The sequence below is a fragment of the Panthera tigris genome, chromosome C1 (genome assembly GCF_018350195.1).
Source record: "Panthera tigris isolate Pti1 chromosome C1, P.tigris_Pti1_mat1.1, whole genome shotgun sequence".
Classification (NCBI taxonomy): domain Eukaryota; kingdom Metazoa; phylum Chordata; class Mammalia; order Carnivora; family Felidae; genus Panthera; species Panthera tigris.
In genome coordinates this window covers 17,916,328-18,200,899 of record NC_056667.1, presented here as the reverse complement: position 1 = coordinate 18,200,899, position 284,572 = coordinate 17,916,328, and the positions used below count along the sequence as shown (strand labels likewise).

At 48.2% G+C, this 284,572-nt stretch overlaps 5 protein-coding genes, 1 long non-coding RNA gene and 1 pseudogene across 35 annotated transcripts in view; 3 read left to right on the top strand and 4 right to left on the bottom strand.

Annotated features, from left to right (window-relative positions):
• The window catches only part of LOC102959487 (non-compact myelin associated protein), a 17,626-nt gene extending 12,935 nt beyond the window's left edge, over positions 1 to 4,691 (bottom strand). The window contains exon 1 of one of the 4 annotated variants that reach the window (XM_015538167.2): positions 4,410 to 4,691. In XM_015538167.2, the coding sequence (XP_015393653.2) occupies positions 4,410 to 4,480 (71 nt within the window). In that variant the 5' untranslated portion in view covers positions 4,481 to 4,691. Of the gene's footprint in view, positions 1 to 446; positions 503 to 900; positions 923 to 4,409 lie in introns of those variants that run through there. The other 3 variants (XM_042994837.1, XM_042994839.1, XM_042994838.1) reach the window with 3 other exon arrangements.
• A 27,935-nt stretch (positions 4,692 to 32,626) lies between these two features.
• On the bottom strand, positions 32,627 to 82,697 carry RCAN3 (RCAN family member 3). 6 transcript variants are annotated; one of them, XR_006220841.1, is made up of 8 exons: positions 82,475 to 82,697; positions 75,197 to 75,448; positions 52,384 to 52,557; positions 50,993 to 51,164; positions 48,961 to 49,113; positions 38,871 to 38,961; positions 33,730 to 33,806; positions 32,635 to 32,953 (listed from the first exon to the last, which is right to left on the bottom strand). XR_006220841.1 is itself a non-coding variant. In XM_007083671.2 (6 exons), exons 2-6 carry the CDS (start codon positions 75,389 to 75,391, stop codon positions 45,747 to 45,749), a joined length of 720 nt encoding a protein of 239 aa, XP_007083733.2. In that variant the 5' UTR covers positions 75,392 to 75,448; positions 82,475 to 82,697; the 3' UTR covers positions 43,677 to 45,746. The 6 variants fall into 6 exon arrangements, 3 of the variants coding, with proteins under 3 accessions (XP_007083733.2, XP_042850803.1, XP_007083732.2); XR_006220843.1 differs by lacking the exons at positions 75,197 to 75,448; positions 82,475 to 82,697 and adding an exon at positions 59,915 to 61,693 and having other exon boundaries at positions 32,627 to 32,953; XR_006220842.1 differs by lacking the exons at positions 32,635 to 32,953; positions 33,730 to 33,806 and adding an exon at positions 46,884 to 47,540 and having other exon boundaries at positions 38,874 to 38,961.
• Positions 82,698 to 102,993: 20,296 nt separating this feature from the next.
• On the bottom strand, positions 102,994 to 153,956 carry NIPAL3 (NIPA like domain containing 3). 4 transcript variants are annotated; one of them, XM_042994744.1, is made up of 13 exons: positions 153,856 to 153,956; positions 149,134 to 149,456; positions 129,005 to 129,073; positions 127,610 to 127,781; positions 124,992 to 125,051; positions 122,621 to 122,766; positions 118,847 to 118,943; positions 116,618 to 116,753; positions 114,477 to 114,565; positions 112,992 to 113,055; positions 109,912 to 110,006; positions 108,431 to 108,568; positions 105,182 to 105,267 (listed from the first exon to the last, which is right to left on the bottom strand). In XM_042994744.1, exons 2-12 carry the CDS (start codon positions 149,227 to 149,229, stop codon positions 108,459 to 108,461), a joined length of 1,134 nt encoding a protein of 377 aa, XP_042850678.1. In that variant the 5' UTR covers positions 149,230 to 149,456; positions 153,856 to 153,956; the 3' UTR covers positions 105,182 to 105,267; positions 108,431 to 108,458. The 4 variants fall into 4 exon arrangements, with proteins under 4 accessions (XP_007083735.1, XP_042850679.1, XP_042850680.1 ...); XM_007083673.3 differs by lacking the exon at positions 108,431 to 108,568 and having other exon boundaries at positions 102,994 to 105,267; XM_042994745.1 differs by lacking the exons at positions 108,431 to 108,568; positions 149,134 to 149,456; positions 153,856 to 153,956 and adding an exon at positions 137,553 to 137,785 and having other exon boundaries at positions 102,994 to 105,267.
• A 1,464-nt stretch (positions 153,957 to 155,420) lies between these two features.
• Positions 155,421 to 209,741, top strand: STPG1 (sperm tail PG-rich repeat containing 1). 11 transcript variants are annotated; one of them, XM_042996484.1, is made up of 11 exons: positions 155,506 to 155,567; positions 156,263 to 156,294; positions 158,336 to 158,447; positions 160,632 to 160,772; positions 172,513 to 172,634; positions 183,625 to 183,726; positions 188,166 to 188,336; positions 193,123 to 193,231; positions 197,484 to 197,649; positions 206,309 to 206,499; positions 208,454 to 209,741. In XM_042996484.1, exons 4-11 carry the CDS (start codon positions 160,646 to 160,648, stop codon positions 208,528 to 208,530), a joined length of 1,065 nt encoding a protein of 354 aa, XP_042852418.1. In that variant the 5' UTR covers positions 155,506 to 155,567; positions 156,263 to 156,294; positions 158,336 to 158,447; positions 160,632 to 160,645; the 3' UTR covers positions 208,531 to 209,741. The 11 variants fall into 11 exon arrangements, 10 of the variants coding, with proteins under 10 accessions (XP_007083738.1, XP_007083737.1, XP_042852419.1 ...); XM_007083676.3 differs by lacking the exons at positions 155,506 to 155,567; positions 156,263 to 156,294 and adding an exon at positions 155,421 to 155,470; XM_042996485.1 differs by lacking the exons at positions 155,506 to 155,567; positions 156,263 to 156,294 and adding an exon at positions 155,428 to 155,470 and having other exon boundaries at positions 158,329 to 158,447.
• A 3,569-nt stretch (positions 209,742 to 213,310) lies between these two features.
• Positions 213,311 to 263,369, bottom strand: GRHL3 (grainyhead like transcription factor 3). Of its 6 annotated transcripts, none has more exons than XM_042996468.1 (16): positions 263,307 to 263,369; positions 236,336 to 236,522; positions 233,201 to 233,262; positions 231,460 to 231,805; positions 231,130 to 231,203; positions 229,981 to 230,134; positions 229,659 to 229,770; positions 228,199 to 228,293; positions 226,400 to 226,558; positions 225,769 to 225,847; positions 225,515 to 225,651; positions 223,467 to 223,501; positions 222,250 to 222,338; positions 221,278 to 221,363; positions 218,802 to 218,866; positions 213,311 to 214,525 (listed from the first exon to the last, which is right to left on the bottom strand). In XM_042996468.1, the coding sequence occupies exons 2-16, from the start codon at positions 236,399 to 236,401 to the stop codon at positions 214,411 to 214,413; spliced, it is 1,674 nt and encodes a 557-aa protein (XP_042852402.1). In that variant the 5' UTR covers positions 236,402 to 236,522; positions 263,307 to 263,369; the 3' UTR covers positions 213,311 to 214,410. The 6 variants fall into 6 exon arrangements, with proteins under 6 accessions (XP_042852402.1, XP_042852399.1, XP_042852400.1 ...); XM_042996465.1 differs by lacking the exon at positions 263,307 to 263,369 and adding an exon at positions 248,240 to 248,475; XM_042996466.1 differs by lacking the exon at positions 263,307 to 263,369 and adding an exon at positions 244,560 to 245,689.
• On the top strand, positions 259,593 to 267,132 carry LOC122241186. 4 transcript variants are annotated; one of them, XR_006221203.1, is made up of 4 exons: positions 259,593 to 259,678; positions 264,276 to 264,396; positions 265,159 to 265,235; positions 266,419 to 267,132. It is a non-coding gene; the product is annotated as an uncharacterized LOC122241186 (long non-coding RNA). The 4 variants fall into 4 exon arrangements; XR_006221204.1 differs by lacking the exon at positions 259,593 to 259,678 and adding an exon at positions 263,473 to 263,762; XR_006221202.1 differs by lacking the exon at positions 259,593 to 259,678 and adding an exon at positions 264,096 to 264,191.
• Positions 267,133 to 282,493: 15,361 nt separating this feature from the next.
• Positions 282,494 to 282,599, top strand: LOC122241596 (annotated as a pseudogene).
• Positions 282,600 to 284,572: the final 1,973 nt, after the last annotated feature.

Below are 284,572 nucleotides of genomic sequence, written 5' to 3'. Positions count from 1 at the left end.
CATGACGTGGTTTCTTGCACAGACTTGAGCCCCACTACTCCCAAGTAGCCTCTTGAGTTTGCGGGATGTTTTTTTCAGAAAATTAACCTTCATGTTGAAACCAAAATATCCCACCTTGTAATTTTCACCCATCAGTCCTAATTCTCTTCCCACGAAGGTAAATGTGCTACCTCTTACACATGACACCCTGATGGGTTTAAAAGCACCTCTATGGGGGTTCCTGGTGGCTCAGTCAGTTCAGCACCCAACTTTAGCTCAGGTCATGATCTCACGGTTTGTGAGTTTGAACCCCACGTCAGGCTCTGTGCTGACGGCTCGGAGCCTGCTTCAGATTCTGTGTCTCCCTCTCTCTCTCCCCCCACCTTGGCTCGCTCTCTGTCTGTCTCTGTCTCTCCCTTAAAAATAAATAAACATTTAAAAAATTAAAAAAATAATAATAAAAGCACCTCTACGTATGAACGGTGAAACGCAAAACTTCAAGGATAGAACAATGACAGCAGCCGGTATCAGCACAGCAATTTTGCCTCCCACCAATAGGTGGCGATAGCAGTTGGCTACAGTATACCCCGTTTAACCCCACCCAAAAACGGTTGGTAAAAGTCCTGCGAACCCAATCTGTTTTTAAAGGAGCCTTCTGCCCGTGGACACGGCAGTGATACGTTCTCTGGTTATTTTTTTCCAGGATAAATATTCTAAGCTCCTTCAAACAATCTTTATAATGACAGTTTCCTTCATGGTTTCCTCATTTCGCTGTGTGTCAATGTCTCCCTTAGACAGAGCACCCCAAACGGGACACAGAACTCCAGAGGGGGCCTGAAATGTCCAGAATGACATTTGTCTTGATACTTATCAGACCTGAGTGTGAATTCTAGCTAGGTGGCCTTGGTCGACTTTCTTTACCTCTTGGTCTTCTGATCTGTAAAACAGGAGTTGCAAGCTCCGCGGGGTCCGCTGTGAGAATCAACAGAGATAAAACATGTAATATATTTGGCACAGTGGCTGTGCACAAAGTCTGCTGAGATTACCCTGGGTTAATGCAAACAAATAGCTCATTATCGGCAATCACCGCATACTGTTCACACACCCCCCCTACTGATACAACCCCAAACTTTTTTCGGACTTAGTCTTATGCTCGTTTCCAGTCAGTCAAAGCCCTGAGGTTGGTAAGAGGAAAGGCTTTCTAAACTGCAAAGTGCTTTGGAAATAGAAGGCAAGAGCAGCTGTGTTGCGATGCGGACGATATTATGATCCGCTGCTGCCCAATAGCCAGGTCTCCACTACGCTCCTGTGCAAACGTCATTTTGAGCTCAAATACAAGACTTTGCATTGGCCCCCTGGTAACCTTGATCTTGTTGACGTGGGCCCTCAGCTCCTTCTGGGTGGCTCTTGAGAACTTGTGGTGCCCTGTCATAACAGCGCACGTTGTCTAGGAGCTCATGACCCGGAGAGGGCTTTGGGGTCAGGTAGGTCTGGGTTTTGATCTTGGCCTCATCGCTGACCAGCTCCATAAGCCAAGGCAGTTTTGTGGGCCTTGGTGTTTCCATTTGTAAGACAGGGATGACACCCTTTATCCTGTAAGGTTGTGAGAATCAGTGAGATATAATTACCCAGCAGGGTGCCTGGTGGATGGTGGGTGAGCGGTAAATGTCAGTTCCTGGCCCCCCTTCTTTTTTTCTTCTGACATCAGTCTGTGTTCTCCCTGCTCTCCTTGGCCCTTGAGCCCCGAGTCCTCCCCCTGGTCAAGTGTTTGCTGCATTTGGCCAAACTGAAGTATGAACAGGGAGGTCAGAGAATCGAACCATGAATATGGTGTCCCAGGGAGGGGAACGGAAGAGGGATTCACTAGACTTCTGGAGGGTTTGACCTGCTCTTGCATTTCCACTGAGGAACAGTAAAACCTCTGCCAGGAAGGCAAAATCCTGAAGGGACTGGTAGAGCATGAGGGTTGCCGGATGGGGTGGGGAAGCGTGTGCCACAGATTCGTAACTTGGGGCGAGAACCAGGAGACCAGGGCTTCCATTGCCACTGACTGGCCATGTGACTCTGGAAAGTCCTCTCCCTTCTCTGGACCTTGGTTTTCCTGTCTATAAAATGACCCAGTGATCATTGGGTCCTTTTCCTGTCTATAAAATGACCCCCCTTAGTGATCACTAAGGGATTTTCAAATCTGTGGTTCTATTTATTACACTGCAGCCATTCATGGCTTATCTTAAGAACCAGTGTTTTCCAAAAGCCCGTTCTTCTTTGCAGATATTGACTCTGGAGATGTTAGGAGAGAGAGGAGAGTGGGTGCAGTTCAGGCTGGAAGGCAGGAATCCTTCCTCGAAGGCAGCTGAGACTGGGAACAAACCGAGGAGAACACAGAGGCGTTCTGACTTGTCAGCAGCATTGCGTACAGGATGCTTAGGAATGAGCCTTCAAACATTCTGTTGACCCAAGTCTAGCTGAACCCTAAATGGCCACCACCTAGACTCTCCATTCCTGTTAGGTTTTGTATCATCTCCCCGACCCCGCCTGCCCTATCTGCGTGACTCTGTCCCATTGTGTGTCACAGCTCCCAAAGGTGGGGTCTGAATTGGCTTAACGCTCTCCTGAATTTGGGGTCATACACAATTACATGCTGAATCCTTCTGGTTGGTTCCCTGAAACTAGGAAGCAAATTTCTTATGTCGTGTATTTATCCAATCTTTTACCCACTCATCCACTCATATACCCGGCCACCCACCCTCTACTATAAACACATTCATCCTTCCACCTGTTCGTCTGTCCATTTCCCCTGTCATTCATCCAACCAGGCCCACCGTGTACATCGCGCTAAGAGGATTCAAAGAAAAACCATGGGGATCACGTCTCCAGAGCTCAGACACAGAGGATGAGAATGGAATTATTTCCTTTAAGAATCTTTCCTCCAATCAGTATTTAGTGGGGATCACCCCCCCTCATGCTTCGCCCAGCACTGATCACTGGGGTGTCTGATCAATATCATACGAAAGTCCTAAGGAAAAAGCGGTGAGTAGCCTTTGGATCTGGAAGTCTGGGTTTCAAGCCCACCATATCTTTTAAGTCTTTTTTACCCATCCTGCCACATTCTGGCTCGAACCCCCTTCCTTTTTGATTTTTGTGGCCCACACCGGAAAGAAAGGTGTCCCAAGAGCTTCCAACCAAGACCTACAAGCCTGGGAAGTTCCATGTACGAAAAGTTATAAATAGAAATCCCAGAGGAAAGGGGTCACAAGGCGGATTTTTGCCTCGGGCCAGAAGGGCAGCACGGGCCGTGCCAGGAGTCAGCAGGAGGGAGACCTGTGGGCGTTGTGGTGGAGACCGACCTAGAGCTGGAATGTGACCCGTGGCTTCCATTTGCCCCTCGGTCGTGGGGCCCAAGCCAAGGGCCAGCTCCCAAAAGCCCTCAAACCACGTCCGAGCCCTCATGTAAGTCTCCGTGTGTCCCACTGTCCCGAAGGGGGAAGAAGTTTAAAAGGTTAGAAAGTTTATGCCCCTACATGAATACGTCAGAGGGAAGTAATTAATTCCCCCTTGACCTTCTAGTCAGGAAGGGAAGGGAACGACCATTTAAGGGGACACCGACAAAGCGCGAGGCACCGGGCTTCCACGCGTTTTCTCATCTGATCAGTACAAGGCAGGCCTTCTCGTCTCCACTTTGCTGACAGGAAACGGAGGCTCAGGGACGTGAAGCGACTCGCCCGAAGTCTTACAGCGAGCGAGTGGAGAAGCTGCGTCTCAAACCCACACCTCCCACCTTGAGGCTGCCCGTGGCCGCCAAGCGTCGCAGGAGGTAAGCAATATTCCTGGGGACACTCCGAGGGGCACCTGCCCTGTGCTCACTCTTCTTTCTACTCGTTAACAGTTGGGCCCAAGAGCCACAACGAACCTTCAGCAGATGGCAGGGCTCCTCCACCGTGGCACGGTTTACATTCGACAACTCTTTGTTGCGGGGGCTACCCGGGTCTTTGGCCGGCATCCCCGGCCTCTACCCACTAGATGCCAGCAGCACCCTTGGGGTGTGAGAGCCAAAAATGTCTCTAGGGGCACCTGGGTGGCTCAGTCGGTTGAGCGTCCGACTTCAGCTCAGGTCATGATCTCGAGGTTTGTGAGTTCGAGCCCCGCGTCGGGCTCTGTGCTGACAGCTCGGAGCCTGGAGCCTGCTTCGGATTCTGTCTCCCTCTCTCTGACCCTCCCCCACTCATGCTCTGTCTCTCTCTCTCTGTCAAAAATAAATAAACATTAAAAAAAAAAAAATGTCTCTAGACTTTCCAAACATCTTCTGGGAGGCAGATCGCCCCAGGCCGAGAACTACCGGAGTCGAGCGATCGGCCCGCGTCTTGACAGTTCCCTATCCTTGAGACCCAAGAAAGTCCAGGCAACAAGGGAAATGTCCCGTCTGTACTTACGTCTGCGGACAGACGCTCAGTGGGGACGACGACGGTGACGATGACCACAAACACAACAGCTGCCAGTTCATCCAGGGCTTGCTGTATACCCACTCCCACGCCGAGGACTTCCCATGTACTTCCTCATGTATATTACCTGTGTCTTCCAGACGAGGGACCTGAGGCTCAGAGAAGTTAGGCAACCAGCCCACGGTCTCAGGGCTAACATATGGCCGATCTAGGTGTTCGTTTCCTAGGGCTGCTGTAAAGAATTACCACAAAGGAAGTGACTCAAAACAACACAGATTAATTTTCTGACAGTTCTAGACATCAGCAGTCTAGATCAGTCTCACTGGGCTAAAAACAAGGTGAGGGCAGGGCCGTGGTCCTTTTGGAGGCTCTAGAGGAGAATCTCGTTTCCTAGTCTTTTCCAGCTCAGGCAGGTCACTGGCATTCCTTGGCCCTCCAGCTCGACCCTCGGTGGAGTTCCCTCAAGTTCACAGTGTAGCATCTTCCTGTCTCTCTGTCCCTGACCTCTGCTTCCATCATCTTGCCTCCTTCTCTCTGGCTCTCCTGCCTTGCTCTTCTAAAGACTTTTGATTATATCGGCCCCACCCAGGCAATCCAGGATAATTTCCCCACCTCATAACCATTAATTTACTTAAAAATTTATTTATTTATTTATTTATTTATTTATTAAAAAAATTTTTTTTACGTTTATTTATTTCTGAGACAGAGAGAGACAGAGCATGAGTGGGGGAGGGGCAGAGAGAGAGGGAGACACAGAATCCTAAGCAGGCTCCAGGCTCCGAGCTGTCAGCGCAGAGCCTGACGTGGGGCTCGAACTCACCTTGAACTCACAAACCGTGAAATCGTGACCTGAGCCGAAGTCGGTCGCTCAACTGACTGAGCTACCCAGGCGCCCCTAAAAAATTTTTTTAATGTTTCTTTCTTTCTTTTTTGACAGAAGAGACAGAGTGCGAGCAGGGGAGGGGCAGAGAGAGAGGGAAACGCAGAATCTGAAGCATGAGATGAATCATGAATCATGACCTGAGCCGAAGTTCGATGCTTAACCGGCTGAGCCACCCTGGCGCCCCTCATAACTGTTAATTTAAACTCCTCTTTGCCATGTAAGGGAACATGATCCCACATTTTGGGGGGTAGGATGTGGATCCCACGGGGGCCATCACTCAGCCCAATACATAGAACTTAGACTCTCATCTCTCTGGCCCCAAGGTTTGTACTCAGTCTACTCCTGCCTCCCCTCCTGTGCCTGAAGAGATGTACCTAGCCGCTGTGGGGGATGTGGAGGTGGGTCACGTAGCCAGAGATTGGTGGGCACCAGCACACATCGGGAAGGAGTATGTGAGAAATGCTTTGGAGACGAGCAGAGAGAGTCCTGGGGACCCTGGGTCAGCGGGGACACGGGCGCGGATGTGGGCTCAGGTGGGCAACTCCCGCCACGCAAGCCGATTTCCCATAAGCCTCAGCACCTACCTCCAACCTAAGCTTCAAATACATCCAGCTGTAGTTCGTCTGTCCCGAAGGACACCCCCCAGCCCAGCCCCTGCCAGCTAGGATTCGGTCCCATCTGCATGATTTGTTTGCCCAGTCAACTGGCAACCATTCTCAGTCTGTCCTTGCCAAATCTCCCCCCTGCCAAGGGCTTCGAAAGCCTTCAGTCTTGTATAATCCACTCCCTGCCCTGCTCTGATGTGTGAGGATGCCTTCAGCTGTCTGGTCCCTCCATGGGCTCCCCCGTCCCTTCACGGAATAGAGAAACCACCCTGAGTGGGTGAGCCAGGCTCTCTCGCCCCAGCCAGGCAGAGCCTTTGACTTTGTCCAGCGGCTCCCAGGCTCTGCAGTGACTTACGGGTGGTTTCTCCAGGCTACCGAGCGTGACAAATCTCTTGGCCCATAGGAAACGACAGGGAACAGCCAAATTCAGCTCTGCATTATCCCGGGAAAAACAAAGCCTGGGATCTATTTTTATCTTTCAAAAACTGCAGACAGGGGGTGCCTGGCTAGCTCTGTGGGTAGAGCACGTGACTCTTGATCTCAGGATTGTGAGTTTGAGCCCCACGTTGGCTGTAGAGATCACTTAAAAAAATAAAATCTTAGAAAACAAAACAAAACTGCAGAGGGCCTTTCTGGTTACACATAGCAGATGGAGGGAGAACAAACATTCATCTCTGCGTCCTCCCCAAGCCCCCATGGAGGACAGTAAAGGAATCAAATGTGTATCCACACGGCCGAAGGGAAAGGCGAGAAGAAGCCACATTGGAGAGAGGCCGACCCAGGTTTGAAAGCTGGACGAGCTGATGACTCTGCAGCTGGAAAAGGCCGAGGTGGCCCAAACCTGCAGATCGGGGGGAAACCGACAAAAGAAGCTGAAGAAGCTCAGGAAAGCTCACGAACAGGTGGCAACGAGTGCCACCAAAAGGCAGAGTGCCAAATGGGGCTCAAAAGAGAAAGATGAAAGTTTCAGCTCCAGCCCCGCTCCCCCATCCTCCCCGCCACTGGCCTCTCTGTCCTGCACAGTACGGTGAGACCTGCACTGCCATAGGTGACAGCCCCCTGTGGACACCCAAATTTAAATGAAAACCAAGTAAAGTTCAATAAAATCACAGTTCAGTGCCTTGGTCACACCAGCCACATTTCAAGTGCTGAATGTGCACTGTGGCCCCCTACTGGTGGGTGCAGGGTCCACCGGTGCACACAGTGTATGGGGCAGCACTGCCCTAGACCCTGGCTTCCCAAAACATGGCTGGTGGGTCAACGGCATCGGCAACTCTGAGGACCTTGGCAGGACTGCAGAATCTCGGGCCACGTCAGGAATACTGGATAAGAACCTGGACATGAAATCACCTTTTACAAGATCCCTAGGTGATTCAATGCACATCTGACTTTGGGACTCAGAGGAGAGAAACCTAGGGCTGGTGGTGGTCAATTCCTGGCTGAAAAGGGGGCTAAGGGAAAGTCTAAATCCTGAAGTGTGGGGCTCCCTCAGTCCCCTTAGCTCCTTGGGCCAGAACTCTGGACAATCAGGCTTAACCTCCAGGCAGGAAATTAGAGAGGGGCTGGGGAGCCTGACCAGCCAAAGAGAACAGACACAGATACTGCCTCAAGTTACAGGATCCTCCAATGAAATGACCAGGTTCCTGCCAATCAGCCAATGGCATCATGAGTTGAAAAGCCCACCCCCACACCCAGAGCTTCTCATGATGTTTTCTTTTTTTTTTTTTTAATGAATTTTTTAGGGACACCTGGGTGGCTCAGCTGGTAAAGCATCCAAGACTTGGTTTCGGCTCAGGTTATGATCTCACCGTTGGTGGGATCGAGCCCCACTTTGGGCTCTGGATTGCCAGCTCTGAGCCTGCTTGGGATTCTCTCTTTCCGTCCCACCTCTCAAAATAAATAAACTTAGAAAAAAATAAATGAGCTTTCTAATGCTTTCTTCTTAAACAAAAACAGATAGTTAAGGGTCTATAGACCTTTGGGGGAAACAGCCTCAAACGTGATTGAACACAGTAAACAAAACAAATGAACAGCTGGAGGCATTTAAAACAAGCAGACAGGGGCACCTGGGTGGCTCAGTCGGGTACGCCTCTGACTTCGGCTCAGGTCATGATCTTACAGTTTTTGAGTTGGAGCCCTGCGTCCGGCTCTGTGCTGACAGCTCAGAGCCTGGAGCCTGCTTCAGATTCTGTGTCTCCCTCTCTCCCTCTGCCCCTCCTCCGCTCATGCTCTGTCTCTCTCTCAAAAATAAATAAACATAAAAAAAAAAAAAAAACCAAGCAGGCAATACAAAGGGCAGAAGAAAACTTCCTTGTCTTCAGAGAGATAAAGACACTACATCTATAAAACAAGAACAGGGTGCTATAAGAAAAGAATATTCTGAGAACAAGAAAGGGTGCAAGAATAAGAAAAATATGACAAAACAAAAACTTCAATAGAAGGGTTGAAAGAGGGGAAAATCTCTCAGAAAGTGGAACAAAAAAGATAAAGAAAATAGGTGAGAACAGATTGCTCCTGGGGGCCCAACATCATGTTGGTAAGAATTCCAGAAATGTTTAAAAAAAAGAAAATCGAGAAGAGGAAATTATCAAAGAACACCTGAAAGCCTCCCAGAAATGAAGGCCATGAGTTTTCAGAAGGACAGGCCCCTCTGAGTCCCCAGAACAACGAGTAAGTAAAGCAGACCTGCCACCATAGGGCTCATCGTTGTGACCTTTCAGAACACAGGGCCTAGAGACAATATCTCATACATGTCTGTGGGTTAAAAAAACAATAATAATAAGGTCGAATACAAATAAAAGGCCCAAAAATCAGACGAAATCAGAGTCTGACAGAAGCAATACCGGGAGCTCTGATACAAGCCTCCCAAGTTCTGAGGGAAAATAATTTCCAGCCTGGAAGGGTACAGTAAGCCAAACTAAATATTGAGTGGAAGGGTAGAAGAACGACATTTTCTGCCGTGTGAAGCTTCAGAAAAAACCCACCCCACCCCGGTCACCTTTCCCCAGGAGCTCCTGGAGGACAGGCCCCGCCAACCGGGAGGAACAAACAAGGTGTGAGAAGGACACGGGATCTGGGAACCCGGGGGAGCCCAGCGCGGTGCCCTGCAGCAGCCTGGCGGTCACCTGTCCTACTCGGGGGAGAACGGAGGTGTAGGGGGTTCCGCCAGCCAGAGAAAGGGCAACTGGCTGCTTTTCTGGCGTGTGGGTCCAGACTGAAAGGAAATCCACTCTTCTCTGGGAGAGTTTGGGGAATGAATTTATGTTAGAAAAGCTTCCGCAAAGGGCTTGGGGAACCAAACGCCTCCCTTCCAACCCCCGCCTCTATTTCTCATTCACCCCTCCCCACACCCCTGGGGTGGTCCTGGGGGGGGCAACTCCTTGCGGTCGCAGGACCCCACGGAAGCCAGCCTGAAAACGACTGGGTCCGTGGCCCTCTCCTCACAAATGAAGAAACTGCGGGCCGGTGAGGCACCAGGGGCACGGAGACAGGAAAGTCCGTGGGTAGTTCATGTGGTATGTTTTCGACAACTCCTTGTCGACTCGTATGAAACAAGATCAGCAAGAACCAACCCAGACCTAAAGGAACGGGGCCGGTGGCGACGGAAGGGACCTCACCCTGTCCTTGCATTTGCCCTCAGTTCTGCTCTCAGCCACCTGCTACTGCCCTGAACTACGTTTCTGAAAAACACACGCTGGGATCTCTGAGCTGCTTCTAACTGCCAACTGTTAGAGCAAGAACAAATGGATGCACTTGAGTTTTGTACCCCACGGTCCAGGCAACTGTAAACTTCTAGGGGGGAAAAAACAGGGGGGTGGGGAAGCATTGGGCAAAAACCAAACCCAAATGGGTGCCAGAAATCTCCTCGGAACCAGCTGCCCTGACCCCAGTGCTCTTGGGTGGCTCCTTATTATTGTTTTTAAGAACCAAGGCCAGTGCCTCTTACAAACAATCTGGACTTGTCCCTAAAGCAACCTTTCAATGGTCTTGCTTTTTTTTTTCTTTCTTTTTAGAGTGTTTCTTTTTGAGAGTGTGCAAGCAGGGGAGGGGCAGAGAGGGGGGACAGAGGATCCGAAGCAGGCTCTGCGCTAACAGCAGCGAGCCCGATGTGGGGCTTGAACTCGCATGAGTTCTCACTGATCTCACGAACCGTGCGATCACGACCTGAGCACAAGTCGGACGCTCAACCGACTGGGCCACCCAGGTGCCCCTCAGTGGTCTTGCTTTTGGTTCTCTGCCTTTCCCAAGGCGCGGGCTAACCTCAAAGTGTTTGTAATTAATGAGTGTAAGATGTAAACTGTGTCTGGAGTATCTGTACGTTCACACGGAATTCTAGGAAACTCAGTCCTTTGTAATGTTAACGTGTGACACTCTCGCCTGGTCCGTGGAGCTCACCACCTTACCTATTTAACAGAGCCACCGCCGCCTCTCTGACAGGGACGCCTGCCGCGGCGGGTGGGGACCCTGGGCTGGAAGTCACGAGTTCCTCTGTTACGCACTTGCTGCGTGACCTTGGGCAAGTCGCTTGTTCTGTCTGGGCTTTGACTTGTTCTCCCGCAAGACGCAGAGCGGGGACTCGGTGACCTCCCTCTCCCTCGCCTTCCGTCTTGTGACTCGCGCAGTCTCCCAGTTTGGTTCAGGACATGGCCCCTCGGCCTCTCCAACTCTTGTTTGCCTCCCACACCCTCCATTCCAGAGGGAACACCCCTGCCCTTTCCTGCCCAAGCTCGGGCCTGGCAGGCACTGGCCTGCAGAGGACAGGAGGCGAGGAAACCACCCCGGCCGTTTAAGCCGCCTGCGGTGAGAGCTGGCCCCCGGCCTGTCACAACAGGCCTTGAGATACAGAGGCGCATTTGTCCGGGGGACCCATGGTTTCGTTCAAACCTTCACTCTGGCCTTTGGCCCAGGGCCTCTCTTTCCTCCCCACCCTCTCGGGGGGCAGTACCAGCCCCCAGCTTTGCTAGTGGACGCTGCACAGACCCGAGCGTCCCCTCTGTAGCTGGGAACACGGGCAGACGGAGGTTGGGAAGGAGGGCAGGGGAGCCATACGCGCGCGCCGGGTGGCCGAGGTGAGGGTGGCACAGTGGGGGCGAGGGTGGAGGCAACGGGGCCGTAGGCAGGGTTCGGGAGGAGAGGGCTAGTCCCCGACTCCCTCACCGACAAGGCAAGTGACCGCGAGCAAGGCACTTCCTTCTCCTTCCCAGGCCTCAGTTTCCGCAGCTTTCACATGGGAGGGACTGTCCCACCCTTCTGCCGTGGGGACCGAATTAAGTAAAATGACGAACTTGCAAATAGTGTGTTGTCACGAAGTAAAAGCGTTTGGACTCAGGTGGACCCAAGCCCACATCCCACCGCTGTCACCTCTGAGCTCCCTGTCCCCGGCAACTCAGTGACCCTTTGTGCGTCTCATTTTCCTCCTCTGAGGTAACAGAGAGAGGTGTGTGGCTGGACCAGAGCTTAAGGCTTGAACAAGAACTGACAGAAAGTACCCTGCCCGACAAAAGCATCCGAACGAAGAATCAGTCAGAGCCGCGTCATGGCTTTTGTGGGTTCCCCCCCACCTCAGAATAAATTTTCATGGGCTCTAAATATTTTCCAAATCTTCCTTACCTGATGTGAGGAAAAAAATTGGAAACATTTTCTTCTGCACTCAAAGTTGGTTTTCTTTGCCCCCCACCCCGATTTAAAAAAAAATTTTTTTAACGTTTATTTATTTTGGAGAGACGGAGAGAGACAGAGCATGAGCACGGGAGGGGCAGAGGGAGAGGGAGACGCAGAACTCGAGGCCGGCTCCAGGCTCTGAGCTGTCAGCACGGAGCCCGATGCGGGGCTCGAACCCCCGACCCGTGAGATCATGACCTGAGCCAAAGTCAGACACCTAACTGACTGAGCCACCCAGGCACCCCAGCCCCCACCCCGATTTTAAAAGAAATTAAAATATTTCGGGAGTCCTTACAAGTTTCATGAGCCTTGTGTCTGTCGTGCCCAGTGGGTAAGCCAGCCCGATATTGTTTCAGGGTTCTCTCGGTGCTGACCTGTCCCGGGTGCTGTCTCTAAGGCCTGAGGGCCCCGGTGTCCTCTCTGAAGAGTCGCCCGCGGAACTCAGAGTCCTGGAATACCAACACCTCATACCTCACACCCACAGAGCTGAGCACAGGGACCCCCGTCTTTGCAGGACCCCCTAGCTTCAATGCCGGGTGAGCCCTGTCCTGAGGCTGACAACCTGGGAAGACCACAGGCGTGCAGGCTGCAAGAATCCAGGGCCTTGGGTGTGTGCGGGGGGCCTGGGTCCCCAGCACGGGGGTGGCGGATGGTGGCCACTTAGCAGGCAGTCATGACTGCTTCTGTTGGGCCCCTCCCCTGTGCCCAGCTCTGTACTTAGGCTTTCACGCTCACAGTCTCATCTAATCCGTATGGCACCCATTCTGCTTTTCACCCAAGGAAACTGAGGCTCAGAGAGGCCGTAACCCACCCGGAGTCGCAGAGCTACCAGGGCAGGGTTGGGGCCTGGTCTTCTGCTTCCCAAACCAGACACCTCCCAGCACTCGCTCTGCCGTCCTTGAAGTTGGAGGGAACGTGGAAGAGACCTTTAGGGCGTGCAGAAGAGGCAAGGCAGCGTGAGTCTGGGGTCCAGGGAAATACACAAATGAGCAGGAAGGATGTAAGGGGTTTCCAGGGGCACCTGCAACACTCCTGGGGGTACTGAGCTGCACGGGGCAGGGAGGCGAGTATGTGAGCACGTGCCTCCGTGGGCCAGTGTGTCCCCAGGAGACCCCGAGGGAGCTAGGCCAGGTGGGGCTGTTGCTAAACACGCTAATAGGTGCTTCGCTTCCTTGCCCAGCTGCCCAGAGCCACATCTGTTTACCTACAAATTACACAGATGCCGTGCTCAGCCAAAGCCTGCCCTGTTCAGGGACCACTGATGGCCTCGGGAGAGTCAGGCTGAGTCACAGAAGTGGCTGATTGCGGGGGCGGGAGCCTTGGGCTCTGGAATTCAGCAAGGGAGTGGGGATTCCTAGTTGGGGAGAGGGCCCGATCTTCCCCTCTCCGGTCACACCACAGCCTGGTAGAGTGAGATACGCCCTGAGCGCGACCCTCCTTCCCACAGCGGAGAGGACAGAATGGGCCTGTCCACTCGCAAAACCATCTGCTGCACAGCCACCCGAGGCAACAGATCTGACCCTGCTGTCCCCTGCCTAGACCTTCAGCAGCCTCTATCAGCTAAGACGAGTGAAGTCCGAACTCCTCAGCAGGTTTTCTTACTGCCTGGCAGCATTTAGACATGTGCTTTCCAATATGGCAGCCACATGTGGCTACTGACTTCTGGAAATGTGGCTGGTCTGAATCGAGATGTGTGGTGCCTGTAAAATAGCCATGGGACCCCCCAGGACTTAGTACAAAGTAAAAAGAATTGAAAATATCTCAGTAGGAATTTTTACACTTTGATTACCTGTTTGATACTATTTGGAATATACTGAGTTAAATAAAATACATTCTCAAAATGTATTTAGCCTGTTTTTTCTTTTTTTTAATTCTTTTTTTTTTTAGTAATGGTTATTTATTTTTGAGAGAGAGAGAGAGAGAGAGAGAGGCAGAGAGAGAGGGAGACACAGAATCTGAAGCAGGCTTCAGGCTCTGAGCTGTCAGCACAGAGCCCGACGCGGGGCTCGAACTCACAAACCGTGAGATCATGACCTGAACTGAAGTTGGACGCTCAACCGACTGAGCCACCCAGGCGCCCCTTCTTCTTTTTTTAATGTTTATTCATTTTTGAGAGACAGAGAGAGACAGACGCAAGCGGGGGAAGGGCAGAGAGAGAGGAAGGCACAGAATCCGAAGCAGGCTCCAGGCTCCAAGCTGTCAGCACAGAGCCCGACGCGGGGGCTCGAACCCGTGAACTGCAAGATCACGACCTGAGCTGGAGTCGGACGCGTAACCGGCTGAGCCACCCAGGTGCCCCTTAACCTGTTTCTTTTTACCTTTCATCTTTTTTTACTTTTTAAATGTGGCTGCTAGAAAATTTAAAACTACATGAGTGCTTCACATAACATTGCACTGGACAACCCGTTCTCTTTGCTGCCTCCCCTACCGACACTCACTCACTCATTCCTTTGGTCGTGCACGCATCCACTCCGCAAATACTCACTAATCGTGTGCTATGTGCTAGCGGTGGTGCTCAACAGTGGAGACGAAGAGGAAACGACACAGGCCCTGCATGTGAGCCCACACGGAGCTGGAGAACCACACTTTAAAAATGCCAAAGCCGGGGCGCCTGGGTGGCTCAGTCGGTTGAGCGTCCGACTTCAGCTCGGGTCACGATCTCGCGGTCCGTGAGTTCGAGCCCCGCGTCGGGCTCCGGGCTGACCGCTCAGGGCCCGGAGCCTGCGTCCGATTCTGTGTCTCCCTCTCTCTCTGCCCCTCTCCCGTTCGTGCTCTGTCTCTCTCTGTCTCAAAAATAAATAAACGTTAAAAAAATAAAATAAAAATGCCAAAGCCTTTGTGCTGTACACGCCTCATAACGTTACTTGTCTCTCTCGTATTTGTGCTTCTCTCTAGGGTGACCTCCTAACCCCGTCTGCCTGGTGAACTCCTACTTACACTTCAAAACCAAACCTTCAAATACCTCGAAAACTTATGTCCCATGCTCCCCACCCCCCCAAAAAAAATGCTGCTTCACGAGTTTGTTGCGCCCACCCCTCTTCCCTGCTGGAGTTCTGAACTACCACGTGGTTATGCAATTTTATGACTGTCAGTTTCCATGTCACTCTTCTGAGATGTTCCCTTTACCCTGCCCCCAGAAATCATCTCACTTACCCCCGTGAATTTCCTTCACCAGCTCTGTCTTGTTTGTGACCCATCCATCTCTCCAGACCCTAAGCTCTGCAAGAGTGGGGAGCTTGTCTTTTTCACCCAGAGGTGACATCCCAGTGCCTGGAACAGTTCTTGGCACCCTAGGAAACACTTAGGAAATGAAGATGATGCCACATGGGCAGCGGTGCAGGATGCTACAACGGAGGCTCTGGCACCAGACTTCCCAACGGGTCCCGCCTGCTTCCACCCTGCAACCCTTCATCATGCAGCCACAGCCGTCTCCAAAAACCTCAAGGCTACCCCACTCTAGAACTTACAGTGGTCAACAAGTCTTCTGTACAGTATCTGGATCCTGTAGACCTTTCCACTCTCCTCTCTATTAGGCCCTCCCATCCCTGCCACAGGGCCTTTGCACGTGCCGAGCACTCTTTCCTCACCTACGGACACATCTGATACTTTACCCCAAGCATCACTTCAAATCCCCGTGTTGCGCACTCTCACAACGCCACGTCCCTCTCTCCCCACTGGTTAGTTAGCATCTTCCGTTTGATGGCTGTTCATGTCCCATGCCAGATTCAGCTCCACGAGTGCAGGGGCCGTGTCTGGGTTTTGATTTTTACCTTTTGAATCCTTAGAGCCTTGAAAACTGCTTGGCACACCGCAGGTGTGAACACATAGTTGCTGAATGAAATAAACCACTGGCTTAGTGAAGGGGCTGAGGATGTTCAGTAATTGCTGGCTGAACGGTCCTATCGAGCCAGGATCAAGCACAGATCATCTGGCTTGTGCTTTCCTGCCACATGTGGCTGCCACGGTGATGCAGACGAGACACGAAGACACAAGACAGGCTGTGAGTGCTGCGGAGCTCAGAGAAAGGGCACTGAGGAGGGTGCGGGGTGGGGGGGAGGAAGGCAGCCTGCCTGGGAGGGTGGAGTTTGAGTGGTACTATGTGGTCACTAAATTCTTGGGTTGGGGCAGGGGGTACAGAGTGACCTGGGCCTGAATCCCAGTAATGTAATAGTAGCTGGCATTGGTTCTAAGTGCTAGGCTCTCTACTAAGTACTTTATGTTTCTTTGACCGTCTCATCCACCAGAAGTGAAAGCATATTACCATCTAAATTTTGTATATGAAGAAACCGAGGCCAGGGTGCCTGGGCGACTCCGTGACTCGGTTGCCCAGGTTGAGCATCCGACCCTTGATTTTGGCTCAGGTCACGATCTTGCAGTGGTGGGATCAAGGCCCATGTCGGCCTCCACGCCCCGAGCGTGGAGCTTGCTAAGGATTCTTTCTCTCTCTCTCTCTCTCTCTCTCTCTCTCTCTCTCTCTCTCTCTCTCCCTTTGCTCCCACCCTTTTTCTCTCTCTCAAAATAAATAAATAAACATTAAAAAGAAAAAAAGCTAAAGTATGTTCTTTAAAAAAAAGAAAGAAAGAAAGACACCAAAGCCCAGGGAGGTTAAATAACTTTGTCCAAGGTCATCAACTGAGATGGGGCACGAACCCAGGCAACCTGACTTAGCGTCTGTTCCATATTTTGAGGGTTCAATGTTAAGAATAAGCATGTAATGATCGCTTAGTATGTGCCAAGCAGTTTTCTAAAAACTTTATAAGTTTTATTATTATTGGTATTGCTATTATATTTTACTGGGATTTTTTTTAAATGTTTATTTTTGAGAGAGACAGAGCACGAGTGGGGGAGGGGCAGACAGAAAAGGAGACAGAATCTGTCAGCACAGAGTCTGACGTGGGGCTCGAACCCATGAACTGTGGGGCCATGACTTGAGCCAAAGTTGGATGCTTGACCGACTGAACCACCCAGTCGCCCCTACTGGATTTTTTTTTTTTTAATGTTTGTTTATTTTGACTGAGAGAGGTAGAGAGAGGCAGTATGCACACAAGTAGGTCAGGGGCAGAGAGAGGGAGAGAGAGAATCACAAGCAGGCTTCGTGCTGTCAGCACAGAGCCTGACGTGGGGCTCGAACCTACAAAATGTGAGATCATGACCTGAGCTAAAACAAGAGTCAGATGCTTAACCAATTAAGCCACCCAGGCGCCCCTTTTACTGGGATTGGGAGAAGCCAGCACCCTGCTCTCTCGAGAATCCCTGTTACATATCCGTGTGAGAGGTTTGAACCCCAGAAGCATCAAAGCCAGATTGACCTGGCTCTACTGGGTGCCCTTTGGGAAGTTACTTAACCTCTCTGTACCTCCGTTCCTTTCTGTAAGATCAAGGTAATGAATGGGACCTTTTGGATAGAGTTGCTGTTTTGGGGGCAAATGAGATCATGACTACAGAGCCCCTGGGGTAGGGTTTGGCACAAAGCAGAACTTGAATACATTCATTTCTCTCCCCTCCGCCCCATGTAGGAAGATCTCCCCAAACCCCCCGTCTCACCAGAATCGAGGCTAAAATCAACAACTGATCTAGAACCACCAAGATCCTGGAAATCCGAGGTCAATAAGATGAGGGAGGGAGAAGAAGAGAGGAAAACGTTAAGCTAGTCAGTTTCAAAATGTGTCCGAGATTGAGAAAAATGAGTAATTAGAATGTATTTCCTTCTTCCTGCTGTGTCAGCTTGGGGTTATATAACTGAACCTCTCTGTGAGGTACCCCTTGGGGGCCTCCAGGAGGCAGGGTTGGCCGTGACATAAATAAATATTTCTGTGCTCTCTGCCCTGGGCTCAGGTTCTGAGCAAACACCACAGCCTGCAAGGGAGGCCGAGACAGGGAGGAAACTGGGTGTGGAGTGAGTTCTGGGCTGGGAGTCAGGAGACCCGTGTTCAGGGCCTGGCTCCGCGTCAGAGGACGTGGACATTAGCTTTCATGGGAGAGTGACCTGGGAGGAGAGACTCCAGTATGGGCTGGGAGCCACAAATCCCTCGGTCGGTTCTCTTTGCAGATAGAATAAAGGCCCCGCCCCTCCCCTGGCCTGGCATTCAAGACCCTTCACATCTTCTGCCCCTTCTCCCATTCCACCTTGGCACCCACACACCCTGCAGCTTGGCTCTTTGGGACTCTCGAGTTTTCCTTCCCACAAGGTTTTTCCCCTCTCTTGGCAAGTACTCTGGTCCCTGTGAACTGGCAGTGTGCTACAGTGGGCAGACTTATGGGTTTTAGAGTTAGGACAGACGTAGGGGTTTTAGAGTTCCCCCGGGCTTGGAATCTGGCTGAATGGAGTCACCTTGGGCTTGTGACTGAACCTCTTTTGAGCCTGTTTCCTCCTATGCAAGCTGGGCTTTGTGATTTCTATCTAATTCCTGGTTGCAACAGTCAAATGAGATAATAGTTGTTCATAACAAGTGCCAATTTAATTTCTTTTTAAATGTTTATTTATTTTGAGAGAGAGGAAGAGCGTGAGCAGGGGAGGGGCAGCGAGAGCGTGAGAGAGAATCCCAAGCAGGCTCCACGCTATCAGCACAAAGCCCGACGCAGGGCTCGATGCCATGAACCATAAGATTATAACCTGAGCTGAAATCAAGAGTCAGACACCTAACCAACTGAGCCATCCAGGCGCCCCTCGAGTTTAATTTCTATCCTTTATGAAGGACCCTCTAGGCTGGTCCTGTGGGACCCCCTCTGGGTCCCCAGACCCAGCCCGCCAGCATCAGAATGAAAATAGAAATAGTGGAATTTCCAGGATAGCCAGTGGTTCATGAGTCGGACTTACTTGCAGAGTACCTGGCCTGGCCTGGCCAAGCACCCAGCATACGATAACCATCCAACAACTGCCCAGTGGATTGAGGGCAGAGTGTTTTTCACTCCGTCACGGGGCTGGGATATGTCACTGCGAAGGAACAGAAGCCACCAGCCTCTTCCCTGGGGACCTACTTGTTGCAAAAGGAATTCAAAGTGTAGAACGGCCAAGACCTTAGTCTTCTGCACGGGGTCTCTCTGCCGTTCTGATACCATCGGTCCCTTCTGACTTAGTCTTGGCACCCGACATCTTCGATGAACTTTTCTCAGTCTGATCCGCCAGCACGCATCTCCTTCTTTCCTCCTGCCCCAGGCAGAATGAGCCACTTCCGTTCTCCCAAACTCACCGGTGCTTCCCAGGATTCCCGGATTCTGGCTGCGCAGTTTTCCATCCCACAAGATCTCCAGCAATGTCTCCTGGCCACTCGTCCCACCAAGAGGCAGAGTCTACTTGTCCACTCCCTGGAATCTAGGCGGGCCCTGTGACAGCTAGCACCACTGGAATATGGTGGGAGTGACCCTGGCAGTTCTGGGTACAGCCCTTAGGTGCCATCGTTTGCTTCCTGCGTGTTTGCTCCTGGGAACCTCCCTCTTGGAACCCAGCTGCCATGCCGCGAGAAGTCCAAGGTACACGGGGAGGCCACAGGTAGATGCTCTAGGTGACAGCCCCAACTATGTTCCCAACTGGCAGCCAGGGTCAACAGGTGGCCATGCACATGAGCCACCTCGGATACCCAGGCCAGTCGCCTGAATATCTGACCGCAACCTGGTGAGAGATCCTGAGCGAGAACCTCCCAGCTCTACAGTGCCAGGAGAAAAAATAATAAATTGTTGATTTAAGCCACTAAGTTTTGGAGCAGTTGGCTCCCCAGGAACACATCTTCCCAACTCCAGCCCGCTAAACCTGCCTCGATCATGAGACCTAACCGCCCCCTCCTCCCCAGGTCACCTTTGCCACCTCTGACCTCTTTTAATAAGTGTTTACACTAATCATGATGACTTTGTATTGAGATTCCGGGACCCACTTTTCCTTTGAAATACGTTACCAGTTTATTTGAAACAGAAATTTCCTATCACTTCTGAAAACAGAAAAAAAAAAATGTCCATTGCCATCAACAGAAGGTAACAAAATAAATTAGATGAAGCAGATCAGTGTCGTTAAGTTCCAGCTTTCTAGCAGGACAGTTACCTCCCAGTGTCTGAGCCCGGGGCTGACCCTCTCTTTGTTGAAAAGATGAGCAAGTTTTGTCGGTAACACCGGAGCCGGACTCTGAGTTCCAGGATCCGGGCAGTTACAGCAGAGCAGCTTCCAGACCCTGGATCGCACGGCTCTGGCCACCGTGTCCTTAACTTCAACAGTTAGGGGCGGCTTTGGGATTCTCTCACTTTCCCGATCAGAGCAGGCACTGTATGGAGCTCCCTGGTCTGGCCAGTCCGTCGTGTCGTGGCATTCTCCAGTCTTTCCAATATGTTTACAGGCCCTCTTCCCACCGAAAATGCTGAGGACCACCACCCCTGCCGCTTGCACTCAGCCTGGCCTGAAGCACCGACTCCCCTTAGCTCTTGCAGCTTCTCCCGGATTTGTTTCTTTCATTATTGAAGTATCTCCTCTAAGAAGATTTTCGGTGTGGGTCTGTGTACTTCCCCTCCGGCAGTCTTATTTACCTAGGAATATCTTTATTATGACCTCATGTGTGAGTGACAGTTCGGCTGGCTTTCAAACGCTGGATGGAAAGAGTCCTTCTCTTCAGTTGTTAATAACTTTGTGGCTTCCTTTATCAAGAGTCCATAGTGAGGAATCGAATGGCCATCAGATTCTTGGTTCCTTCGTAAGGGTCATCATCTCTCTCTCTCTCTCTCTCTCTGCTCTTCCTCTTCTCAATTTCACCCCCATCAGTGTGGATTTTCCCTTATTTCTCCCGTTGGCTCCTCTAGGAACCCTTTTAATCTGAGTTCATCCATGTTTCTTTAATTCTGGAATGTTTACTCTCCATCATCTGATTCCTTATTTCCCCTCTCCATTTCTGTTTTCCTCTCCTTTGGGGACTCCTGCTCCTACTGTCCATCTCTCTCTGCTTTTCTTTTTTATTTGTTACCTCATTATCTTTTCCTGCTCTGGGGGGGATAATTCTCAACCCGAATTGGCTCTTGACTAGTGAATTCTCCATCCTGATATTTACACCGGTCTATTCGGTCCTTTATTTTAAATAGCTCATGTTTCCACTTGGTTCTCACCTACGACTTCTTATTCTTGCATCGTTTGACAAACGTCTGCTCTTATCTCCTTAAGTATTATGATCAGGTTTTACTTTAAAATCTTGGTCCCAGGGCACCTGGGTGGCTCAGTCGGCTAAGCATCCCACTTCGGCTCAGGCCATGATTTCATGATTCATGAGTTTGAGCCCGCATCGGGCTCTGTGCTGACCGCTCGGAGCCTGGAGCCTGCTTCAGATTCTGTGTCTCCCTCTCTCTCCGCCCCTCCCCTGCTTGCGCTCTTTCTCTCTCTCAAAATAATAAACATAAATTTTTTTTTTTTTCAAATCTTGGTCCCCCTGCTTCAATAATTCTGCTTCAGATGGAACGTGTAGCTTGGTTTATTGTCCTTCTTTTACAGTAGCTGTATTTCTTAGGTGTCTAATTACTTTGTCAGGTGAGTTCAAGTTCCCCTGGGGGTACCAGCTATCTGGCTGTAAATGAACCCCGGGGAAGGGCCAAAGGCCTAACAGGAGAGGAAAAAAGATGGGCCCCAGGGTGGAGAGCCACACAGACACACCCTCGGCCATTCCCTTCCTGCCGCACTCTTCCTGCGTGACTGTCAGGCTGCACCTTTGAGTTACTAGCCGGGCAGCGGCCTGGGCGAGGGGTAGACTCTCCCAGTGGGATTCCATAGGCTGGGGGTGGGGGTGGTAGGAGGGGTGTCGATGGGGCAGTGAATGCCTCCACCTTTGCCTGTTCTATTCAAGTCTGCCCCCAGTTTTGACCCGTCCCAGACCACCCCTGGGCTGTAGCTACCAATTTTTGCCCCGTAAGGGCAGGACCAGAAGCAGGTAAGCTTCCCTAAAGAGCAGGACAGAGGAGAGGTTAGGAGGTCAGGCTCTGGGGTCAAACATTCATTCTGTATTGAAGGCTCGTGTGTACCAAGACATCGTGCCGGGTGATGGGGAGACAGTGGGAAACAGTCCCTGCCCTCGTGGAGGTTATGCTTTGACAATCAACCAGCAGACCCCCTGCCACTTGGGCCACTCAGTCTCCCTAAGCCTCAGTTTCTTCATCTGCAAAATGGAGATAATCACAGTATCTATCCGTAGGGTTACCGAGGCTTTTAGGAAACAACGTGCACCCAGGGATTGGCACAGCACCCCGTACTCGGAGAGCGCGCAAATGTGTTAATTATTGTTGTTGTTATTATGATGACCAATGATATTGATTTCGGGGCTTAGGCAGGAACTTGGAGCTATTTCTAAAAAATAAATGAATCCCCTTTGTCCTCTGGGCAAACCAGTTCTCCTTAAGGTCTGTGACTGGAGAAAAGCCCCAGGTAGGGCATCTGGAGTTTTTGAGAAGGAGGATTCAGCGGGCTTGACCTTTAAAAAGTTTTGGTCAAGGGGCACCCAGGTGACTCAGTCGGTTTAGCATCCAACTGCGGCTCAGGTCATGATCTCACAGTTTGTGGGTTCGAGCCCCAGGGAGGGCTCTGTGCTGACAGCTCAGGGCCTGGAGTCTGCTTCGGATTCTGTGTCTCCCTCTCTCTCTCTGCTCCTCTCCCACTAGTGCGCGCTCTCTCTCTCTCTCTCTCTCTCTCTCTCTCTCTCTCTCAAAAATAAATAAATAAATAAATAAATAAATAAATAAATAAATAAATATTTTTAAAAATGTTTTTAAAGTTTTGGTCCAAAACCAGCAAGGCAGGGAGGGGGTTGAAGGGTGGGGGGGCGGGGGGGTGGGATATACGAATCAAGTTTTCTTTTCCAGAAAGAACTATTAATACCACTCCAGGTGGTACGGTTTCAGATAACCAGTCCTTTCCCCCAGTTCTTTGTTCACTTTTTTTTTTAACTGCTAAAGAGCAGCGCAGGGAGGAGTTAGAACTTCACAGCGACCCCACGGGCGTCGGCTGGATTTCCAGGCCTATTAGCTCTGGGGCCAACGTTGCCACTGGGCACAGGAGACAAAGCCCCCGGGCCCACAAAAATGTTTCCATTTCTTTCAAAACAGAAGAAAAGAGGAACTTCTAGGTTGAAGAAAATGTTTTAATATACCAATGCAGTGGGGCATTGGGGAGACATGGGGAGACAGTGGGCTCCCCACTAACCAACAGGTGGCTCAGTCGGTTAAGTGTCATCTTGGTTTTGGCTCAAGTCATGGTCTCGCACCTTCGTGGGTTTGAACCCCAGGTCAGGCTCCACACTGTGCGGAGCCTGCTTGGGATTCTGTCTCTCCCTCTCTCCACCCCTCTCCCACTCACACTGTTTCTGTGTCTCTCAACATAAATAAACCTCAAAACTGTATATTAAATATATATATTACTTAAATATAGATTCAATTAAATATTAAATATATTAAATTTAAAAATTAAAAGTTTGAATTTAAAAATTAAATATTAATTATTTAATTAATTATTAATTAATTATTCAATGCAGTCGTAAATAAAACTTTTGATATTTTTATGGAGGAAGGGGCCCTTGAAGGCAGAACCGCCTAGGAAAGTCAGGATGCATCACTGGTTACCTCTGTGACAACCGGAAGGTTGCACATGTCTCCGAACCTTGGTACGGAACTAGGGAATCCTCCTAACTGGCTTCCTGGGATGCTGTGGGTGTTACAGGGAGGGAGGCATGCGGGGAGCATTTAGCACCGTGTGGGCGCGCCTTTGTTTCCCTCTGTGACCTGCAGGCTGAAACCTCAGAGAATCTGGGGGAGGGGGATGATGGGATGAGGTACAGCAGTGGGGGAACTAGTTACACAATTGCTTTTGACGGCACAAGAAAGAGACTGAGGAGATACCCCAGGTGTAGGAATATACAGAAGCTTCCGAGCAAAGCCAGGGTGCTGTGCTGGGGGGTCTGCAAGAAACCGGGGGTGTGTCTGAATCCCCAGTGCAGGCCGGGGGCGTTGGTAGCCCTGGAGAAGTGGGATGAGTGAATGGTGTGTAAACTGTGCAGGAATTCAAAAATTCGGAGGCTCTTTGCCCTCCAGGTTGGCTCCACAGTTCCCAAGACACAAGTTTCTTAAAAGGGGAAGAGAGGGGCTCCTGGGTGGCTCCGAGGGTCAGGCGTCTGACTTCCGGCTCAGGTCATGATCTCAGGGTCTGTGAGTTCGAGCCCCACATCCGGCTCTCTGCTGTCAGCACAGAGCCTGCTTCAGATCCTCTCTCTCTCTCCCTCTGCCCCTCCCCGCTCCCCTCCCAAAAATAAATATTTTAAATAAATAAATAAAGGGGAAGGGAAGCTAATATCTATTGAGTGACTGCTGTGGATAGTTTTCTCTCTAATAAATTAGGGAACTGAGGCTCAGAGAGGTGTCATGGCTTAAACAAGACCCCACAACTCCAAAGCAGAGGTCCAACCCCTTGCTCCTCGCCCAGGCCTGCTGCTGACTTCTGCCCAAGGCTGGCCTGGAGCAGGGCGCACCGGCTCTCCGGGGTCTGCACCACCTGCCCCGCTTCCTCAAGGCCCCCAGCAGCCACGATAGGATGTGGCAGTCCCACCAAGGGCCCCAGCGGCTCAGGAGTGGCGGCCCAGGCAGGAGGCCGCTCACAGCAGGCCCTGAAGCTGGCCGAATTACAGGCCTCTCTGTCTGAGAGACTGGCACACCCTCTTTTCCTTCCTTAGGCCAGCCTGCAGCCACCACTCCCGGGAGTTCAAACCACAGGAGAGGTTCCCGCCTCCCCTGCCACACCTCCCTCAGCCTTACCTACACCCCAGCCCTGCTCAGGAATCCACAGCCGCTCTCTGCCTTGGCTCAGTCCCCCTTCTTCCTACCTACCTCCTCCTGCCTGCCCTAGGATCTCTGGTTCCGATAAGGAATTTGTTTGAGGGAAAACAAAGAGGGATCCATCCTGCCAGATCCCAAAGCAAAGAGTGGGATGCCAGAAGCCAAGATGCCAATGACTGCATCAGCAGGCTGGATGGAGGTGGGGAAGGTGATGGGGCAGCACGCACAGGGCTTGGACATTGTCCAGGAGAAATAAACAGGCTGCGGCTTCGAGGCCGCCTTCAGGGGCCCTTCGATGGCAGCCTGCAAAGTGTGCATCTGCCCAGGTCCATCTGACAGCAAGAGTCCAGCCTAGGGGGTTGCCTGGGTGGCCTCTGCTTCCACACCCTTAAATGGAGGGTGCCCTCTTGGGGCGCCTGGGTGGCTCGTTCGGTTGAGCGTCTGACTTCGGCTCAGGTCTGATCTCACGGTTCGTGAATTCGAGCCCCGCATCGGGCTCTGTGCTGACAGCTGGGAGTCTGGAGCCTGCTTCGGAGTGTGTGTCTCCCTCTCTCTCTCTCTCTCTCTCAAAAATAAGTAAACATTAAAAAAAAACAAATTTAAATGGAGGGTGCCCTCTCTTACTGCCAAGGGTCCCCGAAGCCCTCACACACTGTGACCCTGTGTCCCAGGACCAGTGGGGAGGGGATCAGTGTGGGTGTTGTATTCCTTCTCTTCGGACCCCCGCGGGTCTCTGGGGGCACTGATTTGTCCAGGGCAAATTGCAAATTGAACAAATGATTATGGAAATTATGGAAAGCGCTATGAGGAGAAGTTATGAACCCAGCTCTTTCGAGGGGTACAGTGCCTCTGATCTCCTGTGGATGTGTTCCCCCCCCAAACTCTCCCTCCACCTCCGACCTTTGCCTCTTACATCTTCCTGGTCACCCCGGGGAGGTGGAAACCCAACATCTGCCTTCCGGGACTTCAGAAAAGAGAAAGGCCCTTCACTTCACTTCGAGTGGTTCTATTCCCAAAGACACAGTTCCTCCCGGCTTGAGGCTGGATTGGCCACAGTCCATAGAGCGACAGGGAGCACAGGAACTGGCCTCTAGGATTAGCCGTTGATATAAAACTACTACAGCAGATTCCCCTAAAGTCACAGCACATTCCTCTAACCCAGCTCACTGTGTGCCTGGCTTGTCACACACACACCCAGCGGTTGGCCTGCTTGGCACCACACTGCCCCCTCTGACCACCTCACCATTGGCGGCACAGACACCAGCAGGGTCAAGGTGAGGAACGCCCCACCCCCATGGAGGGGTCCCGGGGGCTCCTTCCCCTTTTCATCTTCTGCTCCCATCAGGTACCCATGGTCCTTTGCTGTCTCTTGGCCCCCTTCCTTCCTTTACCCCCATAACTTTGAGATGGTCACTGAGAGGACATGAGAAAGGTATTTGACCTACACACACTTCCAGCTCCTTCACATATTACCATGTGGCTCCTTCACCAAATCCGTGTGGGATTTGGGATTCCAGGATTTTGGGTGCCCTTCCCTACCTCTATGCTCTGGATATACTAATCATGTTACCTCTCCTCCCCATAGGAAGCAGGGATCCCGGATCTGTTATTTTGGGCTTTGATTTACACTATTCCGTCCGCTTAAACCATTGTCTTCTATATCCATACCCTCCTGTTGGGATCTGGCCATTTCTAAATTCACTACTATTGGCTGACTACTCACCACGTGTCAAACAGTTACTACATACCCATTCATCATTCGTTCATTCAAAAAAAGATGTAGTGAGACCTACTCTATGCCGATATAATGGCAAACCGAACGGACACTGTGACATTGTCCCTGTCCCCCAGGAGCTTCAGTCTAGTGGAAATTAATAGCTTATGTTTGTGGAGCGCCTACTATATACAGACCCTGTACTGAGTGCTTTATATGGATTATAGTACTTAATATTTCGGAGAGACAGCTTCTTTTAACGAGTACATCAAACTGAACCACAGAGGAATGAAGGCTTTGGCCCAAGGCTAAGGGGCGCTGCAGGGATTCCGACACCCAGGTTGACTGATTGCAAAGCACCGGCCCCCAAGCACAGTGCTTTCAATCCCATCTCCTCCGAGAAGCCTTCTAGATCCTCCTCCCAGACTAGAGGGCTTCCTTGGTCCCCCTAAACCAGCCCTAGTATTTGTGACACACCCATCTCCTCCTCCCACCCAGGTCCCCAGGCGGTTGAACAGCAGCCCTGCCTGCCTCTTTCCTCTGGAGCAGCTTGTCCGGCGAGCCACCCAGCAGCTGCTCTGCAACGTGTCTACTGAACTTGCTGATCCGAACCCTAACGTGGCTTTTCATCTCCTAGAATCGCAGATCCTCCTCCCGGAGGGGTGGGGGCCTCCGCATAGGGCCCACCCACCAAGACGCCCATTTCACAGATGAAGCAAACACTGGTCCTGAGCGGTTCAAAGCCCCTTACACCTCCCGGCCGGCCAGGTCAGCTCCCCTTTCTTCCGGGGAGTCTCAGGCTCTCCGCAGAGGCGTGCTGGGGGGGCGGGACAAAGGACCGACTTGCTTCCTCCATGCCGAAGTGTCAACCCCCCAAACGCAGTCCAAGGGGGCTTCCCTGCTCTCAGTTGAGCTTGTCTGGCACTCCGGGCACCTTTACGCCTGCCCCATCCCCATCTCCAAGCCCCACGGGAGATGATCAACTTTCCTCCCACCAGCCCTGACCGCTGCCCCCGCGCGCACACTCCTGGCCCTCCCTCTAACGAAAGTGGGGCGACACCCGGAACCCCTCACTCCCCCCACCCCCTCCGGGCTCTCCTTCGCCCAGGGCGGCCGGCAGGTGGACCGCGAGCCGCCGCGCCGGAGCCCGGCCGCCCGTGTGCCCCCCGCAGGCCCGGGTGCGTCCCGGTGCCCCTTACCTGCCCGGCGAGCCGCCCGCCCCGCGCCGCCGCCCGCTCGCCCTCCCGCCGGCGCCGCCGCCCGGGCTCTTCCCGCCGGGGATCCCGCCCCCGGCCCCGCCCCGCCCGGCGCAGGTGATCCTGGGGAGGGGCCGAGCTCGCCCCTCGGCCCCTCGGCCCCACGGCCTTGGGGACCGCCCCGGGGGCGCCAGGGCAGGGACGCTGGAGTGGCGGCGCCTCCCCGTGGTGTCCTCGCGCCTCTCCCGGGCCTGGGTCCTTTTTGGGATTCCAGTTCTGGCTCCTCGTCCGGGGCGCGCAGCCCAGCCGGCCACCTCTTCCAGGTCCGTTTTCTCCTAGGGCGAAAGCGGGGAGAAGGCACCTGACATACCGCAGGCCGGATGGAGGGATCTTGAAAGTGGGATTGTGTTCATCTGATTGGAAGGTTTGGGGGCAGGTTGGGGTTTAGACAGCCGCCAGGTGTTACAGCAGGTTTGATAACTAGCAAGGTCAAAAACTCTGCCCTGGGGAACCTGCCCCGTTTCCTCGATCAGACCGGCTCGCTGCCCTACCCCCGGCACTCTAACCCTGGCACACCACAGGCCTTCAACCAACATGTACAGAAAGAGGGAAGAGGTCTTAGGAGAATCCCAAGCCCTCTCCTTTTCTAAACAGGGAAACTGAGGCCTGGGAAGCAGAGGCGAGTGGCCCAAAGTCACATCGAAGGTTAGTGACAGAACCAGGAGTATTTACAGAGAGTGCTGGGTTATGGGCCTACTGGCTTTGCCACGGGCCGCCTGTGAAATGCCGTCCAAGACTTGCCCACTTCCTCCCAGGTTGGCAGAACCGAGTCCACCGTGTTTTCACAGGAAACTCCAGGTGGTATTTATTCACAAAGATTGAGAAGTGTACATTCTGAGGGGCACCTGGGTGGCTCCGCCAGTTGAGCGTCGGACTTCGGCTCAGGTCAGGATCTTACGCTTGTGAGTTCGAGCCCCGCGTGGGCTCTGTGCCGACAGCTCGGAGCCTGGAGGCTGCTTGGGATTCCGTGTCTCCCTCTCTCTCTGCCCCTCCTGTGCTTGTGCTCTGTTTCTCTCTCTGTCTCTCTGTCTCTCTCAAAAATAAATAAATGTTAAAAAAAATTTTTTTTAAAGAAGTATAATTCTGAGATTCTGCTTCACCAAAGAACTGAGACACAACCCTTGGCTTCAAAGAGCTTCACTGTGGCGGGAGAGGGGGACCTGTCCACAAAGCAGGGGCCATGAAGAAGGGAGGGGCACCCAGTGACAGTCTGCTCAGGCTCTGGGATCTGAGATCTCTACGGCCACTTCCAGATGCTGCCAGAAGCTCTTGCTGGGATGTGCATGGGGTCAAGGGCTCCAAAGTCAGTGGTCTCAGGTTCTGATCCTAACTTCATTGCAAGACAGGATTTTTTAATTAAAAAAAAAATTTTTTTTTAATGTTTTTAGTTTATTTATTTTGAGAGAGAGAGAGCAAGCAGGGGAGAGCAGAGAGAGAGAGGGAGGGAGAGAATCCCAAGAAGGCTCTGCGCTGTCGGCCCAGAGCCAAACGCGTGGCTCAAACTCATGACCTAGCCCAGAGACAGGTCCAAGAGACGCTTAACTAAGCCACGCAGGTGCCACGATAGGATGTTTTTTTAAACCTTTCTGAGACTCAGTTTCTTTTGGTTCGATGAAGATAATATCCTTACCCCAGTATAGTTCTGATGAGGATTAAAACTGAGATGATGTTGGGGCGCCTGGGTGGCTCAGTCAGTTAAGTGCCCGACTTTGGCTCAGGTCATGGTCTCATGGTTCATGGGTTGGAGCCCCACGTTGGGCTCTGTGCTGACAGCTCAGAGTCTGGAGCCTGCTTCGGATGCTGCGTCTACCTCCGTCTCTTTGCCCGTCCCCTATTCGTGCTCTGTCTCTATCTCTCTCTCTCAAAAATAAACATCAAAAACAATTAAAATAAATAAAGTAAAAAGTGAGATAATATTTATAAAATGCTGGATACATGGGAGAATTACTATGCTAAGTGATAGGGGCTGGGGACGGGGATGTGCTAACACAAAGGGGACCTTGACGTCTCTGGGTAGGTCCCCCCTGCATGGGATTTGGTGGTCTTCAGCCATCTGCCATCCATGGCTTGACGCCCCTCCCCCCCCACCGCCTTCTGCTTTCTCCCTTAACCCAGACCAACCAAGTCATAGGACACCTGCTATACCAGAATGACTTTGCACATTACTTCTGTTCCTAGATTTAGGAACAGAACCCCTCCCTTCACCAGCCTCCTCCATAAAGAGTGGACCAGGGTCAGACACCTGAGCCAAGCCCAGAGAGGCAGAAGCATGGAAAGGCTCTAGGTAACCTTCATCTTTCTGGGGATGCATTCATTAAGTCCTCCTGAATGTTCACTACAGGCCAGGCACTCTGCAAGGTGGAGAAGAGTCAGCAGAGGTCCTGCCCCACCCTGTAGACCTCACTTTCCAGCGGAGGTGGGGGAAACAGCTGATACTCAAGCACAAAAAGATGGCAACTGTGAGAGAGAAAGACAATCTATGAAAAGTCCTTTGAAAGAAATAATAACATGCTGTCGTTGATCGCTACAAGTAGGAGGCAGGGGTCCCTTCAGGGGAGGAAGGGTAAGGACCACCTACCAGGAGAAGACAGGTGAGCTGAGCCTGAAGGATGTTAAGAAGAAAACCACAGGCCCAAGATGGAGTCACTTATGCTAGGCCAAGTCACAAAACTCAGGATTAAACCTAATCTAATTGCAGTTTCAACCTCCCCCAGAAATGTAGCCTTCAAGGATCAGTCAGGAATTTTCTGGTCAGCACCAGTGAGGTAATCTGTCACATGGGCCCTCTCTGTTCTCCAAAGAAAGATGAGGTAATCTGCATGATAAAACGCCCTGTTCTTCCCTTCCCCTACAGGGAAAATGACCTTGCCTGAAACAATACCTTATCTTTTTTGCTAATAACTTCCTTTCCCCACCCTCCTTCCTATAGAAACCTTCTGTTTTGTGTGACTTCTCAGAGCTCCCCTCTACTTACTAGGAGGGATGCTGTCTGACTCGTGAATCCCTTAAGAAAGCCAATTAAATCTTCAAATTTACTGTGTTGATTTTTTTTTAACTAGGACAAGCAAGAAAGTACAAGGAACACTAGAGCAGGAGAGCATTCCGGAAGGAGGGAAAGTCCAGAAGGCCAATGTGGTTGACCAGAGTAGGGGTTGAAGGCAGAGTAGACAGGATAAGGATAAGGTCAGAGGCAGGCAGAGATCAGATCTTGTGAGGTGGTCAGATTTGGGAGATATTCTGGAAGACGGGCAGACTGGAATTGCTAACGGGGAGGAAAGATGCAGAGAAGGCCACCGGATGGTTGCTGATGAGTCCGTTCATGTCCTGAGCAGTGGAGGCTTCCACAACCAGAATCACTGACCCTCCTTTTGACTGAGCTGGACACAACTCAGACACCTTCCAGTCTCCCTGGGGTTTTACACGCATAGAGCCTGAGCCCAGGGCGGGCAAGGAAACATGCCCCTGTCCTGGGTGGCTCCCAGTACAGAGCTGGCCTGACCACGGGCTTTCATTTACTTGTTGGGCAAATCAGTGGTGAACTGGAATAAAGGAAACCTCATGTGAAATGGAGTCGGAAGGCCGGAAGGGGCAGCTCTTACCCTCTACCACTCCTAATCGACTGCAGAATCAAGAGAAAGGGAATACCTTATGTTCCCCACAGAAAGAAGCCTGCACTTTAGTACCCCAGCATTAGGAAGGAAGATATTCTCCTTGCCTGGCAACAGCCCAGCCAATGAGAGACTGGCACAACTCAGCCAATGGAAAGCCATTACATTTGAACTCCTAGTTTCCTCCAATGAAATTTTTGTCTATAACAGCCCCTCCCAACTACCCCCTTCCCTCTATAAAAGGAAGTTCTTCTTTGTTCACTGGAGTTGCTTATGGTTTTGCCGTAACTTGCATGTCCTGAATTGTAATTCTCTGCTATTCCTGAATAAGCCTATTTTGCTGGTGAAATAACTGGCAGTTTTATGTGTAAGGTTAACACCAGGAACAGGGCATCTAAGGTGCTACATCAGGCAACAGGAACAAAATTACCAAGTGATATTCCACACGTTGTAAAAACTAGAAATGACTACAATTCCAAGTGATGGAGAACGGCCAAGCCGATTGTGCTTCATAACAGAGGCACCAGGCATACAAATACTACTTGCAATTTGTGGAGATGTGTGGATGTGATGTTGTGATCTATAATAAATATATATTTTGGGTTTTGTCTATGGTTCCTGGCTCACAGCTCCCCAGACCCTTATAATTTCCCGATGAGAGCAATAGTGACATCTTTCGTTATAATAGTTGGCTTTTGCCCTCATTCCTGAAATCGCTTCAGAATAATAGGGGTGAAATGGGCGTCTTCCGTTATTCATAACAAGCCCCTTCCAACCACACCTGAGTTTATTTTAATGAAATTATTTTTGGAAGGTCTCTAGTTCACCCAAGGGTGGAAACTTGTTGCCAGAACCAGCCAAGTGATTACAGAGTTGGCATTTTATTGTCCTTCCCCATCCAAGGGGGGAAGAGGCCTGGAGGTTGAATCAATCACCAATGGCCAATGGTTTAATCAACCATGCCTGTGTAATGAAGCCTCCATTAACATCCAAAAGGATATGGGGCACGTGGGTGGCTCAGTCAGTTGGCCTCTGACTTCAGCTCAGGTCATGAAGGTTCATGGTTCGTGAGTTCGAGTCCCACATCAGGCTCTCTGCTGTTAGTCCAGGGCCCGCTTGGGATCTTCTGTCTCCCTCTTTCTCTGCCCCTCCCGCACACATGCTCTCTCTCTTTCAAAAATAAACAAACATCTAAAAATTAAAAAAGTAATAATCCAAAAGGATAGAGTTTGGAGAACTTCCAATTTGGTGAACACAAATATGTCCCTGTTCCAGGAAGTGTCACACCCCACACTCCATGGGGACAGAAGCATCTGTGCTCAGGACCCTTCTAGACCTCACCCTATATATTTCTTCACCTGGCTGTTCATTTGTATCCTTTAATATCCTTTGTAATAAACAGGTAGTCTAGTAAGTAAACTGTTTGCTCGAGTTCTGTGTGCTGCTTTCGCAAATTAATTGAGCCCGAGGAGGGGACCATGGGAACCTCTGATTTATACCAGTTGGAAGCAGAGGTAACCATCTGGACCTATGACTCACAACTGAAGGTGGGGAGAAGGAAATAGTTTTGGGGGACTGAGTCCTTAACCTGGGGGATTTGATGCTAACTCCTGGTAGATAGTGTGAGAATCGAGTTACATTAGAGGACACCTAGTGGGTGTGGCAGAATTGCTTGATGTGGGGACCCCACCTCCCCCCAGCACACATACGGTGTCGGAAGTGTCGGAAGTAAAGCAATTTCTTGAGAGTAGAGGAGACACAAGAGTGTGTTTATCCATTAGAGTATAGAGGTAGAGAATGAAAATGGCACACACAAACTCTGACGATATAAAATATATGTCCATATGCTGATTAAGATGTGAAGGGAGGGGCATCTGGCCGGCTCAGTCAGTGGAGCATACAACTCTTGATCCTAGGGTCCTGAGTTCAAGCTCCACATGGGGTACAGAGTAGAGATAACTTAAAAAAAAAGAAACCACTTAAAGGGAATTTGGTGGGATATAAATGTGGCCATCTTCCATGTTCTTTTCCCTGTAAAGATGATAATGTTGATATAAAACAGTTTCATCAGTCAATGAAAATTGCTTACAAAATTACCCAACAAACCACCCCTGTTTCAGATGTACCATATGGATTCTTAGCTGCTTGGAGATTTAAAAATAACAAAAAAAACCCCTGCTCTTTCCACATGGAAAATACTCAAATGCTCCAACTCATCCTTTCTTTGTCAGCAGAGGGTATTTTGCCACAAACTAGCCTCCTGAGCACCTGAGATTTTTTTTATTTTTGTATTTTTTTTAAGTTTATTTTTTAAATAGGCTTTTTAAAACCTTTTTTTTAAGGTCTATCTATTTCTTTTGAGAGAGAGAGAGATGGAGAGACAGAGCTCGAGCCAGGGAGGGGCAGAGAGAGAGGGAGACACAGAATCTGAAGCAGGTTCCAGGCTCTGAGCTGTCAGCACAGAGCCCAACGTGGGGCTCGAACTCACAAACCGGGAGATCATGACCTGAACTGAAGCCATATGTTTAACTGACTGAGCCACCCAGGTGCCCCTAAAATTTATTTATTTATTTTGAGAGAGAGAGAGTGCATGCAAGTGTATGAGAGTGGAGGAGGGGCAGAGAGAGAGAGAGAGAGAGAGAGAGAGAGAGAGCGAGAGAATCCCAAGCAGGTTCTGCACTGTCAGCACAGAACCCAAACTGGGTCTCAATCCCATGAACCGTAAGATCGTGACCTGAGCTGAAACCAAGAGTGGGACGCTTAACTGACTGAGCCACCCAGCTGCCCCTGAACACCCGAGATCTTACCTCCCAGCCAAGACTGTGCAGCTCTCACTTCTCCCTTCAAAGCCTTAATCTGCTGTTTATGGTTTTTGAGATGGTTGCTGGGGAAACCAGACAAATGTCATGTAGGATTAGAATGCAATTTCAGGGGCAAGACAAAGCGCAGAGAATCATGAATTCAGACAAATCCAGATCTACACTAATTAGTTCAGTCCAAAAAAATAAAAACAAAAAAAGAGGAAGCAAACATACCTAGACCAACTGGTTTTGAAATCAATTCCTTGTCTCGGAGTGCCTGTGTGGTTCAGCTGAGCGTCCAAATTCAGCTCAGGTCATGATCTCTCGATTCATGGGTTCATGCCCTGCACTGGGCTCTCTGATATCAGCGTGGAGCCTGCTTCAGATCCTCTGCCCTCCTTTCTCTCTGCCCCTCCCCTGCTCACACACACACACACACACACACACACACTCTCTCTCTCTCTCTCTCAAAAATAAACAAACATTTAAAAAAATCAATTTCTTGTCTCTCAATCAAGAGGTGGAGAGAGTAGCAAAGTCCAAAAGACTCAGAAGTTGTAGTTCTTAATTAATTACCTACAGGGCATAGCATGATTTTCATGTGACTGTTTCCCCAGATAAATGTGGACCGTGTAGTACCCAGGGATGCAATTGTGAAACGGAATAAAGAGAACTTCCAATGAAATGGAGTCGGGAGGCCAGAAGGGACAGTTCTCACCTCCTACCAGAGGCCTCAGTTGCAGAACCAACAGGAAGAGACCTACTTTGCATTCCCAACAGGAAGAAGCCTGCACTTTACCACCCCAGCAGGAGGAAGATTTTCTCCTTGCCTGGCAACAGCCCAGCCAATGAGAGACTGTTCCAACTCGGCCAATGAAAAGCCACTACACTTTGAACTCCCAGTTTTCTCCAGTGGGCTTTGTGTTTATAACAGCCCCTCTTAACACCCTCTATAAATGAGGGTTCTTCTCCGTTCTCCCGACTTGCCTATGACTTTGCCATAGTTTATATGTCCTGAATTGCAATTCCTCTGCTCTTCCTGAATAAGCCTATTTTGCTGGTAAAATAACTGACAGTTTTATCTATAAGGTTAACAAGATCCAGTGGAGGTAGGCATCCCTTTCCATGAACTGTTGTCCTGCATTTGGGTTAATTCCCATTTTACCTCTGGGAGCATCGGGGTGATGGACAGTGAGGAAAGAAGAGAGTTATGGGGCCAAGCCAGGCGTCTGTAACCCCCAGCAAGCCACCTGATCTCCCTGGGCCTCTTTTTCATCTGTAAAATGGCAGGCTGGACTGTTTGGTCTCTGAGGGCTCTTCCGGATCCATGGTAAGTTTGATTATCTTAACAGCCGTTTTGTTTTGTTTAATGTTTATGTATTTTTGAGAGCAAAAGAGAGACTGAGTGTGAGCAGGGGAGGGGCAGAGAGAGAGGGAGACACAGAATTGGAAGCAGGCTCCAGGCTCTGAGCTGTCAGCACAGAGCCTGACGCGGGGCTCGAACTCATGAGCCGAGAGATCATGACCTGAGCCGAAGTTGGATGCTTAACCCACTGAGCCACCCAGGCACCCCTGTCTTGACTGCCTTTTTAGACAGCCGGCTCAGGTAATCACCAGGCAGTTTCCTCATTTTGATGCTATGTTTTTTAGGAAGCCCATGACTCGTGCATTAGCACAAATCGCTTGCAGGTGATTACAAGGGAAAACTGTTCCCAGGATGAAAAAGAGAGGCTGTAAATGAAATTAAGCCTTTGGCCATCAGCAGAAGGTGCTCTCCCTCCCCTTAGCAAGGAGCCTGCACTTTTATCTTGAGGGTTCTGGGAGCTCTTTCTGGTGGCAGTTAACTCATCTTCAGCTTTCTCAACTGCCGAATTCCCCCTCCCCTGGTACCTCCTGGGTCCGCTCGAATACCACAGTCACCCTGGGAAACCTGAACAAGTGTAGACAGAGCCATAAGAACACACAGAGACAAGATGCAGTTCAACAGCTACTCCGTGTACTTGCTGTGCGACCTCAGGCAGTCTTCTAACCTCTCTGGGCTTTAGTTTATTCTTCCATGGTTCATTTTTTTTTTTTTCAGTTCAATTTTTTTTTTTATTATTTATTATTATTATTTTTTTTTTTTTAAATTTTTTTTTTCAACGTTTTTTATTTTATTTTTGGGACAGAGAGAGACAGAGCATGAACGGGGGAGGGGCAGAGAGAGAGGGAGACACAGAATCGGAAACAGGCTCCAGGCTCCGAGCCATCAGCCCAGAGCCTGACGCGGGGCTCGAACTCACGGACCGCAAGATCGTGACCTGGCTGAAGTCGGACGCTTAACCGACTGCGCCACCCAGGCGCCCCTATTATTTTTAAATTTACATCCAAGTTAGCATATAGTGCGATCATGATTTCAGGAGTAGAATCCAGTGATTCATCCCCTACGGATAACACCCAGTGCTCCTCCCCACAAATGTCTTCCTCAATGCCCCTTGACCATTTAGCCCATCCCCCCACCCACAACCCTCCAGCCACCCTGTTTGTTCTCTATATTGAAGAGTCTCTTATGTTTTGCCCCCTCCCTGTTTTTATGTTATTTTTGCTTCCCTTCCCTTATGTTCATCTCTTCTGTCTCTTCAATTCCACATGAGTGAAGTCATATGATATTTGTCTTTCTCTGACTACTCTTCTATGATTCATTAATTCATTCAACCAATATTTACCGAGTGCCTGCTATATGCCAGCAGCGAACAGAAGAGACAGTAATCCCTGCCCTGATGAAGGTTATGTTCTCATGTGGGGAAAACAAAAATAAGCCAATGCCAGGCATGTTGGAGGGCGGTGAGTGCTCTGGGGAGAAATAAAGGGGGAAGGGAATAGTGCTATCTGCCCACTGCCCACCCACAGATTGTGATGAGGACTGAATGAGTTCGTGTCAGTACAATTCCTTCATTGGACAGTAATGCGCTATGCGAATTTAAAGAGTAATTACAGGGGCACTGGGTGGCTCAGTCAGTTGAGCGTTTGGCTTCAGCTCAGGTCATGATCTCACGGTCTGTGGGTTCGAGCCCCACATCAGGCTCTGTGCTGACAGCTCAGAGCCTGGAGCCTGCTTGGGATTCTGTCTCCTCTTCTCTGTCTGCCCCTCCCCCACTCATGCTTGTGTGTGTGTGTGTGTGTGTGTGTGTGTGTGTGTGTGTGCGCGCGCGCTCTCTCACTCAAATAAATAAAGATTAAAAAATTTTTAAAAAGGGGTGCCTGGGTGGCTCAGTCAGGTGTCCAACTTCGGCTCAGGTCACAATCTCATAGTTTGAGTTCAAGCCCTGCATCAGGCTCTGTGCCGACAGCTCAGAGCCTGGAGCCTGCTTCGGATTCTGTGTCTCCCTCTCTCTCTGCCCCTCCCAGCTTATGCTCTGTCCCTCTCTCAAAAATAAATAAAAACATTTTTAAAAAATTTCAATGTATAGCCTTCCAATCTTTTCTGTGTACAAATATGGGTTGTCTATTTTATAAAAATGAAATCCTATCCTACACATTTTATAATTTAAAGCTAGTTTCGTTGCACTTTTCATGTTTTTATTATTGGAATCCTAATCTCTTTAAAAATTTTCTTTAAAAGGTTTGCCATCCTGCAGAAGGGCCTGAGCTGTAAGCAAACAAGATTATCTTAAGTTACCCATAACCAGGACCAAAATACAAACGTCTTTTTTTCCTGGATAAGAATGTCTTCTAAACATTGACACCCCACTGATTCTTTTTACCTTCAGTGTCAGCCTGACTCTGTCTGGGGGCATTTCCCACCTGGCTGACTCTCTGGAGTGACCAGGGAAAATGCAGGGATTTATGGAATCGGAACAGGATGAAAGACAATCTCACCAATCTGAGTCTTGCTCCAGGGAAAGCAAGATATTTAATCATTGCGGGGTGCCTGGGGGGCGCAGTCGGTTAAGCATCCGACTTCAGCTCAGGTCATGATCTCACAGTCCGAGAGTTCGAGCCCCGCGTCAGGCTCTGTGCTGACAGCTCAGAGCTTGGAGCCTGCTTCAGATTCTGTGTCTCCCTCTCTCTGACCCTCCCCTGTTCATGCTCTGTCTCTCTCTGTCTCAAAAATAAATAAACTTTAAAAAAAAAAGATACTTAATCATTGCATATTTTCTGGTTGTATTTTGGCTATAAAAAAATGTAGTCAAGGAGTAAAAATACAAACCAGTCTAACTGAAAGAATTTTCACTGGAGGCTCACTCTTTAAAGCTGTGGTTCTCCTGGGGCGCCTGGGTGGTTCAGTCGGTTAAGCGTCTGACTCTTGGTTTCGGCTCAGGTCATGATCTCACGGTTTGTGAGTTTGAGCCCCACGTTGGGCCCTGTGCTGACAGCATGGAGCCTGCTTGGGATTCTCTGTCTCTCTCTCTCTGCCCCTCCCAACTTGTGCTCTCTCTCTCTCTCTGTCATTCATAAACAAACAAACATTAAAAAAAATGTGGTTTTCCTGTGACCAGTTTAGGACTGGACCTCCCTCACAGGTCAACTATTAAGAAAAAATGACACATGCAATGATTTCTCAATAAAACAAGGGAAAAAACATTAAAAAAAAAAATGACACAAGAAGAGAGGAAACATTTGGCAAGCATGACTGGTCAGTGTCAAGATGCCCAAGCTTGGCCTGAGCCCCTGAGCACGGGCCTTTCACCATAATGGAGTGAATGAGCCCTGTGGGCTCTACAAATGCCACAGAAGCAGAGAAAACTATGCAGGCTGACATGGTTCCTTCTGCTCTGTGACTAATTCAGTTCTCCTTGTAGAGAGGGATAGAGAGGGGATAAGATGCTCACCCACACAATCCTCTAACGTGCCAGTTCTGGGAGCAAGCCCCAATCACAATTCTGTGACCTTCAGCACCCTACAATGACCGGATCATTTCCACCTAATCTTCTGGGTGCCTGATAAGTAAATCCCAGAACAAGAAGCAGCCAAGTCTTTGACACTGGGAACAGGTGGCACTGGGAAATCAGTGCCCAGGGGCTGCTTCTCATTTGCAAAGGAGAACAAATCTCTGTTCCAGACTTTCCAACAGTTGCTAGAAACTTCTAATGAATAATCTGGGAAAATGACCAAAGTTATCAAGGAAATGAGCAATAGAAGACGAGTAAATTTGGCCTCTAAAATACCTTTCATTCAAAGGATTCACTCAGGCAACTTCTAAGAAATCATTTTTGGTCTGATTACTTCCTTTGGGGCCAAGAGGCTTCGTAAAATCTCCTAGGACAGAAGATTGCAAAATTTTCCATTAAAGATCTTAATTATTCAAGCGAAATAAGTCAGTCAGAGAAAGACAGATATTACATGATTTCACTCATATGTGGAATTTGAAACCCTTAACAGATGAACATAGGGGAAGGAAAAAGAAGATAAAAGGAAAAAGAAGATAAAAGCAGAGAGGGAGGCAAACCATAAGAGACTCTTGAATACAGAGAATGAACTGAGGGTTGATTGGGGTGGGGGGTGTCGGGGTGGGTTAAATGGGTGACAAGCATTAAGGAGGGCACTTTTTGGAGGAGAACTGAGTGTCATACGTAAGAGATGAATCACTGGGTTCTACTCCTGAAGCCAAGACTACACTGTATGTTAACTAACTTGAGAATGAATGAATGAATGAATGAATGAATGAAAATTTTAAAAAGGTGGAAAAAAAAGAAAACATGTAAATACTTTTTTAAAGTAAAAAAAAAACAAACACCTCAATTATTCAAAACACATTGAAGGAGGATAGCACCAGACCAAGAATTATCTTGATTACTTCTTTGAAGCAAAAGGAAATGGTGACTCTAGAGTCAAACCACATGCAACGCTTATTCATTTGGAACTCAGAAAACAGTGAATGATAGGTGTATTTTTTCCCACCACATGGGAGTAGAATCTAATAAGGAATCTACGTAACTTAGTTGGAGTAAGCATTTACATGTACACATCTAGCAACAGAATAGGTGGTACCTGATATTTTTCTGAAATATTTATCCTAAAAGGCATAGACATCTCCAATGAAAGCTGCACTTTACCTAAACAAATCACAGCAAAATAGTTTCTTCTAGAGCAATAATAGAAATAGCACACAAATTTAAACTAACCCTGATGTAGAATCAAAGGAGGAAAAAGAGAGGTATTAATAGTTTTTTAATGACTATGTAAAGGTTATATAAAGTCTAGTAATAAATCAGACTTCTTAGTTCACAGCACATCATCATCACTGATCCATATAAGATGCCTCTTATGTATTAGTACGTACGTATGTGGTTAACGTAGATCTTTTTATTTGTATATATTCTTGCACAGCACAGTACTGTCTTCGTATTTTAATTTACGTGACTCAAATGTTACACACATCTCACTGATGACTTTTGTCACGCGGTCTAGCATCCATGTAGCTGGGTAGATGGCTACTCTGTTGTATGCTTCTCTGTGGGGTCGATTTCCCAGAAGGGGACACCAGCTTGCTTCCATAAATAATGGTGCAATAAACATTCTCATTGTGTCTCCTTCCGGACCCCTCTGAGAATAATACCTTTGGGAATAATACCTTTGGGATATTCCCGGAGCAGAGCTGCTGAGTCAAAGATTTTGTTCTTATTGAAATGACTAAGTACTGCCACATCCTTCCTCAGAATAACTAAACCAGTCAACACTCCCACCTGTGTTACATTGGGTTTCCTGTATCCGCACCCTTTGGCTAGACTTGGCATTATTTACTTTCTACATTTTTGAAAATCCAGTAGGTATAAAGTGGCATCTTGTCGCTTTACTTTACACATATCTGATTACTGGGTTTGAGGGTCTCTTGCAGGCCCCCTTTACTTTTCTGTCAATTGCTGTTCATATCCTTTACCCCATTTTCCTACTGGGATGCTTTTCCTTTGGATTTGCCAAAGCACCTCATATATTTATTTATCCCGTATTTGGATTGCAAATATCTTCTCCCTATTATCTGTCGACACTGTCCATGGCATTCTTCACAGACTAAATCATTAGTTCTGATGTAATCAAATAATTTTAACCTTATAGCTTATGCTTTTAAAGTTTGATCAAGTCTTTCCCTTCCTCTAGGTCACAGTGGCATTCTCCTACAACCCATTCTATTAACTCCATAGTTTTACATTCTATATATATTCTGGTCTTTAAGCCATCTGGAGTCCATCTCTGTATGTAGTGTTTGACGGGGAACCAAGTTTTATTGACCTACCTATACTAAACCTTTTCCCCCAGCACCATCGACCAGGCAGTGTAGCCTTTCTCTGTTTATTTATGATGCCTCTCTATTGTATATTAAAATCTTCTGCAGGGGCGCCTGGGTGGCTCAGTCGGTTAAGTGTCCGACTTCGGCTCAGGTCATGATCTTAGGGTTTGTGGGTTCGAGCCCCGCGTTGGGCTCTGTGCTGGTGGTGCGGAGCCTGCTTGGGATTTTCTCTCTCTCTCTCTGCCCCTCCACCACTTGCACTCTCTCTCAATATAAATAAATAAACTTAAAATTTTTTTACATTTTACGTAGACACTGGTCTGTGTCTATTCTTCTTTTAAAAATTTGACTTTTCTTGTATCAATCTCATGTGACTTTGTAGGTTGTCTGAATATTGTTAGGGCAACTCCTGCATCTTTTTTCTTTTTAAGGTTGTCGTAACTGTTTTTTTTTTTTATTCTTTTAGAATAAGTTTAATGAGTGTAGTGTAAAAAAATATATAGCTGGAATTTTGACAAAGATTCCATTGCATTTATAATTTGGAAAAAATTTGACATTCCTAAAATATGAAGTTATCCCACTTAAAAGCAGGTACTTAAATTATCATGTCCTTATTAGAGTTCGAAAGTTTGTTTATGCTGATGTTTTGTTGCAATTATGAGTGTTATTGCTTATATATTGGTCATTGATGGTGTAAGGAAATGCTACTGGTTTTTCTAAGTTATTCTTGTATTCTCTGCTGAACTTTTGTAGATTCTAATAGTTTTATCAACTTGGTTTTCCCATTTATTCAATCAGGAAGGCCCTTCTGCTACCCCAACCTCATAACTGTCCTCCTTAGAGAAATTAATAAAGAAATTTTAATTCACAAAACTACCCTTTAATCAGACTCCATGTCAAGATTTTAGTAGAATGTTTCTCTAAATGTTCCCCGGACAGCAATGCAATGAAACACTTCTGGGCAAAAGGGCTCTGTCGCTAATTAGATTTGAGAAACACGGTATATCCTAGTTCAAATTAATTTGCACTCTCTCAAATTAAATTAAAATTAAAAAGTTCCTAGAAGCATGGCAATACAGAAACTAGTCAACTTTCCCAGGCATTTTGACCATAAGCTTTTCACAAATAACATAACTATCTAAATACTTAATCTACAACTAACTTATAGTTATACCTTCTATGTCTTAGAAGACTGGGAGATGTTTAGGAAGATTTGAGATGTTGCTCATGTGTATAAGAATTTTAATCCTTTCTCCTTCTAAATTAGAACCATATTGTGATGTGTTCAGAAAAGGCAGCGGGAATTTCTGCCCACTCCTGCTATCTAGTTTAACATGTGTCTTGGTGATAATTGGACCCTGACACATACACTGTTGAATTTCACTTTTAAGTCAGTGTATTTTTTTAAATAAAAATTTTTTTTTTCTAGGGGTGCCTGGGTGGCTCAGTGGGTTAAGCGTCCGACTTCGGCTCAGGTCATGATCTCACAGTCCGTGAGTTTGAGCCCCGCGTCGGCTCTGTGCTGACAGCTCAGAGCCTGGTGCCTGCTTCGGATTCTGTGTCTCCCTTTCTCTCTGCCCTTCCCCTGCTCATGCTCTGTCTCAAAAATAAATTAAAAAATTAAAAAAAATTTTTGTTTTCTAAATGTTTTATTTTTGAGAGACAGAGAGAGACAGAGCGTGAGCAGGGGAGGGGCAGAGAGAAAGGGAGACACAGAATCCGAAGCAGGCTCCAGGCTCTGAGCTGTCAGCACAGAGCCTGATGTGGAGCTTGAACCCACAAGCCATGAGATCATGACCTGAGCTGAAGTTGGATGCTCACCGGACTGAGCCACCCAGGTGTCCCAAGTCAAGTCTATTTTCATGAGGTAAATTACTTAAACCTTTATTCTTCTATTTTCTATTCTGCATTAAAATAATCATTTTATCCTCAGGTTATCTGCAGTGGTTCTACAAGTTGTTGTTTCAGCCCAGGAATCCTTAGCTCAAGTGCAATCTCATGCTAACGCCATTCTGCACAAGGAATGCAGGTGGGTCTGAAGCAGGGTGCAAGGTCCCACTGACTTGGGAGCTTGGCTCCCCCTGGAGGCAGCCCTGAGGAACACAGCTTGAAAAAACATCTGTTTAAAGGAGAACCGTTGGGGACTAATCCGCTTTTAGTTTTACTGAAACAAAACACTTAACAATTTTAAGAGGCTTTGAATCCTAATTCTTCCAAAAAAACCCAAAAGATTTCAGTTTAACAGAGTAGTGGAGCATGGTCCACCTGGAACGGAGGCAGGAAACTATGGTTCTAGTCCCAGGTTGGCTACCACCCAGATGTATGAATTTGGCAATTCTTCTTGGGCATTTACTCATAAAGACGCATGCGTGGGGATGTGGCAGCCGCTGGACAGACTGGTGTTTGGGACTGTTCTGCTGAGCTCTCCCAGGGGCTAGATACCCTTCTGGTCCTCACTTCTCCCTCAGTCCCTTCAAAGGGAGCAGCTGTTCACCTTTGTTTGGTAATCAGTTTTACATTACACTTTATGTACGATTTCATTGGAACAAAGAATAGAGCTCTATGGCTGAAGAATTAAGTATATAGTGAAACAATCACTGCACTAGATAAGCTTTACAGTCATTTTTAGCTTCAGCATTTGGGGCTCAAACTTAACAACCCCGAGAGATCGAGAGTTGCCTGCTCTACCAACTGAGCCAGCCAGGTGTCCCAGTGTAAATGACAGTTATTAACAATAGTACAAGAACTCAATCCAACGGATGGATTAAAAAAAAAAAAACACCTCATTTTATTTTTATTAGCTTTAAAAACAAAACTTGTTACAAGTAATCACAAGGATTCCAAAAAAATTACATTCTGCTTTTGTCACTTTGATAGGACAAGGAACGTTTACATGTCCTAAAAATACAGGATAGCCAAAGTTGACAAGTAACGAACTACTACAAATTACGGACTGTCACTTCAAGCACACTAAAATACGGAATACATGTATATAAATTACTGACCAGTTTTCGGAAGTACAATGAATATTCACTATAATTTATAGTACCAGAAAAGTAACGTGCCCATGAAGATAACACAAGATCACAAACATGTTCAGATAAAATGGCAATCCAACTCCTGGGTTCGATGAAGATACAGTTGGAGGACATGTGCGCTGGCAGCAGAAACGTGGATCCCTCCTGTCTGGGGCCCCCACCTCGGGGTGACAAGCCGTGGGAAGAGGAAAGCGCAGCCACACGAGTAGCCACCTTTCTCTCTCCGCAGTCCCCAGTCTGGGGTAGGCAGCCTGGGCACTAAATAGGAAGCAATACAGGAAAGCGCGTATTATCTGCATAGAGATCTTCCGTTATGACAGAATGAACATTCAGTCGAAGCGGTGCAGGAAACTCCAAGGCTCTGCGGCCCATAATTGATTTTGCTTCAAAAGGAAACACAGTTTACGAGAGAGACCACGTGTCTAATGTAGTAAAAGGTCTTTACACTTCTGTTTAAATGGATGGAGACACTTGGACTCAGCTCAATGTTCGTTTTTCTTAAGCTTGGCTGTAAACTTCTATTTTGAACGTGACCGTTTTTATGATCTTTTTGGTCGGTAAAACCTAGCAGTTGTGGCAACTTCCTGTTGCTTTGTGGCTTGTGTATTTGGTAATAAAAACAACACTCTTCAAGGTATTGGCATTTTCCCGATTCATGGTTAAACACAACGATGGCGTTCCAATGAAAATGATCTGGCTGGCCCGGACCCCAAGGGGAGTTCACAAAGCAAACGAGTACTTGTCATATTGTTGAACAAGGTTCATAAACCTTTTTCTTCAAATGTATTTAATTTGTTAAAAAGTGAGCTTCTATTACAATGGACTTACCTTCCAGCTGGGAGGAATGAATCCCCTCACCTTTTGTTCCTTTATATTGTCACACGGATAAAGTAATTTGTTTCCTTTCATACAGGACGATGCAGATGCAGGTGGAAAACAGGAGCACAGTGGGGGGGGGTGGGGGGGGGAAGGAAGGTTGACCACGTTCACCTGGGTGACAGGTATTAAAAGTACACATCTTCAGAGAAAAGGCAGATACCAGCAGACAGGGAACTCTGATGCACCAAAGAAAATCATACATTTTCCACTGCTTAATTATGTTTGAGATCTTCCCTTTTAAAAAGAAAGCTATGGTCTGTAAAAGAGTCTATCTCGAAACATGAAGCACAGGTCAGTCTTCAACCTTTTACAAGCACTGGGTAATGGTGTCATATTCCACTGCAAACTGCTTCCAAATCTGACGAGATCTCACGCTGCTTCCTGAGAGTCACATCTCAAGTATGACCGTTTATATTTTAATCTCGTTACGACTAAAATCTAGGAGAGCGCACACAAAATGTCAACATAATTGCTGGCTACCAAAATGCCATTATTTAATGGGATTCCAATCCCAACAGCACGATGACAACAGAAACACAAACACGGAACATAACTTCACTCATGAAATTACTAAGTCACTACCTTCATCTGATGTTTCTTGTTCACTGTATCCCTTCAGGGGGAGATAGAATTCTTTTCCCTTTTTTTTTGTCTGTCTGTTTTCTTATGACAGAGATTCACTGCTTCTGAGGGCCTCTAAAGAGGCCTACGCAAGAAAAAAGTAGAAAAGGCCCAAACACGGGAGCCAGGAATGCAAGCTAGTCCCTGCGAGCTTTGAAACAAGTCGCATCACCTCAGTTTTCTCGTCTGTGTCACAGGAGGAGTAGAGTACGTCATTTTCCAAAGCCTCCTTCAGCACAGTGGCTCAGGTTCTGAGAGAATCTAGTCTTCACTTTCGATCACAACAGTTTTTGAGACGAAATCGCTGGGAGTGGGAAACAAAATGACCATTTTCTAAAAGAGCGACAGTGCTGTTCCTGTCCCATCTCCCGGCAGCTCTGATTCAAACACACCGTGTTCTATCTGAACCATTTTGTTGAGCTTAAAAGTTCCTGGTAGCGTTTACTGGGCTCTCAGTTATGTGGACAGGTTTAGTGTATAAAGTCTCAAGAAGCAGACAGTAAGAAGATCAGTCTGCTCTCCTGCTCTCTGCTCCCGAGGGCAAGGGAACTGTTCACACCCTTTCTGCCTCTTAGAACCTTCAACCAGTCGATCCTCACACCAGCACACTTCTTAAATGGGCTGATTTCTGGTTTTATCAGGTGGGTATGCTGCAAGAACCTACAACGGAAGAGCCAACGCACTGCAGGTTCTGTTGACTATTCTCATTAAGTGCTATGATTTTCTTATCCCTCACAGACTGTTTTTTTCCTAACACAAAGCATCATTTTCTTTCCTCACAATGCTCTAATTTGATTCCCGAGAAGAAGTTATGATTTCCAAAGGGCACATAGCTACTCTACTATCAGTTCAATCTAAGTAGTAACTCAACTTCAGAGAAGAAAAATGTAGCTAAACGTATTAAAAGGAACTTAAAAAAAGAACACGAGCCTCATCTCTTATAAGGTGGTTACATGAGCTGGATATAAAAATGGCCAAAAAAAGGACAGAGCCCATCATACTTGTTGAGAAACTGGTTAATTTCACAATAGTTAAAAGTTTATGGGCATTTAGGAGTTTTTCTTTTAGCATTCACCTTATGGAACTACATTAGAGGCAATGAAAATATTAATGTTTTCCATTCAGAAAAGTTTAATATATATGACATATTTTATATTTAATATATATTTATTTTGATTTAAGTTTTTCAATGTATTCAATACTCTCAAAAAAATAAGAACAGAGAAAAAGAAAATATTCAGGTAATTTGCACTGCCTGACTTTAAAACCAGGTTATGTAAGTTAGGGATAGACTATTCTTTAATTGGAAGGAAGACCATGAAAGCCACGCCAAATAATAAAACATCATGGATTCTGATTACTTAGAAAATTATAGCTAATAAACATTACCTAAAAGGAAAAATTTTAATTCCCACCTGTTGAAAATACACACATTTCCTGACAGGGTCCAATCTGCAATGATTAGTGTAGCCAGGTAAGATTGAAAACTGGCAAAATGGGAAATTTAGAATGCAAAGCAAATGTATCAAGTGACTGTCAGTTAAACTGCCAAACAATTATCTGAATTTAATAAACTGCTTATGAGATCACAAATTTCAACTGAATTTATATTGAAGCTTAGTAGCAGCGAACATCTATAAAGAGGAGAGTGTATCATCTTAGAGAATTTGAGGGCAAGGAATATATAGAAAACTTTTTTTTTTTGGCAATACGGTTTAAGTCCTCAGAGATAAATCTCTCCATAATAAGAACCTCTAACCCACAAAAACATGCTACCAAAAATGTACGGACATCCTGGCATGAATTTGTGTTCTTCTCTCCATGTGGGCACAGCCTCCTTGGTTTATTGGTCCAAACTCCCATGTGCGGCCCCTCACACACATGCCAGGGGGCTCCAGACATCTGACACATGGAGGAAACAGCACAGTGAACAGAGCTCAGCAGAGCCACCTGACCAAAGCCAGGTTTTCTTAGTTATGAGACTTTTCTATAAAAGGATTACAAAGTCTGAACAGACCACAGAAAGTTAAAAAGATGCTTGCTTCTGCTTTAGGGGCTTCCACTATCCACTCCTGAAACACAAGTAAGAAACGATTCTGTTTTAGGGAAAAATGCCAAGTGTAAGCCAGAGTATAAAAGACTGCACCAGGAACAGAAGTCTGACTATCTGAATGATCTCAATTTCCCCCATCTTTCCCTAACTCAGCGGAAAAGAATACGTGTGTCTTTTCTTCCAAAGGAAACTGGAAAATGTTTAAATAGGCCATTAAACATTAGTCTTTGGAAAACCTTATCGGTACCTTTTCTAATTTAAAGTCAATGAAGGGGCACCTGGGTGGCTCAGTCGGTTGAGCGTCCGACTTTGGCTCAGGTCATGATCTCACGGTCCGTGAATTCGAGCCCCGCGTCGGGCTCTGCGCTGACAGCTCAGAGCCTGGAGCCTGCTTCGGATTCTGTGTCTCCCTCTCTCTCTGCCCCTCCCCACTCATGCTCTGTCTCTCTGTCAAAAATAAACATTAAAAAAAAAAACCTTTAAAGTCAATGAATGACACACACAATGTTTACCATTGAAAAACTCAACAGGTGGCTAGCGACAGTTGGGTATGCTACAGGCTAGCACGTGGTCCCACATGGCAGATCGCATGAGCCACCTGAGGTCCTCGTCAGTCAAACTCTCTGGTGGTATGTCCTACTTCCAAAGTAGCAGTTCTTTCTCTGGGAGGGACGGTGCATTGGGAACAGTGGTCTGTGCGTCACCGTCCTCTTGAAGTTTAACAGTAACAGGGAAGAGACTAACACCCACACGGATTTGTACTATGTGATCCCCATAGTCAAAGTGAATTTGGCATTTCCTCCCCAAAGCTAAAGAAAAAACTACTTGAGAAAAATGATTCTCTATCAATCACTTTACATTTCAGATTTCTTTCCGTGCAAAAAATTTCACGTATATGGAGGAACAATTGACCTTTGATCAACAGAGTAGCTGGAAGCTATTATACCATTACAAAAGTACCCACAGCAGATTATTGAAATTGTAAGACTATTTTTAAATTCATAAAAATGGTACTGAGCTCGGTGACTACCGCTTTAGTTTTTTGGTACCCCATGCGAAATGGAATCAGGGAAGTTACCATTGCTGGAGGGAGCCAGAAATCAGCCAAATTTCCTAATTTGCTACCGCTTAAAAAATGGGCAAGAGTTGCGACGCGTTGGGGGCCCATCCTTTCATTTCGTGTGCTGTTCGGAAGATCTGTTAAAATTGCGACCAGGTAAAATCCGCCACGACTTGATAGGGCTATGTCTGCAGCACAGGCGTGGTGGCAAAACACACCGCGCCCCATTCACTCCCAGCCTCCCCCACACACAGGATCAGCGCCAATGACCGGCAACGCTGCAGAGGGGCACGGGGCTCCGGTGCTGAGCCCACAAGGGCACCTGCCTGGCACCACAACCAGCGGCCTCACAGCGCCCCATCGAAGGTCTGGGGCTCACCCAGTGCTGCGGCTGGAGGTTCGGGGCGCCTCGTCTGGGTAATTTTCTGTTTGGGGTTTTTTGTTTCTTCTGCCTCTTCAGTTTCACTGTCACAGACATGAACCACCACGCTGGGTGTCGACTCAGTTCCTGCATGGAGCTCGTATTTCTCTCCTGTGGAGGTAAACAGCAAGAACAGGTGTCTGTGTCTTAAAACTTCTTGTTCCACTCAGTTTTGGCACGAGAGATAGGATACTTGAAGGTTCTTAGACAGTTTTGCCCTTTTTTTTTTTTTTAATTTTTTTTTTTAACGTTTATTTATTTTTGGGACAGAGAGAGACAGAGCATGAACGGGGGAGGGGCAGAGAGAGAGGGAGACACAGAACTGGAAGCAGGCTCCAGGCTCTGAGCCATCAGCCCAGAGCCCGACGCGGGGCTTAAACTCACGGACCGCGAGATCGTGACCTGAACTGAAGTCGGATGCTTAACCGACTGAGCCACCCAGGCACCCCCAGTTTTGCCCTTTTAAGAAATTAGCTGGTGAGGGGTACTGAGGTCTTGGGAGTTAAAATGGAAATGCTAATTACTGTTGTATGAACAGTATGAGTGAACTGCTTAACTTTAGGATGATTTTGGTTTTCTTGCAGGAGAGACTTGTAAGGTGCCAGGCAGCATCAGCAAGCCCTTTATTATTTTTTTTAATTTTTAAATGTTTATTTATGTTTTTTGAGGGAGAGAGAGAGAGAGCGAGTGAGCGAGCATGAGCAGGGGAGGGGCAGAGAGAGAGGGAGAGACAGAATCCGAAGCAAGCTCCAGGCTCTGAGCTGTCAGCACGGAGCCTGACGTGGGGCTCAAACTCCTAAGCTGTGAGATCATGACCTGAGTTGAAGTCGGACACTTAACCCACCGAGCCACCCAGATGCCCCAAGCAAGCCCTTTATTATAGGACCTCATACATCTAAGATATAGCCTATAATGTCTAAAAACAACAGTAAGCCACCTCCCTAAAAAGCCTGTTTCCCTCTATAAGAGGCATAATATTATTGTAGGTGGACAACCAGCAATGGCATTGATTTCTTATATTATTTTAAAGAGATGAGAGAAATCAAAGAAAAAGAAATGAAAATAAGTAGAAGAATTTAGAAGGAATGGTTTGGTATTGCCACCAATTCCTTGAAGTAAGTCTTCAGTGTAGACAAGGTAACCAACATTCACTAACGGCCTGTTATTACTAGTAGAATCTGCAGCAGTTAAAACTGTGGTTACATTTATTGAGTATTATGTATATAACATTTAATCCTTCTACTGAGTCCACACTGAATGGGAGCTATTACGACCACTACTTTAGATGAGAAAACAGGTTCAGAAATTGGAGCTAAGTAACTTGCTGAAGATCACAGTTCGCAGGGCAACCGGCATGTGACTTTTGGTCTCGGGGTTGTGAGTTCAAGCTTCACATTGGGTGTAGAGATTATTTAAAAAAATAAAATCTTAAAGGGGCAGCTGGGTGGCTCAGTCGGTTAAGCGTCTGCCTTTGGCTCAGGTCATGATCTCACAGTTCCTGAGTTCAAGCTCCATATCTGGCTCTCTGCTGTCAGCACAGAGCCCACTTCAGATCTTCTGTCCCCCTCTCTCCTTCTCAAAAATCAACAAACATTTTTTTAAAATCTTAAAAAAAAAATCACAAAGTTAGCAAACACTAGAGTTTGAACCCGGATTTATTTGACTTTATCCTCCACTCTGATCGTGTTGCTACCAGTTGGCTAGAACACAAATCGCTGAATATGGCCTTTAACACAAAAGTTTCTCAGGTTTCTCATGCCTGCGGGGCTCAGTTAGTTGAGCATCAGACTCTTGATTTTGGCTCAGGTCATGATCCCAGGGTCATGGGATCCAGAGCCACATCGGGCTCTGGGCTGAGTGTGGAACCTGCCTGAGATATTCCCTCTCTCTCACCCACCCACCCACCCCTCTGCTCCTCCCCCTCTGCTCTCTCTCAAAAACAAAAAAGTTTCTTGGGGGGGGGGGGAAAGGAAAGATGAAAGTTTGTTACCTGGTCCCAGTTTGGAAACTGCACAGAGTAAGTCATAATTTATAACAGGTGTCGCGTCTTCCCCCTGCTTCCACCCCACCGGAGGCGACGCGGGAGGGGAGATGAGGAACTGTTTGACTGGCTGGGGTGGCAGTAAATACGACTTGTCCCGTGTTTCACTGGACATCTGTACCTGTGGGGAAGGACGGAGGTTCTCAAGACCAGGTTGCCACGGGGCTGTTTCTTCCTTTTCATCTTCAGGCTGTGACACCTCTTCGCAGACCACGAAAGCCAAGCCCCCGTCCACAGCCCGCACCCCCCAGCGGCGGCCGGTCCGTTTAGTTTACCCCGGGGCACACACGGTGCACAGCACAGAGCCCACGCACACCGGGTGTTCGACAGCTGCCTGGAAGAAGCAACTGACAAACAGACGAAGGAACAATGAATGGTAGGAGACCTACATGCCGATTGTAGAAGAGATTAGGTCACATCGGCTGCATCTCAAGCAGCTCCACTGAAATATCCTGACAACTGTCATCTAGGTTTTCTGCTTTTTTAAAGTTTATTTATTATTTTTGAGAGAGAGAGAGAGAGAGGGAGCGCAGGAGGGGGGTAGAGAGGAAGAGAGAGAGAATCCCAAGCAGGCTCTACATTGTCAGCGTGGCACCTGAAGCGGGACTCAAACTCATGAACCCAGAGATAATGACCTGGACTGAAATCAAGACTCGGACGCTTAACCGACTGAGCCACTCAGGTACTCCCCCCCCCTTTTTTTTTTTAATTTGAAAGTTAAGACCAAGGGGGAAAAGCATCAGTTGAAAGTAAAACAGCCCACTTAATACATGAATAGAGGTCAAAAGCCTTTATGTCATCAATTCTTCTGAGGAGAAATTAGTTTCAGAGAATTCCACCAATAGGGATTAGAACAGTAAGCACTTCCGGTTCTTGGTAACCCACAGGCTCCCAGAAACAGCCTTTTTTGCACGGTCCTCGCTACCCCCCTGGTCATCCCTAGGCTGGCAGCCATTTTCAGTGAGGGGGTCTCGTATGAATCACACAACATAGAAACGGTTTCAGAGACGATTTTCTCAATTCTCCCAAGGATGTCACATCACAAGTGCACGGGAGAAAAGTTAATTCACTGATCTTAAGGTGTCAGGGCTTCACCAGTTGAGAAATGGTGCCCAGAAAAATGAATTCCTTTGACTATCAGTATAAGCAAAACAGAGTTAGGAGGGAAAATATGCTTAATAAATATTTATATATCTGTAAAATAAAGGAAAAATACTTTTACATTACTTGCTGCTTGGGATTCAAAGACCTCTGATGCAATAAGCAAGAAAATGGAGAACTGACGGTACTTTGGGAGGAAAGGAGGTTGAGAGAACAGTGCCCTCCCTGTCCACCCGTACCTGTGCGAAATACAGCTTCAGCTTCTTCCCATTGAAGTCTGTTTCATTGAGTTCTATTCGTGCTCTTGCTGCTGCTTCTGGTTTGCTGAAATTTATTCTGACTCTTCTAAAGCTTTTGAACAACTGAAATGTCACTTGGTCATCATAGACAGTGAAAAGTGCTTCAAATCTCTCCTAAAAATCGGGGAGCAGCAGGGCAGGGGAAATGGGGAGGGGGGAGAAGAAGGAAAACCTTTAGCAAAAGGAAATTTAATTAAACGTAAGTAATGGGATGGAACTCATGATTTACCGTTTTTCCAAAAACGTGTACTTTTATTGCAGGTGTACATAGGTATCCCATTGTCATGGGCTAAATTCAGTAATTTGCACCTATTTTAAAAGTAATTAACTTTATGAAATATTGTATAGGTTCGAATTATAAAATAAACAAATGTCAAGTATAAACAAAGATCTAAATACACGCAATCACAGAACAAGAACACTGTACTGGTTTGAAGTCCCCACTGAGCCAGACTGGCTTTTTCCAGCTCATCTGTTTCCTCCTTCAAAGTAACCATTTCTGGGTTTTGTGCTTATTATTCCCATGCTTTTCTTGATAGTTTTACATTTATTTGTGTCCTGAAAGACATAACCACATTGCATGTACGCTTCTGTGACTTTTTGTGAGCTTTTCCCCTTACATTCTGCTCCTAAGAGTCTTCCTTGTAGCTTTAAGTCGTTTTTTTTTCCTGCTGCTACGGAGTATTCCACCCAAGAGCCACACGGTGATTTATCCAATGCTGGTGGAATCTGGACTGCCCCATATTGTCTGCTACAGTGGTGCCATGAACATTCTTGCACACATCTCTTGGTACCTAAATGCAGGAGTTTCCCTGGCGGACCCACCTATAAGTAGAATTCGTGGGCCTTACACTTGGCCCATCTTTAACTTCAGCAGATACCGCCAAATAGTTTCCCAAAGTGTTTGTACCAGTTTACTCTCTAAGAGCAGACATGTGCTATGGTTATGTCTTTGTCAACACATCTTTGCAGGCATCTTTGCTTAATACGGACTTTTTATTAATGGGAGGTAGGGGCTTGCAAATGGGCTCTGATGTTGGCTATCATTCACATTTCTCTGAAGATTGTGGTTGAGCCTCTTTTCCTGTTTATTGGTTATTTGGGACTCCTGTTAATGTCGCATGCCTGTTTATATCTTTTGCCCATTTTTCTCCTGGGTTGTCTTTTTTTATTGAGTCATGGAAATTCCACAGAAATACTAATTCTTTGTCAATTAAATGGGCCATAAATATTTTTTTCCCAGCTCTTTTTAGTGTGTGTGTGTGTGTGTGTGTGTGTGTGTGTGTGTGTGTGTGTGTGTGTGAGAAACAGAAGTTTTAGATCTGCACATTACTGAATTTATCAGTTTCTTCCTTCTGTGCTTTCTGTGTCTTAAGAAATCCTTCTAGGGGCGCCTAGGTGGCTCAGTCAGTTGAGTGTCCAGCTTTTGACTTCAGCTCATGTCATGATCTCAGTTCGTGGGTTTGAGCCCTACATAAGGCTCTGTGCTACAAGCACAGAACCTGCTTGGAATTCTCTCTCCCTCTCTCTCTTTGCCCCTCCCCTGCTTATGCTCTCCCTCTCTCTCAAAAGAAAGAAAGAAAGAAAGAAAGAAAGAAAGAAAGAAAGAAAGAGAGAGAGGAATCCTTCTATATTCAGATTGATGTTCTCCTAGATCATTTCTCAAAGTATTATGGTTTTACCTTTGAAATTTAAGTCTTTTCTCAGCACAAATGACTTTTATGTATGAGGTGCCCCACCCCACCAGCAATGACTATCATTTTCTATCACTCTAGATTAGACTGTATTTTCTAGAGTTTTGTATAAATGGACTTTTTTAGGGGAAGGGTACTTCCCAGTTGTATCTGGAATGGCAGAGTTCCCTGAGATCTAGCTTCAGGGGAACATTTTATATAAATGTACCTTTTAAGTTTATTGGGGGGGGGCAGGCAGTGGGGGGAGGGCAGAGAGCGAGGAGGACAGAAGATCCCAAGCAGGCTCTGCTGACAGCAAGAGCCCAACCTGGGGCTTGAACTCATGAACTATGAGATCACGACCTGAGGCAAAGTCGGAAGCTCAATCGACTGAGCCACCCAGGCGCCCCTGTGAATGTACCTTTTTGATGTCATTAGCTTTTAATTGGACGAATTAGTCCACTGTTGTGATCACTGATATTTTTGGATGTCCTCCATCTTATTTTATCTACTTTCCTCATATTTTCTATGTTCATATTCTCTCCTCTTTGGCTTTCTTTTCAATTTTTTTTTTCATTTTCTATTTACCCCCCTGGATAGAATTTCTATGAATGATGCTAGTAATGTGCATTTAGCATCTTCTTTACAGACACATAATATCCTACAGCCATAGTCCCTCTTTTACAAAAGCAAAACAACAAAATCTTTTTCTCAAGGTTCATTTGGGAATATGTAATTCTACAAAATTAGCATTGTTTGGTAAAAAAGAACTATATATATATATATATATATATATATATATATATATATATATATATATCCTAAACATCTGAGACGAAATAGAGCAATAAAGAGCGAGTTATTCTATAAGGCTGAGAAAAAAAAAAAAAGGTTCTACTCCCATTTGTTAATAAATGGCAATAATGAAAAAAACCCAACTTCAATTACTGGAACAGCAACATTAACTTTACTTTTATGCAATTTAATAAGTGAAATGTAACAAAACAGACCTAAGAAAATTCTCAATACTTTAAGAAATATTCCTTAGGCTTGCCAAAGATAACATAATAAAGGAACCTGAAAAATACCTTTGTTTTTGGTTTATGTGCAGAACCTTTAATTAGTTGTTGATACTGAATTAAAAATCATTTGTTAACTTCTCTCAGTTTGAATATTTTCCTACCACTTTGCAATATTTTTCCAATGTGAAAATGTGAAATGATTTGTGATCAAATATTTATTCTTCTAATGTTCAAATATCCCTTGTGATTTAGAAAACATAATTTACTTAAAAATTACATTATTTTTGCTCATTCATCTAAAAAATACAGATATTAAGGGGCACCTGGGTGGCTCAGTTGGTTGAGCATCTGACTTCGGCTCAGGTCATGATCTCACAGTTTGTGAGCTTGAGCCCCCAGTCAGGCTCTGTGCTGACAGCTCAGAGCCTGAAGCCTGCTCCGGATTCTGTGTGTGTGTGTGTGTGTGTGTGTGTGTGTGTGTGTGTGTGTGTGTGTCTCTCTGCACCTCTTTCTCTCTCTCAAAAATAAATAAACTTAAAAAAAATTAAAGGGGTGCCTGGGTGGCTCAATTGGTTAAGTGACCCACTCTGGGTTTTGGCTCAGGTCATGATCTCGCGGTTTCATGGGTTCAAGCCCTACATCAGGCTCTGCGCTGGCAGTGCAGAGCCTGCTTGGGATTCTCTGTTCCCCCCCTCTATCCCTTCCCCACTTGCAATGTCTCTCTTTCAAAATAAATAAACTTTAAAAACCTACATATATTAAGCAACCAATTTGTATGTCAGACCTTACACTGAGTGCTAGATTTCCAATGTACCACAGGCTGCTCCAAAGGGAGGTGAACTTTAAGACTGACTCTATTCTTATTTACTATATTATTCCTACATATTAAAGTAATATGGGCAACTAAATTATTAGAGATATAGTTAGGATTTTTAAACAGCACATCGGTCTTAAAAATAAATATGAACATGCAAGTATATGAAATACTAATAATTATAAACACTTCCAGGCATGTTTGATAGTTTCCTCAGTATCCATTTTATTTATTTTTTTTAATGTTTTTATTTATTTTTGAGACAGAGAGACAGAGCATGAACAGGGGAGGGGCAGAGAGAGAGGGAGACACAGAATCTGAAGCAGGCTCCAGGCTCTGAGCTGTCAGCACAGAGCTCGACGCGGGGCTCGAACTCACACGCTGTGAGGTCATGACCTGAGCTGAAGTCGGATGCCCAACTGACTGAGCGCCCCCCTCAGCATCCATTTTAAAGATGGTTGGCTTTGTCACTTTTTTAAAAAATTAGAATTGAGATTTTGTGAAATTACATTCTATTTAATTCTTGGCAGATGCTCACATTTTGAATTCTAAGCAAGTATTAAAATTCCCACGTGAGACAGTTAAGAAATATCAACACTGAAGGCAGTGGAAATGAAAAGCAAGGAAGAATTAAGCATGATTTATAAAATATTAGTATTTTGTAATTCTATACATTGAACAGTTTCCCTTGCCAAGGGTAAGAGGACCATATATTTATTCCTAATTCCCACAACAATGAATTTTTTGTAGTTATGGTAACACTATCTTGCAAACAAAACAGCTACTCCCTGATCACATCCTCCTGTTTCCTTTCAAAACACTTTTTCACTCCAGAAACATACTGTAACTGAATATAACAGGAAGGTAGCAGTGGGTTCTATGGATCTCTCCTATTTTCAAAGATCTGCGAATGGATTCAGAATTATACAAAAACAAAGCCAAGCAAGAGCTGATCAGTATGCTTTTTCTAAGTTTTGTTAGTTCTTTCTCTTTCCCTCTCATTTTCATGAAGAATACAGTTTGAGAAATGTGTGATTTCCAGGCACCTGGGTGGCTCAGCCAGTTGGGCGTCTGACTTAGGTTCAGGTCATGATCTTGCGGTTTACAGGTTTGAGTCCCACCTCTGCGCTGACAGCTCAGAGCCTGGAGCCTACTTCAGATTGTTTCTCTCTCTCTCTCTCTCTCTCTCTCTCTCTCTCTCTCTCTCTCTCTGTGTGTGTGTGCCCTTCTCCCACTTGTGCTCTCTCTCTCAAAAATAAACATCTAAAAAATTAAAAAAAAAAAACAAAAACAAAAAACGTGTGATCTCCAGCTATGAAGTGCGGTAGGGAACACAAAAAAGTAGGCAAAACTATTACTGTTTCCTTTTGAGGAACAACGTGAGAGCCCTTGGCTGGTAGCTCCGCCCTTGGCTGGTAGCTCCGCCCTTGGCTGGTAGCTCCGCCCTTGGCTGGTAGCTCCGCCCTTGGCTGGTAGCTCCGCCCTTGGCTGGTAGCTCCGCCCTTGGCTGGTAGCTCCGCCCTTGGCTGGTAGCTCCGCCCTTGTGTGAATCCACAGGTACCAATAGGCAGATTCCTGACAACCTAGCATTAGCACAAAAGGGGTTTCGAAGACTGCAGACTGGAGGTCGGAATTAGCACGGCCTAAAAATAACTTGTGACAAGTAGAATTTATTCAGAAACAAAATTATTACTTTTCTCTTTAGAATTGTTTTAGAAATAATTCACTTTTGAATTCACTTCTGAATTCTCAAATAAAATTAACACCATCCTGTTAAAGGGTGGTCTTGCACATTTACTTCTGATAAGCAAATGAAGATCCCATAAAACCCAAATCGCCATTGACCATTCTATTTTTCCAGTGGTCTCTTCGTGTCCCCTCGGGCAGTACCACATCTGTAGGAGTAACACAAATAATTGTGCCTAAAAATCGATCCCCGAGGCTTTTCCTGCTATAACAGTTTTCCACAAAATACAGACGCTGCCTTCATACACTGAAATCACTGGCGCAATGAGTCAGCAGTAAAAATGGCCACAAACAGGGGCGCGTGGGTGGCTCAGTCGGTGAAGCGTCTGACTTCGCTCAGGTCATGATCTCACAGTTGATGAGTTCGAGCCCCGTGTTGGGCTCTGTGCTGACAGCTCAAAGCCTGGAGCCTGCTTCGGATTCTGTGTCTACCTCTCTCCCCTGCTCATGCTGTCTCAAAAATAAACAAAACATTAAAAAAAATTCTTTTAATGGCTACAAATACTTTGCACCTAAAATATGTGAGGACAACATGTAACCAACAGCTTTCTTGGGAACTCAAGAAGAGTACTTTGCAGCTGGGCAGGAGCCACAAAAAACCCATTAAGAGAGAAGAGCAGAAAAGGTCTTGTGCGAAGCTAGGTTTCAGGGAGTGACAGATGAGGGTGGCAGCTAAGCGTTTATTTCTTGACCTTTTACCGGAAATACCACTGCCCCGTCCCCTGTTCCCCATCCCAAAGCAGAGAATGTGGGGTTCATCAATTTCACTGAGAAATACATTGTGAAAATGATTTTGCCGGACCCCTTTGCCTTGGACTAAAAGAACCCGAGGACCCCACCACTTCTGTACGAAGGAGAAGGAACAATTTCACTGTTGAGAAGAAGCGATGCTCAATCCATTCAGCTGTGGAATTATCTTTGGAGTCCTACGGCCGGAAATTTCTCATGTTCTATGTCTGTCTGTAAATCCGAGATAGCAAATCCTGTCTCTCCAGCAGGTTCATGGATGTCAGAGGTAAGGCCTCTGTGTCCACCCAGGGAAAGGCAAGTGCCTTTGGTGCTCGTCAGTATCACTGCTGACTCAAACAGGCAGAGGGATGGAATTCACGGACCAGGAAAAAACCAGCATGCATGCTCCTGGGTATGGTGAATTTAAAACTTTGATAATCTGAGCACTTGTAATCCTTCTGGGCCCTAAATTCAGAAGTGCTAGAGGGGAGCAGAACACACAGAAAACTTAAAAACCTTCTGTAACTTTTGGCCTATGGCATGCATGTTGCCTTCAACACCTTTCCAGCTCAGAAAGAGGCATGAAACTGAATTAAAATTCAAGAAGATACGGGATACTATCTGTTCAGTATTGGTTTTTAGGTTTTAATGGTTCATACTAAGTTTACAAATACATCCGCTGCCTTTATTGGAACGTAAGTTCTTAGGCGGCTATGATTCCCGCCCCAATCCATAATATCTCCTATACCATGTACACGAAAAGTAGTCAAACCAATGATAAATCATTTTTGATGGTAACAAACTGCAAACTGGTAATAGGGTCGGGATGGAAATATCCTTGATGAGAGTGTCCATCACATGGGTAAATACTGCTAAAACTCACCAAATCGCACACTTAAGACCTCTACATTTTACTGTAGGCAAGTCTTGCCAAATCAACAAAAAAGAGAAAAAAGGAAGAGGGAAAACAAGAGGAGGGATGGGATGAGGTGGTGACTGTGGCCAGCTGTGGAGGTGGGCCTTAGCCCTCACCACTGCTGAGCACAGCCTGTCAGGCCCAGAGCCTCGCACACGGGTGGCGGCCTTCTGCCCAGCCGGGAGCACAGCAAGGCTACTATTTCACGTGGGGACAACACACCCTGAGTCGTCACTAGTAAGTGCGGTTATAAAAGCTTCTCCTTTTGTCTTCCACGGCTCGTTGAAAAAGATGTGTGACTGTGCCTTTACAGAAGATGTGTGCCCAATGCAGAGGCCATTTTTCAGCAGTTTGGTGGCCAATCACCACCCTGAAAACACCTAGAAAACGGTTCGCCACTGAAGGAGGGGAATGAGATCCACAACCACACCACCACAGCCAACTGGAACACGAACATTTAAACTGATGAGTGGCAGTCAGGGCCTCTACCAGGAGGTGCGACCCAGCCACGCTCTCTCGTTCACTCAGTTTTGGAGTTCCAGAGGTGCTGCACTCAACCAGTGCTACTCACATGGTACCTGTAGCCCATCAGGAAACAAAAGCACTTTTTATTTGGCTTTTCTGGGGAATGTTTATCGGAAAGGCGCAATCTTTGAAGCCCTCACTGTGAGAACTTCCAGCGAGATCCCAGCTCCTGACAGTCCCTGGGCAGCAGCAAGGGCCTTTTCTTTTCAGCCTGAAGCCTGGTTGTTTACTGAAAAGAGCAGAGGAGACAGAGGAGCAGACTGTGAGGCCTCCCGGAGGAAAAGGGCAGATGCAACCAACTTGGGGAGCGAGCAGACACAAGGAGAAAAGCAGAGAATGCTGTCTTGCTCAGCCTGTCTTCTCCTACCCTGACCATTACTGTGCTGCTGGTGGGCATCTTGAAGAGGCAGTCAGGTTACAGGTGGGCATTACCCAACGTGAGGACTCAAGGTGGCCCGTGGTTTGTAAGCTCATCCAGGCCCTTGGGCTCAAACACAGTTTTTGATCCGACACTAGAGGTGAGAAAGACCACAAAAGTGAGTTCTTTCCCTGAAAACCGTGTGAACTTCCTCAGGCACAAGGGAAACAGCGTCAGTCACCCAGACTGCCGTTCCAAGGCTTCAGCTGGCAAGGTCAGTATCGTATATTCACGCACAAGGAAATCCATGATTCTGCCCTCTGGGGTGTCCAGCTGAATCTCTACTTCCTCTTTTCTCTTCTCCCCATTGATGAAGTAGGAAAGATGAGGGAAGCCCAGGTTCAGCCTGAACTTCATATCTCGTCTCAGGCTTCTATCGAAGTCAACGCTGTGGTCTCTTTCCTATGACTTTGGTGATGGAGCACTAGCTCTGATGAACATACCAAACCCTCCTCTATATCCATTCCTGAGGAACAGAAGCTCTCTGCTCACTGGCCTTTATCATGGACAAAATATTCCTTCTTCATCCAGTTAACAGAGACTGGTCACTTCTCCAAACACGAGACCACAAAAGGAAGACCTCAGGAGGAATCCCTAACCTGGAGGGACAACTTCAGGAAGGTCTGATGGCTTCTACCAGGCATTTATCTCCTCAAGTAACAGAGCTCTAGAGCTAGACTGTCCGGATTTGACAGGCAGTTTGCTTACCTTTGCTGTGCCTACTTTCCTTACCTGTTAATTGAGGATAATAAAAGTACTCACTTCATTGGGGTATTATGGAGGACAGAGCGAATACTTAAAGCTCTTAGAACAGGAATAGTTCTCTAACAAGTACTCTAACAAGAATAGAGTACTGTTACTGTTATTAACACAAATAGGGTAGGGCTTTGACAATATTCCACTTGCTATTCTGTGGTCGCAAAAAAACAGCTGCTCTTCTGTACGAGGCGGATTCCCCAAGAAGGAGGTGAACGCACAAGCAGTGACACAGTATGAACTTGATGGCAGGTACCGTGGAGGCTGCCAATGGAAAATTAGAATCTGCCATTCCTAACAGTCCGTTAGGAACCGTTCAGATGCGTCACATTGCTGGAGCAGCCACCTGGAGACATGCCCTCCCCAGAGACCTGGGTGTTCTGGGCAACAGTGTACCACTCATTGATGACATCAGTGCCCTGTCTTCTCAGGATCTTCAGAACTTGACCTATGCCCCCTGACCCTTCGAAGCAGAGAAAGTGCTTCTCTGTTAGGACACTGAGGAACTTGTATTACTCTGCTATGAACCTGGGACTTGAATTGAGGGAGAAGATAGCAGGGATTTTTTTTTTTTTTTTTGTAGTTATAGCAGAATTCTCCACATTGAGAAAATACATTGTTTTCACTTCAGTGGCTTTTAATCTTCTTATTTTTTTGTTTTGTTTGCTATTTCTTATAATTTAACTGTTTGGTGGGGCGCCCAGGTGGCTCAGTCAGTTAAGTGTCTGACTCTTGATCTCGACTCAGGTCATGATCTCTCGGTTCATGAGATCGAGCCCTGCGTGGGGCTCTGAGCTGATGGTGCAGAGCCTGCTTGGGATTCTGTCTCCCACTCTCTCTCTCTGCCCCTCCCCTGCTCATGCTCTCTCTCTCTCTCAAAAATAAATAAACTTAAAAAAAATTAACTCTTTGGTGATGGCCTTGAAAATGCTTTGCAGGGTAGCTGGGTGGTTCAGTCAGTTAAGTGTCCAACTTTGGCCCAGTTCATGATCTTGTGGTTCACAATTTCGAGCCCTGAGATGGGCTCTGTGCTGACAGCTTAGAGCCTGGAGCCTGCTTCAGATTCTGTGTCTCCCTCTCTCTCTCTCTCTGCCCCTCCCCTGCTCATGCTCTGTCTCCCAAAAATGAATAAATGTTAAAAAAATTTTAAAAGAAAAAGAAAATGCTTTGCTATGTATTCATGGTGCCTGGCTAGACCAGGGGAATGAAAAACCACTTCAAACAAACAGAAATGGATATGATGTTATTAAAGTATAAAAGGAAAATGTGAAGCAGAAAGACATGATTCTTTTTAATCAAGGTCAGTTATGCACAAAGATCAAGAATGTTCTATCCTCAAGCTTGCCCATGTGCCCAGTGGTTGGCAGTGACTTCGGGATCTATTTCTGTGGACTCCATCTAGGGTGTGTGTGTGTGTGTGTGTGTGTGTGTGTCTGTTGAAATCTTCCTCACTGTTCATCCACACTCACTCGTTCAGTAAGGCCAGTCCTACCCTAGGTGCTGAGGCTACAAGGACCACATACTGATTGTGTGATTTATTCAAGGATACAAGCTTGTTTTCTCATGGTGTTTTCTTCAAGGACATTAGAGGGTGAAGGTAATTTTTAAGGCTAGAGACCCATCTTTCCAAAGACATGTGAGCTTGAAAGAATGTCACAAACAACAGTGGGAAGAAACTTACATGTATTATTTGTCCTTTAAAAAGAGAAATGTAGCTTTCTACCTGAACATTTAGACAAGAAGCTTTTAGGCAAAGCCAAGTATAGTTGGTGTGTCCATGCTGATGGGAAGCCGGGAGCCACAGTAGCCCTGAGCAGGGTGTCAGAGTTCCAGTGGGGTGAGGAAGGTGGTCACCCGGGAGGCAAGCCTGGCATGGGGGGCCAGAACCCAACAGGGTTCGGAAAGAATGCCCATGAGGGGCAGCCCAGCACAGGGTGTGGAAGCTCAGGGGGCTGAGGAGGGTATCCACGCAGGAAGACTGCCCAGAGCAGGGGAGGAGGAAAGTTATCTCAGCACAGGGGCAGACTGACAGGGTGTCGAAGCCCAAGTGGGGGGAGAACGGGGAGAGAAGGGTGAGGAGGGAGGTCTGTGTGGGGAGGTATTCCAGCGCAAGGTCACGGAGCCCAAGTGCGGTGAGGATGTGTCTGTGTGGGAAGGTGGCCCAGCACAGCATACTGGATCCTGAGTGGTGGGACCATCAGAACCTGGATGGGGTGAAGAGCACTTTCACATGGTGGGTCTGGGTGCAAGGTGTTGGAGGACGGTGGGGGTAAGGAGGGCGTCCACATGGGGAAGAGGGTGGACGCTGGCAGTTAAATACAGAGGGAGTGACTGAGTAGGTAAAAATAATAAGATAACGGAAGCTAATTTTCTCTCTGTCAAAGAAGAGTTACAAATTTGGAATGGGAGAAAACTAGAAACAAATTCTTTGGTGCTGGACTGGGGTTGGAAGTAGAACTGTAAACACACATGTGCATGCATCTAGGAATTTCCTAGCTCTGTCCAGCAAGCAGCCCAGGAACAGCGACAGCTAACTACTCACATATCCTGGTTTCTAAACACTGTTCTCCACTGGAAGGAGTCAGGGCTCCTAGGAGAAATGGCGGATTCTAGGGCTGGGGCAGGCAAAGTACAATGAGATAATTCTGGAATATCTTGTGCTAGAGAGTTTAAGGACGTACGCAAAGAATGGTGGGCACATGTCAAAAAGACACAGAGGCCATCTTGAAGGGGCAACCACTGCCCAAACCTGGGACAAGTCAAAGTAATGGCAGTTGACAGATTAGACCAAGGAAGAAGATAGGAAAGCATGGGGCGCCAGGGTGACTCGGTCGGCTAAGCGTCCGACTTCGGCTCAGGTCATGATCTCAGTTTGTGAGTTCAAGCCCCGCGTCGGGCTCTGTGCTGACAGCTCAGAGCCTGGAGCCTGCTTCGGATTGTGTGTGTGTCTCTCTCTGTACCCCCAACACTCATGCTCTGTCTCTCTCTGCCTCTCAAAAATAAATAAAAATGTAACAACAACAACAAAAAGATAGGAAACTATGAATTGTACTGATATGAATAAATGAATATCTTAAAACACTGATAGGGAAACAGAACACTTACAAATACCTCCCACAAAATAATTATAAGGAGAAAGAGAATTACTTGACAGTGGACACACCTGGGAGATGACCTTAATCAAGGGCTCAAAGTGAATTTTGTCGGTAATGGGACAAATGGAAATCTCTCCCCCGGACAGGATGCAGTGAGAACAGAGCATCACTTCCATGGTATTCTGGCTGAAGATGCACAGCCTGGATCTAATCCCAAAGACACATCTCAGGAATCGAAATGAGACATGCAACAAAATAACCAGCCTGGAATCTTTGAGTGCGAACACCAACAAAGACCAGAGGAGACTGGAAATTCTTCCAGACTCAAGGAGACTAAAGGGGCCGGACAGGTAAGTGCAATGCGACAAAAGGAGCTGAAGTGTTTGATATAAAGGACATTATTGGAACAGCCAGAGAATTGTGAATGGAGTCTGAGGATGAGAAGGATATAACAAACCAACGTTAATTTCCTGAATTTGTATTTTCTCCTAGGAGAAGGCCCTTGCTTGCAGGAAGCACATATCTTAGTCCTGGGGTGATGGGCATCACTGTTGGCAACTTACTCTCAAAACAGTTCAGGAAGAAAGGAGTTCTTTGTACTCCCAAACCAGTAAAAATACTTTGCTACGCACTTCAAACACACTGAACTTGTTTACCCGCTTATTTATACGCACACATACACACATGTTACGAGCATGTCCTGCTGCCCTTATATCACCTACAAAATTTGTAAAAATGGAATGTAAATCAGAGGAGGAAATAAAAGAAACAGAAAGGACATGGTGACTAAAATTAATTTATGAGGCTTCGACATAAATGTTGGCGAGTGTCGGTATCCTGACCCTGTAGGTGACCCTCCCAGTCTCATCCAGCTCATATTTGATGGACAGCAAGGCTCGAAAGCTGGGCTCCGTGCCAGGCAGTGTGGAGATGACACGTGTGACCCTCCCCAAGGCTCATTCCTGAGTCATCCCGACCCCTGGGAGCCCTGCTTCGGACAGATCGGGAACACACTCACATGGGTAATCCAGCTGTTTCTTCGGACCTAAGAGCCTTGAGTCCTGCCTTGATTTAGGGAATGGCAGATCTTTCCCAACTGAAATGAGATTATTGGGGGGGGGGGGGACCTCTGATGCAGGATAGGTGCTAGTGTATTTTGATAAAGGTAAACTGGGGCGCCTGGGTGGTTCAGTCGGTTAAGTGGCCGACTTCGGCTCAGGTCATGATCTCACGGTCCGTGAGTTCGAGCCCCGCGTCGGGCTCTGTGCTGACAGCTCAGAGCCTGGAGCCTGTTTCCGATTCTGTGTCTCCCTCTCTCTCTGCCCCTCCCCACTCATGCTCTGTCTCTGTCTCAATAATAAATAAACGTTAAAAAAAATTTTTTTTTGATAAAGGTAAACTATATGGCGCTCTGTCTATACGTACACATTAGAGAGAAGTTAGTTAAATTGTTAGGAGAGATTTCAACTCAATTATAGGAAGCCAAGGCGGACTCATTATCACACTGTTCTTCCTCATTATTCAGGTCTCAGCTCAAATGTCATTTCTTCAGATAGGTCTTCCCTGACCACTCTAGTTAAAAATGACCACCGACAACTCCCTATCTACTTTTTATTTTGTTCATAGTACTTGTTATTACCCGAATTTCTTATTCACTTGTTTGCGTGTTAGTATCTTTCTCTCCCCATGCTCCCCAAGGGCTGGCACGTCATCGTGTTCACTGTGGTCTCCCTAGACCCTGTAACTGTAACTGTGGCTGGCACAATGCTCAATGCTTACTGCACACGTGAAGCAACAGAGAACGTGGAACCTGTAAACCAATGATCTCTAAGAACATGACAGCCTCATGAGAACCACCTCATTACTCGCTGGTATCTTAATATTGCCGATAATTAGGATACCTAATGACCTAATGAAAGGACTCAAAATCCTTTTTAACTCTTGGTTTTGAGACAATGTATTCACAGTAGAAACTACAAATATACTTAAAGGTAACTGGAGACAGCTCTTTCATCTCAAAAGCTCCTACGACATTTGAAAATCCCGAAATGTTATCACGTACTGTGGTGTGTGGTCCGAGGACCCAGTGTGAGTCCACGAAGTTTGCCACCAGTCCAGGGAGTGTCTAGAAACACTTCAGCAAGTTTACATTGCTGTGACCTTCTTACTGCATTTTACCAAAACATCAGTCTGTGATAGTTTGGAGGAAAAGCCTGGTCCTCCACTAAGCAATCAATTTGAGAAGCGTTCATTTATAGCTTATCCAGAAATTCGTTAAAAAGTAACAAAAATGTTAATGACCAGCCTGGCAAAAATGTTAAATTCTGAAAACAGAATGCATTGGTAATGCTATGGTGCCACGGGAACTCTTTTACGTGGCTGGCAGGAACGAAAACAGGTACTGCACTTTGGAGACCATGTGACAGGATCTGCTAGGATTGAAGAAACGCGACCCTACAAGCCAGCAACATCAGTCCCAGCTACACACCCTGGGGAACCCACCCTGCACCCCCCACATGCACAGAACATTCAGCATCGCTGTTGCAACGGCAACCTATCAAAAATAACCGAAAGGTCCAACATAAGAAGGGGTAAAAAAGTTGTGGTAATTTTCTGAAACGGGACACTATACAGCAAGTGAAACAATACATATTTCAACGTGGATTAATCCTCCAGATATAATGTTGAGGGGGAAAAAAGGACTTTTACAATATGCCATTTATATAAAATTAAAAATAATGTAAAATACTATTTCACCAGTGTTTTACAGTTTTGTAGCACACAGATCCTGCACGTACTTCCTTAGATTCATACTTCAATAATTTCATGGTACTACTGTAAATGGTAATGTTTTTTATTTTATTTTTTTATTTTTTTAATGGTAATGTTTTTTAAATTTCAGTTTCCAAATGTTTATGGCTAGCATATAGACAGTTGATTTTATATATTGACCCTGTGTCCTCCAATCTTCCTAAACTCACTTATTAGTTCTAATGGTTTCTAGGTGATTCCTTTCTAAATGGACAATCATGTCAATTGCAAACAGTACAATTTAAAAATACAGAACAACCCAGGTTTGAATGTATAGATCCACTTATATATAGATTTTTGTTGATACAGTATAACAGAGTATATGTATTCTCTCTTATGATTTTCATATTTCTTTTTTCTAGCTTGCATTATTATAATATAGTATATAATACATGACATACAATGTATGTGTTAATTGGCTCTGTTATTGGCAAGGCTTATAGTTAAATTCTGGGGGAGTCCAAAGTTATACATGATTTTTAACTCCATGGAAGATCAGGGCTCTTAACTCTAGCATCGTTTAAGGGTAAATCATAGTATACATACATACACAGTATTTTGAACCACAGGAAATAGCAATATTTGATCACGTGACCTACAAATACAGCGATTTCATATGGTTAGGCTTAATAAACAGTTGAAATTACATGGGAAATCATAAACACTGAGTTTAGGATAATGGTTATCTGTGGGAGGAGACACGAGGGGCTCAATTATATTAATCAAATTTTATTAGCTAAATTGGGTGGGCACATGGGTTTTCTTTCTGTTAGTCTTTATCCTCTTTGTAAAGCCTAAAAATCACCCATTGTTTAAGAGCCTGAGCTAGTGCCTTCACACAAGATAAATAACCAAACCTGAAAGTTATTCACCTGTATCTTACCTGGACTCCTCGGGAGAGCAGAGGCCAAGGTAAGGGCACACAGAGAGTCTGTTTTGGGAAGTGACTGCACAGGACAGAGGGGGAACAGTGAAACAGGGAAGCACGGAAAGCCAGTCCCCCTTCTGTCCAGGCTGTGTCGTCAAGCCGGTCACCTCTGTGGCCAAGCAGGGTATGATGTGGCCAGGAGCCCTCTGGGAGGGCAGTGAGAAGACCCTCTCAGCGTCAGAGGAAGGGGGACTTATTCACTGGCTTTAGTCTCCCCCTGGTCAAGGGCTGCCCTGTGGGATGTTAACTCCCTCACGCTTCCATTTCTGCCCAGGCATCGGTACTGCTGAGCAACTTCACACAGGCAGCAGAGAAACGCTGCGACGGAATGCAAGGTACCTACGGTGCAATAGTGAGGTTACACCTGTGCACAGCTAGGGGCTCTAGCAAGAGCTGGAGTGAAAAGCGGGGCGCCAAGACGATGTGAAGTAGGACAAAAGAGGTGTCCCGTACATATATGCATACATATTACACACATGTATCTATGTGTGTGGATACATATACATGCCTGTGCGTGTGTGTATATGTGTGTGTGTGTGTGTGTATGTATACATATATACACACACACACAAAAGCATATTACAAAGAATGTTAAACTCAAGAACAATGGGTTATTTTTTTAACTTTTTTTTAACGCATTTTTATTGTGGTAAAATATACAAAACACAGAATTTACCATTTTAACCATTTTTTAAAACGTGTACAATTCAGTGGCATTAAGTATATTTATACTGTTGGGAAACACCATTCTCCATCTCCAGAACTCCCCCACGAGCTCAAATTAAAACTATGTATGCATTAAACTAGAACTCCCAACCGCCATCCCTCCAGCCCTGGCTACTGCTATTCTATTCTCTCTGAGAGCCAGACCACACTCGCTAGCTCACGTAAGGAAGTCATACAGTATGTGTCCTCTTGTGCCTCTTATCTCAGTATGTCTTTCAAGGGTCGTGCAAGTTATACCAAGTATCAGAATTTCATTTACTTTTAAGGCTGTAGAATATTCTATTGTCAGTATATACTGCATTTAAAAAAAAAATTAACATTTATTTATTCTTGAGAGACAGAGAGAGACAGGGCATGAACAGGGAAGGGGCAGAGAGACAGGGAGATAACAGAATCCGAAGCACGATCCAGGCTCTGAGCCGTCAGCACAGAGCCTGACACGGGGCTCAAACCCACAAACTGTCAGATCATGACCTGAGCTGAAGTCGGACGCTTAACTGAGCCACCCAGGCGCCCCTCCGCTGCATTTTTTTTTAGTTTATTTGAGAGAGAGAAAGAGCATGAGCAGAGGAAGGGTCAGAGAGAGAGGGAGAGAGCGAGAATCCCAAGCAGGCTCTGCATTGTCAGCATGGAGCCCAAAGTGGGGCTCCAACTCACAAGGGAAATCATGACCTGAGCTGAAACCAAGAGTCAGACGCTCAACCGACTGAGGCATCCAGGTGCCCCTACACTGCATTTTATTTATTCATTTATCTGTAGATGGACACTTAGGTTGTTTCTACCTTTTGACTATGGTGCATAATGCCACTATTAACACTGGTGTACAAATACCTGTTCGAGTCCCTGCTTTCAATTCTTTGTGTATCTATCCAGAAGCAGAATTGCTGGATCATATGGTAATTCCGTGCGTAAGTTTTTGAGGAGCTACCACACAGTTTTCCACAGCAGTGGCACCATTTCACACTCCCACCAGCAGTGCACAAAGGTGCCAAGTTCTCCACATCCTTGTCACTTGGTCTCTGTTTTTAGGACAGGAGCCATCCTAATGGGTGTGAAGTCCTAGCTCATTGTGATTGTTATTTGTATTTCCCTAATATTAATGATGCTGAGCATCTTTTCATGTGCTTGTTGGCCGTTTATACATCTTCCTTGGGGAGACGTCTATTCAAGTCCTTTGCTTACTTTTCAAATGGGTTGCTTGGTTTTGAGTTTTATGGTTGGGTTTCAGGATTTCTTTACATATTCTAGATATTAATCGTTTATCAGATAATATGATTTGAAAATATTTCCTGCCATTTTGTAGGTTGCCTTTTCATTGATGGGTGTTTCTTTTTTTTTTTTAATTGTTTTTTTTAACGCTTATTTATTTTTGAGACAGAGAGAGACACAGCATGAACGGGGGAGGGGCAGAGAGAGAGGGAGACACAGAATCAGAAGCAGGCTCCAGGCTCTGAACTGTCAGCACATAACCCGACGCAGGGCTCAAACTCATGAGTCGTGAGATCATGACCTGAGCCAAAGTGCAACACTAAACTGACTGAGCCACCCAGGTGCCCCAAGGCAACATATCTTAACATAATAAAGGCCATATATGACAAGCCCACAGCTTGCCCTATATACTCCATGATGAGAAGCTGAAAGCCTTCCTTCTAATATCAAAAACAAGACAAAAATGCCCACTCTTACTACTTTTATTCAACAAAGTATTGGAAGTCCTGGCCAGAGCAATTAGGCAAGAAAAATAAATGAAAGGCATCCAAACTAGAAAAGAGGTAAAACTGTCACTATTTGCACATGACATGATATACACAGAAAACTTAAAGACTCCAAAAAACAACAAAAAAACCCTGTTAAAACTAATAAACAAATTCAGTAAACAAATAAGTAAACAAATTCAGTTGTAGGATATAAAATTGATACACAAAAATATGTTGCATCTCTTACATTTATAACTATCAGAAAAAGAAATTAAGAAAACAATCCCATCAAAAAAGAAAGAAAGAAAGAAAGAAAGAAAGAAAGAAAGAAAGAAAGAAAGAAAGAAAGAAAGAAAAGCAATCCCATCTCTATTGCATCAAAAGCATAAAATACCTAGGAATAAATTTAACCAAACAAGTAAAAGACCTGTATACTAAAAATTACAAGACATTAATGAAAGAAATAAAGAATTAGTAAATAAATGGAAAGATATTTCAAGCTCATGGACTGGAAAAATCATTATTGTTAAAATGTCCATCCTACCTAAAACAATCTATAAATTCAATGCAATCTGCATTAGAATTCCAACGGCATACTTCAAAGAAATAGAACAAAGAATTCTAAAACTTGTACAGAACTACAAAAATCCCTGAATAGCCAAAGCAATCTTGAGAAAGAACAAAGCTGGAGGATCATGCTCCCTGATTCCAAACCATATTACAAAAGCTATAGTATTTAGGGGTGACTGGGTGGCTAAGTCCGTTAAGCGTCCAACTTTGGCTCAGGTCACAATTTCACAGTTTGTGAGTTTGAGCCCCTCATCGGGCTCCCTGCTGTCAGCACAGAGCCCACTTCAGACCCTCTGCCCCCCCCCCCGCCCTCCCCCGCTCATTCCCTCCCTCTTTCTCTCTCCCAACAATATAAACATTAAAAAACAAAAAACAAAAACCCACAAAGCCACAGTAATTAAAATACTATGGTACTGGCATAAGACCAGATGCACAGATCAATGAAAACAGAATAGAGAGCTGGGAGATAAACCCACACATATATGGTCAATTTCTGATAAAGGAGCCAAGAATATACAATGGGAAAAGGACAGTCTCTTCAATAAATGGTGCTGGACAGCTACAAATAAAGAATGAAACTCAATCATTACCTTACACCATACACAAAAATTAATTCAAAACAGATTAAAGACTTGAATGTAAGACTTGAAACCATAAAAAAATCCTAGAAAAAATTGGTGATAAGCCCTTTGGCATAGGTCTTGGCAATGAATTTTTTTTATTAAAAATTTTTTTTTAATGTTTATAGTCATTTTTGAGAGACAGAGTACAAGTGGGGGTGGGGCAGAGAGAGAGGGAGACACAGAATCCGAAGCAGGCTCTAGGCTCTGAGCTGTTGGCACAGAGCCCGATGTGGGGTCTAAATCACAAACCATGAGATCATGACCTGAGTCAAAGTCAGACGCTTAACCTACTGTGCCACCCAGGCACCGCTTGGCAATGATTTTTTGAATCTGACACCAAAACCAAAAGGAAGAAATGCAAAAAGCAGTGTGACTACATCAAACTAAAAAGTTTTGCACAGCAGAGGAAACCATCAACAAAGTCGGGGGGGGGGGCAGGGGGAGGCAACCTACTGAACAGGAGAAAATAGTTACAAATCATTTATCTGGTAAGGAGCTAATATCCAAAATATATAAAGAACTCATAAACCCAACAGAAAAAAACCAACACAATCCGATTTTAAAAATGGGCGTAAGATCTGAACAGACATTTCTCCAAAGAAGACATACAAATGGCCAACAGGTACACAACAAGATGTTCAACACTGTTAATCATCATGGAAATGCAGATGAAACCACAATAAGCTATCACCCTCAGACCTGTTAGAATGGCTATTGTCAGAAAGAGAAGAGACCAGTATTGGTGAGGTATGGAGAAAAGGAACATTTGTGCATTGTTGGTGGGAATGTAACTGGTGTAGTCACTATGGAAAACAGTGTGGAGCGTCCTCAAAAAATTAAAACCAGAAAGAAAAAAAACAGAAGGGGGCAAACCATTAAGAGACTCTTAACTATAGAGAACACACAGAGGGCTGATGGAGGGGAGGAGAGTGGGGGATGGACCAGATGGGTGATGGGCACTAAGGAGGGCACTTGTGATGAGCACTGGGGGTTATATGTAGGTGATGAATCACTAAGCTCTACTCCTGAAACTGATATTACACTATATATGTTAACTAATTAGAATTTAAATAAAAACTTGAAATATTAAAAAAAAGGAAAAAAAGTTAAAAACAGAAGGACCATATGATCCAACAATACCCCTTCTGGGTATTTATCCCAGGAAAACAAAAACACTAACTTGAAAAGATATCTGCATCCCATGTTTATTGCAGCATTATTTACAATAAGAAAGATATGGAAACAGACGGTCTATCAATGGATGAATGGATAAAGACATTGTGGCGTATTTGTATGTGCATTTACATACATATGTACATATACACATATATACACAATGGAACATTATTCAGCCATTAAAAAAAAAAGAAATCTTGCCATTTAGGACAACACAGATGGACCTTGAGGGCATTATGTTAAGTGCAGTAAGTCAGACGGAAAAAGGCAATTACCATACAATCTCTCTCATATGGGGAATTTTAAAAAACAAAACAAAACAAACAAAATGAACTCACAGAGAACAGACTGGTGGTTGCCAGAGGCAGGGGGAATGGGGTGACAAAATGGGAAAATGTGGCCAAAAGGTACAAACTTCCAATATAAAATAAGTATTTTGCAGCCTCAGATATTACCATTAGGGCTTTTATGTAAAGTTTACCGTGACTAAGAATTGCATATAACACAAGGTCTACTGAACTACTAGAATTTCTGCTGATAAGATTCCCAATTTAATTTAGGTTAGATATAATCCCAAATGGCATGTCTGTATGTATTTTGAGAGAGACAGTGTGCATAGGCAAGAGAGAATTCCGAGCGGGTTCCGGCTGTCCACGCAGAGCCCGATGCGGGGCTCAATGTCACGACCGTGAGATCACGACCTGAGCCGAAATCAAGAGTCACACACTTAACCGATGGAGCCACCCAGGCGCCCCCCGGGATGGTTTTTTAAAATGAAAACCAACAAGAACTCACCACTTTGGCAAGTTAAAAAAAACTTCCTAGGCTACACTTAAAAAAAAAAAAAAAAAAAGTTGGAAGAGAGACTGTGAGGTTTCTTGAAACAATCCTTATGAATTTTAAGATAAACTAGGAATGCATGTGATTTTCGTGTATCACAAATAAACAACAGAGTTAATGTAATTGTTACCTGAAAACGCAGAGCTCTTAAAAAGTTGAGAAACCTAGGAAGAATGATTTCAAAATGTCTATGTCGTGGCTGAACTTGAGAAAGAAGACAACACTTGTGAATGAAAACCAACCCGAAAGATACACAACTGGCGGTTGTGGTCCCTCTCCCTTTTGCTCCCTCGGGGGTTTCAGCATCTCCAGGCAGGTTTGCTGCAGGAGCGTCCTAACTGGCCCCTTGCTTCTGGCTCTGCTTCCACCACTCCGCCCTTCACATGTTGTCCACTGACCTTCCTAGTATGTAATTCTGATGGTCACCCCTTTGCTCAGAAGACTATTGGCCAGAGAGAGGCAACCCCCTTGAACTCTGCAGGATGCCCCACGCTGCCCTTTCCAGCTTGACTTTTCTTCCCTGTGGCCGCACCTCACCTATGCACCAGCCACGCAACTGCTTCCTGAAGCGTCCACACTCATCCTGAGTCAGCTCGTTGGCTCGCTCTGTTTCCTCTGGCCAGAATTCCCTTTCCCTCCCCTGCGAACCTCCTACCCAGCTCACGCTGCCCTCCTCCAATGCCATCTCCCCGTAAGATCTTTTACTGGACCTGGCTGTCATCCTCTGTCCTCTGACCCCTCCATGTACTTTCAAGTGCCTCTAAAGGAACTAGTATTCCGTCTTACGCCAAATCACTTACCATCTCCACTGCGGGACTATCAACTGTCTGAGGCAGAAGCTGTTTAAATTCCTACTCTATCCCCTGAAGCAAGCAGCACAATGCCTTACACGCTGGAGGCACTCAAGTATGTAGGGAGTCAAACTCTATCAAGTTCTCTCCAAGAAAGTCACTGGAGGGAAAATACTTTGAGCACACAGATGGAAAACTAAGGGGTGGGTGATAGTAATGTGTTGAGAAAGTCTCAGAACATGCAAAATTTATACCAACAGCAGAAATATTTTACTTTCGTGTGACTAAAACCTACAGGCTTTTGTGAGGTCATGACGGGAGGAAAAAGCCACACATAAAACCTCTCTTTCCAGGTAAATAATATATGAACTAAAGGAGAGTAGCCTTTAAAAAATAAACTCAATCATTTTTCCCCAGGCTGTAGAAAGTAATACAAGAAATGTTGACAAGTCTGTTACAACGGAATCATAAATGTAATCAGCCTCAGAAAAAAAAAGCTTCAAATACTTCTGACCTGTGTGAATTTACTCTCAAGTAATAGGAAGCCAGGGTGAAAATCACTAGCTTTTCCTTAATCACAGGCTCCAAGAATGAATGAATGAATGAATGAATCAGGACTTAATAAGACCTGATTGAGAACGCGCTATAAACCACTGCTTCACAAACTATTTGTGGGAAAGAACTGGTTTGGAAATACTTCTTACGTGTTGTGGACTGTTAGTTACTGTCATACAATACAATTAAATGCTGCAGCAATGTCTAAAGGTTGAGGCGTGCTTCTTGTACCCGTCACGGGCCAGTAACAGACTGTGCAAACAGGCAGCATCTGCTGCTTCTCGACATCCACATCCACTGAACCCACTACCAAATGCAGGGGAAGGTAGGATACGTGCCTACCTTCTGCTCTCGCACCTCAAACACTGCTTCATGGACACTGCAAGCAAAGAGGGAGGTAGGCAGGTCACTGAAATCCATCATCTCTTCCAAATCATCTTCATTTTCACCAAAAACCATCTCTTCTTCCTCTTCTTGGTCACTGCTACAGAGATCTGACTGGCTATCATTCCAAGATTTCATAGTGTCCCTCAGCATTGTCCCCTAAAAGCAGGTCTTTTCCGTTTTGAAAGTTCTAAGGTGTCCACCAGGCATCTGGTGTTAAAAAAGAGAAAACAGCATAAAGATAAGACTTTGAAGGCCAAACACCGTTCCCGTCAATTCTCAAGACAGCAATTTATCAATGGAAGCAATTTTATTCAGGGAAGATAAATCAGAGTCTAAATCAATTCATTACAGTCCTCGTAAGTAAGTTCTATATATTCTAATTTGGTTTGCTTAGCATAGTTAATGTAATACATTTCACCGGCAATGACATATTACAAAAAAAAAGGGCAAAAAGTTTTCTAGTGACATTGGGGGGAAAAATGGGCCGTACGAAATGAGACGGTATCAATATGTATGCTAGTTTACAAGCAGTAGGAAGGAAAATGTGAACCAGAACTGCCTTCACATATTTGTTTTGAGTTTTAGGTCTACAACAGTGAAACTGAAGCAGCTGAACACAACCCACACAGATTCATTCACCATCTGCACCGTGAAACATGGTCTGCAGCGAGATGACTTCACCTGTCTTAACCAATTTGTTCTTTTTGCAAATACTCTCAAAGAGTCCAGTTGCACAGAACCGCAAGTTCTCTATGAAGCAGGTCATTGTTAACACCAGAGATACGGATGAAAGGCAAAATCTGACACAGACGACGACTGAAGAGATGACCTTTTTTCTGAACACTTATAAATTAATAATTTTAATCCTGAAGGCCTGGAGCCGACAGCGGCCCTCTGTTAAATAACAGAAGAGCGTCTGTCTTCTGCGGACTTTCTGCATGTCGGTCTCCTCTGATGAGCTGTACCCACACCCTCCGAGCACACTGCCTGGACCCTAACAAATTTCAAGATGCTACAATGGAATTTTAAAAATACCAACCAGGCACAGAAAAATCATGCGATCACGACTGTTACTAGCTTACTATGACTTCATTTGTGATTTTACATTTTATTTCAGAGAACACAGTGCTGCAAATATATTGCTTATACAGAGTACATGACAGATGTCAATTACAGGCTAAAAACAGTACAGGGTTTTTTTTCCCCCATTATTCTACTACACCAATCAGGAAAGACTAATTCCCAAAAGTAAAGTCCTTACTCATTTTTATAAACATCTTCTGAATGCCCATCACATGCCAGGTATTATTAGGCATATTAGACGGGTAAGAAATAGTTCCTGTCCTCAAGGAGCTCCCGCCACAGCAAGAATTTCTTCTCAACAATGCTAACCAATCCTAAAGGATCTTGTTCTAAGAGTTCCTATGCTTTCAATTTCTGCTTCTCCATCGGTCCCTTTTCTTCAGCAAACACACCTACTCGGGATTCCCCACCCCCACCCACCCAATCTTAGAAGAAGAAATCTTCCTTTGGAGTTCTGTCTTCCCCTCCAGCTACCTCTCCGCTGCTTCTCCTACCAATTCCCTGCAAAAAGTAAGCTGTCCTGCTGTGTTCTGTTCCCCAACAGCACGTGCTCGAGAATTCGGTGCCACTGGCCTTCTGCCACTACCTTCGGCTGAAACCGTCCTCACGTGCCTGTCTCTGCAGCACCAGACACTGCCGCCCACCCGTCACTCGGCACTCAGTGTGCCTCTGCCTTCCAGGTAGGGTCTCGGTCCTTCCTGGCTCTCCTTCCTAAAGCAACTGTCTGTCACTGGCTCCTCTGTCGTCACTCACCCTCTTCAAGTTCATCTCTTTGAGGTTTCCCTCCTCCTCCTCCTCCTCCTCCTCCTCCTCTTGAGTGGTTTCATCCATCAAGCCTTTAACCACTTAACTGCCAGTGCTTCTCAGCTCTGTTTCCTGCTCGCCCTGTGGCTCACACACACAACATGGGGCTATCAATACTGCCTCTCATTTTCCGCAACGAATTGTAAGCTGGGAAGGATGTCACCGGAGTAAGAGCAGAATCTTGGGCAAGGGGGGGGGGCGGGGGGAGGTTGGGTGGAAAAAGTACACGATCCCAAGAGGTTCTAATCTGTCTCTAGGTCTTTCCTGCCTATACACCCTGAAAATCACTAATCTGTATAATTCATGCATCCAGACTCAACCTCTGTCCTGAGCTCCAGACTTGTATTTTTACCTTCCTATTACACATATCTACCTGTGTGGCCCACAGGTACTACAATTATTTTAAACTTCATACCTTTAATCAGATTATTGTGCTGTAAGTCTTCAATCTGGAAAGGGGCCAGGTTGGGGGGGGGGCGGGGCGGGGGAATGGTATCTCACTAAGGCTTTCTTTGTAATCCTTTTCTTTAAGACTAAGCTGTCAGAGTTCATAATTCTCACAACACTTTGTTTATTTCTCTGTTACATACTTACCTGATGACTATTTGTTCACAAATCACTCCCTGTTACCAGACCATGAGTGCCTTTGAACCCCTTGTCCCTGGCACAGTTTCTGGCTGACAGTATAGGCTTAATAAGGATTGCTGAATGAAAGCAGATAGCACTGTGTTTACCCCACTAATACGGCAGCACAGACAGAGGAAAATTTAATTCTATGTGAGATTAGAGACAGCTTCCCCAAGGATGTTATGGAGAGACTTAAAGATAAACAATTTCAGCAGAAAAATGATGGGGTGCGTTCCAGGCAAAGCCTGAACAGTTCAAGGACAAAGGGAGGACAGATCATCGTGAACAAAGATCTGATGTGGCCAGAACGTACTGTATTTGGTGGGGTGACAGGAGACAAAGTTAGAAAGGCAGGCATGGGTCTCCAAGCTGCCTTAAAAGTAGGGTTACAGCATCCTGATACAAAACAGAGTCAATATCAGCATGCCACTGAAGGTTTTTAGGCAGGGAAATGATATATTAACCCAATTTAACTTTCAATATCACTAAAAGTAGATTGTCTTTATATCTTATCTCTTAGAGGAGCTAATGTTTTTAATCTCACCCGACTCCCAACCCATTACAAAGAGGTGAGGAAAATACTGTGCGTGGTTTTTTAGAGAATGGAAGGTTGGGGAGCTCTGAATGACCAGATTTTGAAATCAAGCTTGATTTAGAAAAATCGAGCCATTTTTGACAAGATTTTTTGTTTCAAGTTCCTTCCTCCAACCCTTAAAAAGGAAAGGAAAGGGGAGGGGGAGGGAGAAAGAAAAATCAGAGCACAGGAACAATCCCTCACTTGACTTAAAAAAAAATTCTTAGAAGGTTATACCTTCGTTTCCTGTTTTCTTCCTTCACTTTAGGGTAACTTTTTCTTGTGCCATAATTTCAAACAGAAAAGTAAGACTAGTAGAAGGAAGTCCTAAATACTTTTTACCCAGAGTTACCAATTAATTACATTTTTGCCCATTTTTAAAATCATTGTTTCTATATATATACTTTTCCCCCTGAACCACTGAGAGTAAGACAAGTGTGCTGTCTTTACTCCCAAATACTTCAGTGTGTAAGAACAAGATCAGTTTCCTACATAAGCCACAGTACAGTGATCAAAACCAGGACATTTAACATTGACATAATACTGTTATCTAAATCAGTGTCTATCTTCAAATTCTGTCAGTATTCCTAGTAATGTCCTTATGATTATTTTCTCTTCAAATGTTTTAGGTTATTGTTAAATAATTTGCCTTTTGTCCCAAGATATCTCAATAGTCTTTATAGTGCTGCTACATTTTCTTCACTTATACATTACTGGGTATTTGATACACTTTAAAAGGATGGACTGATGAAATATCACAGTACTGCAGACAAGCTTGAACAGTCTTTAAGTATATCCCAAGAAGATTCAGTCTCCACAATCAATTTTCTAGATTTAAACTCTGGCTCCCCAGTACTCTATATTAGGCAAATTACTTTGCCTCCCTTTCCATTTCCTCAACTGTAAAATAGAATTATAAAATAATAACCCTTACCCAAAAGGATGTCAGAAGGATTAAATGCTAAGTGCTCAGAACAATGCTTTGCATATAGTTAGTGCTCAATGATTTCTACATAGGCACAATCCACATCAATGAATTGCTGGATTGAGAGATGCCAATAATGTCAGAACCATCAATGGAACAGATATTCAAGCAATAAAATGAGAAAAATACATGTCCAAATAATCTAATTCCAAGCAATAAAAAGGCTACAAAAAGAAAATAAACACTTTGTAGCATTTCAAGAAAACTGCTCAGTGGCTGATCTAGCAGTGAAACCAGCTCAGAGCAACCACTGGAAGGAGTACTATGGCTCCAGGAAGAAAACCATTAAAGATTTAAAAACAGTTGGCTGAAAAAAGGCCATCGTGCTTTTTTTAAGAGCTTCATGGAATTTTATGTTGTAATTCAATGCACACGGTATTAGAGATACTATCTTTCAGATGATGCCTCTCTTGCTGAAGGCAAGCCGCGAGCTTTTTTCGGATATAGCTTAAGTCAACATCATCGACCATTTCATAATTTTCTGACATCATAAAATGTCGTTAGATTTGATCAGAAAGAGATGATCAAAATCAAATAGTGGAAATGACAATCTTCGCACATCTGTAAAATCATCTTGTAAGGTAACTCGGCTTAACAAGCAGTTTGATTTCATTAAGGCAAAGAAAATAATTACAAAAGTACATTGTTTCTATGCCGTTATTACTGGAGTAGTTGCTAACTCTGGCCCACTCCAACTATCACAAGATGAAGCTGTCCCTAAATTTACTAAACCAGGGAAACACTGACTGGTTTAACAGGGCTGAACCAATATCCTCCCGCTTCTGTAAGCAAAGGTCTGCGCTAATCAGGGTTTAGCATCATCTCAGCGCCACCGGAGCTGTGGCTGGCTTCTGGCGAATTGTTTCTTCATGGAAACATCAAATGAGTGGAAAACTCCAAGTAGCATGACCATCTGTTCTCCTACCAGCCTTGTGACAAAAGTAATCCATCACGGCAAAACGGCAGGCATGTGCATTTGACTTGGCATTTTAAGTTTTGATCGGGAAAAGGCAAATTCAGCCTCTTCCAGGATTTTTTGAAAAAACAATTTTTCAAAATAGTATGCTTCTCGACTTGTTGAACCTTTAAAATAGCTTAGCTAGGTTCGCTTTTATTATTTTTTTTGATGTACTCAAAATGCTACCAAACAGAAGCAAACAAGTTATTCCCTCTCCGGCTTTACATATGCCCTGCTCAATAACCTTGGAGGAAGTCACTTGGGTTTTTATTTGTTGTCTCATATATAAAATAAGGAAAATACTCACAGATGTTGCTGAACTACTAAATTCCTTTTAAAAACTTCGAAATTAGAATTCAGACTAGATTTCTTAAAAAAAAACAAACCCTCAGAATCGTCAATATGGGGGTTCTAAATAACTATCATGTAAGCCTCCAACGTCTATTTCCTGCCCATTTACCACTTAGAGGCAGACTTTTACTGCTCTTTAATAGTCGTGGCAGAAGAAAAAAAATTGGTGCAGAAGTAAATTAAGTAGGTGAAAATTAGATTTTTGTATTTTTTTATGTTTCAATGACCTATATACCCTCTCTTCACAGATTTAGAATTAGTCCTATTACAATTATTGAGGTTCAGTGCTCCACCAGGCATAGAGGGATTTCTTAGTGTGAGAGAGAGAAGAGAAATAAACAACAAATATCAACAGTCAGAACACATGAAAATAATCAGTTTTAAAGACTTATTGAAGTAGGAATATAAAAGACGGATGCTATTTGTTTTGCTGAATATAATGCATTTTCCCTCACTATATAACCTCTACATTCTAGATAGATCCACTGTCTGCCCTGCACATTCTGTGGGTTTTGGGGGGTCTAAACAACAAATGGCATTCAACTTTAGAGCTTCCATTATTTCACAGGCTTCAGCCTAATGGATTTCCAAAGCACAGTATTTTTTTTTTTTTTTTCCATGATGTTCTGCTTAACTCTTTCAACCAACAAATCCCCCGGGCACCATACAAAATGTGTTCTCATTTGTAACCCTTGACATCCACATGTTTAAAAGCTTTACAAACGTACAATTCAATAATGGGAAAAATCTTGGTTTCCCTAAAAGTACTGAAATCTCCTCCCAAGCTAGGAAGGAAAAGGTTTGTCACAGCAGTGAAATGGAAAGCTGATGGCATGGCTAAAGAAGGGGCGTCGTCTTCAAGCCTTTCACTGTCTTCCTCCATCACAAGTCTTCCATACCAACATCAAGTCCCTGCCCCAAAGCACAAATTTGTGTGATGTGCAAAAATCTATGCCCTGAATCTCAATGTTGTGTTTTTATAATTTAATAAATTGAAAGAGCTAATGAAATAGTCTTGAATTATTGTAAATCATATGCAATATCAGCTACAAATAAACCCGTTGCTTTCCTTACCAAATAGTACATCAGAGACTTCCATAAAATGCAGAGAATTCTCCGCAAAGTTCAGATAAACGTGGTGTGCTAGGGAACTTTCAACACAGGGGAGAGAATATTTCCGGCTTTGGGCGCCACACGAAAACATCACTTTAAAAGAATCGTAGCTTGTAACTGAAACACGGATCTGAAAACGGCTCCCTACACTGGACTCCTAATCCCTGAAAGAGAGGATCGGATTTTGCACGGAATCTGGAAGCAACCTGGAAACAGACCACTGTCCCTCTACTGCTCCAGACAGCAGATGGAGGCAGACCGTCAAGTTTCGAGAAGTTAGCGAGTAAGTAAAGCGACGGCTATTCGTGCATCAAGGGGGGGTGGAGGCGAGGGGCTTTGAACTCCTCGCCGTCCCTGTGTGCCCGAGTGCACCTTTCCGGCCTTCAGGAGCAGGATGGGCCTGTCAGCTATTCAAAAAGTCAAAGTGCTGGGAAAAAATTCCTGGTGGACAGGAGAGAACAAAAAAACAAAGGAATTTTTTTTTTTTTTTTGGTTTTGTTTTCCAAGACACCAGCCCGGAGCTGCCAGAGAAGACGCTCGGCGCGCGAGGGGCTGGACCCAGGACGCGCAGCATCTCTGGGGTCTCGGCCACTGGAACGGCCACCTGTATCGGGTATCTGCGGACTCTTTCTTTCTTTCTTTAACTTTCCGCACCCCGCGCCCTCCATCCTCCCCGGGACTGGTTGCAACCTGCTGGGAGAGGCCGGGTGCCGGCCCCACCCGGCGAGGGGGACTCACCTGCGCGCTTGGCCACTGCAGGGAGGAAGGCAGGCGGGCAGGCGCGAGGCCGGAGCGGCCCGACGGGCCACGCGGGAGCCGGGCCGCCGCGAGGAGCCGGGCCTGGGGAGACGCCGCGGTCGGCAGCCGGGACACAGACGGCGCGGCTCGGGCCGCCCGCTGCCTCGCCGCCACGCCCTTGATGCTCGCGGGAACCGCGGCCTCGGCGGGGGCGCGAACGGCGTCAGGGCCCAGGCGGGCTGCCGGCGTCGCGCGCGCGCGCGCGCTGGGCCCGCGCGTCCCCGCCCCGCCCCGCCCCGCCCCCTCCCACGGCGGAGCGCGCGCGGCGCAGGCGCCCGAAGGCGGCGGCCGGCTGGGGCGCGCCGGGTCCGGAAGCTCGCCGGAAGCGGCCCCGCCCCTCGCGCGCGGCCGTGGGGGCGGGGCGGGGGTCTGGCCTCGCGGTGTTTGCTCGTTCCCAGGCTGGGGCGGGGCGCGGGAGCTCTGGGGCCGCTGCGCTGGGGCCGCGGGCTTTAGGTACCCCGATGGCAGGACCTTTGGCGCCCTTCTCGTCTCCCACGGTGGCCAGGAATAGTTTCTCTCCCGCTAGCTGCACGTGTCAGTCACAAGAGGAGTCAGTGGGAGTATTAGGGACGTTTACTGAGCGCCAGTTACTATGTACACTGCGCCCCGTGCTTGGCCAGCTTTACCTCGTTTAACCTCACGAACCGGATATTATTAGCTCTTATAGACGAAGAGGGCTTCCACGTGCTTAATTGCCCGAGGAGAGGCGGCTAGTAGGTAGCCGAACTCTAGGTAGCCCCGGGTGTGCGGCTCCTCCGTATCCTGGGCTATAACCGCGGCGGGCTTCCGCTGCCGCCTCCCGCCTCCCGCCTCCTCCCCCTCCCTCCCTTATGTACAATGTTAATAACATTTACATTTCTAGTGCTTTACTTTCCGTTTACAGAATACTTTTCTCACGCACGGTCTTGCTCGATGCACTCAGAAGCCCAGGGAGACAGTGGGACATAATTACGCTTAGTTTACAAATAGAGCAAATACCTAAGCTGTTCAATGAGTTGTCCACGGTTATAACGGCAGGCCTGGGGCTTTCTTTGGCAGATATTATTATTATTTATTTTATTCTTTTTTATTTTTTTTATAAGTCATCTGAGCCAAGCTTGGAAGTGAGCTTGCGTCTATTCCCTTACTGCCTGGAGAGGGAAACAGCCATAGAACAGGAAAGGAATTTGTCTTAACGGTGTGCCATTGGAAGAAACTCAGTTCTGATCACCCACCCCTTTGCCTCAGAGGCAAGGTAAAGCAAACTGAAGGTCAAAATCCTGCAGGCAGTGTTGTAGACACTCAGCCCCCTGGGCATGGGGGGAAGAAAAAGGATTACGGTGCCTGGGGTACATCTAATGGCTGTTATTTTTAAGCTAAGGAAATGGGGTTGGATTATGATCCAATCACCCCAACAGTTGACCCTGCACCGTCAGAGAGATCACCTCTCTTGCTTCCTGTTCACTGCGTCTGTTGTTTCTCCTGCTTACAACCCTGCTGCCCCTGCTCCCTGCCTTGACCTAACCAAGTTTTTCCCTTTTCTTCATTTCACAAATCTTTATGGAGAGCCACTTCTTTCATGAAAGTCACCCTAAGAACCGCCCGCAGTAATTTTTCTTCTCTAGATGCCACCAACCCAGCAGCTTGGCCAAAAATTGAGTTTTTAGGTCAAATGGGCTCGGGAACTACGGCATTCTGTACAGCTACCTGTGTGTTGACACAGAAATGTTTCTGGGAGGTCCGAAGGTCAAAAGACCCATTTAGCCTTGTTTATCCCAGAGTTCCCCGTGAGGTATCAGGCTAGGCAAGGGGCTGTTAAGGATATCTTCCACAAAATCTACCCCTTTAGGAGCTCACAGAGGAGACAGATAAGCAAAGGACTAATTGTGATACAATTTTACACATGTGCTAATAGAGCATTTGCAAAGCGCTGACAAAACAGACCGAAGTGAGCAATTCTGCTGAGAAAAAGGAGGGAAAGATTCGCAGGTAAGACGGTATTTGAATAGGAGTTTTCTAGGTGGAGAATATGGGAAAGGGCATTTCGTAGTAACAACAGCATATTTACAGACATGTGAGTATGTGTTGGTCTTTGGGGGTTGGGATTAAATATTATTCAATTAAAAAAAATGTTTTTACATTTATGTATTTTTGAGACACAGAGACAGCACAAGTGGGGGAGGGGCAGAGAGAGAAGGAGACACAGAATCCAAAGCAGGCTCCAGGTTCTGAGCTGTCAGCACAGAGCCCGACGCGGGGCTTGAACTCACAAACCGTGAGATCATGACCTGAGCCGAAGTCGGAAGCTTAACTGACTGAGCCACGCAGGTGCCCCGTATTCAATTTTTTTTTTTTTTTTTTGCATGCAGTCTATCAAACTGGACTAAGCAACAAATGAAATTCATTGTTTCATGTAACAGAAACAGTATGGGCTCCAGTCAGACTGGATCCAGGGGCTTAAAATGATAATATCAGGATTTAGTCTGGTTTTTTTTTTTTTTTTTTTTTTTTTTTTTTTTAGGTAATCTCTACACCCAACAGGAGGCTCAAACTCACACCCCCAAGATCAAGAGTCACGCGTTCCACTGAATGGGCCCGCCAGACACTCCCAGATTTAGTTTTTATTCACCACTTCCTGACTGTTGTCCTTTGTGTTGACTTTTCATTCTCAGGCTGCCTTTCTCCATGAGATGGCAGAATGGCTGACTGCTTACAACTTCAAATCGCACCCTCACCAATGGAACGAGTCTCTTTTCCTCGCGGCTGTCCACGAAAGTTCTGGGACTGCCTCTTGTTGTTCCCACTCGGGTTGTTGGCAGCTCAGTAAACCGCTCTCTTGAGAAGGGGCCTGGGGTCACAGGCCTGGGCCACATGCTCCCTTCTGGAGCTGCAGCGAGGTGGGCAGCTCTCAAGTCTCAGAGAGTGAGAATTGAGGAGACGTAGCTTCGTGTGTGAGGTATTTTCTGTTGGTGCCTTCGGATGATGTACGTCTCGACTCTTTGCTTCCTGATTTGGATCTCAGGAGGCCGACCTGCATGGAGTGCTTCAGTGGGTCCCTTATCCTCTGGCTTCCATGGGAATTTTTCCAGTAGAAGACATGAGTAGGAGATCAGAGGGGTTGGAAGAAGATGAAGTGAGGGTATTAATCCAGAGGCCCCTTCCCTCCCAAGTTGCTGCGTCGTGGCTGCATATACATCTACTGAGGCTTGTGTCCAGTGTCATACAGATCTCTGCTCTAGTTATGTTGAAATCTTTCTTCTCTTGGCCTCGGGGTGGTAATGGCTCTCCTCGGGGTACCATACCTCCATTCCTTCTTGATTCCCTCAACCCTGCCCGTACCTTTGTGCTTAACCGTTGCCAAATGCATCTCAGATGAACATTTTCCTGGAACCCTGATGGTCACGTTCACCGAAGGTAACTCAAGTTTCTATTACCAAAAGAAAGGGAAATGAATACGGAGCAGGCAAAGGTAATAAGATAGTGAGCCCGGTTTGCTGGGCCTGTTGCGGTAATGCAGACCAGGGACGATAGTGCCTTCAACAAGGGTCGCAGGGAAGGATGTGGTGAAAAACGGTACGATCCTGCCTGTATTCGAGAGGCAAAGCTAACCAAATTTGCTGATGAATTACATGGAAGCATGAACATTAGAGAGGAAAGCAGTTGGAAGAAATAGCTCTGGTGTGGTGATTTGGGAGGCAGGTGTGATGGGTAGTTGAAATCATGGGTGCGGATGAGATGACCCAGGGAGAGCAGGTGAAATAGAGCACGAAAAGTAGAGGACAGAATCCAGAACAACGTCAGTCTTTACATGGTGGGCAGGGGAAGGGTGGCCATCTTGTGTCCATCAGGCTAGGTTGCGAGCAGCTCGAGAACAAGAAGGCAATCTGCCCCATCTTCTTTACCGTCGTGCCCAGCAACGTGTTGGGCACACACGGATAATAAGTGCTTCTTATGAATGAATTTTATACGGTTTCACGTTTCTAACACTCCCTCCTCCCGAGGTTTGAGTTACAGGCAGAGAAAAACAAGGGAAAGAGAAATTGATCTCTTGTGGCTCAATCCACTGAAAGCTGTGCCAAGGCTGATAAGCATTTTGCTGTCCGGGAAAACTCCAGTAGAACCTGTCAGATGATGCTAGAAAGCCTCAGCAGCTCATCTCCTGCCTTTCGGGAGAATTTCCAGACAGGCGATTTCATTGCAGATTTTGTTATTCTTATTTGATCAGGTCGAAAAGTCAATACTTTAATTTTTTTTTTCAACGTTTTTAATTTATTTTTGGGACAGAGAGAGACAGAGCATGAACGGGGGAGGGGCAGAGAGAGAGGGAGACACAGAATCGGAAACAGGCTCCAGGCTCCGAGCCATCGGCCCGGAGCCTGACGCGGGGCTCGAACTCACGGACCGCGAGATCGTGACCTGGCTGAAGTCGGACGCTCAACCGACTGCGCCACCCAGGCGCCCCGAAAAGTCAATACTTTAAAAAGTCGTTGCAGAAGTGTGAAACGTGGTAAAAGATCTCTTTCTTACACTCATGCATTGCTGGCGGAAAAAAGGGTGCAATCATTTTTTGGACATGGCCAGTTAAGTCAAGCTAAGTGTATACCTACCCAAGACCCAGAAATTGCTCTCCTAGTTACACACTCAAGAGAAATGTAAGCAAATGTGTACATACATGCTGCTCTTAGTATCTTTACCCATAATGTCCTCAAAACGGAAATATTCCAAATATCTGTCAACAGAAGAATGGAGAAACAAACTATGGCATATTCGGTCAATGGAATAGTGCACAGTCGGAAAAAGGAACGAACTAATGATGCACATAATAGAATAAATCTCCAAAAAAAAAAATGAGGAGTTAAAGAAACCAGACACTGAAGAGTTGTAGACGTTATCCCACTCATACGAAGTCCAAGAGAAGTCAAAACTAATCTACGGTGATTCACATCAGAATAGTGACTGCTTCCGAGGGGTAGGATTGAGTAGAAAGGGGCATAGGAGCACATTCAGGGTTCATGGGAATGTTCTTTTCACGTTATACGTTCAACACATATTTTTGGATGTCTGCTATTTGCCAAGCACTGTTCTAGATATTGGGAAAATAGCAGTGAACAAAACAGACCAAGTCCCTGCTTTTATACAGATCTACTTCAGCTCTTTCCATTGGCTGCATAGATAGCATCAATGCATTTTATTATTATTATTTTTTACCTTTTTAATGTTTATTTATTTTTAAGAGAGAGACAGACAGTATGAGTGGTGGAGGGGCAGAGAGAGAAGGAGACACAGAATCCAAAGCAAGCTCCGGGCTCCGAGCTGTCAGCATGGAGCCTGACATGGGGCTCGAACCCACGAGGTGTGAGATCATGACCTGAGCCGAAGTCAGATGCTTAACCGACTGAGCCACAAAGGCATCTCCAATGCCTTTTAAATAGAAAAAAAAAAGTGGCCTGTCCTTTTTTTTTTTTTTAAACATTAATTTATTTTTGAGACAGAGAGAGACAGAGCATGAACGGGGGAGGGTCAGAGAGAGAGGGAGACACAGAATCTGAAGCAGGCTCCAGGCTCTGAGCTGTCAGCACAGAGCCTGACACGGGGCTTGAACTCACAGACCGCGAGATCGTGACCTGAGCCGAAGTCGGCCGCTTAACCGACCGAGCCACCCAGGTGCCCCTGTGGCCTGTCTTTAAATACAGATAATGACAAGACTGAGGAACTTTCTTCTCAGTTTATTTTTTATTTGCTGATGGGAAGGCAACAAAATACAGTGGAAAGAGCATGGGATTTAGGAGGTCAGCTCCACCATTAGCCACCATTGTGTGACTGTTGAGCAAACTCTTTAAACCTACTGAACCTTACTTTTCTCATGTGTTAAATGGCATCAATGACACCCGCTTTGTAGGGTTGTTTTATAAAGTGCCAGACACGTTACAGATGTTCAGTACACAGTAGCCGGTTTACAAGTAAATTTTATTCAAGGCAGCAATATTTTGCCTCCCTTGCAGCCACGTATGACTCAATTTTGCCCAATGAGATATGAGCAAAAAGAAGCTTCCTTAGCTGGGAGAAGTACCCTTTTGCCCTTCTACAGTTTCTCTTTCTTCTAGCCCGAGGTGTGAATGTGATGGCTGGAGCTCCAGCAGCCATTATGGGCCAGGAGGTAACCCTGAAGATTGAACGCTGGAATGATGGCTCAAAAGGATGAGGGGCCTGAATCCCTTGTGAGACTGGAGCTGCCCGCCCTGGGTTGCCTGTATCTAGCCTGCCTTTACTTGAGAGACAAATATTATTATTTTACATTGTTAGGTGTCTGTTGCAGCCAAACCTAATCCCCACTGATATGCCTAGTAAATCCTCCCACAGTCTAGACTGTTCACCGATGAATCCTCAGCTCCTATAACGATATCTGGTTCTGATACACAGTGCTCAATACATGTGGAAAAGAGAAAGGGAGGGAGGAAACAGAGCTGTTTCTGATTGTGAGAGAGGTCACCTCACGGGAGAGCATGTAATGAGAAAGGAAGAAGGCCGAAGATACAAGCCTGACTGCCAATTCAATTGGTCCCTCTCTCCCTCTCCCTCAATCTCTCTCCACCCCCCCCCTTCCCTCCTACCCCTCAGGCTTATTAATGTGCATTTGGGTTTACTAGATATTTAAATTCCTAATCTGCTGCACACTCCAGATCTCCCGTGGGATTTGTCTCGCAGGTGCCTTTGACTGAAGAGCCTTTAATTTAACCTGCCTCCCTGGTGACATCCTCATTTGTCTCCTACTCCTGGAACATCAGTCATTCCCCCAACAGGAGAGTTGCAACATGATCCAATAGCTCGTTGGAGGAGTGAAGCTTCTTACTGGCATCACATTCAGCATTGGTTGGGAGATGTAGTGATGTGCATTGTTGATGTTTTTCAAGTTCTCATTATAAAAATTAGTCTTTCCCTGTACAGATCATTTGAAAACAAAGGATAAATAAGAAAATTCAAATCATTTACAACCTCATGGTCTAGAGATAGCCACAATTCAATATTTGAATTGGTCTATTTGGTATATTTCTTTCCAGGCTTTTTGGTAAGATTAAGTATATTACTGGACTCATTCAATTCAGATCTCCCATTTATTTAGCTTCACGTTATATTGCAAGTGTTTCCTTGTGTTGTTAAATTATTATTATTATTTTATTTTATTTTTTTTATTTTAGAGAGAGAGAGAGAGCATGCGAGCAGGGGAGAGGTGCAGAGGGAGAGAGAGAGAGAGAGAGAGAGAGAGAGAGAGAGAGAATCTTAAGCAGGCTCCATGCTCAGTGGGGAGCCCAACTTGGGGCCCGATCCCATGACCCTGGAATTATGACCTGAGCCAAAATCAAGATTCAGACACTGAACCTACTGAGCCACCCCGGCGCCCTACTCTTTGTGTTTTAAAATACTATTTATCAAAATATATTTTTTGATGGCTATATAATATTGCATTGTTTGTATTCTGTTATTCATCTAATCATTCATTGTTAGAATCAGGGTTTCTTTAGAATTTTGTCTTCTATAATTAACTAAACAACAGGTACCTTTACACGTTTTTAAAACTCTTCTTTGGAAGTTGACAAAATGAATTTCAGAACAGTTGTACAAATCATACAATCCCACATCCTCAATGTACACCTTACCACATCCTTAATAATATTGGGTATTGTATTTATTTTAAAAGCCTTTCCTGTTTCGTAGGCAGAAACAACCCCATGACATCTCGATTACTGGAGAGGATGAACATTTTTTCACGTGTATTTATGAGCTATCAACATTGTCTGACTGATTGCAAGAACACATTATATACTGTGGATAGTAACCGTGTGATTACTATACTTTTTGAAAATTTCCTTAGTTTGCTTTCCCTTTTGAATTTTTTCTTTTTTTAATAGATGTTTAAAATTTTTTTAAATTAATTTATTTATTTTGAGAGAGAGAGCACGAGGGGAGGGGATAGAAGGAGAGGGAGAGAGAGAATCCCAAGTTCGACATGGGGCTCGAACCCACAAACCGTGAGATCACGACCTGAGCCGAAACCAAGAGTCGGATTCTCAACTGACTGAGCCCCCAGGCACCCCTAAAATTTTTGTTTAAAGGTAGAGGCATCTGGGTGGCTCAGTCAGTTGAGCATCTGACTTGGGCTCAGGTCATGATCTAATGGTTTGTGAGTTTGAACCCCATGTCAGGCCTGCTGCTGTCGGCACAGAGCTTGTTTCAGATCCCCTGTCCCTCTCTCTCTGCCCCTCTCCCAGCTTGTGCTCTGTCAAAAATAAATAAAACATTAAAAAAAATTTTAAGGTAAATGTATCTATAGTTTGCTTCATAATTTCTTCATTTGCCTTCCCCTGGTTAATAGTGACCCTCATTTTTTTTTGGATTTTGTATTTTTTATATTTATCACTTTAGTTCGAGGGAAATTTATTTTAGTATAAAAATATAGGTAAGACTCTAACTTAAATTCTTTTTTAGATAGATTTTAATTTTTTTTTCCTTTTTTTTTTCATGTTCATTTATTTTGAGAGAGAGAATATGTGTGCCTGCAAGCAAGGGAGGAGCAGAGAGAGAGGGAGAGAGAATTCCAAGCAGGCTCTGTGCTGCCAGTGCAGAGCTCAGCTCGGGGCTCGATCTCACAAACCATGAGATCATAACCTAAGCCAAAATCAAGAGTCAGCTACTCAACTTACTAAGCCACCCAGGCACCTTGATTTTTTTTTTTTTTAATTTAAGTAATCTCTATACCCAATGTGGGGCTTGAACTCATACCCCCAAGATCAAGAGTCACATGCTCTACCTAATGAACCAGCCCGGCACCCCTTAAATTCTTTTTTCAGTGGTTCTAACATTCATTATTAAAGAATCCATTTAACCCACTGCTTTGTATACATACAATTTGGCATATATAAAAACACAGTAGATATATATTTCTGGTTATTTCTTCTGTTTTATTGATCTAGCTGTTAATAGAAACCATTTTGATCATTGTAGTTTTATTATCTGGAAGGCAAAGTCAGGGTACACATATTTTCAAATATTTTCCAGAAAAGTTTTATTAATTTATACTACCTCCCTCCCGTCTCCCCCTTCCTACCCTCAAACTTCAGCAGTGTATGAGAGACATTCTCAGGGCTATAGGCACTTTACTTAAAAGTCTTCCAAAAAACGGGGCACCTGGGTGGCTCTGTCGGTTAAGCCTCCGACTCTTGATTTCGGCTCAGGTCATGATCTCTTGGTTCGTGAGATCAAGCCCCACGTCAGGCTCTGCACTGACAGTGTGGAGCCTGCTTGGGATTCTCTCTCTCCCTCTCTCTCTCTCTCTCTCTGCCTCTCTCCTGCTCACTCTTTCTCTCTCAAAAATAAACAAATAAACTTAAAAAAAAAAGTCTTCAGAAAACTGTAGGCTCCCATCCTGGTTGTGCTACTGACCAGTTGTTGAACCTTGAGAACATCTCACATGCTTTAAGCCTGGTTCCTCTTCAGCTAAATGAAAATTACAGTGGTACCTCCCTCCTAAGATGGTTTTGAGTTCAAAACGGTTTATTGAAAGCTGGGGAACTATAAAATCCTAACAGAAATGGAGGCAATTGATAATGAATACATTTTTGTAAAGAGAAACGTGTCTTTTTTTTTAAAATTTTTTTTTAACATTTATTTATTTTTGAGACAGAGAGAGACAGAGCATGAACAGGGGAGGGGCAGAGAGGGAGGGAGACACAGAATCTGAAACAGGCTCCAGGTTCTGAGCCGTCAGCACAGCGCCTGACGCGGGGCTCGAACTCCCGGACCGTGAGATCATGACCTGAGCTGAAGTCGGACGCTTAACCGACCGAGCCACCCAGGCGCCCCGAGAAACATGTCTTAAACAAACAAACAAACAAACAAACGTGAGGGGTGCCTGGCTGCATCCGGGACTCTTGATCTCAGCAGGGTGGTGAGTTCAAGCACCGTGCTCCGTGGGGAGACTACTTAAAATAAACAAACAAAAGAACACGTGGATGGTTTTGAGGTTTGGGTATGGAAATTCGTCTCTCAGTGCGCTCTGAAGTCTGGATGCCTCACAAGGTTCCATCTTGCTGTGTTGCTTTGAATTGCAAAGAATCAGTTCCATTTGCCTGCAGACCCAGAGGCTCCTGAATTAACTGCAAATCGGTTCAAGAGCCTTCAAGAGCAGACATGTCACTCCACACAGGAAGGAGCGGCTCTTTAAGCGTTTTGATCCTTGACTTTGTTAGGTGGAGACATTATTTCCTGATTCACTGGAGCTGCAGATGGGTTGAGGAGGATACGAGCTAGATGGCCATAATTAGGGAAGGAAGTATGGGTGGGGTGCACGCACCTAAAGAGAAAAATGGAACATGGAAAACAGACAGCTGCCTGCATGGACCAGGGATTCAAATTACTTTAATTTTTCTTGAGTATCAGTCAGGGTTTGATCGGGGAACAGAAATCACAACAGTGATTTGAGCCGAAAGAGTTTAACGGAAAGAATTGTTACTGACATGAGGTTATCAAACCAGGGGCTCTCAAACCCAACAGGCAGAAAGAACTTTAAGGGATCATGGCGTTAACAACTGCGGAAAGCGGTGACCATTCCTAGGGTGAAGGGGACCAAGGTAAGAGGTTGTAATGATGAAAACTTAACAAGAGAAGAGGTTATTCGGCCATAAAAAGAAAAGAAATGCCGACATGGGCTAGAACTTGGAATGAACCGTGAAAACACGCTGGCTGGAAGAAGCCAGGCATGTAAGCCCACATATTACGTGATTCCGTTCATGTGGAAGTCCAGAATCTGGAAATCTATAGAAACAGAAAGTGGGTTGGCGGCTCCTTACATAAATGGAATCATACGGTACTCGTCCTCTTGTGTCTGGCCTATGCACTTAGCATACTGACCTCAAGGTTCAGCCGTGTCCTGGCGTGTGTCAATATTTCCTTCCCTTTAAGGCTGACGAATCCTCGCGTGCATCCGTTGATGGGCGCTTGAGTTGCTCCCATCTTTTGGCCATCACGAAGAACGCTGCTCTGAACACGGGTGTATAAATATCTGAGGCCCTGCTTTCAGTTCTTTGGTGTCTGTGGCCAGAAGTGGCCTTTCTGGAACACGGGGTAATCTATTTTGAATCTTTGGAGAAATCACCATACCGTTTGCCAGCGCGGCTGTGCCAGTTTACATCCCCACTGCCAGTGCACCAAGGTTCCAGGGTCTCCACACCCTCGCCAGCGCTTGCTATCTTCTTTTCGGTGTTTCTTTTTGAGGGGGTGAAAATGTTCTAGAATGGGCTGTGGTGACGGTTACACATATTTGTAGATAGACTAAAAACTGTTGCATTACGTAAGTTATTTCATTTAAGTGTACTTATTTATTTTGAGTGAGGGAAGGAGAGTGAGAGGGGGAAGAACAGGGAGAGAGAGAGAGAGAGGGAGAGGGAGAGGGAGAATCCCAAGCAGGCTCCGTGCTGTCAGCGCAGAGCCCGATGCGGGGACTCGAACTCACGAACCCTGAGATAGTGACCTGAGCCGAAACCATGAGTCAGAAGTTTGACTGAGCCGCCCAGGCACCCCAATCATATACTTTAGAGAGTGCATTGTATGGTATGTGATTTATGTCAGTAAAGCTGTTTAAAAAAAGGTAGGAGGAGGGGTCCCGTGGATAAACCACACCCCCAGGCCTCCAGGAGGGTGTGCAGATATCGCTGAGGGGTGGGGGCCACGGAGCTGGTCGCGTGAGAGTTGGAAAGAGCTGCAAACTAGACCCAACTGATGCTTCACTGAGGGGAGGAAGTGCCTCCAGAAGATGGGCACAGGAACAGGAAGTAGACAGGAAGGGGCGAGCCCCTTCCTCCTGCAGCCTCACGACCCCCTTCCTGAGCACCACCCCCTGCTCCCAGGAAGCAGCTAGCCCAGCAGAGAGGTGGTTTGCAGCCTCCCACGGCCATCCCCTAGAAGGGCAGGCTTGGAGCGGAGAGAAAAATAGCTTCGTGACTTGCTGTCTTCATCTGTTCTGGTTGCTATATTGACCATAAACCGTGTGGCTTATCGACAACAGACATCGATTTCTTAGTTCTGGGGGCCAGAAGCCCCAGATCATGAAGCCGGCATGGTGGGGTTCTGATGAAGGCCCTCTTTCTGGTTATGGCCACCTCCTTCTGTCCCCTCACATGGTGGGGAGAGAGCGAGCCGGCTCTCTGACCTCTCGTGAGGACAGTGATCCCATTCACGAAGGCACAGAGCACGTGTGCGTATCCATCAGTGACATACAAACAGTTGAGTTAGTTTTGTGCAGGGTTTCCAGTGCCTTGATAGAACAAAGTACATATCTGTGTACAAGCTACGAAATACACATTGTATTAATACCCGTGGTTCCCATACAAGCGAAGGGCTCTTCTATTTGCATTTAAGATGGGTATTGCACGAAAGAAAAATGGCAAACAATTGTCCCCTTAATGGTACTTTTCCCTGCTCTTTGAGCAAGTGCGGATTTTCCTTTCCACTTGTGTGAGTCTGTTTCCCCAAAGGCTTCCTGTCCCCTGAGTGTGAGGGGTGAGTTTTGTCCCTGAGGAGGTGAGCTGGGCTGTCTGTGGCTTCCCCTTCAGGTGTGGAAGTGAGGGGCCCGCAGGCTGCCTTGTGCTGTAGGCAAAAGCAAGCAGGACTTCACACCAGGGGCTGAGATGCCTTTCCCGATCCTGCCTCCCTGTCCTCGTGGAGGGCCATGTTTCTTCAGCTCCGTCCTGTCCCCCTCCCTGCCCCAGCATCCTTCCCGTTGGGCCCCCACCACCAGACATTCCACTGTTAGGGCTCCATCTGGGGCGAATGCTGCCCTGCGTCTGTAGAGTCTATTATAGTTTTCCAATGAATCTGTCCTTTGGCTGCCCAGAGCACCCTTGTTCTTGGTACCTACTGACTAAGCCCTGGCACTGAGAAGAGGGGAGTGTGGCTGCTTAGGCTCCATGTTGGACAGGAACTTTTAACGCATCTTCTTGGCATGATGAAATACCTTTTTTTCCCCTCTTTCACCTGTTTTTTTTTTTTTTATGTTATTCATTTATTTTAAGAGAGAGAGAGGGAGAGAGAGAATCCCCAGCAGGCTCCGTGCTGTCAGCCCCGTGCTGAAACGGGGCTCGAACCCATGAACCATGAGATCATGACCTGAGCTGAAACCAAGAGGCAGACGCTTAACAGACTGAGCCACCCAGGAACTCTTCCTCTCCCACTGAAGCTCAGGGAGTCTGTCTTCTTCCTCAGTGGGCTCCAGGGCTCATACAGACCCTCATCGGTTGGGTCCCAATCCCGTGAGGCCTCTCCTCCAGCTCAGAGGCACAGCACCAGCTTTAATACAAAACAAAATCCTGGCACCCAGGCGGAAGGTTGTTTACAGAGGACTTGAGGCACCACCTCTGTTAACCTGAACTAGTCTAGGGGACAAGAAAGACAGCGCGTGCTACCTCCGGGTCCACAAGGGTCAAACAACCTTCCTTTTGCTAATTCGCTCTGCCTTGGACAACTTCGCCTTGCAGCCCTGTGTACCTAATTTGGTTCCTCCTTCCTGTGAAAGCAGCTTTCTGCTATTGTTCTAAACTGGGGGTGTTTCCACCCTGAATACCTAATCTTGTTTAACTCTTCTGCCTTTGTTTTATATTGGGGCTTTGCCCGGCACTATCTGGACTGGGGCCTTTGCCTCTCTGTCTCTATACCTATTTACCTAATCTTGTTTAGCCAGACTGGGGTGTGAGCATCCTAAGTCTTTCTAATTCTGTCTGCCTTGTTAACCCATCAGTGCAGGCTCAGCGAATTCCTAAGCTTTCCCCCCACATCCAGCTTCTTCCCTGTCTTCCCCCAGCCCTCGGGTGGGGGCTGCTTCTTACCGTCGCTGTCTCTATGAGACCTCAGGATTCTCTCCTACCCTTTCAGTTGCCCAGTAAACAGCTTTCTACCTAGTTACCAATTCCTTATATTACATTTTCTGTTCCAGTAACTGGTATGGTTTCTGTCTCCTGACGGGACCCTGATTGATTCAATAGCTGCCTAAGAAATTATGTTCTAAGTAGGGCGCCTGGGCGGCTCAGTCGCCTAAGCGTCTGATTCTTGATTTTGGCTCAGGTCACGATCTCATGAAACCGTGAGTTCGAGCCCCGCTTTCCGGCTCCACCCCGACCGACCGTGCAGAGCCTGCTTGGGATTCTCTCTGCCCCTCCCTCTCTGCCCCTCCTCCACTCATGCTCGTTCTCTCTCTCTCTTTCTAAATAAATAAATAAATACCTAAAAAAAAACAAAAACCTTACGCTCTTAGGCTACTCCAGACTCAGAGAAAGTTACATTCTGTGCTAAAAAAATGAATAAAGAATTTAAAAGTAAAAGAATTCTTGTCTACTGATATATCAAAGACTGGATTCAAAATATATAGAGGGGGCACCTGGCTGGTTTAGTCAGAGGGGCATGTGACTCTTGATCTCAGGGTTGTGAGTTTGTTGGGTGTAGAGATTACTAAAAAATAAACTTTAAAAGTTATATATGTACATATATACACACATACATACATATATGTACATATATACACATATACATATACACGTATATATACATATATGTACATATATACATATACATATGTATATGTATATACACATATATATGTGTATACATATATCTATACACACATGTATATGTGTGCATACATAGAGAGAGAGAGAGAAAGAGAGAGAGAAACTTTGGAGTCAGTTGTATCTGGGTTGGAATCCAGGCTCTGTAACTTACACACCAAGTGGCCCTGAGTAAATTACTGAACTTCTTTGAGCCTCAGTTTCTGTGCTTATAAAACGAGGACAGAGCAGCCTCCTTGCAGAGCTGTTGTGAGAAGGGAGGGAAATGACACAGTAGGAGGAAGAGCTCAGAAGCTAGTGGTGGATGTGGAACATAGGCTGTGGCAGGACTTGGTGCAGCGGGGGAGGAAAAGACTGGAGATCCCAAGACCTGGGTTCTCGTCCTGGGTCCGCAGGTAACTAGCCAATGGACCCCTCTGCGGGGCCCCCCTCTCCTGACATGTGAAACACCATGTTTGAGTCACATCAAGCCAAGTTTGGTTCCCTAATGCCGGTGTCTTCTTATGGGTCTGTGACAAGATGAGGCAAATAATAACACTGTCCTACATTTTTCATAACACTAAATTATTCAGCTTAAAGGACTAGCCTTTATGGTGAGATTTTGCCTGTTTACTATTTGGATATTAATGTCCTGTTTATTGAAATGATAGTAGAGGGGCGCCTGGGTGGCTCAGTCTGTTAAGTGTCCGACTTCAGCTCAGGTCATGATCTCACAGTCTGTGAGTTTGAGCTCCGTGTCGGGCTCTGTGCTGACAGCTCGGAGCCTGGAGCCTGTTTCAGATTCTGTGTCCCCCTCTCTCTCCACCCCACCCCTGCTTGTGCTCTGTTTCTCTCTGTCTTTCAAAAATGAAAAAACATTAAAAATTTTTTTAAAAAAATAAAAAAATAAAAATAATTTAAACAGTATGTTAAGGGGCGCCTGGGTGGCTCAGTCGGTTAAGCGGCCGACTTCGGCTCAGGTCACGATCTCGCGGTCCGTGAGTTCGAGCCCCGCGTCGGGCTCTGTGCTGACAGCTCAGAGCCTGGAGCCTGTTTCAGATTCTGTGTCTCCCTCTCTCTCTGCCCCTCCCCTATTCATGCTCTGTCTCTCTCTGTCTCAAAAATAAATAAACGTTAAAAAAAAAAAAAAAAACCCAGTATGTTAATAGTGAATGAATAGGCAGACATATCAGTGGGGCAGAGCAGAGAGTCCAGAAAATTTAGAAAGTTAGCATATTATAGAAATGTCACCTCAATTCCATTATGTTTATAAAATACTTATGTATAAAAATATATTTGATAGAAATAATTGGATTATATGTAAAACGAAACACACAAAACAAAAAGATTTTCTCATAGCAAAAAAAAAAAAAAGCCACATAAGCTAATCAGAAAGCAAATACACTGGGGAATACTTGAAATTCACATCACAGAGAAAGGGTTCATTGATGTAAAATACAAATAGCACGTTCAAATCAATGAGACCAATAAGGCCAGAGAATGTGGGCAAAGACTGGACAGTTGGCAGAAAAGGATACACAAATGTGTATAAACGCGTGCTAAGATACTCGGCGTCATTCATGTGAAGAGAAATAAATGTCTGTGACTTGAACATTTTGGTAGAAGATGACATTTTGGGAAAAGTAGAAGACATTATATGACAGCTATCTAATTTCCTGAATCCGTCTGGGATGCTTACAAGGATCAGAGTGTGACTGACATCTGCAAAGATGTATTTCTGGGGCTGTTGTTTTCATGACAAACAGGCTTTTGGAGAGTTAAAGAGGGGCTTTGTGGATTGTTGCTGTTGCTGTTCTTTAACTTACAAAACAATCCTGAGGAATAAGTGCACGAACGTTTCTAGGGAGCAACGGTGAAGATTCACATCCCAGCGTCAACGTGAGAAGGCAGCAGGCACCGTTTGCCCTGCCGTGAGAATCTTCTCTCATCGCACTGGTCTCTTAGCGCATTCAGGCTCCTGTAACTAAAACACCCGTAGACTGGGTGGCTTAAACAAACAAGCATTTATTTCTCGCAGTGCTGGAGGCCGGGACTTCCAAGACCAGGGTGCCAGCAGATTCAGTCTGGTGAGAACCCGTTCCCGGTTCATAGTCTTTCTCGCTGTGTCCTCACTTGAACAGAACGGGCGAGGGAGCTTGTTTAACGAGGGCACTATGAGATCATAGAAAATATACATATTGGTCTCTGCACCTTGTCCCTGGCACAGAGCTCCTAAAACCCTTGTAGTCTCCTCAGTGGTAAGAACATCGAGAATAGCTCTGGCTGTAATATTTGTCTTTGACCTTGTCTCTGACTCAGGGCTCCTAAACCTTGTAAATTTGTGAGTGATAAGAGCACTAGGAGCTTCTTTTATTCTTCTTCTTTTTTTTTCATGTTTATTTTTGAGAGACAGAGAGACAGCACGAGCGGGGGAGGGGCAGAGAGCGAGAAAGACAGAGGATCCGGAGCAGGTTCCAGGCTCCGAGCTGTCAGCACAGAGCCCGACACGGGGCTCGAATCTGCAAACTGTGAGATCATGACGTGAGCCGAGGACGGACCCTTAATGGACTGCCCACCCAGGGGCCCCAGGAGCATCTTTTATGCTAATGAGGCGACACTGGTGGGGATCCTGGATGGGGGCTGGTCAGCCTGAATTTAAGATGGGAATTCTCAGCCCTACCCTCCCTCCCCTGGAGAGGAGAGAGGGGGTGGAAACGGAATTACTCATTGCTCAGGCCTACGCAGGTAGCCTCCATTAAATCCCAAGGATACAGGGGAAGTGGGCAAACATCCATAAAGGGAGGTTCATGGGCCCGAACTCCTTGGGGACAGAAGCTTCTGCGCTCAGGGCTTCCCCATTGCTTCAATATAATATAACATCCTGATGGAATGCTGGACATAGTTGCCAGACTTTATAACTATGAGCTTATCCGATCCTCATAAGAATCTTCAGGTGGACACTGTTACTGTGCCTGTTTCACAGATGGGGCTCAGAGAGTTTAAGTAACTTGCCGATGCCACACAGCTACTAAGTGGGGAGCTAGGAATCAAACCTAAGCAGTTGGCCACAGAGTCTATACTCTTAACCACTGCAGGAAAAAAAAAAAAAGGTGGTGGGGGGGGCGGCTTAATTCAGCCTTAACTGCCATCACGGGCCTTTCTAGAACTGTACTGTTACTACAGCAGCCATACTCTAGCTATATGTGGGTATTTAACTTTAATTAAGTTTAAATAAAATTAAAAACCTAGTTCCTAGGTTGCACTTGCCACATTTAAAGGGCTCGATAGCCACATCTGGTTAGTGGCTGCTGTACCTCGCGGCACAGACATAGGACAATCCCACCCTCGCAGAAAGTTCTATGGCGCAGCACCGTTCTAGATAACTTTAGAAAGCACTAGTCAAACATAAGACTCAAACTCAACAGGTATCACGTGGGTTTTTTTTTTTTTTTAACGAAACACCACTTCGTAATGTTATTTGCAGCCAACACACCTATTTTTTTGAGAAATACGACATGTCGTATCAGTCATGAAGTTCACAAAATATAAGCATCCACGCAGAATATATTCTAAGGCGACTTCACTTACACCGCTTCTCAGAGAAGCACGCAGTGCATTTTTTTGCCTACCGGCCACTGCTGGACCAGATTTGGGGTTCATACGCGTGCAGGGTGGAGTTGCTCCAACACGAACCACCCTGATGGCTGTCTTGTGTGCACAGTACCATCGAGGTGGCTGGTTTCCACCAGGAAGGCAATGGACATATCAGTCCTCCCTTCCTACCCAGCAATCGGCTCCGCGGTGCAGGAACCCCGGCAACCCGGCATCATCGCTTCCAGGGAGGGGTGCGGGGAGGGGCTGAGCTCTCGACAAAGCCCACAGGCACCTGGGTTTGAGCTGTCTGGTTAGAGAACCCAGAGTCCCAGCCTTGAGAAGAGGGGGGCAGAGTGGAGCGGAGAGGGGAAGACCAGAGAACAACGGACAGTTTAAACCCAGGTCTGGTGACCCTGGTGTAGGCACTGGCCGCTAGGAAGGAGAGAGACGTGGGAGACTTAACGTTGCTTGGAGCATTCTAGAGGGCTTGGGGGATGTCAGAGCCGAGAGAAAAAAAATAAAGGATCGGGAATATGTGAGCGGAAAGCTGATGTCTGCTTGCCCCCCACCCCCGTCCCGCAACAGCAAGTGTCACCAGCTAACAGCTCATTGACACTTGGGGAGAAAGGCTGGGAGTCGATAGTCCAAGGCAGATTCAGAACTCTGGATCCACACCAGCTGTTCTTCCAGAATACCCAGGTACCTACCTGCCCCTGGCTTCCCCTCAGGAAGCTGCCACGCACTCTCTGCTCAGCCTTCCTGGAGCTCAGCTATGCCATCACCCCCAACCTGAAGGCAGGGGAGGCCCAGGCCCCCGGGGGGCAACGCCTGAGTGGCACCGAAACCATAACCGTCAGCTGACCGGAAACTATAATGCACGTTTACCCACTCATCTCATTCCTGCCTGGATTGGGACTAAAAGGCCCATAACCCAAACAGGGAAGGGGCAGGGTAAGGTTGGGAGCACATAATACACCAAAATGATCACCTGGGTTTGACACATTTAAATGGCTTCCATGCGGGGCGCCTGGGTGGCTCCGTCAGTTGGGCGGCAGACTTCAGCTCAGGTCACGATCTCGCGGTCCGTGAGTTCGAGCCCCGCGTCGGGCTCTGTGCTGACGGCTCAGAGCCTGGAGCCTGCTTCCGATTCTGTGTCTCCCTCTCTCTCTGCCCCTCCCCTGTTCATGCTCTGTCTCTCTCTGTCTCAAAAATAAATAAACGTTAAAAAAAAATTAAAAAAAAAATGGCTTCCCTGCTCGCCTTCCATTTATCTGCTCTGCCCTCCCACCTCATCCCTGCCCACCTCAGAAAAATCACTTGGAAAATCTGAATAGCAGCAAAACCAGATTTTAATTCCCTTTTGTGTTTTGTTCTTGCAGGCTTTGCAGCTTGACCTTGAAAAGTGACTTTTATTATCCCTTCAGATTCTTTCTCTTACACTCTGCATAAGGCCTCCTTTCCAATCAGCGTTGATCCTGTCGTTCTCTTCCTCATGGATCATCAATGGCTCCCATGCCCACTAAGATGCACCTTGGTCTCTTCTGTCAGGTATTCAAGGCCTCCATGATTTGGCCTCCACTGGTTATCTTTTTTTTTTAAAAAAAAAATTTTTTTTTTTAACCTTTATTTTTGAGACAGAGAGAGACAGAGCATGAACAGGGGAGGGTCAGAGAGAGGGAGACACAGAATCTGAAACAGGCTCCAGGCTCTGAGCTGTCAGCACAGAGCCCAACGCGGGGCTCGAACCCACAGACCGCGAGATCACAAACTGAGCTGAAGTTGGACGCTTAACCGACTGAGCCACCCAGGCGCCCCTCCACTGGTTATCTTTCCGGGTTCATCTCCCACCACCTTCTCTGCTTCTCCTTTCTTTGTCAACACCCACTCCCTATCACTGTGCCTTTGCAAATTCTGGTCCCTCTACCTGGGGTGTGTGTGTTGGGGGGGGGTTGGTGCTGGTCAGCCCTAACTTCTATGCTTTGCTCAAACCTTAGTAACATTTGCCCCCATCAATGAGTGGGGCCCAAAACATCTCCAATTCTTTTTATTTTTAAAATCAATTGATGGGGCACCTGGGTGGCTCAGTTGGTTGAGCGTCCAACTTCGGCTCAGGTCATGATCTTGCGGTCCGTGGGTTCGAGCCCCGCGTCAGGCCCTGTGCTGACAGCTGGGAGCCTGGAGCCTGCTTCAGATTCTGTGTCTCCCTCTCTCTCTGACCCTCCCCCGTTCATGCTCTGTCTCTCTCTCTCTCTGTCAAATATAAATAAACTTAAAAAAATAAAATTAATTGAAACTGAATAGTTTCAGAAATTTTAATTTTTATTCTAAGTACACTCTACAGGACACTCTGCGTGCTGTCCTGAGCCAACCCGGCACCCCCAAATCACCTTCAATTCTGAATACCCTGTTCCAGGCTTGGGGTCTGACCTTAGGCAGCACCCCCTCCCTCTAACTTCCTTTTCCGTGGCCCACTGTTGCAAGGTGCACCTCTCCAGGCCTGCCCTGCCACGGTTTCCTGGGTATGTGTCTTCCTCTGCTGGTCTGGGGAGGCAGGAACCATGGTCATTCTTTGTAGCCTTCACCATCCAAATGCTTATTAACACACAGGTAGTGCCTCACAAATATTGTTGAACTGAGTTGACACCTATCCTAAAGAAAAAAGGTCACCGTCTGCTGCCTTTAGGCATGGAAGACGCAATACAGAAGTGGTTAAGACACAATACAGAAGTGGTTATCACAGGTGACAGATGCCGGGTTTTGAAGTCAAGGTACTAAATCAGTATTAAGCACAATCCATAAAGGTTAATGATCTATCAACACTGGTCTATTAACACTGTTATCTTGCCTATTAGTTAAAGACTGCCTAGGGAAACATCAAGTGTAGTTCTAAGTAGTTATCACTGGATGGATGAATGCCACAGATCCTAAGGGAATTATTTGACCTGCCAAGTGAACCCTAGATGGGAAACAAGGAATGCTAATTCTGACTTTCCAGCCAGGAGTGTGTCGGCCCCCCGGGGGTTGTAGCAGACCGTCTCTGGCAATTACTAGGCTTTTGAGGTGTGGGATTCTTGAATTACATGCATCAGAATGACCTGTACTGCCAATTAAGAACGCAGACTCCGTTTCTGGGCCATTCCCACTTAGAATATCCGCGCTTGGGGTGTAGGAATCTGCATTTTAAATAAACTCCTTAGGGGATCCTTATGCTAAGATTTGCAAACTCTTGCCGTTCTCAAAAGTACAGTCAGTCTAGGGGAAGACAATCATGTGTGTAGCCTGAAAGAAAGCAGCAACCCTTACCGAGAATGCCCACTTTTCCAGACATATGTGGGACCATATGAAAGGAGGACCCAGCGTCTCTATCAGCTCCAAGTTAATTAACTAATAATTCAAGTCTGGTTTGTTGATCTATAAAGGAGAGGATGGAGGGGGAATGATGGAGGCTGTCTCTGAAATAAGAGCCCCCAGGCCTCCCAGAGGGCATTGGTGTGCAGGAAAATACACAAAATAAAAGAGCCAGATTTTCTGTCTATCCTTTTGTAAGTGATGCGACCACCTTTTGGAAGATGGGAAGGGATGTTTCTTCCTTTTCAGGCTAAAGTATCATTACCGCTGCTCCAGAACGTTATTTCCCTCCTTCTCTTAACTTCTCCGTTCCTTTTGGGGGGTTAAAAAAAAAAAGGCAATCATACAGTTCACAGAACCAAAAACAAATTAGCTTTCAAGCGCGGGTGGAATATGAACACATCAAGCACGTTTTCGCTAGAAAGGCACAGACAACCGGAAGGGGCACACGTGCGTTTTCTGCAGGTGAATGACAGAAGGGTCCCGGGGCTGGCCCGCTATGCCATGTGAAGACAACGCAAACGTTGTGTGAAAATATGGAATCGCGAGCGAGATGGGGAGGATCAGGCAAGGGGAAGACTGGATTCAGGGGTCTCCAGCCTCTCCCTTGATGTGGAAAGGAGAGGGCAGGACCTGTCTTGTTTCAGCTGCGAGGAATGTGGCAACTTGCGGTCACCGACGGGGGATGTTCAGTTACCGTCCTCGGGGATGATGGGGGCTCTCCCAACCTGGGGGACGGGGGCGGGGGGGGGGAGCGGAACTGGGCGGGGTCTGAATCCCGCACTCGCCCCACCCACCCCGGAATACTGCTTTCACCCTCCCCCACCCCACCACCACCCTGGTCATCCGGAATCTCCAAGCCAAGATAATATATTCTTTGCCAGAGACAAAGGCTCTTCCAGATCCCCTTCTGGAGAGTTCTCGGTTAAAAAAAAAAAAAAAAGACTCGAAAGGCAAACTTCAGAATTCAGGGTTGAATCACTATCGGCAGGGCTTGAGCAGTTATAAAGGGAGCAAGGTGGGCTCATTCCTTCTTGGTGTGTTCCAGGACTCGGTAGGGAACCCCGGGGGCAGCCCCGGAGCTGTGTTCTTCTTGCATGACCGGAAGCGTGGCAGGAGCGCAGATCTCAGAAATGTTGTCGTTGTTTTCCAGGGCCCCATAGGAAAAAGAAGCTTTGAGGTCGGGCTGAACCGTCATTCCCTTGTCATGCATGTTTTGCATACCTGAAATGAAATCCATTTTCTCCACATCATTACGTGGTAAGGGGTGGGGGTGGGGCACAGGAGACTGCGTCTTCCTCCACCCCATCGCAGGCTAATTATAGTGCTGGGGGCGCTGATCACGTGCATTGCCAATTTCCTGAATGCTTTCGATCGAAAAAAGAACATCCAGAAATATGTGCTAGAAATATTACGGTTGCTAAGCAACCGGGGACGAATCTTCAGGAAACAATGCACACAGACCAGCCATTGTCAAGAGAGACCATGGGGTTGGCCTAGCACGAGGTGGGAACGCGTGTTTGGGCCCCAGGGGGAGCAGAACCAGCACCGTGCTTCGAGCGTGGTAGATGCCAATACTTCCCTGCGGAATTAAATCAGGATCCAGCACGTTTCATTATCCCCCTGGGAGAAGAGGGAGGGTAACTTTCGTGTCATGGACACGCGGCGGTGCCGGACGCATCAGGACACTCAGAAGGCGAGTTTTGACCTTTAACGTTTAACATCCCTGATCCGCATAGAGGGCAGGTGCCATTCTGCCTACCGCTTCTGGGCACATATTGATGTTGGATTTCTTCTTACAGTTGAGAACAGGGACTTTACTCCTGAATTCCGTTAGCCTTGCTCTACACTTTCCCCATCAGGCAGGACCTGACCTAGGAGGGCAACTCTCTTCCTGGCCTGGGAATTGAGACTTCACATTCTCTTGCCGCTAGGCTGTCGTAGGAAACTGAACTCAAAGTGTCCTCCAGGAAACTATGAAGGCAGTAACAGCAGGTGCCAGACTCCCGACTGCGCCCAGGCTCTGGGCTAAGCGCTCTACATCACAATGGTAACCACAGGGAGCATGAGGATCGCTAACGGGTACTGAGTGTTGAGCTCCTGGCAGAAAAAAAGCTTCATCTCATCTGATCCTCACAACTACTGATGAGGAGGAGAACGAGGCGGTTAGAGGTTATAGAACTTGCTTGAGGTCCCAAAGCCCGCAAGTGGCAGCGTTAGAGTTTAAACTCGGGTGGTCTGAGCGCTGAAGCCCACACTCTTAACAGGAATGCTGTGTGGCCGCCCTGCGCACTTCCACTTAATACCCCCCCCCCCGCCCCCCAATCCGAGCCTCATTATCCGGATGAGGACACAGATTCCAAGGGGTGAAGTTACAAAAGCTGAGGGGGGTGCCTGTTCCTTCGGGAAAAGGGTGCTCTTACCAGGCACGGCTTAGCTGTTGGATGTTTTCAAAGTTCTTAAGCAGCAGGACTACACCCACAGTCTAACAATTATGGGTTAACTGATTTATGGAAAATGAGGGCGACGTCCACCGTGGGGGGACTGTGAGACCTCTCAGTCAGAGGGTGTTAGAAAAGACTTCCAGGGGGGCGCCTGGGTGGCTCAGTCGGTTGGGCGTCCGACTTCAGCTCAGGTCATGATCTCACGGTCCGTGAGTTCGAGCCCCGCGTCGGGCTCTGGGCTGATGGCTCGGAGCCTGGAGCCTGGAGCCTGCTTCCGATTCTGTGTCTCCCTCTCTCTCTGCCCCTCCCCCATTCATGCTCTGTCTGTCTCTGTCTCAAAAATAAATAAACGTTAAAAAAAAATTTTTTTTTAAATAAAAATAAAAAAATAAAAAAAAAAAGACAAGACTTCCAGGATTTGGATTTGTGTTAGGTAATTTGGGGGAGGAGTTTTCAGGAAGCAGGGCTTTGCTTTGGATTCGATACTGTTGGGAAGTGGAACTAATTCTGTACTTGGGGATCTGAATAATTCTTATCTGGATGGGGAGAAGACTGTATTGAGACTCGTGTTGTGATTGGTAAGGAGGCAGCAGTCACTTGTGTTAGGTGGATGGTCAGTCCTCTGTGGATGGGACAATGTGCGTGTTTTGTCTGTGTTCATACAGGACAGTGGAGTGGTCCTGTCTGTATCTTGATCTACCGATTTGGAGGGACCTTGTCTGATGTTGATGTGCTGTGAAATTGTTTATTTTCAGGCAGGGAGTGCTAAGGTCCAGCAGTGGCTGCCAAGGCAGCTCCCAGCTATCGGGCTGCTTTTTCCTTTAAAAAAAAAATTTTTTTTTTAATGTTTACTCATTTTTGAGAGACAGAGGGAAGGGGAGAGAGAGAGAGAGGGAGACACAGAATCTGAGGCAGGCTCCAGGCTGTCAGCACGGAGCCCGAGGTGGGGAACCCATGAACTGTGAGATCATGACCTAAGCTGAAGTCGGGTGCTTAACCGACGGAGCCACCCAGGTGCCCCTGCTTTTTCCTTTTTTTAAGAAACTGAATGCCTCTTGAACTGTAGCTACTGGTCGGTTGTGAAGGTCAATCTAGGTAGGCCAAATGCAAGGCTCTAATGCTGACCAGGGAATACAGGTAGTAGGAAAGGCACTGGGTTTAAACAGTTTTATTATTTTTTTTTAATTTAATGAATTAACTAATTTATTTTTAAAGTTTTTAAAATTTAAGTAATTCTTACACCCCATGTGGGGCTTGAACTCATGACCCCGAGATCAAGAATGCTGTGCTCCACCAACTGAGCCAGCCAGCGTCCCCCTCCTTTTTTCTTTTTTTTTCTTTTTTTCTTTTTCATGTTCTACCTGGCATCAGGTTGAACACGTGTTTGAAATTTTCAAAGGTTTTTTTTTTTTTAAAGCAAAAGGGAAGTGAAACCAAACTGAACCAGGCATCTACCAAGTCGCAGACACTGTGCAAGGGAGCCTTTCACATATTATCCCACTACCCTGAGAGAAGGAATCCCAATTTACAAGGTCAGAGGCCTCGGGCTGTCCAAGGACATGCCCAAGGTCACACAGCGGGTGGACATAGAGCTGGGATCGGAATCCAGGGCACCCGAACTCCAAGCCCACGTGGCACGGGACACGTCCACTCGGAAGTGTCTGACACGCCACGGCAACAGGGCAGGGTCTCCTTTCATCAACCTCTGACTTCCCACCCGTCACAAGGTACAAAGAGGAAGCCCAGAGCCACATCCACAAACAGACCACAGAATGTTGATATCTAAGATTACCTTAGGTTACCTTCTATTTTCCACTGGAAAATACATCTGTATATATGCATATACAAGTACTCATATAGATATATACACATACACAGTTTGTGAACACACAAACACACATATACATACACATACTTGCACACACACAGAGTTGACACCTCACCTATCTGGAATTCAGCTATCCAGCGCCCTCATCTATCCGGGACACAGCCGAGAAACAAGGAAGTAAGCAAAAAAGGCATCTGAGCAGCCAGATTAGATGTTCTCGAAGTCCATGCACTAAAGCTCATGCACTTAACTCCTAGGAGAAACCGTAAGGCCCCAACTCAGAGCTTGTTTATCTCAATTTTATATACAATTCGAGCACGTTGGGTCAAATGAGAAGTTGGACCTGGAGTTGCTGTACACAGGCAGGCTGGTAACAGCACGGATGACAGACGACAGCTTGAGAGCAAGATGAGGAAATAATATAAAAGAAGACACACAAACCATAGGGCCATTTAGAGCAGGGGCACCTCAGTCAGCCCTGAGAACACAGCTGTATCCCAGCGTCCTTTATTAAGGACTACCGGATGCCTTCAGTGTGGTTATAGTTTGTTCATTAGGCTGTCTTTTTAAGAAGTGTTTTTTTTTTTTTTAATGCTTATTTATTTTGAGAGATAAAGAGAGAGAGCGTGCGAGCCAGGGAGGGGCAGAGAGGGAGGGAGGGAGAGAGAGTCTCACACAGGCTCTGAGCCGTCAGCACAGAACTCAGCTTGGGGCTTGATCCTATGAACCGTGAGATCACGACCTGAGCCAAGATCAAGAGTCGGACGCTTAACCGACTGAGCCACTCAGGTGCCCCTTCATTGGGCTGTCTTAACGCAGGGTGGGGATTATGATCTGGAGAGAGTTCCGCCGTTATATCTAAAATAAAAATTAATTTTGAGCTAAAAAGTGAAAGCAGGTGGTCACCGGCAACCCACAGAACTTAGGTGGGCAAACCTGGATGGGGCTGGCCCAGTGTCTTAACTTTTCTCATCTGGGTCCCTGGAGAGGCTGGGCGGGCACGCCCCAGTTCTCCACAGCCCTCACGGCTCCCTTCTGTGCAGTGCTCTGCTGATTCACGCATTTGTGACTGTCAAGGACGAAACACATCTGAGCCTGTGCTGCTCAGTGTGAACCCCCAGCTCCCTGGGAAACTAGGCTTTCCAGAACAATCCACTCCCTCGTGGAATCTAAGGAGTGAGGTTATAGTATTTGAATTTCATTCATCCTATATTCTTTCCCCTCTCTGGTCGTTCTATTCCAACGGGATGAGTGGAGTTTTCCTTTCACAGGTACGAAGCCTGATGGACAGATCATAATTCTATCCAGTGTGAATCAGGATTGTCTTTAAGAGATCCCAGAATACACACGGGAACTGGCGAGATGGGCTCAAAACCAACTGAGGCACCTCAACCATTGCCTCCTATCTGGCACAGTGAGATTTAAAAAAAAGAGAGAGAGAGATAGAGAGAGAGAGAGAGAGACAGTCACACCATAACGGCACAGCACACCTTCCCTGTACCAAACCCAGCAGAGAGCTGTCTCTTTTTAAACAGGAAGTAGCAGCCATTCTATATGGATGGGCTGGCAGCTGGACACATGGGGTTTTAACGTTACCTGGCATGGCATCCATGGAAATATAGGGCTCAAATGGAATGGCCTTCTTCCTGTTACGGGTGATTAAGAAGACACCCAAGAATGCAATGAGGCACCTGAGAACAGGGGCAAGGGAGGGAGAGAAAAAAGGCCAGAGTGAGGTTGGGAGGGCTACTTTCAAGCCCAGGTGAGGGGGAAAAGAGGGTCACAGGCCACAGGGAGGGGGTTTGCTGCTGAACAGCCCCAGGGAGGCTGGGGGGCCTGAGATGGGTGGGGAGCAGGCTGGAGATAAACGACGGCCTCACACACCCTTACGCTCGGCACCGCGTTAATCAGGATAAATTAATTAGACTCTTCCTGGGCAAAATGTCTTCCCTTCCATTTGGCCTGTGTCTTCAGAACTTCCCTTAAAAAATACTTTTTTAATGTTTATTTATTTTTGAGACAGAGAGAGAGAGAGAGAGAGAGAGAGAGAGAGAGAGAGAGAGAGAGAAATGAATGGGGGAGAGGCAGAGAGAGAGGGAGACATAGAATCCAAAGCAGGCTCCAGGCTCTGAACTGTCAGCACAGAGCCCGATGCGAGGCTCAAACCCACGAACTGAGAGATCATGACCTGAGCTGAAGTTCGGACGCTTAGCCGACTGAGCCACTCAGGTGCCCCCCAAAATATTTTGTTTAAATCAAAAAAATTCTTTGTGGCCTAAATTCAATTAATATAGGAGAGAAAGAAAAAGTGAAAAAGCCCCTGATCTCCCCCTAATCCCACCCCCCTCCCCCCGCAGGTGTACATTCTTCTAGAGTCTTTTCCTTTTTCCCTAGAGTTTAGATAAATAAACACGCTTTCTAAAATCTGAGGTGTGATTTACATGCGGTAAAATGCACAAACCCTAAATGTAGCGCTCGATGAATTTGCTCCGTGTGGACACTCGTGTGATCGCCACACAGGTCCACAGAGGAGACATTTCCACCCCCTCCACCCCAGAAAGTTTCCTCACGTCCCTTCCAATCCATGCTAACCCTGCCCCAGAGGAAGCCACTGTTCTGACCTCCTCTATCACCCAAAACTTGATTTCCCTGTTCTTGAACTTCTTATAAGTGAAATCATACAGCATGTATATACTCTGTCTAGTTTCTTCCACTTAATAAACTTTTCATTATTTATTGTTTGTTTGTTTGTTTGTTTTTGAGAGGAGAGACAGAGCACAAGAGGGAGGGGCAGAGAGAGAGGGAAACAGAGTACGAAGCAGGCTCCAGGCTCTGAGCTGTCAGCACAGAGCCTGACGCAGGGCTAGAGCCCAGAAACTGTGAGATCATGACCTGAGCCAAAGTCAGATGCTCAACTGACTAAGCTACCTGGGCGCCCTGCTTTTTAAATTAATTTTAGAGAGAGAGAGTGTGAGCAGGGCAGAGGCAGGGGGTGGGGTGGGGTGGGGTGGGGTGGGGTGGGGGGGAGAGAGGGAGAGGAAGAGGGAGACAGAGAGAGAGAGAGGATGTTAAGTAGGTTTCACTTCACGCTCAGCATGGAGCTCAAAGTGAGACTTGATCCCACGACCCTTGGATCATGACCTGAGCCAAAATCAAGAGTCAGATGCTCAACTGACTGAGCCACCTAGGTGCCCCTACTTGATAAATGTTTTTTTTTTTTTCAATTTTTTTTTTTTTAACATTTATTTATTTTTGAGACAGAGAGAGACAGAGCATGAATGGGGAAGGGTCAGAGAGAGGGAGACACAGAATCCGAAACAGGCTCCAGGCTCTCAGCTGTCAGCACAGAGCCCGACGCGGGGCTCGAACTCACGGACCGCGAGATCACGACCCGAGGTGAAGTCGGCTGCCTAACCGACTGAGCCACCCAGGCGCCCCACTTGATAAATGTTTTTAAGGTTCATTCACCTTATTGTATATATTAGTAGTTCATTGGTTTTAACTATTATATTGAATCCACTGTCTTAATATACTATATCATTTGCTTTCTACTCTCCTGTGTATAGACATTTGGGTTGTATCCATTTGGACATATGATGAATAAAGCTACTATAAATATTCAGGTACAAGTCATTTTGTCAATGTGTACTTATTTGTTTTGGGTATATATCTAGATGTGGAGTTGCTAGATCATAGGGTAGACTATACATTTTTTAAAAATGTATTTTTTTCCATTAAATATATCCTAGACATGGTTCTATGTCAGTATCTATAGACTGACCTCAATTTTTCAAAATGGCAGCATGGTACTTTATTATATGGGTATACCACAATCTATTCAGCCTGTATTCTATTGCTGGGTATTTAGGCTACTTCCAATTTTTTGCTTGTACAATTAACTTTTTAACTAAAAAACAGCCTCATACATGTGTCTTTGCGTCCCATTTCAATGATTTTTCCAAGATAAGTGATTAGAAATGGAATGTTGCATCGAACATCGCTCACTTACAATTTTTATTGACATTGCCAAATTGTCCTCTGGCGTTAAACATCCTCTCGGTGTGGCCGAGAGCTGGTCTCCTCGTCCTCTCCTCTTGCCAACATGGCTATTATTAATCTTGCTACTTTTTGCAAAATGATGGCATCTCATGTGGCTTCAAAATGCATTTCTGGGAGCGGGGGGGGACCTGGGTGGCTCAGTCAGTTAAGCATCTGAGTTTTGATAGAGGCTCAGGTCACGATCTCATGGTTGTGGGATCGAGCACAGTGTCAGGCTCTGCACCGAGTGGAGCCTGCTTGGGATTCTCTCTCTCTCTCCCTCTCTCTCCTCCCCTCCCCCTGTTTCCTCCCCTCCCCCTCCTCTCAAAAAATAAACTTTAAAAAAATGCATTTTTGTGATCTGGGGTGAGGCTGAGAGTCTTTTCATGTGTCAAAATGGGATCTTTTCAAAGTGACAAGGAGATTAGAGCCCAAAAGAGAAGAAGGGGGAAGGAGATAAAGCCCTTTGGGAGGAAAAGCCTCACCCTCCGGAGGACAAAGCTCCACATCCTGGCTGCTCCCCGGGATCTAAAGGATTGCCTGAGAGGCAGAAGCAATAGTGGGGCCAGAGAGGCAACCTGCCTGGAGTTCTCTGGCCCCAGGCAATGCCCCAGGCCAGACAGCAGGACGTAACTCACCCCAGTGCAAACATACAGATGTGTAGCGCATCCTCCCCGATGAAGTCCAGGTAAAATACTGCGCCTGGAACAACAGAAAATAGGAAATATGGGTGAGCTGTTTTCAAATCACCTTCTTGCCAGTCTGTCTAGCATTTGGCTAAACTCTCTTCCCTGTAGGAAACCAAAGTGATCAGAAACATCATGACCGGCAGGGTAGATGTCAGAAGAGTGGAATAAAAGCCATTTCGGGGCGGGGGGAGACAGACTGTCTTCTCTTTCTCCTACACTCCTCTTATCTCCATCTTGTTTTTCTATAGAGTTCTCATGGACCCTGCACCCAGCCTCCCCCAATTAAACACACTACAAACGAAACTACAGACTTTCTTTGCCAGTTTTTATATATTCCCTTCCCCCGTCTTTCCTAAGAGGGAAAGGCAAGGCTTGGTGTTAAACTGTCAGAGCTCTCTAACCTCACGTGGCCAGCAGATGGCAGGCCTGCAGGCCCGCTCCTGCACCGGGAGCCACATGGGCCTGGCTGCCCTCACCCGCCCGGCAGCCTGCGTCTGTCTGGACTCATTCCACCTCCCGGGGCTTCATGTTGTGTCCCTGAGCTCCTGATTCCTGCCCAGCTTCTGATCATGCTGTTGGCTCTTCCTTTCAACCCTGACTGGACCCGAGTTCTGGATCATGACTTAAGTCTGTGCGGCGGGCTCACTTTCTGGCTGCTCTGGGTCAACGCCTCCCGGGATCCCGGGTCCTGCTCTCAGCACAGGCTCTGGCAGGACGTGTGCCTACCTTGCCCCCACCTCTGTGAGCAGGATTTGGCACGCTTGTCTAAAGGGCAGTGCAAAACATCTGGCTTTACGGCCGGGCCTTCCTCAAAGGGAGGCACACTGTTCTTATTGGCCTTATTACCTCGGAGATTTTCATCTCCATTGACCCTCAAAAACAAACACACTCTGATATGCTTGCAGCCTCCGAAGCCACCTCAGAAAGAAAAAGTAGGGGTGGAGTAGAAGAAAGGGGGCCTGCCAAACTGATGACGGCTTACTCAGCACCTATTACATTACAGATGCTTCATCCGGACATAATCTCTAAAAATTATAGAGAAGAAATCTGTGATCACTTAGCGGAGCTAGCAGATGATGGCAAAAATTGCTGGAGAAACTTTGTGCCAGTTGTACAAAGCACAGCTTGTGTGTGTTTCAATTCTAGGATGTGAGTGTTATTCCCATTTTATGAATGTGGAACTGGGGCTCAGAGAGGTTAAGTGATTTTCCTAGGGTCACGCGGCTCTGTGTCTGTGCTAGGGTGCAAACCCAGGTCCCTCTGGCCCGAAATCCTGCACTTCCTCTATGGCGTCATACACGACTCTGAGAGGTAGAACAAGTCAGCAGAACTAGAACTGGCCTTTTGAGAGAGGCAGAGCCCCGTCCCTCCCCACTGGGCTGATGTCCCTGCTGCGCAGGTGGGAGACAGGAATCTAGCGATCGCCACCCTTACCTGCTGTGATAGCAATGGTAGTGGACAGAATGTAGCCCACGCTGGCAATCAAAGAGGAGTCGTACATCTGTGAGGCTTGACTTAAAAACCTTAAACACAAGAGCACTGTGGTCAGTGGGCATGTCAGGAAGGCTGAGGCGAGAGCTGATGACAGTAGGCTCGGTTTGAAAAATGAAGATGGAGCGTGAAGGAACATCCCTTGGGTTTACAAAGACGCCACCCCTGTGCCTCTCTCGGTCTGGGGTCCACGCTTTTGTTCCCATTTGTCCCCTGGACAATCCTGTTCCCCACGTGGGCCACGCCTTCCCGGTCTCATACCTCTCTGGCCACATGGTCCTCATCACCCGAAACGCCCTTCTCACGCTCCTCCCGTCACTGTCGCCCGCATCCCCACCCCACTAAAAAGAGCCACTTCTGTCCTTGTATACGGTCCAAGAAACAGCACTTAGCACATTCTGCCTATTGCTGTAATTATTAAAAAAAACAACAACAACTTTTTTAATGTTTATATTTGGGGGGAGAGACAGTGCACAAGTGGGGGCAGGGGCAGAGAGAGAGGGAGACAGAATCGGCAGCAGGTTCCAGGCTCTGAGCCGTCAGCACAGAGCCCGACATGGGGCTCGAATCCATAAGCCACGAGATCATGACCTGAGCCGAAGTCGGCCGCTCAACTGACTGAGTTAACTCAGGTGCTCCTGTAAATTATTTTTTTAAAACAAATTTTCTTCTTAATGCAAAAATAATGTGCTCGCTGCAGTAAGCACGGGAAAGAGAGAGAGAGAGAGAAATTAGAATCATTCCTAACCTCTCCATCTAGGATGAACACTCCCTCATCTCGGAATATATTCTTTGTCCGTTCTCCGCACAGCATTTAGTTATTACTACCTAGTTGCCTACACCATGACATACATCCCACTCAGTTGTTCTCTTCCGTTAGTGTGGCTGCCCTTCCCCCTACCCCAGGGCTGTGAGTGTCCTGGGGACAGCGACTATTGCTCAGGCCTGTGTGTGCAGACCGGCCGGGCACACAGCCGGCCCTTGGTGGATGTGTGCTGACTGGGTGAGTGAGAAGGGGGAGTGGGCATCGGATTCAGCTCTGGAACCGTGGGGTGCTCAGCACAGAGCCTGGCGCTGGGTCGGCTCAGGGGTGATGACCAGAATCTCTGTAGTAGGACTAAAGACAGGAAGAATCCACATAATAGGGGTGCCTGGGTGGCTCAGCGGGTTAAGCATCTGACTCTTGGTTTGCGCTCAGGTCATGATCTCATAGTTCCCTGGGTTCGAGCCCCACTTTGGGCTCCGTGCTGACGGCGTGGAGCCTGCTTGGGATTCTCTCTCTCTCTCTGTCCCTCCCCTGCTCGTTCGCTCTCTCCCTCTCTCTCAAAATAAATAAATAAACATTTAAAAAATAAGCGCCATAATAATAGTCATCATAATCATAAAAGAGGCTGAGATGTTGTGGACATTACTCTGGGGACGGTACTGAGCGCTTTATGCGATTCTCTTAGGTCGGGGCCGTTGCTGTTCTCACTTGCGGACAAGGAATCTGATCCCAGGGAAGCTGAGGGAAAGGCCTGGAGGGGAGAGGCTCTAGAGCCCAACACTCAATCCGGTCCCAGGCCGTCGGGGGCCCTCTGCCGAGCACCGGGTCTCAGACGTGGACAAGGCCCAGGCCTACCCTTAGGACCACCGCTTCCGAGAGAGAAACGATCACCTCGCTCTACGGGGAAGATTTCTTGGGGGCAAGAAATGGCAACTTTCTGTTTTCCACCTAACAGGTGGCTCCTGGGGGCCGCACAGCTTCAAGAGTCCACGAAGCAGACGCCTGCCTGGGAGCAGATGGCAAGCGAGGCTGCCGGTGATCACACATTTCTCCCATCTTGAGGCGGCGGGGGGAAAAACAACGTCCCTTCCGGGCTTCGTCTTTCCGGCGGCACAGAGCCCCGCCCCACCACGTGACAGCTCGGCCAATCAGCGACCCCTCTCCCCACAGCGGCTGCCAAACCTTGGCGGCAGGCTGTGTGGTGCGATTGATCGATCGTTCTGCCTTCCCTACAGCTTCCGAAACAGAGCAGATCGGGCCCAGCGCCCGGAAGAGACCTGCGTGCAGAGGCCCGGCAGGAAAAGGGTCTGCGACTCACGCGGCTTGGTAGACAGCGGTGGCCACCATGCACACGAACATCACGTAGAAGATGGGGTAGTCGAGCTGCAGGTTCCCCTGGATGGACAGGACCAGCATGCCAGCCACGGCCTTCACTGTCACCACCGTCATTGAGCCTGCAGAAGGTGAACAGGAGGGACGGATGCAGGGAGTCGCCCGCTGAAAGTCAGTTTATGACCCCAAAGGACTTGATGAAAAATATGGAGCACTGGCAGAGCCAACCCAGTGACCGACGTGGCGAGAAGAAGCCGTTTGCCTCGGCTCTCTTACGCCCCTTCCATGAGCTACCCTATCTGTGCTGCTACGTCCAAGAAGAGAAGAAAGCAAAATACCAACAGGCGTCTCCAAATGTCATTTCCAGAGTCCAGCAAGAAAGGGCACTGAGTCTAAGTCTCTGAACGCGAGTGGCAGCGTTGTGCCTGGAACACGGTAGGAGGTCAAGAGGATCTCTGAATGGATAAATGAACTTCTTTTGAGTATCATTCTCATGGCAATCACAGGGAAAAGAAACATGGTGTGCAAGGAGCTCTATTTTTTTTTTTTTAATGCTTATTCACTTGTATTAAAAAAAAAACAAACAACAAACATTTTGTTAGAGGTCTCTGGATGTTTTGGAATCCTACTCCTATGTGCCTGCACATACTTTTCCGATAATACATGTTTGTGTATTTTAAAGTGATACCCATGTACCACTGTGCTTATGTGGTATTTACATTATAACACAGCTGCAGGAGAGATCATTGCTCACCTCACTATGGAGACCACTGCTTTACCCAGTGGTGCAGAAAGCACTGCTAAGCCTAAACTGTCCGATCCCCCTGCCAGAGGAGGAGTGAAAAGAAACCACTGCCAAGTATGGGTACTAATGGAGCCCTTTATTCTGGCTGAGATGCTCTGCTTTCCCATTTTTCTTGGCTTCTGCTCCTTTTCCCTCTTGCTAACAACCCACCACACACAGCGGCTTCTGGGCCCCTCGGCTACCTAGATGACGGTTGTCAAACAGCAGCAGCCAGTGAAGACAGGCACTTTCGTGAGGGTGTCCTTGCTGGTGAGAAGGGGACACAGGGAGAGCAGCCAATGTGCCTTAGGGCCTTCTGGCCTTCCTGCTCATCAGAGAGAACGTACTGGGACCCTGACCTTCCAAACTGCTTTGCAAACAAGATCACCAAGGAAGGGACCGTCACTATAAGTTACTGCACGGACAAACCTCTAAAATATGCTCAGTGAAAGACACCACTCAAAAAGCCCCATTATTAGAGGATTCCGTTTATATTGTATACTTCAAACAGGTGAATGTTATGGTGGGTAAATTATAGCTCAATAAAGCTCTTTTTAAAAAATCAAAATGCTGCAACCTTGGCCCCTGTGGCCCCTGTGTGGCTGACAGCCTGTGATTGGTGTGGATGCTCGGTGTGGGAAGGACAGAAGGGCGGCAACACGTCTTGGGCACTTGTGCCGGTCTCATTTACCCCTGCTCACCGGCCCTGAGATTGGGTGTTCTCCCAGGCCTATTTTTAGAGGACAGCGCGGCTTCAACAGGAGGGAGTCACCTGCCCCAGGCTACAGAGTCCCCAGGAGGCAGCAGGAGGCCCCCCCCCCTCCCCCTTCTCCTTCCCCTGGAAGTCTGGACACATCTCACAGCCTGATTAGTATATCACACTCTATGTGGGATCAGGCCTTGCCCCAGTCTGATTCGGGTGCCATTTCCCACATTGTGCCCATCCCTCCCAAAGGAAAGAAAAAACAGGTGAGAGAGCAAAATCGATTCCTGCTTTTGAATTCAGCACTCCTTCCCAGCCCGACAGGCTTCCATGAAGCCTTAAGGAGGCAGCTGTTGGAGCCTGCCCCACCGCTGACTTCTCTGAAATAAACTCTTACCCCCCCTCGCCCTTACCCTGCTGTCCTCTTCTTCACTGTAATCACCACCGCCCAAACTTCTCCAGGATCTATGCATTTGTCTGCTTGTTTATTAACACTTCCTCCCTTTGGAATGGAGGCCTCCCTAGGGCGGGGGTTTGTCTGTCTTGTCCACCGCTGTGGCCCCCTCTCCGGCACCGTTCCTGGCACTTAGGGGACTCTTGGTATTGGAGCAAGGACACTGAACGCAGTCAGCAGAGTGACAGAACTGACGGAAGCCACCTCCACTCGGCAGGGACCTCGTGGTGCTGCCCGATGGTGGCAAAACTCAACCACCCAGACCCCCACTCACCGAGTAAGGCCACGAGGAGAAGAATCACGACGATGTTGTTGGCGTTCTTCTCCTTGTAGAAGTACAGCAGCAAGCAGAACAGAATGATCTCGACAAGCTGTGGAAGTCAGCAGGCGGGGAGGTCAGTGGTGGCCGTGGGTGTGGGCAAGCCTGGGAGGCCCTGCTGGGCTGGGCTGGAGTTGATGCTGCTGGTGTCACTAAAGTCACGGAGTTGAAAGTCATGGAAGGACTCAAGTCCCTCAGAGTTGACAGGGAATTGAAGCACCCAGCATTTCCCAAACTCTCCCGTGGAAACGGGAGGGGCTCTGAGTAAACTCTGAGTGAATCTCTACCCTCTGGGTAACACTGATGAGGAGGGCTCAGGGCTCCCACTGATGAGGGGTTCGCTCAGGGCTTTGAGGAGGGTGCGCTGGTCTCACACACGTCCTGTCTTACACGGCCAGGATTCATCAGGCTGAGGTTTCTCCCCACCTCACTGCTCCATGGGTAACCCCATTAAAACTGAAGGTGGGTCAACGAGGGAGACGCTAGGGGCGCCTGGGTGGCCCAGTTGGTTAAGCAGCCGACTTCGATTCAGGTCATGATCTCACAGTTTGTACGTTCGAGCCCCGCATCAGGCTCTATGCTGACAGCTCGGAGCCTAGAGCCTGCTTCAGATTCTGTGCCTCCCCCCTCTCTCTGCCCCTCCCTGTCTCGCACTCTCTTTCTCAAAAATAAATAAACATAAAAAAAAATTTTTTTTTTAAATAAATGAAAAAGAAAAAAGAGGGAGACACTGTTCACTGAGGAGAAGAGCTCTTTGGTTGAAGTAGAACCTTTGGCTTAAGTATACGTGCCCCTGTCCCCTAACCAAGCCTTCAATGTGCGCGGCTTGGTGGGGTCGAAAGAAAGGACATTTGGAGTCAGGGAGGCCCAAGTTTGAAATTGGATCTGCTTCTAAAATGGTTGTGTGGCCGTGGGCAAGTCACTTAACATCTCTAAGCCTCGATTACCTCAGCTGTGAAATAGGGATTACGATTCTTACTTTGTAAGGCCATAATCATCGCTAACGCGTAACGAACTCATAAAGGCGCCAGGCACCTTGTAAACACTGTGTCTAGACTAAGGTCGTTAAATCAGCACAATAATTTTGTGAAGTAGGCACTGTCACAGTGCTAGCTAATGAAATGGCAGAGCTGGGATCCGAACCTGGGCAGGCTGGCTCCAGGGCCCGTGCACTTTCCCACTAGGCTACGCTGCCCGGGTGCGAGAGGCCCAGGGCCTAGGGTGTAGAAGGCACTCATAAAAAGCAACGCAGAAACATTAACGGGCATTTCGAAAAATTTTTAAATTCCTCATAATTAGAGACCATAAAAAAAAACCAAAACCCAGCTGTTTTCATTTTCCTGTTTCTTTCTGCCTTTGTTGCAGTGAATACATATTTTATCTACTTGTCATCACAGTCCGTGCGCAGTTTTGTCCTGGGCTGTTTTTAGTTACCAAAAACAACTCTCGTATTTTCTGAAGTTGTCATAATTATCTTTAATTGCCGCAACATACACCATCAAGCAGATACAGTTGCTCGTCAACATTGCTAACCATCGTGCGTGCTCTCAGGGGGCCCGGTTTTCTAGCCACTCTTCACGAGGCTTAAATGCGTGCTGGCATAGGCTTGGTGCTGCTGCGTACGTGACCTTGAGTCCCGGGAGCATGTCTCCTCTCTTCCTTTCTTTTTTTTACCGAAGTATCGTTGACACACCACGTCACGTTAGTGTCAGGCGTACAAGACAGCGACTGGACAACTCTATCAACTCTGTGTATCATGCTCTGCTCACAAGTGCACCTGCCGTCTGTCTCACGTGCACCGTGTCGGGCACACAGCAGATACTCTGTGAATGTTGACCGAATTGGGCCACATCTCTCTAGCTGGCGGTGTTAGGTCACAACAGAGACGTACTCACGTCAGGGACTGAAATCTATCAGTGGGAGGGAGAGGGGGCAGGGGCAAAGGCAGGGAAATAAACAGCTCCCGTCAAGGAGAGGTCAAGGCCAGGTACCCCACTAGAGAGACACCCCTTGAGTGAGCCAGTTCGAGCCACGCTGGAGATCGGGGCCTGCACAGAAGCCCTATGAGCTGCCCTAATGTTACCTTTCACTTATTCTAATGCTAAGATCTCCTACGGGTGGGGTTTTCTGCCATTTTTTGTGAATATACAATGTATGCTAATAAGCATGTGCAGCTGAACCAAAGTGCCTAAGAAACAGAAAATGCATCCGTTCCTTAATGTGCCCAGCTCCCTGCCCTTGCCCTCCAGCACCCTGCATAAAAGCTTCCTGCCCTAACCCCACCGGGAGACAGTGCTTTGAGAGCTATCTCCCTGTCTCCTTACTTGTGACAAGTAATAAAAGGTCTTTGCTTTCAACACTTCCTCGGGTTGTGTTCAATTGGATGCACCCCAAGCAGCGACCCCTTGAGTTTGGTTACAGCGGCAATGCCTTGGAGACACAAGGAGACAAACAGAGTAGGTCACTGGGCATCTGCCAAGGGCTGGGTGATTGCCGCACCACCTCACGTCCCCCAACCACCAGCCCCGGGCCAGTGACTCCCACCAAGCTTACACAGAAGGAGGCAGAGCTTCCGGTTAGGCGACCTGGCCAAGGTCACACAGCGCATGACAGATTCAAGCCCAGGACTCCCTAGGAGAAAACTGTGTTCTGGGGTTAAGCTTTTCCTGAAGAGGGGTGTTCTTTGGCTCTGTCCTGCCAGAGACAGGGTGTGGAGAAGTGGCAGTCTCCACGCCCACCAGCTACACGCTGGGGCTGGCTGACGGTAGGGAAATGAAACAGTCCCAATCTGGGGGACATATATCCTCTGCCTTGGGAGCAAACTAAGGAAAAAGGACGTTTCAGGCCTGTAGAGCAGTCCCAGGCTGCTCGTGTCAGAGGAAAAACAGTCAACACCTTCATCAGCGGGCCGTGGCGAGGGAAGGTGGTCCGTGAAGCCAGGCAGGCCTGACTTCGAATCCAGCTCTGCCCTCGTGGGACTCTGAGCAGTCAACTAACCTCCCGATGCTTCAGTTTTCTCTTCTGTAAAATGGGGAGAAAAACCTTATAGGGTTCTGGGAGAATTTGAGATGATATGCAAGAAAGTGTTTAGCTCAGTGCCTGCCTGGCATAGAACGGGAATATATACCTGCAGCTTATTAAATACCTTACATGCTTCCTCAATCAGTTTATTTGTGGACCTCACGTGGGACGTAATCGGGGCTAGGGGTTTAAGAGACAGTTTCCAGTGTCTCTGGAGTTTCTATTAGCTTCTAGCAGCTGTGTGATACTGGGAAAAAATACATAGGTAACTTTTCTATGACTGTTTAAAATGTTAAGTGTTTTTCTTACCTTAAAAGTCTTAAATGATCACTGGAGAAATTTTGGATGATGCATAAAGACACAGGTGAAGTGAACACTCAATCATAATTCCAGCTCTCAGAGACAATTATAGATAGAGTTTCTGTTTCTCCATCTAGTCCTTCACATATACATTGTACACACACACCTACACTCTCTCTAAAAACTAGAATTATCGTATTGTATGTGCAGATTTAGACATTACCCAGGATATGAGTGAAAAAGGCATTTCCCATGGAGCACATCCTTGCCACAAGCACGGTCTTTGGTGCTGTGAAATACGTCATGATTCACTTGAATCCCCTATTGCTGGATATTCAGGTGTTCAGGGTCTAGGATGTGATGCTCCCTCCTGCCATCTTGGGTGGAAGGAACAACAGCTTCTCTTACCATGTACAAGAGAAAAGGCCAGCTCACGAGGTGCCTGGTGATGTTCTCGCCTGTCATCTTCTCGTGACTGTTGGGTGCGAATGTCACCAGCAAGTAGGTGCCCACGATGGCCAAACCGCAGCCAACAAAGGACAAGACGTAGCGCCCTGCAGAGAAAGGGAGGCTGTCACAGGGCTGGCGGCAGGTTGGGCCTCAGGCCAGCATGTGCTTCTGGTTGTTGTTGTTGTTGTTGTTTTTGGTTTTTCTTATCTTCCTTATTGTTATTTAAAAAAAAATTTTTTTTAACGTTTATTTTATTTATTTTTGAGACAGAGAGAGACAGAGCATGAACGGGGGAGGGGCAGAGAGAGAGGGAGACACAGAATCTGAAGCAGGCTCCGGGCTCTGAGCTGTCAGCACAGAGCCCGACGCGGGGCTCGAACTCACGGACCACGAGATCATGACCTGAGCTGAAGTTGGACACTTAACCGACTGAGCCACCCAGGCACCCCTTCCTTATTGTTATTTAAAAAAAATAACATGTAATGTTGAAAACATTTTAGTGAGGTGGGGCATGTATACAAAAAAGTGCCCGATGAATTCTCACAAAGTGAACACACCCACGTAACCAGCACCCAGATCAAGAAAGGGAACGTTAGCAGGACCCCAACATCCTCCCTTGTGTCTCCTTTGAATCACTAGACCGCGGCCCCGGGAGAAAACTTTGACTTCTAACAGGTGCTGACAGTTTGCCTGGTTTTGTACTCTATCTACGCGGGCTCACACACTACGTTTCCTTGCGTTTGGGTTCGTGCAACATTAAGGTTTGGGAGCTTGTGAGATTCATCTGTATCCTGGTGTGGGGTGTAGGGCTGTACGGTGTATCCATTCTGTGGCTGATGGGTGTTTGAGGACTCTCCAGTTGTTGGGTGATAACAAATAACCAGCTAGGAACATCCTTGAGCGTGTCATAATGACCTTATCCTTTCCCGTCGGCTGGTTAACCTAATCCCAAGAGATCGGTCCAAATACTGTCAATATTCTATTCCACAGACCTGTCAGAGGCCGTTAGAGGGGTGGGGAGTCTCTTGCCTCTTCCCCTGGGTCCTGTCACACTCCAGATGCACCCTGGGGATTTTGTGAAAAACCTCTGGAAGTCCAGCCCAGATCCAGGCAAGCTTTGAAAAGGGCTATGAGTTCTGACCTATGCCTGGTTACCACAGGCCTCTGGATTTTTGTGGGATGGAACTAACTATGTATTTCATTCCATTGTCTCCCAAAAAAATGTGATACCACATCACATGTCTTTAATTTTCATTCTAGGCCTCATAAGGTGCTCAAAAACCAGTTGTTCATTTGTTCAATGAATGAATGAGCCACGGTTAAATTCAATAATGAGTTCTGTGCTAAGATATACAAGTCTGTTGTCTTAAGTTTTCTTCAGGCAGGGAAAGGTCTTACTTAGCTCCATGCCTGTGGTGAACAGCACAGGTCTAGCATTGGGTGAATGTTTGCTGAATTTAATGGAACTTTATGCAGGACAGCCATGTACAGTTGTATAAATTGCTCACTGCCTAAGAGCACCTAGCTGAAGAGGTGATGAGGGCTAAAATCTAGCCCATGCTCTGCTCACCAGGTCACGTACCCATAGACCTACAGCTGTCCAGAGGGGCCATCTTTTTCCAATTTACATAGGGCACTGCCTGGACTAGCGTGTCTCTTATACCAGGACCACCTAGAGTGAGCCTGGAAGGCACATTAAACTCTACACTGGTCTCAGAACCAGTCCAGCTACCCCTGCACCCTTCCTCTGTCATCGGGACTCTACCGCAGATCACTCCGAGCAAAAGACTCTTGGCATCGTATGTTTGCTGAGCAGTGTCAGATTCTTTTCTTTTTCAAGTCTTCTGGCCCTGTCTTGCTCTTATCCGGCACCAACGATTCAGAACAGTTGTTCCCAAACTTGGCCACGTGAGCAAGTTCATTTGGCTGCATGCTCTAATCTAGTTTGTAGAAGGAATAAAGCATAACTTGTGACCTCTTGTCTTTGACCTCCATGTTTGTTTCTCATTGCTTTAGAACTCATTTAGGGAAAGAAGGTGGCTTTTTTCAGGCCTCCTAAAATCCCAACAGTAGATGCTCAGTAAATATAGATTGAGTGGAATGAATGAAAGCCCTTTTTAAAAAGTCTCGCAGATGATTTTGTTGTGCAGCCAGATTTGGGAACCACTGATTAAAAAACCCAGCTCTCAGGAGCCTGATGAGGGTAGAATATAGAAGCAGAGAAGGGAGCAGGAGACAGATGATCTCTAAATTGGGGTGAGCTGGCTTCATAATGAACAAACGGCACAAGCGTAACATTAAGAACGGGGACTCAAATCAGTGAACTTACTCAGGAAGTCTTTAGGTTTCCATTTTTCTTTGATGAATATGATTCCTATGATGGCGCTAGCTACAAAAAAAAAAAAAAAAAAAAAAAAAAAAAGTAAAAGCACAGGGAAAAGAAAATTGAGGTTGCCATCAGCCCAACGGAGTCCCTTTGCCCAGGCCCTGGGGTTGACTCGTTTGCCTTGGAACTTGGTACTCCCTTGGTACCTCTCCCTCATGCTCCCGTCCCCAAAACTCAGTCCTTCTGGTTCCTCTGTTATTCCACCTCGGAAAGGGAGGCTCCTCTCTGAGCCTTCCTGAGGATTTCCCACAGGCCCAGGAGCGCTGGCGTTGAGTACTTGCAGTGTGACAGGTGATTTGCACAAGTCGTTTCCGGCACATCTACCCTCCGAGGTGGGTGCTATTATTCCCATCTGAAAAACGGGACACTGAGGCTACGAGAGGTGAAGGACCCACTCAGGACCGTGCAGCTGGGAAGGGCTGTCGGAGGCCAGGGCTCCTGCTCCTTCCACTGCCATGACTACCTCTGACACTTTCCCCTGGTTCTTCTCTGTCCCTCTCAAACTTGCAGGTTACTGCTCGGAAGGGTGGGGCTGGCATTCACCGTGAACAGACCTGGGTGGCCATTCTCAGCGCTGCCTCTTCTGGCTGTGTACCGGTGGGTAAGTCGCTACATGGGAGTCTCAGTCTGGATTCAGCTCACACCAGCTCACTGCTTGTTAAATACGCAGGAAGCCACTGTGGTTTCAGCCATGGTGGGCTGTGAAATCAGCCATGGTGGGGGTGTTTGCTCCATATAAATTGGAATTCCTTCCCTCCACTTCCACATCCTCCTTTTCCTTCTCTCATTTTCTCTCTCTGAATGTTGCTTCATCAGCATACCAATGAAAATACCTACTTCTCTGAGTTATAAGGGCAATTAAATGAGATAATACATGTAGATAATTTGTTACACAGTAAATGCTCAATAACTGAGCTATTATTACTATTACAGTGCCTGGAATAGTGACTATTAAGTAATAGGTGCCCAAGAAACTGTAGTTATTATTTTAATGTTTATTTATTTTTAATATTATTTTTTACTGGGTGACTTAAGATGCTCTGAGAGCCCCTTACTTTCTAGTGGCTGATACCTGAGAACCCAGCATTACAATTCAGATTCTTATTGTTAAGAATTTGATTATTGAATTACTAAATTATTAAAATTCAAAGGCAAATATTTAAAGCACTTGGTCACCTATGTCTCATTCTGAGTAAAGGTTCTGAAGTCCTTTTCAGATCAGCAACGGGCAGAAGACAAACGTCAATACCCGTAGGGGCTGTGTAATAAAATAAACATAGAAAGTGGGCCAGATAAGACGACAAGGAAAGTCAAGGATTGGGGTGACCTCTGCCACAATTAAAGGCGTTCAGATTATATTTTATTTTTTAAATGCTTATTTATTTATTTTGAGAGAGAGAGAGAGAAAGAGGGAAAGGGAGGGAGGGAGGGAGAGAGAGAGACAGAGGGAGGGAGGGAGGGAGAGAGAGCATGCGAGCAGAAGAGGGGCAGAGAAAGAGGGAGAGAGAGAATCCTACACAGGCTCCATGATGTCAATTCAGAGCACCACCAGGGCTCAATCTCACCAACCATGAGATCATGACCTGAGCCGAAATCAAGAGTCAGATGCTTAACTGACTGAGCCACCCAGCCGCCCCCAGATTACATTTTAGAACAATACTGTGTGAGAAAGGAACAGAGCATGTGTGAACACCTCAAGTGTCTCGTGGGCTTGGCTTGAGTGTCTTTTTCTTTTATCTTTTCATTGGTTCAAATGTTCTGAAACCCTGGCTCAGTGATTACAAAAATGACAGAAAAATGGCATGTGAGAAAATGAACAATATATTTTTTTGTTTATTTATTTTGAGAGTGAGTGAGTGGGGGAGGGAGGGGGGGGAGAGAGAGAGAGGGAGGGAGAGAGAGGGAGAGAGAGACAATCCCAAGCAGGCTCCACGTTGTCAGAGCAGAGCCCAACGCAGGCCTCAAACTCATGAACCATCAGGAGATCATGACCTGAGCCGAGATCAAGAGTCGGACGCTTAACCGACTGAGCCACCCAGGCGCCCCGAGAAAGTGAACAATGTTTTAAAGGTGGTATCAGTTGATGGAAAAAGATCAGAGAATAAGTTGAATGTGCAGTTTTTAGAGGTGTGAGACACCTGAACCCTATAAAAGCTTGGATTATCTTGATGAAAGGGTCCAAGTTTCTACCCTCCTTCTTCAGTGGAAATAAAAGGCAATTCTGATACACTTTCTGAATCATTTTTAAGGAGATTAGGGAGCCAGACAGCCCCCCATCTATCTATACCCCAGGCCCGCCACTCACTAGCTGTTGTGATTTGGAGGAAGGAACTTCACCGCTCAGCGCCCCTGTTTCTGTAAAATGGGGATAATGACAGTACCTCAAAAAGGAGGATTAGAAGAATTAGTATCTGTAATGTGCTAGATGCAGGACCGGTGTGTATGAAGCCCTTTGCAAGTGTTAGCTATGTGGCCAAGCAAAACGGTGTTTTGCTTCACTAGGACGGTGGAGGCGCAGGCAGGTGGGTCCCAGGGGAGTGGTGCAGGGAGCCCGGGCTTACCAATCACGGAGACGGCGCTGAGGGGCACGATCAGTGACAGCGGAGCGAAGGCATAGGAGGCGAACACACCCAGCTCGCCCAGCAGCATCAGGAACAGGCCCAGCCACCATGTTTTGGTCTTGAAGTAGGCCCGGGGATCCTTGGAGCCTGCCAGGCGGATGTGGCAGTACTTCTAGAAATCCGAGAAAGAATGTGACTTGCCCAGATGTTTGGGGAAAGATGCTGCGATGTATGTATCCTAAGTCTACCCCCGCCCTCCCCCCCCCCCGCCCCCGCCTTTTCATTTAGGAAGGTTTGTCAGGTTCTGGAGTCCTTGTTCAGAGGAGAGGCAAGCAGTAGGGCTCTCAATACCCGACTGTCACTCTAAGACAGAAGTTCTCAAACTGGCTGGAAAGCCTCAAAAACTCCCGGGGAAGTTCTGAAAATATAAACATCTCGACCTCAGGGGAGGTGTGGGGGAGGCCTGGAAAGGTGCATTTCTAATGCACGTCACAGTCTGGAGTGGGAGCCGTGGTCTAGGACCCCCCATGTTAGCCTGGCCTTGGCCTGAGTCTCTCTCTCTAACTGCAATGCCCAGGACTCCTCATGGGCACCTCAGGGTGCCTGCTCGGCCTCACTCCCTTCTGTAGATGCACTGGGGCAGCCCCGGGGGTATCCGTGGACGCTGCCTTCCCTTGGGTGGATACTTGGCCCAAGTATGGCCAACAGCCTTTGTTCTGGAAGTGCAGACTCGGGGCAGAGAAAGTGGGGTGGTGACTGAAGAGAGCCAGGCAGACTTAGAGGACCACGGGGCTCCGTAGGGGGGACCGTGAGGCGGGCTCCAGAGAAGCAGATGTGGAGGCAGGGATGCCGGTCTGTAGAAAGAAGAGCCTGAACCAAACAAGTGACTGTGAGACCAAAAACACACAGAAACACTCCCGCACACGCGTGTGCGTGGGAGCCGAGATGTACCCGGTGCCCATGTGTGTTCATGTCCCTGCTCCGGGTCCACCGCAGCTAGAAGCTGAGTAGCACTGGCAGAGCGGAGCCAGCCCGTGTGCTGTGGGACGTATCCTGTCCACGGGTGTCCCCAAAGCAACCTCCGAGGCAGGGCTTGGGAGCAGGTACCTGCTTGCCAGCTGGGATGGGCTAAGGGGGCCGGCTTCCAGAGCAGTTGCTCCAGGGCCCCCAGGGATTCTAAGTAATGGTGAGTGCTGTCATCAGAGCAGAGGGGTGATGGGGGGGATGACATGGGGGCGAAGAAGATTCTGGAACAACCCACAAGATATTGTAGGCCCAGCCCAGGAATGGAGTAGACAGCGTCCCACGGTGAGGAGGCAGCGGGGTCCGCACCAGACGCCCCGGCTGATCAGAGCTGTGTCTCCGCTGTAGACGGTGCTGGTGACTGACACTTACCTGCAGGTTAAGCGCGATGCTGACCACAAGGTGCCCGAAAATTGCCAAAAGGGCGCCGATCAGGTTTTCCTGTAAGGAAAATTCACAGGAGAAGATGTGAACTGGGTCGAAGCTAAAGGGCCCCAGGGCACATCTGAGGTCCCACTGTTTGCTGTCCCCAAACCAAACCAGGAAAACATCTGCCACAAAGCCACACCCCTGACCTTCTATTGGAGTTTTACTACTCATGGTCAACACGGCTGCTTTGCTGGTTTACAAAACATTGCCCTGAGCCGGATACTTCCAGAAAGCAACGTCCACCAGTCATAAAGACCTGGTAAGGCCTGAATCTGCTCTGCTATTCCCTTAATGGATCGACTCCCCTTAGTCTTGTGCAGGAAAGCAACATCAGAAATCAGAATTTACAAGAGAAACAAAGGCAGGAATACAATTTGCCATTTTATCAGTGGATTCGTCATGTTGCCAGAGGGGTCTCAATGAGACTCTTTTTTTTTTAAGTTTTTAATATTTATTTTTGACAGAGAGAGACACACACAGAGTGTGAGTGGGGGAGGTTCAGAGAGAGAGGGAGACACAGAATCTGAGGTGGGGTCCAGGCTCTGAGCTGTCAGCACAGAGCCCGACGCGGGGCTCGAACCCACGAACCATGAGATCAGGCCTGAGCCGAAGTCGAAGTCGAACACTTAACCGACTGAGCCACCCAGGCGCTCCTCAGTGAGACTCTTTAAGCTGGCTAATGTGCTTAATTTTTAATCATTTCATTTATAAACATTTAATTTCTATCACCTTAAGAATAAGGTTCAGATTTCTTGGCATGGCATTTTCTTTTAACCTTAAAAGATGACTACCAAATATATATTCATTGTAGAACAATCAGGGAATACAAATAAATGACAGGAACAGTAACAATTACGACATAATAGAAAAGCCACCTGTAATTCCAAAACCCAGAGACAACTCCTGCAAACATTCTGTTCTTGTAAACTTTTTTCTGTCCATAATTCAGATATGAATGACAATGTTAGTTCATTTGATAAAAATAAGACTATAATCTTTTTATAACCCATTTTTACTTAAGATATTATAAACACATTCCCCTGTCAAGCATATTTAATTCATCATTTTTAATAAATACCAAATAACTCGTCATTTCGATGTACCGTATTTTTTATCATTGCTTCTCCATTATTGGGTATTGAGGCTGTTTCCTTTTTTGAAAACACTGCTCTAACTGAATATCCTAGTACATGCATTTTTGTGCATTTATGAGGATTAGGATTACCTCCTTGGGATAGATTCTCAGAAGGGGGACTGCTGGGTCAGAGGGTACTTGCCTCAGCATTTAAACCACACTATACTATGTTGCCAACACACCCTCCGGGGTTATTTCACCACTAAACACCAAGAAATGTTCTATCTTAGCCAAATATGAATCCTCCCTCCCCAGGATGGGCCTTTTCCAACTCCCCCTAAGCTCAAGAGGTTCCTCCCTCCCTGTGAAATATGCTGGGTCCTTAAGGCCTGGGTGGGCCCTAGGAAATCAGCTGTGAGCGAGACAAACACAGTCCTGCAAATCATCTAGAAGACCTAATTAGCAAGTGGTAAGGCAGGGAGTCAAGCCTCTGTCCCTCTCTCCTCCCCTCTTTCCTGGAATCCTGAGGGCCTAGACAGCTAAGAAGGTAGTTGGTTGTGGAAGAGGAGGAGGGAGGGGGTGTTTTCACTGACAGAAACCACCATGGCCTGTCCTTGACTTTGTCCCCAGCAAGGTGCAGCATTGCAAAATAAAGGAAGGATGCTGAGCTGGGAGCCAGGAGACCTGGGTTCTAGGTATAGCTCTGCTGCCTCAGCACTGCATGGCCTCGGGGGAGTCCCTTCCCCTCATCAGGCTTGTGTGTCCCCGTCCGGAAAATGTAAACGCCAGCCCAGATAACCTCTAAGGATCCTTCCAGCCCCCACCTAAGCCTCTGGTCACCTAAGCCAGACTGCCAACAGAAACCAAGTGAATGAGCAGGCCAGACAGGAACCTGACTTTTGTTCATTTCACTTTAGAAAACAACTCCTTAATAGAAGGTCATTGAGGGCATCTCATGGACCCAAGGGAGCTGGCTTCCACTTCTTCCCCAGAAGGCTCTCACTGCTTGAGCTGCACTTCCTTGGTCCTTCTCCATCTCTGTTGATGTGTTTTTGCTGTCTCTCTCTTTTTTTTTTTTAAATGTTTATTTATTTTTGACAGACAGAGACAGAGACAGAGACAGAGCATGAGCGGGGGAGGGGCAGAGAGAGAGGGAGACAGAATCCGAAGCAGGCTCCGGGCTCCGAGCTGTCAGCACAGAGCCCGACGTGGGGCTAGAACTCACGGACCGCGAGATCGTGACCTGAGCCAGAGTCGGACGCTCAACAGACTGAGCCACCCATGTGCCCCTGCTGTCTGTCTCTTCTTAAACAGACTTAAGCAGAAACCATGTCCTTCCTGTGGGATCACAAGATCTCAGAGCTAAAAGGGTCACTGGAGATCAACCAGGCCAGGGTTTCCCTAACTGGGTTCCTAGAGATGTCAATGGGATTCTGAGGCAAAAAGCACCACATAGTTAAGTAAGTTTGGGAAACACTGGATCCTGGGTGCACGGCTTGGAGGCCACAGTGCACTGGCAGGTCGGAGGGCCTCACGGGCAGTTCCTCCTCGGCCACCCCAGGTGTCCCAAACCTACTTGGCTCTAGAACTCGTGGTCTGCAGACATCTGTGATGCTCACCCGCCTGCCATTTTAATCCCGTTCCTTTTGGTCTGGTAACAGCACCCTGATTTTGCTGTGGAAGGCTCCCTCTTGCCCCCTCTCCCCCTTGCAAAGTCTCATTGGGACTGTTACTCCAAGTGCTCTGTCCTCCCTGGACAAAGACGGGCCTAGACTCAAGCTTGAGCCAACCAGGCAGGTCAGAACCTCTCTCTGGGGTATACATCTTGAACAGAGAAGCATGGAGGCCTGAAAGAAGGCTGGGCTCACTGCTGCCCACGGCCAGGCCTGGGCAAGTCAGGCCCCAGGGGCCATCCTGGTGCCTGGGACTTCCCCAGACCTCCTTCTCTAGCCCTTCCTTCCATTCTGGGAGCAGCCCCGCAGTCTTTTTTGCTCGAGTTGGTTTCTATTGTTTGCCCCACAGAGCCCGAGCCCATGCTTTATGGGATGCAGTTCGGGTACGTGTTTATAATGAGTCCAACTCCTAGTAAACCTGAGTGTTCATTTCTTCGAAGGATGGCTTTTGCAGACCAAAAAAAAAAAAAAAAAGCGCCTCTCTGTATTACATTGATTTTTTTTTTTTTTAATTATATTTGCTAGGGACGCCTGGGTGGCTCAGTTGGTTAAATATCAGACTTTGGCTTGAGTCATGATCTCCTGGTTCGTGAGTCTGAGCCCCGTCCTGGGCTCTCTGTTGTCGGCACAGAGCCTGCTTCAGATCCTCTGTCTTCTTCTCTTTCTGCCCCTGCTGTGCTCATTCTCTCTCTCTCTCTCAAAATAAATAAACTTAAAAAAATTATATTTGCTCTAAAAAAACCGATTCACAAATTTAGTTTCTTTTACATAAAATCTTACCAAGGAACTAAGAAATGCTTGTAAGTCTAATAAACTGCACTTAAGAATGTAACAAACATACGTCTTAAATATTCCAATGCCGTTTACATACAATAAATTCTGTTATTCCTTCCAGTTTAAAAGGCAAATGATGGAACTTCTGCTTCCAGCAAGATGGAGCGGACTCACTTTTTCTTATGCTTCCTGCTGTGTACAACAGGAAACCCTGGATGTTGTATACAAAGCAAACATGAGACGACTCTGAAAGGTGGAGAGGAGAAGGCAGACAGGCTGGGGAGATGGGGGCCCGAGGAACGACACGGCAGTGGGTTCCCTGGGTTTTCTCCTCACCTCACGTTGCTCAGACTCGAAGCTGAAGAAACGGGCAACCTGGGAATAATAATGGGTATAGACAAAAAAGCTCTAAGAAAAGCCCGTGCTCTCTAGCCAAAAGACCAGAAGATGAGCAGTCAAGCAAGACAGAAAACTTTTATTGTTTTTATTAAAAAAAATTTTTTTTTAATGTTTATCTATTTTTGAGAGAGAGAGGCAGAGTGCGAGTGGGGGAAGGGCAGAGAGAGAGGGGGAGACACAGAATCCAAAGCAGGCTCCGGGCTCTGAGCTGTCAACACAGAGCCCGATGTGGGGCTTGAACCCATGAACTGTGAGATCATGACCCAAGCTGAAGTCGGATGCCTAACCAACTGAGCCACCCAGGCGCCCCAAGACAGAAAACTTTTAGACAACTGCTGTATTCCAAATACCACAGGAAAAAAAAATAGCTCCCCCCCCGACCCAATCCCCAACACCAGCAGAGGCCAAGGAGGGAGCCTAGATTTCCAACCTTTCACAGTTATAACAAGACACCTTAACCCACATGCTGGGATTATCAGAGAAGGCCCAGGACGGATCTGGGGTCCAGTGATGAGGCACCTCCCCACCCCACAGAGTGAGAAGAGCCCACACGGGGAGCGTGGACTTCTAACCCCAGCTGGCAGCAGCGAAGTCCCCTTCTCCCACTGGGTGGTGTCAGTGGAGGCCTAGTGGAGAGGCAGGACTTTTACCATTACACTTTCACAATTATACTGTCCGAGTTGGGGTTACCATTTCTGGTAAATAAAAGTGGAGTGATGCCTGCCAAACATCTCTCTCATCTCTGTATGCCCTCAAGAGGTGGGAATTTTTCTCCCCACCATCCGAATCTGGGTAGGCCTTGTGAATGAGGTGGAAATGAGGCTCTGGGACTTCCGGGCTCAGGCCTTACACCTTCTACTTTTGTACAGAGGGAATTCAACCACCTATAAAGAAGTCCAGCCTATCCATAAGGAGGGACAGGGGTCATGTGGAAGACCAAATAGATATATGGGTGGGCCCAGTCAACAGCAAGAGAAGAGAAAGGCCCAGCCATCTCGGCCAACTGCCAGCTGAGTAAGCCACCCCAGCTGAGGCTCCAGACATGAGTGATGCCATTTTGGATTCTCCAGCCCCGGTCCAGCACTCCAGATGATACTGTAGCCCAAGTTTGCCCTCTTAAGAACAATTTAAGTGTATAATGCAGTACTGTTAAATATAGGCACAAAGATCTCTGGAATTTATTCATCTTCCGTAATTGAGACTCTAGGCCTGTTGATTAGCAACTCCCATTTCCCCTCCCCGCCAACCCCACAACCACCGTTCTACTCTCTGATTCTGCGAGTTTGACTGTGGTCTACAGCTCATCTAGGTGGAATCATGTGGTATTTGTCGGTCTGTGATTGGCTTACTGCCTCAGTGAGTGTTAGCTGCTCTAACAAATACCACAGACTGGGTAGCTTCAACAATATTTTTCACAGTTCTAAAGGCTAGCAAGTCCAAGATCAAGATTTTGGTTGATTCTGTTCCTGCTTAGAGGTCTCTTCCTGGTTTGCAGGTGGATACCTTCTTGCTATATCCTCACATGTCAGAGAGAGAGAGAGAGAGAGAGAGAGAGAGAGAGGGAGAGAGAGAGAGAGAGAGAAATGATCCTTCTGTGTCTCTTCTTACAGGGGCACTAATCCCATTCACAAGGGCTCCACATTCATGACCTCATTATCTCCCAAAGGTCTCACCTCCAAAACATCACATTGGGGACTGGGGCTTTAATATATAAATTTTGGCAGGGGGGGTGGGGGTGGGGGGGAGGATGACAAACATGTAGCCCGTAGGACTTATTTTACTTTGCATTTTGTCCTCAAGTTTCATCTCCGTTGACACAGACTGTTTTCCTTTTTCAGAAAGATGTTTTTCTTTCTCAAGGCTGCATAATATTCACAATATTCCATTGTATGGATACATCACATTTTCTTTCTTCATTCATCGTCAGTGGACATTTAGGTTATTTCCACACCTTGACTATTGTGGATAGTACTGCGATCAATACTCAAGTCCTATTATCTCTTTTACATCCTGACTTCAACTCTTTTGGATCCTGTTCAGATTCTTGACCTGTAGAATTGCAAGCAGTAAAATGGTTGTGGTTTGTAAATTTAGGTTTCCAGGTGGTTTGTTACTCAGTAGTAGCTAACTGATACACTTCCTTAGTAAACCGAGGTTGATGAATGATCCAGCAGTTTCTGTCTGGGACTCAAGATCTGACTCTATCCCAGATATTCACTAACAGGTAGCTTTCGTCTTTCATCCGACTTGAGTGTGTATGATTCTCCTGCTTGATTTCCCCACCCCCTTTCTTTGCCCAGCTAATGTCTTCCCATTGTAATGCCTGACTTGAGATGCTCTTTAAGGCCATTCTATAGACCTAGCATATCTTTATTTAACCCATCATTACCTTTTTTATTGAGGTAAAATTCACAAATCATAAAATTCACCATTTTGACCTTTTAAAAGTATCCCACACAGTGGTTTTCGGTCTATTCACAATGTTATGAGTGACACCATTGAAAATGGTGGAATAGAGAATTCCAGGGACCCATCTCTCCAGAAAAACAGCTAATGAGCTGACAAAACCTATCAGAATCACTTTGTTTATACAACCCTGGGGTCTAGCCAAAAACATGTAACAATCAGAGGAAGGCATGGTGAAGAGAGAAGCTGTTGCTTTACGGTAAGAGAGCACTGTGGCATTTTAAATTGCCTGCCTCCCATCCCTTACACCCCAGATCTGTGACAGCCATGAAGACACAGAGAGAGTGATACCTGAACCTTATTTTTTTAAAAACTGTGGTTGTGGATTCTGACCTGTCTGGTGATCCCTGAAGGGTTGGCACAGGGCTTGTCTTTGTTCTGTCTGACTTTAAAGCCTTTAAAGGTACAAGTAATGGCTGTGTAACAGCTTGGGGCAAGGGACAGTACTCAGGAGGGGCAACAGACAGAAAGAAAAGCCTGGCAGGAAGAGTCTGGGAAAGGAGATACACAGAGGATAAGGGCTTTCTAAAGTCTCCATGTATACCGGGGAATCAAAAAGGCCGTGCATGTAGCCAGGGCTGGATGCATGCTCCAAAAAGGCCTGATTAAACACTAGCCTTCACCTCTGGCTGGCCTGCAGGCTGGATGCAAGCAGGGAGCAAGGGCTAAGGCACAGGGGTATAAATGGCCTGACCAAGCATTGGAGGGCCCCGACACACAGCCAATGTGCTTAGACTGGCAGAATTGGGGGAGGTTTTTTTTTTTTTTTCTCTTTTTTTCCTTTTTTGGATCTACGTGGTTAAGGAAACTGTCAAAACACAAGGTGACCACCCAACAGGAACAGACTTCATCAGGCTGGATACAACAGCGGTCACATGGACTTTATGAAAAGAATTTAGAAAAATCACGAAAACGAACAAACACTAACAAACCACAGCAAGCAACGACAGCAAACGGGGGAGGGGTGCACATCTGATTTCTACAGTTGCAACACAATATTGGAAATGTCCACTTTTCATCAGTGTTGTACAACCATGCGACTCTCTAAATCCCAAGCATTTCCACCATCTCCCCCCAAAAGAAACCCCAAACCCATTAGCAGTCCCTCTCCGTTCCCTGTCACCCCAGCCCCCGGCAACAACTAATCTACTTCCTGTTTCTGGACCTGTCCTATTCTGGACATTTCATATAAATGGAATCCTACAGTATGTGGTCTTTTGTGTCTGGTTTCTTTCATCGAGCATAATGTTTTAAGGTTCGTATGTTATAACACGTACCAATACTTCATTCCCCTTTATGGTCAAATAATATTCCATTACGTGGATATAACACATTTTGTTTATCCAATCACCAGTCACGTCTGAGTTATCGCCACTTTCTATTACAGATAACTAACATCCTTGTACGAGTTTTTGTACCAACATATATTTTCGAGTCTCTTGAGTATCTATGGTGACTATTTTAACTTTTGGGCGAATGGTCAAACTGTTTTCCATAGTGGCTGCACCTGTTTACATTCCCACCGGCTGAGGACTCCAATTTCTCCACATCCTGGCCAACACTTGTTATTTTTCTTTTTTAAAAGTTGATGATGGGGCACCTGGGTGGTTCAGTCGGTGACAAGTCTGACTTCAGCCCATGGATCAAAGAGTAATTTCAACTTTCAAGTCTTATTTTCTAAGAAATACATTTCTTTTTTTCAAAAAAAATTTTGACGTTTATTTTTGAAAGAGAGAGAGAGAGAGAGAGAGAGAATAAACAAGTAGGGAAGAGGCAGAAAGAAAGGGAGACACAGAGTCCAATCCGGGCTCCAAGCTGTCAGCACAGAGCCTGATGCGGGGCTTGAACTCGTGAACCACGAGATCACGATCCAAGCCGAAGTTGGATGCTTAACCAACTAAGCCACCCAGGCGCCCCCAAGAAATACATTTCCTAAGGCTATAGATGCCAGAGAGAGTGATTTCTCTGATGGATCTGGGCAAAGTAAACTGAAAACCTTCAAGAAAGGATTCACCATTCTAGATGCTGTTAAGAATATTTGTGATTCATACAAAGAGATCAGAACATCAACATTAACAGGAGTTTGGAAGAAGTTGATTCCCACCATCATGGATGACTGTGAGGGGTTCAAGGCTTCAGTGGACGAAGTCACTGTGGATGTGGTGGCAACAGCAAGTGAAGTAGGACTAGAAGGGGAGCCTGAAGATGTGCCGGAATTGTTGCGATCTCATGATACACTTGAATGGATGAGAAGTTGTTTCCCATAGACGAGCAAAGAAAGTAAGACAATGGTGGACGGAGAATCTACTCCCGGTGAAGATGCTGTGAAGATTATTGAAATGACAACAAAGGATTTGCAATATTACATAAACTGAGTTGATAAAGCAGCAGCAGGGTTTGAGAGAAGTGACCCCAATTTTGAAAGAAGTCCTACTGTGGGTAAAATGCTATCAAACGGCGTCACAGGCTATAGAGGAATTGTCTGTGAAAGAAAGAGTCCATCGGAGCAGCAAATGTCACTACTGTCTTATTTTAAGAAATTGCCCCAGCCACCCCAGCCTTCAACACCCACCACCCTGATCAGTCAGCAGCCATCAATATGGAGGCAAGAGCCTCCACCAGCAAAAAGATTCTGACTTGAAGCTCAGATGATGATTAGCATTTTTAAGCAATAAAGTCTTTTAAAATTAAGGCACGACATTGCTTTTTAGATATAACGCTACTGCACATTTAATAGACCAAAGTATAGCGTAAACATAATTTTAAATGCACTAGGAAACAAAAAATTCATTTGACTCACTTCACTGCAATATTTACTTTGTTGTAGGTTGTCTAGAACCAAATTTGCAATGTCTCCAATGTGTGCCTATACCTATGTTTCTAAGGGTTTTATAGTCCTAGCTCTTACATTTAGGTGTTTGATCCATTTCGAGTTATTTTTTGTATATGATGGGAAGAAGGAATCCAACTTCATTCTTTCACATGTGGATATCCAGTTGTCTCTGTCTCATTTGTTTAAAACACTATTCATTCCTCACAGAAGTAGTCTTGGCACCCTTGTCGAAAATATGTTGGCCATAGATGTGTTGGTTTATATTTGGACTCTGTATCGATATGTGAGTCTATCCTTCGGTCACTATCACATGGTTTTGATTGCTGTAGCTTTGCAGTAAGTTTTGAAATCAAGAAGTTGAAATCCTCCAACTTTGTTCTTCTTTTTCCAAGACTGTTTTGGCTAGTTGGGGTTCCTCATGTCTGCATATGAATTTTAGGATGAGATTGCCTCAAGGTATTTTTTTATTCAAAAATTTTTAAAAATGTTTATTTATTTTTGAGAGAGAGACAGAGCACAAGCAGGGGATGGGCAGAGCGAGAGGGAGACACAGACTCTGAAGCAGGCTCCAAGCTCTGAGCTGTCAGCACAGAGCCTGATGCGGGGCTCGAACTCATGAACCGTGAGATCATGACTTGAATCGAAGCTGGATGCTTAACCGACTGAGTCACCCAGGGGCCTCTCAAGGTATTTTCCAATTTCCCCTGTAATGTCTTCACTAACTCACTGGTTACTTAGGAATGTGTTGTTTAAATTCCACATATGTGAACTTCCTACTTTATTGTTATGAATTTCCTTTTGCTATTGATTTCTCACTTTATTCCATTGTGATCAGAGAACATACTTTATATGATCTCAGTCTTTTACATTTATTGACATTTGTTCTATGGCTTAATATATGCTCTATCCCAGAGAATATATGCTCTATGCCATATATTCCATATGCACTTGAGAATAATGGGTATTTTGTTACAACTGAGTGAGATGTTCTGTAGATGTTGGTTGAGTCTAGTTGGTTGTTGTTCAAGTCTTCCATTTTCTTTTTATTTTATTTTATTATTATTTTTTTTTATTATTAAAAAAAATTTTTTTTAACGTTTATTTATTTTTGAGACAGAGAGAGACAGAGCATGAACGGGGGAGGGTCAGAGAGAGGGAGACACAGAATCTGAAACAGGCTCCAGGCTCTGAGCTGTCAGCACAGAGCCTGACGTGGGGCTCGAACTCACGGACCACGAGATCGTGACCTGAGCTGAAGCCGTTCGCTCAACCGACTGAGCCACCCAGGCGCCCCCAAGTCTTCCATTTTCTTGACAGTGAGGTACTGCTAGTGAGGTCCTGAAGTATCCAATGATAACTGCTGGACTGCCTGTTTCTTCTTTCCATTCTGTCAATTTTTGCTTCATGTATTTTGGTGTATATATTTTATTATTGTTATATCTTCTTGATAGATTGACTCTTTTACCATTATGTAACGTTCTTCTTTGTCACTCGTAATGATTTTCATCTTAAAGTCTATTTTGTCTGATGTTAGTTTAGCTAGTTCAGCTCTCCTTTGGTTATTGTTTGCATGGATTATCTTCTCCCACTTTTTTATTTTCAATCTTTTTTTGTCTTTGACTCTAAAGTGAGTATCTTGTAAATAGCATATACTTGGATTGTGTTTTTTAAAAAATCTATTCTGCCAATCTGTCCCCTTTAATTGGAGAGTTTAATTCATTTACATTTAATGTAATTACCGATAAAGAAGGATTTCTACTGTTTTGTTTTCTATATGTCATGTCTTTTTTTTTTTGTTCCTCAGTTTCTCCATTACTGCCTTCTTTTGTGTTAAAGAGATATATTTCTTAGTGTACCATTTTAATTCCCTTATAATTTCTTTGACTATTTTTGAGTTATTTTCTTAGTGATTGTGTTAGGGATTATAATTGCCATATTCAAGCATGTGATAAGGCATTTATAATTGCAATTATATGTACAAATATTATAGTACATATAATAGTAAATTTAGTATTTAGTAAATAGTAAATATTTGTATCACATACTATAATTAAAATACATGTATTGAAATACAGTATAGGCAAAGATGTAGTAAAATTAACAAGATTTCAATTTCCCCAACCCTTTCTGGATATATCAGGTTAACCCAATGTGCCTCTAGGTGAAAACTTATCAGCATAATTGATAATGCCTTTTTGGTCAATGTCACAGAACTTATTGAGGAGGAACAAAATAGGTCACCTCAAAATATGTCACTTTGGCATATTGATTATTTTGAATTAAAGTTACTTAAGAAACAGCCAGTACAAGAAGGATACTCTGAGGCCCCATTTGTCCTCCTGAAAGTGGGAAATAAGTCTCCATGTGAAAGGTATCTTCCCAGTATGTACCAGAAGGAAGAAAGACATTCTTGTCACCAGAGATAGGAAATTTAAGGCCAAGAAGCCTGTATAAACAAAACTTGCTACTACTTCACTAATTTACTACCCAAAGCCCAACCCCTTTTGTCTTATCAATTCTTCACAAATTTATTGTCTAAAAGGTATGAAAGTTACCAGCTTTGGTTACTTCTTTGGGGCCTCCATATGTATGCCATTAAATTTTTCTCTTGTGGAATCTATCTTATGTCAATTTAATTATTAGACCAGCCAAAGAATCTACAAGGAGAGGGAACCTACACTGTGAAAGCCAAACAAATACTGTGGTAAATGAAATGTATATAGTACTTTGTTTTGAATGAGGCCGAAAGAGGCTCTCCTCATATTGTTAGCTGATAAGTCAATAAAAATAGTTTATCACTATGTGATTTTTAGCACGAAACTTAGAAGGAATTGAAAGAATTTAGGGATGCTGCCATAACAACATTCCTTCCATTCCAGGTACTTCTGTGAACACGTTCTCAGCACCTCTAGCTATAAAACCCCAAACCTGCAACAGAGCTGATGCTAAAATCTGTCCCATTCTAGCCATCAGTAATATTTGTCTTGAATATTAAAAACAAAGTCTCATTCTCATTCAGATATTCATTTAAAAAAATTTTTGAATTGTTTATTTATTTATGAGAGAGAGCAAAAGAGAGAGAGAAAGTGAGGGGCAGGAGGGGCAGAGAGAGAGGAAAACACAGAAATTAAAGCAGGCTCCAGGCTCTGAGCTGTCAGCACAGAGCCGGATGCAGGGCTCAAACTCATGGTCTGTGAATTCATGACCTGAGCTGAAGTCGGACGCTTAACTGACTGAGCCACCCAGGTACCCCCAGATATTCATTCTTCATATGTTATTTTATGCTTGATAATTATTATAAAACTTTATATTACATTAATCAACTGCTTTTATTCAATTGTAGCAATAAAAAGCTTCTGGGTTGAATCAGTTATTTCTGAACATGTTAAAAAGAAAGCCAGAGGCCCAAAATGGCCTCACTTAGGCCAACTCACCAAACTGGGGCTTAATACCTCCCCTAACTGAAGTTCTAACCTCCCCCAGAAATGTAGTCTTAACTGGTCAGTCAGGAAGCTTCTGGTCAACACCAATAAAGTACTCTGTCACATGGACTCTCTCTATCCCCCAAAGGAAGATGACACAATCCACCTAATAAGACCCTTTTGTCCCCAAAGGTCATCTCACCTGAAATAGCCCTTTTTTCTGTTTATAACTTTCTTGTCTTGCTTTTAAAACCCCTTCCCTTTTTGGGGCGCCTGGGTGGCGTAGTCGGTTAAGCGTCCGACTTCAGCCAGGTCACGATCTCGCGGTCCGTGAGTTCAAGCCCCGCGTCAGGCTCTGGGCTGACGGCTCGGAGCCTGGAGCCTGTTTCCGATTCTGTGTCTCCCTCTCTCTCTGCCCCTCCCCCGTTCATGCTCTGTCTCTCTCTGTCCCAAAAATAAATAAAAAACGTTGAAAAAAAAAATTTAAAAATAAATAAATAAATAAATAAATAAATAAATAAATAAAACCCCTTCCCTTTCTGTAGCCCTTTGGAGCTCCCCTCTACTTGCTGGATGTGATGCTGCCTGATTCATGAATCAATTAATAAAGCCAATTAGATCTACAAAATTTACTTGGTTGAATTTTTGTTATTTCACAAACCTTATGCCAAAGGAAATATTAACAAAGTGAAATTCGATCGCCTATTTTACATCCTTTCTTGTAGACAAGTAGGATATGTGTCCATATAATTTTTAAGTGTTAAAACACAGACACTGTTTGGGGACAAAATTCTGTGGGGGAAAGGTCGGGAAAATACCAAGTTAGGGAGAAACAGGAATGACGTAAAAATTTCCGACTGCTAAGGAAGAGCTTTTTCAGGGGCTCCTGGGGGGGCTCAGTTGGTTGAGTGCCCGACTCTTAGTTTTGGCTCAGGTCACGATCCCAGGGTCAGGGGATGGAGTCTGTCAGGCTCCACGCTGAGCGTGGAGCTTGCTTAAGATTCCCTCCCTCCCTCCCTCCCTCCCTCCCTCTCTCTCTCTCTCTCTCTCCCCGCCTCTCTCCCTCTCCCCCACTCGTGTGCGTGCGCACTCTCTCTCTCTCTCTCTCTCTCTCAAAATAAAAAAATAAAATAGAGAGAAGAGTTTGTTCCGAAGGCTGATGGTAGATATCACGTGGGCTTTATATCTCAGGGGCTATAAAAAAAATACTCGTATTAAAATGTGCTAGAAACGACATACTTTGCAAATATAAACTTGTGACACAAGTTTTATGTCTTAGATGTCAACCAAAGGAATGAATGGGGAAACACAAGGTGTTTCTTTAGAGGGTCAAGTCTGAAGACCCCAAAGGAAGCCCTTCATTAAGTGTAGCTCATTAAGGCTACAGAGCAAGGAACTCATCCTCAAGGAGGCAGAGATCTGGGGGCCAGGCAGGCACTCGGCGCAGAAAGTCAGTTTATCTACGCTAATGATTAATGGTTCAAAGAGTTAACTGGCAGTGATTCTACAGCGACTGCCTTGGGCAGAGAGGAGACAGAAGGACCCTGGTTCTGGCTCCCACAACACCTCACAGCTGCCTTATTTCCTTTATGGGGGACAAAGGGGAGCTGGAACCAGGCTCTGGGAGTTGTGCAGAAAGCGGAGACCACAGCGAGGGCTCTTCAGAGGGCACGTGGGGATCACGCGGCTGCAGGTTCAAGGGCGGGCTGGGGGATTTGCTTCACCTCCTCGCTAGCTGGGTCAGCAGTGCCCCTCTCTCAGAGCTGGTGCGTGGACTTCCTGAGATAGTTGGGAGAAAGCACTTACCTCAGTAACTTGGAACTAGGGTGAGCTGGAGGAAACTGCCACTATTTTGCCACTTGGACCCATATGAAATGGTAGTTTCATATGGTTCAACCTATAACTGGTAGCTATTTTATTTTTACCGCAAGAGACTAAGCTGTCCTCAGATGCAATGCCGATGAGGTCCACAAGGCTGCCCGAGAGTGTGCTAACAACTCGCCAGGTGGAAGTAAAGAGATCAAGAAGGGAAATGAGCCCCTGTGGCCATGTAGACAAGTCAATACTATTTCGGGGAGGAGGATGGTGAGGGCCTAAACCTAGAAATAAAAACCGTAGGGGCTCCTGGGTGGCTCCGGCTCTTGATCTCGGCTCAGGTCGTGATGTCGTGGGTTTGCGGGTTTGAGCCCCATGTCGGGCTCTGAGTGTGGAGCCTGCTTGGGATTCTGTCTCCCTCTCTCTCTCTCAGAATAAATAAATAAACTTTAAAAAAAAAATTATAAGCAGGCTAAGCAGCAGAAAAACAAGGTTAAAAGGTTACTATGATAATCAAGGACGGTATTTACGGAGTGTTTTTATACATACACATTCGGTGTGGCGTGAAACCCTTTCCATGCGTTGCCTTTGGGCCATAACCCACCTATGAAGTGTGTACTGTCAGGAGTCCTAGGTTCGGCACACGGGTTGGAAGGACTTTACACGTGAACAAAGTAAGGCCCAAAGAAATGTAACAACTTGGCAGAGGTGGGGACGGGAGGCTCTATGTCGCTCCAGGTCTGACTTCCAGTCTCCCGACTGTCACTATTCCTCCGGGCTGTCTCCCACTGTGTTCTCTGAGGTGCCCTTCAAAGGCGGTGCAGGTAAATTAGGAAAATAAGACAACCCTGTCTCGGGAGTGCTACATTCCCAGTAGTGACACAGGCGGCTGGGGTTTCTTTTAAAAGCCATTTCCACAAGTATATCAATCTCCACGCATAATAACTGGCTACAGACAGACCTGGTTAGTAACAGCGCAATATAATTAAATGCCCTTTCATCCAGGCATTTCAAAGGGCTTCATCAAAGTTAATTATGCCCCAAGCCCTTGTGAAGTGGTGCTTGATTCAATTTTGTGAGCATTGAAAGTCAGGCAAAGGCGATGCCACCGGCCCAGGGGTTACACAGTTTGAACGTACACCTATTAGCAGTCCTCAAGTGTGTGGCAAGAGGCGATTCAGAGTCGAGGTGACAACCAGCAGAACTCCTGACGTTAAGCTCCGCCCCCAAACCTCAGAGCTGGAAAACTGCAAAATGGGGGTGTCTGGGTCTGCCAGCAGGGAGGGAACGAGGTGTGGGGCCCGGGTGGCTTCCGCCTCTGGACGAGCCACCGACTTCCTCTTTTTGCAGAGGAACCACACCAGGTGTGTTCACAGAAGTTATTTAAAGGGGGAAGTGTTCAACAAGTCCACGTGGATGGCTAACCCAGAACAGGGATTTGACCTTGGACTCAGTGACTCTGTCTCAACACTAAAACAGATTCCTGCCCCACTGAGGGGCAGGTTGGGAGAACTGCCTGGTGGTGGCCTCAGGCCAGCATCTTCACCTGCCATATCTTTGGATCCTGAGTTCCTCCGCACGCGATGTCAGATGGGGACGATGCCGCTGAGGCAACACCTAACTGGCTCCCAACTGGCTCTCGACTTCATTGGGCAGAGTCCACTGAGGTGGAAGAGAAGGAAGGAAAGTGGCAAGGGCCAGCCTCATTTGGAGGCAAATACCTCCATGGGGGCTCCTGCCAGTGGAGAATTTCAACTGCCCGAGAAAGACCAAGACATGGCCAAAGTCAGAGTGAGCAAGTGGCAGGGCCGGACCTTAACAGGTGTCCCCAGCACTTTGGTCCCATATATACAGGTGAGGAAGTAGTGAGGCCTCCCAACTATCAGGAACTTTATATTGAGGACACAGGTCGACCCAACTGGGACGCTTTGAAAATGAAAGGGGGCTCTATTAATATACGTGGCCGTGAGGCACAAGCCAGGACTTTTGGTCCCTGTACTCTTAGTGCAGCCTCTGGATGGGAAGGGCTGCTGGAGAGGGAAGGAGGGTGAGGGCCACACTACAAGCAGGCTGCAAGGCTTCAAACTCAGCTGCTTTCTTGGCGTGGCTTCAACAGACCTCAATGTCAAGGGTGGGGCAGCAAAATCAAGGTCACTTCTCTCTCTGCTTCAGCTTCCCTGTGTGGATTCTGAAGACCAGAAGTCCTGGGCTGGGGTCCTGCCTGTGCCACTTACTGCTGTATGACTTCAGGGGAATTACCTTAACTCTCTGAGCTTTGGCTTCCCCTCTTTAAAATGGAGGATTGTAAACCCTCATGGGATTGTCGTGGTACATGAAATAACATACATGTTGGGAATGTCATGCTACATGAAATAACGTACATGTTGAAACATCACCTGGCACATAAAAAAGTACTAAAACAATTCTAGCTTGTTACTATCATTATTTTTTATCATTTTTATTTTTATTATCACTATTCTTAGCAATAGCTCTAAGGACCTTTTTGGCGCCAGCTACGACTCTGGAAAAAAAGTAAACGGTTTCCAGAAAAGCAGCCAAAGGTCCCAGAGGTAGGAAACCTTGCTGAGTGAAACCTCAGCTCAGATCTCCCGTTCTAACATCTGCTTTACATCTGCCAACAAGAGCCTCTATTTAAATATCACGGTGACAAGACCAGTCATTACTTGCTATTTAAACTCACCTCCCACAATCCCTTGGGCTTAAAACTGCCAACAATTCAGTATGAATTGCATTCTGGCTTGCTCTGAGGGTTACTCATATTCAAATACAAGAGAGGCAGCTGCCTGGCTCTCCAGGCTCTGCTACTTCTGTAACCTGGCTTCAGGCCAGCTCCCTGATGCTTACCTTCTCCAGCAGGGGAGGCATTATCTTCCCCAGGATTGCCATTTCAATACTTACTAACCAGTGTCAGGGAGAGAAGGGGCCTGGCAGAGTGGTGGGCCCAATGCAGGCAGCAGGGAGCCATGGATAAAAGCAAGGGCCTTGGCAATGCACACACTCAATTCGAATCCCAGCTTTACTACCTACTGACTGTGTGTCCTTGGGCAAGTTAATTAACCGCTCTGTGCCAGTTTCCTAATACGTAAAAGGGGATTATAATAATACCTACCTTGAGGGGCCCTGTAAGAATTAGCACAGTCCCTGTCATATAGTAAACAGTCAACACAAGTTAGCTGCTGCTATGATCGTGATGATTACTACAGGAACTGGGAATGGGCTATGGAAGTGTGATAAAGGACCTATATTTTCCTGCCAGGAAAACTGCCAAAGGTGATACCTGAGCTGGAGCTGGAAGAATATGTAGCATTTCTATCAGTAGAGACAGGGGAGGATGCAGGCAGCTTCAGTTTCCTGCATCTGTAAGTTCAGGTCATGGTCGCAACCGCCATGTAGGGTGGATTTAAAACTGACCTGCAGAGAAGTTGCATACCTTTCCCCCAAGTTACAATGACAGACAGTGAGAGAGCTGGGCCTTGAAGACAGGTCTCTCTGAGTCTAAAGGCCATGCTGGTAACACCCCTCCTAGCTCTACTTTTGTATCAAATTTGTCCTGAAGGCTAAGGCACTGATAGAAATAGCTTCCCCCACCTCCCTCCCAGACTGCAAACTCCTTCAGGGAAGAGAGAGCTCAGTGGTTTATACAGCCCCGCCCACCCCACGCAGGCAGGGAGAGCAGGTGCTCAGCTGAAATGCCTATTCGCTAAATACAAGAAACTGAGGCCTGACTCTTCCAGGCTGAGGCCAAGCCTCCAGTGCCGGCAACCCCTTGCGATGCTGCCTTCTGGGCAGCTGGCCTCTTGGGCTCCCTTTCACAGAACCCCCCCCCCTTTTCCCCAAAAAAGTCTTCCCTTTTGTCTCAGCGCTTCTGAAATGGGTTTTTATTCCCTGCAACCCAAATAGCCTTAACCAAATCAAGGTGGAAGGAAGCAACTTCCTCTCTCCCTAGGCACAATTAACTACACGCTCCTCCGCTTTGGGCACCTGCCTCTGTTCCTCTTTGTAAACCCCAGGCACTCGTGAGTCAAGCACCTCCCGCATGCCGCCTGCGTGGGCTAGGTGCTTTTTCATTGATCCACATGGCTGGAGGGAGGAGGGATGGAGGGAGGGATCACTACCACCGTTCTACCCATAAGAGAAGCTCTGAGGGGCTAAGCCACATGTCCAAGGGCACTTAGCTGGGAAGGAGCAGAATAGGGATTCGAGGACGCGTCTTCTTTCCCTTGATCCCCCCTGGAACTTCAGTTCGCTCATAACTGTGCATGTGCCCCTCTCCCACCTCAACTCCTAAGCTTGTTGGTAGAGTCACCATGATTGATTTACCTTTGCTCTGGCACCCGGAAGGTACTTCTACGATAAGTATCTTTTGTAATTTGTAACTGAAATGGAAACTTATTAGAAATCTCACCTGGGAGAGTGTTCTGTGTTTTCTTAGATCCTGTATCTGTTTGTTTGGCATACATTCATCACAGCCAACTGCATTAACTGTATTTTCTTGTGTTCTCTGTTCTTGATGCTCTGGCATTTGTGGCCTCAACTCACCCGGCAGAGACCACCTCTCCCAGGGCTAGCCAATTCTTAGAGACAGCAGGGACGCAAGCAGCACTCTGGGATGCTGGGTTTACACTCACCCCGCAGTAGAAACAACCTGAACATCTAACAGTAGGGGATGTGTCCAGAAAGTTTTGATAGAGCAGCTCAACAGATTACTGGGCAATCCGTTCAAAAAGTATGCGTTAAATCACGACTCAATGACACGGGGAAATAACCCACAAATAGGGCTATGTGAAACAACCAAGATACGAAACTTTCTGTGCAGTCTGATCCCAAAAGTGTAACACCAAAAAAAGACAGGAAGGAGAAATATGAACAAGGCTTGTCTCTGAGTAATAGAGTAGGTGATTTAAAACAAACAAACAAATCTTCTAAGTGGGAATACCTCCCCTTAAAAATATTTCTTGGGGCGCCTGGGTGGCTCAGTCCGTGAAGTGCCTGACTTCGGCTCAGGTCACGATCTCGCGGTCTGTGAGTTCGAGCCCCGCGTCGGGCTATGTGCTGACAGCTCGGAGCCTGGAGCCTGTTTCGGATTCTGTGTCCCCCTCTCTCTCTGCCCCTCCCCTGCTCACACTTTGTCTCACTCTGTTTATCAAAAATAAATAAGTGTAGGGGCGCCTGGGTGGCTCAGTCGGTTAAGCGTCCAACTTCGGCTCAGGTCACGATCTCATGGTCTGTGAGTTCGAGCCCCGCGTCCGGCTCTGTGCTGACCGCTCGGAGCCTGGAGCCTGCTTCGGATTCTAGGTCTTCCTCTCTCTCTGCCCCTCCCCCACTCATGCTCTGTCTCTCTCTCTCAAAAATAAGTAAACCTTAAAAATTTTTTAAAAATATTTCTCTTTTTCTTTTTATGTTTTTCTCTAACCCCCTGTCTTTATGTACTTCAATGAGTGTTTCTTTCTTCTGGATTACCCGTTCTACATTTGTGCCTGTTTCTGCCGCTAACAGGCATGCAGACCCCGGAAATACGTGAGAGCCAGGGCTATGGTGTGTTACTCTCGGGTTAGAAAAACACCACATTTCAAAACCAGAAAGAAAGCTCTTGCCTTGTAGGAGAAGGAAGCCTCGCTGCCGCCGGGGTCTGCGCTGCTTGTGGGCGGGAGCGGGCGCAGCTGCAGGGCCGCACCGCGGGCTCGGTCCATGGCGCTAGTGGAACATTCCCTGGGAAGCTGGAGCTGCCGCTAGGCGGGGCCGAACCCGGAGACCATCTCTCCTGGCGGGGGTCACCTCCTTTCACGGGGCCGTTGGAGGACTTCGAGGCTCTTCTGGCTGATTTACAGCCTCTCCCTCACCTTCACCCCGAGAAGTGCCAGGTTCTGTCTCTCCCAAGCAGGCAGGCGAGGGTGCGATTCCTTATCCTGGCGGCACCCTAGGGTGGTGGGGAGGAACATGAAGAATGCAAGTACGGTGAGCCCAGCTTGATCACCCAAGGGGACATACACTTTGAGGACAAAACGCAAGCCGTCATGAGAAGTGAAGTCATTTACAAAATTATATCATGCCTTTGGCCTCCCCTAATAAAGACATGGCTCAGGATGCCTGGGTGGCTCAGCGGATTAAGGAGCTGACTTCAGCTCAGGTCAGGGTCTCACGGTTTGTGAGTTCCAGCCCCTCGTTGGGCTCTGTGCTGACAGCTTGGAGCCTGGAGACTGTTTCAGATTCTGTGTCTCCCTCTCTCTCTGTGCCTCCCCTGCTCACGCTCTGTCTCTCTCTCTCTCTCTCAAAAATAAACATTAAAGGTGCGCCTGGGTGGCTCAGTCCATTGAGCGTCCGACTTCAGCTCAGGTCATGATCTCACGGTTCCTGGGTTCAAGTCCCGCATCAGGCTCTGTGCTGACAACTGGGAGCCGGGAGCCTGGAGCCTGCTTCAGATTCTGTGTCTCCCTCTCTCTGCCCCTCCCCCACTTGTGCTCTGTCTCTCTCTCTCTCTCTCTCAAAAATAAATAAAAGGTAAAAAAAAAAAATTAAAAAAATAAACAAACATTAAAAAAATAATAAAAATAAATAAATAATAATAAAGACATGGCTCATCTACCTCAAAACCTTTTTCCCTGGCCCTTAAAAATTACCTTTCCTCAGGGCACCTGGTGGCTCAGTTGGTTAAGCATCTGACTCTTATAGAATATTTTTTTTTAATGTTTATTTTTGAGAGAGAGAGTGTGAGTAGGGGAGGAGCAGAGAGAGAGAGGGAGACACAGAATCCAGAGGAGGCCCAGGCGCTGAGCTGTCAGCCCAGAGCCCGACGCGGGGCTCGAACTCACCGACCATGAGATCATGACCTGAGCCGAAGTCAGGCGCTTTGCCAACTGAGCCACCCAGGCTCCCCAAGTGTTTGACTCTTGACTTCGGCTCAGGTCGTGATCTCAAGGTTCATGGGATCGAGCCCCACATTAGGCTCTGCACTGACGGCATGGAGCCTGCTTGGGATTCTCTCTCTCTCTCAAAAATAATTAGGGGCATCTGGGTGGCTCAGTGGGTTATGCATCCGACTTCGGCTCAGGTCATGATCTCACAGTTTAAGAGCTTGAGCCCCACATGGGGCTCTCTGTTGTCAGTGCACAACCCACTTTGGATACTCTGTCCCCCTCTTTCTCTGCCCCGACCCCACTTGTGCTCGCTCTCTCTTTCCCTCTCAAAAATAAATAATCATTAAAAAAAATAATTAAACAGTTAAAAAAATTTTTTTTCTAATCGCCTTTTTGCTCCCCCCACCCCCGGCTTCCTTCTTCCCGTCATATCCTAACTGAAATCCTACCTTTTCCATAGGCTCCCCTACATAAGAAGTAGAAGATTGTCTTGTCTGCCTCTCCAGGCCTCCAAAAAATATCGAACCACCTGTGTTCGATATCGGAATGAAAGAACGAGAAGAAAAGCTATCTTCACGAATGGTGGAAGAACTGGGCTGCTACCCAAAAGTCAGCCTAGCACAGGTGAGGTAACACTGGACCCTGGGAGAAGACCTGTGTGACCGGATCATAACACCTCTGGGAGACTCAGGTGTCTCATCTGTAAAGTGGGGGTAATAATGTGGCTTCAAGTAAGATCGTCAATGACAGTAATTCCCGTTGACTTTATCGGACTGGTATTTTCAATGCATGTCAAGCTTTTCTACCAAATGGAGAAGAAAGATGAAGTATGCTCCTAGGGTTCTGGAAGGCCTGGCCAAAAACACCTTACCACAACGCTAAGAGTTTCTTTGAAGTCTTCTTATAGTAGAAAAGAAAAAAAAAATCAATCATACAAATTTGGATTCTACTGCAAAGTCTATGCTCATTTCAATTTAAAAAATGTTATAAATAGCTTTTGATCTGTTATATGCTACCTGTTTGCCTTGGCCAAGTCATTTAACTTTCCAGGCAGTTTTCTCTGCTGGAAAATACAGATAATCAGATAATAACATTTCTACCCCCCACAGGGCTGTTGTGAGAATTTGATGAGATAATGCATGTAAAATGCTATGCATAACAAATGGCCAATGGATGGCAGCTATTATTAATTTTATTCTTATCAGTTTAATTATTTAATTTACCCACAAATGTTCCTTTCTTTCATGCATTCATGCTACATTTATTGAGGGCCTACTATATGCCAAACAGACACAGCCTCTGCTATGCCTCAAGGCATAAAAAAAGTTGCTCTTTGTCCTGTGACTTCCAGTTCCTTCTGTTATCTAGCCCTCTCCCCAGTAATGCTGGTTCCTGGTAGGAGCGGCACAGTCATATGTCACAGGGCTAACACTGCGTCCAGCATCTAGGAGACACGAGATGCAGGGCTTGGCACAGGGGCAGCCACGAAGACCATTTAGCCCAGGTCTCACTTTGTTGAAGGGCCTCAAAATTAAATCATCGTTGCTATCTCCAGATGAGGTTACACATTCAGTATATAGTCAATACCTTAATTACATAGATATACATGCCATATATATACAATACGTACAGGGTACACTCATCAATTTTATAACTCACATTCCATAATCAAACCTCCCTGACTGTAAAGTATTTGCAATCTTGTGAAAAGCATAATTATTCTTCACTATACTTTCATGTGTGGGTGAAAAGCATTATTGGGTTAAATTTATGTATTTTAATGTTTTGAATATAGTAGCCTTAGGAAGGAAGAGTGGCCCAGGGACAGACCTCCGAGAGACCCTTAGAGGCTTTCAAGCTGGAGCCGGAGAGGCACTGGGGCACAAACTCTGGGAAGGCGTTTGCTGAATCCCCTGTTCATCCCTTGCCAAGATCCGGCCCAGGGCCTGGCCTGGTGACCTCCATCTATACCTCCTGACTGGCTAAAGGCAGGCCTGTTAAGCACCTGATGCAGTTTGCAATCAAGAATGGAATGGCTTACTCAGGCCTCATCAACCACAACTCCAGAGATACAACTGCTGCACCCAGCCCCGCCCACAGGATGTCAGAGCAAGCAAACAGGCCTTGGGGACATGCCAATGGGGTGATGGAAACCTAGGCCTCCTAACCTTGTTTGGACCAGCTACTTTGTTCAGGTGGGTTTCTGTGTTTGTTTTTGTTTGTGGTGGTGTTGTGACTGTCATTTAATTCGCTTTTAAAAAGCAGCTCTTCTCTCTGCCTCAGAAATGCTCAGGCCTCTGAGGCATCACCTGCAAAGACAGGAAACTCTCCCTTGGCTCGGGAGGAGTCTAGACTAAAGGCCTCGGATGGGGGGCTGCTTGAGTAGCTCAATAGGCTCAGCATCTGACTTGATTTTGGCTCAGGTCATGATCTCACAGTTTGAGGGTTCCAGCCCTGAATCTGGCTCTGCACTGACAGTGCGGAGCCTGCTTGGGATTCTGTCTCCCTCTCTCTCTGCCCCTCCCCTGCTCACATGCTCTCTCTCATAAATAAATAAACATTCAAAAAAGAAAATAAAAGCTCTGGAGGAACTCTTTGCCAGTTGCCCTCCCTTGTAAGGCGCACATTCTTTGCCTGGATGATTCTCCTTTTCTGCCTTCAAAGCACTTTTCCAGGACTAACATATGCCCAGGAGGCAAGTGGCCAACTCTGTGTTCCCAGCCACCCCTTAATTTTGAGGCCGTCACAGCCAGCAGTGAGCACAGGGTCACTGACTCAAGAAAGGAAAGATAATTCTAGGTGCTTGCTTCCATTCCTCCCCCCCCCCCTCCCCTTATCTCAATGAATTATTTCACCAACCCACAGAGCAGGTCAGACAGATGACAGGACCATAGTTCATGGCTGCTAAGAGTAGAGTTTGCATTAGGATTTGGCTTTATCTGAAAAAAATAAATAAAATACGCTCTTTCCCACCACCTGACGATTCGCCTTCCGGCTTGTTGAGTGCCAGTTACGCCAAGCCCTTTCCCTTTCCTGGGCTTTGGCTCACTAAAGGGTTACACTCTTCGTTGCCCTCCCATTGAGCTGGAAACTACAACTTCCAGCAGCCAGTATACATCAAGAATACCTCCCCTCATTCCACCTGCTAACTCCACCATCTGCTACTGCCAGGAAGCCCGAGCCGGCGTGTAGAGGGATAATTTTGGCAAAGTTACCGCATTTCACTTCCTGATTTGGTAAAGCCTGCCATCATCTATATTAAGGCAAACCCATGCCCCCTGCAAAAATGGGGGAAAAAAGCATCCCGAGGCAGCGAGACCCAGACCTGCAAGGCTGATGACAGCAAGAAGGAAGGGTATTTGTACTAGGGGGCGTTAGATGATTCCAAATGCATTCCCTTTCCTGAAAAAAACGAAGGCTGATTTCAAGTCCCCCCCTCTCTCAGGCTTAATCACTACTCACCGGCGGCGTTTTCTCTAAGGACCACCTATCGGAGGTTTCTGAGAAATGACTTGGACTCTTCGCGCAACCCGGAGGCACAGCCTCCTTAATTCCTTCCCCAACTCAAGAGCGGCCAGGGTGCTGCAGTGTTTTGCTTTCAAAGACCGCGATGTGATTTGCCAGGACGCCTGCCAGTCAGAGGCTGGCGGCGACTTCGTGCAGGCGAGTGGCTGCGAGGAAGGGATGGGCGGGACAGCCCCCGGCTATTGGCTGTGCCGCAAAGCTTGCTTGAAGCGTAGGGGGAGAGACTTGGGGAGGCGGCGCCCTCCTCCAGCTTCGCGCTCACCTGGAGGGGGTCCCCTCTAGCGGCCGCACCAAGAACGTTGGAACAAACCCCGCTCTCGCTCTCCGGAGAGCTCAGGTGACTGCTCACCTCCCCCTGCCCGACAGGTGGTCAGCCTGCCAGGAGTCCTGCCTTCCAATTCTTAGCGCTGCCTCCTGGGCTTTGCCCCTGCTGTTGCTGCGCTTTATGCTCTCACCATCTATTCAAATCCTTCACATCCCTCGAGACCCGGCTACCCCCAAAGCCTTCCTTAGTACTGGGGGCCATATACATCTTCCTTTGCGGGCCCTCCCCTAACACCTGTTGGCTGAGCTATATACCGACGCTCCCAGCGCGTCCGCAGCTCCGCAATGCTTAAGGTCCTCCAGTGAGCCTAGCACTTGTAAGGTACAACCGTAAGTACAGTCAGTAGGCAATAAATGTAATCAACACGTGCATGGAGCTTACACTTCTTCATACATGCATCTCATTTCAGATCCTTGCAACAACCCCCTAAGAGGGACGTGGAGCTCATACCCATTTTACAGATGAAGAAATGGCATTTGGGCAGAGACCCCCAAGGAGGAGAAAGTAGCCAGATTTGGTTCAGATCTGGAGGTAGAGAGACTCAGAGGGAACACCCGAGAGCAGAACAAGGTTGGCATTTCGTAGGAACTGCCCATAGGAAAGCGTGACTCGAGCAAGATTTTTCTGGGGCGTGGGTGGTAGGAGCCGCAAACAGAGGACCAGGCCAGGGACGGCTTAATAAAACCTTTGGATTTCATCCTAAATTTAAGGGGGGGCCATTGAGGGTTCTGAGCTGGCGAGTGACAAGATCACAGGGACTGTTCTGAAGCTTGTAAAGAGGGGCTCAAGGAACACTATATGTCTGTCTGCCATTGGATCGTTGTCCATAGCAATCTTTTTTCTTTTATACATAGGGCTTGGAGGAATGTTGTCTTAGGTTTATTCTTTTAACTAAGATTTCTGGGTAGGTAAAATTCTAAGGCTCTTGGTCTATCACAAGACATTTGAGGGATCACTTAGATAATCCCCTATTAAATTTCCCAACCCGTTCTGACTTAATTAACCTGAACCCTTAAAATTCTGGCAAACTCCCTGCGGTTTTTTTTTTTTTTTTTGAAAAGCCTCTGGCGATTGGGCAACAACTTTTCACCTTAAAGAAACAGAGGAAACCATTGGCTAGTTACTCAGGAGGCGGGCTGAGGAAGGACTCTAGAATGTTAGGCGGTTGGTTGCCATAGCGACGGGGAGGCTGCGCAGGCCAGAGTCAGCCCTGGGGAACCCGACGAGGTAGGGGGCAGTTCTTGTCCGGGAACGGGTCGCGGGGTGGTGGGGAGGAGGACCTGGCGCACCCCATGGGACACCACTGAGATCCCCGGCCTTCTGGGTGCGTGCGGAATTCTTCTGCGGAGCTGGGTGGTGCCCCAGGGCGAGAAAAAGCCAAGGTCGGAGGTGCTCCCTCCTGATGGTGTGCCCCCAGCTAAAGCGGTGATGATAACCACGGCCTGCCCTCCCCCACGGAGGTCCTATGAAGGGCGTGGGCCTCTGGCCCCCTGCCTCTGCCTTTGGGAGTGTACAAACGGTTGGGGGCTCCGTGCTGGGCAGTGGGTGGACGACAAAGAGCTGAGTTCTAACCCCAGGTCCTCCCCAGCAACTTGGGTGTCCCTCAGCGAAGTCTCCCCTGCTCTGGGCCTCAGTTTATCCATCTGTAAAGTGAAAGGGTGAGATTGGAATTCGGCAGTCACTAGCCGGCTGCTAAAGCTCCTTCCTGCTCTCTGACATGCCTTCTCAGTTCATGAAAAAATAGTAAATGGATTATTTCCCCCGAGAGGGCTTTGAAAAGTGTAAAATACTTTCAAGATGCACCTTTAGCATTATATATGACTGAATCGGTAAAAATCTCATATAGTCAAAACTGCTCACTCAAATACTATAAAGTTCCACATACAGTAACAGTATATATGATTTAGTATATACTGATACATGCCGCACATTAATATGCATGTATAGATGTATAAAAAATGTGATAATACTGTAACATAAATGATAAAGGGTTTGTTTTGTTTTTTTTCTAACATGTAGTTGAGTGAAGATATGCCTGTATTTATAGTCAGGTGAGTTAAAACCTTATAGAATGTGGCTCCGAAAGGAAAGAGTTGTATTATTAATACATCTATATGGACTATGGCTAGAATACGTCTACCCCTAGTATCCATTCATCCCACAAATATTATCGAGCAACTACCATGTGCTAGGAAACACACTGGGGATTCAGTGATGAACGTTCTATTGGGGAAAACCATAAACAAAGAAATACATATAAAATATGATGCTTGGTGGTGAAAAGTGCATTGAGAAACATAAGGCAGTGTCGGGCTGGAGAGAGAGGGGTGGTATTCTGTAGGAGAGAGTGATTAAGGAAGACGTCCCTAAGAAACTTTGAGGAGAGACCCAGACGAATCCGGTGACCGGGCCGGAAGACAATACCCAGAAGAGGGAAGGGAGGAATCCCCATACTACAAGGAGGTATTGCAGAGGCTGAAAAGGTCCAATGCCTTTAGGTAGTGGGATATGACAACTGCCTTCAAATACTTGAAGAAGAGTCCTATAGAACAGTGGCTTTCAAACTTTTGGAATGTGATCCATGCTAGAAATGCATTTTATGTTGCCATCCAGCACTCACACATGCACATGACAAACAAAAAGCTCACAAAAAACTGCAGGCTGTGACCTGCACTTTGAAAATCACCGACGTGAAAAGAGAGTGGGATTGGTTCCAGGCTGATTCCAAGGTGCGGAATGAGGATGAGTGAAGGGGGAGAAAAAGGAATCAGCTTTGACACAGGCGGAGCTTTCTAGTAGTTAGAACTACCTAACAATGAACTGCCTCGGGAATTCTCAAACTGAGTCCTGGGAGAGCCCAGCATTCTGCGAAAGGGCAACAGTCTCAAATGTTTGCTTTTGAAAACTATTTGTAGGGGTGCCTGGGTGGCTCAGTCGGTTGAGCGTCCGACTTCGGCTCAGGTCATGATCTCACACTCTGTGAGTTTGAGCCCCGCATCGGGCTCTGTGCTGACGGCTCAGAGCCTGGAGCCTGTTTTGGATTCTGTGTCTCCCTCTCTCTCTGCCCCTTCCCCGCTCATGCTCTGTCTCTCTCTGTCTCAAAAATAAATAAAAAACATTAAGAAAGAAAAATTAAAAAAAAAAAAAAAGAAAACTGTTTGTAGTATCCTCGTTTTAAAAAATCCAACCATACCCACTCAAGGCTGCTAAATGTCAAAATTTAGCAGGTTAACATTCAGTGGGTTCTGCCTTAGAGGTTGCTGTAGTGGTTAAGAGTGAGCAGAAGTCAGCCTTTCTAGGTTCAAAGCCTGATTCCACCTCTTACTCTGGTGTGACCTTGAGTAAGTCACCTAACCCCTCTCTCTAAACTGCTGTTTTCTTATCTATAAAATGGGGATAATACCTCACTGGATTATTGTAAGGACAGCATGAAGTATTGCATTCAAGGTATTTAGGACTGTAAGGGCTCAATAAATAAATGATAGTTCTTATTTTAAGCTGTTAATATATTATCCCTGTGCATAGGTCAAAACCTAGTATTAATAAAAGCCTGCCATAGGCCTGGCAGCATCATCTCTTTCTTTCTTTCTTTTTTTTTTTTTAATTTTTTTTAACGTTTATTTACTTTTGAGAGAGAGAGAGAGACAGAGCATGAACAGGGGAGGGGCAGAGAGAGAGGGAGACACAGAATCTGAAACAGGCTCCAGGCTCTGAGCTGTCAGCACAGAGCCCAACGCGGGGCTCGAACCCACGGACCATGAGATCATGACCTGAGCCGAAGTCGGACGCCTAACCGACCGAGCCCCCCAGGCGCCCCAGCATCATCTCTTTCATCACGTGGATCATTGTATTTAATCCACGAGCACGTTGAGAGGAAAGTACCATTATCATTCTCAGTTTACGGAGGGGGCAGTGGGCTCAAAAGATTAAGTGGCTTGTCTAGAATCAGAACTAGTAAGCGGCAGAGTACAACCTTGAACCCAGGACTGGATGCTCTTGATTACTGTGCTGGCGCTCACCTGGGACTTGCTTAAACACGTACCACCGATTAGGAAGGTGGTATATCTTCATTACTCTTTTTTGAGATTCTAGGCCCATGACATCCTGTCATGAACAGTTATACAAGGACGTGCACCAGTAAGGTACATCCGGACAGTGCTCCGTTCAGACCTGGGCTGCACCTGCTCTCATCCTGGCTTCACAGGTATGCAGTGACAAGGCTCGAAAGCATTATTTCCAGTGTCGACTTTAGGTGACTTTATGGATTGTTTTAGAAAGTCTCTTTAATTTTTTTTATATTTCAAAAATTTGATAAGGTGCCCATATCACCATTATAATAGGAAGCTTAATTCTTTTTCTAAACACCTGTAATTCTATACATTAGTGCATTTTTATTTTTTATCATTTATTTATTTCTTAATTAACCTTTATATTTGAGTGTAGTTGACACACGATGTTTCATTAGTTTCAGATGTACAACACAGGGATCCCACAGGCATCCCATCACGCTGTGCTCACCCCATTAGTGCATTTTTATTTTATTTAAAAATATTTTTTACATATTTATTTTTGGGAGAGAGGGACAGAGCGCGAGCAGGGGAGGGGCAGAGAGAGAGGGAGACACAGAATCCGAAGTAGGCTCCAGGCTCCCAGCTGTCAGCACAGAGCCCAGCGTAGGGCTCAAACTCACAAATTACGAGATCATGACCTGAGCCGAAGTTGGACACTTAACCGACTGAGTCATCCAGGCGCCCTCCCATTAGTGCATTTTAAAAATAAGAGTTTTCTTGTGGCTAGGGAAATAGATGGTAGAAGTACCAAGTGCTCAGTAGGAGGACTAAGACAACACAGCACTCTGGGGTGGTGAGTGAATGGTGGCTGCTTTTATAGATCCTAGAAGACATTTTTATACTGGAGTAGGTGGTTTTCTGTGAGCATTATTGATTTCTGTTGCTTTGAATCTCTTAATTTCTTGGAGTGCACTGCCAATAGCTCTATTAAAGATTAAAGTTTCGGTGTAGCTTATCAACCAAAACAGATTGAGAATTGCTGCTAAGAGACAAGTGGGGAACGAATACTGAAGGTGAAAAGGATTGGTTGAGCACGCCATCATTCATTCAGTCCTCCATTTGTTCGCAAATGGTCTAAGTTCTTTGGGGGAAAAAAAAAGATGAGCAAAATAGAACTGAAGTCTGTCCACGAAAGATGAACTGCGATGGAAATTGAGTCATGCTCCTGCTGTTAACAACTAAAATAAAGACAGGCATGAGGCAACTGGTTTTAGAAGACAAGAGGTAGCTTAGTGTGGCAATTCCTGAGAGAAGGGAAATAAGGTGAGCCCTGCAATTGCCCAAGGTTAGTGCTGGGGGCAGTTTCCGGGCCACAGTTTAGTGGGGGGGGAGGAGGGTACCCTCAAAAAAGCCCAGCTTTCTGGATTGGGGAGATAGAAATCAGAGTTTAGGAAGACCGGAGAGGCTGGAATTTATAGGGTAGAATACCACAGAGGAGGGGGGACCTGCACAGGTAAAGTTCGGAAACAGGAAGAAGGGGAGCGCCTGGGTGGCTCCGTCGGTTGAGCGTCCGACTTCAGCTCAGGTCATGATCGCCCGGTTCGTGAGTTCGAGCCCCGCGTCGGGCTCTGTGCTGACAGTTCAGAGCCTGGGGCCTGCTTCAGATTCTGTGTCTCCCTCTCTCTCTGTCCCTCACCCGCTTGTGCTCTCTCTCTCTCTCTCTCAAAATAAACATTAAAAAAAATTAAAGAAAAAAAGAAATAGGAAGAAGTTTCTTCTCAAGTATTTGATTCGTGATGACCGTGGTCAGAATGTGTAGCAATTGGAACAACTTGCTGGTACAGGCAACAAATGGAAGAATCTTAAAAGCATTGTGCTATGTGAAAAAAGATAGTCATGATTACATATATATGACATTCTAGAAAAGGCAACTCTTGTGACAGAGAGCAGAGCAGTGGTTGCCGGATGCAGGGTTGGGAGGGAACTGATGGCAAAGAAACACGGGAAACATTTGGGGATGACGGGTATATTTATGTCTTCGTTGTGATGTGTTTGACACAATTGTAAACCTTTGCCAAAACTTTGAACTGTACACTTAGAACTGATGAATTAGATTGCATGTCAATTACCTGAGCGTGGATAAAGTTATAAAGTTCAAGCCTTCGGTAGCTCTGTAAGCAACGTCAACAGTGAACACGTTCGGAGTTCCTGTTACAGGCAGTGCGATGTGCTTGGGAGTTAGGGTCCTCGAACTTGGTAAATCTCAGCCTCTGCCCACAAGATTCCCCGGTGTCTTCTGCAGATAGACCAGAACCCAATCAACATGGTTAACAAGAAGGTGAAATGATCCCTAGACATGCTGTATTTTGCTGTTTCAGGTGCTTAGAAGAACATGTGGCAGAGTTTTTCATCAAACAAATGGAACATGTCGCAGAACTTTGCTGAGATGGACGACTCGACACACAAAGACCAACAGCCTGGCAAAAAACATTCCAGCAAGGCCAACAAAGTACAGAAAGGTCTTGTGAATTTAATCACAGATGTCTTTGAGGGGCAAGAGAGCTCTTGACATGTGTTCTTTTTGGCACATAAGAACACATTCTAGAGGAATATAGTAAATCCTGGGTCATACCCTCAAGGCTTAAGGGACATCAGATAGATTGCGTGGGTGGTTCCTCACTGCTTTCTAATGTGGTGACTGGGAAGAAACTATGAAAAGAAAGGATGAGGGGGGGAGGGGGAGGAAGTCTATTCAACACACTTGTTATTTCCATGTATCTGGTAAGAATCTCAGGCCTCACATTTAGATGTATAAAGAGATCTTACTTTCTATATTCCTAAAATTAATGCAAGCCCCCCTTCTGCTGGGTTGTTTGGGGTATTTCCATCTCCCTGGTGGGCTTCTAGAGTCCCTGATGCTCTCCAACCCCAGCCAGACCTCTCTTTCTTCCTCCCATCCTTTGACTTTGTGCTCTCTTTTTCTTCAATACTTCTTTAACTCAAAGCATAATACATATTCAGAAAAAGTACACCAGTCATAGTTATACAGCTTAATGGATGTTCATAATGAAAACACCACGTATGGAATCACTCTTCAGGCTAAGACATAAAATCGCAACAAGTAACCCAAAAGTCCCATCTTGTCCCTTCCCCCATCTCTGCAAAAGTACACACTACAGCTATCCTGACTTCTAACGGCATTAACTACTTTAGCCTGTTTTTGCACTTTGTATAAATTGGAATCATACAACGTGAACTTTTTGCTCTCAGGCTTTTCTCACTCGTATTTGAGGGATTGAACTCCATGTTTCCTGTATCAGTGATGAGTTCATTTTCGCTGTTATAAAGTTTCTCGTGGTTGGAATACACCACAATTTATTTATCCATTCTACCATTGAAGGACATTTGGGTCGTTTCCAGTTTGGGGCTACTATGAATATAAGATTCTTAAACTATGCGTGTACCTGTGTTGGGGACATATGTGTATATATGTTGTCTCTACCTTGGAGTAGAATTGCTGGGTCCTAAGATGTGTTTATGATCAGCTTAGTCAATATCGCCATTTTTCCAAAGCGGTTTTGCCAGTTTTATTTCTTTACGAGCAACGTATGAGAATTCCAATTGCTCTACGTCATCGCCAACATCTTTCACACATAGTGGTTTTAATTTGCGTTGCTCTTTGATTGATGAAATTGAGCAACTTTTCATACGTTGGTTGACCTTTAGAATATTCTTTTTGGAAGAGTGATTGTTCAAGTTTTTTGCCCATTTGTTTTCTATTGGAGTTTTCTTCTTAAAAAAAATTTTTTTTTAATGTTTATTTATTTTTGGGAGAGAGACCGACAGACAGAGCAGGAGTGAGGGAGGGACAGAGAGAGAGGGAAACACAGAATCCCAAACAGGCTCCAGGCTCCAAGCTGTCAACACAGAGCCTGATGCGGAGCCAAGGTCAGATGCTCAACCGACTGAGCCACCCAGGAGCCCCTGGATTCTTCTTATTTTTAAGAGGTCTTTAAACCATTCTAGAAATGAGTCGATTTGTCACCTACAGGTAGAGTAAATATCTTTCCGTCTGTGATTTTCCTTTCCGCTCTTAATTTTAATATAGCCCAACTTATCAATCCTTTCCTTTTTAGTTGCTGTGTATATCCGTCCTACTTGAGAAATCTTTGCCTAGCCCCAAATAATTTCTTCTAGAAATTGTATGATTTTACTTCTCGTGTCTAGACCTACAATTCAGTGGAGTTGTTTTTGTGTATGGTATGAGGTGGATGTACAAGTTTGGTGTTTTCAATATCCATATCCAAGTGAACCAGGACCATTTATTGAAAGGCCATTCTCGGGGTACCTGGGTTGCTCAGTCAGTTGAGCCTCTGACTCTTGATTTCGGCTCAGGTTATGCTCTCCACGGTTCATGAGTTTGAGTCCCATCTCTGGCTCTGTGCTGGCACTGCGGAGCCTGCTTGGGATTCTCTCCCTCTTTTCTCTGCTCCTTCCCTGCTTGCACACGGGTGCACGCTCTCTCTCTCTCTCTCTCTCTGTCTCTCAAAAATGAATAAATACACTTAAAAAAAAAAAAAAGAAAGGCCATTCTTTTTCTACTACTCTGCTGCTCTATCTTTGCTATAAATCAGGTGTCCATGTATATGCAGGGCTACTTCTGGATTCTTTATTCTGGTCAATTACTCAACACAGTCTTAATTATTGTAACTTTATAACATCTTTCTTTTATATATATTCTTAAAATTTTTTTTTAACATTTATTCATTTTTTGAGAGAGCATGAGCAGGGGAGGGGAAGAGAGAGAGAGGGAGACACAGACTCCAAAGCAGGCTCCAGGCTCTGAGCTTTCAGCACGGAGCTCGATGCAGGGCTTAAACTCACAGACTGCGAGATCATGACCTGAGCTTAACTGACTGAGCCACCCAGGCACCCACACAAGTCTTTTTTCCTAAATGTTTATTTATTTTAAGAGAGAGAGAGAGAGAAGGAGCATGAGTGGGGGAGGGGCGGGGGGGGGAGGATCTCAAGCAGACTCTATGCACAGAGCCTCACGTGGGGTTCCTTCCCACAAACCGTGAGATCATGACCTGAGCCAAAATCAAGAGTCAGATGGTTAGACGACTGAGCCACCTAGGGGCCCCTATAATAAGTCTTTAATGGAGTAGTATAAATCTTTCATCCTTGTATTTTATCTTGGTGACTCTTGGCCCCATTGCATTTCCATATTAATTTTAGAATCAACTCATTAATGTCCTAAGAATAAAAATCCTTACTGCCATTTTGGTTTGGATTGTATTGATTCTAACAATCAATTTAAGGATAACTTACATGTCTATAATGTTGATTTCTCCCATCCATGTGCATTTCTTTTAGTCTTATTAAATTTTTTTCAAAAATGTTTTACAGAGGGGCACCTGGCTGGCTCAGCTGGTAGAGCATGAGAGTCTTGAATGTGGGGCTGTGAGTTTGAGCCCCACATTGGGTGTGGATATTACTTAAAAATAAAATCTTAAAGCATTTCACGGCTCTCTGTGTAGAGGTCATGTGTATCTCCTTTATGCCTTCTAGGCATTTGATGTTTTTTTTTTTAATTTTTATTTAATTTATTTTTTAATTTACATCTCAGTTAGCATATAGTGCAACAGTGATTTCAGGAGTAGATTCCTTAATGCCCCTTACCCATTTAGCCCATCTCCTCTCCCACACCCCTTCCAGTAACCTTCTGTTTGTTCTCCATATTTAAGAGTCTCTTATGTTTTGTCCCCCTCCCTGTTTATATTATTTTTGCCTCCCTTCCCTATGTTCATCTGTTCTGTGTCTTAAAGTCCTCATAGGAGTGAAGTTCTGTGATATTTGTCTTTCTCTGACTAATTTCGCTCAGCATAATACCCTCTAGTTCCATCCACGTAGTTGCGAATGGCAAGATTTCATTCTTTTTGATTTCCGAGTAATATTCCATTGTCTATATATCCCACATCTTCTTTATCCATTCATCCATGGATGAACATTTGGGCTCTTTCCATACTTTGGCTACTGTTGATAGTGCTGCTATAATCATGGGGTTGCATGCGCCCCTTCAAAACAGCATACCTGTATCCAGTGGATAAACGCCTAATAGTGCAATTGCTGGGTCGTAGGGTAGTTCTATTTTTAGTGTTTTGAGGAACCTCCATACTGTTTTCCAGAGTGGCTGCACCAGTTTGCATTCCCACCAACAATGGGAAAGAGACCCTCTTTCTCCGCATCCTCATCAACATCTGTTGTTGCCTGAGTTGTTCATGTTAGCCATTCTGACAGGGGTGAGGTGGTATCTCATTGCGGTTTTGATTTGTATTCCCCTGATGATGAGTGATGTTGAGCATTTTTTCATGTGTCGGTTGGCCATCTGGATGTCTTCTTTGGAGAAGTGTCTATTCATGTCTTTGGCCCATTTCTTCACTGGATTATTTTGTTTTTCTGGGTGTTGAGTTTGGTAAGTTCTTTATAGATTTTGGATAGTAACCCTTTATCTGATATGTCGTTTGCAAATGTCTTCTCCCATTCCATCGGTTGCCTTTTAGTTTTGCTGATTGTTTCCTTCGCTGTGCAGCTTTTTATTTTGATGAGATCCCAATAGTTCATTTTTGCTTTGGTTTCCCTTAGGCATTTGATATTTATACTGTTATAAATGGTAATATTTTGATTTCATTTTCTAATTGTATCCTGGTGTAGAAATAAAACAAATTGACTTTTGTATATTGACCTTGATTCTAGTGACCTTACTGAATTCAGTGATTACCCCTTATAGGTTATCTATAGATTTTTCTCAAATTTTCCCACATATAATCTAGTCATCTGTAGATTATGACATGTTTATTTCTTCCTTTCTGATCCATGTTTATTTATTTCTCTTGGCTCTTATGCTGATGAGAGTCCTTCAGGACAGTGTTGAAGACAACTATGACAGCAGTCGCCTGGCTTCATTGTCTGTCTCAGGAGAAAGCTTTTAATATTTCATTTTCAGTATCACGTTTACTATAGGCTTTTGTGATAGATAGCTTTTATCCGATTAAGGAAATTTGCTTCTAGGCCTAGTTGGCTAGGTTGTTTTTCTTTTTTTATCCTAAAAGGATGCTAGATTTTATGAAATGCTTTCTCTATGTACTCAACAGATAACCACCAAAAAAAGATACGCAGATGGCAAATAGCATCTAAAGAGATGCTCAGCATCATTAGTCATTACAAATATGCAAATAAGGACCACAGTGAGATACTACACACCCCACAGGATGGCAGAAATGAAAAAGATTGCCCATTGTTGGTGAGGACGTGAAGGCACAGTCACTCTCATACATTAGTAGTGGAGACTTACAAAAGCACAACTTTGGGAAAGAGTTCGGCAGTTTATTTTTATTATTTTTAATGTTTATTTATTTTTGAGAGAGAGAGCGTGAGCAGGGGAGGGGCGGGGGGGGCGGGGAACAGAGGCTCTGGACTGACAGCAGCGAGCTGGATATGGGGCTCGAACTCCCAAACCGTGAGATCATAACCTGAGCCGAGGTCAGAGGCTCAACCAACTGGGCCACCCAAGTGCCCCTGGCAGTTTCTTTGAAAGTTAAACATCTTATCCAGCCATTCCACTCCTGAGTATTTACCCAAGAGAAATGACAGTGTATGCCCACTCTTTCATTTGTATGAGGACTTGTAGTGGAATGGAGAGAAGAGTTTATGTGTAGTACTCCCAAACTGTCAGCACCTCAAATTTCCATCCGCAAGGTATTGATAATTGTCACATTTCTATATAATGAAATGCTACTCAGCAATAAAATCAATGAACCATTGATATTTCAACAACATGGATGAATCTCAAAATAATTACGCTAAATGAAAGAAGACAGGCAAAAAAGAATACATACTCTATGATTCTGTTCCGCATCTACTGAGATGATCATATGGTTTTTCTCTTTCGTTGGTCAGTATGGTGAATGACATTGACTTTCAAATGTTAACCTATCTTTGCATTACTGAGATAAACTCCACTTGGTCATGATGTATTGTCTTTGTTTATACACTGTTGGATTTAATTTACTAAAAATTTTCTTAAAAAAATTTTTTAATGTTTATTTATTTTTGACAGAGAGAGAGAGAGAGAGAGAGAGAGAGAGAGACAGAGCATGAGTGGGTGAGGGGCAGAGAGAGGGAGACACAGAATCCTAAGCAGGCTCCAGGCCTGACACAGAGCTTGAACTCACTAGTTGTGAGATCATGACCTGAGCTGAAGTCAGACACTTCATCGACTGAGCCACCCAGGGGCCCCCAAATTTTCTAACAATTTCTGTGTGTAGGTTTATGAGGATTATTGATTTGTAGTGGTTCCCCTCCTACCCCACCATGACACTGTCTCATTTAGATATTAGGGTGATGCTGACCACCTAGAATAGATTGGGAAATGTCTTTTCCTCTTCAATTTTCTGGAATAGATTATATAGAATTGATAGGTGCAGTGTTCTATAAATGCTAGTTAGGTCAAGTTAGATAATAATATTATTCACGTCATATATATTTATATATATTATATATTATTTATATATTTATATAACATATATTATATAAATATATATTTATATATATTTATTATATATCAGTATATAATCTATATAAATATATAATCCATATAAATATATAATATATGATATATAAATATACATAATATATAATATAAAATATATAATATATAAATATATATTTATATATAATATATATAAATACATATAATATATAAATACAATATATAATATGTATATATAGTTAAGATTTTATTTTTAAGTAATATCTATATCCGACATGCAGCTTGAACTCACAACCCCAAGATCAAGAGTCCCATGCTCTACCAACTGACCCTGCCAGACGCCCCCAAGTCTTATATATCTTTACTGATATTCTATCTACTTGTTTAAATTAGTGAGGGAGGAACTTTTTTTTTTACATATGAAATTTGTTGTCAAATTGGTTTCCATACAACACCCAGTGCTCATCCCAACAGGTGCCCTCAGTGCCCATCCCCCACTTTCCCTTCCCTCCCACCCCCCATCAACCTTCAGCTTATTCTCAGTTTTTAAGAATCTCTTATGGTTTGCCTCTCTAACTTTTTTTCCCCCTTCCCCTCCCCCATGGTCTTCTGTTAAGTTTCTCAGGATCCACATAAGAGTGAAAACATATGGTATCTGTCTTTCTCTGTATGACTTATTTCACTTAGCATCACACTCTCCAGTTCCATCCACGTTGCTACAAAGGGCCATATTTCATTCTTTCTCATTGCCACATAGTACTCCATTGTGTATATGAACCACAACTTCTTTATCCACTCATCAGTTGATGGACATTTAGGCTCTTTCCATAATTTGGCTATTGTTGAAAGTGCTGCTATAAACATTGGGGTACAGAGGGAGGAACTTTTAAATCTAACTGTAATTGTGGAATATTCTATTTCTTCTTACAGTACTATGAGCTTTTGCTTCGTGTATTTTGAGTTTCTTGTTATCAGATATATTGGTATTTAGGCTTGTAATGTTCTCTTAAGGAATTGACCTCTATATGGTTATGAAATGACCCTCTTTATTGCAGGGAATATTTTTTCTCTGAAATCTGCTTTGTCTGATACTAATATCTAGCATTGTTTTTAATGTTAGCATAGTGTATCTTTTCCCATTCTTTTATTTTTAACCTATTTCTGGGATTACCTTTAAAGTATATTTCTTGCAGGCAGCATATAGTTAGGTCTTTCTTATCCAAGTCGAGCAGCTCTGTCTTTTGACTGGACTATTTAGACTATTGAAATTTAATGTGAACATTGGTGTGTGGGTTTAAGTTTACCATCTTGTGATTTGCTTGGTATTTGTCGTATCTATGCCTTATTTACTTTTTCTGTCATCTTCTGCATTGAGTATATTTTTGTTTCTATTTTATCTCCTTTGTTGGCTTATTAGGAATAACTCTTGGGGCACCTGGCTGGCTCATTTGGTGGAGCATATGACTCTTGACCTCTGGGTTTTGAGTTTGAGCCCTGAATTGGAGTAGAGATTACTTTAAAAATAAAATCTTTTGGGGCGCCTGGGTGGCTCAGTCAGTTAAGCCTCTGGCTTTGGCTCAGGTCATGATCTCGCAGTTTGTGAGTTTGAGCCCCACACCGGGCTCTGTGCGGACAGCTCAGAGCCTGGAGCCTGCTTCGGATTCTGTGTCTCCCTCTCTCTGCTCCTCCCCTGCTCATGCTCTGTCTCTCTCTTTCTCAAAAATAAATAAACATTAAAAAAAATTTTTTTAAATAAAAATAAAATCTTAAAAAAAAAAAAAAGGAATAACTCTTTACCGTGTTTTCTTAGTGGCTGCTTTAGAGCAAGGGTTGGCAAACTTTGGCCCTTGGCCAAATCTGATCTGCTGCCTGTTTTTATAAATTAAATTTTGGTTTTGATTGATTGTATATCTTCTCATGATGAATTGCATTTTTTTTTTCTTTACATGCCTATTAATTCTTAACTGAACACTATATATTTTTCATGGTACCTGTTGGGTGCTGGATCCTTTTCCAGTCCTGTAAATTCTTATGCTTTGTTCTGGGATACAGTTAAATTACTTGGAAACAGTTGGAGTTTTTCAAGTCTTGCTGTTGAGTGTTAGCTGGGACCCGAGCCACCTTAAGCCTAGGGGTAATTTTGCTCTATTTCGGAGGCAAAACTCTGCATACTCTATGTCCTCCATATTATAAATCTTTTCCCTCTGATGTGTGGGAACAGGAGGGTCTCCTGGTTTGGTGTAAGCTATTCCTGTACTGCTGTTCAGGTATTCATCTTTCGGCTGATTCTTTCCCCAGCCTTGGGTAGTTTTCTCGCATGTGTATCCTGAGCAATACTTAGAAAGGTACCTGAGGGGAAACCCAGTGCTGGGTTCCAGAGTTCTTTATCTGGGGAGCTCTCTTCTTGGATTCTCTGCTCTGTCAGCTCTAGCCACCTGGTCTTTCTGGGCTTTCGGATTCATTTCCTCAACTCAAGAAGGCAGCCAGGCTCTCCCTGGATTCCTCCATCCTGTGCTGTGGCCTGGAAAGTTCTCCAGGCAGTAAGCTAGGGGCAATCCCACTGCTCTCTCATTTGCTTCCCATTTCTCGGGGCAGCCCCATCCTTTGTTGCTTCGTGTCCGGTGTCTTGAAAACCATCGTTTGATATATTTTGTCCATGTTTAACTTTTGTTTCCCTAGCTCAGAGGGCAAAGCCAGCCCCATTTTGGTTGGAAATGGAAGGTCAAATTATCCAGAGTGTTTTTTAAAAAACTTTATTTTTTGGGGCACCTAGACGGCTCAGTCAGTTAAGCAGCTGCCTTTGGCTCAAATCATGATTTCGCGGTTTGTGGGTTCGAGTCCCACCTCAGGCTCTGTGCTGTCCCCACGGAACCTGCTTCAAATCCTCTGTCCCCTCTTTCTCTCTGCCCTTCCCCCATTTGTTCTTCCTCCCTCTCTCTCTCTCTCCAAAATAAATAAATAAAAATAAAAAAAATAAAAATCTTATTTTTCTGGTTCTTCTCAAGAGGGTTGTTTTCATGCAGGAGGTTCTACCACAGCCAGAAGTGAAAGTGATCTTTTAATTTTATTTTTTAACGTTTGTTTACTTATTTTGAGGGTGTGGGGAGGGGCGGAGAGAGGGAGAGAGAATCCCAAGCAGGCTCCGTGCTTGTCAGCACAGAGCCCGCTGTGGGGCTTGATCCCATGAACCGTGAGATCATGACCTGAGCCAAAATCCAAAGTCAACAGTTAACCGACTGAGCCACCCGGGCACCCTGAAAGTGATCTTTTTTTTTAGTCAGGAAGGTTTTTTCCTTCCCCTGGGGGAAATGTCCTTCCTTTTGCCTGAAAGAAAGAAAGAAAGAAAGAAAGAAAGAAAGAAAGAAAGAAAGAAAGAAAGAAAGAAAAGAATCCCCCTTTCTTTGCTGCCTTCTCTGCAAACTCTTTAAATCGCTCCATGGACTTTTAGAAACAAAAGCTAGGAAGCCTTGTGTCTGCTGTTTTCTGATTTGCTGTCTAGTTCGCTAAAAGAAAATTACATAGCCATCCACCTGCTAAATGGGGGTGGGGAGAGAAGGGAAGAAAATCATAAATACATCGTAGATTTCTCTCTCAAATGTTTTCTAACCAGACATTTCTTCTGCTTCTTTTATTTGCTTCACCCTCAAGCCGAGCACATTGGGCTAGATCGCCCCCATTATTCCACCCACTGGTGTGTGGGGAGCTGACTATGGGCCAGACTCAGAACGAGGAGGTGCAGCTTGGACCTTAAGAGCCTCGGCTCATTAGACCAACTGTGTTAAAACCCCAGCCGGGTGTTTCACTTAAGGGCGAGTGACTTCATCTGTCTAAGCCTCAGTTTCCTCATCTGTCACAGCACCTCCTGAGGGGTCCCTCTTGGCATTGGGTGTCTGAGTCTGAAAGGCAGTTTTGTGTTTTCAAAAATTTGGAGACTAAGAAACGGGCCTTAAAGCCAGCTCCTGTGCAACCGTACCCCCCACTCTTAACGCGTCCCTCGTCCCTTCGTCTCCTGGCTTTTTCCGACTCTGGCACACATTTCCTCTACGAGGGTTCGGACTCGGATGTTCAGATATGTTGTGCGCATCCTGCAGAGTCAGGGTGGACCCGCATCCAAAATTTGGCTTGAAAGTCAAGATTGGTGATGCCGCACCAAGGGGACACGAAGAGGGGTATTCCTCACATCGTGAGGTTTTCTGGGGAGAGCAGGGTCGGCTTCCTAATCTGGCCCCAAAACGGCTCGAGAGAACCAGAGGAGAGAGACACGTTTGGGGTTTTGTTGTGGTTAGTTGGTAGGGCTGGAGTGAGGGCAAGGGCTGGTATGGTTTGAACTTCTGGCCGGCACCAAAGGGGAGAGCCTCCAGGCCTTCTCCTCAGTTTACCCAATGTGGCTCAGAAGGGGAAGCCGGGGGCTGAGGCTTACAAGCTGTGAGCAGTCAGCCCCACGTCGAAAACGGAGTCAGATTCTATCACCCTCACAGGTTGGAGTTTGGAATTGGTCTGCCGTGCAGAGAGATGCCCCTCGTGGAGCCTTAACAGTTGTCTCTCATGTGAGACATTCTCCCACATGTGGGGCCGGGCGGAGGAGAGCGGGGAATTTGTGTATCATTTGTATGTCACAACCCGGACATCCACAATTTTAAGTTGATTTTCTATAAATGATGCTTCAGCAATGTGACCAAATCTCACTAGTTTAGTTGCCCCGGGGTGGGGAAATGCCAGATTACCAAGAGGGAAAAAAAGTAAAGAGAATATTAAAAAAAAAAAAAAAAAAGTTTCATGTTTACCTCCTATCAAAAGGCAAGTTTCTCTCCTATTCCATTTAAAATAAAACTTTAAGGGGGCGCCTGGGTGGCTCAGTCGGTTAAGCGTCCGACTTCGGCTCAGGTCATGATCTCGCGGTCCATGGGTTCGAGCCCCACGTCGGGCTCTGTGCTGACCGCTCAGAGCCTGGAGCCTGTTTCAGATTCTGTGTCTCCCTCTCTCTCTGACCCTCCCCTGTTCATGCTCTGTCTCTCTCTGTCTCAAAAATAAATGTTAAAAAAAATTAAAAAATAAAATAAAACAAAACTTTAAGGAGTGCCTGGCTGGCTCAGTTGGTGGAGGATGAGACTGTTGATCTCAGGGTTGTGAGCCTGAGCCCCACATTGAGGGTGGAGATTACCTAAAAATAAAATCTTGGGGTGGGGGGGGGCGGTGTTGGGCACCGGGACGGCTCAGAGGGTTGAGCCTCCAACTTCAGCTCAGGTCATGATCTCACGGTTCGTGAGTTCGAGCCCCGCACCAGGCTTGCTGCTGGTAGGCACAGAGCCTACTTCACATCCTCTGTCCCCCCACACCCCGCCCGTCCCTCCCCTGCTTGTGCTCTCTCTCAAAAATAAACATTTAAAAAATAAAGAAAGAAAATAAAATCTCGGGGCACCTGGGTGGCTCAGTCAGTTGAGCGTCCCATTCGTGATTTAGGCTCAGGTCATGCATGATCCCAGGGTCATGGGATCGAGCCCAGCGTCAGGCTCCTTGCTGAGCATGGAGCCCGCTCGAGACCCTCTCCCTCCCTCTGTCCCCCTCCCTTGCTCGCGTGCTCTCTCTCTGTAGCTCTCTAAAAAAATAAAAGTGAAAATATTGAAAATAAAATAACACTTTAAAATGCTCTTCGTTTTCTGCCTTTGTCAATTCTTCTTGCTAATTTTTACTTCGCTTTTGTTGTTCAGGTTTTACTGCTGCACATCCAGCACCATCCTCCTCCATTCCTTTTAAGAACCAGACTTCAACAATTCCAGAATCAGAAAAAAAGGGATTCAATAGTCAAGCCAAAAGATTTTATTATAAAAAGGTAATAACATCGTCTTAGAAACTCTGCATTTAATCTGGGTTTGAGCCTCAGGACGGGTGTGTGTGAGCCAGGCTGGTGCAGTTGTCCCTATGACCAATAGAGGGCAGTGTCACCCAAGGAGCCAATAGCCTATCTCCCAGTGTGCCAGAAGGTTAAGAACGAGTTGGAAAGTTATTAGCTTCAGAGAGAACGATGGCGTCTGGACTCATGGTGCCATATTGTACCCCAAACATTTTTTTAAAGAAGAAATGTATTTTATTTTATTTTCATTATTTATTTTTTTTAACTTGTTTTATTTATTTATTTATTTTTATTTACATCCAAATTAGTTAGCACATAGTGCAACAGTGATTTCAGGAGTAGATTCCTTAGTGCCCCTTAGCCATTTAGCCCATCCCCCCTCCCACAACCCCTCCAGCAACCCTCTGTTTGTTCTCTATATTTAAAAGTCTCTTCTGTTTTGTCCCCCTCCCTGTTTTTACATTATTTTTGTTTCCCTTCCCTTATGTTCATCTGTTTTGGCTCTTAAAGCCCTCATATGAGTGAAGTCCTATGATTTTTGTCTTTCTCTGACTAATTTCACTTAGCATAATACCCTCCAGTTCCATCCATGTAGTTGCAAATGGCAAGATTTCATTCTTTTTTGTTGCCGAATAATACTCCATTGTCTATATATCCCACATCTTCTTTATCCATTCATCCATCGATGGACATTTGGGCTCTTTCCATACTTTGGCTATTGTTGATAGTGCGGCTATAAACATGGGGGTGCATGTGTCCCTTTGAAACAGCACACCCGTATCCCGTGGATAAATGCCTAGTAGTGCAATTGCTGGGTCGTAGGGTAGTTCTATTTTTAGTTTTTTGAGGAACCTCCATAGTCTCTTCCAGAGTGGCTGCACCAGCTTGCGTTCCCAAGAAGAAATGTATTTTAAAATTTATTATAAAAGTATAAAATTCAAGAATCCCAGGTATATGAAGTAAAAGGTAAAAATCCTTTTCTCTCCCTCTGGTCCCGTTCACTCTTTGTGACAGGAGAGGAAATAACAAACCTTTCTTCAAATAACATAAAAGGAGAAATAAAAGGGTCGAATAAACTTAAAACCACCTTTGTGATAAAGGCCCCCCCCTTTTTTCAAACTTCCTTTAACAGTGTGTTGTTTCTGTTGCTGTATCCCCTCCCGCCCCGTTTCTCCACATATTTGTGTCTCTTTTCCTCCATCTGGAAGATTCTGCATGGCTCCCCGGGCTCCTCGTGGGTCCTCAAGTAGCTTGGGATTGCATTAGCTAAAGGTTCAAGGGTCTGACGGTCTCCTCTCTCACCAGCAGGGGGCCGAAGCACCTCACAGACATCCTTAGTCTTTAAAATCTTCATTCCTTTACTCATTTAACCAAGATCTGTAGAATAACATTCTTTTGAAGGAGTCAACATCTCAGTTACCTTTGGCCACGTGGGGGGCCTCATCAGGCCCCTTTGCCCCTCAGCCTGTTCCTCCTTTGTAAACAAGAACGCTGAATGAGAGGACGTTTAAATTCCTTTCACTTCTAACATTTTAGGATTCTAAGAAAGCAAATAATAAAGAATATAGGGTGTGTGTATAGGCTCGCATGTGCGTGCACACACACACACACACACACATTTTTAATTACTTGAAGGTTTACCTCAGAGATGATAAAGAAGATATTTGCTCAGGACTTTTCTCTCTTCTCCCTCTAGTTTCTGTGTCTGTGTTTTAACTGTCCACCGGTCTCTGTACCTTCTGTTTGGGGTCCTGTTTGTCAAGACAGTAATAATATGTTGCCCATCTCTAGAATACTTGCAGTCCAGCCTCCAATAAAAATAGTAGCAGCCACCATTTTACTGGTCCCTTCTAGGTGTGAAATCATTTTTAGACCATGTCCCTAATCCTCAGAACAATGCTAAAAGGAAGGGTTCATTGTCTTAATTTAACAGGAGAGGAAATCGAGGCTTAGGGGAGTTAAATGACCCACCCAAGGTCATTCAGCACAGGGCTCGGCACATAAGAGGCCCTACATAAATATTTGCTGAATCAACCTGGAAAGAATTAGACCTCAAACCCAGGTCTAGCTCACTCCAAAGCCTCATGTTGTTTCCACACACTACCACACCTCTTGCGGCCTCCAGAGCCATGCATTTGATTTATGAAAGTCAGCAGGTATGTTTCTGAAAAGGCCTTCGCCAGAACAGCCGCGGCACAAGGTAGGGAAGGATGTCAGGCAATGAGTGTAGGCGCCCTTCTATGTGATCCGGTTCTCCAGACTCGCTTCCCGAAACTGAAGAGGCCGGCATTTCGACTTAGCATTCCAACCACTGCTTTTCAGAAACGTTTCTGCTCAAGGAACCAAGGGGGGCAACCAGCCAAAGCTGTAAGCAGCATCAGATACGGAAAGAAATCGCTCAGAAATTTGATTCATACTTTTCAGATGTAGTCACGTTGGTTTGACAACGTGGGAACTTTCATCTAGGTATTTGAAAGCCTTCTGTAAAAAAGTACGCAATTCTGTGGCAAGAGCACGGACGGGATCCGTAAATCAGGTTCCCTGTGTTCTGCCCTGTTAAGAGGCTGTGTGCCTTTAGACAAGTCACTTGACTTCTCTGGGCTTCGGGTTCCTCATCTGAAACACAAACAATTTGGACTATATAATCTTTTAGCTTCTTCAAGCTATAAAAACTGGAAAAAAAAATTTTCTTGTTCCATGCTCATTATTCTCATTCCTCTTGAGGGCAATGGACACTGAGAAGTGAAAGATCTTGTGTAACATCACCCAATAATTTCGTGAGGCAATACAAATTAAAAACAGATTTTAAAACTCTGATGTTCACCACCCTTCTTAGGACATGAGTCATCCATACCCTGAGCCTGATCTCATAACTTGGTTGTATCCTCACATTAGTTCTGTGACCCATTTAGCCCGTCTTTGACACAGAGAATCAGTGCCTTGTGAAATGTGCACTCACCTTGTCCGTCTAACTTTGTGGGGAAACTCATATGCCCTGTAATCAATCCTTCACGGGGCTTGGTGTCGGGACTGCAATTTAGGCTGCTAGAAATGAAGTCTGCTTCCCTGCACATTTTTACAATTATTTACAAATGTGCTGGTGACTCCGTGTGCATGAAAAGACATGCCTAACCTGGGGCAGAACGTAGCCCGGGAGGCTGATGGACATTTTCTTCCTCCACCTCCCTGTTTCTGTCTCTATTTCCCTCTGGACGGTGGTCACTGCCTTCCAGGCTGTGTAACACTAATAATATCTTTGCATCATCTTAAAAGCAAGGAGGTGGGGCGCCTGGGTGGCTCAGTCGGTGGAGCGTCCGACTTTGGCTCAGGTCACGATCTCGCGGTCCGTGAGTTCGAGCCCTGCGTCGGGCTCTGTGCCGACAGCTCAGAGCCTGGAGCCTGCTTCGCATTCTGTGTCTCCCTCTCTCTCTGCCCCTCCCCCGCTCATGCCCTGTCTCTCTCTGTCAAAAATAAATAAACGTTAAAAAATTAAAAAAAAAAAAAAAAAAAGCAAGGACGCTATAATTGCTAGGCCCATGATTCTAAAGCCAGCTTATCCCTTCTAGGCTCAAATCAATGAATGTCAGTAGCATGCGTATACTGTATCCTCTAGAAGGGCTCAATTTAAACATACATGCTAATTTGATAGAGAGCCTGACAGTAAATCCACCGTCCCAGTTGGAAAGCAGGCCTGTATTTAGTTTGTGTGAAATTGTAGAAAGCTAATATCATTTCATTGATTAACTTGATGAGGCACTGGATCAGGGATGTTTTACATGTCGAGTTATTTATTTATTTATTTATTCATTCATTCATTCATTCAGTTAGAAAGAGAGTGAGCGAGCAACCTGGGGAGAGGGGCAAAGGGAGAGAAAGAGAAGGTCAACCAGGCTCCACACTCAGTGCAGAGCCCCACACAGGGCTCGATCCCACAACCCCGGGATCATGACCTGAGCCGAAATCAAGAGTCAGATGCTCAACCGGCTGAGCCACCCAGGCGCCCCACATGTCAGGGATATTTAAACGAAAGGAAGTTCAGTTCGCAGGGGCCACCGTGTCCAAGGGGATAATTACCCCAAGTGCGCGCTCGGCTGCACGTCTGAACCACAGTAGGGTCAGCGGCACGCCTCCCCACGGGGTCTGCAGTATATGTTCCCGGGGGCGCCTGGGTGGCGCAGTCGGTTAAGCGTCCGACTTCAGCCAGGTCACGATCTCGCGGTCCGTGAGTTCGAGCCCCGCGTCAGGCTCTGGGCTGATGGCTCGGAGCCTGGAGCCTGTTTCCGATTCTGTGTCTCCCTCTCTCTCTGACCCTCCCCCGTTCATGCTCTGTCTCTCTCTGTCCCAAAAATAAAATAAAAAAATATGTTCCCGGACATAACAGACACTTGGCTGGCACTGACCGCACGGCAGGCACCCCTCGAAGACTTTTGCATTTATTTGCCCGTTTAGTTCCCATAATCACCCTGTGAGCTGAGTCTCATCGTTATCTCTGCTTTTCAGATAATGACCCTGAGACACAAAGAGGGGTGAGTAACTTGCACGGCCAGGGTCAGGCGGGGCAAGGATGTATGCAGGTGGCAGCTCCTGGTTCCCAGACGCTGCTTCCCATGTCACCCCGGGATGGAAGCAGGGACACCCTCCTCTGAGCTCTGGACAGCCACTCTTGTGCCCCTGTCCACCTTCTGCTTCACCTGATGGTAGGGGGTGTGCCCGTCTCACCTTCACCTGTCCGGAAACTCCTGGGGTCATCGCTGTCCTTTCCTGACCCCAACACCCCTCAAAAGTGCATGGAATGAATGAGCCCAACTCCAGTCTATGCATCCCTTGCTGAGTCACGGAACACACCCCGTCCATTTTGCACTGTTTTGCTGCGGCCCCTCCATCCCATTCCTAGAGTGTGTGAACTGCTAAGAGATCGTGCTGTGTCCTTCCTTGCACCTTAGCACAAGCCCTGGTCCACAGTAGTCTTCTTATTTTTTCTTTTAATTTTTTTAACGTTTATTTATTTTTTGAGAGACAGAAACAGAGTGCAAGCGGGGCAGGGGCAGAGAGAGAGAGAGAGAGAGTCAGAGACAGAATCTGAAGCAGCCTCCAGGCTCTGAGCTGTCAGCACAGAGCCCGACGTGGGACTCGAACCCACAGACTGCGAGATCATGACCTGAGCCGAAGCCGGCCGCTTAACCGACTGAGCCACCCAGGCGCCCCAACATCCAACTCTTGATTTCAGCTCAGGTGGTGATCTCACGGTAGTGAGTTCGAGCCCCGTGTCAGGCTCCACACTGAGCACGGAGCCTGCTTGGGATTCTCTCTCTGCCCCTCCTGCCACGCCCCCCCCCCCCCCCCCCCGCAAAGATAAACAATCTCCTCAAGAGACCTCATCCCCTTTCCTGGTTGCTCCCCCAGAGCTTCCAGGGTCCCTTCATTCTGCCATCCTCCCCCATTCTGAACAAAACTATTTTCTTGCATGAAGTACGCTCGCGGCCTCTCTCCCTTTGCAGCTGTGATCAGAGGTGTGGAAACTTTGGTGCCAGACAGAAACATATGTGGGGGGGGGGGGCAGGGGTAGGGAGGGAGAGAGAGCAGAAAGGAAGAAGGCATCTTCCAAGGGACAAATCTCAGAGTCAGAGACAGTTTGAACCAGAAAGAGCTTCTGTGACCTTGAACCCCGGGCTCAGCAGAACAGCCCTTCCTGTGACAGTGTCTCGTCCTGAAGCCCACTGGTGGGCCAGGTACGGGCAGACTGCTCCTCCAAGCTGCTGCCAGCTTCCCTGGCTCCCTGTGGACGCCTGGCATGTGGCCAGAAAACCACAGATCTTGACGCCCCCACAGATGAGGGGCCTGAGGGCCGGTGCCGCGCCCCGGAGACAGAGGCCGACTCTCCCGCCGTCCAGGCGGTGCTGTCCTCTTCACTCTGGGCACATCAACCCGAGTAAAAGCTTTCTTGCTTCGATGAAGTCAGTAGGGTCGTTGGACACGTTGTCCTGAGATCTGAAGACCAGAGGCATTTGTGGTGAAAAATTGTTTCCCCAGGAGCCTAACATCCCTGTGTGATTTTGCCGGGGGCTTAACCACAGCACAGGATTCTGGTTCTACCTCAGGCACGTCCTCCTCCTGTTAGATACTTTTTTTTTTTTTAAGTTTGTTTATTTTGAGAGAGAGAGAGAGAGCACGAGCAAGGGAGGGACAGAAAAAGAAGGAGAGAGAGAATCCCAAGCTGAATCCCATCCGCTGACAGCACGGAGCCTGATGCTGGGCTCGAACTCACGAACCGCGAGATCATGACCTGAGCTGAAACCAAGAGTCGGAGGCTCAACTGACTGAGCCACCCAGGCGCCCCCCCCCCCATTAGATCCTTTTAAGCCCCTCAGCAGGTCCCCAGTTTTCATTCCTCTTGTGCATGAATGAAACACCAGCTCGCTTCCCCAAGATAGACCAAATCAGGGTGGGACATCTTTGCAGAGTCTAAAGGCAGCTCTAGTGTGGCCTTTAGCCAATGATCCAACAGAGACTATGTTTTGTAGGCCAAGAAGCAGTTTGACGAACCGTTGATTTGAAAGTATTAATCGGACAGAATTTATGAAATCAGGACTCGAAAGCTCAGGCTGCGTAGCTGGCTGCAAGCTGTGGGACTCCAAGCTTCCTATAACCCATGGACATGTCTGGGGTGAGGAGGTCTGTGCCCTGCTCCCCATGACCTCCCTACCCTATCCCAGGGTCAAGCGAGTGGAGATCTTTGTCCCACCCTTGGCACCCGCACAGGCTGCCTTCCGGGACTTTAATCCTTCAGAAGGGCTCTCAAAGTGCGTTTCAGCCAAACGTCACCCAGGTGTGTGTTGGGTGGAGGGATGGGAGCACATGAGCCAGTCCTCTCTTGCTTAATCCCACTCTCCAGGTCTTTAACCTCCACGGGAAGGTTCGGCTCCATTGCGGCTGGCGTGGGCAATGCAGAGGTAGGAACGAGGACGAGAGTGGCCACGCACCGGCTCTCACCCCTCTGCGTGTATTGACTCATTTAATCCTCACACTTTGGGCCGGGCCGGGGAGACCACAGGTATGACATCCGCATAGTTCTCTCAGTGCTCGATAGGCAGTTGGTAGGGCTGAGATCGATAGTTCTCTTCCCTTCTCCCTCCCCACACCCATTTTTGCTTTGCTTATTTTTGCCCTCTGGGGGTGGTCTTGGCCCAGAAACCAAGGCGGCTAAGTTCACCCCAGTTGCAGTCTGGATTCTTATTTCTGGGATCTGCTCTGAGAGGCCTCAACTCACCGAAGCCACGAAAGGTTAGTCATGTGAACTGTCATCCCAGAGGTGAAAGGTCTGACTTTTTATTGCCCTCCCAGAGAGCCATTCACCACTTCTAGCAGTCGCCGGAGAGGGCCTGAAGGCTCTGCATTTGGACATTTCCCTCCGCGGAGCTTAGAAACCTAGCTGGGTGTCATGAGAAGGTAGCGGTGGGCTGGTAGACCAGCTGTCCCCTCCGCGAAGGGGGCAAGTTCCGATTGATAGCATTTGCCAATTTCTGTGGTGTAAAAACCCCCACCCGGGGCCACTAGCAAACCCTCTGGCATTCTAACAGTCCCCCTCTGGAGCTGCCATGGGTCAGCTCCAGCAGACTGCTGCCTGGACACCTCTTCTCAGACATTCCTTCAGAGCAAACAGGCAGCACTCTGTCCCTCCAGGCTAAGAGGTGACAGCCCTCTTCGTATTTGGCCTGGCCTCCCACCAGTTTGCAACACAGCAGAATGAAAGCATGAGCTAGGTCCAGTGGGGTTGCGAGATCGAGCAAAGGAAAACGCAGGGTTTCTAGTTAATGTAGAATTTCAGATCAATGGCGAACAACTATTTTAGTATCAATATGTCCCTGCAAACTGCGGGGGACGTACTTACACTAAGATCGTTTGTAGTTATCTGAAATTCAAACTCACCTGGGCAGGGTGGGACGGAGTAGCTTTTATCGGGCAACTCTAGCTCCTCAGACACGTAGGTGCCCAGAAAATTGGTGGGAAACTGATGGCGGGCGTCGAGCGTGGCGGTAAACTAGGGGCGAGGGGTGTGCGTCTTCCTCGTTCACAGTTTAAACCTGGAAGAGTCGCGAGTACGTGTCCTGCTTCAGCTTTCCCTGGACTTAGGGACTCTCCAAGCTAAGAGGCACCCAAAGAAAGGCATGTGGCCCCATGTCTCTGATTTGCAAATAAGGAAACTGAGGCCCAGAGAGGCGATTTGCTAAAAGTCACTTGGCGGGTGTAGCAGCACCGAGACGGAATTTGCGGATTCAAAACGCAGGGGGATTTTTGTTTTTCTTCTATCCTACACCTTCTCATTTGAACATTAGTTTGGTTTAATGCTTAAGAGTAGTGGATTCTGGGGGCACCTGGGTGGCTCCGTCGGTCGAGCATCCGACTTCGGCTCAGGTCACGATCTCGCGGTCCATGGGTTCGAGCCCCGCATCGGGCTCTGTGCTGATGGCTCAGAGCCTGGAGCCTGTTTCAGATTCTGTGTCTCCCTCTCTCTCTGCCCCTCCCCCACTCGCGCTCTGTCTCCCTCTGTCTCAAAAATAAACGTTAAAAAAATTAAGAAAAAAAAAGAGCAGTGGATTCTGTATGTTTGGTGGAGATGGGCAAAATGGGTGAAGGGAATGAAAAGGCACAAAATTCCAATCACAAAATAAAAAAGTCACGGGGACGTATCATACGGCATGGCAACTCCCGTTAATAACACTGTATTGCATATTGGGAAGTTGCTAAGAGAGGAGATCTTAAAAGCTCTGATCACAGGAAAAAAATCCTGTAACTGTATGGTGACAGGTGTTTATTGGACTTACCGGGTGATCACTGTCCAATGTATAAAAATATTGAATCATTACACCGTATACATGAAACTAATAGAATGTTATGTGTCAGTTATCCCTCAATCTATAAAAAAAGAGTTGACTTTGTACTAAGACCCCCTGGGTTCAAATTCAGGCTCTGAGAGTTACTAGCCATGTGACCTTGGGCCTTATCTCTTTTGGTCCTGTCCTTCTGTCTTTAAAATGGGGATTAAATGAGTTACTGCGGGTGACTGGGTGACTCAGGCGGTTAAACATCCGAGTCTCGATCTCAGGGTCGTGAGTTCAAACCCTGCGCTGGGTTCCACGCTCGGTGGAGCCTACTTAAAAAAAAATCATAAAGTACTCAGGGGCGCCTGGGTGGCTCAGTTGGTTAAGTGTCTGACTCTTGATTTCTGCTCAGGTCATGATGTCACAGTCTTGAGATTGATCCCCTTGTTGGACTCCATGGTGTAGAGCCTGCTTGGGATTCTCTCTCTCCCCCCACTTGCTCTCTCTCTCTCTCTCTCTCTCTCTCTCTCTCTCACTCTGTCTCATACACTTAAAAAAAAAAGAATAAAGTGCTCAGAACAGTGCCTGGCACACAGTGAGTGGCCACTCAACAAATAAATGCTAGCCCTACAAACAGCCCCCTAGAAAAATCTCTTCCTTGTTTTCGGTAGCTCCTCGAATCTTCTCCCACGTGCAGGACTCGGCCTGGGGCGCTGGTGCACCTGATTCTGCTGCACGTCTCATGGCCTGCCCCATTCTCCCTGGTGATCAGCCCCCACTCTGCACCCAAGATCACCATCACCTACAAAGTGGGAATCAGTGCCCCTTCACCCACCTGCTTTAAGCGAGGCTCAAAGGATTCCCTGCGTTTAAAATTCAGCACAGAAGAACCTATTAATCTCACTGACTGATGGCCCTATCCCAAATATTAAACCTTAATCACACACTGCTCAGGCCAGACTGGAAAGTCCTGGAAAGCCCTGGTGGCCCCTTAAGCTTTCTTTCTGCCCCGAGGAGAGTGGCAGGGACGGTGGAGACAACGAGCCTGGGTGACAGAGGTTGGGGACAGCAAGTCTGCAGTCAGGCTGCCCGGATTTAAATCTGGGCTTCACCATTTACTAAATGTGGACCCAGTGCCTCTGGGCCTTCCTTTCCTTAAAATGGGCCTGCTAACACCCCACTGCAAAGGGTTTGCGTTCATCATGCCCTTAGCATTGAATTCAGGTACGGCCGTGGGGTACCTGAGTACCTTAGTAGCAGTGGGGTGTTGGATAAATGCATCCCCACGTGCCTCGGTGTCTCCATCTGTAAAATGGGGACAGTAGCCCCTTCCTTGTCAGAGGATTAAATGAAGCAACCTTTGAAAAGCTTGTGGCATCGAGTAGGCACCCGGTAAACTCTCAAGACAACGGAACATCCTTTTCATTTCATGCCACTTGCTTGGCCAACTTCCGTCAGCATATACTTCCCCCCGGTAACTTGCCTGGGAAATGAGCCGAAAGTCCAATTAGCTGCAAAAGCAGAAATGAGCTTAGAAATCAAGCGGTTGTTTATTCCTCTCTCTCATACCTCCCTCCGTTTAGCATTTGAGCCTCGTGAGCCTGCCTCCTTTTGTTTGAGAATTAGAAAGGGACTTGTTTGGGAGGAAGGTTGTTTTTGTTTCGTTTTGCTTTGTAAACAGAAACGCTCCCTGATTTCTCCTCTGAAAAGCTGAGGAGGAAGCTGAGTCAGGTGGGTGCGGTTAACTAACGTGACAGCGGTCATCGGTCCCTCACCTTGGGTTTGGCGGACCCAATCAGCACACGCTGACTCACGCATCAGCTATACTTAGCAGCCCATCCTGTGCTCACTTCTCTAATGCCATGACAGAACAATAGCATTCTTCTGGAATGCAGGGCAGCATGGTGGAGGGAGAGTCAGGGCTTTGGGGGTCCCAGACCTGGGCTGGAATTCCAACCCCAGCGCTTGGTCACTGAGACCGTGACTGGGCAGGCTAGGAAATGGTAGAGCCGAGCCGTCACCGGGAAAGTGGTGGTGCCATCCTGGAGGATTACACTGGGGCTTAGCGTGGATGTAATGGATGCAAAGCTCGCAGAAGAGCACAGTGGAAATGAGTGGATCCCAGTGACACCACGTTCCCTCCCTTTCAGGATAATATCCCGGGTCCTGGCTTCTACGATGTCATTCACCAGTCTCCGGTGTTCAACAGTGTCTCGCTGTCTAAGAAAGGGACGTGCACTTTTCCCTCTATGGTGAGAACCCCCTCCTTGAGTGAGGCCACTAGCGGGATCAGGAACTTCCTTTGCTCCTTGCGTAAGCATGTGTTGGTCATCTGGTCCCTTCTCTCCAAATGCCGTGGTTCTAATTAGGAGCATAACTGCCACCTCACGTGTCACGCAAGTAAATTAGAGCCTGTGTCTTTAAGTAATTCCCCTCCCTTGCTAGACGTTGCCAGGGTGGGAAGAGAGGCCAGAGGAAGATTCAGGACCTGATCATCCACCATCGATTCTGTCATCACGGAGTGGACTAAGCAGATGTTTTCCTGAGATTTTTAGGTTCCGGGGAAAAGATCTCACTCTAATATGAGGTTTTACACCGCTTGGTCTCATTGGGTTATTCAAGATATTGAGAAATCTGATGGGGGCAAAAAGAAAGCAGGCAGCAGGCCTGAAATGCAGCGATCGTCCTCACCTCCCTATTTCCCTTCTTTGTGAAATGATGGTCTTTATGTTGGTGGATGGCTCTAAGAATCAAGGAACTCTATGAAGGGCCAATGTCCCTGAACAGACTTGGGCAGGATTTTCTTGTTCTTTATTCGAATCTTTGTAAATTGGCAAGAAGAATAGACATAGCAAGGGAAAAGGGCCAAACTAGGGTAAGACCGGCTAAGGTAGGAAAGTGAAAAAGAAAGCAAACCCAAACTTGCATCAACGAAACATGTATGCCATCTGTCCCTTTAAAAATTAAAATACCTCAAGGAGCACTTGGGTGGCCCAGTCGGTTGAGCATCCGGCTTCAGCTCAGGTCACCATCTCGTGGTTCGAGGGTTTGAGCCCCGTGTCGGGCTCTGTGCTGACAGCTCAGAGCCTGGAGCTTGCTTTGGATTCTGTCTCCCTCTCTCTCTGCCCCTCCCCTGCTTGTGCTCTGTCTCTCCGCACCCCCTCAAAAATAAACATTAAAATTTTTTTAAAAAAATTACTCTTGCAAAGATGTATTATAATGCCTGACACTGGAATGGATTCAAAAAAAAAAACAAAAAAACAAAAAAAAAAACAAAACACCACACAAAGGGTCCATTTAAGACACACTGAATGCAGCCACTTACTGGAATTTGAGTTTGGCAGAGGTGAGTACTCAAGGAGCGAGTTGACTTTGGAGCCAGCTCCCCATCAGCAAAGCCCTTGAAGTCACACATGCCCCCAGTGAGCTTACAGAGGAACCAACGCCCTGCAAACAAAGAGACCTGAAAGTAATCTGCAACAGAAATGCCACCTCACGAGGCTCTGGCACCGGAGACAAGACTGAAGACCTGATCCTGACTCAGCTGTGGATGCTCGACGACGTGGCCTCAAGCACGTCACCCTTCTGTGTCCCAGGTGCCTCATAAAAGCGGAGACTCCCTGGAGGCTCTGGGCAAATTGCAATGAGCAACGTGCTCTTTGAAACTGGGAGCATTGAAAACATGCTAAATATCATGAGTGTTACCACCTGAGTCACAAACAATAGCTCGTGCAACACCTAGGTTTTCTCTGAGACATTCGTGGCCGGTCAATTCCTCCCGACTAGGCTTTGCGTGCGGTAACTTTCCAAACGACGAGGCTGGGCCGTCTGGAGGAGAAGAGGCCCAAGGGAAGGTCGGAGTGTTACGGAATCAAATCACGCCTGTCGGGTCTTTGAAACATTCAGACCAAACCCAAAAAGAACGCAGGCCCGTTGAGTGGTGCCGGCTTCCCCTCCCCGATTTGATGGATATGGGAATTTCTTTTTTTAGACATTTGGGTTCCTGGAAGCAGCCGGCAGTGGCTGGGGGAGATCTATTAGGAGATCCCACATCTCACCTAGCTTTCTGCGCCGATGCGAATTTCGTGCCTCTGTCCCCCACTTGGTAACTTTCACATTCGTTAGTTACCTCCTCCTTTTCCGGATCTGAAGACTCTGAAGGAATTAAAAGCAGCCCTTGTCAGAGAAAGATCTGCCTGACTGACCCCGGTCTGGCCAGGAGGAGCGCGATCGTAGGTGAGGCTGACCAAAACACTCTGTGGATCTATAAATTCTAGAAACTTCCTGATGGTTGTTGGAACCACTACACCCAACCTTTGGAGGGGACCTGTGCTCTAAGTCCAAGTAATTTAAAGAGCTTCAATAGCATATTCTAAATCTTTGTTCCAGAATTATTCATGACACAGCAGTCAGTCTGGTGGGAGGAGACTTCCATGGCCTTTCTGTATTTGCATGGTGGCAGGAGTGGTTCTGGAAGGCCTAGTTAAAATATAGTTAGGCTTCTTTATTGTAGGACTTCTCAGGGCACTTAATATGGCGGCGGGTATTATGAATCTTCAAAATGGGAAGATGCTGTGAGACCCTCTCAAGTTTATTTGGCTCTGGAACTCTCCCCCTGCTGCTGTGACCGCCAACACTCACTTACCTTATGCACCTCGCATGCCAAGAAACACTTTGGGAAATCGTGCTTTAGAAGAACGCTCTTGCCTAATCTGTTGAGTGACTCAGGATGGAAATGCTACAGACAGTACCACCAGGGAGGGTTTCACCTTCCCACCCTCTTCCTTTGGAGTGAAGAGGAAAGAGGAAAGATGTGTCCAGCCTAGAGGGCAGAGGAGAGAGAGCATAGCGATTCTTCTTGAACTAGAACCTTCCACAGTCATTTATCGGCTGGCCAGCTTGTAAATGAAAACTTGTATTGCTTTATTCCTTTTGACCCATTCCTCTTTAAAATGAGACATCTAGGGGCGCCTGGGTGGCTCTGTCGGTTGAGCGTCCGACTTTGGCGCAGGTCATGATCTCACGGTTTGTGAGTTCGAGCCCCACGTAGGACTTGCTGCTGTCAGTGCAGAGTCCACTTTGGATCCTCTGTCTCCCTCTCTCTCTGCCCCTCCCCCACTTGCTCTTTCTCAAAAATAAATAAACATTGGGGCGCCTGGGTGGCTCAGTCGGTTAAGCGGCCGACTTCGGCTCAGGTCACGATCTCGCGGTCCGTGAGTTCGAGCCCCGCGTCGGGCTCTGGGCTGATGGCTCAGAGCCTGGAACCTGCTTCCGATTCTGTGTCTCCCTCTCTCTCTGCCCCTCCCCCGTTCATGCTCTGTCTCAAAAATAAATAAACATTAAAAATAATAATAAAAATAAAAAAAAAATAAACATTAAAAAAAAAAAAAAAAAGAATGAGGTATCTAATCCACACCATATTGTAGGGGCAGACTGCCTGGGTGATAATGTTGGTTCCACTCCTCATCTGATGGAGAAAGTCCAGTCTCCTCATCTGTAAATTCGGGATAATCACAATAACCACTCTCCAGGTTTTTCATGAGGATTAAATGCAACAACCCGTGGAAAGCACTCAGTGAACTATTGCCCAAAACTCAAAGGCAAAGTGGATACAGGGCTGGGGTGACCTTCCTTCTGGGAACATCAGTGAATCCGGACACAGGGGGAGGCCGGCTTGGGACTTGAACCCAGGCTCGACTCTGAACAGCTGGGACTCTGGACAAGAACATTCTTGCCCCTGGGAGCACATCCACCCATGTACCATCGGTGGTCCATAGACTGAATGTTGGGACCCACTGCAACCGAGCAAGGGCGAGAAGTTGGTGAGGGTGGGGGTTCGTGCCTTCCCACAGCCTCACCCACTCGCTGTGCTTGTATAGGTAGTGATCCCTATCCGGCTCAGGAAAACCCAGAGCAGTGTTCTCAAGCTTCTAATCATAAAATAATGAGAATTTTTTCGTTTGTTTTATCAGACTCCAATACTTGCCATCCTAGGGTAAAGTGATGTTATCATCTAGTTTCTATGGCTTTTGCCCCTTTTCATTTGGCAAACATTGATTCTGTTTGTTTTTGTGTTTTTTTTTTTTTTTAACTGAAAATAGTTTATTGTGGCTTCCTGGAAGGAGTAGAATCAGTTCTACTGAAACAGAAAGATATCGTAGGGTTTTTTGAAATCAGCAATTAGGTGAGGGATCGGAGGCACAGGTGGACAGCGAACCCCATGGACCCTTGTGCCTTTAAGACATTAGAAGCAAACTTGTCATTTGAGCAATTCAGATTACTTAATCTTAGAAGTAAGACGTGGGGTTTTACTCAGAAGGAAAGCCTTGGCTGGAGGAAGAAAGTCTAAAGCTTCCCATCATATAAATTACCCAACAGCTGATGAGTCAAATATAAGTGGCCTGAAATGGGATTGGGTGGCAATGCATTTATGGCAACATTATTTTTGCCAAGTCCCAAATAGAAGATGAATAACTTGAGTTAGTTTACAGAAGTTACAACAGGCCAGAACTCGCATCCTCCAAGAGCAAATCCTCAAAGCCTGAGGTCAGTTTATCGTTGTTACCGGCTAGAGTTTCAGCTTTTACAAACTGCTTTTAGACGTAGTGCTGGGCATCATCCCCTTGACGTCTGTCCTTTGGGGCCCCCAGATTATGTAAGACTGCTGATGCCTTTGGCTTTCCCCTTACAGCGTGCCCGACTGGACACCATCATTTCTAAATACCCTGCAGCTAACGCGTACACTATCCCATCACATTTTGTTTCGAAGAAAGACTTCAGTAATTCCTGTTCCAGCATGTTTCAGTTGCCAAGTTTTGCGAAAGCCCTCAAATCTGAAACTCCTGCACCAAACCATTACAATGTAAGATGTTGGGTATGCTTGTTAAATACGTATCGAATGAATGCTTTACTAAAATAAATGAAGGGGGGGGGGGACGCTTTGGGAAATATCATTTTAATGCGATTAGTAAATCAGTTAGTATTTGTTGACTGCCCAGTGGGTACATGAGGCTGGGCAAGGCCTTTAGAGAGAATTTGCAGAAACTGGACAAAGATGTGAGCAACCCTGGAGGTCAGGGCAGAGCAGTGGGAAGACCAGTCCCTGGAAAACACCGTCATCACTCCTGCCCCAGAATCTTTCTGGGGCAGTTTTCTCATCTGCGACAATAGGTATTTACCGCCTTATTTTCCACCTGATATTTCCATATCAGAAATTGTTGTTTTTTTTAACAGTAACGCCCCGCTCTGTAGTCACGGAGGCAGAACGGTATGATTAATGGTTCAGAGATGGAGCCAGGTTCAAATGTCCCCTCTGCCACTTTCTGTGTGGCTCCGGGCAAGTCCCTTCAGCTTTCAGGACTCAGTTTGTTGATCTGTAAAACGGGGACACATGTCCACTTCATAGTGTTAATGCAAATGTTAAATTAGGTCATGGATGCTGAGTGCTTGGCACAGCCCTGGGCGCACAGGGTTCCACTTATACATGGAGATCAGCAGAACTGTCTCTGGGGAAGTCACGTCACTTCTTGAGCCTCAGCTGTAAAATGGAATCAATTATACTTGCCCTACGGGGTTATTATAAAAAGCAAACGAGACAGCAACTGTGAAAACATAAGACGTGAATTGTACATAAGGTGTTAATATCACTATGCCATGTTGCAAAATGTTTTGGTCTTAGAATACTTCATCTTTAATGTCCTTTTTAAAATATTTATTTTGAGAGAGAGAGAGAGAGAGAGAGAGAGAGCAAGGGAGGGGCAGAAAGAGAGGGAGAGAGAATTCCTCTCCACTGTCAGCACAGAGCCTGAGCAAGGGGCTCCGTCTCACAAATGGTGAGATCATGACCTCAGCGGAAATCGAGAGCCCGATGCTTAACCGACTGAGCCACCCAGGCGCCCCTCCTTTTTCTTTTATAACACTTTCAAGTAATATTTGTTCTTCTGACTACAAGGCCCCTGCCCACCTTCTGTGAGTGGTCAGATCAATTGTAATGTGCTCAAAGCAATATATGCCTGTGAGGCCAGCACTGTTCAATAGAAATATAATGGGAGCCACATACATCATTTAAATTTTCCCAGTAGCCGCATTGAAAAGTAAATGTATAGTTGAAAAGTAAAAAGCCGCATTGAAAAGTAAAAAGGCATAGGTGAAATAATTTTAATAGCATATTCTATTTAGCTCAGTATATTCAAAACATTATTTCAACATCAAATCAATATAAAATTATTGATTATAAGTTTTATTTTTATTTTTTTAACTAAATATTAAAAAAATTTTTTTTAATGTTTATTTATTTTTGAGACAGAGAGAGACAGAGCATGAACGGGGGAGGGGCAGAGAGAGAGGGAGACACAGAATCTGAAACAGGCTCCAGGCTCTGAGCCGTCAGCCCAGAGCCCGACGCGGGGCTCGAACTCACGGACCGCGAGATTGTGACCTGAGCCGAAGTCGGACGCTTAACCGACTGAGCCACCCAGGCGCCCCTGATTATAAATTTTATTATAATTACATATAAGTAAAAATAATTAATGTTTTACATTCTTTCCATCTAAGTCTTTATAATCCAGTGTGTATTTTATATTTTCAGCACATCTTAATCCAGACCAGCCATGTTTTTGGTGCTGATAGCCAGTGGCTACCCAGTTGGGTGGTATCGCTCTGGACAGTCTTCCCTTGGGTTAATCAGAGCCTGAAAATGATGATGATGATGATGATGATGATGATGATGATGATGAAACCCTTTTCAAGGCCCATGTGCCATTCTAAGCATTATGGATTCATTCTTATTTAATATTCACAAGAATCCATGAAGTGGGTTATCTTCAATTCACAGAAGAGGAAGCTGGTGCTCGGAGAGGGGAAGGGATTTGCCCAAAGTCACCCCACTCGAAGGGACCATTTGCACATCAGTGAGCACAGGGAGAGGACTGAGGTATACAGCTGGAGGGTGATCAGTCAGCATGGTCCAGCCCTGCTGGGTCTCCCTTCATGGGTTCTGTGGCTCCTCCGTGCCAGACCAGTGATCCAGCTCAGATTCTGGTGGGGAACTCGAGACAAAACTAGGAAACAGGGAAGCAAAATAATTACACATTGTGGCCAGCTTTGAGAAAGACAAACTGAGCCTGAGGGAGAGAATATGTAGAGAATATAAGGGGTTGGCAGTATCATGTACTTCAGGTTGGGTTAGATTGGGTGGTCAGAGAAGGCTCTGAGGCTGACCCGAGGACCGAAGGGAGAGGCAGAGTTGAGGGAACAGCGTGTGCAAAGGTCCTGGGACAGCAAGCAGCTTAGCTCTGGGAACTACAAGAAGGTGGCTAGAGTAGCATTAGCTAGGAGAGGGGAGAAGGGGAAGCCAGACAGATAGGCAGGGGCCAGTTCACTCAGGACCCTAAAGACCCTGGGAGGGATCTTTAATTTTATTCTCTGTGGGAAGACTTTGGAGGGGGGGCGGTGAGAGGATGTGAGATGACATCATCTGATGTACTTTTTTAAAAAGCTCCCTCCAGCAGCCATATGGAAAAGAGACCATGGTGTGGGCGAGGAGTGGCTTTTGAAAAACCAGTTAGAAGGCTCTTCTACTAACAGGAGAGAGGTCAAGGCCCGGTCCAAGAAAGTAGTAATAAAGGTTCTTGGCCACCGCAAAATGCCTTTGCCATTCGTGAGACAGGTACTCAGTGTTTCACACGCCTGCCTCCCCAGCCCACTGGGTGCTCCTTCACTTCACATCTCCGGTGCCCCGTGCAGGGCCTGGCGTGCCAAGCACTTGGCGATAAGTGTTTATGACATTGAAGGAATTACCCCCAGTAGCGTATAGCCGCTCATCTAGAAAAGACCGCTTCCCAAGACAGAGCTCGGACCTTCTGCCAGTGGATCCATTTCAAGTGCGTGTTTTTTTGTTGATTATGGTTTTAATGTGACTGTGAAAAGCATCCATGCTCCTCATAAAACATATTCGAGCATTATAGAAATGCTTGAGCTAGGAAAGTAGAAGTCTCTTGTGATTCCGCTCTCTGAAGCAAACCGCCATTCAAAACAGGTGCAGTTTCGTTCACATTCTCTTCCTCCCCCATCCCTACCTCCAGCATTAGGATTACGTTATCCACAGTACACGTGCATTTTCTACTCCACTGTATCTTGGATTTTTTTCCCCCTGGTAATACAATAAACATGTTTCATTCCCCCCCCCCCCCCAACCTGCTAGTGGAGTGGACTGTTTTCCTCGTCTATGGTGAAATCTTCCAGTGACACTCAGGGTAGACAAAAATGCTCCCTTTTTCAGTTGTTTTTCTGTCTGGGTGAGGAATAAGGCCGAGATCGTGTTTTGTCTACAGGAGGCTTTTTTCAGACCCGGAGAACAATGGTTGAGTCAACTGGCAAGAAGCAGAAATGCGCTAATCCTGTTAGCCACACGGTGCAGTGAGGTCTGTCGGGGCCTCTCTTCCCCTCTGCTTACCACGATCCCCCCCACCTCTCTATTCGACTCCTTTTTTCGTGGTACCGTGTGATTACTTCCTCTCCAGGCAGCCTGGCTCCTGGCCCTCTGTCCAGTAATTAGCCTCTCCACCCGATGTTTTTGTTTGTCCTCCCTGCATGCATTCTAGCCATTAGGACCCTGGGAAAAGCTAAATTCCTCCGCCTTTGTAAACACAAAATCGAAATGCCATCTGCATTTCTCGAGAAACCTTTTTTTGACAAAGGAGTATCTCGGAAAATCAAACCATCTGGGCCCCGGCACATAGTTTCACTTGTTCAGTAAATAGGCCCGGTCATGGCATATCCGATTTTTATTGCGACTTTATCTAATGAATACAAGGGACTGACTGCCAATTGGCATTTAAAATATTTATGATTCACGTATCACGGAAGAATGATCTCAGTGTTCTTCCCCCCCCCCCCGCCCCCCTGTTATTTTTAGAGTGCTGCGCACACTGTATATTGCATGGATCAGTCAAAATGCTTGATTTCTGGTCGGTCCAGAAAAGTCAGGACAAGGGAGCGTTATAAACCTGATCGTAATCTTAAATTACATGACGCCCTGGTGTGCCCCAAATCCTGCGTTTATAGAAGGGCTGTTTGAACAGTACGGAATCAGGGTGGAGATATGTAGGACTAAGTGTATTGAAAGGAACGAAAGGCATAGAAGAAATTATGAAAATAACGTGCATGTGTGGTGTTGCAGACTTACAGAAAAATCCCTGTCCTATAGACGAAATCTGTCACCAGCATACACTCCATCGAGTAGAGCAGGGATTATCGGGTCTGCTTTACAGGTGAGAAAACCCAAGTTCAGAGAAATTGAACACCTCGTGCAGAATCACGCCCCGTGTGGGGCAGGCGCGGGCCTGGCAGCCAGGTCTTCAGGTTCTCTTCCGGGCATGGTCCTCTGTGCCATGTTGGGTGACCAGACATCTGAGGGTGGTCACAAACTCGCAGACCACTCTAGCTGAGGCGACCGAAAAGGCACTGGGACCTTTTCCATTCACGTCAGTTCATTTTGTGAGGACAGGCTTAAATCAGACTTTTTTTTTCTTTTTCTTTTTCTTTTTTTTTTTTTTTACCCCAGTGTGCCCCTTGTCTGGGCTTGATGACAAAGAGAAAGAAAGGGAAGGCATTGGGCACACCATGCTTCTTTTCTCCCCTGTCCCCAGGCCTCTGTCTCTTGCTGCAAGCAAAGAAACAACGTCTGTGCCCGAGCTGGGTTTATGTCCAAAACCCAGAGAGGATTTTTCACTATCACTGACACAGGACCTGCCCCAGGTAAGCAGCCACCTTGCACTGGCCTTGACCTAAGGGTTAATGGACCAGATCTGCTCTGCAGGGCACCACGAGGGAGTCTCTTCGGAAGGAGTTAGGCTTTGGGGGAAAGGGGATGTTGAGCAGGTGTTGAACAAAAAAGGAGAAGGCTGGGGAGAAGGCGGGGTCTCCCCCTTCCGGGGAGAAGGCGCTGCTCTGGAAATGGTCCCCAGAGCAGCTTCGCTGGCCTCCCCTTTCAGGACCGGGCACAGCTTCCCTGGGCAGCCAGCTGGGGAAGCGGCTTCTCGCCTCAGAAGTGTGCACACTCACACGCCCCAGGTGCCATCCCGGGCTCTGGTTTCCAGAGAGGTCTGGTGATGCTGCCACTGGTATTCCGGGAGCCCTTGTCACCTGCCCGCTGGGTCCTGAAGACGCCCCCCCCCCCGCCCCGCCCCGCCCCGAGGGAGCCGTGAGCCCCAGAGCTGAGGGGAGGAACAGGGAGGAGGGGGGTGTGGATAAAATTTCAGCACACTTCGGATTTCACCAAATCCAGATTAAAGCTGAGAAGATCAGTCCGAAGCTGAATCACAAAACCAGCCCTAATTAGGAGGCTAAGCCCCGCTAAAGCTCCCGGCCTTGCATCATCACAGGCAAAGCCCCACCTTGTTTGTTTATACAGAACAAAGCCGGCAGCCCTGCAGTTTGGCCAGAGGCCCTGCCAGCGAATCGTCCCCTTCCCCACCCCCCAGGTGGGCACCTTCTCAGCCAGCCGCATGAGTCCACAGGAGAGGGAGAGGTGGGCACCAATGTCTGTGAAGCTCCTACCGGGTGCCACAGGTTCTCCATTTCTCAGCCGATGATGTCCAGATGCCGCGGGGTGTTGGGCCAGCATGCCGTCACGTGCTCAGAAGGTGTGAGCCACTGCGATCATCGACCCCCGTTTTATAGACAAAAAATGACACCTCGAAAGCAGGCCCAGGGGCCCATCGGTGATCTGAATCCAGGCCCATCCCGATTGACGCCTGCTGCCTCAGAAACCTGCTGGGGGGAGCTGCCCTCCTGGGAGAAACAACCAGCCCTGACCTCTCAGAAATAACTCTGGTTGTTTCTTCTTCCCCCGCTGGGGGAAAACAGATGCGGAGCTGTGACTGGCAGCTGGCCGGGCCCCTGTCCCAGCAGCTCTGAGGGCCCCTACCTCAGGGGCGGAGGGCCGGGACCCGCCCGCCTTCAATCCTGAGCCAAATGCTCACCTCCACACGTTTGCTGCTTGGGTTTTCTAAAGTTTACATCTGCCAAGCTCATCAGGAATGTCCTCCTCTCTCTTTTTCCTCAAAATAGAAGAAGCTTCTTACAGTTCAGGGAAACACCTGTGTTAAAGTGTCACTTGAAAAACGGGGGTTGCAGAATCGAATCTGCACAGTGGGCTCAGCAGCAAGTGGTTTTCCAACCACACTCCGGAAAAGACCACGAGGAAATGCACCAGAGCTTATACCGGGTTCTCTCTGGGCCGTAAGATCACGGGCGCCTGTTTTGTCTTGCTTCTGCTTTTCAGCATTTGATAATCAAGGTTGCCTTAACCTGTCTGTGGGAGGGGAAAACATATTTTATACAACATATATACAAATGTATACATATATTTACACATGAATGAGAGAAAAATAAACCTAATATGAGAGATATATCCCAATATTATAAAGGCTGCAAACCGGACATTTACTTAAAAAATTTTTTTTAATGTTTGTTTATTCTTGAGAGAGAGACAGAGACAGCGCATTAGCGGGGCAGGGGCAGAGAGAGACACGCACAGAATCTGAAGCAGGCTTCAGGCTCTGAGCTCTTAGCATAGAGCCCGGTGCAGGGCTCAGACTCAGAAACCGTGAGTTCATGACCTGAGCCGAAGTCAGACAACTGTCTGAGCCACCCAGGCGCCCGGATGGTTCCTGACTTTGATGGTTCAACTTTTTTTTTTTTTTCAATTTTTTTTTTTTTAATGTTTATTTATTTTTGACACAATGTGAGAGGCAGAGCACGAGTGGCAGAGGGACAGGCAGAGGGACAGACAGGGGGGGACACAGAATCTGAAGCAGGCTCCAGGCTCCGAGCTGTCAGCACAGAGCCCGACGCGGGGCTTGAACTCACAAACTGTGAGATCATGACCTGAGTTGAAGTTGGACGCTCAACCCGCTGAGCCACTCAGGCGCCCCGATGGTTCAACTTTTAATGTTTATTTTTTGAGATAGAGAGAGAGAGAGCAAGTTCAAGTCGGGCATGGCAGATAGAGAAGGAGACACAGAATCTGAAGCAGGCTCCAGGCTCTGAGCTGTCAGCACAGAGCCCGACGTGGGGCTCGAACTCATGGACCACGAGATCATGACCCGAGCCGAAGTCAGACGCTCAACCGACTGAGCCACCCAGGCACCCCAATTTAGGTTGTTTGAAACCGATCACCGATATAAGTAAAGAGGCAGCAAACATCCTTGTAGCTTGCAGCTTGTGTAAAATCAAGAGTATTTCCTTATATTAATTACTTAAAGCGGAATTGCTAAGTCAGAAGCATGTAGAATAGTTAAGGTTTTTTTTTTTTATACATTGGTGGCCAAATTGTTCTTCAAGCAGAGGGATTAGTTTCCTCCTGCTGCTGTGAGGTAACTGTTTTTCCTCACCTTTGCCACCACTGGGTATTATCCTTTAAATAAAATCTTTCTAATACGTACCATATTGTTTTCAGTACTTTTGCAATGGAAAAGTACATTTTTATTGAAAACAAAGTCAACTTCCCCATGTTTAGAAAATTTGAAATATTTTTCCCGCCCATAGTGTAATTATAATTACTAATTACACTAATGTAATCACTTCCACTTTTCTGGGTTCCCATCTATTTTTTTTTAAGGTTTATTTATTTTTGAGAGAGAGAGAGCAGGGGAGAGGCAGAGAGAGAGGATCCCTGAAGCAGGCTCCTTGCTTACGGCAGCGAGCCCGATGTGGGGCTCAAACCCATGAACCGTGAGATCATGACCTGAGTTGAATTCCGACACGACACTCGACTGACTGAGCCACCCAGGTGTCCCCCACCTATTTTTATTCAGATGTGTCCATTTGTACCTAGACATCATCATAGTATGGGAAATTTTAGGCATTATTGTACTTTTTTTCACTCACCTTTATTTTTCCAAAACATTGCCGTGTGGCTTCTGGTCTCCGTATTTGTTGTGTCCAGGCTCATATTCCACCGGGTCGGGCTGCTGTTCCCACGACAGTACCCCTGGCCTTGGACATTCGGGCCACTTAGCCCTTCTCACACTGCAGTTGCTGCTGTTACGTGAGTCTCTACGCTTAGAGCTTTTCCTGCATGTTGAATAATTCCCTTAATTTCTGAGTAGTGGGTCCAGATGTCCTCAAGGCTTTCGCTCTGCACCGCTGCTTTGCATTTGAAAAACACCTGCACCCACCGGCAGCGCTTCTGACAATTTAGGGGAGACTGCCTTTACTTCCCCCCAGCCTGGGTCATTGTCTTCCTCCTTGAAGCAAGTTAATTTTATTCTCTCTTGGAGCAGGGCATAGTGGGAAAGCACGGACTTTGGAGACAGGTGGCCCTGGGCCCACGTAGTAGGTGCTCAATAAATATTTGTTGATTGCATAATAGTTACTGAACAATGACTATATGCCTGGAACTAAAATATTACTGTTGTTGGAAGAATTATCCTTACCTTATAGCGGAGGAAACTGGGCCTTCTTCCTAGTTAGATGAAATGTGGGGGGCAAATTATTCACTATCTCCGAGTCTCCATTTCCTCCTTTTTGGAATGGAGGTGACAATTACCCATGTAGCTGGGCTTCTGTGAGGATTCAATGAGCTAAGTATGTGATGCACATGGCCCATGTTCTCCAAAGGGTATTATTTTTCGGGGCGCCTGGGTGGCTCAGTAGGTTAAGCGTCCGACTTCGGCTCAGGTCATGATCTCACGCTCTGTGAGTTCGAGCCCCGAGTCGGGCTCTGTGCTGACCGCTCAGAGCCTGGAGCCTGCTTCGGATTCTGTGTCTTCCTCTCTCTGCCCCTCCCCCGCTCAAGCTCTGTCTCTCTCTGTCTCAAAAATAAATGAAAACATTTAAAAAAAATAAAAAATAGAGGGTATTATTTTTCAGGCAGCCCTCCCATTTGACCATCTTGGAGTGATACCACCTTATAGTCATTAAATGTATTCTTAGGTGTAAGGTAGTGTTTTTTATTTATTTGGGACGAGTTCCTTACTCTGTGTTAAAATGTCTTTCTTCTTAGGGCATTATAATATCAACGAATCCCTCGTGAAGCAGTCGCCAAAGGTCTTGACGTCTTGTTTTAAATCAAAAACTGGACGTGGATTAAAACTGACATCAACGGGCCCGGGACCTGCTTATTACAACCCCAATGACCACATCAAAATTCTGAAAAAGCCTCTTTTCCCGTGAGTCCTGATTATTCTGATCTTTCTTTTGAAAGGCGGTTCTGGGAAAGGACCCAACGTGAGCAGAAAAGGAAGGGGTGTCACTGCTTGGCAGAACATGGCGCCAGGTCACTCACTCTCCAGGGGCCCTTGTGACATAGTAGGTGCTCAGGAAATACTTGCTGACTGCATGATATTTATTGAGCAACTACTATGCACCAGGAACTTAGCATCCTATTCAACCATCGTAGTACCCCGGTTGCAAGAATTATTATTCTTACTTCATAGCTAGGCTTCAGGGCAGCTAAGGAGCTGCCTAAGTCCACACAGCTAACTTGAAATGCCGCTAGGAATCAGGCTCAGGACTGTCTGGATCTTTCCGCATTCCTCATGATGTTGTGTTTATCCTGGTGCTGACATTATTCTATATTTTTTAAAAAAATTTTTGATGCTTATTTATTTTTGAGAGAGAGAGAGACAAAGTACGAGCGGGAGAGGGGCAGAGAGAGAGGGAGGGGGATACACAGAATTGGAAGTAGGATCCAGGCTCTGAGCTGTCAGCACACAGCCTGACGCGGGGCTCGAACTTACGAACCACGAGATCATGACCTGAGCCGAAGTCGGACGCTCATCCAACTGAGCCACCCAGGCGCCCCGACATGATTCTACTTTTATAACATAAAACCTCTACTGGGGTAGCAGGATATATAGCAGCACGGGGCCATTCGAATTTTGCACTGATAAGTTGAAAGTCCGGACTTTGGAGTTGGTCAGACCTGCTGGATTTGAACTTCAGCTATGCTGTTTTCATGCTGTGTGACCTTGGCCATGGTACTAAGCCCTCTGAACCTCCAAGGCCTCATCTGTGAAGCAAAGTGGGGACAGTCCATGCCTCATAGTGTTGCTTTCAGATTTTATAATATATGTTTGGCATGTAGCAGGTGCAGAAGGTGACAATATTCACACAAATTTAAAAAGTGAAGCCCAGGATTTGTGTTAACATGTTTAGTATCCGGTGCCTTTAATGTTACTTTCACCTAACAGGTTCGAAGGCTCACAGGGCTTACTTATTCCTCAGTTGGTTCTAGAACTTCTGGAACTAACTGCCAGGTCAGTCTGCCTGTCGCCGTCTGAGGCCTCACCCGGGTATAGTCCTCTGCAGGCAGGATTGGCCACTGGGCGGGCTGACCTGCAGAAGACCCCTCCAAAGAGGTCAGGCAGGTGGTCAGGCTCATACCCACAGTGGGTCAGAAGTCCAGGCAACCCGGGAGACTGACAACATTGGGCATATACTCTGACCATCAGTCCAGGACAAGGAGATGGGGTGGGGGGAGAGGAGCAGGAGATGAACCTTCCGTGCCAGACTTAGGATCTGGAGAAGGGATCCAGACCTCAGATGGAATCCACTGGAGAAGTCCCTTCTGCCCTTCGGTTCTTGGGTTCTGCAGGTTGAGCCTTCACAGGCTCCAGGGCTCAAAACCGGGGCAGGATAGTCTCCAGGAACACGCTCTCTCTGAACACCAGGGACTTACTGCCTCCGGGCTGGCTCAGGGCACCCCTGCACACCTTCCCTTACTGTCCCGACAAAGAGAGTGGGTAAGAGGACAGGCTTCGGAGTCAGCAGACCTGGGCATGAGTCACGGCTCTGTCCCTTTCTTCTCTCCGAGCCTGTCTCCCTGTTATGAAGCGGGGATAAGAGTCTCGTCTCATAGGGCTTCTGTGAGGGTTAGACGAGAAATGTTATCGTTAGAGCTGCTGCTGTTCCGTATCCTATAGGCATATGAGCGTACAGGGGACGGCTGTTGCTTGGCACGAGCCGCTCAGGCTCCTAGCTCGAATCTGGAAGCTTCTTTGAGGAAATGGTGAGAAGGAGAGTGGAGAATACTCAGCGTTGAACCGCTTGCCCCAGAGAAGTGCCGTGTGGCCTCTGCTGAAGTTTGAACGAGCGGTTCGGGATAATTCCCATCTCACGGCATTTGCACCTGTTAGTCAACAGGCCCTGTAGGTTTCTGGGTCTGTGCCGGAGGCCGTGGGGGTGCTCGGGTGAACAGGGCACTGTACACGCCTTTAGCTAGGCTCACCTGGGAACAACTCCAGAGCAAGGCAGAGGAGGGGTAGCAGAATGCTGGAGCATATGGCCCCAAGGTTGTGTGGCCACACAGATCCCGAGAGCAGTCTTTCCAGCAGGTGCAGTGCGGTGGTGCTGGTGTGTCTGGGGGTGTCTGGGGATCACTGGCTCTCTGTGGGGCTTTGCGAGTGACAGATGTTTGGTTAATAAGTCTAGGAAGCACTGCATATGAACCCTGTACCTCTGGGAACATCACTGTGTGCATGGCCTAATTAAAGGCTCTGAGATGTCCCGACGTAAAACAACAACAACAACAACAAAAAAAGAAAAACCCAAAACCCTACTACACCCAGTGTCTCTTAAACTTGGGTTCACCCTGGTGAGTAGATAGACCCCCCACTTGGGTTCACCCTGGTGAGTGGATGGTGCCCTGGGCAGGACATTTGGTTAACAGCCCCTATGGTCTAGGTGGCTCTCAGCACCTCCCTCGGCCTTCGTTTCATCATGTGGGAAAAGAGGGGAAGTCTCTTCGTTTCCAACACTCCACGACCCTGTGTTTGCTCACCATGGCATTCAGGAGAGCATATTGGGGGCAGTGAACATAGAACCAGCCTGGACTCCCAAAGGAGGCCCAAAATATATAAACATTAAAAAATGAAATTTTTTCATTAAAAAATTTCATTTTTTAATGTTTGTTTATTTTTGACAGAGAGAGAGAGAGAGAGAGAGAGAGAGAGAGCGCAAGTGGGGGAGGGGCAGAGAGCTAGAGAGGGAGACACAGAATCCGAAGCGGCTCCAGGCTCTGAGCTGTCAGCACAGAGCACGAGGCAGGGCTCGAACTCATGAACCACGAGATCGTGACCTGAGCCGAAGTTGGATGCTTAACCACCCGAGCCACCCAGGCGCCCCCAAAATATATAAATTTTTAATTGACATGGAAAGGATGAAGCTGACAATCTGTAATTGTATTTAAAAAACAAAAAGATAAAACTCAAGTGTGCTTTGGGTTAGCCTAAATAAACATCCATCTGCTTATGTTGAATAATGAAGAAATGGGTTAATATAAGGAAAAGATACAGCTGAATGTCGTGGTATGGAGGGAGAATCCAGACTCCTGTCTCTCAAATTGGTGTTCTGTTTCCTCTCCTGTGTCCCTGGAGGGAAGAGAGGGACAGGAGCTGGGGGCCCCCTGCTGGGATCCTCAGGGCCCTGAGAAGGTCTGCGTTGCTTCCTCCCCATCTCTATGTGGCTTCGTTGGGACTTTATCCGCGCTAAGCCTGAGCACATTTAGCTCTCCGGGGCTGCGTGGGGCATCTGAGAAACCTCGCATGTTTCTTTTGGGCAAACACAGGCGTCACACCCATGTGACGTGATTTGAGGCCTGTCCTTATTTGTCTACGATTGCGAACACTTGGCTCCCTATCCGGAGGGGAGGGTCCTAGCCTGCAAAAATAATCTTTCGGCTCTGCTTTCTTGAGGACGCAGAATCGGGAGATGTTACTTATCCCTACAGTTGTTAGTCCCGTGTTCCCCACCAACAAAAGTGAAGCCCAGGGAGGGGAGGGTTGGGTGATGTCCTGGGAATGGTCGGGAGGCCGGCAGGGGGCCAGGCATGAGCCTGTCTTGTCTCCACTCCCCTGGCCCGGCCTGCAGAGCTGAGAATGGGCTGCGGAGGCAATGTGGCCTGGTGGAAAGCACAGGCTCCAAGTCAGGCCAGCACCCAGCCTCCCAACTTGCCAGCCCTGGGGGCCTGGGGGCGGGGAGGGTTCACCTCACTCCCAGGAATTCAAATTCAACCCTACAGATGGTGAAATGAACACTTCATAATGTGCTTGCAAGGCTAAAATAATTCACATAACTCACTGGGTCTGGCACAAGGTAAGCTTTCCATACATGTAACTTGCGTTTTTATTGAGGTCTGTGAGCGGGTCCTCTGTGCTCACCTGGTGCTTCTTGGGTGGCCCTCGGAGGGCAGATGCTGTGCTAAGGGCTGGCAGGGTGTTAGGATGACCGTTTCTGGGCTCCCTAACTGAAGAACAGGGCACAGGTGTCTCTTTGCCGTGGCCACGTTGCCGACTCAAAGCTAAGGGCATTTATCAGCTCCCAGGGGGGTCTTTAGGAGAGAAGTGTCACAGTGATGGCTCAGTGAATCAGGGTGAGTCAGGAGAAGGGCTATTTTGGAGATCAAAACGGTCCCTCCCGGGTGCTGTCGTCAGCAACGAGGGGAAACGCCCACTGACATCTTCCTAACCCTTGATCTACTTCCTGGAACTTTTAAGCCACTGGTTTTGCACAGACACGCTGTCCTGCCACAGCCAGAGCTGAAGAATCAAACCCTGTTGGCCCCGCTCCAGTCTGGGTAATTACGATGACCCACCTAACGTTCCCCTGGGATTTTCAATTAGATATGGGATGCTTCTTCCCAAGCGGCTGTAATCTGTCACCCTCTACCCTGTTAAACAGAGAGTGCATTCCACCCCAGAGGCAACCAGCTGCCCTTTAATGATGAGAAAAAATTGCCCCTTTATCCCTCCCCGACCCTGGGAATCCCCGAGGCAGAGTGAATCGTGCCGGTGCCTGGGAGTGTCCCGAGGGGTCTCGGATGCCTTCCCCCAGTGACCTGCTGAGTCCTCTGCGACATTCATTATTCTCGGGCGATTTGCAAACAGCTCACATTGGAAGCTGCAAACATACTTTAATCCAGTTGTGGCCAACTCAGAGCCTTTGATAGATGTTTTCTTTCTACGGGGCAGGACCCAGTTGGCTTTTATAACTGAGCAATGAGGCTCATAAAAGCTCCGGTCACAATGCACTGAGGGCTGGCCTGGGTTTGATCCAGCCGGACCTTTGTGATCTGCCCAGCCCCACCTCGCCGTGGAGGGAGCAGCCCTGGACGATGATAAAACTGTCAGGTGGGGCTCAGATGTCTGGGCTCCCCCACTTGCTGCAACCTCTCTGTTTTCCCTACAGTTCAGCCAATGTCCTGGGAGTAGGGAGGGGGCCTCAGAGATGAGTCACACGCAGTCCCCTGCCATAAAGAGCTGGGCACATAAAGAGCGTAGGAAACCCAGCACGTTCTGTGCGGAGAAAAGAAGAATGGCTAGAACATCGCGAGGGCTCAGCCACACCGAGCTAAGAGCGTTGACGGATGTCCCCCTTAGTGCCATCCCGGCGCCCCTGCAGGGCACTAACTACTGTTACCTAGAATACAGTGAAGCTGGTGGGGCAGGGAGTGGCATGCAGGTCCGGCTGCCTCCAGATCCCATGCTCCTCTCTGGAGCCACAGGAAGAGAGGTGGGGGAGGGGGAGGGGGAGGGCAGTGGCCACAGAAGTTTCCCAGAAGGACATGAGAAGGGAAGAATGATCAGAGTTTGCAGGGACAGTAGGTGCTCCTGGCAGAAGGAATAGCACGGGCCAAGGCATGGAGTGGCTGAAGACTGAATCTGTGTTGGGTGTTTCTGGAAGGTCAAATGGGAGCAAGGGGCCTAGGGGATTAGGCTGGATTAGGAGTTTTTCCTTCGGCTTCCCTCAGGGTCTCTGAGGGTGGATGGCCAGAAGCAGGTGAACAGCCTAGAAGTCCTGGGTGCATTGAGGGCTGAAGGCAGTCTGGGAGGCTCGGCCTCTGCCTCCCTGTCCCAATTCCTGCCAAATGCAGCCACAGCTCGTGCCTTGTCCGTGCCTTTGCCCCACCTGTTTCCTCTGCTAGAAATGCCCCCTCCCCCACCTTTTCTACCTGAAGAATTCCTTGCTTACTTTTCAGGGCAAAGGTTATCTCTTCTAGGGCAGATTTCTGGGTTCACTTAGTGGAAATCTCTCTCTCTCTCTCAATGCTGTGTTTTTACCTCTATTCTAACATTTCATGTTTAGAAAAAAATCACATAATAACGCAAGTAAAGAAAACACCAGTTAAACTTCATAACAATCCTGGATGGAAGGTATTATTATCCCCCACTTTACAGATGAAGAAACTGAGCCTCAGGGAGGCTAGGAGACGTCTCTAAGGACACACAGCTGGTGAGTGGGGAAGTGCAGATCCAAACCCAAGTTTGGGTGCAAAGCCTGTACTTCCTTAAGTTGTCACCAGTCACGACTGTCGCTAGCCGTGAATTGTCAAGGCCTTGGGAGCATTCAGGGTCTGTGTCTTAGCACAGAGCTGCACACGTGGCTGGCACTCTTTGTTTATTTTTTAAGTTTATTGATGTATTTTGAGACAGACAGAGAGAGTATGGGAGGGGCAGAGAGAGAGAGACAGAAAACCAAGTGGGCTCCATGCTGCCAGCACAGAGCCCGAGGCGGGGCTCGAACCCACGAACTGTGAGATCATGACCAGAGGTGAAACCAAGAGTCGGACACTTAACTGACTGAGCCACCCAGGTGCCCCTGGCCCTCTTTAAAGGTCCGGGCAGCTGAGCTGTCACAGCTGAGCCTCTCCTGGGCACGCTGACGGAGTGGAGGGCACGGGACCGCTCTAACCCCTCTGGCCAAGAATCCTGATGAGACACGGGCCCAGCCGCCTACAGGCTGTTCCCGGTTAGGAACGTACACACCTCACGGCCTTCTCGAAGATCGGGGCGAGGGCGTGAGCCAGACCGATGGGGTGACCTCATGCAATGGTTGGCTCGTTCCAGCTGCGGCGGTGAGGAATCCAGCCTGTCTCTCAGGGATGCCAGTGACACACTCATCCAATTTCTGGGGGTGCTTTGAAGGGGCGACAGAAGCCAGAACAAGGAGAAGCCAGCTTTTATCTCCGAGGGGAGAAGTGGTTGATCACACACTATAACCAGTTCGCCCATGTCAGCTGGAGGCGAAGAAAGAGGCAATGTTTTCTCTCCTTTTTCTGTGGGCACCTTTGTTCTAAATATAAGCATCCACGCCAGCTGTTCCTCCATTATTAGATGTGAGCCTCCGGCAGATTTACCATGACTTTCAGGGGCCTTCCCTGGCCGGCTGGCCTGCCTCAGGTGACTCTGTGGGGGGTGGGGTGGGGGGCCCTGGCGTCTCCTTCCAGAGGCTGGTCCGTCCTCTAAGACCAAGCAGGAGGCAGTGGCTTCCAGGAGCATCATCATAACAGTGGCCACTTTTATTGAGCACTTACTGTGGGCTCTGCTCGGTCCTTCCATACCTTTCCTCCATTCTTGACCTCCCTTATAAAGAGAGGGTGCGATTTCTCCCTCCTGCAGGCATAGAGAGGTCCAGGGGCTTGTCTGAGGTCCCACAGCCAGTAAGTGGGATGACAGGAATTCAGATGCAGGTCTGTGTGACTCTAAAACTCAAAAAGTCCCCTCTGCCATGATGCCTTCCCCAAATTGCTAGGCCCCTGAGACTCAAGTTCTGGTGTTGTCGTTACCGCTCATTTGCTCGGTGACTTTGGGTGACATACTTTCTCTCTCTGAGTGCTAGTTTCTTTAGCACAATAAGGAGGGTGGATAAGATATCTCTAGGTCCCCTCTAGCTCTCCAAGTTTTAAAATGCTCTTGCTTCCAGGGCGCCTGGGTGGCTCAGTCGGTCAAGTGTCCGACTTCGGCTCAGGTCATGATCTCGCAACTTGTGGGTTCAAGCCCCACATCGGGCTCTGTGCTGACAGCTTGGAGCCTGGAGCCTGCTTCGGATTCTGTGTCTCCCTCTCCCTCTCTCTCTCTCTGACCCTCCCCCACTCACGCTCTGTGTGTGTGTGTCTCTTCTCTCTCTCTCTCAAGAATAAACATTAAGGGGTGCCTGGGTGGCTCAGTCAGTTAAGCGGCTGACTTCGGCTCAGGTCATGATCTCGTGGTCCGTGAGTTCTAGCCCCGCGTCGGGCTCTGTGCTGACTGCTCAGAGCCTGGAGCCTGTTTCAGATTCTGTGTCTCCCTCTCTCTGACCCTCCCCCGTTCATGCTCTGTCTCTCTCTGTCTCAAAAATAAATAAACATTAAAAAAAATTTTTTTAATAAAAAAAAAAAAACATTAAAAAAAACTTTTTTTTTTTTTTTAAATGCCCTTGCTTCCAAAGATGTCAGCAAAAGGTAAGTGTTATGTAGAGGTCTCTTGATTTCCACTCCCAAGTCCTGCCTTGCCAGGAAGATACTTAGTAGGATTCGGCATGCCCGTGCTGGAATGGTCTCTTGAGATCTACTAGTCTTGGGATGGCAAATCCTTGGAATTCAGGATGCCTCGTCCCACTTCCTGGCCATGGCAGGTATCACAAGTGGATCACCCATGCTCTTTCCTTGGAGCCCACGCGAGGCCGGAGTTCTCTACACGGAGCCCCAGCCGGGCGCCACCAGGTGATCAGAATGGGCACATGTCTGCCCTCTCTGGTTAGTTCAGCGACATCATCCGCAACACCGCGTGCTGCGCTCTCACTGTGCTGGGCGCTGCCCTGACTTCTGTGTTACAGATGCCTCATCCCATTGAACCCCGGCGGTAAGCCTATGAGGAAAGTACTGCGAGAACCGCCACTGCGCAGAAGAGAACACTGAGGCCCGGGGGCCCCCGGCTCCCCGGCAGTGGAGCCAAGGCCCTGCCCAGCCGCCCCGACGACTCGGTGCTGGGCAGGTCTCGGCCACGTCTAAAAACAACCGTTTCCCCAGCAGACTGCCTGAGCACTGTCTTCACATTTTGTCTCTTTTTGAAGGAGAAACCCCCTCCTGAACTTCTCTGCCCAGCCTTCGCCCCTGCCCCCGAAGCCGCCTCTTCCAGGCCCCGGTCAGTACGAGATCGTGGACTACAAGGGGCCCCCCAGACACTTCACCTCCAGCGCATCGTTTGTGTCCAACACCAGCCGGTGGACAGCAGCCCCGTCCCAGCCAGGCCTGCCCGGCCCAGGTCAGAGGATTGTTTTAAATGATTGTAAAAACCAAATCTGGAAGTGTTTGTCATTCCTGGGCCATCAGATGTCACTGATTTATGGGATGTTTGCCAAGAAGGTTACAGAGGTTAGAGTCGATCCGGAAGACTTTTAGGCCTGCGCTTTTGGAGTACGAAAGGATTTTCTTTGAGGTGAAAGGACTCTTGGAGTTAATCCCGTCCAGGGGTTCACGACCAATGACCGTGAATGTCCGAGAGGCTCGGAGATGGGATCCGGACCCCCAGAGGGGTCTGTGACCCTGAGACTGCCTGCAGATTTGGAGCATGAAGACATTATTATTATTGTCATTATTATTATTATTTTGGAGAAAGGGGCCATAGCACTTTGTCAGATGGGTCAACAATTTCACCGTTCTTGAAAGTACTTAAATCACTGGCCTGATCTGGCAGAGTCACCTTATCGCTGGGGAAGACCTGGAGAGCACGTTGTGCACTGAGCCACAGTGGGAGAGCGGCGGGGCAGAGCGCCACGCCGTTTCCCCCCTGTGCCCTGTTGTCGTGAAACAAGCCGGGGACTGTTCACCGGAGCAGCTCCCGTGAGCTGTCGGGTTCCGAGCCCTCTTTGCAGATGGCTGAAGCCGCGGGACCCTGTCGCCTCCGGGACCTTCGTGAGAGCTAATAGCCTGAGGGACCTATTCCTGACCTCTTTGTAGCTCTCTCACAGCCCCTTAGCTCTTTGCCCCTCCCTGACATTGGCCGGAGCTGGTGGCGCTGGGGACTAGACAGCGTGTGCTGGTGGGCAGGCGGTGGGGGAGGAGGAAGGCAGAGCCGGGGTGGCTGCTAGGTCTGTCCAAATCAGTCCAGGGAGCGCTGATGACAATCCTCCCCTGGGGGACAACGGTGACTTAGCCTGGTGTTACCCCCAGAGGTGTCAGTCTGGTAGGGGAGACGCCTTCCCCTCCAAACATACCGGTGAGTAAAACGTAAGGTGGACGGGACAGGGAGAGTCATCCTTATGGCTCCAGCCTTGGAAATGGAACGATAACCAAGTCAAGAAGACTGCAGCGGTTTGACCTTGGGGTCACCTGGTCAGTCCAGGCAGGACCCAGCAGGGTGGGGCAAATGTACTCACGCTCCAATCAAGCAGCGGGCTCCCGGAGGCCTGGGGACCGGTGAGGAGCCTTGTCTGACCCTGTTTGGTCCAGGCATCTAGGAGCTTTTTCTGAGTGTCTGCTCCACGCTGCCCATGGTGGGGGGCACCTGGCACACAGGGGCAGGCCACTTCCTGCTGCTGTGACCACCTGCATCTAGGTGGGCTTCCCGGAGGACTGGCCTGGGAGTGAGCCACATGCCTGCCTGGCCTCCCGTGGGTGCGGATCTGCCTGGACCCTCGTCGGCCGAATCGGCATCAGTATGAGAGTTTCCAGTCACCCCTGTGTGGTCCTGGCAGCTGGTCTCCTACGGAAAGTGCTTGCAGTTGTCAAGGCTTTCACTTTTCTGGAAATTTCTTTTTTCTTTTTTTTCTTTCCTTTTTAAAACTAGGCTCCACACCCAGTGTGGGGCTTGAACTCACAACCCTGAGACCAAGAGTCACATGCTCTACGAACTGAGCCAGCCAGGCGCCCTTCTGGAAATTTCTGGACTAAAGAAAAACAAAACCCTATCAAGCTGACACCTTGCTTCTTTAAGACTATTGTTTTACTCCTTTTTTTTTTTTTTTCCTTTGTATCAAATCTGATCGAAAACTCTTTTGTAAATGTTCTTCCTGTTAGGGAGTTAAAGGCTGGAAGCCGGGGTTCAAGTCCTGCCTCGGCTGGGCCAATCCCTTCCCCTCTCAGCCTCCCCACTTGTAAGTTTCAGGGACCCGGGCAGGGGTGCCCCGACATCGCCAGCTCTGATGTAGAATGCCAGGGGCTTGGGCAACCGGCCTATTCCCTCTTAATACTGTCTTTTTCTCTCTCTCCCCTCACAGCCACGTACAAGCCAGAATTCCCTGGAAAACAGTCCTTTCTCTACAACGAGGACAACAAATGGATCCCAGTGTTGTAGGGACCTCACACAAGCTCGGGGAGAACGCTGGCCACCAGCTGCCTCACCCAGGCTCCCCAGGACGTTCATTCAGAGAATGCCCATCTCGTGTGTGACAGACGACGACTTGGAGGGCAGATCTGCCCCTGCCCCCCGTCCCCCGTGGCTGGTGTAGAGCTGGGAGGCTGCGTTTGTCCTTGTCTTGAACTGCCTCCTGGAGATTTGACACCCGCCTCCACTGATTCCAGTGGTTCCCTGAGTAGAAATGAGGGGTGGACAGAGCCCTCCTTGGTTACCTGCCATGTACCTGCCCGTGCTGGGACGTGCAGTCCTCCCCGCAGATGTAAGAGGTTCCTGAAGCTCAGGCTCGAGGGAGAAGGCTGCCACTGGCAGATTCCCCATCTAGAAGCCTGACGCTGGGCCAGGGCTCGAGGTCCAGACTGTACCTGCTGGGTGGACCACACAGGACTGCGGCCCGGGCACAACTCCCATCCTTCACCCTTGGCTTCCAGGAGCCGGGAAGGCCCAGAGGTGCTTGTGACAGACTCAAGGGGGTTGCCTGGGCCCGGGCCCCCAGCTAAGCCTACGCACCTCACCTTCAGGAAGAGCATGGCCCCAGTCACCGTGGTCACTTGTGCTCGGTACCCACCTTCAGGAGAAGGCCACCACATCCGTTGAGTGGCCCGGCATTCAACAGCACACGTGGGCAGGTCGCTGCTGGAGCCAGATCCCTGGAAACAGCATTCCGAGGGAGCAAGGGGGCAGGGAGGCACCGCTTGGTGCCTGCGGGTTCTTTCTTTTACTGGGACTTTCCTATCCCCGGGCCTGGCCTCCGTCTCCTCCCAGGCCTCCTGCTCAAGTTTGACACAGCCTTTGATGAATCTTTTCTGGCCTGCCACGTCCGTTTCCCCCGGCAAGAGGGAGAGATTCCCAAAGAACCAAGGCGGAATAGAAGAAACCACGCATCCCCTCCTTTCCCAAATATTGATGTTGGCGTTCACTTCTGCAAGCGGAAGGCACTGATGCAGCCCCCTCCCCGCTCCCCACGGAGTCCAGGCCCCTCACTCCCTGGGCCCCTCCCCTGACTTTGCTCTGTGACCAGAGGGTGAGTGGCCTTCCCGTCAGAATGGCCGCTGACTGGCCCCCCCTGTGGGGAGGGGTGGGTGAGAAAGAGGGAGGGAGAAGGATGGAATACCATATCCAATTAAACCGACTTCTTGCGTCTCGCCAAAGCTGGCCTTTTTGTGAACCTCAGATTCCCTCAAGTGCCCGCTGCGTTGGGACGGGCGGGAGGTGGCCTGGGGCACCTCGTTAAGAGCGATGCCACCTGGACCTCGAGGCGGGACGCCCCGTGCTCCCATCCTGTCAGGTCCGGAGCTCCTTCTCGAAGGTAAAGAGTCAGGTTCAAATTCCGGGGCTCAAGGTCGACACTTGCGGGGGCCGGGCAGGCAGCACATGGGGCAAAACAGTGAGGGGCAGGGATGGGGTGCGGGAGCCGAGGCTGCTGGGCTGAAGGGGCGTCCGACATGGCTCCAGATCACTGGTGCCAGTTCGGCCCACTTTCGACACAGTCTGGGGAATATTTAAAATGCCAGATCTCCTGATTTGAGACGCGGACAACCACACTGCAACTTCGAATTGCTTGCCGGGGCTAAAGGAGACTTCCGCAGGCCGTCAGCTGTCCACTTGGGTGCTAGAAGTTCTGGAAGACTCTTTCGAAGTTGTACCTTTCTTTGACCCCAGACTCTTGACAACGGGGCCAGATCCCCGCGCCTTGGTTTTTAGCAGACCGTTGGGCTAGAAGCAGCCGGCCTTGGGGTCCGGTCTCTGTGGGCCCGGGGGTCTCCGTGGGGACATGTATGGGAAAACGAGACAGGCCTCTCCTCCCTCTGGGCAGCTGGGCCGAGCACCGGCAGGTGAATACTGCCTCTCCAGAGGAGACCCCTCCAAGTGGGGTCAGGGAAGAGGGGACTCTGGGAAAAAGAGTGGCAGGGCTGCTCGTGGCCAGTCTGAATCTGTGTTCTGTCGAAGACACGATTGGAGGTGAGGCCCTGAGCTCAGAGGGTCTGTCCTGACCATGTCTAGTCTCTCTAAAGGTGTCGTTTGCCTCTCACAGCTCCATCCAGCCCAGGGATTCTCAAACCCTGGCTGTTATCACTTGGGAGGTGTTACACAGACAGCCTTGCCCAGGCCCCAACCCTCATAGCTCTGATTTAACTGATCTGAGGTAGGGTCTGGGCCTGGGCATTGGTATCTTTTTTTTCTGTTTTAATGTTTATGTATAATTTTTGAGAGAGAGTGAGAGAGAGAGAGTGTGCGAACAAGCGGGGGAGGGGCAGAGAGAGAGGGAGACACAGAATCTGAAGCAGGCTTCAGGCTCTAGGCTGTCGGCACAGAGCCCGACGCGGGGCTCGAATTCATCGACTGCAAGATCGTGACCTGAGCCGAAGTCAGAGGCTCAACTGACTGAGCCACCCAGGTGCCCCCTGAGCATTGGTATCTGTATCCAAGTTCTTAGCAGGGGCATCTGGCCGGCTCAGTCGGTAGAGCGTGCAACTCTTGATCTCAGGGTTGCATGTTCGAGCCCCACATTGTGCACAGGGATTATTAAAATCTTAAAAAAAGTTCTCAGCGTGATTATAATGTGTGTAGTTCGGGCTAGGATACACTGATAGCTGAATAAAGTATTTTCCAAATTTTAGTGGGCACGCGTATCATTTGGATATCTCGTTAAAGGGCAGATTCTGTAGGTCTGCGGTGGGGCCTGAGAGCCTGCATTTCATTTTATTTCTTTTTTTTAATTGAGATATAATTGACCTTATCACATTGTATTCATTTTAGGTGTAAACGTTTCTAACAAGCTGTTGGGCAATGCTGATGTTGCTGGTCCGTGGACCACACTTAGGGTGGCGAGGGTCTCATAAATACACTTAATTGCTTAACTCTGGCCGTTTGTTGGCCCGTCCGCTGTTTGCCTATTTTCCCTCCTCCCTCCCTGCGCCCTCCCTCCCTCCTTTCTTCTCATTCCGTCACTTATTCATTCATTCCCTTTCCCCCCATCACTGGCAACTTGCCATCTAGGGGAGAGCTACCAGGCAGGGGATGCCCTCCCCACCGGCTGACAGCCACCTTTCCAAAGTGACTCCTGTTTGCAAAGGACTTTCCTTCACTCCTTTTCCCCCTTTTACTCTTTGGAGCAAGAGACAGTCCTAGAATGGCAGCTATCAGGCTCAGGGGCTGCCCTTGCCCCCTGACTTCTCTGAGGGCAGGGCTGAATTTCCTCAAGCCCTGCAGGGCTCTCTTTGAGGTCCCCACGGCCTTTCTAGGCACCAACGGCCCTGGTCTCATCACGTGGTGGCTTTGCCGAGGAGAACTGAGCCCTGGTGGCTGCTGGCCACGTGGGGGTACGGAGCTGCCCGGCTCCCTTCCCGAACATTGCAGCAGGCTATGCACGGGTACTGATTCCTTGTGGGTGCTAATTCGGCCAGACACTGCCGGATGACAAAGGCTTCAAGTTCAAGGCCTGTATAATTATGGCCTCTCTAGAGCAGTGGTTCTGGACCTTGACTGCACATTGTAATCACGGGGGTGGGTGGAGTGGTGCTTTAACGAGTTCTGAGGTCTGGGTCCACCCCCAGAAATTCTGATTTAAGTGCTCCAGGGTGGGGTCTGGCCGGTGGGGAGAGGGATAAAAGCTGCCCAGGTGACTCCAGGGTGCAAACCAAGGTCGAGAAGCACCACGCGCCCGCTTCCCAGCCTGCTTCTGGGAGGGGGGCGGGGAGCCGGCAGGAAGCTCTGAAGGAAGGACACGAACAGATGCTGAGCACCTCTGGCGCGCGCGGATGTGCCGGCACTCCGCACGCGCTCTGTCCTTCCATCCCCACGCGTCATCCTGCTCTCACTTCCCGGGAGGTGGCAGAGCAGCGGCGAGGCCGGGAGTGGACACGGCATCTCCGGATGCCCACAGGGTCCCCTGAGCAGTGCCGTGCAGGCCATATTGGTGGCTGAGGCCAAAGGAAACATCAGTGATGCTGATCCTGGCTTCAAAATTTTGATTATCTTGTTCATCATGGATTTTTTTTTTTTTTGCCTTTATTAAAAAAAAAAAAAAGCAACACATTGTGTTGATTTCTCTTGATTACTGAGCTCTCTGGCTCATCGGCCGGACCCTAGTCCTGGTGCGGACTCCAGGCAGGGCCGTGGGAATTAGGACCACAGGCTCTGGCTGTCAGAGCTGAGAGTTGGAGGCATCTGCGGTTTACAAACCTTTTAAAAAGTTTTGTTCAGACAGAAGTTTATGGGAAACCCTTACGTGTAAAAGGGGAAAAGCAGGTCTGAAGTCTGGAGGGTCCTCAGAAGCTGCCGCTCTCCCCTCCCCCACCTCGAGGTGGCCTCTGAGACCCAGCGGTGAGCTCTGGGGCTCTAAAGATGATAGTTACAGATGACCGGCGTAGACCCACGCCCGTCATTTCAGAGCCAAAGAAACTGAGGCCCCGAGGTGGTCGTGCGCTAGGAAGCGGGCGAAGGAGGAAGGAAGGGCAGGTTTGTCGTCTGTTCCCTAGAGGGAATAAAGGCCTTGATTTGTAGCCGTCGTCAATGTCTGTGGTGTAAATGCTCCCCGGGCAACGTCCCAGCATGAGGTCACTGACCGCGAAGCTGGGAAGAGACGGGAGCACCAGCTTTTGTGAGCCGCTGAGTCAGCAGCGGGGAGAACGGCGAGGCCCAGAGCGTGGGGGCGGAGCTGGCAGAGAACGCCGGTCACGGTCACGTGGCTCCCAGCCTGGGGCTCCGCCCGCCGGCGCCCGCGGTGGGGTCCTTCCCGGGACTTCTTCGTCTCCAGTCAGTGGTCCTACGGGCTTGACCTTCAACCTGTGGGGCGGCGTGAGACACAGATCTCGACATCAGGCTCCCACTCCCTTCCCGGGGGCACCTCTGCTTCGCCCGTGCCCAGCCCTCGCCACCAGCCTTCGAGCCCAGGTAAAGCACCCTCAGGACAGAGGAGGAGGCGGGCCCAGTCTGCTTTCACCCTCTCTTCCGGGAAGACTTCCATCCACAGAAGGAACAAGTGTAGCGTTTGAAGTAATACATAGGTAGAATTTTATTACTAAATACCACGTGAGTATACAAAATGCATAATTGAATAACAGCTAAAAAAAATAGTCCAAGAATGTGAAATACACATTTTTTGAAATGATAAAAATGCATCCATGAAAAATATAAAATGTTGCATATATATACAATATATACTTATATATATATAACATAAATGAAAATTGTAAATAAGAAATGTGTACATCAGTGAACAGGCACGGAAGTTATTTTATACAGCAGCCACTCCAATGAATCAGCTCTATTATTTACAACTTGTATCAAGGAAATCCGGGAGAAAGAGAGTGTTTCCACCATGGTAACATTTAAAAGTTGTTTGCATTGAAAATCAAAAGAGTTTTCAAGTTAATTGACCAAAGGGTAAGGGATCCTCAGTCTGAAGTTGATGGAAGGATCAAGAATGCAGGCCGGACAGGAGTCGAGTCAGCTTTGGGAAAGGGGGTCCACTGGCACCATCTGAACGGCCAACCAGGAGATGGACTGAAAGCAGGGTCTTCCGAGAAGGAGACAGGCTATGGGAACGTTAAGCAGGACGACACTCTTTCTGGCTGGGCGGGGGCCGGCAGGAAGTCCAGGGTAGATTCAAGCATGAGATGGGGTTCAGGTCAGGATACCTCCTGGGTCCCTTCCTGACCTTGACATCCGTGGGTCTGTGATGTGTTTTTCTCAGGGAGGGCATTCAAGTAACAGCACTGGGGCATGAGCAGAGGTTGTGTGCGGCATGGGCCACTCCCCAGGGGGCTCCTTGCCTGGAGCCACCCCACGGGGCCTGAGGGTGTGGATGCTTGGGCCTCACAGCTCCTTCAGGATGATCTGAATCTTGCCATCAAGCTCCCCCATGTCCAGCAGGAAGGCGACGTGGTTGCTGTAGTGCTGGATGATGTTGTTGTCCATGTTGACCAAGATTCTGGAAGAGAAGAGGAGATGTGTCTAGGATGTGGCAGGCCCCTTGTTTCAGGGCTGCTGGGTGACGAGGATGACAGTAACGGTTACCCCCTCTTGGGTGCCAACATTTCGGGCACCTCCTGGACTTTCCCTCTGACCGTCAGAACAACAGAGACGGGTATTCACTGTCCCCCGTTACGGCGGAGGCCACGATCCCCAAGTGGCCGAGCCCCACCTCCAACCACGGCCACCGCTGCGCCAGACCACCTCTCCTAATACGCACGAGCGTGGACACTTCGAGCGGCTGACGTGAGATGTGTGGAGGATGCGGTGTCCCTTGGTCACCAGGCCGGACCGAGGACTCGGGCACAAAGCGAGAGTTCGAGCACAAGAGGTGTGGTGGGTGGACCAGTGTGGTTTGGGTTCAGTGGGAGGCTGCATTGTGTCATTCGGATGTGCCCGCCTGAGCCAGAGGCGGGTGCCACACGGGTGCCCTCTCAGTTCCACCCCCACGAAGCTGCCATCTCACAGATGGTACAAGAGACTTGAGGGGCTCCGTCCTCTCTCCCCACACCCTCCAGGCAGGGACCTGGGCCAACCCGAGCGGGACCAAGCCTCCACGCCGTGGGCCTCCGCAGAGGGTCAAGGCCACGGTGTTAGCCAGAGGACACCCCTCTGGCTGCTGCCTCCCCGATGAAGAGCCCGGCAAGACGTGACCTGACCCGACCACACCAGCTTCCCTTTGTAACGGAGTTGAGTGTCTGCAGCCACTCGTCCATCCACCCCACTAGCGTCTGCCAAGGCCGTTCCATGTGCAGGGCCTGCGCCCAGCAAGAACAAGGGCCACACGGAGATCCTAGAGCCTGCCCTCCAGGAATTCAGAATCTAGTAGGGCCCGAGAAAATGACTCTTTGTAACCCTATTACTCCAGTGGGTAGAGGGGGAAGCTGAGGCTCAAAGAAGCACGGGGGTCACACAGTTAAGAGATGGCAGAACTGGACTTGAATCCAGACTTCGGTTTCTTTCTGCTGTACCGGTTTTTTAGAAAGAAAAACAAAAACCCTATGAATGTAAGTTAGGAAGTGGCATATATAAGGAAGGCAAAATCCAGGGCTGGGAAAGAGTTTAGATGGCCGCAAGGTTATTTCAAGTGGGGGTGGGTGGGGGGAGTCGGGGGGCTGAGGATCTCACGTTACTGCTCCCTGCTTCCGGCAAGTAGCTGTTGGCTTTCCAGGGGAAGCTCCGGGGAGGCGGTAGCCTTGTCCCCATCGTCCCCGGGTCTGGAGGATGGAGACCTTACAGAAGCAGCGAGCCTAAGCCTATGGCCTGTGTCGGGCCGTCTCTGCAGACGCTGCTGCTTCCAGCAAGGAGGTCTGGGTGCAGGCTGCCAGGCCGGAGTGCTGACTGCCAGTGTCTCATTACGGCGCCCCCCTTCCTTAGGTCCTGTCAGCCGTTCCTTCCTTTCACAGAGGGATCCTCGTCCGGGGGCTGCAGGCTGGGAACAGACCGGAGGAGGCCGGGCCTGGGCCAGAGGGGTGAGCGCTTTGCTGGCAGCCGGGTGTGTGATTCAGATAGTGGTATTTACTGGGGGCTTCTAGATGCCAGGCCCTGTGTGCCTTACGTGCATGAACTTGAAGGCTGCCTCCCTCCCACTCCCCTGCCGGGCTCCCCGCGGGCCCCGAGTGCACACCTACACACAAGGGATCCCAGACAAGCCCTCAGACCCCTTCCCTTCAGAGGTCAGTGACAACCGGGCCCTAGAGGCAGGGCTTGTTGGGAACCACTGTCCCAGAATGTGGGCCTCTTGTCCCTTGCCAGCTACTAGCTGTCTTCTGTCCTGGTTCCCCTGAAACGCTTGGCCAGCTGCCGGGAAAACAATGTATTTGTTAATCTTTCAATCACTCAGTGGTGCTTGTAAAGCTGATTGTATCTACCTTTGTCCAGGGGACTCTCAGGAGGGTTCTGTGCAAATAAACTAGGCCATCGATTAGAATTTTCTCTCTTCCTCAGAGAAGGTGAGTCTGACGCTGAGGGAGGTGGAAAATGGGCCCGGCATCTCCTCTCCCCAAAGCGTTTTTGTGGACTCTTCTCATTTAAGCATCTCAGAGGATGCTAGCTCTGAAGTGTTCATGATTGCGGGTGTGGGGGGTGTAGGGGGCTTCTGAAGGGCTGCTGAGTGATGCCCTGGGCTACGGGGTTAGGCAAATACAAGACTTGGCCACAGTCTTTGTTTGCACATCACTTGGCAGTTAGAGGAACAAGCAGGAGGCGAGGTAAAAAATGGGTGCATGCACAGGCTGGAGACAGGCCGGGATTCCTTCTGCTGGTTACGAACTACTCTGAACCTCAGTTTCCTCATCTGTAGAATTACAGATAATCACACCAAACTATGCCTGGGACTCATTTAGCCCAGCACCTGGCACACAGGACGTGCTCCACACGTGGACGCTATCATCTACCACGGGGGCTGGGGCATCCTCGCGTGTGTACCCCCACCCCCAAATCACACCGACACGTTTCCTAGCCCCTCAGCGCAGCCTGCAGTGGCATCCGTCAGGGAGGCTGGTGGCCCAGGTGCCGCTGCAGCTGGGGGGGCGTGGGCACTGGCACCAAGGGGAAGTAGGGCTGGGCTTGTCTGGGCAAAGCAGGGCCTGCCCTCTGCTATGAGGTGGATTCCGTCCCAGAGAACATGTGAGCCCCAATCTGAAACCGAAACTTGGAAGAAAAAAGCCCACAAAAAACCCTAGGTGCTCATACAACCAAAACCCAATGGATCCTTCTCCAGGGGCTGCAGGACCGCACACCCCCCACCCCCGCCCTGCCCTTCTGGGGGAGGCTGCTGGGAACCAAAGAGGAGGGAGGGCTAGAGGCCAACCCCCGGGCCTGACTGGACGGGGCCTCAGCCTGGGAACAAAACCTGCCTGGCTTTGCAAGGCCTTCTAAAAAGGAAAGCCCGTAGTCAGTGGCCACGGGGCGATGCCCAAGCACCTTCCAGGGCCGCTAGTAAGTGTAGCTGGAGTTACACCATCTAGAGCAAGAGGATGGGGTCTGAGCTGTGGGCAGAGGGCTGGGAGTGGGTCCTTTGGGGAGGGAATGGCGCTGACAGTTCCTCACTAACCCGAGGCCCCAGGCTGGGCAGGTGCAGGGACTCAGTTCACAAGGGCTGTGAAGGTCCAGCTCACTGGCTCTGACCACGGGACCCAAACCTGGGAAGGCGGTCACCACATGGCCCTCCGTCTCCCCTTGCCAAGGGATCTCCCGGGCAGATAGCAAAGGGTGCTGTGGTGTTTAGCACTAATCCCCAGGAACATATGGAAGGTCCCGCACCGCTGGACCCTCTGCAAGGTAAAGCTTTATTCTCTGCTGCCTCATCCAGACCTGAGCGGGAGGCCTGGGGAGCATCCCCGGGGGGCTCCCTCAAAACCACATCAACCACTACCCCCTTTCCAGACTCATCAGCAGCTTTGCCCTTCTGGGGCCCCCTGACTCAGCCTGTGGCCACATTGCTGGGCCCTTCTGCCTCCACGCCATTACTCTGCTGCTCCTGCTCCTGGATATTCCTTATCACCTCCAAGCCTCAATTTCCCCATCTGTGAAGCATGGGTAATGGGTGTCTACTTCATAGTGTGGCTGTGAGATTTAAGTGAGGTACTCGTAGCCCAGTATCTGGCACATAGTCAAGTGAATGGTGGTCACTATCATCATCGTTACAATCAAATCACTTGGCTATCCAGCAGCCTCGGAACTTGGACCTGGGTCTTCTGATCTTTGAACCTGCGCTGCCCCTCCACCTGTGGTCTCTACAAAGACCCTTCCATCAGTCTGCCACGCCTTTCCTTCCTGGTGGTGTTCAATATCCGGTCTCTGCAGGTGGCCTTGCCTGACTGGGGGCTTTCCACCCAACCCCACACCCCTCATCCTTTCCACAAAGCCAAGTACAAATGCTGCTTGGCATGGGCCAGGCAGAGCACACTTGCTGGGAGCTCCCAGAGCCAACACTTTTAGAGGGAAAGGGGCAGGGGCGCCTGGGTGGCTCAGTCGGTTGAGCATCTGACTCTTGGTTTCGGCTCAGGTCATGATTTCACAGTTCGTGGGTTTGAGGCTTGAGTCAGGGTCTGCGCTCATAGTGCAGAGCCTGCTTGGGATTCTCTCCCCACTTTCTGTCTGCCCCTTTCCTGCTCACGTGAATTCTCTCTCTCAAAAATAAATAAATCTTAAAAATTAGAATAAAAAAATAAAATAGAGGGAAAGGGGCAGCACAGGGGGAAGGGGGAGGGAGAGCTGTTATGAGCACTTACCCCCGCTTACATTTCTTGTAGACTTTGTAAATGTTCTCTTCAGGGAACCCATACTTCTCAGAGATCTGGAAGAAAACAGTAGGGGATGTGTTGTCTGCTGCCCAGACTGGATCCATTCCAGCCTTTCATACTAGGACTTTTTATTTCCTGATTCTGAATGTAACATACATCCATACTGTGGAAAAATCCAGAGAGGACAATTTCAATAGTCCCTAATCCTGTTTCTCAGAGATAAACACTACTGACATCTGGGTGTGCCCTTCCCCATCTTTTGGCCATGTGTACAGATCTTTTATGTTCCACCCAGACAGCTTTATAGAACTGTTTTTAGTTATCACTGTATGTTATGAGCCTTCCCGCATCACAACAGGCTCCTGAAAAACTGCATGTTTAGTGGCTGTAAAATACCCCAAAGAGCAGCCTCCAGGTCCCCAACCTTCGCCTCTAGTCAGAACCACACTGTTCCAGCGGGTTCCACTCACCAGCTGCCGACTTCGGGCAAACTAGCTGGGGAAGCCGGTCGAAGCGCCTACCTCACAGGGGTGCTCACGTGACCAATCTGGCCCGTGTAAAACACCTGGGTCGGTTCCTGGCGGTGGAAGGCCTCCATCAATGCTCACTGTTGTCCTTTTAGAAGGGGAGTGGTGGGGACGCTCCCACCCTGTCGCGAGGGGGATTATCGAAATATTGCCCCCTTCTAGGCAGGAATTACTAACCCCATTGGATGGGGGAGGATGCTGGGCTCAACCAAGGCCCAGCCGGATCCCTGGTCTCCTGCCCCATCCCAACCGTCACGACCCAAATCACGGGTGCTCCTTCTGCAGACGAAGAACCTGCAGCTCCGAGGCCCGTGAGTGTGGCCGTGAGAGCCAGCCCGCTTCTCCCAGACCACCGGAAGTTTCCTCCGGGGCAGATGGGTCTGGTCTGGTCCCAGCTCCACCACCCGGAGGGCAGACTCTGAGCCGGTCACCAGCCTCGGCTTCCTCGTTTGCAAAACGGGCACAATAACGGGGTAAACGCACAGCGTGGTCCTGCGCAAGGACTGAGAAGATTACACGAAGGGCTCAGCGCGGGGCCTGTGCCCTGGTGAGAGGCTCAGGCAGAGGTTACTCTGCAGTCTGGCGTTACTGGCTGCGGCGAGCCTCAGACCAAGGGCTTCAGACTGACGTTCTCTCTGGGCCTTTTAGGAAGAGGGTCAGGTTTGGCTCCTCAGTTATTCTCCGCCCTGCCGGAGATCCCTCCAGTCCAGAAAAGTTCTTAGGCTATTTGTTTTAATGGCTATATGGCTAGAAGCTTCCAGGAGGAAGATCTCCATTCACTCGAAAGGACTTAGGTGTTTTCTAACCATAAATTGTACAAAGACGGCGTAGGCTGCCCCGTGTGGCGGTGAGCTCCCCATTCCTGGAAGGACACGAGTCAAGAGCGGGTACCCGCCTGGGGAGAGAGCTCAAATACCAGATGGGGACCCTTTTAGGTACTGTCCGGCCCAAAGATTCTGAGTCAATATTCAAGTGACGTTAGTGGCCTTTTGTGAGCCCAACTTCTGGGGCTGGTGCTGACCAAGCAGGGTGGACGGTATGTGAAGTGACCAGGAGGGGATAGCCGAGTGGAGAGAGCTTGGGCTGGACGGTAGCTCTGTCACTTCGGCAAGTCGCCCGACCACTGGAAGGCCGTTTCCTTGTGGGAAATGAAGAGATAATGATAGTACCCACTTTTCAGGGTTAAGAGAATATGGTGAGCTAGCAAACGCAGCTTGCTTGACACGATGCCTGGCACATAGTGGGTCTTCAGTAAAAGGAAGCTGGTGCTATTATTAGATTCATTCCCCCCACCCCCCACCCCGCCTGGCATCTTGGACCTGTCTGGCTTTACTCTGTGGTTGGACCTTTAAGCACAGCCGGCCCTGGTGGAGGCTTGTGTTTGCTCGGTTTTAAGCTGAGGCACAAAGCTGCTGTGGGTTTTGTTCAAAGCTCTTTTGCCCGCTCTGGCAATCTGGGGGGTTGGGGAAGGTCTCCTTGCCCAGACACCACCTTTGGCTGCCCCCGCCAGTGCCCCCCAGCCAACCACAGGCGAGAGGAATGAGGCCCCCTGGAAAAGAAAAAAGAGAGTCTCTGGGGCCTGGCCTTTTTGGGTTTCATTCCCATTAAAACAGAAACAGGTTTGCAAAGCCAACAAAAAGCTCTGGCCTGTCAGACAGCAGCCATCAGATTAGGGAGGATTTATGGTGTGTGTGCCTCCCAGGGTGGGGCCAGGGTTCTGGCTTCGAGATAACATCACAGAGGCACGCCCCCACCAGCCAGGCCCGCAGGCCCCCCTGAAATGGGGTGGGACAGGTGGACCATCAGAAAGCCAGGGTTCCAGCATATTCCTTCTCAGAGGCTTCCTGTGGGAAATCAGAACTGTGTAGTGAAGAGTGGGGACAGGAACTCAGAGTGGGGTCCGGCCAGGGCTGGGCGGGGTTCACAGGGCCTCTTACCGCATTCCTCAGCCCCTTCAGGTCTGGCGTCTTCAACATGAGGGCGTCAAACACCTCCTCGGTCTCCCTCCGCACATACAACAGAACTGAGAGGCAAAGGGGTGGCTTTAGTGGTGAGGGGAGGGTCAATGAGCCGGGGAATACCTCACGGGATGGGGGAATCTTCAAAAGTCTCATTTCGGGCATTCGACTGAATTCTGCAGGAAAGGCAAATCCTCGCTGAGGGTCTGTACCCAGATGGGAAATCCCACGGGCTCTGCAGGCCCCCCTCAGACTGTGCTGATCTGGGCAGGTTGGAATCCCTGCTCTATCACCTGCCAGCCAGGTGACCTTGAAGAAGATATTGTTACATCACTGAGCCTCACTTTATCCAAATGGGAAATGGAGGTGGCTCCACCCCCTATTTCACAGGGGTGTTGGGGAATTAATGACATGACATTTTAAACACCAAGTGCGGTACGAGGCTCCGTGCAAGGTTGCCAGAAGCTTTTGATCTTGGCTGCTGGCTGGTTTCTTCCTGATGATCAGCTATAGCCCCCCGAGGTTTGGGCACATCCCCCTCTCCCAGGAAGTTACAGATTTAGGCTGTCAGAGCCAGAAAGCCAGGTATGGAAACCCAATGCTGTTCCCACCCCCAGAAGAGAAGGGGGGGGTTGCCCAACATAATGGACCTGTTGCCTCGGCCCAGCTGCTGTGGGATGCCCAACAAGGGACATGCCCACGAGGCCAGTGGAGGCAGAAGACCTCCGGCTCCACTGTCAACTCTCCAAGCACCCTGCGTGTCACCCTTACTCCACCCTCAAGTCGTGGCCCAAATCCAGCTCCAAAGAGCTCCTTGCGCCCTCTCTGCTGGGTGGGTGCCGCCCCGGCTGCCGGGCCAGGATTGGCATTCGAGGCTTTGGGGAAGGCCCCGTGGGGGGCTGGGGGCCACGCGGTGGGCTCAGAGAACAGATGGGCCGGGAGTGAGGGTACCTCTCTGAAGATCGTCTTCCTTGGCCTTTTTGGAGGGCAGAGACTCAAACTCCTCAGCGAAGGGTGAGCAGGAGCGCTTCAGAGGCAGCCTGGGGGGTGACAGGGAGGGGCTCGTGAGGAACCCGGGACTTCCCAGAGTTGAAAGGGGCCCCAGATGTGCAGAAAACCCCATGAAGGCAGGCACAGCGCAGGAGGACGGCGGTGAAAGCAGCAGGTTCTGGAGGTGGGACTGCCTGGGTTCGAATCCCACTCACTAGCTGGGTGACTCGGGATGAGTCTCTTAGTCCCTCAGTGTCCCCTTCTATCAAATGGGGTGACAATTAGGTAAGGCCAAGAGTACTTCATAAAGTTGTGAGGCTGAAGGACGTCACACAAACTGCTTTCAGAACAGCGTGTGACACACAGTTGGGTCTCAGTAAATATGGACTCTCGTTTCATCATCAGCGTGTTGTTCTTTTTCGGGAGAATCCACTCGGATGTGAGGCGGGGAGAGGGGGAAGCGTGGTGGCATTTGGAGGAAGACAGGCTTCGGTTCCAGCCCACCTCTGCTACTTAAGAGCTGTGTGAGCCTGGCCACGTCACTTCACTTCTCTGAGTCTCCATTTCCTCATCCGTAAAGCAGGGCAATAACCCCTGCTCGCCTGGCTGGCTGGCTGGCACTGTGGTTCGGTGTGAAAGCACCAGAGGAAAAGTACCCCTTGTCTATGGGGGAAGAGACTGATATCGACACTAAGGTGCTTTCTTATGTGTGCTTTTCCTCTCACATGGCCCCCCCATCCCTGCCTCACGCCCACGAGGCCATCTTTCCATTTTTTCCCTCAGACAGATCTCTAGGCTGACACAGGGGAGGATGGGGCCCTTCGGGGCGCCTCCCTCCCTCCTCAAGTCAGGGAGGGGGTGTGTGTGGACCCCTCAGTTGGTCCTCCAGCACTGTGGCCCCTCCTAACTCTCCAAATCTGTGCTACCATCTCAGAGGCCTTTTCTTTCCCTTTTTACAAGCAGGTGTCTCGCCAGAGATTCGCCAGCTTTTCACATAAAACAAACCCATAAAAACGCAGGCAGTTTCAGTGAGAAAGGAGCGTGAATGTAGCTTGGGGGTTGGGAGCAGAGTCCCATGGCTGCTTCCTCTGTGCCCAGGCCCTGGCTTGGGGGGGGCAGCACAAGCAGCAGGGGGCCAGGCGGGGGGGGGGGGTGGGGGGGGAGGGGTGAGGCCTTACCTGTTGGAGCTGCTCTGACCTGCCGAGGGCACTGCCTGCAACGAAGAGAGAAGACATTCTCCATCACAGGCAGGCAGGAAGATGAGAGGGGCCTTCTGCTGCTGGTGGCCTTCTGGGGGGAGGGGGCACAATCTTTGTGGGGGTGAGGTGGGGAATGCGGTTGTGATGGCTTTCCAGCCCATTCTGCTCAGATTTAGTCCTCCTAGGTGAGCTGAGATCTTGAGCGGAAAGGGAGCATCCAGCCCAAGTGGAAGGGTCGGGGACTGAGCCTGGAGGTGCTAAAGGAACGCGGCCAGCTCCATGAGCCCCACCTGAGCCCCAGCTCGCCCAGAAGGGTCGGGACTGCACACCATCAGGCAGGGCAGTGGAAGCCGAGGCACAGGGGAAAAGGGGGTGGGGGGAAGGGCACTCTCCGGAGGGTTCCAGAGACTGCCTGCAGCAGTCATCACCGGTTCCGTGAGGTGAGGCACCGGGCCTGGTGAGTGCCTCCCGAAGGAACGCACCCAGCAGGAGGCAGAGTCGGGACCGAGCGGCCCCCAGGCTCATAGGTGCGAGGGTGCCTCCCTCTTCCCCACAGAGCAGCCGTCAGTCTGGCCACAGGGCCCTCAATCCCGAGAGCGGTCATCTCCCAACTCGGGGCCTCTGGCTGGGGAGAGACACTAGGGTGATGCGGCCACCTGACTGTGGGGCCACAGAGCGCTTCCGGGGCGGGGCAGGGAAGGGAGGATGGTGGGTGCAGGAGGCCTTTAAGTGTGGACCACGGGCCACATCCGAACTAGCTGCTCTCGGGGCACCTGGGTGGCTTAGTCGGTTAGGCAGCTGGCTGTTGGTTTCGGCCCAGGTCACGATCTCACGGTTCGTGGCTTCGAGCCCCACGTCGAGTTCCATGCGTGGAATTCTCTCTCTCCCTCTCTCTGATCCCTGCTCCTATTCTCTCTCTCTCTCTCTCAAAATAAGTAAATCAACTTAAAAAAGAAAAAAAGAACTGCCTGCTCTTTCCGTTCCAGAATCTCTTATTGTTCGAGGTCAAGGCACTGAACGCATCTTGGAGGGCAAGGGCTGTTTCTGCAAACAGTCCCACCTACACGGAGGGACCTCAATGGCAGGAAATAGTCAGACTGTTTAATATGGAAGCAAACTACTAGATAGGCCCTGGAGTCTCGATTCTGCCACTGAGCTATGGTGTGGCCTTATGTGGAAAGTGGAGAGGACAGCAGTGTCTGCCTCACAGGATGGCTCACTGGCCTGAGAGGTGGTACAGCTAGAATTCCCGGGCGTGGCTTCTAAAGCCGAGGTGCCTGCGTCCACACTCTGGCTCTGCCATGTACCGTGTGGTTTTGGTCTCCGCCTCAACGTCCAGCCCACAAGTCCAGGGAGAGTCGTAGTATCGATCTCCCGGGGAGGTAGTGAAGGTTAACGCAGCCGGCGCGTGGACCGTGCTGACAGCGGCACCTGGCGCACAGCGAGCGCTCGCGGGCATTGCCGCCACCATCGTGATCCACACAGCTTGGATTCGGCTGCAATCTAATTTGGGGCTCAGAAATTCGGACCCTCCGTGTGTGCCCCAGGTGTGAACGCTTTGGTGGTTATGAAATCCCTTTCTTCGTTAACCTTCTTCTCCCCAGTAGAAAAGTTTCACTAATGTTACATATGGATGTATGTCCATGTTTTTAATCCCCTGGGATTCAATACAAGTATTTGCATCTTGATGTTAAAAAAAAAAAAGTCGGGGTGGGGGGGGAAACACACCTGGGTGGTTCAGTCGGTTACGAGTCTGATTCTCGATCTCGGCTCAGGTCACGATCTCACGGTTCGAGAGTTCAAGCCCTGCATCAGCTTGGGACTCTGTCTCTTTCCCTCTCTCTCTGCCCCTCCCCTACTCACTCTCTCTCTCAAAATAAATTCATTAACTTAAAAATGTATATACATTGGGGCCTATAAACATCTGAATTGGTCTGTAGTGGCAGAGTGGTAGGTTTCTCCTTTCTGGTCTGTGCTGATCAGACCCCACCCAGGGGCCAAGACCCTCTCTGGCCCAAGACCCTCACCCCTCCGGGACGCTGCAGGCTGGAGAAGTGCACATTAGGGATGAACAGCACCGGTGGGGTCTCCAGGTCAGCCTCAGGCCGCAAGTAGGTGGTCTCATTGCCCCTGAAGCCAGACAGCAGGCAGCCCTTCATACCTGCTGGGAAAAGGAAGGCACTGCGTCCGAGGCCCCTCTGTTCACGTCCCAAGCCTCTGCCCTCCAGTCTCCTTCTCCCCTTCACCCCAGGCCAGCCCAGCCCGACTCATCCCCACTGACCACTGTTGCTGGAGTCGGGGCACTTGACCTTCCTCCGGAACTGCTTTCGTTCATCATCCCGCATTTTCCTTTCTGCTCCCTGCCGGGAAGAGGGCAAAGGGGGTCACCCAGGGCCTTGGGACCGGCTGGCTGCTTTGCATCTTAAATCTGGACCAGCCATCCAGTGCTGCTTTCTTTCCAAAGTGAGACCGGGAGATGGGAAAGCACCAGCTCCCAGCCTATGCGGCCCAGCCCAGCCTTGTCTGAGGCCAGTAGAGGCCACAAGAGAGAAACAGATGTGGAGAGAGAGGAACAGAGAGAGAAACAGAAGAGGGAAGTGGAGTCCGAGAGGGATGCGAAGAAGGAAGAGAAACGAGAGAGACAGACACAGAAAGAGACACGGAGAGATGCTGAGATCTAGAAAGAGATCTTCAGAAAGAGACAGAGATGAGAGACAGAAGCGCAGAGAGCCCGGGGAAAATGCACACAGGGGCCAAGGCAGACAGTGACGAGCACACAGAGGAGAGAGGGGTTTGGAGATCAAGAAGCAGAGACAGACCGACACACCCCACGCGGCTGGGGAGGACGCGAGGGTGGGGGCTGGCCCTCCTCCCCGCCGGGGCCCAGCAGAGGGCCCGTCCACCCCAGCCACCTTGTCACAGAAGATCTTGATCTGGCAGACGGCGCGGTGCACCAGGCGCTCAGCGCCCGAGCCACAGTCGTAGGTGTCGATCTGCAGGTTCAGGGGGACGCCCTTCACCCCCTTCTGCGAGGAGAAGTCTGTGCTGAGGCAGTTGACACCGATGAACACCTGGGGACACACAGGGGAGCTGGATAAACAGCCTGCGCCGGCGGCCAGCCCTGCCGTCCCACAACCGCCCTGCATATCGAGCCCGGGAAACGGCGCCCCTGGGAGGCACCTGTCACCACCTCTTTTCCAGATGGACAGACTTGTGCCCAGGGCAGCGGGCCAGCTTTCCCCAGGGGACACAGGGGGTGCATGGAGCACCTAGTGGGCCTGTCATGGGGAGTGGGACGGCTGGGGTCTCAACCCAAAGCCTCCCGCCCAACTCCGACGGCAGTCTGGGGTGGGTCTCAGCTGGGCACTCCCTGCCAAGCTCGCCTGACGACCGTCTGCCTGACCGACTCCTCCGTGGGGCACCAGGGCCAGACCCCGCTCCAGACTGGCCACTGTTCCCTGGGACATTTCCCTCGGAAATGGTCCTGACCTGCACAGGTAAGGGTGGGGTGCGGTGCCCGAGCAGATCCCCTTCTTTCCGCGGCTGCGGGGGGCCAGGCCCCCGGGCGCATGCCTGACATACCTCCCCCTCAGCCAACTCAGCCCTAATGCAGCTCCCACCCAGCTCACACCTGAGAAAGACCCAAGCCTGGGGGCTTAAGAGGCTGTGAGAAAATCCCAACCGAAACCCTCCTCTCCCTTCCTACGAAACTCTTTCCCCGTCTCCCCGAACTGGAGGCCCCAGTCCCTCCTCTGGCCCCTGGCATCTGTTTGAATAATAATAATCCCTCACGTTTGTGCCTCCTTTTGTGTTTTCGGAGCCCCTTCAGCTCCGTTTCCTCCAGGCGGCCTGGACCGCTCCATGAGGCAAACCGGGAGACAGGACCCAGCTCCCCCGCTTGTCTAGGCCAGAAATGTTCTTGCCAGGGCTGGACTCAACCGTGGAATGATAGGGCAGGCCTGGCCCAAGGAGGCAAAGGGACCCAGTCCCTGAATGTCACCCAGCCCCTGAGTGTCAGACTAGTGCCCTGTCCACAGTGCCGGCTCTCCAAACAGAAAACCAGGGCACAGAGAGGCCCAGAAGCACACGGAAAGTTGGCCTTAGGCACCAAATGGCCAGTATGAAAGAGTCACCAGAGGCTCCATTTTCAGGCCTCTCCAGTGGGTCTGGCGCCGGGCCCATCTCTTAGACACGCATGATCCCATGGAATAAATCCCCACCCCAGCCCCAGGAGGTGGACTCCTTTCCCTCCTTACGGACGCGGGAAACCATGTAACGGATCTCAGCCTCATCTACCAGACTCCAAAGCATTTCTCCTGCCACACTGACGGCCTGCAAGTCAGGGAAGCTGGTGTCCTCGGTGGCTTGCCGTGTGACCTTGCACGAGCTCAGTTCTCCCATCTGGTGAGTGGGTGGATCGGATTCGTAACGGCAGCCACCGCTTAGGTGCCAGACTGTGCTCTACTGTCACTTATCTCCCGTGATCCTCCCGTCAACCTCTCAGTGGGTGCTACAACTGCACCCCAATTTGATGGCCGAGGCGCCGGTCCGAGGTCACGGAGCTGGAGGTAGGCCTAGCCCTTCTGGCTTTAGAGCCACTGCTGTGTGCCCTGCCTCCTCCGTAGGCGCCCTCATCAGAGCGGCTGCCACAATCCCAGGTGCCCACCTGGGGACTTGTGAGTGACCAGCCCCATCACAGCCACACACTGACCTTGGCCTCCTCGTTGACATTCCACACGAAGGACAATGCATTATAGGCCACCTCCTCGATGTGTTGCACGGTGTTGAAGTTTTCTTTGCAGTCGGCTGAAACCACAGGAGACCAGGAGAGTCAGGAGGAAAGGGGTTTGGGGACGTGGTGGGGAGGTGTTTGTACTGTCTTCCCCAAGAACCATCCCTCAATTGGGGTGGGGGGGGGGCAGGGGCAGGTGAGCAGGGGGAAGGAAGGACTGATTGCTGTGCCCTGAGTTGCAGATGCGAAAACTGAGGTCCAGCCTGGGAAGCAGATCTGCCCACACCCCACAGAGAATCCCTAACTCTGCCAACTAGGTCAGGGCCCTCATGATTTTGGGGTGGGGGTTAGCGTTCTCACTGGGACTGTGATTGAGGAGATCTCCCAGATAAAATACTAGTAGTCGTGATGAGGGCAGTGATGGGGGTAGGAATATCGAACAAACGGTAGAACCACCACCCCGTTTATTGAACACGTCAATGTGGCGAGCCCTCTGTTAATCCTCACGACGATGCTATGTATACGCAGTTTACACACGCAAAAAATGAAGCTCGGAGAAGTCGGGTCACTTGACCAGGGTCACACAGCTTAAAAAAAAAAAAAAAAAAAAGGCACAGCAAGAATGGAGCTCAGCTTTGGCCCCTGAACACAGGCTCCTACCCACTTGCTATGTAGCCTCTCAGTTAAGTCACAGAATCACCCCTATGTATATCATGTTCTCCAGTACACGTGCTCCCAGGCAGAAGAAACAGCACGTAGGCAGGCAGGGCGGCTGGCCTTATTCCATTTGACCGCTGAAGAAACTGAGGCTCGGAAAGGGGAGGCGACACAGGTCACACGGTCAGAAGAGTGTGGAGCCAGAACCTTGAGGCCCGAGGATGGGCTGTGCCTCCTACGTGCCCCATCCCAGGGCCTGGGGCAGGGATGAGGCGGCACCTCATGCCTCTTCCCCGGGCCCCCTAGCTGCTGACAGAGCCGAGGTCCCAGCTCCCAGAGCAGAGCTCTCTTGCACCGCCCTTCAAACCTTCCCAGTCACCAGCTGCCTGCTCTCTTGTCTTATGAATTTGTGTCTCAATTGGCTAAGCCCCCCGTGGGGACAAGCAGGCCAGGGGTCTATTTATCCAACACTGTTGGGGTCTCTAGGGCACTGTTTATCCCAAAGCAACACAGTAAAATGCCACAGCCTGCAGCCAACAGATGCAAATCCCTGCAAACCCCATAGTTATGACCTGGAGACAGGGGCCAGGCAGGCGGCTGGGGTCAGAAGGAAGTCCTGCAGAGATCACAGAGGGCTGGGGAAAGGGGCACTTCAAGACCTGACTGGGGTGAGTGTGTGTGTGTGTGTGTGTGTGTGTGTGTGTGACAGAGAAATTGCGGGGGGGGGGGGGGGTGGGCAGAAGGGAGGGAGACGGAGAGAGGAGGCTTGGGTGGGCTCTCACCCACATCGATGACACGCTGCTTGGCAGTGGGTTGCCGGGAATGCCAGTGCTTCCAGAAGCGTAGCTGCTCTACCGGGACTTTCTCGTTGTCAAAGACCACCATCACCACACTCTGCAGGCACAAGCAGCCACAGTGACTCCCAGCCTCCCGGAGAGGCCCAGGCATCCCCTGACCCTTCCCAGAGCCTTGGTCCGGTACCCCTGCCCTTTTGCCTCGGTTTCCCCCACTCTATGGCAATGGACAGTTATCCTAGGGTCCTCGTCAGGCAGGGCTGGCCCAACCATCCTACCCCTTTCCCAAGCTGCTCCAGGGGCAACATACCTTGACTTTGTTGGAGGACAAGGCAAGGCCTTTGCCGCCTGCTGGGGTCCGCAGGGTGATGGGATAGAACTGGCCTTTGTTGAGGTAGGCCATAGGCGACTCCCCTGACTTGATGTGGATGGCTTTGGGGGAGCCCAGGGTGTACTCAAAGTCACTGCAGGGAAGAGAGGGTGAGGGCAGTAAGGCTGAGCTCCCAGGCAGGAGTATCCCAGAGGGCAGTGGGGCAGGGAGCCTGAGGTTGTGCTATGGATTTGCTGTGTGACCTAGTAAATCACTCAACCTCCCTGGGCCTCAGTTTCCACACTTTTGGTTTCTTTCCTTCCTTTTTCCTCTTTCTTTTCTTTTCTTTCTTTCTTTCTTTCTTTCTTTCTTTCTTTCTTTCTTTCTTTCTCTCTTTCTTTCTTTCTCCCTCTCTCTCTCTCCCTCCCTTTCTTCAAGATTTTTAAAATTATTTTTAAGTAATCTCTACACCCAATATATGGCTCGAACTTACAACCCTGAGGTCAAGAGTTGCATGCTTTACGACAGCCAGGCGCCCCTGGAGTTTCTATTTAGTGGTTTCCTTGAGCCACAATCCTGCTGAATAATAAATAATGGAAACCAGAGAGACCCCTGAGGGGTGACAAAACCATAGGAGAGACTAAGGGCAACAGAATCTTGGTTTTTTTGTTTTGTTTTTGTTTTTAATGTTTATTTATTTGAGAGAGAGAGAGAGAGAGAGAGAGAGAGAGAGAGCGCCCGTGCGTGCACAAGCGGGGGAAGGGCAGACAAGCGGGGGGAAGGGCGGATATGTGTGTTGGGGGGGTGGGGGGGTGGGGGACAGAGGATCCAAAGCAGGCTCTGTGCTAACGACAGAGAGCCGATGTGGGGCTTGAACCCACGAACCATGAGATCATGACCTGAGCCGAAGTCAGACAGCCTGACCGAATGAGCCACCCAGGTGCCTCAGAACCTCAGTGTTTTAAACAGGGCTCTGAGCCCCTTTTCAGCCCAGGAAACAAATGGAGAAATCAGTCTCTTTCCTTTCATGTGCCTTCACTCTCCTCTTCTCATTCATTGATGATGGCTACTCTGGGGACAGTATGAGGCTCTGTCTGTAGCCCCCGGCCTACTGCCCAAGTGGCCAAAGTTCCAGAGCAGCTGAGTTACCTCTTGGGGCTGGGATAGTCTTCTGGACACGGGGGTTCTGGGGACGTTTTCAGGATATCTGGGAAGAGCAGTGACTGCAGAGAAACACAATTCAGAGAGAATAAATGGCCACATTCAGGCTGCTGGGGCCTCATCCCGGGCCTGCTCCATACAGCTATGCAGGTTGTTTAGTGCACAACTGGAACAACAGTACATGGCAAACCTGCCTCTGCTCTAGGACTTTTCACCCCATGGATTCCAAACCTCTGATCTCCTCACTGTCTTCTCCCCTTCTGCACATGCATGCACATATCCAGGGATGCTGTGAGGGGTATGGGGGTGGGCCCTCACCTCCTGTGGGTCATCTTTGAAGGTGCTGTCAGGCTGCCAGCGCTGTGTGGGCGGCACCCCATGAATGCTCTCAAACAAGGAGTTGAGGGAGCTGTTATCATACACATCACTGGTGGGCAGCAGGTAGCTGTCCACAGAGCCAGCTTCCAGCTTGCCAGGGCCTGCGGGGAGGGGAGCTGCCTTGCCCGGAGTGGGCACGGCCCCCTCCAAGCTCATCAGGTTATTCTTCTTGAGCACATCTGGGTACTCTGGGGCTCCAGACACGTTCTCGGTCAGGAATTTCATGAGATGCGTGGGACTTTCAAGGGGAGCGAGGTCCATCTCATAGTCCATGCCATGGTAGTACCTGGGGAGAGAGGAGGGCTGAGTGAGTGCCCCTCTTCTCTCCAGGGGCAGGGGGATCCTTGGCCGGATTGGAGGGTGAGCACCGACCTTCTTTAACACAACGTCACGTCAGACCTTCCCGACACGCATGACTCAGGGCACAGTACCAGGCCGGTTTGTCACAGGGATGAGCGGGGAGGAGGGTGTTAAGAACGGAACAAAGTACCGGCTCAGGGCTGAAGGGAAAACATCTGCTTTATCTTTTACTGTCCTTGGTAATTTTAAAAACTGAAATTTTATTTATTTCTTATCCAGAGTCCAATGTCTCCACTTTAAAACACCTGTATTCAGTCATCAATACAGTGTGTGTGTGTGTAGGGGGTGGCGGTGTATATTTGTGAGTACAGTTAATATATGTTCAGAAAAAGGTCTAGAAGGATATACCCCAAACTGTTAAGGGCGGGGAGGGGAGTCGGAATACAGGAAACTTTTACTTTCTACTTTATACATTTCTGTAGAATTTGAATATTTTATAACAAACAGGTATTACTTTTGTAATCAGAAAAGCTAACAACATTAAAAGAAAAATTAGTTTTCAGAAAAGTCCCACACACTAAACCCTATTGTTTCTAGCATGGAGGGGCCCTGAGCCAGCTGCATGAGTGGTAATGCCTGCCTTAGCAGTTTGGATTTTCTGGAAGGCAGACAGAAGCCCGGAAGGTTTCCCGGCAGAGGCCCTACGTGGGGCAGAGCAGTGGGGGGTGTGGTGGGAGAGGGGGGCTGGGGCAGAGTAGAGAAAGGGTAGGGTCCCTCTTAGTGCCCATCTAACCACGAGCATGGCCTGGGCTGCCTTCCACAGGGAGAGGAACATCAGTGCCCCAAGGCACTAATGCCAGGCAGAGGCCCAAGAGAGCCAGAGGAAAGAAGTACCTGAACCACCTCCCCCCCTCCCGCCCCAGGCCAGGTCTCCCTTCCCGGGAGGCTGCAGGGAGGAGGGGTTTGGAGCTAGGACAGAAAAGCTGCCTTCAGGGCTTTTCCTAGACGAGGGCTTTGAAGTTTGTTTTCAGTAAACTCTGTGTGTGTGTGTGTGTGTGTGTGTGTGTGTGTGTGTGTGTGTTTTCAAGCAGGGTCTCTATGACTTGGTGGCCCCTAGTCTCTTTTGCCTTCATAGGCTCCTTCTTCCATGAAAAATATTTTAAAATACCTTTTACAATTGCATTGGTATAAAAATAAATATAATCCAGGTTGGATTACGATCATCGTTTTCTTCTGATTTGACAATAAATTCTAACACTTTCATGGGCCCCTAAGAGTCCCATGGGTCCTAAGCCCTGAGCCCTCTGTGCCCAATGGATAAGCCCAGAGGTGGAGGTAAGGGTGAAGAAAGGGGCAGAGGTGGTAGTTGGGCGTGCCTCACCTCTTTCCTTGGTCATTCCGGCCCCCAGTGCTGGAGGATAGTATCCGCTTCTCCTTGGGGCCCTGAGAGGAAAGAGGGATTTATACATTTATGTTAAGACCAATCCCCCTCCCCCCCCCCCCCCCCCCCCCCCCCGCAGCAGACTTGGCCAGGCAGGGGAGCTATCTTGGTCACTGGGAGAAAACCTGCCACCCAGTCCTTAGAGTTGGCAGGCCATCATTTAGTCTGAGCCCCCAGCTGGAGAAGTACCCCAAGATTAGCAGTTAGGCATCATGGAGTTTGGAGTCAGGCAGATCCGGATTAAGTTCTAACTTGACCACTTAAAAGGGCTGTCTGACTCTAGATAAATGACCGCGCCTTTCTGAGACTGTTTCTTCACATGGCGAGTGGCAGATTATAATGCCTACTTCAAGGGTGTTGTGGAGATTTATTAATAAAAACAATGCTTACTTTTATTTTTCATTTTTATTATTTTTTTAATGCTTACTTTTTAAAAAAGGTCTGATTTATTTATTTCCTTATTTCTTTATTTATAAATGTTCATTTTTGAGAGACAGCAAGTTGGGGAGGGGCAGAAAGAGAGAGAAGAGGAGGCAGAGAATCCCAAGCAGGCTCCACGCTGTCAGCACAGAGCGCGACGTAGGATTCGAACTCACAAACTGTGAGATCATGACCTGAGCCGAAATCAAGAGTTAGACACTTAATTGACTGAGCCACCCAGGCACCCCTTAAGACTTTACTTGTAAGTAATCTCTACACCCAACATGGGGCTCGAACTCACAACCCCAAGATCAAGAGGTACATGCTCTACTGATTGAGCCAGCAGGAGCCCTTTCATTGTGGTTTTTCAGTAGAGTGCTTCTTGTGCACGGGGCCCTGTATGAAGGCCTTCCATGCGATCTCTAATTTAGTCCCTACAACCACTCTGTAACAGCTACTAATGTTATCTCCATTATATGAATGAAGAAACTGAGGCCCAGAGAGGCTCTGTTGTCTTAGTGGTTAGGAGCATGGACTCTGGATCCAGATTTCTTGGATTCAATTCCTAGATAGGCCATATAGTGGCTGTGTGACCTTGGGCAAGTCTCTTAACCTCTCTGTACCTCCTCTGTAAGACAAGGATAATAATAGCAACACCAACCCCATGTATGTTTAGAACAGCACCTAGCATATGGAGGACACTATATAAATGTTATTTTAATGATTATAATTATAATATCATTGTATCTTAGAGCATCTAGGTCATTTCGACTTCTGGCTGATAAAGCCATAACCAGGGCTCCAACCCAGCCTAGTGACTCCAAAGCCTGGGTTCCTACTCACACCCCATGGGACAGGATGAAGGAAGGTACCTGGCATTCAGTAAGAAAGGATAAGCTGTCACCTTTAGAACTATATTGCCCAAAACCACATTGCCAGTCTGTGACCAGACCAGGTCTCAAATCCCAACTCAGTGCTCTCTTCACATCATGAGACCCTGTCCTCATTATCCACGGAGCTGTTCTGAGCCCAGAGTGCCCTGAAATGGGGAGGAAGGGCAGGTGTGCCTCATCAGGACACAGTATTTCACTAAAGCCACCATAGGTGTCACCTGCGGCTCCCCACCGTTCTGGCCCTGGGGGACGGTCCTTTGCCTGGGGAGATGGTGCTGGATTTTACTTTATGGTCCAACCTCGAGCTGTAAATCCCAGGCCGGGTTTCAATCCAGGCCTAGGATTCTTAGCTCCCACTGTGTCTCCAGTCGGCCTGTGCCAAATGCTATCAGGATGCTATTGTTCTGCTGGGGAGGAAGTAAGCTAGGGTAACCATACCACTCCAAGGGGAGAAGGAAAGCCAGAGAGAAAATTGGGGGCCTTCTCGAATCTGGGGCCACACGTTCCATCCTTGGCCCGTGAATTTACACAGAGAGTTTGCCTTCCCCCTTGGGGTAAGGTAGATAAAGTATTTCTTTGGTCAGTAAATTTGAGGGCTTATTTACAAAGTAGCTTTAAAATCTTCAAGTTCAAAGCCAGTTATCTCAATAATTGGCTGTTTCTGTTTCCTATTCTCAAACCTGGGAGAGTCTCTTAGAGCAGTCACCCAGCCTAGGGAAGGTAAGAAAGTTTGCTGTCATGTGACAATTCAGACAGATGGGTAGGGGCTGCTTGGAGCACTGCATTGAAAAAGATTCTTCAGCCCCACGTACCCCCAGTGAGAATGCAGGCTGTAATCCATTAGCAATGTCTGGCACAGGCACTGGAAGGGGTAGCTGGGTCACTGTGTTATGTATTTGTTACTGCTGACTACTTCAAGCCCGCGTGTCAGATATGGGAGGGCCTAATTCTCAGGAGCGGAGAGTCTACCAGAGTGTCAAGGCCAAGGTCCCCGGAAACAATCAGAGAACAATAAAGGCCGTTTGTCAGGAGGTGTTGAATCATACCGAACGGCAGCGAGGGCAAGAAGGACAGTCAGACACTCGGGAGAGGGAGAGGTGATGTGGCAGGACAGCTGCCAAGTGAAAGTGGCCTTGGGAAGAAAAGAAAATGGTTCAAGAGCAGAAGGCATGTTCCAGGTGGTCAGGTTGGGATAGGTGGGGGGGGGGGGGGGGGGGGGGACAGGGCAGCTGGGATGACCCAAGGGCAGGGGCAGAAGGAAGATGGCAGGTGTCAGGGCGTGTGTGTGCCACTGGTACACATTGATTCATTCCGTCAGCACACATGGAGCACTGAGTGTGTGGCCAGTAGTGTGGGGTGCTGAGGACCGAGTAATGATCACCACGTGGTTCCTGCCCTCGAGAGCTCAGTCATGGGGGAGATGAAGAAATAAATGCATAAATAATAAGTTTCTAAAGACAGGGTCGAGGGTAATGATGGTAATAATGAGGGAGCCAAGAGGCACAGAATGGGAGACCCAAGAAAACCTTCCCCGTTCTCAGTGAATGAATGAGGTGACCTTGAAGCTGAGATCCAGAGTTAAGAGTGGGGTTTGGTCAGGGGGAAAGGGGAGGGGGCCAGGCAGAGGGAACAGCATGTGCAAAGACCCAGAGGAGAGAAAAAATACAGCGAGGGGCTGGGGGAGGCCTGCGGGGCCGTGAGGCCTGAAAGCGAAGGCATACATTCAGTCAGGGGGGGGACGTGCCCAGAGGGGTGAACGCACCATGTAGTAGTCGTAGAGGAAGCTCAAGGCCGCCACACTGTCGTCGTCGCCATTGACCCTCATCATGGCCTTCGTGGCAGCCGTCAAGGGGTTTTCCAGGTAGGTCTTCCAGGCCTCGTCCTCACTAGTGTAGGGGAACTTCTGGAAGTTGACCGGGTCATTCTTTAGCAGTCGTACGGACCTGAAACTAGGAGGTGAGTAAGGAATGTTAAATTTAGGCTGTCCCAGAAGAAGGTCCATGGATGGTCAGCCTCAGGCCAATGCCCAGGGATTTCAGAGTCTTAAAAACCTGGAACCGTTTCTTCTGCCACCACCGGGCAGCTTGGGGGACTAGAACGTACCTGCCCTCGGGCGCTAGATGCTTTCAGTCAATATCAAATGTTGCCATATGAAAGCCGCAGACCTCGGGCCTCAGTTCCCTCATCTGCAGCACAAAGACCATAATCCCAACCTTGCAAAGCTTCAGACAGGATTCAGTAAAATGTTTCCATGGTAGATCCTTATTCAAGGGGGATTTAGCATTAGAAGGATAGGAAACAACGGCAAGCTGTGAAGAACAAAATTTCCAGATGGCCCAGCACAAGTTCTTCCAAAGAAGTTCCTCTCCAGACTGTGAAGGCCACGGAAGGCTGGCGATTGTTGCAAGTTAGGGAGCGTGGCGAGGAACAGAGAGAGCCAGGGCGAGGAAGCCTGTGGGCAGAACCTGGTCTTGGGAAGTGGCCTTTCAGACCAACACGATTGCAGAGGGCACGAGCAGCCACTCAGAGCCAGGAACCAGAGGCGAAAGCTGGAGGCCGCGCGGAGGAGACGTAACCCGGAAGGGCTGAGAACTCAGACACGTACAAGGCATGTGGCCCAAGAGACGAGCCACAGGGGCTCAAAGGAAAGAGATCATGAGAGGCTTTTTGGAGGAAGCGGGACATTTTAGCAGGGGGAATACTCAGCACTGGGGAATAGATCACACAGAAGAGCCAAGGGAGGCCATAGGGATAGGGACAGGACACAGAATAATGATGTAGATTATTAAAATTATTATCTAATCTTTATTGAGCATTGACCATGTTTCAGATGCTGTGCTAAGCACTCTCCATGGATTCTCTTACTTAATGCTCATAAGAACCCCGCAAGGCAGGCACTATTAGTGTCCCTATTTTAGAGATGAGGAAACTGAAGCTCAGAGAAGCTAAGGGAATTGCTCAAACTCCTGTTAGTGAGGGGCCCTGAGGGCAATCAAGCTCAAGCAGGATGATGCTGTAATGCAGGATGCTGTAATACAGGATGCTGTTCTCAAACTTTAGCTGCATCCGAATGACCCGGAAGGCTTATTTTTAAAACACAGAATTCTGGGCTCCACCCCTGGCGTTTCTGATTCAGTAAGTCTGGGGTAGCTGGGGGTTTGCATTTCTAACAAGTTCCCTGGTGATTCTGATGCCGGTAGTCTGGGGACCACCTTTTGAGAATCATGGTTGTAAAACGCGCTCGTAACGGTGAGCAAAGGCATAGAGGTGGGAAAGTTCCAGTCTGTTCATTTTAGAGCAATGAGTGTGTGGAGAGTGGCAGGTGAGAGATGGGAGCAGCTAGGCTGGGACACTGCGGGAGGCTAGTGGGTGGGCAAGGACCTCACAATCACGCTGCAGGAAGTGCCCTCTAGCCACCCTGCAGCTCAAGCCTGCATTCCCAGACACGGAGTGGGAACAGCAGCCAGACCACACCCAGGCAGGCAGTGGGCGGCAGCTCTCGGGGCGGAGGGGGAGGGGGCTTCATCCAGGGCACAGTGTCTCCCATCACACTGGGCCCCAGGGTGCGGGACATAGGGCTCTGAGAGGGAGGGGGAGAGAGCTGTCACACAGGAAAGAGAAATGACAGAAACCTTCCTGCGCTAGGGGTGCGGAAAGGGAGGCACACCCCGAGTTTCTGTTACAATAAATCAAGGGCATTAAGACGGAGAAGTGAGAAGTAGGCCCCTCCTAGCTGCCTCCTGGGCCGGGGGGTTAGAAGAATTTACAGAGCAATCCCAGGTCACTGGCCCCGGCCCCTCCCAGCCCCAGGCTAAAGGAAACTCCCACACGAAAAGGACGGGGGAGAAGCAGGCAAAGGCCTGGTGGGCGCCCTCCCTCCACATCAGTTGGGACCCCCAGTGCTTTGCACTGTCCCTCATTTGTAAGAGGAGTCTCATAAAAGCACCCACCACAGAGGAGTAGGAGGATTGAGTGCTTTGCCACACAAAGAATGATTAGAACGGAGACTGGCACATAACAAGTGCTTAACACGTGAGAGCCATTCTTGTGCTCCGGACCCAGCTTTGGAGCCAGACATCGAGCATTGCAAAGTGACACAAGACACGGTCACCCTGCAAGCCAGTGGCAGAGCTGGGCCTAGAGCCCGTTCGCTGACTGGCGGAATGGCCATTACCAGCTGCGATGAGCTACCGGTTATCTCACCGTATTTAAAAATCCAGGTTTAGAAGACAGTGATAAAGTCCCATCAGGAAGAAAAGGTCAGTGTTTGTCGTTATTCCGGGAGGCCTTTCTGGCCTACGAGGGTCTCCGGTCCACCCTGCTGGGACCCCACCCTCTGAGTCCTTGCTACACAGTGGCTGTCACACCTTAAGCATTTACCACAGGCAGACACGGTGCTGGTTTTCTGCACTGTCTCATCGACTCTGTGCAATAGCCCTGAGAGACAGGTATTGGGGAAATGGAGACTCAAACAGGTAATATTACCTGCTCAAGGGCCCTCGGCTGGTAGGTGGTAGAAGCTCACCCTGAACTCGGACCTGCTGGACTCTAAGATGTTCTGTACCCCATGCTCGTCTCCTTTCGGGATACCTTTCTTATTCTGGAAATTCCCCTCCTCTGCAATACATTGAGCAGATGGTCCACTGACATACAGAAAAGGATTTTCCACCCACACAAGGAAGGAGGAACTGAGTAAGAAAGCAAGATGACTGGAAGTTTCTGGCCAGGAGCTGGGAGCCCTAGTGTCTTCGTCCCCATGCCTGCTCATGCTACCAATCAATTTCATGTTCCCAGACTGAGCACTTGGCTTCCAGAAAGTCTTGACTATGGATAAGATTGGCATTGACTTATGTGCCAAATCCTGAAATCCAAGAACTTCTCACTGGAATTGAGGATCAAGGGCCCAGCGGGTGAGAGACGTGAAGAGTTCCAGGTAGTGAGCCTTACTTAAGGGTGACAGAGCCGGAATAAGGAGGGGAGACAAGGTGACTCTCACCCTGTGCAGTCACCTTCTCAAGGGCTTCCACCAACTCTCTGCTGGCCCAAGGCAGAGCTCCTCGGCTTCAAGAAGGAGGAAGGAGAATGGGGGAGGACAGGATGGCCAGAGGACTTGGCCTTGGGCAGCCTTCTTGATGTCAGATCTCTACCAGGGCATAGAAGAACCCTGAGCAGCACCATGGAAAGAAACAGCACCAGAGTCATAACCTGACAGACCCAAGTCAACTGTGTGTCCTTGGGTAAGGCATTAGCCTCTCTGAGCCTATTTCCTCACCTGTTAGATGGGTCTCCTGAATGTCTTCTGTGCACCCAGTCAGGGACTCTCTAGGCCTTGGTGAATCAGCCAAGAACAAGACAGATAAGGCTCTGCTCCCATGGAACTTACAGTTTAATTGGGGAGGACAGACCACAAACAAGGAGTAAATGAGTTAATTTTAGTCAGTGATAAGTGCTGGGAAGAAAATTAAAACAGTCATGTGAGGGAGTCACCAGGAATGGCTACTTTCGAGTGGGGCTAATCTCATGGGCTGTTAGGAGAATTAAATGCATTAACGTAAGAAGTGTGCTTAGCCTAGAGCCTGCCAGAGAATAATCACTCAGTAAATAATAGCCATCATCATCACCATCATCATGGCCCCCCAAATGAGAGTAAAGGGGAGACTCTGCCTAAGGTTCTTAAATTAACATCCTCCCTAAGCCTCCTGTGAACAAGGTTCTGTGTCAAAAACAAAAGAGACAGTGTAATAACCCCTCGCCTTGACTTTCACGTTCATTATCTCATGGGGCCTCCCAACATACATGGTGTGTTATTATCTTTACTTTACAGACCAGGAAATAGACGACACAGATGTTAGGTGACCTGTTCCAGGCGACTGGTCAAGTGAGTTACAAAGCCAGCCCTCCTGGGATCTAACTCCACAACTAGTCACTTTTCCACCGACAATTAGTTTCCAAGAAGGGACACAGAAGAGAGGAAAAACCCAATAAATATGGGTGGCATCCATCCAACCCTCCATCCCTGATCTTAACAAATATTTGTCAAGTAACTACTATGTGCCAGGCCTTGTCCTAGGCAAACAAGACAACGAGGTCATCCCTGCCATCATGCAGGTTGCATTTCAGTGGCAGGAAGACAGACAAAACCACAAAAACAAACACCTAACATTAGGCAAAGACAGCGATGAAGGAAAGGAAGCAGGAGCCTGACCTGCCTAAAGTCTGGGGAGTAACCGGATGTTGTTAAGAGGAGCACTGGAGGGAAGAGGGAGCAGTGAGACAGGTGGGGAGGATTTTGGATCTTCCAGAGCAGAGGAGAAGAGACACAAGATCAAAGGCATAAGCCTGGGACCGCTCCCAGAGCTTGTCCACCTACTGTGTGCCAGGTTTTTTGCATAAGTCGCCTTGTTTCAAGGAAGGCCAGCCCACTGAGGAGGAAACTCAAGTCAGAGATTTGATAATCCCTCTCATTTGCATAGCGTGTTATATTTTTCAACATGCTTCTCATACATTTGTCATCACCTCTGATCCTGCAACGCCCCTGTAAAGTAGGGAGGGAACGTATGACTATCCCCCGTGTGATAGCAGGAAAAGTTGAGCCACAGAGAGGGCCACTGGCGTGCCTAAGGCCACCCAGCTAGTATCTCACGGCATAAAGCTTAGAACAGAGGTCTCTGGTTTCTAACATCAAGAACCTTCACAAGGCTGCCTCCTCAGAGCCTCCCCGGTCCAGCCTTCTCCTCCACTTGGGAGAGGGTTGGAAAGAAGATCAAGAGAGAGGAGTTCGGGCGTCTACCTGTTAAGCTTCACTTCCTGAAGCCCCTGTCCCGAGCCTGTGGGGATGTGCAAACTGCCCAAGCAGGGGTTCTCATGTGGGTGGGGCCTTGCCCCAGCAGCTCACTGTGGGCCCACAGCATGGGAGGGGTGTGGCACCAGCTGTTCCACCCCCAGCCATACTCTTAGCCTCCTGACTCTACCGTGGATCTTTCTGGGCACCGGGCTGGAGGAAGCCCAGGGTGATGAAGAGGGTTTCCTCCCAAGTCCTTTTGGGCTCTGAGTGCCCACTGCCTTCGGGCTGAGAACCACTTGAAACTCCCAATGATACTAAGTAAATGTGTCTGAGCCATTACTTGAGGACTTTGGGGTTCAATTCAGGGTGCAAAGGGACTTTCAAACTCTAATCTCTTAGACAAAGTGTGACTTTGCCAAAGGACACTCAGCACAGAGCAGGGTTGAGAGTTGAGTCTTTTAGCTTCCCAGCTAGTACTAAATTGAATCATTGCCCCACCTCAAAGGCATTTCAATAATTCAGAGATGTAAAAGGAAGGACTCTTACTCAATTTTGCAGAAGGGAGAAGAAAACTCACCACCACGGGGGTAGCCTCAAGCCCCTGCCTGGCACAGGATAGATCCAGTGAGCTGGGTCCCAACTTCCCTTCCAGCCCAAGGAGGAAGAGTTCCAGGGGCCACCTGAGCTGGGTGTGGACACCCAGATACACCCAGTATCTTGCAAACCCTGTCGTGAGCCACCCAGCCTCCTCAGCAGTGATCAATCACACTCACTAATTACCCACAGGGAGGCCTTGCCACAACCGCTCACCGAGGAATCATTTATCAGTCAGTCCCATGCACAGTGTTCCCCTGGGCATGACGGGAGCACTCTGGGGTTCTCGTGCTTGCCAGTGGCCCATCTGGTTTCTGGACGCACAGGTTGTGAAATGTGCCTTGTCACATGCTGGGGGCTCTTTGGGGGCCTCGATGGAAAAAAGAGGGAGCCTAGCGCATGGCTCTATCGTGACGCCACTTTTTTTTTTTTTTTTTTTTTTTTTTTCTCGTGACGCCACTTTGAACGAGGTAGTGTGAGCTCATGACTACGGGGTGGGCCCCAGAGTTTGGCAAACCTGCTTCCAGTTTCAGCTCTGCTAGTTACTAGCTGTGTGACTTAAGGCAACTTGACCTCTCTGTGCCTCAATTTTCTTACCTGTAAAAAGAGGGAAAGACGAGAGTACTAACCTCACAGAATTATTATGATAGCTACTGTTCACTCGAGGGCTTAACAAGCACTAGGTGCCGGCCCAACAATTTCTAGTCATTGTTTTATTTCATCTTTGCAGCTTTATGAGGTATTACTGTTGGAAAATGCAATGAGATAATGCAGGTAATCAGCAGAGTGCCGGCACATAATAATGCGAACCATTATCATTATTATTACTCACTTTGCAGGGCAGCCCCCATCAAATTGCACGGCAACTCACAGCCTCACCTTCTCCCACCTGTAAATGGGACACCTCCTCCTAGCAGCAACAGGAGACTTAAAGCTTGGAGATTCCCAGATAAGAGGGGCAGGCATTGCCAGCTTCATCATCCGGCTTCAGGTGGGCAAGCTGAGGGCGGCCAGGCTCCAGCCAACTCTCCTAGTTGCATGCAAATTAATTATGTGCCATTTTCTAATTATAACAGAAACTCGCTTTCTCCTCTTTGAAAAATCCTGCCCTCTATGGGAATTTTTCTTTCGTGCTATGTCCTTCTCGTTTCCTGTCCAATTTTCTTGTCCCTCCCCACTTTTTTTTAATTTTAGGGAGTGAGTGAATGAGTGTGTGAGCAGGGAAAAGGGGCAGAGAGAGAGAGAAAGAGAGAGAAACAGAGAGAGAGAGAGAGATAGAGAGAGAGAGAGAGAGAGAGAGAAAGAGAGAGAGAGAGAGAAAGAGAGAGAGAGAGAGAAAGAGAGAGAGAAAGAGAGAGAGAGAAGAGAGAGAGAAAGAGAGAGAGAGAGAGAAAGAGAGAGAGAAAGAGAGAGAGAAAGAGAGAGAGAAAGAGAGAGAGAGAAAGAGAGAGAGAATCTTAAGAAGGGTCCAGGCTCAGTGCAGAGCCCAACATAGGGCTCGATCCCACAACCCCGGGATCATGACCTAAGCCAAAATCAAGTCAGACGCCCAACCAACTGAGCCACCCAGGCGCCCCTTGTTCCCTCTTTCAATTGAGATGTGAAAGAAATTGAAATCCACCTCTAAACCCAGGGTGCCACATCCCTTCATTCATTCACACACTGATTCATCCAATAAACATTCACTGAGAGTTACCCTATAATAAGCCCTGTGCTGGGTACTAGGGCACAAAGGTAAACACCACGCTGTCCCTGCCCTCAAAAGTTTCCAATTCTTGCTGCCCGGGTCCTCCACCCACCAGTGAAATAACACCAAATATTGGTGAGATAATTTCCCTTCAGGACATCCACTAGGTCAGTTCTGACTTTTTTAGAAGATGAAAGGAAGCCAGGATTATTTGCTCCATTTTGCAAATGCTGAGTTCCCAAGAGGGGAAGGGCAACACGGGAAGGAAAAGGAACTGTTATTTAAAAGCATCAGGCCCTGTGCCTTTTCATTCTCATACTTGACCTGTGTGTGTGTGTGTGGGGGGGGGGGGGGGGGGGGGAGAGGCGTATTATCATTAATTTACACATACAGCACTGACACCTAGAAAGGTTAAGGAGCTCAACCAAAAGTCACCTGGTCCCTACATGGCAGAGCTGGGCTCAAACACAAGCGTGACCCCCATAGCAACGAGCTCTCAGCTTGCTGACCCAGCAACTACGTGGCAGGTCAGAAGAGGATCTGGGAACCTCTTGTCTCCCAATCCTCTGCCAGGTCTTCTAGGCCAATGGTTCTTAAACTTGAACATGCATCAGAATCGCCTGGAGGGCCTGTTAAAACACATATTGCTGAACCCCACCCCCAGAATTTCTGATTCAGTAGGTCTAGGGTGAGGCTGAGAATTTGCATTTCTAACAAGTTCCCAGGTGGTGAAGATGATGATGCTGGTCCAGGAACCACACTTTGAGAACATCAGTTTTAGGTGAACCAATAATTCTCTCTCTGCAAAATAATGGCTCTCTCTCCTCACCTTCCCCATTTCAAAAGTAACATAGGTATGTAAAACCACAATATACAAAGTGTAAAACACAGAGAAAATTGGAAGCAGAGACCAGAATTCACCTGCATTCCTCCACTCAGAGATAACCACTATTAACAGGTTGGCGTATCTCCTCCTCTTTTTTCAATATTTGTGCAGATAGGAAGCAGGGTGACACATTGGTGTGGAACATCCTTCTAGCCCCTCGGTTGAGACCCGGTGAAGATTCCAGCTCTTCCTTGAGATCTTGAGCAAGCCTGGGGCAAGCCTCAGACCCGTCCTTGAGCAACACTGCACTTATGCTCCCATCCTCACTGGATTGTTGGGAGAGTTAAAGGAGATCATGTATTTACCAAGCACCGGGCACCGTGTCTGCTGTGGAGTCGGCCCTCGGGTCAATGCTTGGCTGTTGCTTTTGTTTTAACCAAAGGGAAAGCTTCCAGTATGCTATTTCTGTTTCGGCCCTGTGGCCCTTCCTCCTGTCCGCCCTTCCTCCGGCTCCGCTTCCCCTGGGTGGACCCCCGACGCCCCCTTTGGCTCCAGGCACCTGACCCCGGGCCCTCGCTGTGCCTGGGCAGCCAGGGCAGTAGCAGGAGCCTCAGGAGCGTCCCGCACCCGGAGCCGCCGCCGTTAGGGTTGTCTCAGCCTCAGTCCGCCTGTTTTACAGGCCGAGCTTAATGAGGGCTCTTAACTTTTCATTCACCAGCAGCGTAACTCCGACTTTTAATAACACACCTTGTGCACGACAAAAATTTGCTCCTGGCAATCATGGTTTCGACCACAAAACCGCAGTGGGGAGGCGTTCCTGGTTAACTCTTTCAGCGCTCCAGGCAGTCTGGAGCCTGGCGCTCCTGGAGATCAGATGGAGCGGCGACAGAGGCCTGCGGTCACCCACTGGGACGTCCCCTGTCCCCCTCCCACGGGCAGTCCCGTCTCTCCAAGGCTTTCGGGAGGGAGAAAATTCTAGGCGGCAGGTGGGCTCTCAGTCCGAAGACCGTGCAAGGCTGGAGAACGGAATCCTGGTGCGCCTCGCTCACTTCACTCTCTCTCCTCCACTCGACTAGACCTACTATGTGCTGATCACTTAGTCTCCTAACGCTTCATTTCCTCCTGGGCGGGGCGAGCCAGGGCAGGTGCGCCAGGCACACACCAGGCCCCGAAGGACCCACAGCAACCGGGATAACACCCGGGGCTGTAAGCGGACCGCCCCCACCCCCAGAAAGCCACGGCGGGCTGCGCGCAGGCGCCCACTGCGTCCCGCGAGAGGAGCGCGCCAGGCCGCGACTTCCTGCGCCTCGCGCAGCCCCAGGATCCCTTGCGGCGGCTCTAGCGCCGGGGGCAGCAGACGGCGCCCACTGGCGGCACCCGAGGCGGCCTGCGTTGGCCCCGAGGCTGGCAGACGCACCCGGCAGGCGCTGGGCCCGACCACATGAAAGGCCGGAGTGCTCCACCCGCAAGCTGCCTCGAGCGGGGTTCTAACTACGCGCCGCCATGCACCCCAGGACCCGGCCTTCGAAGTGCCGCCTTCCACCCGAGGCCTGCCCCGGGCCGGGTGGCCCGCACGCCGGAGCGCATTGTTTCCCCTGCCAGGTGGGTGTGCACAGCCCATGTTGGACCGAGGAGGACACAGAGGGTCGGAGAGGAGAAACAAATTTCACCAGGATCCTGCGGTTGCCAAGTGGCAGCATTTAGTTCTCCACGAGCCCGGCTTTTCCCACCACACCAAGGCCTGGCAAGAGTTCATCACACTGTCGGAGCTCAAGATGGACGCTAGAACCAGCCCTCCTAACTCGGCACTTTTGGGGGGGCGGGGGGGGGCGGAATTCGGCAGCCAAGCCTGTGGTCACAGCAGCACCAGCAGCAACTACTCAAAAGTTGCAAGCCAAGCACTTGACACCCTCCCCCCCCCCCCCTTATCCGTAAGTGTAGCCCAGCCCCAGGGCACTGAGGCTCTGTCCTTGTAATCTCTCAGATGGTGGCTTCCGAGTCTGTCTGCAATTACTCTGCGGGCACAGGTTCCCCTCCCCCTCCCCCAATCGGATCGGAGAAGTGTCCACTGTCAGCTGATCAGACTTCAAACCCAAATCATTAAGAAGGAGAAAATCAGGAAACCTTTCTGTTCAAGTATCCCAGCTTCAGGACACTTACCAACCCCTCCTCCCCCCACCCCCCCCAAAGGGGCACTAACGAGCAGATTCTGTCTGCAGCCTCTGCAGTGTTAACCAGCAGATCTACGTGGGATAAAGACGTAAGATTTTTGTTTGTTTTAGGAGTGTGGAAAAATAAAAAGCAAGAGGCTCATAAATACTCATCGGTTATTTCTCTGTGAAGGAACAAAGGTATTGTTAGTTTGCTCCTTATCAGGCTTTAAACCAATCACTTTTCCAAAGTAGTTGGGTCCCCCAACAACTCCACTATGGCACCCACAATTTACAAGTGAGGAAACAGACTCGGGTAGGTGAAGTGACTTGTGCAAGGTCACACAGCTCATTAGCGACAGCTGGTATTTGAACCCCGGTGTTGCCTCCAGTGCCCCTGCTTTTATTCCAGTTGTCAACACATCGTCAACCCCAGGGAGTTTGTTAAGTGAAATCTGATGCCCAGTCAGTGTACTACGGACATAGTTGGCTAATCCAGGAGAACTCAAGAGCTAGCGGGTGTCATGGAACACTGTCTGCAATTAGGACCCACCAATTGTCCCCCGCAGGTCTCATGTTCTTAAAACAATTTATTGAGGAGTAGCTAGAAAAAAAGATGGTTCCGCCCTTGTCTCTGCCCACTCACCTCTGAGCATAGCAAGGAGAGTCTGTTTTAGAAGCCTGGCATCTGCCAATTCCCTGAACCCAAACTAAAGCAGCCCAGAATCCCAGCTCCAAGCCACCTTCTCTGAGGTCTAGACCCTAAGCAGGGGGTCCGTGGTGAAGATCAGCATCAGCCAGTGGGGAGTCTAAATCTCATACGGGCAGGAAGGCACTGCATCCTGCCAGGCAATGGAGATGACCTCACTGAAAACCACATCTCAGCTTCTTCAGACTTAGAACTGCCTCTGAATAAAATCAACTACATTTTGTTAATGCATCTTCAGACCCGAACTCTGTGCTTAGCATTTTACAGTTTTTATCACACACACAACTCCGTCAGGAACCCTGCAAAACATTCTTGTGCCCATTTTCTGGATGAAGTAAATGAGGCTCAGGTGAGTTGAATGACTTGTCCAAGATCACATACCCCATAAGGAGCAGAGTCTGGATTTGAACCTAGGTCAGGCTGACTACAGAGCCCATATGTTTAAACACCACTCTGTAACCTTCCCCCTTGGGACTGTTCCAACCCAACAAACAAGCCCCTTTAGAGAAAGCCAGCTCTCCGCCTAAGACTGCTCTTAGAACTACCTCAAAGAAGTTCCTTTTGGCAAGAAGATAGCCTAGTTGGGATTGGAGCTGATTTCTGAGTCCCTTTAAGAGTATTAGAAAGTGGTGCCGACAGCCTTCGCGGTTTCAGTCCTCTGTGTTTCCCTACCCGGCTCGAAACTGCTCAGCGTGGAGAGAGAGAGAAAAAAACCTATTTTCCCAGGGAAACACTCAACTCTAGCTTGAGATGGGGCTTGCCTCAACACGTCAAAGTGAGATCGTCAGCCCATTCATTTACCCTTACAAATTGCTCTGTGAATCCTGGCGCCGGCCTCCCTGCGCTTCCCCCTTCTGGAAACCCCACGGAGCCTCCATGCTCAGAGAGCGCCAGGCATCCACCAATGTTTACTCACTCAAGTTCATTCGACATCTTCTTGCTCCCAGGCTCCCAAGCTCAAAGATGAAGACGGGCACCAGCACTGAGGCTCTGCTGACCGCTTGTCTCTAATTCTTGCCTGACACAGACATTCCCTGCCCAGGGAAGTGTTTGATTTATGTCGAGGTTTGAGTGTCGGGATTTTGCTGACAGGTAGGTTCCCGGCAGCGCTGGTGCTGATTGGCTGTGGGTACAGGTGCCGGCGACAGCAGGTATGCCTCAACAGGTGCAGCTGTTAACTCTTGGCCTGCCGCGTTGGGGGCGGAGCCAAGGGGGGCCGGCTGGGTGGAGCTGGCCAATTCCTTCCTAGGTGAGGGGGTGGGAGGTGGAGAAGAGGGAGGAGAGAGGGAGGGAAAAAAAATGCTGGAGAGAAGATAGAGGAAAAGTACAGAGACAGATACTTGGCTAAAGGTCGATTTCTGTTTCTAGTTAGTATCCTGGATACTTGGGAACATCCCCTCAATTCCTTTGCCCCTTCCTCTACCCAGCATCAAATACTTCAGTCGCTGGGGAATTCTCAGAGAGCCGATCTCCCCGCCCCACCCCCACCGTATGGGGGTGGGGGAGTCCTGTGTGTAAATTCCCTTTGTTTTTCAGAGCTTTCCCCTTAAGATAACAGTATGTTATTTTTGAATAATCTTACAGTTATTCAAGTGAGTTCTTTTGATTCTCACAGTAACCCAGCGTGGCTGATATTATTACTGCACCCCCTTCCTTCCCAACACACTTAACGGGTGAGGAAATGGAGGCGGGAGAGGTAAATTGACTTGCCCAGGGGTAAAGCTAGTTGAGTGTCAGAGCCCAGATCTGAATCTTCAGTCATCTCCAAGTCTGGCTGTCCCTTAGAGCTGAAGTCAGTGGCCGCAATTCAACAGATGATTTACTGAGCACCTGTTGTGTGCCAGGCCTTACTCTGGGTTCTGAGGAGACGGAGGCCAAGAAGACAGGGTCACTGTTCTTGAGGAGTCTACAATTGGAGTGTGTGTGCATGTGGTGGGGGGATGGAGATAGGGTGGGAAGCAGCCTTTTCTTTGGTGTGATACAGATCCGAATGAGAGATGAGCAAACCAGATACCTTTGGCCAGCACAGAAGGGATGGAAAAGTTGAAGTTCACCACCTCTGAAGCCTTAGCTAGCTGGTCATTTCACAGAGCCTAATAAGCGCTTTCTTCCTCATTGGAAACACAGGAGAAATCAGATACTCCTCAGACTAAGTAATTGTGGAATAATTGCCATGAGCTGGCTCTGTGAGGAACAAGGTTGGTAAACCCGAAAGATCCACAGACACAATTAGGAGAATGCTAGAGCTGTTTTTAGAGCTTCCACCAGGATTAATTTGAAATTAAATCTAAGCTACAGATCTTGGTATCTGTTTTTTCCCTCTCTCTTTCTGTTCTCTGCCCACCCCCTCTTCCCTTTTAGCAAATTATCTCTTTGCTCGGTCTTCCTGGGAGCCTCGCCTTGGCCCACTCCTTTCTCTCTCAGGGAAGGGTGCGGTTTCAGCTCCTCCTGCCAATATGATGGAGGTTTTCAGGGTAAAGTCAGAATCTGAAGGAGCCTTCTCAGGGTGAGGTCAGGCCTGTGGAGAAAGGGTACTGGGTTTGAGAAATGTCAGAGGTTGGTTTCTCACTGGAGGCTGTGTTGGTGGCAGCCAAGGGGACCCTGATGAATAACAGTAAATAGTAATAGTAATTGCTAATAAAGTATCAGCTCAGAGTGGGCCTTCCCAGTTGCCCTTGTTTTTTCTGGGTTATTGGGGGGGGGGGGTTGTTTTTTAATTTTTTTAACATTTATTTTTGAGACAGACAAAGAGCACGGGCAGGGGAGGGGCAGAGAGAGAGGGAGACAGAATCTGAAGCAGGTTCTAGGCTCTGAACTGTCAGCACAGAACCCCTTGCGGGGCTCTAACTCACAAACTTCAAGATCATGACCTGAGCCAAAGTCGGACACTCAACCAACTGAGCCACCCAGGCCCCCCAGCTGCCCTTGTTAAAGTTACATTCAGTCACTATATCACACCACTTTATTTGGCTCTCTGCAAAGCTCTTACAGCCTTTTTATATTTTTCTAATTGTTTATTGTTCATCCCCCCCCCTCCCCCCATTTAGGAATGTGAACTCCATTAGAGTAAAGACCTTGTCTGTCCTGTTCGCTTTTGAACTTCCGGTGCCTACTACGGGTCTGGCGGACGGTAGGTGCTCGGTATACCGCATATCAGGCATCGTGCTCTGCCGTTACATGCATCGTCTCACTTAATCCTCATAGGGACCCTGTGAGATGGGCGCTTTGGTTGTCCTTGTTTTAGAGATGAGGAAACTGAAGTACAAGTGACTAAGTTACTCAAGCTGCAGAGCTTAGAAGTGTGGAGCTGGAGCTGGGATTTGATCCAAGAACAGAGCCAGTGCCCAACCACTTTGCAGATGTTATTGGTGGCAGGAGAGCCATTCGGTGCCAGCTGTAACTGCAAAGCTCACTGCGGCCCAAGGGATGGCACACTGGTCTGCCCGCCTCCTGGAAGGCTGGGAGTTTCTGTCAGCTGTGTTGCAACTCACAGGTAAAGGGCTGTGGAGGTGACTCATGTTGGCTGGGCTCAGATGGAGGCTGGGATTCCGGGCGGCGTGTCCGTGCTCGCTGGACTTTTTAAAATGGGTCCTCTCTCTCTACTTCTGGATTTTGCCTCTTTAATCACACACACCCATCTGCAGAGATCAGCAGAGGCCCAGATCATGGGGCAGAGGGGTCCTATGTCTCCAAACATGGGAAGGCACCCTGGGTGGGATGGAGACCATAGACTAATGGTCTAGGGTAGGTAGGCGCGGGCACCATGAGCCAGTTTACAAGGTTACCGGACCCCTCAGCAGAGCTATGCCTCCCAGTTGTGAGGTGTGGGCTGTTCTAGCCCTTCGTTAAACGAATCACAGATGCCAAGGTTTGAGAGAGACACTACCCAAGCTTTGCCCACACCCCTTTCCTCCTCCTGTGTAGCCTGGGCATGCCCCAGGGCTAAGCTGGGCTGGCATCTCTCCTCCTCTATGGATTGGCCCAATTCTTGGTTTCTTGGCCGAGAAGATTGAAAACAGAGACCAACCAGTCACATGTGACATAGTAATTATTTTCACAACAGTGTGAGCAAACAATGGTGCCTGCTGTTTATTTCACATTTGTATGTTGGAAGCCCTGTGCTAAGAGTTACCTATGTTAGCTAACAGTATTGCTCTGAGACTGACAGATCTGGGTTCAAAGCCCAGCCCAACCACGTGATGTTGGGCAAATGACTTGAGCTTTTTGAGCCTCAGTTTCCTCACCTGTGAAATAGGGTCATTGTGAGGATTAAATGAGATAATGCACGTGAAGTGCATTCTGCAATGCCTGGCCCAGAGCACTCAGTAATTGTTAGGACAGCCTTTTTTTTCTCATTTAATTCTCACGTAAACCTCATGAGGAAGCTGCTGCCTCATTTTACAGGTGAAGAAACTGAGAGGAGTTAAATGATTTCTCAAAAGTGAAAAGCTGATAAGTAAAAGCTGAAATCTGAACCCACATCTTTCTGCCTCCATTCTTGTAGAACTAGATTAAGTTAGGGATTGCCCTGGGTTCAAGTTCTGCCTGGCCGCTGGCCACTTCCTAGCTCTACAACTGGGTAAATTTCTTCTCTCGGAGCCTCTGAGACCAGATTAATGAATCACCAAAAGGGAGGCGTTACATGCGAGATCACCCAGGTTTCCTTTTCTAGATTACTTCTGGAAATCCCTCCTTCTCCTTTCCAGATTTATCTCTGAAAGAGTGTGACACTTTTTACGTGTTGGGAAGGGGTAAAGGTTAGGACCATGGAGTTAAGTACATGCTAAGAGCACGAGCTGTTTTGTTTGTCTGCAGAGGTTGTGGACTGCACAAGCACAGTGCCACCTTAGGGTACAAGACTTGCGCTGTTGGACACGATGGCCCTGCGAACAGTCCTTTTTTTCTAACACATCAAGACTTCATGGGCATCCAAGACTTCATGAAAATCTGTTGACCTACATAAAAATATTGAAAGGACAAATTCCCAAATGTCAACAATACTTCTCTGTGGGTGCTAAAATGACAGAATTTTAATTTTTTCCCTATCTTCTCTTCCCCACCAGGTTTCTGCACTGACCTTGCATTGCTTTTTAATTAGAAATACTATACCAAACTCCAGTTGTTGTTGTTGTTTATAAATATTTTTATTTTTTTAAGTAATCTCTGTGCTCAGTGTGGGATTTAAACTCATGACCCCAAGACCAAGGACCACACACCCTACCGACTGAGCCAGCCAGGTACCCCTACAAAACCCCAGGGGTTTTTTGTTGTTGTTGTTGTTGCTGTTTATTTATTTATTTTGAAAGAGTGAGAGAGAGTCCAAGCAGGAGAGAAACAGAGAGAGAGGCAGAGAGCAAGAATCCCAAGGGAGGCAACGCAGAGCCTGACGTGGGGCTCAAACTCACAGACTGTGAAATCATGACCTGAGCCGAAATCAAGAATCAGATGCTTACCTGCCACTCAGGCACCCCCAAACCCCAGTTTTAATGCCCATTAACTAAGTGGTCCTTCTGTCCCCATTCTTCCTGGAGCAAAGGTGGAGATAAAGGTAGTAAAGATGTGGAGTCCTTGCTTGGAGCCTCCCTGTGAAGTGTGTGCATGGAAAACGGGGGCTGCCCAACTTGCAGGTTCTAAGCAGGGAGCTCAGGAATCAGTTCTAATCTTGACTTCATTAAAATGATCATTAATTGAGCCCTCATCCTGTGCTACTTGCTTTAGATGCTTTATCCCATTCCTGCCTGTCAAATGGGGTCACATAATCCACTCCAGACGGACTTGACTCCTGGAGCACTGGCCAAGTTACTACAGGATACCGACTCCGGAGTCAACTGCCTAAGACCTTGGACAAGCCACTTTACTTCCTTGTTACCTGAGTTTCCTCCTCAGTGAAATGATTGCTCTGCAAGTTAAAGGAGATACTGTCCTTAGTACGTGCCATTGTCCCTGTACGTGCCAGGCACAGTTCTAGGTGCTTTATGTGCAGGTCATGTCATTCCCTGGAGTTCTGTGAAGTAGTTGTCATAATTATCCCCACTTTGCAGAAGAGGAACAGCTCTGAGAGGTGAGGGAACTCCTCTAGGGTCACCTGGCTGTCTGACTAGTGACAGAATCAGACCAATGTCTGCCTGACCCTAAAGCCTTGGAAGCAGTCCTTTCAGCATCCTGAGTGCTTAGAATAAAGCCTTGGATGGATGAATGGGTGGTGGAAGGAAAAAGGGAAGGAGGGAACAAAGGAAGAAAAAGAGATAAGTTGGTTGATAGGATTTGTAAGGTAGGAAGGATTTATAAGATTCTGGAGTGCAGAAACCACACAAAGAAAAATAAATCTTATGTGGCACCTGTCCCAGGTCTCAACATAAGTGTTCAATAAATGTGTTGAATAAATGAAAAACGGATGAACATGTACAATGTACAGAAGGTAATTGACATCCTGGGAAAATCGGCTGCTGCCTTCTATCTCCAACCCCCAAAGAAGACTTCCAAAGTTCAAGTCGCTACACTTCCTCTTATTAGCATATACCTTTGGACCAGTGACTCATTTCTGGAAGTTTCAGTTTCCCCATCATCCCTCAGTGGGGTTGATTTGAAGATTAAATTAAACAAGATCTCAATGGAAAGCCAGTGGCTAATAGTAGGTACCTAATAAAAGATAGCCGGGGCTATAGGTGAGCATGTAGCTTAGGGTCCTTGGCCACCACCTATTTCTGGCCTCAGTACATGGCTTAATTCACAGCAAGCACTCAGCACTCAGCCTCTGTTAACAGCCCTATGTGTGAAGCTCTTTTCAGTTTAGAATATGTTTCCTATGTTTTATCTCTGGCTTATCTCTGGCTTTATCAGGATGGAGGTAGTGAAGGGGGGGGGTGGGGTTGGATTTTTGGCCCCATTTGAACTTGATGTTCGAAGAAAACATCCCTACTTAAGAAAGGAGTTTGGATTGGAATCTCAGCTTTTGGATAAAGCATCATCCTGGATACCATTATGGAGCCTGATGGGTCCCCAAAGTGCTATCCTGGACATGTGCCTGAAGCTCTGTAAACATTTCATCGTAAAATTCTTTTCTACCCCATCCCTGGACTTTAGTGGAGAAACGGGCCACACGCCCTACACAGAGAATACAGCCCTCATTTGAAAGCATGGAAGAAGCTGGAAGTTGTGCCTGTGAGGGGTGAGGGGTGGGCAGCATCCAGACCCTCTTCGGTTCTGTACTTGAGGTTTTTATCACAGTTCTGCTGTTAACACCACCTGTGTTCTTCCTGGCAGTGCTTTGGATGGGAAGAATCATTATGGGGTCTAAAACTGTCCTCAAAGCGTCCCTTTAAAAAAGCCAAGAGAAGGTTTGAATACCTGGAAAACAAGCAGGCAAGTGTTGTTTGTTTGTTTGTTTGTTTGTTTGTTTGTTTCACTTACCAAGGTGATAAAGATGAAAGAAAATGCCAAACCCCAGTGTTGTTAAGGGTGAGGGAACAAGCTCTCTCCTTGCTGGAGGGAACGTGAATCAGTCCAAACGTGGGCTTTAGATTTTAGCTCATTTTGGATCTAGCAGTTTCACTCATAAGGATTTAGTCTAAGCAAGTAATCTCTGTGGTGCAAAGAGTTATCTGCAAGGTTATGCATCAGAGCATCGTTTATAATCCTAAAAAATTAGAGTTAATATAAATACCCTTCAACAGAAGCTCAGTGATGAATAAGATACCCGAATGTAGTTGCACACTGAGCCAGTTTGAAAGGAGGCCCGTAAAGTTATTTACTGAGTTTACAGCACAATTGTTAGGGTCCTTACTGTAGGCAAGGTACTGGGCTCAGTGTTCTATCTCATTTAATGCTCATGACAACCCTATGAGGTAGCTGCCGTTACCCTTTTACAAACGAGAAAAGGGAGGCCCATTCATGCAGCAACTTACTGAAAGCTTCTGGGTCTAGAAGCTGGGTCTGTTTTCTACTTCTGAGTCTCAAATTCTACTTTTAGTAAATTAGTCACTTCCTGTTTTAAAAACCCATTTATATGAATAGAAAAAGAACAGGAAAGATACACACCAGAGAGTATCATGGATAATGGATCAGGGGTCATTTATATTTTATTCTTTCGGCTTACTTATGGACAGCATTTCTTCTGCTAATAAAAAAAAAAAAAAAAGCGGGGCGGGGGGGTGGCGGGCCTGGGTAGCTCATTCGGTTAAGCGTCCGACCTCAGCTCAGGTCATGATCTCGCGGTTTGTGAGTTTGAGCCCGTGTCGGGCTCTGTGCCGACAGCTCAGAGCCTGGAGCCTGCTTCGGATTCTGTGTCTCCCTCTCTCTCTGCCCCTCCCCTGCTCATACTCTGTCTGTCTCTGTCTCACAAATAAAATAAAACATTTAAAAAAAAAAAAAAGAAAGAAAGGAAAAAGGAAACTGTGGTTTTAAAAAAGTAGCAAATCAGAGAAGGCTTGTCCCTGAGTTGGGAAGGAAGAAGCAGCCAGAGGACTCTTTGGAAAGTCTTTCTCTGTTGTCAGGAACTGGCCAGAGCAAAAGGCAGCCAGGGAAGGCAGCCTCCATCCTAGGAGGAGAGGGCCCTCTGGAAAGAACAGAACCCTCCTGGCTCAGCCCCGGAGGCCCACTCTTTCTAGGCACCTGTTCTCTGGCCTGAGCAACCCATCCCCATTTCCATCATCAGTCTGCATGTTAAAAGGGCCACCGTTAAACATGTACTGCCGGGACGCCTGGGTGGCTCAGTCGGTTAAGCGTCTGACTCCCGATTTTGGCTCGGGTCATGATCTCACGGATCGCTGGGCTTCGAGCCCCAGGTTGGGTTCCTTGCTGGCAGCACAGAGCCTGCTTGGGATCCTCTCTCTCTGCCCCACCCCCACTCCTGCACACTCTCTCAAAGAAACTTGAAAAAAAAAAAAAGTTACTGCCCACTTCCAAATAAAAGGGAGCCTTGGGGCACCTGGGTGGCGCAGTCGGTTAAGCGTCCGACTTCAGCCAGGTCACGATCTCACGGTCCGCGAGTTCGAGCCCCACGTCGGGCTCTGGGCTGATGGCTCAGAGCCTGGAGCTTGCTTCTGATTCTGTGTCTCCCTCTCTCTCTGCCCCTCCCCCGTTCATGCTGTGTCTCTCTCTGTCTCAAAAATAAATAAACGTTAAAAAAAATAAATAAATAAAAAAAAGGGAGCCTCGCTGAAAAACACCTATTAATCCCACTGCCACCATGGCCAACAAAGCTAAAAATGTATTTCCCCTTCTCATCTGTCTGCAGGGATCCAACTGGAGGCTTGTGGGGTTCAGATGAGGGTTTCCTTGAGGAACTACAAGGAAAATGTCCAAGACCTGGCTTGGACACAGAGTCCTGGTGTGTCAGTGCTGAACAGGAGTGAGTGTCTGGGGTTAGTGGAGTGTCCCTAGGTGAGACAGAGGTAGGGCTAGGTGGGGCGGGGCCTGCTCCAGGCTCAGAGAGGTTCCAAGTAGGCATAATGAACCCGTAAGGTCCGTTGTTGCTATTTCTTTACAGTATGCCTTTCTTTACCAGCCTGCCCCTGGTGTTTATTTAGATCTGATCTCACTGGAGAAGTGGGGAGGGAGGGACATGCATGGGCCTTCTGGGCCCCGCGCCTTCTCAGGAAGGCAGAGGCCATGTGGTCACAGGTTCAGTACTCGACCTTGGACCCCAGACATTCAGCTTCGGGTTTTTCTGAATCCATGACTGGTCTGCTGGGAGATTTTTAAGGCCCTCAGTTTGGTGGCAGGTGGTCAAGCGGCGAGGAGGAAGAAGGGAGGAAGAAGAGCTTCTGGGGCCTCTTGCGGCCTGGAGGTGCTTACGAACCCTGTCTCCTACCGAGATCAGGCCTTTCCGGCTCTTCCCTCAGGAGGGCAGCTACTCAGAAGTCCTCCTCAGTTCACTACTTCCACCTGCCCCTACTCACCGTTTCAGCCTGTGCTCCGGACAGGCTGCCCACACTACCTGGGCACATGTCACGCTGCGGTCAGCTTTCCCTCCCGGGCTGGGTTTATTTATTTACCACCTCTACCTTCGATTTTCCAGATGTTCTGGAATCTCCTCCACTTCAGGACCTGCTGTCTGTATATGTGCATTATTCATTTAAACAACTATGAAGATTCATTGAATCATTAAAAATTATAACGGTAGCTCTTATTTTTTGAGCACTTAACTATATGCCAGTCTGTGATGAACACGTTCCCTGACCGGTTTCACTCAATCCTTACAACTGCCCAAAGATTTAGATACAATCACCACCTCTTATCTTCTAGGTAAGGAAACTGAGGCATGGAAAGGCCAGGGAACTTGATGGTGTCCTACAGCCCTCGAGTGACCATGCTAGGATTCGAACCTGGGACATTTGGCTCTAAAGCTCAAGCCCTTGAACCACCAGTCGATGTTGCCTCAGCAAGCAGTTATTCAGTAAGCTTAGCGAGGACCTGCTTTGGCCAAGCGTTTGTGCCACGGGCCGGGGGAGGAACAAATAAGGTATGTTTCTGCCCACCAGGAAGCTTGGTGGGGGGACCTTCACCAAACCCCTCTACTCTGGAAAACCTTGCCTCCTTCCTCTGTCTACAACTGGCTGTCTGCAAAATCGGTTTCCTGATGGAATTGTCAAATTCTCACGTGTTGGGGGACTCCGTGAGAGTGTGCTGATGTGCTAATCTCCCCCTCCAGGGGATGCAGGATTCTACTGCAGAGCGTCTGCCCCACACACGTGCACGTGCACACACATGAATACACGGTAGGGCACCATCTAGTTGAGATCATAGATTGTGGAGCCAACCTTCTTGAGTTCAAACCTTGGCTCTACCGTTTACCACCCGTGGGACCTTAGGCAAGTTCTTTGATCTCTCGGAGCCTCCGTTTCTTCATCTTCAAAGTAGGCATAACTCCTACATTGTAGGGTTTTAAATGACTGAACACACGCAAAGCGTTTAGCACCACTCTTGTGTTCTAAGTCCTGGTAATGTCAGCTGTTGTTGCTGTCATTACAGATGGCTTATCTTGCCTCCCAGTGAAACAGTGAGTTCCTTGTCTTGTTTCTTCTTCGGCTCCAGCCACCAGGGCACGCAGCCCAGGGCAGATGTGCCTGGTGTTGGAGGTTAGTCACCAGATTCCTCATCCTCAGAAGGGAAGTGAACATGAGTGTTCTCTCTGCCCAGGCTCTTTCGAAATCTGAGTCATGCCTTGACAACTGTCCCTGGAGAGATGCTTCAGCCTCAGCCCCCTCCCCTGTCACAACGAGCTCTGTCATTCACACCCTCCTCAGTCATGAGCAGACACCCCCAGTATTACCCATTAAAGGGCCCTGAGGACACCTCCAGGAGAAGAGTCTCGTAGGCAGGTGACAGGGACCTGACTCTCTAGCTAGTGGCTTTGGCTGTGTGGCCATATTTCAAAACTATTAGTGGCCTCTGAAGTGATTGATGACCCAATATAGGGTCCCACAGTATTTCATTCGGTCACCCTTGGATAACTGACAGCTTATACTTAGCCTCACCTGGACGTGACACGTTTGGGAGCCTTTTGCTTCACCCTGGTCCACTCTCCAGGCTCCCCGCAGCCCAGGAGGTGGTTTGGAGTATTGAGAGTTAAGTTTAGTGTTAATGATCATGAGCTCCAGGTTTCTAGCCAGACCTGAGTTCAAATCCTGGTTCTGCGTTTTGTTAGCCGTGACCCTGAGCTTGTTTGTCTGGGTCTGTTTCTTCCATCTGTAAAATGGCAGCAGTAACAGTATCTACCTCATAGATGGTTGTGAGGATGAAATGCATGTGAAGCACTTAACACGGCTGCTCCCAGTACTGTTGTTACCCAGTGGGGGAGAGAGCACTGGACCAAGAGGCAGGAGGTCAAGGTTTGAGTTCCAGTTCTGCTTCTCCTTGGCTGTGTTGACCTTGGGCAAGTTAACTCTCTTCTCCGAACCAGTCCCTTCAACCGTGACATGAAAGGTTTGGGTTTGAAGGTCATTCAGGTTCCTTTTAGGTAAGATTTGTGATTTGTGATGTTGAAGGTGCCCCCAAGAGAAAACAGAATGGAAGAAAGCATTAGGGCCAGATGTCTTATCTGCCAGGATCACATTTCACAAACACCAGCGACCTGGTGCCGTCTTCAAAAGCTGATCCCCCACCTATGCACCCCGCATCCAAGCAGCCTCTAGGCTAAACCTTCTCAACCCCAAGAACTGTTTGCAAGACCCCACGAGGCTTTCTGGAGCCACAGCAAGGCCCCAGCAAGGCCCCAGGGAAGGTGTGGGGTCAGAAAGCAAAACCTGCATCACAATGACCTGGCCGGCCTCAAACATCACACCCCAGGATTTTGCCCTTACGGATGCCTCAGGCAGGAGTCGGTCTTCACTTCCTCAGGACGGATTAGTTTATGGTAAGGGAGGGATGTTTCCCCTGGAGCCTGGGGATGTAGTGATCTGTTATAAAACAGGCCCCGCCAGGGAAATGGAACATTTTCTTTTTTCTTTTCTTTTTCTTTTTCTTTTTTTTTTTTAGTGTAGTGACCTCTGACACTTCCTCCCCCCCCACCCCCCCACCCCCAACCCCTCGCCTATCAAGCAGTCTGAGTCACCCCCAGCAGGGGACAAATGCTGGGGATAGAGGAGGCGTCTAGCATCCCTGGGAATGAGAGTCCTTCCCCGCAGGAGTGTCCTTTAGTGCAGAGCCCCACTGAGTTGTTCTTATGCCCTGTTTGACCCCAGGGGGATGAGATGGGTGGGGTTTACAGAAAATAAAAAACAATTGGTTTCAACTAGTTCTACCAGTTTTTACCCCCTACAGTAAAACATCACTTAACCATTTTAACACGCCACAAATTTCCCTTTGCAGAGACAATGGGCTTTGGAGGAATTTATTGGTGGTAAGGAACGGACACACTTTTTACAAAGCCCTTAGTGCCCAACGCATGCTAATTATTTTATACCTATTATGTTATTATTTTTTTAAAAAATATTTTACTGTTAGGAAAAAATAGGCTTTTCATTTTCCAGGTGGGCAAACTGAGGCCCAGAGAAGTAAAGTGATTTGTTCAAGGAGGGTGTGGAGCTGGGACTTGAACCCGGGGCCAGAATTACCCCAGAACATCAGCGGCAGCCATAATTTCGTGTGCAAACTTGCCTGAAGCCACCACCTAGGTGGTGATGAGACACAGATCTGCCCATCTTTCACGAAATCTCAGACTCTGTTTTCTGGGAGTGCCACCTGATCATCCTCTGGTCCCCTGACAGCAGGGGCAGCTGCAGCCCAGGGCCTGTGACAGTGTCTGAGCCAGGATAGGAAGGGGCGGAGCTCAGCTTCACAGGCTTCTGTCCATGGGTGTGGGTAGAGCCCTAGAGATTGTGATGGGGGACTCTGTGTTCCAGTCGGTGGCCAGGAGCCTTGGACTCTTTCTTCCTCTTCCTTCTGTCCTGCAACAGCATCCAGATGCAGTCAAGTCTTGAAGAGAACATTTCCATAGAATTCTGCATGATGCCTATCCTCTCCAGGCCCCAGTCCAGCCTGAGCCACTTCCTCTTCCAGCTGGGAAGCTTCTTTCTTCTTCCCACTTCCTTGTGAGGCTCAAGTCCACTCCCTTCCCCCACCCCACCCCACCCCACCCCACCCCACCCCACCCTTCCTGAGGAAGTAGCACCCTCTTCTTCACAGCTCCTGGCTCTCCTCTCTCTGGCTTTACTGTCCTGGGCAGTTTGCTCCATGCCTCTCCTGGATCTCAATTGCTTTTGAATTCTCTAAAGTCAAGTCAGGAAATCCCATAGATGTGTTTTCGGACAATACAAGAATGCCCAAGAAAAGGTTCTGGAATCAAACCATTCGGGTAGAGCTGCTCACCAGACCCCCTTAAAAATTAACAATGCATAGTCAAGTCTCTAAAAGTCCAACAGTTAGGAAATCTGGTTTTTTTTTTTTATGTTTTATTCATTTTTTGAGAGAGAGACAGAGACAGAGACAGAGCGTGAGCAGGGGAGGGGCAGAGAGAGAGGGAGACACAGAATCTGAAGCAGGCTCCAGGCCCTGAGCTGTCAGCACAGAGCCTGATGTGGGGCTTGAACTCATAGACCGTGAGATCATGACCTGAGCCGAAGTTGGACATTTAACCAACTGAGACATCCAGGCGCCTCAGGAAAGCTGTTTTGTTTGCTTTTTCAACCCAGGGTTTCCCAAACTGAGGTGGCCACGTAATATCTTCCCTATCCCTACCATATACCTGCAACAACTATAGAACCAGTGGCCCAGTGCAGAACCCACTTTGGGAAATTCTAATGCCAGCCTTCCACCAAAAGCAGTTAATCTTGCTTTCATTGATTTAAGCCTTTCCTGTTTCTTGGGACTAATCTTACAAAATAAGGGGATGCCTGCCCAAAAGGGTCTTCAAGAAAAATATATTTGATGGGGATGAAGATTTTCTTAAGACTTGATGATGATGCCCAGAATAGATTAAGGATTTTCTAGAATGTGGAAGAAGGGAGAGTAGAATTTGAAACAACAACAGACAGGGTTTATCAAATTTTTATTTGTTTTCTAGTCCAAGGACCAAAGCCAGGGATGAAATGTAATGGAGAATGGTCAAACCAGACCCCAGTCACAGATACATTCTTTTTGAGTGAATGAATGAACAATCTATCTGGTCAAAAAGTTGGGAGACTGAATGAATGGCCCGCATGTGTGCATGCATGCATGCATGAATGAATGAACGATCCAACGACTGATCCCCTGGCCCCAGACTCTTTCTACTCCATTTTATGCTATCTGCTATGGAGATAGATATCTATGTTTCTTCTCAAAACCCACATTTCATCTTCTGTTCAGGAATCCTAGGTGGCTCTCCACTGCCTTCAGGATAAAGTCCACATACTTTGTTTGACCTGGCATTTAAAACCCTGCAAAACAAAACTCCAACCTACCTTTCCATCCCTTTCTCACTATTCCCCATTGGGAACCCAACCCTTATTCTAGCCACGCTAACCATTCCCCAAGCATACTATGTTAATCTTTCTCCCTTTTTACCTTTTCTCAAGCTACCTCCTTGGCCCCCAATGTTACTTATTCAATCCTAGCAATGCTTTGAAGCTCAACTTAGAACCTGCCGCCCATGTTAAGTGGAAGAAGCCAGACCTAAAAAGAGGACACTGTAAATGATTCCATTTATATGAAGGTCAAGAACAGGCAAAGCTACTGTGGAAAAAACAGAACTGTGGTTGCCTTTGTGACTGGAAGGGGCACAAAAGGGCTTGGGGGGGGGGGGGGGGACAGGGAATAGAAATATTCTCCATCTTGATTCCGGTGGTGGTTACACGAGTGTATACTTCCATCAAAATTCACCAAATTGTACATTTAAGACCTGTGCACCTATCTGTATTGTGCATTTAACCTAAAAATAAAAATCTTACCACTTAAGTCTCCCTGGCAATAATGCACTCCTTTGTCTATTATTTTCTCGAAGCACTGTGTCTATATAGGTAGCACATCACTTATGTAGACTCCCATGAGAATTCTTCATGAGGATGTCTGCCTACCCCACTGGGTGTGAGCTTCCCCCCAGGGCCCTCCCATAGCAAGCCCTGAATTAACATTGGTGAGATTCAGTTGAGGCCAGATTTCTGAAAATAAAAATAACAGGAGCCATCACGTATTAAGCCCCTGCTGTGTGTCAGGCTGTATGCTAAGTTCCTTGCACACATATTTCAATATATATACATGTGTTTCAACATCTGTATCTGTATGTATACATATACACAGGCGCATACATATAACCCCCATGAGATAAATACATAGTAGCCATTAAGTCTGAAAACAGGCAAATACGAATAACAAAGAATAACAAATGTGAACGGTTTAGCTATGTTACATTATAATCCAGGCAAAATAATAGTATATTTCCAAACCTTATGGTCAGCATGTGATTGTGTACATGCGTGTGTGTATTATTACCAATCTTCATTTTACACTGAGATACTGCGGCCCAAGGTCACGGAAACATGTAGTGTTGGCAATAGGATACAAACCCGGGTGCCTGATCTTAGAGTCGTCGAGCTGGCCTATTTCCAAAGTGGCATCACATAAATCCAGAAGGAATGTGAGCTCTTTCTGGCCAAGAGACTTGAAAGCGGCAGTTTCCCTGAAACTGCAAAGCGCGTGCGCGCGCATGCTGCACCGAGAGGTGTAAAGACTGTTTGGGGCTCCCACAGCTCCAGGAAGGCGCTACTTAGCGGCGGATGTCTTGGGTTTAGAAGCCTAACTGACTGCATCATTTATCAGCTGCATGACATGACCTCCGGCGAGTTATTTAATATCACTCCGCCTGGGTTCTCCCACCTTTGAGGTCATGTAGTAACAGTGCCTGATCTACCTCTTGGTGTTTTAAGGGAGGATTCAATGAGATCATGCATGTAAACCTCACAGCATGTCTAAGTTCTCAGTAAATGCTGGTTAAGTTTATTATTACCGTTTTGCTATTTTCGGTATGGTTACAACTCCCTGCCCTCCTCCTCCGCCCACGCTCCCACTCCTCCCTGCCCCCCCTCCCCAACAGTTCTTTGGCTTGCTCTCAACGTCTCCCTTTCCTCAGAGGGTGGAAACCTAAGATATGGCCGTCTAAGAGCCGTTGTGACAGTTTTTTTTTTTTAATTATTCTTTTTTTTTTTTTAACGTTTATTTATTTTTGAGACAGAGCATGAACGGGGGAGGGGCAGAGAGAGAGGGAGACACAGAATCTGAAGCAGGCTCCAGGCTCTGAGCCATCAGCCCAGAGCCCCACGCGGGGCTCGAACTCACGGACCGCGAGATCGTGACCTGAGCTGAAGTCGGACGCTTAACCGACTGAGCCACCCAGGCGCCCCGTGACAGTTTTAATCATGAACAGTTATTACAGCAGCCAGCCAGCACAGGGAGTAAAAAGAACTAACCCGTTGGTGGGTGGTGACTAGGGGATCGCTAACTGATTTGGGAAAAACATGAATCTTGGTTTTCTTAAGAATCCTTGCCACCTGCTTTGGGATTCTCCTTGCCTGGTTCATTCTGAAATGAGGTGGTTGGAAGCCTTACATCAAGAGGAATGGGGCCACCGTGACCAGAGTGCCCACCTTTGAATTGCAGGTGAGGTCCAGGCCTTGGAGGTCAGGGGCTGGTGGGTAGACTGAACCCCTTCGGCTGGAACCTAGCCCTTTGGGATCCTGCGTGAGGGGGGCTGGCTGGGGATGAGGTTCCGCTCTTTGCAGGAGTTTGGACCTTGGTGTGCCTTCTCCTTAGCCTGAAACAGCCCTCTGGCAGTTGGAAGGCATGGCAGGGAAAAAACCCTGTTGACAGTTCAAGCTTTTGATCTTTTTGATTTGTAGGGTCAATAGGCCAGTATTATCTGAAGTAAAAATAACCGTGCTCATGGAGAGAAAAAAACAAAAAACAAAAACGAAAATGCAGATAAATATAATGAAGACTAAATTAAGTAACAATACATTTAATAAATAACTGAAAATTTTTCATCCAAAGAGAACTACTGTGGCTCTTCCCTACCTTTTTCTCTGCTACAGGAAGGCCACAGCCCCCGGGGTTAAATGCACAGGCTCTCTGAGCTGGATTCTAATCCCAGCTATACACAGGTGGCCTGGTCTCCTAAACTGTCTGAACCTCATTTCCCCAGTTGTAAAATGAAAATAAAGACCGCATCTATGAAATTAAAAAGTATATTTAGAAGGTTTTTTTTTTTTTTAAAGAAATGATCTATGTTGTAGGATTGACATAATCCCTGTAATTGACTCAATAAATGTTAGCTCTCATCGTGGCAAATATGTATCCTGAACAAAAAAAAAAATGATATCACTCCACGGATACTGTTGTTACCTGCTGTTTCTCTCCCATTAGGCAACAAAGTGAACCTCTTTCCAGCATGAAATGTTCTATGAAGACCTTTGTATGGAAGACCTGGCCTCATTTACCAGGTACCCACTGAGGGACATTCGAGTTACATCCAGTTTGTCGTTAGTATAATCAATGCTGTATTAACATAACTACAGCTAAATCTTTGTGCCCAGCCACAATTATTTCCCCGGGGCCGGTTTCAAGAGGTAGGATTGCAGGATCTTAAGGGCAGGCACAATTTTATGACATTTAGTCCCTGTGACCGACTGTCCTCCAGAAAGGTGGTACCAAGTTCCTTTCCCACCAGCAGGGAACAAGAGTGATTCCTTCCCCACACCATCACCAACACTGGCCTTTATCATTTTTGCCCATCTTTAAGCAATTATTCTTGAGCAAGGGAATTTCTTTTATCTGTCTGATTCAACTGGGAACTCCCGGAGGGCAGGGCAGGGAGGTAGTCCCTTCATCTCCCTGTAGCTCTGGCAACTAATACATGTTCTACCCACAGTAAACACTCAAGAAATATCTGAACTGAGTCTCAAGCCAAGGGTGACTTTTTAAGTGCCCTGGGCAGACAATTCTTATTAAATGCGAGACCTAACAACTAAGGATTCTACCTAGATGAGTTCAGGGACTCTACACAGAGGAAGACAAAGGCATTTCCAGAAGCACTGCGCTGATATTCAGATGTTAATCAGCCAAGTGATAAGTTCTGAGATCAGCCTGGGTTGGGGCCACTCATCTGCCAGCAGATTTGCATGAGATCCACTCCTGTTTCAAAGACTTGAGGGAGCTCTGAGCCAGGATACTTGGGTTTCGCACTGTCACCATTTTGGCGGTGGCCCAGGACACATCACTTCATCCTTTTGGGCCTGGTGTCCCTGTCTGTTTGGTGGGGAGCTTAATAGTGTCTCCATCGAGGTATATCAACAACCATGGGGTTCTGCCTCCCTCTCCCTTCCAACACTTACTGAGGGTTTTTTATGTGTGCTGGCACTGGGTTAGCATGAGACATAAAGAACTCTGGAAGTCCTGGCTTTAAAACCCTTGCTCTGAAACACTGTCACTATGTGCCCTTGGCAATGGAACTGATGAGACCTGCCTTGGAGGGTTTGGTGGGAAGATTAAATATGCTCATCTGTGCAAAGCACTTAGGACAGTACTTGGTACCTAGTTAAGCACTCAGCCTCAGCAGTGGTTATCTGATTTAAACTACACGGTGGCCCTGTGAGGTAACTATTTATTATTTACCCCATTTTATAGATGGAGAAACATGGGGCAGAGACGTGACACAGCCCGTAAGGAGAAAGCCGGGATTGATCTCCCATCTGTTTGACTCAGGACTTTTTCATCTAGAATAGGAAATATTAATATTAACATTGTTATATTAAATAGTGAAGCTGGAGAACGCTCCAGATCCCCTAAGCCAATCCCCTCGCCTGACAAGGCCCAGAGTGGAAGGGACTTGCCCAAGGACATACAGCAGGATGGTGACAGTGCAGAGCCGGGGCTCCGGGCTCCCGATGGCCACTCAGGAGCCAGGTGCCCGGTGCCCAGGGGTACGGAGGCCTCTCCCATTGGGGGGAGCCGGGGAGCTTATAGGCCAGGTGCCAGGAGAAGCCACTGTTGTCACTGGCCACTGCAATTACTCCTTTTGTCCATAATTCTACGTGCGGGTCTGCTCCCAACTCCTGCCTGGATTTTCCTCCCTGCAGCTGCCCTCAGTGCCCAGGAAGGGTGACCAAAAGTGTCTGCTCTGGCTGCTGAGTCAACCTGTTCGGCATTTCAGGCCCTGAACTACCCCTGCCCCTGCCCCTGCCCACCCCCCCACCCCCCAGCGGCTCACGCCTTCCCGGTCTTGTTTTCAGGCTAGTTTTTTGTAAGGATATGTTTTATTTAACCCAACATATGTAAAAAAAAAAAAAGTGTGATTTCAACATACAGCCAATACAAATAAAGTGTTAACAAGGCATTTTATATTCTTTTCTTGTACAAGTCTTTGAAATCTGGAATTGATTTTACACTTACCACACATCTCAATTTGAATGCTATGTTTCCAAGGGCTCGTAGCCAAAAAATGGAAACAACCCAAATACCTGTGAACTGATGAATAGATACGCAAATGGTGGCATATACTTTCAAAGGAATATTACATATTATTCAGCCATAAAAAGGAGTAAATGCAAGATGAAGGAAACCTTGAGAAACTATGCTCAGTGAAAGAAGCCAGAATCAAAAGAACATATATTAAATGACTCCATTTATATGCTACGTCCAGAATGGGCAAACTCATAGAGACAGAAGGTAAATTATGGTTGCCAGGGGCTGGGGGCAGGGGGAGAACAGAGAGAGATTGGTAACAGGTATGAGCTTTCCTTCTGGGGTGATGAAATGTTCTGCATTTAGTGGTGACGGTCGCCTGACCTTGTGAATATACTAACAGCCACTGAGTTGTATACTTTCAAATGGAGAATTTAATGGTATGTAAATTATATCTTAATTAAGCAGCTAGTTAGAGAAAAATACATGAAAAGTGTGATGCAGTCCTACCAAAACAACAAAGTTGTCCTTCATAGGAAAATATTTTACACTGAGTCAGTTTCCAGATTTAAATATAAGTTAAATCAAATTAAATTAAGTCTAAAAGCCAGGTCCTCAGTGGCACTAGCAGGCCCCAGTGCTCTGCTAATCCCCCTCAAAAGTCCTAGGCAGTGGGCATTCGGTTCTCCTTTGCTGACGGACACACAGCTCTTTTTTTTTTTTTTTTTTAATTTTTTTTAATGTTTATTTTTGAGACAGAGAGAGACAGAGCATGAGCAGGGGAGGGGCAGAGAGAGAGGGAGACACAGAATCTGAAACGGGCTCCAGGCTCTGAGCCGTCAGCACAGAGCCCGACGCGGGGCTCGAACTCACGGACTGTGAGATCGTGACCTGAGCCGAAGTCGGACGCTTAACCGACTGAGCCACCCGGGCGCCCCGACACACAGCTCTTCAAGGCGGCACCGCGGTGTGAACCCAGATCCACCAGCTCCAGTGGCCACGTTCTTAGCCACTGCTTCCCGGGGTTCATTCATTTACCGAGTGCCCACCGTGGACCTGATATTCATTTGAGTACCCCCTCTCGCCCGACCTTCCTCCTCACTGGAGCCTTCCCGCAGGGGTGCGTAATCTCCCGGGAGGTGGCCCCCCCCCCCTCAGAAGCTTGCAGCCTCACATCTGAAATGGCAGCTGCGGGGCAGCGGGCCCAAGGGAGGCCCGGGCCACTGGGAAGGCGCTCCTCGCCAGCCACGCCTGGCAGAAGGGAGGCCTGGGCACAGCCATCGCAGGAGCAGGCCCCAGCAGTCAGCCCACTCGCCGTTTCTCCCCATCCCACGGGAAACTACCACCTGGGGTTCAAAATCAGCCTTCATCAGCCACAAATGTCGTTTGACTCCCAAACGGCCTGTTGCCCTCCTCCTCATCTTCCAGGGCGTTTTTGTAAACCCCTCTTCTTCCTCCAATCAGGGGGATGGAACTTTCCAGGTTCAACTTCAGGCGGGGAGGGAATCAGGCTGAAGAGAGTTAGTACCCGAAGCCCCTATCTGAGGCCTTGCCCGTCCCGACTTCTGCCGAGAACACTGCCCCCCGAAAGGCTGCGAGAAAGAGGCTGGTTCCACACTCGAGGTCTGGTTGCCTCAACCCAGGTTGAACCGGCAAATTCCTCTCAACACCCCTCCCTCAGAGAAGTGAACGGTAGTTCTAACCCCCGGCTTTCAGGATAAAGCACAGGCTGGGAGAAGCCAAACATTTGAGGGCTGTGGAAAGACAGCCGCTCCCACCCCTGCGTGCCTCTGTGACAGCTCTCACTGTGGGAAGGAGCCAGAACTAGGGGGGGAAATGTGCTACTGAGTCGAACACAAATGACGAGTGATCATTTCTCCCTAGCTTCAACTCCTGGGCCTTGCGGGGAGGTGGGCCTGAATTGAGGAAGGGGATATAAAAGCAGAAATTAGTTATGACATCTAGATTTTTCTTTTGGTCTGAGTCCCCGAGACTGTTTGAGCCAAGCTCAAGTTTGTTTGAGGGATATCCTGGGGGTTACTTTCTTCTTGACTCTCGAGTATAATGTATGTTTGTGGAAGGAATTTATCAAAATCTCGAGAGGCAGTAAATACCCGAAAATTCAAAAACCACGTTACCTCACCATCCAGTGCTGATATTTTAAACCTTCCAAACTATTCTCCCGTCCACAAGTGGACGCTCCCCAACAAAACCGGAATTGCACACAAGGTGCTATGTTTTATAAACGTGCTTTTTTCAAAAGACCCGTATCAATGGGTTTTCTTTGTTGTTGTCGTTTAATGTTTATTTATTTTTGAGGGGAGAGAGGGGCAGAGAGAGAGAGGGAGCCACAGAATCCGAGGCAGGCTCCAGGCTCCGAGCTGTCAGCGCAGAGCCCGATGCGGGGCTCAAACCCGCGAACCGCGAGACCCCGACCTGAGCCGAAGTCTGGCGCTTCACCGACTGAGCCACCCAGGCGCCCCGAGTTTGTTGCTGTTGTTTTAAATGACCATATGGATCGTTGTGCAGCACACTAGGTGAATTATTACTAAAACCAGAAATGATCCCCGCAGCCTCCTGGGAGATGAACATGATTAAGCCCAGTGACTTCAGGGTGGCTTATTAAGGAGATAAATTCCATTTCTTCTTGTTAAGCGTGGCTGTTAAACACTCACAGCCCAAGATGAAAGGAAGGGGGCGTGGCCGAATCAGCACTTCGGATCAGCCACCTGTTTTATTAAGCGTGCCCGTGTGTCCAACACCGCAGAACGAAAAGAAAGGTGCTTGTGTCGACTGGGACTGTATCTCACCTCCGGCCCTTCCCCTGCCCACCTCAGCCCAAGAGAGCTTGAGGCTGGGGGAAAAGGGCCTTGGCAGAAAGCACCTCGCAGAACTAGAAGCTCGGAAAAAAAACCCAGAAGCTAAAAAAAAAAAAAAAAAAGTGGGGAAGGTGATAGGAACTTGCTGTCTTTGGAGACCAGTTTCTGGCCCTCTGGATTTTCAAAGAGCATACGTACAAAACCTCCGCTCCGGGCCGGTTGTCTGCATGGTGTCTGTCCTCCAGTGACCGGACATGGTGAGCTTACGGCCTTTGGCGATTAAGAGGCTGCCCTTGACCTGAGCTGAAGGGGCTCCCACCTGCCCACTGAGATGAGCCGCCCATTTCTGTTTTCTCAACCTGTCCCTTGTCCTTCCCAGCGAAGAAACCAGAGTTGCCTGGGACAATGTCAAACTTTGCAAGGTCGTAAATGACCTATAAAGATCCTAAGACAGAATGCTCAGGAAGGAGGAAACGCTAATTAAGGAAATCCTGAATGTCCTAAGCCTGCTCATGAATAAGAGGGACATAATCACAGGCAAAATGGAGAAGCTCGTAAATTAGGATAAAGCCCCAGCCTCGGCACGGGTGGGACCTGGCAGATGGGAACCCAAGGTTCATTTCTGGGGTTAATGGAATCCTGCCCGGTCCTCGGGATTGCCTAACGCCAGGCACGGTGTTTCCTTCCTGCCTCGCCGGGAGACGTGAGTAAGTCTGAGACAAGTGATCACGGCACAGTCACTGAAAGCCAGAGTGATACTTGCTCTGGGCCACAGAGTGAAGTGGGTCACCGGAGATGGTTAGAACTCCAAGCTGTGTCTTAGAGAGGTGCTCCCAGAGCAGTAAATGACACCCCCTCCCTTTCCCTCTCCCTATTGGACATCTTTGTCTCTCAGTCATTTATCACAGGAAACAAGGGACTGGAAACAGGAAACAAGGGACAGGACTACCTAGGGCTTCTTCTTTTTTTTTTTTTTAATTTTTTTTTTAACGTTTATTTATTTTTGGGACAGAGAGAGACAGAGCATGAATGGGGGAGGGGCAGAGAGAGAGGGAGACACAGAATCGGAAGCAGGCTCCAGGCTCTGAGCCATCAGCCCAGAGCCCGACGCGGGGCTCAAACTCACGGACCGCGAGATCGTGACCTGAGCTAAAGTCAGACGCTTAACCGACTGAGCCACCCAGGCGCCCCAACCTAGGGCTTCTAAAACCCCTTTCCCTCCCAGAGCTCCAGGCTCTGCACCGTGGTCGCTACAAGCTTCCAGGCAAAGGATCAACACATTCAGCTAGAGAGAGACACTCTGGGATCAGAGACGTTGACTGACTGGGGTCCACTCACACAGCAAATGGGGGGGCGGGGGAGGAATCTGTTTCATTTGCTTTCCACCAAAGATTCTGTTAAAGATCCCACAATTTGACGGCTTAATATAAGCAAAATGGAAACCCCGTGACTCAATCCACATTTCCATGACTCAGAATCTGGAGAAAATTGGGAATGTCACATGTGGCACGTCTGATACCAAGAGGTTTCTTCACACCCTGATGACTGTATCTATGCAGACTTTTCATCAATAAACCTTAACACTAACAACAGCGAAGGAAGGGTATCTGACCCTGACCGGACCCTTCTCTATTCCAGGCATTTACAGATACCTATGTTTTCTCACATAGTTCTCACATTCAAGCCAGGGGATCGGGGGTGGGGGGGGGGGTGGCGGGGGATCCAGGCTCAGAGAGGCGGTGTGACCGCCCAGGATCACACAACGTCACAGCCTAGACTCAAACCCAGGGCAGTTGGGTTCTAGAGCCCAGTTTCCGAATTGTACGATTACAAGCAGATTTTGGCTCTGTTCAAGATGCAGGCTGGGGTGGAGGTTAAGATCACGGGCCATGAGCCAGAAGCACCTTGGAGCCTGTCTTGGCCACTTGCTTTGGGGCGAATCGCTTTGCCTCCTGGAGCCTCAGTTTTCTCATCTGTAAAATGGGACGGGGTGGGGGGGGAGAGACAATAGCTTTTGTGAGCATTAAATGAGATACTTCGAATACAGTGCTTAGCTCCCTGGGCTGGGAGTGCCGGCTTCTGGCAGCACCCAGGTGGGAGGGGTTGGGGAGGGCCCAGGCAGAGCTCTTAGAGGAGCCGTGGAAAGCGGGGCTCATCACAGCCACAATTTCGATGAAACCCGTAATTATAACCGCTCCTGCCACCCCTAGCCCTGGGGCAGTGATAGGATCTTTGCAGCTCTCCAGGGTCAGGTCTGATCACCACACGGATGGGCAGGCGCAGGGTGCCGCGGGAGACGGGTGGGGGACAGGTGGGAGGGGGTGCTTTTCTCTGAGTCAGGCAGCAGGACACGCCCCGAAGCACACCATGGGGCACCCCCACCCTACCAGAGAAGCTGCCTCTGTCCCTTTCACAGGAGGTTACAGAGGGAGATCCAAAGCCCTGGAGTTTCTGCCCACCTTCTGTTTTTTGAGTTTTGTGTGTATGTGTGTTTTCCCCCAAAGCTCATATGCAACATGCTGAATTCGAACTGAATTCATATTAAATATCAGCTCTTGTCAAGCAAACTTATCACGTACCGGGCTCTGGGCTAAGCACATTTTATTTATTTATTTATTTATTTATTAAAAGAAATTTTTTTTTTAACGTTTTATTTATTTTTGAGACAGGGAGAGACAGAGCATGAACAGGGGAGGGTCAGAGAGAGGGCGACACAGAATCTGAAACAGGCTCCAGGCTCTGAGCCGTCGGCACAGAGCCCAACGCAGGGCTCGAACTCACAGACCGCGAGATCATGACCTGAGCCGAAGTCAGCCGCCCAACCGACTGAGCCACCCAGGCGCCCCATGGGCTAAGCACATTTTAGATATAAATTAATTTAATCCTGACAACAGCCCCATGGGGGGTGGTATCAGTTGCTCCCGTGTAGCAATTACTATGGGCCCCTTTGTATAGATGGGGAAACTGAGGTTCCCAGAGGTTAAGTAACCTAACCTGCTCAAGGTCGCAGGGCTAGAAAGTGAGGCCTCAGGCCTCAGGGTAGAACATTCTGGACCTGGCCACATGCTTACTGCTACCCTCTGAGCTACTATTTTTATCCCCATTTGGCAGATGCACAAACTGAGGCTCACCGTGCTAGTCGATGTCAGAGCCGGGATCTAGTGCCAAAGCCCATGCTCGCATCTTTATACCAGACTGGCCCACCATCCTGACTTCAGTGGACATGAATGATGGGCAGGGGAAGGGGTGGTTAGACAGCCCTGCCCCTGGGAATAATCACAAACCCAGAGCCCTGCTGAGGTGTTACCGTTCTCATTCGATGGATGAGAAAAATGAGGTCCAGGGAGGTGAGGTCCCTGCCAGCCAGACAGCAATTGGGCTCAGACTTGAACCCCTGTCTCCTGACCCAAAGGCTTGGTGCACCCCTCCTTGCAATCAAGGTGTCCGAAATTCTCCTCCAAGGAATTCATTCCTTGGGTCACGAAGGGGTTTGCTCTTCAAGTCATTTAAAAAGTATCTGTTGAGCAGTGACCTTGTTCCCAGCATGGTGCTGAGTCAGGGGCTTTCAGACTTTTGTAGAAGCTCAGGGGCTCCAAGGGAGGGTCCCAGGCAGGGTCTGAGGTGACCACACAGGCAAGGGTGTCTACCCACCGCCCCAGGAACTGTTTTCCTTGTACCTGTTTTATATCAAGATGCTCATAGATTTTCTTTTGGAGAGAGAGGTCCACGCCTAAAAATGCTTGAACATTACTATGTTTGATCCTGAGGACACAGAGATGATATGACGTGTCCCTGGCCTTAAAAAGCCATCAGGGGACAGACATAGAGACAAATCCACTGTCGTGCACCAGCAAGCTTAGCCACCACCCAGGTAGGTGTGAAGTGTGTCGGGAACTCAAAAGAAATGGCTAGCTCTGGGGACAAAAGAGGGTGCTGAGTGGTCAGGCAAGGCTTCTCCGAGGAGGGGACATTTAAACCCAGTTTGCAAGGATTGGATTCTCTGAGCAACTGTGGCGGGGAAAAGCATTCCCGATGGAGGGAACAGCGTGGTAAAGGTGTGATGAAGAATGGTGTACGTTGAGGGAGCCCCAAGGAGCCCTGGAACTGAAGATTTGGGAACACCATCGTGCTATCGTCAGCCTAATGGCTGACAACACGAACGCACGGCACCCAGAGACTCATGGGGCAAATAAGTCACAGAGCACGGATCCATAGAACAGATGACTTTGAAACTGTCGCTACTTTAACCGTCAAGATATTCATTGCACCCGCAGGGCCGGAAGTACTTCTGTTTACCACGCCAAATGCCGGGTGAGGCTGTGGGGACGAAGACATGAGCTATACAAAGCTCCCTGCTCTCCGGCACCCCCACATCTGTGGTGGGAAGGGGTGTGAACGTGCGGCCCAGGCTGCCGGTCAATGAGAATTTCTTAGGGTGGGCTGTGGCCGTGGGGGACGACAGGCTTTGGGGCCGGTCGAGAGTTAGCTCTTGAAGCCCAGCGGCTGGCAAGGTGTGACACATTCCAACCAGGACGGCCAGGGAGGGCTTCGCGAGCAAGGTGGCCCCAAAGTTTGACTTGGGACGTGGGGAGGACTCCAGTGGACAGGGGTGGGAGAACACATTCTGGGCTGAGGAAGGGCCTGGACACAGGAATGCGCGGGGTGTGACTAGAGAACAGGGAGCAGCTGGGCTGGGCTGGGCTGGGGCACCGAGTCGAGTCGGTGGAAAGGGGAAGAAGGGGAAGGAGATAAGACTGGAAAGGTCTGTTGGAACAGGCGGCAGAGAAATGGGAAAGAGGCAAGCCAGGGGTGTCCGGACCCAGTGATCTGGGCGGCGGAATCTGGGCGTGGTCCCGACAAGCCTCGTGTTATCATCACCCTATGGGATGTCCACCACCTGGAAGTGCCTCTGAGGGACAAGAACACTCACAGCCCAGAGGGACAGTGGCCCGTAGTGGCTAGGAGGGCAGGGTCTAGAGCCAGCCGTGTGGATTCAAGTTCAATCGCCCTGCTAACCGGCCCTGTGACCTTGGGCGATCCGCTTTGCTTCTTTGGAGCCTCAGTCTGCCCCTCTGTACGACGGGGTCAGTAATACTTCTAGGACTGGTGTGGAGCTTAAACTGGTTAACACACTCAAAAGACACGGCACAGAACCGATCGCCTAGCAATTGCACCTGTCGTGCGAGTGCCTGCGACATATCCCCTGGCTCATTTCACTGCTTGTCCTTTCCAGCGGTGGTCAGAGGAGGAGGGCTCCGATGTCTCCGTCCGATTCAGGTGTCATTTCACTGGATTGTTTGGTTATTTAGTTGTCAGGCATGCTGCTTCCTCCTTTCCTGTCCCTCTTCGCAAGTACATAAGGGGCGCTAACTCTGTTCGCTGCTTCCTTCTTTTTTCCCCCATTACTGTGTTTAATCTCTTCAATATTAAAAGTTTGTTTTTTTGGATAAATCTTTTTTTAATTTTTCTAACGCTTATTTATTTTTGAGAGAGAGAGAGAGAGAGAGAGAGAGACAGCGGGGGAGGGGGAGAGAGAGAGGGAGACACAGAATCTGAAGCAGGCTTCCCGATGTGGGGCTCAAACTCACCAACCGCGAGATCATGACCTGAAGTCGGATGCTCAACCGACTGAGCCACCCAGGCGCCCCTGTATAAATCTTTTTGAATGTTTATTTATTTATTTTTGAGAGAGAGAGAGAGAGAAGGGTGGGGTAGGAGCAGGGAGAGAGGGAGAGAGAGAATCCCAAGCAGGCTCCACGAGGTCAGCGCAGAGCCAGAAGCGGGGCTCGATCTCATCAGCGGTGAGATCGTGACCTGAGCTGAAAGGACGAGCCTGACGCCTAACCCATGGAGCCACCCAGGCTCAGCTTTAATTTTTAAATGAAAAATTGCAATCCCCGCTCTGCTCCCAGGCTTTTTATTCGTAGTTTTATTAGAGTGCAAAATGTATCGGGGGCCATTTAGGATTTGAGAGACACTAGATTGAGCCAAAAATATCAGTAACATTGGATACCACTTACGAAGCACACGCTGATGACAAGCTGTACTTTGGATCTATTCTCCACGGGCTCACTGCCTTCTGCTCGTGCTGGGAGAGTTTTGTGGTGGGAAGTTCTGTTCACTCCCGGTCCCTATTTCTTCCACTCGGCGTTCACAGGGCGCCCGTCTCTGCCCGGCTCGCCGATCACAGGCCCATCTCTGCCGGGCCCCGTGCTGAGCCCGGGGAGTACTGACTGCCCAGGGTGAGCGGCTCTTCTGGCCCCGGGGCCCGAGTATCTGGACCGTTAAACCATCACCCGGTGGGATCTGGGCTGAGCGTCTCAGGGGAATCCCAAGGAGCGAGCGGAGCCCCAGGGCCACACCGCCACACCGGAGGTGATAAGAGAGGACAGGCGAAGGCACCACTTCAAAGGGGAACCGTCCTGATTTGTCCCGGTATCATGAAGTCATACTAGTGACTGCAACTTTCGACATTCAGATGGTCGTCTGGGTTTGGCGGGACAGCCAGGGAGGGGAAGGTTGGGACAAAGAGCGTGCGTGCCAAGGATGTGAGCCCGGTGCTCTGAGGCAGACAAACTTCTCCAAACCTCAGGTGAACGTCCCCCTCCCCGCAGGGCACAGACGCAGGGGTGAGGGTAACAACGGTGGTCGTCTTTCGAATTTTGAAGACCTACCAAAAAGTTGTCAGGCACCGCGTTGGTACAGAGAGAACACCGAGCTCAGATACTGACATAGCCAAGGTCACGCAGCCCCCCCAGCGGCCTGACACGGGTACCCGGAGCTTGCGGTGGGAAGAAGGCTGAAGAACGGACGGTCGACCCTCATTATTCGCAGAGTCTGTGTTTGTGGAGTAGCCAGCTTGCCAAGATTTATTCACAATCCCCAAGTCAGCACCTGAGGCACCTTTGTGGTCGTTTTTGGACACGCATCCAGTGGGGGGGGGGGGGGGGATACGAACTGCCCAACACACACATTCCCAGTTGACGATAAGGTGACGCTCCACCTTCTTGTTTCGGGTTTGTTTTCGTTTTGTTTTGTTTTGTTGAGTTTTATTTATTTATTTTGAGAGAGAAAGAGGGTGCGCACATGCGTGGGTGGGGGAGGGGCGGAGAGAGAGAACAGGAGAGAGAGAGAGGGAGAGAGAGGCTGTGAGGTCAATGTGAATAAATCAGCAATTCTATTAAATAAGGTGCATTTAAACAGAAACATGTCAAACAAGGTTACAGGTTGATCAGTTGACGGAAACGTGATCAGAGGCTTGCAGGAGCGTTCGCCTGTATTTCCCCTGGGAGCAGTAGGGACTTTACAGAACAGAACTATCACAAAGGATGAGAAGCCACTGTATATAACAAAATGGGAGTTCTTTGTCAAACGTGCTTCTCTCCCCAGCCCCCCCCCCAGAGACATATACATACAGAAATACATATGTATACGTGTAGTCTCATTCTTTAAAAACTTGTTAACAATTCAGAAGAAAATTCAATGAAACATTGAAAGTCCACTTTTATTTCCCCATCCATACCCCTCCCCGTTCATAGTTTGATGTTTTGTTTCCAGACTCTTAAAAAAAAAAAGAAAAACATTTCAGGGGCGCCTGGGTGGCTCAGTCAGCTTAGCATCTTGACTTCGGCTCCGGTCACGATCTCACAGTTCGTGAGTTCGAGCCCCGCGTCAGGCTCTGTGCAGACGGCTCGGAGCCTGGAGCCTGCTTCCGATTCTGGGTCTCCCTCTCTCTCTCTGCCCCTCCCCTACTCTCTCTCAAAAATAAACATTAAAAAATTAAAAAAAAATTTTTTAATGTTTTATGATTTTTCTGACCAAAGTGCACTGATTTCTAAATCCTTAAATCAGACTCATATATATGTTTACAACCATATCCAAAGACATGTGGCCCTCTTTTGGGTTGTTTTTCAATTAACCTACATGGGAGACTACTGTCTATTTAATTGTGCAATTTCCCTTTCTCATATAACAACAGGCTGTGTGCTACTTTCTGTGTTTTGGTCCCTACAGACCTGCCTCACTCGTTCTAAAGATCTGTGGTGTATTCTCTCATTTATTAAGCTATTTCTCCCTTAGATGGTCATTTAGGGTGTCTTCATTTTTCATTATTACACACATTTTTTTTAAGTTTATTTATTTTTGAGACAGAGAGAGACAGAGCATGAACGGGGGAGGGGCAGAGAGAGAGGGAGACACAGAATCTGAAACAGGCTCCAGGCTCTGAGCTGTTGGCAGAGAGCTCGACGCGGGGCTCGAACTCACGGACCGCGAGATCATGACCTGAGCCGAAGTCGGCCACTTAACCGACTGAGCCACCCAGGCGCCCCTATTACAAACATCTTTGTTCGTGCCAATGAAGGGGTTGCAGCCAAATCAAGGTCCCCGGGCCCTTTGGTAGGTGGGGCTCCCAGTCCTTCCCAGAGGTCTCTTCCACTGGGAGAGCTGGGCAAAGGCTGGTGCAGATGTGGGGCAGAGCCAGAAACAGAGCTCCGGTTACTTACTGGGACAGAAACAGGTGCCTGGGAGGGCAGGGGGCGGAGGGCACAGAGCCGTGCTCCTGGCAGTGCGTGTGGTCCCATTCCTCAGGCCCTTGTGCAAACACCTGGCTTTGTCACTGGCTGAATAGGACAGTCAGCCCCAAATTAGCACTAATGTGAGGGCGTTTAACCCTCTGTGAGGCCCTTTGAGAAAACACAAAAGAACTTTTTCAGGGGCTGGGCTGTCCAGCCCAAACAGGTCCGCCGGGCAGGAGTGCCGGGCCCTAGGACACTCAGCAGCTGCTCTCTTTGGGCCAACCCAGCAGGTGGGGTTCTGAGCACAGCCCAGGGTCCCGCAGGGGCCTGGCAGGCTGGGGCCACCACGCAAGGGGGCAAGGGGACAGGGTCTCACGGCAGGTTAGCGCCTGGATATCAGGGAGACCCTCAGAGCCTCAGTTCCCTCATCCATAAAATGGGGATGGCGAGTGTAATGACTCCAAGAGCTTGTTAACAAGGTGACGCGAGATGATCCCCGGTCCCCTTCTCCAGGAGGCCTTTCCTGATCACCGCCGTGCAGCAGCTCAGAGATCCCCCGCCCAGCCCCACACTTCTTTCCTATTTTCTTCTCCTTCCACGGCACCGGCCGCCTTCCAACCCGCTGGAAGCCACGCCATGTATCCCATTTACCGTCTGTCCTCTCCAGGCATCGGCTGCGCGAGGGCAGAACTTCTTAGGTCTGGCTCATCTCCTCGCCGTGTCCCAAGGGCCTAACGCAGTGCCTGGCACACAGCGAGCCTTTGACAAAAGCCAGCCTCGGTGGCGGCTACCGTTGGCATGATTCTCACACTCAGTGTAGCTCCCCAGGGCACACAGACGAGCAGCTTCCTGTGGCACCGGGCCATGCTTATCAGGATTACCACCCTCCTCAGCTCGTAAACCCAGGACTGTTTGGGCCCGTGAAAACCCACAGCAGAGGTCTGGGCCCGGCCCCAGTTTTCTGGGCCCCTCCAGTTTTCTCTGAGTGGAGGGTGGGAGCACAGGGGCATCTGTCAGCGTGTGTGTCTACCCGGTGTGTCTTTGGTGTGGGGGGCTCAAGGGGCCACACTGTACCTCAGGGGCTTCCCTTGCCCTCAAAATGGAGACAGGTTGTGACTGTGTGGGGCGAGCAGCCCGCCGCGTCTCGCCGGGCGTGTAGCAGCCTGTGTGCGCTCAGCGTGCAGGGCAGCGTGGGCGAGGCCCTGGGTTTGCCCGTCCCGGCGGCCTGCGCTTCAGAGGAGGCCTGCCCGGGCCTGCCCGCCCCTAATCTGACCGCACAATCAGGGAACTGACTGAACCCCGAGTTCTAGGGGGAGCTCGGCCACGGGCCCAGAGCTGCAAGGCACCCCAGCAAACGTCAAGGCTTCTGCCACAGTCCCCTTGGCCTTGGCCCGGCCTTGATCCGCAAGATGCCAAGTCTAAGGGCCTCCCACGTAGTCATGGGAGGCTTTAGAGCCGCCGGCCGCCTCCTGATTCTGAAAGGGACGTTGGTGTTTCCTGAGGGCCAGCGATGGGTCAGACCTGTGTCGAGGAGCCAGGGACCAGGGTGGGGGTGGGGGTGGGGGGTGGGGGGCGAGCCACGCAGACCCAGCCTTGCCCTGTGAAGCTCCCGGTCCTGGCCGAGGAGGCAGGCGTTAAAAAAGAGTCCAGAGGTACTTAAGCTGAGGCGGAAAGAAGAGCGCAAAAGACTGTATTTCTGGGCGCAGGCTAGACTGGGGGTGAAGAAATAACGTGTAAACTATGTCCAAAAGTATCGTTGGTGTCCGTCAGGCGGAGGGGCTGGGACTGGGGTGGAGTGACAAGAACCGTGTCTCCGGAAGAAGGAACAGCCTGTGTGAAGGCCCAGAGGCAAGCTTCCCCACAATGTGATTTCGCTGAAACTGGTAGCACCCCGAGAGGAAGCATCTTATTTTGCAGATGAGGAAACCGGGTCCTCAGGAGGTCCTCAACCTGCTAGGGCTGCACAGTGGCACTCTGAGCCCGCGGGGTCTCCCTGGGGACTCCACCTGAGTCACCCGCCCCTCCGAAAGGCCAGTCCCCTTTTCCTGTGGCAAATGGGCAAAAGGCTCAGGATTTCTGGCGAGGAGCCTCGTCAGGTAGGAGAGAGGGCGAGTGTGAGTGGGAAAGAGGAGAGCCCGCTTCCGAGGTTACCGGGAAGGCAATTCCGGGACTCAAGCATCCGTTCCCAGCCGGCTTCCGCGTTGGGTGCTGCCCTATCTGATCCACCTCTCCTGAAATGAATCACCGTGCAAAGTGGGCCAGATATGTGTAGGGAAGTAAATAAAGTGAACATGTGGCCCAGTTCCCCGCTCCTGGAGGAAGCAGCTCTCTGGAGAGTTTCCAGGTAAAGCTGAGCGTGTCTTGCAATTTTCGTTAATCGCACAGTTGATTTTCCCCACGCGATTGAATGAGGTCAGCTCCAAGAGGTGACAGACAGAAGCAGGGGGTGGGGGTGGGGGCGGGGGGCGGTGCACACAGAAGGCGCATCTGACAATGCCTGGGGAAGGCCTAAGGTGGGGGCGGGGGGTCACTCACTGCGGCCTGTTCCACATTTATTTAAATGTTCTGTGAGATGCCCTCCTGTCCCGTGGTCACAGCCATAGCTTGACAACACCCTGGGCTGGAGAAGGCGATGTCACTTTTGAGAAAGCGTTAGATGGCATTCTCCATGCTCCCTGACGGGGACAGGATGACCATGATTGGGGCCCCCAAGTGGTAAGTGAGGTCCCACCTGTCCCCACGTAGCCACACCCACCTGGGTGAGCGTTGAGGAGCCAGGCGGGAGGCATCCGTGTAGGCAACTTGTGCAATCCCCCATCTGCCCAGGTGAATCCACGTCCCCCTGCTTCAAGCGTCAGGGGTGCCAACCTTGCCTGTGGTCCAGGGGCCTTCGAGAAGCGGCTCAGCAGGAATGTCTGGTCCAAAGGGCAAAGGGGACCCCCACCCGGCTTCAGGAATGGGCTTTCACCCAATCTTCCGTATCCGTTCGGAGGTTGACGGAGGATGGGTGGGGGGGTGGGGGGGAGGTGCTGGAGACATTAGAAAACTCACTGCAGAAACAACTGCCCGAGACCTTCTAAAACGGGGCACGTGGCAAGGCTAGGTGTAACTTGCCCGGGGTCCCACGCGGTCACGCACGGCAGTCAGGACCGGACCCAGGTTTGGGCAGGCTCCCGGACCCCTGGCTAGCCCTGGATCAGTGTGTCTGTGGTTACGTACCTATGGAAGAAAGGGCCAGAAGCACGTACATCAAAGTGACTGCTGTTTACCAGTGGGATGAAAAGGGGACCAGGGAGGGGCTTTTGCTTGCTCTCTTTCGCATTCGTGGCTTGTCTCACTTGTTTTCTTCGCAACTTTTTACCATCTCATCCTGCTATGTCTGGACATAGGCAAAAGGGTGTTTTTGCATCGTGGCTCCAATCCGGCAGCGTTTATCGACGGCTTTAAAACCATCCTAAGGCAACACCACACGTGGTCAAGGACATGAAGGCTGTTGTCTAAGGGTGGTTGCTCCTGAACCCACTGTTGCATCTCTTTGCACATGGATACACGTTCCAGATGCGGCACGACTCTTGCTGGAGCGTCACTCAGCCTTTCAGAGCAGAATCTTCGAAGAATCCGCGAGGACAGGGGAAGGCGCTAATGACGAAGAGTCAATTCTAAGAAAGAGGATATGACGCTGCGGATAGAGTATGATGCCAACTGTGTGTTTAAAAAGATTCTGTAGAAGATGTGCTAGAAAAAATGCAGCAAGCATTAATATTGGTTATCTTTGGCTGCTGGCGACGTCGTGATGACTTCAAACTTCTTTCTACTTTTATTGACTTTCTAACTTTTCTCCAATAAGCACAGACGTAGCTTTTCGGATCGGACGTAAAAATAACAAAAGAACTAACATTTGCTAGTGTCTCCTGGGTGCCAGGCACTGTGCTGAGCATATTTTCTTCTTAATTTTAAAATTTCAGCTTTGCACAGTGGCAGTGTCGTAGCCAATGAGGTTTATCTGAGGCACGATTGTTGCTAATTGAAAATTCTCCCCCCCCCAGATATTTAAATTTATTTTGAGAGAGAGAGTGCACACAAGCAGGGGAAGGGCAGAGAGAGAGAGAGAGAGAGAAGCCCAAGCAGGTTCTGTACCATTAGCATGGAGCCTGATGCGGGCTTGAACTCACCAACCGTGAGATCATGACCTGAACCGAAATCAAGAGTCGGATGCTTAACCGACTGAACAACCCAGGTGCCCCTGTGCTAGGCAGCTCGTGTGTCTCATCTCATTAATCTTCACAACAAACCTGTGAGTAGGTTAGAGAGAACGAGTTATAAACGTTAAGTAATCTATCATCACCCGGCTTGTGTGTGGTGAGGCCGAGGTGTGAGTCCAGCCGGACTGACTGCAGAGGCCAATCTCAACCACTGTGAATGCTATTTTTCTTTAAAATAAAGATGGCGCTCCAACGGTTGGCTCTTATTCATTGTTCTCATTGGACGGGAAGACCTGAAGCAGGGTTGCCATGTACAGTTGGGCAGGTTGTGGTCTGCACAAGAGAGCATGTACTCTGCTTGCTAGGCTGTGAGCCTGGGCAAGGAGCTGTATCCACCTGAAGGGAGGGATGCCTTTTCATGGAAATGCAAAGTACCTGCCAGAAGCAGTGAAGAGACGCCAACACCAAATGTTGACAAGGCTGTGAAGGAACTGGGTCTCTCATTCATCGCTGGTGATAATATGAATTGATAAAACCCACTTTGGCAAAGAGCCCGTCAGTTTTCTGTAACACAAAACATATACCTACCCTGTGACCCAATACTTAAGACTTCCACGCCTTAGTGCAGGTATTATCAGTACTCTTACTCGAGTAAGAGTACTTGCACAAAGAGGCTTATAGAAGGGTGTTTACAGCGTCTTTTCCAGAAGAAGGAGCCCTGGTGGCCATCACTAGGAGAAGGGTTAAATAAACTGTGGTATAGAAAGAACAAATTACCAGTAGGTATAACAACCTGGATAAATCTCGAAAACATTACACTGAGAGAAAGACGCCTTACACAAACGGGTACAATGTTGCATGATTCCATTTATGTGAAGATCTAGAACAGGCAAAACTAATATAGCGTAGAAAAATATCAGGACAGTAGTTGCCCACAGGCGCGGGGTGAGGGAGTACTGACTGCGAGGGGGCACGAGGGAAGTTTTGGGGGTGACGGGAATGTTCTATAACCCGACAGGGTTTGGGGTGACCCGTGTGCGTGCGTTTATCACAATTTACTGTGTGCTCAAGATGTGTGCATTTTGTCGTATCTGAATTTTGCACCAGACAACGTGAACAAATATTAAACCCCTTAATAACATGCAAGCTGACGTACTTAGGGGAAGTGGACCGATGTCTGCAATTTACTTTGAAATGCGTAATAAAATAGACATAGTAATGAATGGATAGAGAGATGGCTTGATATGAAAGGAAAGCGAGTGTAATAAAATGTTCACAGTAGGGCCTGGGTAGTAGATTTGTGGGAGTTCACTGGAAAAGCCTTTCAACTTTGCTGTATGTTTGAAAATGTTCCAAAGAAAATGTTGAAGAATACAGTTGCTAGGCACAAACATGATGCTGCATGAAAGAAACCAGACACGGAAGAATGCACGTGATTTCATTCAAAACAAAACAGACGTGACCCACTGATGAGGAGTCAGGACAGTGGTCAGTGCAGGGGGCGCGAGGGGGGGTCGCTGGAGAGGTCCTGCTTCCTCACTGAGGTGCTGATGGCAATGCTCGGTGTGTGAAACTTCACGATTCCTACACTTTTCCGTAATGTTTATTACTTTTTTCTGACTACAGGTATATTACACTTTAATGAGTTTTCGTGTAATTTTTTTTTTCATGTTAATTTATCTTTGAAAGAGAGAGCGCGCGCACAAGCGGGGCAGGGGCAGAGCGAAGCAGGCTCCAGGCGCTGAGCTGTCAGCACAGAGCCTGATGCAGGGGCTCGAACTCACAACCTGAGCGGAAGTCAGAGGCTTAACTGACTGAGCCACCCAGGCGCCCCTGTACT

Excerpts from the sequence above, each read along its gene's own strand:
- RCAN3 (XM_007083670.3), bottom strand. The coding sequence starts at position 75,391 with ATGCTGAGGGACACTATGAAATCTTGGAATGATAGCCAGTCAGATCTC. Across the intron at positions 52,558-75,196 it reads TTGAGGTGCGAGAGCAGAAG|GAGAGATTTGAAGCACTTTT; the intron begins GTAGGCACGTAT and ends CCCGATTTTTAG. Across the intron at positions 51,165-52,383 it reads TGAAGCTGTATTTCGCACAG|GTACAGATGTCCAGTGAAAC; the intron begins GTACGGGTGGAC and ends CCTTCCCCACAG.
- NIPAL3 (XM_007083673.3), bottom strand. The coding sequence starts at position 149,229 with ATGGACCGAGCCCGCGGTGCGGCCCTGCAGCTGCGCCCGCTCCCGCCC. Across the intron at positions 110,007-112,991 it reads ATCTGTATGTTTGCACTGGG|GTGCCTCATTGCATTCTTGG; the intron begins GTGAGTTACGTC and ends CCCTGTTCTCAG. Across the intron at positions 105,268-109,911 it reads TTCCATGGATGCCATGCCAG|GTATGCAAAACATGCATGAC; the intron begins GTAACGTTAAAA and ends ATTTCATTTCAG.
- STPG1 (XM_007083676.3), top strand. The coding sequence starts at position 160,646 with ATGTGGCAGAGTTTTTCATCAAACAAATGGAACATGTCGCAGAACTTT. Across the intron at positions 172,635-183,624 it reads AAAGATTTTATTATAAAAAG|GATAATATCCCGGGTCCTGG; the intron begins GTAATAACATCG and ends CCTCCCTTTCAG. Across the intron at positions 188,337-193,122 it reads CTGCACCAAACCATTACAAT|GCCTCTGTCTCTTGCTGCAA; the intron begins GTAAGATGTTGG and ends CCCTGTCCCCAG.
- GRHL3 (XM_042996463.1), bottom strand. The coding sequence starts at position 245,246 with ATGATTGCCAGGAGCAAATTTTTGTCGTGCACAAG. Across the intron at positions 225,848-226,399 it reads TCAAGATCTTCTGTGACAAG|GGAGCAGAAAGGAAAATGCG; the intron begins GTGGCTGGGGTG and ends TCTTCCCGGCAG. Across the intron at positions 218,867-221,277 it reads TGAAGGGGCTGAGGAATGCG|ATCTCTGAGAAGTATGGGTT; the intron begins GTAAGAGGCCCT and ends GTTTTCTTCCAG.